This window comes from Meriones unguiculatus, chromosome 1 (genome assembly GCF_030254825.1).
Source record: "Meriones unguiculatus strain TT.TT164.6M chromosome 1, Bangor_MerUng_6.1, whole genome shotgun sequence".
In the NCBI taxonomy this organism is placed as follows: Eukaryota; Metazoa; Chordata; class Mammalia; order Rodentia; family Muridae; genus Meriones; species Meriones unguiculatus.
Window position 1 is genome coordinate 177,668,139 of NC_083349.1, and position 288,358 is coordinate 177,956,496.

The window sequence follows — 288,358 nt, forward strand, 5'->3', positions numbered from 1 at the left end:
AAGCTAGGCAAGATCTGGTCCAAGTCATTCAAGCTCTGGAGAAGTGACATATGGGAAGATGACGTGTTCTGTGGCAGATGAGGGAGTGTATAGTAGCAGGACCACAGACTCCCTGGTGGCAAAGGACCAGAGACCAGGCAGGAAGGCCACCAACCTGCTAAGTACACCCACTCTCCTCTGTCCACTGCCACCAAGCACATTCCAGATTTCCCAGACTGCTGTGGCCTTCTTTTAATCTGTATTGGATACGCTGTCTGATTTCTCTGTCTGTAGCAATCCAGTCTCCATGCATAGAGCATTGTGAAAATCAGGGACACCGATAACTTCCTCCTCTGTAAATAAAGCATGCCTCAGACAGGGCTGCAGGGAGCTGAAGAAAGACGGTTGTAGGTGACACCCATTGCTCTAGTGTGTGAGATGTCTGCCGTGTCTCTTGATCTGCTAGCATCCTCACACTAGGCAGTGAGCTAGATGCTAAACCATCTGTATTGACGGGAAAGAAATAATAGCAGGTCACATATTACCGCACTATCCCACAGTTCCTGAGCCAGGATTCTGCCCCAGACCCCAAAACACATGGGATTCCACAAAGTAACCACGGAAAAGCTTGCAAGGTTCACAATTGAGCCCACAGCCTTCATTCTTGAACTCGCACTGGTATCTAACCAACCAAGAAAACTCTGCTCTGTGTTCTGGGCACCTGCATGCTCCTGACTCCCATTCACCACTGTGACCTCTCCAAAGCAGCTTACGCTATGACCTTTTAACTTAGGGAGATTCCCCGATTCCGTATTACTTTGAGATCTCTATTATTCTGAAATCTCTCTCCAGAGGAAATGCCTGGTCTTGCCAGCAACTCTGGACAGAAAGTTCCAGTACATGTCTCTAGCCCGGCAAGTTTTGAATTCCACACACATTTAGCTCATTTCTTACACTTATCGCCTTGTCCTCTCAGCTTGAGGCTATGTTTGCTGATGATGGGGAGTTTTGCTTGGTTTGACCACTAAAGCATCTTCAACCCATGGAGAATTACCTGGTCAAAACTTGTTAAATGAAAGAAGCCAGCTTTCACCTGATCCCACCTGCTGGGCTGTACCACCAGCCCTTTAACATGCCCTAAAGAGAATTCACTACCTTTTCCACACCTGCCCTTCTCCCTCCCTTCACAATCAGTTTAATAATATCAGCCACCAACTCTGTCTTACAGTCTAGGTATATTGGACTTCTAACCTTGTATCACTTCCTCTGTGTGGGTGAGAGAGACAGAGGTATGTACATAAGTGTATGTATGTGCTGAAATGTGTGCAAATGTGTATGATGGACACAGGTATGTAGTTCATGTGGAGCTCAGAGTTCCATATCAGGAATCTTCCTTGGTATCTTTCCAAACTTACTCTTTGGATACAGTTTCTTTAATTGAACCTGGAGCTTTCTGATTAGCTAGACTGGCTGGCCAGTGAACTCTAGGGATTGCCTATCTCCACTCCTCAGAGCAGGGATAACAGGCTCTTGAAAATGGGTTCTGATCTAAAGTATTCAGTGTTTACGATGGGAGAAAAACACAGACATTGGCTAAATGGGATTTTTCTGAATAAAAGGCATACCAAGGGGGCGTGGGGGTTCTGGGCATGAAACTCAGGCCTCTATGCTTACCTAGCAAGAACTTTACTAAGTTATCTCTTCAGGCCTCTATGTCACTCTTTGGAGGCCCTGATTGCTACTTGAGCTTTTTGGATGTCATTGTCCCTAAGATTCTATAAAACCAGTCTCTGCCCATCTCTCACCCTGTGGGGAGATTCTTCTTAGATGAGACTATTGAAGGCTGCTGAATTAAGGTAGTGCGAGGACCAGGAGGGAGATCTGTGCAGTTAAGTCTATCAGAAGGAAGGGGTGTGGACTATAGTGATGGCTGCTGGGAAGCTCAAGCCACAAAACATCTTCCCACATCAAAACTCCTACAGACCTGTCTCTATCAGGCCTTCCACTTCAGCATTATCTCACTTCAGAGACAAAGAGGCTTAATACGCACAAGAGACTCAGCACATTGTTACATAACCATAAACATCTGCCTTTGTCCATCTTTTCTCTCCTGATCCTCTCTCTGAGTGGGCTCTGTCCAGTCAGCATGCTGTATGAGTTGACTTGCTTTGTTTTGTAACTTAACCTTTTTCTTCTTGTCTACCAAGGACTGTGGGCAACACATACAACTAGTTGCCTGACTGCTATGTGATATGTACCTTCACCCCTGTCTTCCAGGAATGGAGAAACAAGCCAAATGGACCACATCCACCAGGTTCTGTACAAAGATGTAGCCAGTACATGGGCAGAAGTTGTCAGATGGATGGCCTGAGAGAACTCTTCAAGAGGACGCACTGCCAGGCTGTAAGACTGTCTTCTACCCTCCCTGTGTGGAGCCCAGTAAACCCTGAGTGAATGTGTAAGGAGCAGATGAAGTTCTGGGAACAGTTGATTAAGTCCTGAGAAGATGTAAGTGAGTAGTGTTTGACAGGGGTACAGCTATGTCAAGGACCCAGTGCCTCGGGCCAATGGGAGTGGCAGAGCCTTTCCCAGAATGAGGCTCGGAGGATGGCAAAGCCTCCATCGCTTCCAACTGTGAATAATGACAGTGTGTGCAAGGTTTTGGGTTTGTTTGTTTGTTTGGTATGTTTGGTTTTTGTTTTGTTTTGTTAATGAACCATTGGCCAAAACTAGCAAAAACTAGCAATCACAGCTTCCTTCTCCCAGATGACTGCAACCTGAGAACGTTGGTCTACTGAGACCTCCCACAACTGAGACCAGCTAACCCCTCCCACTGTATTGTACACATTAAAAGCTGTCGTTCTGGCTGGTTGTGTATTAGCTGTGTCCCTTCAAAGAGAGCACAGCCTACCTCATGCTAGCTCTTCTGTACGTGTGCCTGTGTGTCTGTCCTCTTTGCATTCTGTCATTGCCCCAGTTTTCAAGACCAACTTCTGCTAGATGTGGCACCTCACCTTCTTAATCTTGATACTGGCCCTCAGTCTTGAGGATGAAATGTGAGCTCCATGCAGCCTTGAGAGTAGAAAGGTAAAGGCAGAAAACAATGCTAATGGTGGTGGAGCAGAAAGATGGGAAGCCTGAATCTTTTGTGCCTAGGTTCGTTCCTTAAGAGCAGGATATACATACATACATATCATATATATTATATATCATATATATATATTGGATATATCCATTACATCAAATATATATGTATGTATATATATATATATATATATATATATATATGCATGCAATAACAATGAAACAAAGAAATCATGAATTTGAAGGAGAGTGTGGAGAGGTACCTGAGATTTCAAAGGAAGGAATGGAATGGAAGGAATTAATGTAACTATAATCTCCAAATGAATTTTAAAAACATATAAAAAAAATCAGGTTAACACATCCCTTCATCACCCTTCATCACCCAACAACTTAATGAAGTGTCAAAGGCTGTCCCAAGAGCAGTGGAAATATGACCATCAGGGTACTTTATGAGAAAGGTTCTACATTTTCTCCTTCTTCACGTGGGATATAGGGATGATGAATGACAAGTTTCATTCTACAATAGCATCCCACTTTTGGTGAGTTCAAGGGTCTTCAGCTTTTACCTGGCTCACCAACTCTATGGTTGTGATGACATATGCTCTTGAAATGGAGAGGGCCCTGCTAGTTTGGATCTAGAATGTTCTGCCAAGGGCCCATGCATTGAAAAGCTTGGTTCCTACCCTGTGGTGCTATTGGAAGGTGATTGAACCTCTAGCAAGCAGAGCCTATTAAAAGGATGGTGGTTTGTGGTGTGGGTGGGTACTCCTCTGAGGAGATATTGAAAGCTCAGTCCCTCTTCCCCCATGACTTGTGGGCTGAGCTTTCTCCTCTGCTGCATTTGGCAGCAGAGCTGCCATACAGAGCTGCTTCAGGGCTAAAGTATCAGGATCATGGACTAAAACATCTGAAACAATGACTCCAATCTTTCAGTTGCTTATCTTATAGTAACATAAAACTAACACTCTTCTGTGAGTGGCTATCAGAGCCACTTCTAGCTCATGTATGAAAACCTATCTCCTATGAGCTTGGGATGCCTTTTAAGGAAGAATGGGTTCCCAGAGGTCTATCAGCTCCTATTCAAGCCATATGAACACATGACACAGCTGCTTGTACCAGTATTTCCAGGACTAGGTCAAAGAGATAAGGAGAAAAAAGTCTACTATAGGATTCAGAGCAAGAAGAAAATATCAATTTTTAGGTGTGAAGACTTAAAGGAGACATGGCATTGATCCTTGGAAAGAGCCAGAGGTCAGAGGGTATAATCCAATAGAAGAGTGCTTTTTTAATGTGCCCAAGACCCTGGGATCGATCCCTAGGATGGAAAGGTAGGGCAGGACTGAGCAACACTAGGGAGAAAAACCTTAAAAGGTCCACTATTCTGTGTATTTTATAAACCAGGAAGACTATCTAGCTTTGTACATCTTGCTGAGGTTGTTAAATCCACCTTCAGCACCTGAGCACAACATAGAATAGTGCTGGGCTATAGGATTGTATTGGGGACACTGGGGTTCTTTTATTTACCCCTGCCCCCTTCTTGTTGAGAAAGACTCCATACAATAAAATAAGCAGCCAGCAGCACACTCTTCTACCCCAAGGTAGAGTTCAGGGCATCACACTGGAACCAATGCCCTTAATCAACAGAATCAGGCCCTACGAGCACAGTCTCAGCCTCAGGGCTTTTCATAATATTCAAATTCATACTCAGGATATTCATAATATCCATTCTCTGACTATCTGATCTATTAGGCTAATCACTTAAAATCTTCAGTTTCCATTCCTCTTTTACAAAATCACATGGAATTCAGTCCTCAAGACTTGTTTTAAGTTGTCTCAGGGGCAGGAATCATGTCCTTCTTGCTCACATTATATTCCTAGTGCCAGAGAGGGTCCTGGAGAGAAAAGAGTGCTCATAAGGTCTTGAATGAATGTTGCCATAGGAATCATGACCAGGAATTCCACCATCCAAGGGGTTTAATATCTGGCCAATTAGAGCTTGAGACTTGACCTTCATCTTTCCTTCTTCTAGTGGCTACTCCAATCCTTGGATTTTTCTCTCCTCTTAAATACTTTTCTATCTTAGCAACCGTAGACCCATGAGAGAGTCTAAGAAGGGATTCACTGTCTATTCAAGTGGATTCCACACTATCCCCTTCTGCTATGGCAGAAGCTCTGCAACACACTGTAATATTCAGGCAAACCATTTGATGTAGTTCCTGTGAGGCTGAAATGGAGAGTATACTCACCAGCCAGCACTGCGCACCCACTAAGCCCCTCCCAACTCGTCCTCTTCTCATCCTATTACAAAGACCCATGGAGAGGGTCCCCACCCAGCTACTAGTAACTTTTAAGTAGCTCCCTTCTTTTCTACAGACAACCATGGCTGGAGAGTCAGGTTCCCTTTGTACTAAATTGTGAATGTGACCACCATGCTTGTGACCTGTCCTGTGTTTGTGCTCACACGATCCTTACTCTTGCATGTCTGCCAAGGTTCTCTATTCCTTTTGATGACAGGCATTCATAGCTGACCCTCCTGTCTTCTGAGGAACAAAATGCAAGTTTGTGGAGCTGGAAAAGAAGGGACTGAAACAGTTCCTCCTGTGAGCCCCTCTGTGTGGAGGAAGACTGCAAAGCCCTTGACTATACAGACAGAGGAAAGGTGCTGTGACCACGGACTGCCTTCCTGGTGGCTGACAGTCTGTTGGTTCCTCTTATCTTCAGAGTAAGTCCGTATCAAAACTTCCTGTGGAAACTAAGGGGGGAGAAGCTGTGGCCCTGCTTTGGATGTCTGAACTCAGACTTGCCTTTTAGTTGAACCAAGAATAAGAGAAGTAGCTGCGATTTGGTCCTCTCCCCTGGATGGACTTATTCACAGCAGAGCTGTAAATGTGTGCAGTCACTGCTACAGAACAAAGTGGTAAAAAGAAACAAACCAGATGCCTGCAACGGTTATCTCTGGGATTACTAGGAAATCTCATTTTCTTCTTGGTGCTTTTATTTCCTCCACATTTCTATAATGGATACAAATTCCTTGTCTAATCCCCTTCTCACAAAGGAGCATTATTTAAAAGGGTAAACCAGCTGGTTAAATAATTTCCTGATGTATACACTCAAATTTGCTATCAAACCGGGTCAGATGGAAGGGCTCTGATGGAAAGAATGTCATGGAGTCTGAGCCCAAGCTTCCTGGCCTCCTATCTCAACTCTGTTTCTTGTCACCTGATGTGACCACAGGCAAATGTCTTAACTTTTCCCTGCTGTAGATTCCTTCTCCATGGCAGTATCAATGACCTCCTTAGAATGGTGTGAGGATTAAATGACCTTAAATGAGCGGCCCTCTGAAGAATGTCTGGCCCGTGGCAATTACATATTTAATGCTGTTGCTCACTGGAGCAGCTTTGCCATTGATCAAAAGATTTCCGGCTCATGTTGGCGTATTCTTTTCAGTCTTAAACACATTCCTTGAAACTATCCACGAACACAGTTTCCTCTATTGTGCTAGATCCTGGGAGCAGTCAAGCAATTTAGGGCCTTTGGTGACTCCTGAAGTCAAGAGCATGGTGTTCTTGTGTTTACTTTTTATGAACAACACACATGTTCACACACATCCAGACAGCTCAGCCGCAACCAGGGCCAAGTCATCCCTGAGTAACTAATTGGCTCTGCCTCCACCAGAAAGAGATTGAAAACTAAGTCTTAATTACAAATCCTCTCCCTTTGATCAGCCCTGAAGGCTTTAACGAACTGACTACAACCAAAGGGCAAATTTCAGAAAAGCTCGATTCACATTTAAATCTGAGTCCCCCCCCCTTTTTTCTCTCTCTCCTCAAAGTTTGCTGATGCCGAGTTTTAAATATGAAATATCATTGTTTTCATACAGATATTACCAAGCGTTACCCAGTTGTCACTTTGGCATTGAATAAGGTTATGATATTACAATGGCAACATTAGCATTTTCAAAAGCCTATCACCATTGTTCTTCTGTAAATTGTTGCAGGCTTATATTACCCTTCACATAATCCTTAAAAAAAAATTAATGGGGTGCTAGTATGAAAGCCAGTGGGGCTGAATAATGAGAAGACTAGTCACCTCCTTTGTCTGGAATGCTAATGGCCTCATGCTAGCCCTGTCACTGCCCTAATGGGAGATGCAGCAGCCCTGGGCATCACTGTATCCACACTAGGGGATGAAATAGACACCGAAAACCTCTCATGATGTGCAGGGTTTTGCTACATTTTTACTGCCTTGCTGCAAAGCAAAAGAATCTTCTACTTTCTATTTTTCTAATCATGAAAATATCTACAAAACCGCAATTTTTTAAAAGGTTTCATTGTTCTACCATCAATAAGGAAGATTCTGTGCTACATAAATAGCTTGCAAAGAAGTTTTGGGGTATTTATTTATCCCTCTGAATTTTGAAATTTTCTGATTGGAATGTTTCTAATAACAAATGAATGAACTGTGGTTGTAGAGTACCTAACTGGGCAGCATTACCCTTATGGATTGGGCAAAACAGCATGGCCATTAACAGCATGGCCATTAACAGCACAGCTTAAGAATGGAGTTCAGCTAGCTCATCCTGACTCTCATGATACTGCATGTGACAGCTTGAAGGAAGCTAAGACTGTCTCCTTTAAAGCAAAGATTTATACCTAAATCAAAGGGTCATTTTTCAGAATTAAAAATGTTTTCATAAATGGTTCAGTACAGTGACTAACAAGTATAGATTGAAAAAAGAGAACCAGGCTGGAGAGATGGCTCAGCTGTAACAGTACTGCCTGCTCTTCCAGAGGATCTGAGTTCAATCCCCAGCACCCACATGGCAGTTTACAACCATCTGTAACTCCAGTTACAGGGGATTCCAATTTGCTCTCCTAGTTTCCTTGGGCATGCAGGTGGTGCAAAGACTTGCATGCAGGCAAAACATCCGTACTCATAAAATTACATCTTAACTGAACTATAATTATTTCATAAGTAGATGGCTACTTAATGTGTGAGACTGTCTGTCCAGTCAGAAATTCCATTCTGAGAAAGTTCTGTACTTCTAAGGCTCTTTACCCTTCTGTTACCGTCAGGGTTCTTGCCTTTAGCACCTCTTCCTGGCTTCAATTTGCTGTAGGCTCAGTTGGGATGGAGGCTGGCATCTCATGACCACAGCTGACAGATGAAGCCACAATGGGGCAGGAGTGGGTAGAGATGTGTTTCTAAGAGTCAGAGAGTGCCTCCTCAGAGATAATCTAGACACGAAATGCCTTTTAAGCCAGAAGTTTCTATTCTAACCCAGTCTGGATGTATTAATACCATGTACAGCGTTAGATGAGAGGGAGAAACTGGCTCAGGAACAAAGCAGGTGAGTCAAAGTGGCGGCCATTGAAAGTATCCCAGTCCTGTAACACGTGCACTTTGAGCTTTAGATCTCCCTGCAAGCCCTTCCCTATAGAAATGAGTATGAGAATCCACAAGATTAAGGGTCTGAATAGAGTAAGGTGATTCCTGGTATAGGGTCAGTAACTTGTTCATTATTTCTTGGACAACCACAAATCCAGCTCAGGTCCTTCCTACTTCCTTTGTCCTTCACCCATGTCCACCAAGTCATGACTTGTCTATGACTGGCTTCCTGGGCAGCTCTCCCCACAGTGAGAAGACAACGCTGGCCCCATGACTTTCTATGACAAGAGTCTTCCATGGCCAACCATTAGCTAGACTGTGTGATCTTGCGTGACTGAGTCATGAGGTTGCTTAGGGTGTGTTTGGCCATGAGAGAAGAAAACACAAGTGTATTATGCAGGCTTGAAAGCCCAAGTTTAGACCATGACAAGGTAAATTCACCCAGTTAGTAGGATACCCCTGGGATTTCTTGCTACAATGTGTTGAAATATTGTGCTCATTTTGTCACTGAATGACAGCTCAATGACTGTTGGCACAGAGTTACAGAATAAGACCTAGGGTCAGAAGTAACTAATATTGAAAATGGCATCACCATTCACTCTCTGCTTTCCACTAGACCACTGGTTCTCAACCTTTCTAATGCCACAAGTTTTTAATAGAGTTCCTCATGTTGCAGTGACCCCAATCATACAATTATTTGCTTTGCTACTTCCTAACGGTAATTTTGCTACTGTTATGAATCATTATGTAAATACCTGATATGCAGATGGTATTAGCGACCCCTTTGAAAGGATCATTCAACACCCCCCCCCAGGTTGAGAGAAGGTTGAGCACAGTTCTCTGTGCCTCTTTTTTCTCATCCCTGAAACTGAAACTACTTCAGATTTTTGCTTTTGTTCAATGTCCAAACAAAAAAACCAACATGCTAGAATTGCTAAAAACTCAGCAACTTTGTCCTGACCATATTCTGATCCAGATTTATCAGATATTTGCCACTCGTTGGGCCTTAAGAGACAGATGCAATATTTCCCACTCTAGCTCACTGTGTATAAGACGTGTTCAGAGGCACACGTCATCTGTACTGCTGTGATTTCTCCTCTCAGATACAAAAATCACCTCATCAACGGATTGCCTCATACAGTGCTCAGGAAGGCACTTGAGCCAACACTCCTATGGAATAACTCTACTTCAAAAGAGACAGCGCCACTCCTCCCACCCAACTCACGCGTCAGCCAGCACGCAGACACTGCGTTCTTCAGGGATCCGCCATCTGAGACCAGCTTCTTAGTAACAAAATTTCCCCAGGGCTTAATGTTCTTTCCTCTGTGACATAAACACCCCTTTCAAAAAGACAAATCAGCTGGTGCTTGGAGACAGTGTTAGCCATCTTTATTGCACTCAAAAAAAAAAAAAAAAAAAAACCCAAAACAAAACAAACAAACAAAAAAACTTAACACTCACACAGTGGATATTTAAATAGGTGATGGCAGCGTTTTTATTTTTTTTTAACCCAGTTAAATTTTTATTCAGTGAAAAAAGTTGACACCAAGACAAAAAAATTATCTTAAAATTGTGCAACAATGTAGTAAAATCTTCAGCAGAAATCAGTGACTTGGAAACCCAGCAAGGCGATTGAAGTTATAAATACCTAATTTTACTTTGGAGAGAAACAAGTACACAGCGCTTCACTTTAAATAAGAGCAGGACAGGTCTTTAGTTTGCTGCAGATACTTCTGACTTTGCCTAAAGTGTTTAATAAGTCTTCACAAGAGTCTTTAAATGAGGAGTGACATGGAATATCTGAGGATAATGTTCCACTACGGCATTCATGCTCAGCCCGTTGCCATTATTACACATGAAACTAATACCATTCCTGGGTTGCCTATCACTCTGCTCTGGTGATCAAATTTATAATATGGCTGCTCAAAATGAGTGGGCAGAAATACATGCAACCGATCCTCCCTCAGCCACATTCGGTGGTGGGATTCTGTCTGAGAATGATTTCTCATCTATGTAGCCAACGGGGCGCATCTCTTACTACCTATTCCGCTTCTCAGTCTTGCATAGAAAGTAGTCTATATAAACTTAATGCTCTGGCTTTTATTACACAAAAGTTGTACCTGAAAGGCAGCACACACTCCGACTAAGGAAAACAGCATGGGAATGTCGAGATGCACTCCCAATACGAGGAAGCCTCTGCAGAGTTTAGAGTCGATTCTTACAGCTGCGATGGGGGGTGTTGTTCAATTTAGTTATGCCTGAGTCTCTCCTGAAAAGACCCCTCACCTCTCTGCTCACGTCTCGGGAACTCACCTTGGCCCTCTTCATCGGACAGAGAACTATGAGATGGGATTTGGAACCGGAGAAATAGTCTAACTAGCTGTGTTGGCCACAGGGTAATGTTTGAAGGTAAGGTGCGTGGGTGCTCATCTCTATGGAGCTCAACAAATCCCTGGCTTTTCTAACTGTCTTCTAGACACTTAGTGCCTTCTGAGGGGCCTGTTCTATACCTTGGAGAGTATGATTTACTCTAGCAGGCCTTCTGGAAAGGAGAAAACACGCCAGTGTGTGTCCCCTGCCAGCTTGCAATCATGCCTAGTGATACAATCAGAGGTGGAGCCTCAGGAGCCACGCCCCCCAAAGCCAGAGTGCCAGCCAGTAGCCCAACAGCAGGCTGAGCCCTCCAGCTTGCCAGGCACCATGCAGCGATGGAGCATCTCACTTGTCTGCTCAGATGTGGCCGCTCTCCAGAGTCCCTAGAGGGACTCTCCTCTGCCACTACATCCACACAGACCCATGCCCCACAAAAGGGTATTCACTATAGGAAGGAGAAAAATCAGTTCACACACAATCCACAGGAAACGAAGCACTGGTGTTCCAGGACATCCATTCCCTCTGAGGTGGGAACTTCCCAAGACCTCATATAGCTTCACTTTCCTTTCCTATTGTCACCCCAACCTCTGGACTCGGGCACATGACATGGAGACATCAAAACCTCCACAAAGCTAAGCAGAGGGCAACAGGAGTGCGTGCTTGAGAAGTCCATAAAAAATATACAATATACACATAGCTGCATCTATCTGGCTTGGTCTTCAGGACCTCAGCTCTTCTATTTATATAAAATACGCTAGCCTTAAATGGCTACATGTTTTCAAACAGCACAGTGCATCTTCTGAGGAGCAGGGGGTGGGGGTGGGGTCTGTACAGTACTATGGTTCAGCATCAGGAGGCCCTGGAGACTGGTCTTGACGCTTGGCAACAACTCATATTGACTGCCGGAGACATATGCTCTGTGAAAAGGCTTGCCTGAAAGAATAATAGAAAACAATGCCTCAGAGCCTTTTACACCAGCTCCTACAAATGCCACCAAAACTTGGCAGGAAAAGAAAAGGAGAAAATATACTTTCCTAGCGGTTCAATTCAATGGCTTACCTCCCACCAGACTGTTAATCTTTCAGCTACTTAAAGACTTTATTTAAGTGGAGATGGTAGAACTGGAGGAACATTGAGCAAAACTTCAAAGAAAGACAAGATAAAGCCGAAGAAATTCCAGTCTGGGGGAAAGATAGTGAGAAAGAGGATGAGAGAAAAGAGGAGAAAAATAAGTTGTAAGAAGACTCCTTATTCCTAGCATTTGATACTAGGAACTACAGCCACACAGGACGCTACGTATCTACAGGTCAAAACACTCATTCGTTAGACATGTATATCCTAAAAAATGTTGGCTCTTATTTTCCAAACAATCCTCAAGTAAACTGAGACTCTATTACCACCCAAGAATGATACTTTCAGTTAAAAGAAATCAAGCACTCATGAGGGTGGGGGTGGGGGGACATATTACATGGAAAGGAGGCAGATTCCATACAACTTGCATATAGAAAACATGTGTGCAGAGGCATAACTTTGGGATATTCGCAGAGCTTGCTGCTTTTTCCGCTGGGAGGAAATCCTCAGTGAGACTGTTCATACAGCACAAGTCACAACACACTGGACATCGGTGCCTACACGCCGGGCTGACGGGTGGGTTGAGTCCACAGAGGAGTCCACAGAACTTTCAAGTGGTCATGACATGAAATAACAGGGGTCGGGGGGTGAGAGGGTGGGAGCAGAGTTTAGACACGCATGGTGTTTCACAGAGAAGGCGAATGAACACATCTGCTGATGGAAAAGTCTCCATGTTTCGATCACCTCCATCCCCAGCAATGCCTACGACACTGTCTGTGGATGGGGGGAGGGGGGACACGGGCGAGGGAGGCAGAAGGAAAGAGGGAGGGTCCAGAGAAGGCACTGACCAAAATTCAAAACAACTGCATATATCAGTATGGACTTTTGAGGACAATTTAGTGGTTCAAACCCAATATACAATTTTACATTTGAGATTCTTTGGTGGTGAGTAAAGAACAAAAGGGAAACTCAAATTTAAAATGGAGGCATGGCAGACCACATTTGCAATGTATATCTATCATGGCACAGATCTAGACTTTTCTCCCACAACCACAGTAATTTTTTTTTTCAAGTGACAATGATCCCAGTGTATAAGAAAGCAGTGTTATCACTTGGCGGCTTCCAGAGGTACTCTTTGTACAGAGACATGCACAGTAATAGCCCACAGATTCCTAGAAGACAGGGGGCTGCCACTTGCAGGCCTGCCCAGGCTGCAGTGGAGTTGAAATGGACTCTAGCACTGACCCAGAATTCTTCTCTGCCAAAGACCTGCCATTGACACTCGAGCAAATAAAAACAGATTGCTCCTGCTCTCCCACCCCGACCCTGATGGGCAAGAGGCCCTTAACATATGGGGTTTCAGACAGCCACTAAAAGATGGCCTCATACAGAGTCCCAATAAATTAACAAAAACAACAGAACAAGAACCTTCCCCCACAAGACACCCACACACTTATGTAAACTAAATCCAAACAAGATGTAAAATCTGAGCAGTTTTCAAGGAGAATGTACTCCACCCATCACTCTCTCTTGAAGTTTTTATTAAATACATTTCTGTGTCTTAGAAAAATAAAAAGAATGGTCAATTGAGTGAACCAAAATGATCTCACAGACTCAAAAGCATGCCCAGCAAGCACAGCCCTGTAAGACGACATCAGTGTCAAATCAAAGCAATGTGGTCACTAAGATCAACCTGGTTTCAAGTTCACAGTTGATACTACAAAGTTTATTCATTCCTTTCTTTCCTTTTTTTTTTTTTTTTTTTGTGTGTGTGTGGTTTTGGCCCATATAAAAATAACATATTGCAACTCAAAGTGCATCTTTTAAAATAAACCATCAACTATCTTTATCAAATAAAATATTTACACCATTTGGTTTCTAATGAGAAAAGCTCCTTCATGCTATCACCATGGGGACATCGTCTGAGAATCCAGTTATCATAGGAGCGTCTTCATCGTCCTCTCCTGGAGATAAAACAGTCAGGCCTTGGTGAGTTCCTCCAGCATTGTAAATGCCCCACGCCACCACCCTGCCCACAAGCTTGTAACAACCCCACCTGAACCAACACTACGAACTAGACCCAAACCCCAAAGCGGCTTTCCTCTGCCATGCTCAGGTCATCCTCTCCCCGTCCTAAAATAAGTGACCACACTTATTTTAAATAATCATTTGAAGTAAAACCTGTAGAAAGGTGACTCTACCTCCTACAGCTATATGGAGTTGGCTTCTCCTACTTGAGGTACCTCCGCCCCCCTTTTTGAATCTGAACTGCTCTGAGGAAACAGAGATTGGGGAGGGGGCATAAGAATTTTGAGGGCAGCTTCCCAGTTTCTATGGCTGTCCATCTGAGGCTCCTGTTGATTGGCATTTACTGAATGGCATCCCAATAGGTACTGAATGGCATCCCAATAGGTCAACCGAAAGGAGCCACCCTAGTCATTCAAGGCACTCCAGGTGCTTGCTGATTAGCAAGGAAAAAACAAAACAAAACAAAACAGAGCTGGCAACAGAGTACAGGTGATCTCATATGATTGCTGGAGCAGAAAACACTGCTTGATGGACAGAAAAGCAGCAGCAACTGGTCTACAGGAGAAGCAAGCCCACAAACTCATGCCTGGCATCTTGGCGTTGGGGAAGCCTTTCCCACAGCCACTTTCTTACATGAACTGGCTCCTAGCTCTCTCCACTTCAGGCTGGCAGCGTGCAAAAACTTCTCATAGGGAATCTAAAGCTTTCCCTTCCCCTTGCTGTGAATCAGCCCCACAGAGTTAGCTGCCTACACAGGCTGCAATAGTCATAAAAAAAAAAAAAAAAAGGTGTGGCTGACTGCAGATGCCATACTTGTCTTGAAGGTCTCCAGAGGAAGGATTAGACCAGGGTCAGATGGGCACACTTGAGGATTTTAAAAAGGACTGGAGGGATATTCAAACCCAGAGCCTAGTACTCCCTGTTCAAAGGGCCCTTTTCCACATCTCCCCTGGCTGGGGCCAGAACAACACAACTAAAGGGAATGTAGTGTTTTGATTTAGAAACAAGAAAAAGCAAAGATCCCAGACACCTTGAGTGACCCCTGACCTGAAAGAGTAAGCTGAAAGTCTTCCCTGATCACATCTCCCAATTTATGGTGTTTGCCCCTGGCACCCCTGGCTACTTACCCAGGTCATCCCCAGAGGAGAAGATGGCAGAGCCCAGCCTGGAGCTGTAGTGGCTGTTGGCAAAAGCAGTGAAGCTGCTTTGTAGACGGCGGTGCTTGGTATAGAGGATGGCAAATCCAACACCCAGGCTCAGCAGGATCAGGAACAAGATAGGAACCACAACAGCCGCAACATCAGTAGACCTGGCAGCCTGGACCGCTGCTGTATCTCCACCTGAGGAGGCAACATCCTCTGCCAGTGACCCAGAAAAGGGATGGACTAGGCAGCTTCTCCATGCCCTGCCCACCCACCAAAATTAAAAGAGAGAGAGAGAGAGAGAGAGAGAGAGAGAGAGAGAGAGAGAGAGAGAGGAAGGAAGGAAGGAAGGAAGGAAGGAAGGAAGGAAGGAAGGAAGGAAGAAAGGAAGGAAGGAAGGAAGAAAGAAGACCAGGGTTTACAAGGGTTCCACAGCTTGCTTTTCTTGTGTGGCATGTTCCAGCACATGCGTGAAGCCTGATATTTCTCAAGTACTTGCCATGAGCCTGTACAACGTGGGCCTTGCACATGCAAATACAGTAATTACATTAGACTCCTAATCACTGCCTTGTTGGTTATTTAGATAATCTCTTGGAAGGGAGACCTTTGTTGGGGCATCAACGCTGATTTCATTAGCATTATTACTTAAGGCCGCTTGCTTGCCTTCCATAAGAGGATGTGAAATCAGACCACTAATTAACGAGATTGCAATTATTTCCCCCTACTTGGCACCAAAGTCACTCTGCACTGCAATTACCTGAAGCTCCGTTAAGTGATATAAACGAGATTCCTTTACTGCAACACTGACTCAACAGCTCATGAAGTTTTATGTTTTTTTCCCCCTCTTTCACTTAAGTAAAAAGAAGAAAAACAATGTTTCCATATACAGTTGACATTTTTAAAAGCTTGCTCCTAAGCCACTTTGCTGTCTGTAACCTGATAATTCTTCAATTCTACTCCTGTTGCAGTAGGGACCCAAGTTGTGAGTCAACTTTTCACATTATATATCTTGGGGCTAGCCTGAATTTAGGGCAGAAAAATGGAGCTTTGGAATCAGTTTTAGTAAAAGAAGCAGAATGGTCTTTCCTTGGGCATAGTCTCTGCAGAGCTTGAGGTTGCCCCTGGTATCGGGGGAGATGGCACAAGGAAGCTCCCTCTCAGAGAGAAAGCAGGGATTCAGGCAAACAGAGTACCCATCAAAATGAACCAGAGAACAGCCATTTCTTGTAGGCTTAATCTAGCAATTCAGTATGTACATCTCTATTTAAATTTCTTTCATTTTCCCACCAAGAAATCAGTATTTTCCAGCCTATCCCAATGGTGAGGTGGTAAATTAAAGAAATACCCCTGGGCAAAGCTCAGAGGAATGGCTGGACCTCTGAGATCGAAATCAGCTCCATTTCCTAAAAGCAGCTGTTGGGGCCCTCATGACAGGTTTTCCCAATGTGTATTTCACAGAGTAGTAACTGGTTTTTCCTAAAACCAGTGTTAAGGCAAAAGTATATTCCCAAGAGTTTTGTTGTTTGTTCTCTGCAGGACCTTCCTAGAGCCTTGACTATGCCATGACTCCCCGGAAAGGGAGGTAGAAGAAGAAAATGTCCATTCTCTAAGAGAATGTTTCTTCTGCAGAAGGCCCACCCCAGCCGCAGCCCAGGAAGCACTGTGAGGAAACACTTAACAGCAGCCCTGCCTAGTTCTTAGCTAGAAATAAAGGTAGCAAAGTCTGGTGGTAGGATACTTGTTGGAATCCTGGTCAAGCTAGCACAATGGAAGCAAACTTTTCCTTGGTAAAGGAGTAATGTGGCCCAATGCTGGTGTCTGTGTGTCCCAAAGATAGAGATCACAGGTCCTGACAGAAAGTGCCAGCTTACATCCTGGAATGAGCTAATGACATGGAGGATTACAGGTCTATTGGCATTTTAAAGGCTCCAAGAAGAGAACAACCGACAGATCTCTCATTCAGCTTGACTAGATTTACTCAATAGTGTGAAAGATCAAGACATATTTCCAGGTGTTTCTGTGAGGCTCTTTCACAGGTAGTGAAGGGGAAGACCCACCTTTGATGTAGGTGGCACTGTTCCCATGGGCTTGGGGCTTGGAGGAAATGGAGAGAAGTAAGCACTGGACATTTATTCTACTTCTGCTTCCTAGTTGCTAATGAGGCCTAAGCAGCTGCCTCAGACTCCTTCGGCCATGCCTTCTCCTCCATGGGGGACTAGACCTCCCCTGAACCACTAGCCAAATCCTTCCACTCTCAACCTGCTTCTTGTTATATATCTGGTCACAGTAACAAGAAAAAAAACAAAACAAAGTAACTAATAAACCAACTCAATGCAGTGCCTTGAAATCCCAGTACTTTCTGTACCAGTACCATGGCCGGTCAAGAAGTATTTATTAACTACATCAGTACCCAACTAAATGGGCACCTTAAATGGCTTTCTTTGGCACACAAGTGGCACTCGAATTGTCCCTCTCCTTCCTCAGAGCAGGACACACAGCAACTCACCTGAGCTCAGTTCATCATACAACAGCACGGCAGGCTCCCCACAGATCTGGCTGCCAAAGAGACATCGCGCTTGGACCGTGAAAGTGTAATTATGACCCATCTTCAGGTTAGACACTTTAAAGAAGTTATCAGTGGTGTTCCCGAGGTAAGCGGTGAGATTCAGAGCACTGTCAAACACGTGTATCTCGTAGCCCTGTAAACAAGCACACACCGGACCATTCAGAGATTTGAATAAGGGGCCTGATGTTCCCATTACTAGCTCCAGTCACAGGTGAGTTCTTGCTGTGGGCTACGGATGCTAACATACTTTATGTTTCTTGCTGGTTCTTTTGATGATGTGATTGTGATAATGTGTCCTCAGAAAACAGGCCTTTCCCTGCTTATAACATGCAGTAGGGGAAGTTGCAAGGTACGGCTGCAGGAGAACCATTTCAACCACCACATACTTAAAGTTCCAGGTGGCACTTTGCTGCTTGTGTCCAGCAAAACCAATGCCTGGAAGAACCGGAGCATTTTGGTAATACTTTGCAGTAAGGGGTTTGACTAGTGACACCTCCTGGTGGCAGCAGGTGCAGGCAAGACTGGAAAACATGCCATCAGAAAAGGAAACCCCATGCCGCCCTAGAACAGCGTGTTGGAAGACCACCGCCATTCACTTCCTGTCTCCTTGCTTTCTAGGTCTTTCTAGGCTGATCCCAGGGTCAGACAGCCTGATACCGACATAGAAGCACTTCAGCAGATTGATGGCTCTATCCACAGGAGGACAGTATGGAATAACCTCTTCCTTCATTGCCTCAAGAAATCCCTGACTGTTGGGCTAGGAAAGTGACAGGCCAGAGCCAAGTTGTCAGCTAGGACCAAGGTGGTGGGCAGCTTCCCTGCTGCCTTCCAAACATTCCAGCGTCAAGGTCTGTGCACAGCGAAGTCCACCACATTTTCAGTCTCTTGGTTGATACTCCACTGACCTATCTCTAATGCTGAGCCAGGAGGAGAGGGGGTCACACACATATGTCAGCACCCTCCACTAGAAATAGAACCCTGGTCTGTGTTCTAAAGATAAAGCTGGGCTTCTGCTGCCTAGATAGGCTCTTTGGCAACTGCCTGCCAAACTGGGCTTCCTAACACCTACCTGGCATCCCGCCCTCACACTCCTTCTCCCAAGCCAGGAATGACTATCTACCATCTGGTATAAATCCAGTGTGGAACAGTGGCAAATTTTGTAACAATGAAAAATGAGACAATATACACAAGCATCAATTACCTCTACTCTCCTTCCACAGTCCTGTGTTAGGCATTTATGTTTCCTCTTTCTATCATGACGTAGAGTATGTAACATTTTAATGCATTGCTTTCTCACAGTAGCAATCTTAGAATAACCACATCCGGGAATGTGAACATTTTAGCGTTTTGATGAGGATTATCAAAGAGACTTCCAGAACTCTGAACCAATATATCTTTGCAGAGTGCCGTTCTCCAACTGTTTCTCACACTGGCACTACTTCCCCAAAGTTCTTCGCATGCTTGATGTCTTTGTCATTAGCTTGCTAGGGAACTTTCTTTTCCTGTTCACCCTACTGGGATACTTTACTGTTCAGTACCTTTTTCAAAACTGGAGTATTTTCTGGGTGGATTTGATATTCTTGTGGGCATTTACCATAGAGATATCAGAGCCAGTGAGGACTTTCAATGTGTACCTGAGCGTGGCTCTCACATTATACTGTGTTAAACCCTTGGGCTCTTTGCTCCACTGTTCCCTCAGGTGACACAGCTGTATCATCATAGTGCTACTCTCCTCATACTTTCTTTCAAGGGGACCAGGCCGGCTCCACTCAATAATGAGGCCACCCTCGTGGGCAAAACTCTTGGCTTTCACTCCTCTTTCCTTCCCATGGTGGACAGCGTACTGGCCTGACAATGACAAAATATATTTTCATAAGCCAAAAAAATATCTTCATGTACTTCTTGCTCCTTCTTATTATTCGGAGGAGACAATGACAAGGGGTTAGGTTGAGAGAGTGGCTCAGCTTCCTGGTGCTACAACCACAGCCTAACAGCCAAAGGGACAAGGAAAGGCCGAGCTTTTGGTTCCAATCCTAAGCACAATCCGCTTAAGGAAGCATCATGAGCATGAGTTTCCCACCTATTTCTTTCTTCTGAGGACAAATATGTGGCTGTCAAATGCTGGGTGCAGGGGTCCTTGAGCTTAGTGGGCAGCATAAGCACTTTATTAATCAGCAAATGGTCCTTTCATTCTCATATTCACCCTTGTCTGATGCTCACCATCTTTCTTCACCCTGTCTGCCAGCCAGCTGTTAATGAACTCATCTCTAAAACACAGTTGCAGCCAGAGGTCCAAAGGCATTGAGGATGTACAAGGAACTTACCCTGGTTTCATTGAACTGTTTTTCCTTCAAAGCTAGGCTTTTCCAAAAGAGAAGAACATGGTCATTTTCTGTTATGAGTTTTAAGGCATCAGGTGCTGACAAAGAAACTGAAAATGAAAAATTGAAAAACTTAAAATTAGTAGACATATGCCAAAACCTTTGTTTCCTTATCTAGAAAAAGAGGATGGACAATGTCCCCAGCATCCAAAGGCTGGGATACTGGAGAAACACAACATGGATACTGCTCAGTATGGTACCTATTGTCATTGTTACTAGGCCTTCAACCATGAGATCTGGACAGTATCTAAAATTATAGGCCCCAGGGACTCAAGGCAGACAAAAATAGACAGCAGGCAGGCAACAAGGAACAAGGAGGGAGAACAATGCTCTGAGGAGGACATGGAGAATGGCCCAGGTCCACCACAGGCATCAACAGCCCACCTGGGCCTGGACCTACATGACTGCAACTACTGATACAGTTTGCTATCTAGGCAGCCGGGTTCATGACTCACTCACCAGACAGGAACCTAAGCGACTTTCTAGCCCACAACCTCCTTACTGGTCTCCCTCCATTCTATAAGACTGGTCAGTCAGAAGGCCACTGTAACACAGTCCAGGTCCTCAGCTGCAGTGCTTGGCCCCTAGGGAAATACTGCTGAGTTTCTTAACTTTCTTGAACACGTCTCTTGTAAGACCCACTAAGGGACGGAAGTGTGAAAAAGACTCAGAGAGCTTGGATTTAGCTCAGTGGTAAAGTGCTTGCCTAGCATTCAAGATACTCTGAGTTCAAGTACTCAAATTAGTATATGTATATATGTATGTTCTCTTAACTTTTTATATTCTCAAAGTCTTTCATAAATATATATTAAATATTTTTAAATTATATATAATATATAAATATGTATACTATATATAAATATGTATTCTTGTAGTCTTTTATAAATATATATTATATTTATTTATTATATATAGTATATAAGTATATACTATATGTAAATATATATTTTCAGTCTTTTACAAATACATATTATATATTTAATACATAGTATATAAATATATACTATATATAAATATATATGTAAATATACCTACAGATATTTATACATATTTATGAAAGACCTTGAGAATACAGAAAATAAGAGTCTTTCTCAGCCCATGGTCCCTTCACCACAGCCCAGGAAAACCCGCAACCCTGTTTGGGTCTACTATGGTATGGACAGGGGAGGACAGTGCTTGTATGTCCTAAGATGCTATGGCTGTCCTCTGTGCCAAGGCTGCAGTGATGTAGCCGCTTACTGTGCAGCAAGGCTTACCTGTGGTGAGTTTTATGCTGGAATCCTTGCTCATGTTCCCCAGCTGGACAACGATATGGTATTTTCCTCCAGGTTCCAGCTTGTTAAGGCTGTATTCCACAGTACTGTTGCGGGATCTGACTTTGTAGCTCCTTTCCGTCTTTCTTATCAGATCTTTCACTGCAATTGCATAGAACTAAGACAGACAGAGGGAGGCTCTGAGTTGCAGTCAGAAGCAAGGCCTTTTACTTTATATCAACTACTGATTATTGGCAATACCTTGCACGATGTAAATGCCATTGTTTTAGTCACTGTCCTATCGCTGTGAAGAGATACCATGTCCAAGGCCACTCTTATAAAGGAAAAGATTTAACTGGAGGTTTGCTTACAGTTTTGGAGGTTAGTCCATTATCAGCATGGTGGGGAGCATGGCTGTACATATGGTTCTGGAACATTAGCTAAGAGCTTTAATCCTGATTTGAAGGGGGGAAAGGAGGGAGGCAAGGAGAGAGAGAGAGAAAAAAAAAGCCTTCCCTGTTGTGGGCTTTTGAAACCTGTGGTGACATAGTTCCTTCAATAAGGCCACACCTCCTCCTAATCCTTTCAAATACTTCCACTCCATGGCGACTGAGCAGTCAAATATATGAGCCTATGGGGGGGCATATATTCTCATTCAAATAGCCACAGCCATGAAACAGTTGACTTACCACCTTGTTCAGTGAATAATAACAAGAGACAATGTCTATGTGTGCTCTGTACAGACACAACCTTTTCTCATATACTTCCAATGTGCAGTTGGTTGACTAAATGGAACCCAGGCATGGGGCTGGCTATTCTGAGCCTCAAAGTCCGACTTAATGTCCTTTGGAAAGTCTCTGGGGAGCCAGGGTCCATCTTATAACAAGTATGCACTTGCAGAGCTACATGCACAAGTATCAGCTACATAAGGGGTGGGCAGGGAAAGGGAAGACAAAAGGGAAAGAAGAAAGGAGAAAGGAAGATAAACAAAAGAAAAGGGGAAGTAGGACTGTAGAAAAGGAAGGAGAGGAAATTGAAAATCGGGGAGGAAGCCAAAATGTGTACACAATACACACTCATTGTGGCATGAGCAGTGAAAGATGTACTGCGGCATTGGCAGGGAAAGCCATGGTTAGAGTGGCATTAGCCGGGAAAGCCACGTTTACGGTGGCATTAGCAGCGAGGCATCTGTCTCTTCACCACGACAACAGTTCCTGAATACTGTCAGAAGGAAGACCATGGATGAAGATAGATGTTAAACCCTAGCTTTTTGTATGTTAGAGCCACACCTGTTCTCTCTCAGGCTACTTTTCATATGGTGAGTGTAGAGGGAAGGACACACGTAAGACACACAGGAAACTCGATCACAAGAAGAATATGAGAATCAGCAGCCAAGAGGGAACCACACTGCTGGGGTGTAGGGGACGAGGGACAGAGAAGTCCAGAGTAAGGAAGAGTGCGCATATTTCTAGGATCCATGTCCTGTCCTCCTCCTCCTCCTTCTTCCTCTTTTTCTTTTTAAAGCAAGGCATACCAAACTTTCTGAGAAAGTCTAGACAGTGGGTGTTTTAGGCTTAGCAGGACTTAGGGTCTCACCCACAAATAATCTATTGTTAGCGGCACAAAAACAGATACAGGCCATAAGTAAGAAGTGGGTGTGGCTTGGTTCCAATTAAACATTACTTTATAAAAAATATTTCATAGGCTGGATTTGGCCTGCAGGCCTTCCTGTGCTGAGCTCTGGTTAACGAAGGGGATGTGGATAGCTGAGGAAGGACAAAGAAATACGGTGGCAGGGAATAATGGAGGAGGGCCAACTCAGAAGATCTGTCTTTGACCACACAGAAATGGGGATAAAGCCTACTGACCTTATCCCAACCCACTGACTCACCAAGTCCTGGTCAGGAGAGTCGTAGGGCGATTCCCACTTGATGACTGCTGAGGTTTTGCCTATCTGAACTGCGTGTAGGTGACGAGGTGGGAGCCGACTGTCTGGGATCATCTTCACTACAACGTAGTCGGAAGACGGCCCTTGGTAAGGGACCAACACCCGGACCTAGGGCCCAAGCACACACAGGAACAACAATGCCATGTGGGTTCATAACAAACCTGTTAAACTGCTTTTCAATAAGCTAACGACACATGATCACAATTAAAATTCAATTAGCACAAAATAATATCAAATAGTACCCTGCCTACAAATGCTCTAGACAAACGTAAGCATAGATACCACAACACACACACACATACACACACACGGGTATGTGCAGCCTATCTTAAAAAACCTTTTTCATACAACTATGCTTTCCCTTCTAAAAATTAATGATACAGATTCGGATATTTTTCCATACGGGTACATTCATCACCACCTTCTTTTGGACAGGTGTTCCATAGTCTACTCCACAGGTAGGCCATAATTTATTTTGCCAGTCTTTTCCTGAAAGATTTAGGTTGTATCTAATCATTTGTTCTCACAAGTAACACTGGCCAACGTATTAGCTATATTTTTCCAGTTAAGCTTACACAAGCCAGAGTCATCTGGAAAGAGGGGACCTCAGTTGAGAAGTTGCCTCCATCGTTTAGCCTGTGGGAAAGTCTGTGGGTCATTTTCTTGATGGATAATTGATGGGGTAAGGCCCAGCCCACTGCAGGCAGCGGGTTATATAAGAAAGCAGTCTAAGCAAGCCTCAAGAGGCAAACAGCAAGAGGCCTCTGCCTCAGCTCCTGCCTCTAGTTCCTGCCCTGACTTCCCTCAGCAATGGACTCTAACTTGTAAGATGAGGTGCTTTTGGTCTTCTGCAAGGTGCTTTTGGTCATAGTGTCCATCTCAGCAGTAGAAAGCAAAGCAGGGCAACCCACATACATTTCTCCACATCTTCCCATAGGTACTTGGAACACTACAGATGCTAGATTTCTAGGAGTGGACTCTGATGAAGGCATGTTATTTATCTGAATGAGTGACTCATTTGCCAAGAGACAAATGTACCACCACCAAGCTCCATTTAGAAAACTGGCTTTGGGAACTTACAAAGAAGATGAATCCAGGTACCTTGGCCCCCCATCCTAGGGCTGAACTCAGTAGGGCTAAGGCTTAAAAAGTCTCCTTTAAATACCGGAACTCATGCTTCCCTGGTACAGAAAACTTACCAGAAACAAATACTGCTCATCCTTGCTGACAATGACTGTCTTGTTGTGGAGTGACGTGGTTAAGCTCCTAGGGTTTCGGTAGAGGTCAAGGAAGGACGTGGCGTAGAAAATGCCATAAACCTAGTAAAGGCAGAGAAGGGAAAAGGCCACCAGCTAGTGACTCAGTGCCCTCGTGTTTTAAAATTGCTAACTTAAGACCTTGGAAATATTTCTTTTGCACCCAGGAAAAAAAAACTTCCTTTAACCTTTATTATGTTAACCAAGCTTAGGAACAAGCATGGCGCTGTGTGCCTCCAAAAGTGAGCATGAAGCAAACCCTCTTCACACAGAGCTTTTTCTTGAGGAGGGATGGCCAGGGAAGGAAGAAAGGGCTGATTCATCCATGAGAGCAAATGAGAAGTGCTGGATGCCATTCCAAGGACTGTATGAAGTGTCAGAGCAAAGAGGGGCTTACCAAGGAAAGGCGATGTTATACAATTGAAGAGCAGGGACAGGGGAGCTGACTGGCTACCCTGAGGGGAGAGGAACTATGGGAGTTGTCAAGTGAGTGTGGGAATCTCAGCAGCATGTGGATCGAACACAGGAGGACAGATGCAGCCAACTTCCCTGACATTCCTGCTTCCTTTTAGTGGAACTCTGGAGGGAAGAAGTCTGTTCTCCTTATCACCCTGGAAGCTGTAAGAGCCAGTAACGAGGTATCAGCCAATGAGCTGTAAGCAGAAGTACCCTGTAGGATGGTCCAGAAGGCTCTTCTAATGGAAGGACAGTCCATCTTCCCACCCTCCTGCTGCCTAGAGTATAGACAATTGACTGTGGCTCCAGAAGGCTGGCCCATGAGGACCATGAAGATGCACACCATTGGCTGGAGATGGCAAGGCTTGTGTCCCCTCCAGGGTGAGAGTGTATTGCTACCATAGAGGCCCTGAACTTCATTTGACCAACAGTATGCTTAAAGGACATTCTATGAATCCATGTAGGAAGCTGAGGGAAACTCAAAGTAGGAAAGTGGGAACTGGACTAAGTGTACAGCAAAAAAAAAAAAAAAAGACTATATGTCTGCAGCTGCCCTGGGCACAGAAGGAAGACTGACAGAGGATGTCTGACCCAGACAACAGTGCCACTTCCTGTAACTCTCCTCAGTGGCTGAAGGTTTGGAGAAGAGGGAGTTTAGACCGTGAAAGAGGAAAGGTGGCCTTCCAGGGAACCAGTTACCTGGGAGGAGCCTGGAAGAGAGGAATTGAGGTTGGAAAGCAAATGCACATGGGATAGCAAAAAATGAACAAGTGAGCCATACATCTTAAATGGGGGGCTGTGGTCCCTGTTGGGGACCGGTGCTCAGGAGTAGGATGACCTCATTATAATAGGGCCTGTAATACATAAGGTGGAATGAGTAGTATGGAAAAGTGTCCCCAGAGCCGTGGGAGTTGGGAGAAGATGACCATGAGCACTGCCGTGGAGAGCTGGGAACAGGAACAGCCACCTACAGTGGGCCTCATTTGACTCCTCACCTGTGAAAGGTGGCTGTATGTGACCAGTGAATGCATGAGCCTGGGCATGGCACAGGCAAGGTGACTTTTCTGAACCTGCGCGTAAAGAGAGGCTCTACGCTACAGTTTGCTTACTCGGAGGGCTGTTCAGTGGGACAAGAGGGCTGGCACCAAGTTGAGCCTCTTAATAGAGAATAATGTCTACTTATGGGTAGACTCTCCTTCAAGGTAAAAGGGAGTGCTGAGGAGGGCTCAGGCTTTTGTCACCTTGTGGGCCATGCAAAAGAGCAGAAGCTATTAAATTAAAAGATTTGACCAAGCCTACCATCCAGGATGAGTTCCTTGGCAAATGAATACAGCACTGACAATACATGACAAACATCAGGGAGCTATCTCTGAGGCCAGCAGAGTGAGGTCAGAGATGTGGGGCTGGCTGAGATGCCAAGGTCCTTTAAAAGGTAATCGTGAGCTGGTGGGTGACTTGTGTTTATGTAAAGAAATGAAACAAGAGCAGCAAGCAAAGAAAGCCCTATGGCTGCCTGGGGTCCTAGCCTTGGGGACGGTTCAGACTACCCTGGGTTAGTCATTTTTGTCCTCTTACCACATTCTTGGGGCCAGTCCAGACGCACTCCACAGCAGTCTGATTGATGGCCTTGGCTTTGAGACTTGGAGCAGGCGGGCGTGTACCTCTGGTTAAGATGTGCTCAAATGCCAGAGGACTGTCCCCCAAGTCTGTCTTGGCCCAGGCAGAAATCTCATAGGATGTATGAGCTGTCAGATTGCTCACTGTGAGAAAAAAGAAGAGAAATGCCATGGATGTATGGATGTGGGGCGAGAGCCAAGAATTTGTTTGATTTTACACACCCTTTTTTTTTTCTCAAAAGTTTGCAAACTTGTTTAATATTTACTAGTAATTAGCACATGTGACTCTTAGAGTCTGGGTAACTCCCAAAGCTGACTGTGTGGACATATAATTTGCAAAAAAAATCCTGCAGTTATGTGGCCTTATGTGGCAGGAAGCCTGAGACTCATACCAACCAATCCAACTATTTCAGGAAATCAGAGAGGGTCTCCAAAGCTGTGAACAAGGATATCCTTTCTGTGTCTGCGACAGTAAACACTGGGTGGGGAAAGGGGAGTCATTTTCTTCAGTGGTGTAGCCGCTATAAGTTGCTCTTGCCCCAGTAAATGACCAGCCACCCACATTCATGAAAGCAATCCCAGTTGAACTCAGAGCTACAGTCTAAGCACTCAGCTGCTTAAAGCAGGAGAGCTCACAACACAAAGTCAGCCTGAGCTACAAAGTGAGTGCCAGGCCAACCTGAGCTATATGGTATTTGAAAAACCAAGGGCTACGAGCTCATTCAGTTGTAGAGAATTTGCCTAGCATGCACAAGGCCATGGGTTCAATCCCCAGGACAGAAAAAGAAAATGTAATAACAATAAATAATGATAACGATGGTTATCATTACCACCCATGGTTTCTGTTTCATAAGACTAACAAGGAGGGAATACAACTATGATTGACAGTCCTTTTAAAACAGTCTGGAAAAAAGGAAAGGAGAAAGCTCCCAAGCTCATAGCACCCATAAGCAGATTTTGGTATTGAAGGTTTTCTCTTAGAAATACATTAAAATCTTCTCATGAGACCATCTTCAGATAGAAAAATTTTAATAGAGCTCACACTTTGCACAGACCCAAGTATGGATGAGACCACCTCCTCCTTTCATTTGGTTGTTTAGTTCTGTGGAGTTGACAAATCTTTACCCAATGCCAATCACACACCAGGCCGTAGCTACCTCTTACTAGCTGAGGGGCAGTAAAACTAGAAAGGAAGCAGGTAATGAAATCTGGACAGATTCTTAGTGCAAAATCACCTATAGGGGTTATTCTGGCTTCTTACGGGGTTCTCCACCTGTTTTTGCTCCAGCTTCCACTGAGGATCACTCCATGTTTAGAAGAAGGCTTGTGGAGCCACCAAGTAAAAAGACTCTATCTGGGTCATGAGGAGGCAAACAGTATCCTCAATGGGCAAGGACCATCTCCAGGGAAACCTGCTCACTGCCAGCCTCCCTCCACAAGCTCTGCTCCCAAGAAGGCACCAATCTAGCTTGCTTCTTCCTGCTTACATAGCAACATCACTCCAGAGTTTTACCTTTGTATGACAGTGAGCTTCCGCGGAAGTTCAAGGTTTTCTTTTCTTGCTTGTGGGCATCAAATGACCAGAAAAGGTTCACCACATAACCATTGACCTGTCAAGAACCAGAAAGCATGTGACGTGATCAGCTGACACAGTTAGGGGTCACTCTGAATACACCATGCAGAGCTGGCCCCTTTAGCTGCCTTGTTGCTTTCGATGGACAGGTGTTTCTTCTGATTTTTAATCAACTTCTATTTATGCCACCATTAAATGTATTCAGCTATTTATATTAAGTGGAATTTAAGGGGACACCTCAGTTCAGGTTGTCCTCTTAGTCAAAACTAAGAGGTCAGTGCAAAGGCTGGTTATAAGACCCACAAAATCAGGGAAGACTACCTTCTCCATGTTCTCCATTAGAGAACGTTCTGAACTAAAAATCATTGCATGTGGGAAAACCAGAAAAAAAGATGTCTTCATGACCAAACACTAGTGACAAAGGTCCACTCTAAGCCATCTTTTCTATTAGTCCTCTTTGAAAACTAAGAACAGACTATGAAATATTCTTAAGTGAATGGCACAAGGACTCTGAAGACCATCCTGCCACAACATCATGGATGGAGAGGGATGGGAAGAGGGACCAGCAGATGGAAAATGACATTATGGAAGTAGATTTCAATTCCAAAGATCACATATAGATAAGTATGGTGGATTGGGCTATGTAGATGGGTGCTCCAAGGGACCAGTCATGGCAGATGAGGAGAGACTGGGTGATTATGAGAGATACAAGACAGACGGGTTTTCAAGGCATCCGATAGGCCCAAGAAGCTTGCTCTACCACAATGGGAACTTCTGCATTAGCACCGAGTACCAGGAAATCCAATAAAGCTGAAAATTACAGGGCACACATATTCTCTTAACACTAAGTCTTTCTGTGCATTGGAGCTGTGAACCATCTAATTATATGGTTAAAGGCACCAGGCTGAGGCAGAATAATTACATGCGGAGACTCAAGTTGTTCTTTGTGGGGGAAAGAAAACATCCTACGTCTGGTATTTCATCGCCACTAGATCAGGTCCTTCATTTTTCCTAATCTCCCTGCACTAACACATACCAGTTCCCACAAAAAGGAAAGCCCCACCCAGCTGCCAGTCCAAGAATAGAGAATTACCTTGATGTCACTGTCCATGGTCAGGGTAAAGCTCAGAGAATTTTCATCATAGCTGTCAATGTGGATATTTGGTGCTTGGATCACTGAAAAGAGAAAGGAGTAAAAGAGAAACCATACCGTGAAAAGTGAGGGAGGCAGAACTTGAGCACTTTCATCTCAACAGACAAAGTGGCCTCTCAGCCGAGGAATAAAGAGCACTCCAGCTGGCCCTATCCATCCACCTCCTCTACCACCCTTTCCTTGACTGAGGCTGGGCCCACTGTTGCTTGGGGAACAAACAATGAACTTGGCTCAGACAGCTGGCCAGGCCATAAGGTTGAACAGGTAAGTTACAGGCCTAGCTTGGGCCTCACTCTTGAAGATTCAGGATCCCTATGAGTGATGTCTTTATGAGAAAAAACAAAGTTCCAGGCCCTTCGTATACTTTTTGAAGGACAGGGCATGGTGCTATGGAAAAGTCAGCTTGGACTATAATCATGGTGATGATGGGCGGGTCAAGACTCTCCAAAACTCATTTCCCTCAGCTACAAAATGAGGACAATGATAATTCACTCACGGGGTTTAAATAAAATAAAAAGCATACTTAGTGTGTGGAACACAAGAAGCACTCCACACTTGGTGGCCTTCTCATTGGTAGCAGTATTAACCTGCTGCATTCTTCATGAATGAACCCGGCTGACATTGCTGCTGTCTTTGTCCTTCACCTTTCTTCCAAAGTCACTAAGACTCCAGGTCATGGCTATTTCAGGGCAATACTCTTTGGTGCTGTACAGAGCTGCCCTCTGCACACAGCCTGACCAAAGCACACGTGAGGAGCTGAGACTTGGCAAAAATCAGAGAGAAGATGATGAAGGAAACTCTAACTCAGGGTAATTTTAAAATGTGTATTTGACTTGTGTTTACTGAATGCAGGAACAAGGTGGCTTTCCAAACTTCTTTCTTTTGCATTTGGATGGTTTGTATACCTTGACCCAGATTTTCATTGAGAGAAATGAGAAGACAATAGGATCTCAGCACAGCCTATTTATTACCTGCCAGCATTCTGCCCACTGATTGGCCAGCAGCATTAACTCAGGCTGCCTCCTACCCCAATCGCCACAGTCCCACAGAATTTAGAATAAATGAAGCCGAGTCTTCATCACTCAGAGCTTCCTTCTCATTGGCTCAGAGGAAAGCAGAATCACCCAATCGCATCCCATACCACAGAGATCGGTTGGTTTAATATCTGCAAGGCCAGGGGGTGAAAGTCCCCAGTGCCAGAGCTACTTGAGGACACACACTACCAGGAGGATGGGCTTCTGGCCACTGCTCAGTGGGTACCAGGACCCTTCACCCAGAGGCTTCAATCCATTCACCCCTCAACTGAGTTTCCGGTTCCCACTAGCTACCAAGGATAGAGAGATGTAAAAGGCAAAGATGGCAGCTCCAAGAGGCCCACATGCAGGATGGGGAACAGCCTCTTGGCAAGCAGAGCAGCCCAGCAGATGCAGGGATCTTGGGCCAGGGTGGTTGCAGCAGGAAGGTTAAGAGCACCAGCTTTGGAGTCAGACTTGTGCAGTTCTAATCCCAACTTTGTCCTTTATGTGTGGCCTAGGGCAAGTAACATACCACATTCCGCTCCTCGTCTTGCAGCTGTTCTGAGGGGCCAATTAGATAAACTCACGTGTCCAGCACGTGAGGGTCAGCTCTGGTGCTATGTGCCATCTATAGCCCTGGCCTACATATCGGTGAGGTGCCTTATCACCACCACAATGAGTGTGCAAACCATGTCCAGCTTTAGTGGAAAGATACTCCTAGGTTAGAAGTTTCACAGGCTCACAGAATGACTTGGCATAATGACCTTTTGGAAATCAATGATGAGAGGAAGAATACACTCGATGGCTGCCCCCAAAAGACTTGACATCTTTGTAAACCTGAAGGGCTCCTATGCTGCGGAAGAGGAGGCCCTGAGGAGCTTTCTAAGCTAGGCTTCTCCTTTCCAGCTCAATGAAGGTCATTTCCAAACAGTTTCCGTCTATCATCTCTAAATCCGCAAGCGCTGGAATCATTTACCTTTTCCTTTCATGGTGGTGATGGATTTAGAATCGCTCCAGTTTCCTATTCCACGACTAGTCACCGCAGCCACCTTTTCAAATCAGAGTGTGAGTTAATAGGAAAAAAAAAAAAAAAAAAAGCAACATACCATTCAGTAAGAATTCTGAAAAAGCTAAAGACTTTAGCAGTGAGGGCAGAAAAAAAAAATACAGACAAAGAGACCATGGATATTAGGCCCCAGCAAATAAGAAGGACAAGAGGCAAAAAGAATTATAATAGTCCTAAGAATATAAAATTTCTATTTTATACTTAATATATCTATTGATACCCAGATTCTTCTGAAGGGCAGGTATGAGTGTGTGTGAGTGTATGTGTGAAATCTTTAAGCTTTGTATCCATAGACACATGTACACACACATAAGAGGAGTCCTGGTGGAATTATCAGTGCAAGGGAGTCTCCAAGGGGTGTGTCTTAATGGCTTTAGTAAACACCCTTCGAATAAAAGCTATCTCGTTTCTGCTCAATACATTAATACTTCATTTCATAATAATCTCACAAAACCGGTATGTAAATACCACTCAGCACTGTATCCATCTGTAGCTAGTGATAAGCAGAAAGAGGTAAGCACAAAAGTATAGACCCCAGGGGCAACAGAGTGTCTGGTTAGAAGCAGGGACAGCCACGTTACCAAAAGTCCTTGGTTACCTGAACAGGAAGTTGGACTTCCCCCTCTTTAAGACAAGGAACTAGGTGTTATGAAGGACACTATTAGTCATTTCCTAAACATAAGCACAGAGCTGACAAAGAGAGCCATCTTTGGACTGGCCAGTGGCTCGAGAGGGCATAGGCACTCACTCTGATGGTGTAGAGGGCATTGAGCAGTAAGCTCTTTATTTCTGTGAAGTTGCTAGCAGCTCTCTGGGAGGCCCACATCTTAGATCCACTCCTGCTGTATTCCACCTGCAGGGCGAAGCATCAGCATGAGGAAAAGGTAATCAGAGGTTGGGCCGTCCAATACCTTCTGAAGACACATGCAGAGAAAGGGAAGATAGGGTGCCGTGACAGCTAGTGTTAATTGGCAACTTGGGAGGATCTAGATGCTCCTGGGAGATGAGGCTGTGGGTGTCCCTGCAGCTGATGACCTTGATTAGGGTGACTGAGGTGTAGACAGCTCACCACTCCCCTGGGCTGGTTGCTGGACTGTATAAAAGGAGAAAGTGAGCTGAGTGTGGGCACCCACTGCTGCTTCCTGACCATGGATGCAAAGGGACCAGCTATTTCGGCTCTAATGGCCTTGAATTCCCTGCCACTGCAGATGGTACCCTTCAACTGTGAGCAAACCTTTCTCCTTTAAGTTGCTTTTGTCGGGATATTTTATCACAGTGACAAGAAAAGAAAGTAATTCAGGTGTGTAAGTAAGACAGTGTTCTAAAGGATGGGTCATTATCCACAGCACCAAATCACCTCCTAGTGACACAAAGCCCTCTGAAACCCACACCTATGTCTGAACAGTACTTACAATGTACTCACGAATGAGGCCATGGGTGTGGATGGGAGGAGACCAGTGCCCAATAATCACACCTTCCTCTTCACTGTTCAGTGAGAGCTGCAGGTTCCTCGGGGGGTCTGGCACTAGAAAACAATGAAGCCAGAAGCCAAGTCCCCCTGCATTCGAATCACTTGATTATTGCATTAAAAAAGATTCTACCAGTAAGCAGTTGGGACTGATACATGAATTCATAAAATAAGTGGTATGAAGATCTATATGTAAACAAAACAAATGTATATCTCAGTAACTAAGTAGTTTAAAAGAAATTTACTTAAAATTGTTCAAAAAATGTAGTAGGAATAATTTAACCAAGAAGGTAAATGATTTTTACAATGAAAAATTTTAAAACCCAGGTAAGAGAGGTTGAAGAGAACACAAAAAAAAGAAGAGGAAGAAGGAAGAAGGAAGAAGAAGAAGAAGAAGAAGAAGAAGAAGAAGAAGAAGAAGAAGAAGAAGAAGAAGAAGAGGAAGAAGAAGAGAAGAAGTCAGGTTATTAAAATGTTACTGTTACCCAAAGCAATCCACACATTCTGTGCAATCCATATCAGAATAGCAATAACATTCTCCACTGAAATAAAGAAAAACTCTCTTAACTAAAAGTGAGGTGCAGAGACTAGTGATTCCAAAGCCTGCAAGAGTGGAGTCGTAGGAAAGGGCTGGAGAGAAAACAGTTGTAGGTGGACAGATGGAAGAAGGCCTAATTTCAACAGCGCAGCAGGACAATTGTGATAGATAACAATTAATTGAATATCTTAAAATAGAGAGCAGAGAGTTTACATGTCTCCTATACAAAACAAAAACAAAAACAGAAATAACCAAAAAACAAAACAAGTGGAATTAGCAGCTATCCTGTTGACCGTAATTACTATACATTGGATATGTGTATCGAAGTGTCAGATTGTACGCCAAAAGATGTACAATTTTTATGCTAGGTAAAAAGTTAAAGTACATTTTAAAAATTTAAAGGAATCAACCGGAGGTTAAGATCCATCTGCACAGTAGAAGACTAAAGGAAGTTTCCTGAGCTTAAATCAAGAACAAAACAGGATGCAGGAGGATGCTAACCCTACCTCCTTTCTGTCAAAAATGTTGGCAGCTTGGCCTTTACGTGGACAACATACTGTCCTCTCTCCTCTCTTCCCAGAATGTCTCCGTAGAGTGCAGATGTCTCCGTAGCCTTCCAGGCTTCAAGTTGGAATTGCTAAGGCAGACTGAGTCATTGTGTATGTGTGTGTGTCTGCCTCTCTGTCTGTGTCTGTCTGTCTGCCTGCCTGTCTCCCTCGCTGGTCCTTAGAACTTGATGCTGAGCTTTTAATTGTCCAAGAGAGCCCCAGCCACTGCAAACTCCCCAACCTCAAATCAGAGGACTAAGGGTGTGACACCTGAGGAAGGAGATTAATTTTCCAACATCACAGAAATCTTACATTCAAATGAATATGATCAACTTCAAAGCAGACTCCTTAATGAGTTTGGGTGACAGCATACTCAAAACTCTTCAGGCAATGGGGTAAATGACGAGAATGAACAGACCTGCAGGGCAGGAGTCACCTGCTCTAAAAGGAGGAGCAGGTGGAGAGACACTCTTAGAATCTGTCAAGGTTTTAGAAACTTATCAACCAAATGCTGACATGCCTCCTATTTAAGTGATAGGAAGTCTCAGGCACCAGGATGTGCCCCGAAAAGAAAAATAAAAGCAGAAACTAGACAAGACATGCCAAAGGTGGGGACCAGGGTGGCTGCAATGGTATAAAGCATCTGAAAGTAGCTCCCAAAGGGGTGAGAGCATGCTGGGCCATGGTGAGGAAGACCAGCACGGAAAACTTTAGCCACAGCACTTCCACACGTGTAAGGGATGGGCATGCATCCTCACACATGTAGAGTGCAGATAAGAAATACTCTCTGTCAATGGCTTCCTCAGGAAAAGGCCTGCTACACCCTCTAGTGACGATGACCTGGGGGCTGCGGAAATGGTTCACCGGGCAAAGTGAACCGCACAAGCATGAGGTCCTGAGTTCAGATCCCCGGCACCCATGTAAAGGTTGGACACAGTAGCAAGCATCCACAGCTGGTCGGCCCCGCTCAAGCAAGAAGCTCCACACCCACAGAGAGACCCTAGCTCAAAAAATTAGATGGCCAACATGACAGAGACACCCAGAGTTGGTTTTGGCCATGCACACCTACAACTCCCCCCACACCCTAATACCACAGACTTTAAAATACCACAGACTTTCGAAATGCGTTATAAACTGGTGTGACAGTAAACATCTGTCATCCCTGCTACCCGAGAAGGAAAGGCAGGAAGACTGCAAACTCCAGGCCTGCCTGGGCTGCAGAGCAAGTTTGAGGCCAGATGCAAATGAACGAGACTCAAAATGAAATTAATAAGAGGACTCCAGATGTAGCTGAGTGGTAGAGTGCCTTCAGGAATGCGCAGGGCCCTAAGCTCAACCTCCAGGATCACACACGAACAGATCAGCTGTAGCATAGTAGCTATAGTAATACTTACAGCCCTCTGGGGTCCTCAGGGTCACAAAGTCATTGGTGTTGTGCACCTTGCTGAGACAGTGGACCTGGACCTTCACCTGATACGTGGTGTCTGGCTTCAGGACTTTCAGCACAGTGCTAGTTTTGTTGCTGTGGGTCTCCAGGGTCTTCCATATGCTCTCTCCAACCACCCTGACCAAGACAAGCGAGACCTTGTCACGGAGAGGCAGTGTGCAGTGACAGAGACACATGAGCCTGCTAAAGACAAGTCCTCCAGGCACACCACAGGAGAACCTGCGGGGCACCCCAGGCCTGTGGCTGAAGGGACCCACCTGTAGTAGACATTGTATACACAAGAAGCAGAGGGCATTTTTTTGGGTCGTATCCAGGTCAAAGTCACGTCCCCAGAGAAATCAGCTGTCCACTGAAGATTCTGAACTTTGTATACTGTTAACTCATCTACAGAGATGAAGAGAGAGAGAAGTCCAAGAAAGTTCTACCTTACAAATCCTTGAATCTCAAAGAACTTCTGTGACCTAGAACCACTATGGTCTAAACTGTTAAGAGGGCACAATCGTCACCTGAAAGCTATCCCAGAAAACGTGACGGCAGCCCCCCATAGCACCTTTCCTAGGCTTCAACATTTCCCACCATATTTTCTTATGCAATTTACCTCCCCCAGGCCTGATCAGCTTAAGCTTCATTCTCAATAGAAGATGCTGCAAGTGGAAGGATGGCATACACTCTAGACAACAGGACTGAGTTAACCCCACCTGCAGCCCGAGGCTCTATGGGAGCAATGGCATACATATGCATCAGCAGGGGTAGAGATCTTGGGGAACACACACCCAGGCTTCACTGCCAGGGAGGAGCTGGCTGCACAGTCCATCAGAATCGGACCACACCTCCCCTCAAGTTGGCGCTCCCAGGCAGGGGACATTTTCAACTCAAGACAATGCACCAAAGGTGCTAGCTAGAAGCCCCCACAGGAAGTGCTGTCACTCACCGCTGCAGGCCTTCTCGTCACTCTCATCTGAGCAATCCAGGAAGCCATCACAGCGCTCTGAGAGCACAATGCAGGCCTCGCCATCCTCACACTTGAACTCTCTGCTCATGCAGGTCAAGGTGCTGTGAGTGGCTGAAATACAGAGAGCCTTCTTAAACTCAGAGGGAAAAGATAGGCTGCATGGTGCGGCTTAGCCCAGGTGCACCACATTTAAATAAAGTAGCCTGGCTTCTCTGAACTACTGATTGTTGCTCCACAATTCTCTGGAAGAAGAAGAATGGTGCTGGCTGCCTTGTGGTAGCATTGTGTTTAACGTAGACTGTGATCTCCTTTCAGGAAGACTGGGAACCTTGGAGTCAAACAGACTGGATGAGCATTTTACTTACGCTTGCTTTTGAGGCAGAGCCTCAACGATTTCAGCCGTGCCTCCAACTGGGTATGCCTAGGAGGATGACTTTGCACTTCTGATCCTCCTATCTCCATCTGCTGGGTGCTAGGATTACAGACATGTACAACTGTGCCCCAGGTCGTGCAATGCTGGTGTTCAAACCCAGGGCTTTGTGCATTCAAGGCATGCTGACTAGTTTCATGTCAACTGTACAGAAACCACAGTCATTTTGGGAAGAAAAGGAACCTTAACTGCTGTCATCAGATCAGCCTGTGGGAAATTTTGTGATGCATTTTCTTGATTGATGTGGGAGGGCCCAGCTTGCCATGGACAGTGCCACCCCTGGGCTGGTGATCCTGGGCACTATAAGAAATCAGGCTGAGCAAGCCAGTAAGCAGCACCCCTCCATGGCTTCTGCTTCAGTTCCCGATACTAGGCTCCTCCCTGCTACCAGGCTCCTCCCTGCTTGAGTTCCTGCCCTGACTTCCTTTGATGATGGCCTGTGATATGGAACTGTAAGCTGAAATACACCTTCCACTTCCCGGGTTGCTTTGCTTATGGTGCTTATCACAGCAGTAGAAACCATACCTAAGACACCAGGCAAATTGGCAGCTCTGTACCAACTGAGCTCCATGCCCAGCCCAGACAAGGGTTGGAATCCTTATTCAGAGTGACTTCAAGCACCTCCCGAAGTTCAGCATCCCTCTGGAGAGCTGGGGAACATCCTGCTGCCACTTGTGTTTGAGGATCTTATAAGCTCAGGCACCTGCAAAGAGGCCTGATCTTGGCCAGTACTGGCAGGTCCTAGCTCTTAACCCTGTAGTGATGGTTATTGTGTCCCCACCATTGGCTTGCAATCTCAGAAGAAGCTACGCTGTCTGAGCTGGCTAACAAAAATAATTGGGTGAATGGTGATAATGTGAAGAGGCGCACATGCTCATGTGGTATTTTTAATTGCACGAATCTGAAGTATTTTGACAAGATAAGGAAAGGGTAAGCTAAGGGTTAAGAGACTCTATTCAAAGAATGTTAATAGCCAAAGGTACATGATCTTCATTGTGGAGGAGGATCAAAAAGGGAGAGGTGACTATGTCATTGAAAACTGATCCCAAAGAGAGAGCAGAATGGCCTAAGAAAGCCAATCTGCTGTCTCAGGGTGGTCTGGTGTTGGGTCTTCATTGTCCAAACCCATGCTTACCTGTCCAAGCCTGAATAAAAAAGGGCTGTATCAGAGATGTCATGCCCCCGTGAGTAGGATCTGAGGGCAAGTGTGAGCCTCTGTGTCAAAGACTTTCACATCTTAACCCATGGACACTGTCGCAATGTTACCTTGCATAACAAAAGGGAGTCTAGAAGATGGAATTAAATTAAAGACCATGATGGAGAAAACTCAACCTATATTACCTACGTGGTCCCCAGGTAACTCTATGGGTCCTTCACAGCAGAGACCTTTCCTATTGCTGCCAGAAAGAGATAGCCAAAGGCAGAAGAGCAAGCAGATAAAAAGTTGCTGGCTTTGAAGGTGGGGAGGAGCCAGGATTTTCTGGACTGCAGACTCTCAGAGGCTGGGAAACACGGAGAACCGGCTATCTCAGGACTCTCTAGGGGAGCCAGCCCTATCCACAACCAGGTTTTAGCCTACTGATATCTAGTCCATGTCTGACACAGAACATACGTTGCTTTAAGACATTACATGTGGGGCCACATATCACAGTGACCAGACCTTCCTGTCTGCTCTGTTCTTTTTTTTTTTCTTTTTTGAATTTTTTTTCTTATCAGTTACATTTTATTAACTCTGTATCCCCGCCGTGTCCCGCTCCCTCATTCCCTCCCAGGCCCTCCCTCCCTCCCTCATCTCCACCGTGCCCCGTTCCAAGTCCACTGATGGGGGGGACCTCCTCCCCATTCATCTGATCCTGTTTTATCAGGTATCTTCAGGACGGGCTACAAAGCCCTCCTCTGTGGCCTAACAAGACTGCTCCTCCCTTGGGGGGTGGGGAGGCCAAAGAGCCAGCCATTGAGTTCCGGTTAAAAATAGTCCTGTTAGAAATTGTTCCCCTCAGTTTGGGATACCAATTGGTTACTGAGATACCACAGGCTACATCTGAGCGGAGGTTCTAGGTTATATCCATACATGGTCCGTGGTTGAATGTCAGTCTCAGAAAAGACCCTGTGCTCAGATATATTTGGTCCTTGTGGAGCTCCTATCCTTTCCCCATCAGACTAACTCCCCTTCTTTCTTATGATTCCCTGTACTCTGCCAAAGGTTTGGTCATGAGTCTTTGCTTTGAAAACACTGCTAGTTAAGAGTCTTTCAGATGCGCTCAGTAGACTCCTGTCATATGTTCAATGCACATCCCATCTGCCTTTCTAAACGAGGATTGATCATCTTACCCCATGTCCACTCTCTTGATTATCTTTTTTAGGTGTATAGATTTCATTATGTTTATCATATCTTATAGGTCTATATAAGTGAGTATATACCGTGTTTGTTTGTCTCCTTCTGGGATATTTCACTCAGAATGATCTTTTCTAGATCCCACCATTTGCCTGCAAATTTCATGATTTCCTCCTTTTTGATTGCTGAGTAGTATTCCATTGTGTAAAAATACCACAATTTCTGTATCCATTCCTCTGTTGATGGACATCTGGGTTGTTTCCGGGTTCTGGCTATTACAAATAAAGCTGATACCAACATGGTTGAGCAAATGTCCTCATTGTGTACTTGAGCAAATTTTGGGTATATACCTAGTAGTGGTATAGCTGGGTCTTGAGGAAGCACTATTCCTAATTGTCTGAGAAAGCACCAGATTGACTTCCAAAATGGTTGTAGCAGTTTACATTCCCACCAACAATGGAGGAGGGGTTCCTCTTTCTCCACAACCTTTCTAACATATGTTGTCACTCAAGTTATTCATCTTAGCCATTCTGATGGGTGTAAGGTGAAATCTAAGGGTCGTTTTGATTTGCATCTCCCTGATGGCTAATGAGGTTGAGTATTTCTTTAAGTGTTTCTCTGCCATTCGATATACCTCTGTCGAGAATTCTCTGTTTAGCTCTGTTCCCCATTTTTTAATTGGATTACTTGGTTTGCTGCTTTTCAGCTTCTTTAGTTCTTTGTATATACTGGATATTAGTCCTCTGTCAGATAAAGGGTTAGTGAAGATTCTTTCCCAATCTGTAGGCTGTTGTTTTGACGACGGTGTCCTTTGCTTTACAGAAGCTTTTCAGTTTCATGAGGTCCCATTTATTGATTGTTGCTCTTAGAGCCTGTGCTGTTGGTGTTCTAGTCAGGAAGTTGTCTCCTGTACCAATGAGTACTAGGCTGTTCCCCACTTTTTCTTCTAACAGCTTTAGAGTATCTGGTTTTATGCTGAGGTCTTTGATCCACTTGGACTTTAGTTTTGTGCAGGGTGATAAATATAGATCTACTTTCATTTTTCTTCATGTGGACATCCAGTTGGACTAGCACCATTTGTTGAAGATGCTGTCTTTTTTCCATTGAATGGTTTTGGCTTCTTTGTCAAAAATCGAGTATTCATAGGTGTGTGGGTTTATTTCTGGGTCTTCTATGCAGTTCCATTGATCCTCCTTTCTGTTTTTATGCCAATACCATGCAGTTTTTATTACTATTGCTCTGTAGTACAACTTGAGATCGGGGATGGAGATACCTCCAGATGATCTGTTGTTGTACAGGATTGTTTTGGAGATTCTGGGTTTTTTCTTTCTCCATATGAAGCTGAGAATCTTTTTTTCAAGGTCTGTAAAGAATTGAGTTGGTATTTTGATGGGAATTGCATTGAATCTGTAGATTGCTTTTGGCAGGATGGCCATTTTCACAATGTTAATCCTACCAATCCATGAGCACGGGAGATCTTTCCATCTTCTGATATCTTCTTCAATTTCTTTCTTCAGAGACTTGAAATTTTTCTCAAACAGGTCTTTCACTTGCTTGGTTAGTGTCAGCCCAAGGTACTTTATGTTATTAGTGGCTATTGTGAAGGGTGTTGTTTCCCTGATTTCTTTCTCAGCCCTTTTGTCTTTGGTATATAGGAGGGCTTCTGATTTTTTTGAGTTGATTTTGTATCCTGCCACTTTGCTGAAGGTGTTTATCAGCTGGAGGAGTTCTCTGGTTGAATTTTTGGGGTCGCTCACATATACTATCATATCATCTGAGAATAGTGACACTTTGACCTCTTCCTTTCCAATTTGTATCCCCTTGATCTCCTTTAGTTGTCTTATTGCTCTGGCTAGGACTTCAAGTACTATGTTGAAGAGGTATGGAGAGAGTGGGCAGCCTTGCCTTGATGCTGATTTCAGTGGGATTGATTTAAGTTTCTCTCCATTGAGTTTGATGTTGGCTATAGGCTTGCTGTATATTGCCTTTACTATGTTTAGATATGTGCCTTGTATCCCTGATCTCTCCAAGACTTTAAACATGAATGGGTGTTGGACTTTGTCAAATGCTTTTTCAGCATCTAAGGAGATGATCATGTGGTTTTTCTCCTTCAGTTTGTTTATGTGGTGGATTACATTGATGGATTTCCATATGTTGAACCACCCTTGCATGCCTGGGATGAAGCCTACTTGGTCGTGATGGATGATATCTTTGATGTGTTCTTGGATTCGGTTTGCAAGTATTTTATTGAGTATTTTTGCGTCAAAGTTCATAAGAGAGATAGGTCTGAAGTTCTCTTTTTTTGTTGGGTCTTTGTGTGGTTTAGGTATCAGAGTGACTGTCGCTTCATAGAATGAGTTTGGTAATGTACCTTCTGTTTCTATTTTGTGGAATAGTTTGAGGAGAATTGGTGTTAGCACTTCTTTGAAGGTCTGGTAGAATTCCGCGCTGAAACCATCTGACCCAGGGCTTTTTATGGAGGGGAGACTGTGAATGACTGCTTCGATTTCCTTGGGGGATATAGGGCTATTCAGTCTTTCTACCTGATCTTGACTTAATGTTGGGAGTTGGAATCTATCAAGAAAATTGTCCATTTCATTTAGGTTTTCAAATTTTGTGGCATATAGGCTTTGGTAGTATGACCTAATGATTGTTTGAATTTCCTCAGTGTCTGTAGTTATGTCATCCTTTTCATCTCTGATTTTGTTGATTTGGATAGATTCTCTCTGCTTTTTAGATAGTTTGGCTAAGATTTGTCTATCTTGTTGATTTTCTCAAAGAACCAGCTTTTTGTTTCATTGATTCTTTGAATAGTTTTATTTGTTTCTAATTGATTGATTTCAGCTCTGAGTTTGATTATTTCCAGCCGTCTGCTCCTCTTGGGTGTATCTGCTTCTTTTTTGTCTAGGGTTTTCAGTTGGGCCACTAAGTTGTTTGTATGTGATGTTACGAATTTCTTCTTGCAGGCACTTAGTGCTATAAATTTTCCCCTGAGCACTGCTTTCAATGTGTCCCATAAATTTGGGTATGTTGTGCCTTCATTTTCATTGAATTCTAGGAAGTCTTTAATTTCTTTCTTTATTTCTTCCTTAACCCAGCTGTCATTGAGTAACAGGTTGTTCAGTTTCCATGTGCGTGTAGGCTGTTTGTTATTTCTGGTGTGGTTGAAGTCCAGCTTTAGTCCATGGTGGTCAGATAGAATACAAGGGATTATTTCAATCTTTTTGTATCTGTTGAGGCTTGCTTTATGACCAACTATATGGTCTATTTTGGAGAAGGTTCCATGTGGTGCAGAAAAGAAGGTATACTCTTTTGAGTTTGGATGAAAAGATCTGTAGACGTCTATTAGGTCCATTTGATTTAGGGTCTCTGTAAGTATTTTTATTTCCCTATTTGTTTTCTGTCTAGTTGATCTGTCCCTTGGTGAAAGTGGAGTTTTGAAGTCTCCCACTATTAGGGTATTAGGATCAATGTGTGATTTAAGCTTTAATATTGTTTCATTTACGAATGTAGGTGCTCTTGTATTTGGGGCATAGATATTCAAAATTGTGATGTCCTCTTGGATTTTTCCTTTGATGAGAATATAGTGGCCCTCCTTATCTTTTTTGATTAACTTGGGTTGAAAGTCTATTTTATTAGATATTAGTATGGCTACTCCCGCTTGTTTTCTGGAACCATTTGCTTGAAAGACATTTTTCCAGCCCTTTACTCTGAGGTAGTGTTTATCTTTGTTGCATAGGTGTGTTTCTTGGATGCAACAGAATGATGGATCCTGATTCCGCAACCATTCTGTTAGTCTGTGTCTCTTTATTGGGGAGTTGAGTCCGTTGATGTTTATAGAAACTAATGACCAACAATTGTTACTTACTTTAGATGTGGGGTTGGTGGTGTCACTGAGTTTCATTGCTTGCATTCTTTTGTTTTTTTTTTGTTGTTGTTGTTGTTGTGTAATTATCTATTTCCTCTGTTTCCTTAGATGTAGTTGTTTTCTTTGGTTTGACGTTTCCCTTCTAGTAACTTCTGTAGAGATGGGTTACTATGTAGATATTGTTTAAATTTGGTTTTGTCTTGGAATATTTTGAATTCTCTGTCTATGTTGATTGAAAGTTTTGCTGGGTATAGTAGTCTGGGTTGGAATCTGTGGTCCCTTAGGGACTGTATGATTTCTGTCCAGGCCCTTCTGGCTTTCATGGTTTCTGTTGAGAAATCTGGTGTGATTCTGATAGGTCTACCTTCATATGTTACTTGGCCTTTTTCCCTTGCTGTTTTTAGAATTTTTTCTTTGTTCTGTAGGTTCAGTGTTTTGACCATGATGTGATGTGAAGGATTTCTTTTCTGGTCTAGTCTACTTGGTGTTCTGTAGGCCTCTTGTATGTTTACGGCCATTTCCTTCTTTAAGTTGGGAAAGTTTTCTTCTATAATTTTCTTGAAAATATTTTCTGGACCTTTGAGCCTGATGTCTTCTTTTACTTCTACTCCTATTATTCTTAGGTTTTGTCTTTTCATGGTATCCTTGATTTCTTGGATGTTTTGTGTTTGGAACTTTTCTGATTTTATTTTGTCTTTGAGAGACGTGTCAATTTTCGCAAGTGTATCTTCAGTTCCTGAGATTCTTTCTTCCATCTCTTGTATTCTGTTGGTGATGCTTACCTTTGTGGTTCCTGATCTTTTCTCTATGTTCTCCAGCTCCTGGTTTTTCTCTATTTGTGTTTTCTTTATTGATTCTAATTCTGTTTTCATGTCTTGCACCATTTCCTTCATCTGTTTGAATGTGGAGTCCTGCTTTTCAATGGCAGCTTCTATTTTTTTGTCCGTTTCCTCTCTATGTATCATTAATTGTGCCTCTACTTCTTTGGGTATAATTGCCTGTATTTCTATGAGAGCTTTGTTTATTTCTTCTTTATTTGCCTTCATTTGTGTGGACATTTCTTTGAGAGCTTTGTGCATTTCTTCTTTGTTTGCCTCAATTTTCGTGGTCATTTCTCTGAGAGCACGATTTGTTTCCTCTTGGTTAGTCTCGATTTCTTTGGCTATTTCTCTGAGGGCTTTGTTCCTTTCATCTTTATGGGCCTCTAATAGCTGGAGAAACATAGTTTTGAGGTCGTTTTCTTGTATATCTAGTGAACTGAAGTGTCCATTGTTTTGTGGGGTTGCTGGTGAGGTCATTATGTCCTGATTTTTGTTGGGAGTGTTCTCACGTCTGCCTCTAGCCATCTGGTTATTTATAACCACTGTTTGTTCCTTGATATTGTAGTTCGGGCTATGATCGTCTCTTTCTGTTTTCTGGACTGTTTTTTCAGGAAGATGAGCGAGGTTCACTGGTTTGGGAGTGTGCACTGTGGTTTCAGTTTTGCCTAAGTAAGGAATGTGACGTGTGCGCTTTTAGAGGGCGCAGTGTGCATGCGTGGATTCTCTGACTATTGCAGTGGCCTGCAAGCCACTATTACGCAGTTCTGTCTGAGATCCAGGGATTGTTTGCCTGGATTACACTGGTGGACCCACAAGGCAGAGGCTTCAATGTTGGGGTCGCTATCCCAAGAATCCCTATGATGCCCACACTAGGGGTGTGGGTGGCAGGGATCCCGTCTAGTTGTTTCTGTGGAGAGGCCTTGGGTCTGGGGCAAACTCTCCCTAGAAGGCTCACTCACTCTCTTGCAGGACCAGTTGGAATGCACAGGGGTTCCCCTTTCCCTCTACTCTCTGATTTGGTCCTGATGTGGAAAGTGCACGGGTAGGCTAACAGTCAGCTCTGTGACACTGTGGCCGCAGGACTCTGTGTCCACCTTTCCTTTGTGCTGCCTCTCTGTCCTTTCCCTCTGCCAGGAGGGGTTATGTTGACTGGTCCCGGGGTGGCGTGGGAAAGAGTTAGGTTGAGTGTCCTCAATCCCAGATCCCAGGCCCAGATCTCTCTGCCAGAAGCAGCCTGATGTTTGCTGATCCCGAGAGAGTACCAGGTAGGGTTGAGTGTCCTCAGATCCAGAGCTTGGGCTTCTCTGCTAGGGGCCGCTGGGTGAGCTGGAGAGAGGGTGCTGTGTCCTTGGTAGGCTGCCTCTTTATCTTTCCCCTCTGACCTTCCCCTCCGCTAGGGCAAGCTTATGGAGGTGCTCTCAGGGGAGTGCCAGAAGGGGTTGGGGCTTCTCAGTCCGATCTTGAGCTGGGGTTTCTCTGCCAGAGGTAGGGGGTGGGGGGCTCCGGTGATAGAACTTGCTGCTAGACCTTATTGCCCTGGACCCAGGAGAATCTCAGGACATGTAGGATGACCAGAGTCCCAGATCCCGAGCTGAGGTTTGTTTACTAGGAGCAGCCGGCAGCACTGGAGTTCCGGCACTGTGAAGCCGCTGTGCGCCTCTTTATCCTTCCGCTCCATTGTGGCAGGGTTATGGCAGCGTTTGGGGGAGTGCCCAAAGGGATTGGGTTTTCTCAGCCCTGATCTCGGGTTGGGGTACAGACAATGTGGTCTGTGGCAGATTCTGCTGGACGCCTCCTGCCTCCTCCCAAGAGGGAGTAGGGATTTTGAGCTGGGCGCGCAGCCGCGGCGGGAGCTCAGCTGTGATGGCGGCCGGTACCCACGGTCAGTGAGACCTTCCAGGAAAAGACTGGGTGATCCGTGATCAGTCTCGCAACTTTCCTTCCCCATGTTTTTTTTTTTTTTTTTGCGACTGGGACTTCCAGTCTCTGGCACCGTTGTGCCCACCAATCAGCCTGGGAAACACGATAGCTGTCGTTTTAGGGTGCCAGAGTTCAGTCTCCTGGTCGCTGCACGAAGTGTGTTGTCCCGCTTCTCAGACACAGTGTTCTCCCAGCGCCGCCATCTTGGCCACCCGTCTCCTCTGTTCTTAAGTTGGAAGTTTTACCTTGCTTTCATGAGTTCGGACTGTAAGTCCTCCAACAAGGTTCAACAGCAAAGCCTCTCCCAGCTCAGGTCTCACCGTGTGCACAAAACCAGCATTTTCCACATGGTAACTATACAGTATTATCATTCAGTATCAGCCAAAGAAAACTCAGGCTTAAAAAAACGCAATCTAACCTTTATTTAAAATACTTTCAATAAATTGTTTAATCCATCCTAGGATTTCAGCACTAAAAATAAATCCCCAAAGAGATTAGATAGTAGAACAACCTAAAAATTGAAAAAAATATATACATACATACATATATATATATATAATTTTGTTTTCTCTCTCACGGTTAGCTGATGACACTTTTGGTTCCTAGGACTTGCTCCAAATGCACCACAAGAGGGCGTGCATGTGACACACGTGACAGCTAGCATGGATTGTCTCTGCCTTAGAATGAGCACTGTGATCCTGTCGCCCTTGTGGAGCAGTGGTTCTCAACCTTCCTAAGCTGCAACCCCTTAATACCCTAATGTTGTGACAACGCCCCATATAAAACCATTTCGTTCCCACTTTATGGCTGCAACTCTGCTACTGTTACCAATCATAATAGCTGACATGTAACCCCCAAAGGGTCATGACCCACAGGTTGAGAACCACTTGCCCAGAGCATGGCTTGGACTGAGAGTAAGCATAGTGTGAGACCCAGGAAGAAGATGGGTGGTGTTCTGATGAGCAGTCAAGATGCTCAAAGGGAAGGCCTAATGAATCCTGGGAGATGCTTCCAGATTGGAAATCATACAGGATTGGCCAGGAAAGAAGGAGCAGCCAGAGGGGTTGAGAGGTGATACAATAACTGTGTTCAACCGCTGGCTTTTCATGGGGAAGATTCAAGGCCTCTCTACGAGAGTGTTTAGGATGGAGGAGCAAATTTTTTGGGCACTTGGAAAAATGAGCTAATTGGGACTAGAGAACGGCTGGTTCCAGTCTCTCTGTGACAGGTTCCAGCTTCCCTGCGGACACCAAGCTCTCTGACACAGGGCAGGGAACTAAAATAGTGAAGGCAAACAAATGTGACCTCTGCACCTCCTTCCACATACTTTAAGTTATTTCTAGATGGCACAGTCCCCGGCAGAGCATAATCTCTATGTAAACAGGTGTGACACTGTTTTGTTTAGGGAATAACACAAGCAAAGAGTCTCTACAAGTTCAGTTCAAGTGCACGTTTGAGAACTTCCAGCCCGCTGCCAGTAGAACACCAAGGTACAGAATCCATGGACCCCGAGGAAAAGAGAATAGACAAAACCCTTTATGAAGAGTTTTTGTGTGCATGTGTTATGGTATGTATGCATGTATGCATGTGTATGGGCCTATATGTTTGTGCCTGTGGGTGGGTGTGTAGAGGCCTTGGTCGGTCTTGGATGCCTTTCTTGATCATTCTCCACTTTATTCATTAAGGTCACATCTCTCAGTTGAACCCAGAGCTCACTGATTGGTCAAGTCTAGCTAGCCAGCTTGCTTCCAGATCCCCTCCTCTACCTTCTAAATGTTGAAAGCACAGAGGAGGCTTCCACACCTGCCCCTGGGTACAGGGGATCCAAATTATAATCCTCACACTTTGCACAGTACATGTTTTGCCCAAGAAGCCATCGCTTTTGCAACCCTTGTGAAGATTTTTATAACTAGAATCCTCCTTCTACAGGAAGAGCATGAGGTTACAGATACCTATCAGATTCTGAGCATAAATTGGTTTGTCTTGGGAAGCAGAAGGACAAGGGCTGTGTGGCATGTGAAGGTGTGTTCAAAAGAGGTTTGAGGACTATTGCTGCCATTGTCTCACAAGCCCAAGCCGGACCCCAGGCATCCATGCAATGAGCATCCCATGATACAGGCACTGCTGTGTAGGATGGAGACACATCACATGACTACAGAGGATCCATGTAGGTTGGAGACATATCACACGACTACAGAAGATCCACCCACACAGCGACTCCTCCACTGAGAGGAACAGCAAACGCATACGTCACCCTGGGGAACGTAGGTGACAGCAAGGGTCATCCCCAGAGTTATCTTGGGGGAACAGGGTGCTGAATGGCAGGGTGGGTGACACAGAAAGGTGCCAAGCTGTTTTTGAAGGGGATTGTCTTGAAAAACACAAGATTCCCACCACAGAAACCTCCCAGTTGATAATAGCTTGGAGCAACAACAGAAGCAACAGTGAGCAGGGCAACTGGGGACTCTGACGCTGCTTCCTGAAATGAGGCTTAAAACGTCAGGAACAAGAAAGCATTGTTTTAAAACCTGGAAGTAAGACTGTCATTAATACTTAAACTGATTAACCAACATGTGACTGACAGGCACTGAGCGCAGAACGAGGGGTGCTGGAAACACGTTTTCTCTTTGATAAGGCGATCACAATAATGGAACAAGGGGAATTATGGGTAATAGCACATCCTGATTTTAAGACCCTTAACTAAGCAACACCCCTGTGAGTGAGATAGACTTGGAACGGGTTGAAAACAGTTATTTAAAGGATGCCAATTAGCAAGTTCCGATCACCCAGGAGGGAGGCCCTGTTTCTTTTCTTCCCTGTTAATTATTTTTAACATTCACCTGACGCCATGGCTTGCTCTTGGCTAAGTTGCTCCCACTGTGGTGTTGCTGCATGTGAGCTGACGTAAACCTGCCCTGAACACTTTATTCATTCTTTCAATAAAATGCAGCCTTTACACTAACTCGTATTGAATTTCTCTGTGTTGGGCTTGGTGTGTTCTCCCTTGATAAGTCATTCAGTGTGGAATGACAACAAAGCCACAGCTTTCCATCTGAGTAAGTGTCCAAATGCCACTGACGAAGGTTGGGGTGAGGTGTTGGGGTGTCCTCCTTGAAGTTTAATCTTCCTTTTATTAAAAGGGAGACAAGACCAAACTTACAAGGAGATTTGGAGACTGAAGCAACAGTATAGGAACGGAGGGTGGTGAATAACCCATTAAAAGTCACCACAAAATGTTAATTTGCCTTTTTTTATGTGTGTGTAATAGAAGCACATGTGTGCCCATATATGAGTGTGAGGACAGAGGTCAGAGGACAAACTTAAATATCATCTTCATAAATGCCATTTACTTCCTTTGAGAGCAGGGGCTTTCACAGGCCCAGAAGTCACCATGTGGGCTAAGCTGGCTCCCGCTGCCAGGAATAGAGGCACAGATCCTTCACCTTTCCGTTCTCTTGGGTTCTGGTGCCTGCGTGCAAGCAGGATTCTACCTGAGCTAAACCTTAGTGCTATTTCTTCTTCAGCTTTGATTATTTCATCAGAGACTCAGCTACTTTGTTATTTTTTGTGCCACCTGAAGGTGCACTGAGCAGGCCTTCATGGTTTTGGCCAAGGTGTGGAGAACATTTTAAAAAGGACAGAATGCATATTTAAAAAAAAACAAAAAACCTCACAAATGAAAAGAAAAAGTAGAAGCAATTATTCCTTCTGGGCCACATCTATTTCCTAAGGGCTGAGTAAGAGGGATTAGCTGATAACTAGAGATGATGGCTGTGCTCCGAACTGGCAGTTATCTCGCTGCCTGCTCCCATGATGTAAGCCGGGAAGCTCCCTGGAGTAGGTGATGGATGGATGGACACACTGGATGTCCTGCTGGGACTGATACTCAGACCCAGTTGCATCAGGAAATGTCAGCTTTGGTAGAGTTCCCTTTGGGGCCCAGCCTTCCCCTTTCCTTTCATAAGAATCTTTAAGAGACAAAACTTGAGACTATAATAGTGATGGATGAGGAAGAGTGGAGGCTCTGGCAAGGCCTTCAAGCTGGCGGCTTGCTGGGGATGGGAACAGACTCTGACACTGACACACTGAGCAAAATTAAAAAAAACTTTTTCCTGGTACTACTGGGCATGTGGCAGGCTAGGACGTCTGTGTCTGCAGCGAGTAGGGGACTGATAGATCCCTGCAAGTCAAGCCCAAGCAGGAGGAGTGTCCCCCAACAGACACCCAGGTTGGTAGCAGGTAAAGTGGTAACATTCTACCCTCCCTCTCCCCTTCCTCAGGCCAGCAGTAGGTTCCACATGCGGCCAGTGACTAAATGTACTAATTGGGTGCTGAGGATGAAACTCAGGATCTCTGTCTTCTTGCTTCTAGGCTGCCTGCTCCCTCTCCTGGCCCCTGAGCATCAGTTAGCGGGACAGCCCGGGTGTCCATCCATTTGGCACCCACCCCAAGGAGCTTCCCTGGGCACATCAGAAAAGCAGGCAGTGGGACACAGCCATCATGCCGGTGTCTGGGGAGCTCAGGTTCCCCGTGTGGCCTATTGTTTCTTCATAAGTGGAATTACAGCAGGGTGAGGGTGAAGCCTGAGGTTCTTAACACATCGCTGCAGGTGATCTTCCCAGCAGGATATTCTAAATGCCTCGGAGATGCTCACCGAATACTTCCAAAAGCCCCCAGCTTTACCAGTAGGTGCTTTGAGGAATTAAATGTTCGGGAAAACCAAAAAAAAAAAAACAAAACAAAAACAAAAAACAACAACAACAACAACAACAACAAAAAACTCATTTAAGATATTTTTCTTCCATTCAGAATCTTCCCACTGGGAATGTATGCCCGTGGTAGTTAACATTTAGCCAGCTTCTCAAATCCAGTATCAGGGTCATATACCATGACGTTTGTCCACTCGGCAAGGATAGAGCACAGAGCATAGTCGTAGAGAACACAGTGATTGCGGGTACATGGAGGCACACAGGTGCCAGCTGCCCCGAGATGAAGCAGAAGAAGGGGACTCAGCAAGCAGCCCCGACGGGATACTCACGGCAGTTGGCTTCATCCTGGCCATCCTGGCAATCTTGGTGGCCGTCGCAGCGCTTCCAGTTGGGGATGCATTTCTTTGGTTGGTGGCACTCGAACTCAAACCGGTCACACCTCCCAAGCTGGGTGGGCGTGGATGCAGCAGTGGTGTTTGCTAGAGAAACATTTAAAACAAAACAAATGTACTTTTAAGTATGGAGGGCGCTTGGCTGCAAGGGCAACCATTCAGCTGTTGGGTGTGTTAGGATAGGGCCGGCCTGCACGAACTACGTGATGGGGAGGGGTCAGCTACCTGCCAGCTATGGACAGAGAAAGCAAATGGGACACTGATGCCCTACGTTGCTCCTCACAGGGCCCTGCCGCCATGGACTCACGTGAGAGATTCTGTTTAAAGACGCAGGCATAGATAAGAAGAAAGGAAAGCTGGCGGACAAGGCAAGTGACTCAGGAAGCCAGAAGAGGGTGCTCCCTGCCCTAAGCTATTGGAGGAGAAAGCTCTGCACCAGCCAGCTCAATATCACAGGATTCCCCCGCCCCATAAAGGATCGGAAAGTGTCTCTCTCACCTGAGAGGGAAGACTGGGGAAGGGTCAGAAGTTTCGAAAGCAGCCTGATTATTACCATGGCCTTCCAGCTTCAGCCCAGGAGACACCTGCCCCATATAGGAGCAGGGCCGAAGCCCGGCTGATTGTGGTTTGCAAAGGATGAAAACAAAAGGGCTCTCTAAGCAGCCACAACTGAGCAAGAAGATGCTACTGATAACAGAGATACTGAATTTAGTCAGCCAATGAGAAGTTAGGAAACTTCCTGAGTGCTCTGACTGGAGACCCTTACAGTTTAGGCAGGAGGCCCAGAATCTCCTCTAAGCATACCCACCAGCTTCAGGGATAAGCAAAAATAATTACCAAGGCCTGGGGTTTCCTAGCAAAAAGGCCAGCCACAAAGCCAGAGGCTGGCACACCCACCCGGGTGGTCAGGATCACTTAGCAGCATCTTAGTTCTCATCCTGGGACACATGCAACAAAAAAAGGATTATCTAAGAAAAACCCCTGGCCTCAAAAACAAAATAAAATGCAACACATACACACACACAGAGGGGAAGAGAAAGAGAGTGAGTGAGAGAGAGAGAGAGAGAGAGAGATCCAAGAAAGGTCGTTTGGAGGAAATACAGACTTTATAAGAAGCAGATATCAGGAGGCTGGAGAGATGGCTCAGTGACAAGGACCACTGCTCTGCAAACATGAGGACCTGAGTTCAAATACCCAGCGTCCATGGGAAAAAGCTGGGCATATTTGGTGAGGGACTGTTTTAAAGTCAAGTTGAAAAGCAACAGAAGAAGACATGAAATGCCAGCGTCCTGCTGTGGCCTCTGTGTGTGTACCCCAGGCACAGGACTTGCACACACACATCTTGAGCATGTGTACCACCAAACACATGAAGAAGCAAACTTCAAAGCCAAACGTCCTCAGCAAGCTCATGGACAATATGCATATTCTCCATGCAAATTAAATCAGGTGTAGTACTAAATGGAACAATATTAAAAATGAAAAGCAGCTGAATCCTGCTTAACAGAAATTAAGACACCTGAAGGCAGGGCTGGCAAAGTGAAGCAAATATCACAAACACTGGGAAGAAAAAGAAAAATCTTTAAATCTAAAAAGAGTAAATAGGGGAAAGAAAAAAAAAGCAGCTGGGCACGGTGGTGCATGCCTGTAATCCCAGCACTCCAGAGGCAGAGACAGGTGGATCTCTGAGTTTGAGGCCAGCCTGGTCTACAAAGTGAGCCTAGGACAACCATGGCTACACAGAGAAACCCTGTCTCAAACAACAATAACAACAGTAAAAATAAGAATAAGGGGTCCAGATGTGGTGATGTGCCCCAAATCCCAACAACTCAAAAGACAGAGGCAGGAGGATTAGCACAAGTATGAGGCCAGTCTGGTCTACACAGGTGTTTTCAGGGCTACATAGCTAGATTTTGTTTGAAAAAATAAAATAAAAAAGAGCATGAGGAGAGGCAATCAATAGACATGAAAAATGACAGAGGTCTGTATCATTAGCAAACAGTTCTAAGAAAAAAATCCCTCAAACTAAAACACATGGATCTCCATTACATGGAGAAGAATGCGCATCAAAGTACCACAGTAAAAAGTCAAAACCCTGGGGCCAAGACAAAGATCTGAAAAGCATGGGGAAAGGATGAAATGTAACCGCACACAGACTATCTGCTCATGCTGGCTATGGCTTTCCTAAAAGCTATTCAAAGGATGACAGCAGATGCCTTACAATTCTAAGAAAAAAATTACTGATGAGCCAGTGTTCTAAATCCAGCCCAGATACCAATCAGACCTGAAGAAAGGACAAAAGCAGTTTCAAACAAGTCAGTCCCCAGATACATTTCCTCCATATTCTCTTCCGGGAGTCTTCTATATTAGCCAGGAGAGCCAGGAAGAGAGAGGAGAGAAATTGGGACGGATAGCTTGTGGACAGCTTCGCGAAGTTAGCTGTGCAGGAGCATCAAGGGCAACTGGTAAAAACCATAGTAACACAGCAGGAACCAAGAAGGCTGGGGCTCTCCCGCTGGGCTCCCACTTAGCCAAAGCAGCAGCAGCATCGATCCACCGGGCAGAGTCTCTGCAGGGTGTGCTACAGCAAGCTCCCAGGCTAGCCTGGGTGGCACACTGAGAAGCTCTCTCCAGATTAACTAAGGAAGAGAGGGAAGAGAAGCCGTGGGTGGGGAAGGAGCCAAGAGGGGGGAAAGAGGAGAGAAGGGAAAGGTAAGGGAGAGGGGGAATGGAGAAGAGTAGACAAAAGGGATGGGGAGAGGTAAGGGTCGCAAAGGAGAAAGAAGAGGAAAGAGGAAAAGGAAGGGGAAAGAGGAAGGACTGGGTATTGAGCATTGCTCTACAGGGCTGGGAAGATAGCTAACATGCTTGCCTCACAGGCACGAGGACCTGGAATCCCAGTGTTCTCCGTGTGAGATGAAGATGAAGAGCTGCCAGAGGCTTGAGGGCTGCCTAGACTGGCACATGCAGCAACACACAGCAAGAGACTCTAGGTGCCTCAGACAAGGTAGAATGCAAGGACCAATGCTGTGGTTGTTCTCTGACCTCCACATCCCACATGTGAACATGCATGAACACACGTACGTACACACACACACACACACACACACACACACACATACACACACATACACTCACACTGATAGACAAACACACACACAGACACACACAGTGGGGATTCTAGACGATCATTGGAAGAAGGAAAGGTGACAAGTTGGGAGAAAATGCTGTGACGAAAGCACAAGGTACACACACGGATGGAAATGTCCTAACAAAACCCACTGTCTCATACAACGAATATACACTAATGATTTTTTAAAAACAAAATTTTTTACAAAGTGGATGAACAACTCGCCAGTTAAAACGAGTGCCCTAATTGTTAGGACATTTGTTTATTAACCACAGAATCGTCTATCGCTGAGCCCTAAAGCCTCCTCTGATTTTCCAAGCCAACAAGCCACAGGTGACTTTTAAACAGGGAAGCGGTGGGATGTCCACAGAGGAAAAGAATCTCACTGCAGACCTAAGAGTGGACTCTGAAAAGGACTGTGCAGAGTAAGCGTCAGTTCCCTCAAAGCAAGCTTGGAACTGCCTCCAGCTCAGGGAAAGCCCACAGTCCCCTCAGCCCTGCCCTCACTACAGGACAGCCAGGTCTCAGGCCTCCGGATACACCATGGCTGCACGGACCTTCAGCTGTTTCTGTGTTTAGCCACTAGATGGCAGTAGGCACCCTTCTTTTCAAAGGGAATGCCTGCAATCCGCAAGCAGAAACATTGTACCCCTTCCCCGGAGTTTGTACATAAGCAACACACCTCCTTACTATCCCAGCTATGAGTCTTCACTGCCAGGGAAGAGGGGTGGGAGGCGGAGTAGCCAGACTTTTCTGGCAGGAAACACATTGCAGTTTAAATGCTGGGATGCTTTCCTTGGGTTGCAACATGATCTTGGGGTACAGTGTTCCCCTACTCCCCTCCACAACAGCAGAGCCAAAGGGAGCAAACCAGGGCCAGGACTCACCTAGGGAGGGGCAGGCTTCCTCATCTGAGCCATCAGCACAGTCCCTGTAGCCGTCACATACCCAGGTGTCCATCACGCAGGCCCCACTGCTGCACCGGAAGTAATTGGGCAGGCATGTGGAGGGCCCAGGGGTGGGGGAGGGGAAAACGTGTGAATCTGAAGAGGAACAAGCAAGGAGATCCCAAAGGTTAGTAGAACCCTGGTCTCCAATAAAAAATAATAATAAAGAAAAGGTCCCAAACCTATGCCGATGTCCTTGTTATACCAGCCAAAGGAGACCAGTGGCCAGCACAGCTGTGAACATCAGCACATTTAAATGGCATTTATAGAGGGTGTGGAAGGGGCTTATGAAGAGACGGCAGTCTTTTCCTCCTGCTTAGCACACCGGAATTAATACACCGCAACACTCGCAATGGCGTAATGCTAGCACGCGCTCGCTCTTGCAAAGGCCCCTAACTCCTGACAGAGGAAGCAGGTAGACAGCCATCAAGGAAGGCACAGGGTGAGAATGCTCACCAGAGCCTAGCATGGCTCTCAGCTGAAACATCACAATGACCCAAGAGGAGATGTTCTGAACCAGAGGCCCCTAAATTTATCAAAATTCACGGGACCTGGAAACTTGTTAAGGTGCACATTGGTATGGGGTCCTCTGACATCTCTAAGATATTTCAGAGAAATTGCTGGGGGGAAGGGGGGTTACAGACCAAATGCTGAGAGGCAAGGCTGTGGGCACCTCACCCTCATTAAACCTGTGGGAATCAGGAAGGGGTAGCCTTGGAGACAGTGGAAACCCATCGCATAGATCATAAGATGGGAAGTGGGGGTCCTGGGGCTGAGGGCCTGAGTTCAATCCCCGAAACCCACACAAAAAGCTGAGCACGGTGGCTCATGCTTTCGTAATCGGGGTGCTGGGAAGAAGACCAGCAGTCTCTGGAGTTTGGAGGCCAGCCAGCTTAGCCTAATCGGTGAGCCCCAAGTCTCCAGTAAGAGACTCTGTCTCAAAAACCAACGTGAAGAGAGCTTGAAAAAACGACACCAGAGGTTGACCTCTGGCCTCCGTAAGCACCTATACAAGCATACAGAAGTGAAAAAAAAAGACGATGGTGCAGAAGAACTCAGCAGCCTCCCTTCCTCACAAAAAGCCAAAACAGTACGGATTAAGCCAGGCACTGCAGACGGGTAGAGCTGTCCTTCCTTGCAGGTGCATGGGGCTCTGGAGAAGGGGGCTGACCCAGGCCCCGGGGCTCTCACCTCCACAGTCCTTCTCATCAGACCAGTCCCCACAGTCGTTCTCTCGGTCACATTTCCACCTGTTGGGGATGCAGTGGCCATTCTCACAGCGGAACTGAAAGTAGCGGGAGCAGTTTGGGGCTTCTGTGGGGTTTTCTGCAGAGACCAACCATACTGTCAGTCATCCCCCACCACCGTGAATGCAAGGCTTAGCTACTTATCTCCCCAAGGACCACGGCTATGGGCATCTGTACTGTCCTCCCAGAGAACGTAAGGAGGGACAAGCAACATCTGCAAACTCAACAGCCCTCCATCTTCTTAGGCCCCCAACTCCTGTTTTTCTGACCTATTCTGGTACCACGAACTTGGTCACTCTGAGTTTGAATCAAGTTATTTCTTACCAAAGAAATAACTTTGGTATGGTTACACAGAGGATGATGGTTTGGTCGGTAACTTCCAGAGGGAGCTCCTTCCACAGCATTTATCATGATGATAGTTAATCTTCATTGTTGACATACAGCGGAACTTAGAAAAGGCATGGAAACAGACCTCTGGATATGCTTAATGGGGGTCTTCCAAAAATGTTTAATAGAGCAGGAAAGACCCAGCCTGAGTCAGGGTAGCATAGCCAATGGGCTCCAGCAGTGGGCTGAATACAACGGAAAAAGTGAATGCGTGAGTGTCAGCCCTTATTTCTCCCGGCTTTCTGACTGCGTGGCTGTCTCGGGTTGCTGTTGCCATGATCTCCTTGCTGCGGTGCCCTGCACCCTTACACTAGGTACAAAAATAAACTTTCCTTCCTGAAGGTGCTTTTGTGGTGTATTCTGCCATGGGGTGGGGGAGAAGGTAACTAAGACACCTTTCTCCTGACCCACTGTCTTCCGCATATGTGATGTGGCCCTCCCAATGAGGAAAAGGAAGAGGAGTGGAATAAGCATTCCCCTAGCACAGACTGCATGACAGTTCCCTCTCCACTCCATTCCTCCTGTGAGGATTTGAGAGCTGGCAGCATGTGCTGCTGAGGAAGAGGAAGGCAAAGGCTCCAGGGGAGATGCCCTGAGCATCCCGGCCCTACCTAGGTGTCACCCGGGTAACCTAGGTGTAATCGGAAGGCTGGCGGAGGGAGGCGGGTCTTCTGGCTTCTTACCACAGTTGGCCTCATCAGAGTAATCGCCACAGTCATCCATCCCGTCACATTTCCAAATCAAGCTGATGCACACTCCGTTCTGACACTGGAAGCCGAACTCATCACACTCCTTGTGGAACTCGGGGTCTTGAGCTAGAAGGTGATGGACATCGGTCAAGCCTGGGTCACTCACGCCCATGCTGGAGAGTCTAGGCAGCAGTGCTGCTTGGAAGCCAAGGTCCTCTGCTGGGAAACTGCAGAGCTAAGGCAGCCGTGAGAAATCAAGGCGGGACCCGGTCTCAGCACAGCAGATACTGTGTTAACTAACCCATTCCATACACTCACATGGAACATGAACAGGGCTGGACCCCTAAGTCCCAAAACTCTGCCTCCTTTGGAGATAACACTTTTAATGAGGAAATTTACATTAAAAACAGGGTCATCAAGGTGGGTTCCAATCTAGTGCGACTAGTGTCCTTAGGAAAAGATTGTCACTGAAGCACAGGTTTCTGGTGCCAACTAGGGCAACGTGGCATGGCCCTGTTTCCTTAGATAAATATATAAAACAACAGCAGAAGTTTAGACACAGATACGTAGAGTAGAAAGCACATGTGAAGACACAGGTAAAGAGAGCATCTACCAGGAGAACAGAGAGGCCCCAGATAGTGCTCCCAACATTTCCAGAGCAGACAACAGAGCTTCTGTTGGTTGAGCCACCCAGTCAGTCTACAGCATTTTGCTAAGATAGCTCAAGGCATGTACTATGCTCTGAATACGAAATGTCCCTAACAGTCTTACACTTGGACTCTACTTGATGCCACCATTTTGGGACGTTACAGAAACTCTGGAAAGTGGAACTCAACTTGGAAAAGTAGGTCTCGGGCTGGGCCTTTGAAGGACACACTGGGTCCTCAGCGTCCTTTTCACTCGGCTTCCTGCGTGCCACGTGGTAAAAATGTCTCTCTCCTAGCGCATTCCTACCACCACAATATTCTGCCCAAATAGATGAAGCCACACAACCATTAAGCAAACCCTATAAAAATGCAAGCCACAGTAACCCCCTCTTCTTTGAAGCTGTTTCTGCCAGCTATTTGGTCACAGTGACACAGAAGGGTTGACTAGGGACATTTCACAGCAGAGAGGTTGGCTGTAAGATAAAGAATACAAAGTGGGGAATCGTGCCATGAAGACCACTGGAACAAAACTGTGGGGCAGGGCTCTTTAATGTAGATGGCAGGCCAGTCTCTCCCATAAGGTGACACTTGAGCCAAGGTTCTGGTCACTCGCCAGCCCGATCACATTCGTGTCCTAATGATATGAGGCATCAGTGCTCGAGTGATGAAAAAAGACAACAGCAACATCAAACAGGCTCAAGCACTCAGGCATGACCTGCGTCCAGTCTTAGATTCCCCACAGAGTGGCTGACTCACAGCATCCAGCAAAGGCGGCATCCTCGTCAGAGCCGTCTCGGCACTGGACGATCCCATCACACACCATGGAGTGGAACAGACACTGCTGGCGGTTCTTACATACGAAGTCCATGAAGCGTGTACAGAAGGGCTCTGAAAGAGAGCAGTGAGGGAGGGCCATGAGCGCCTAAGGCTGGCAGGGGTGTGCCACGGCCCTGAACAAATGCGCGTGGGCAGACATATATAGAGGCATGATAGTCACTGTGGCTGGGCTCCCTGTTTACGTAAGGCGCTTGTCATAAAGTGTGTCTTTCAACCTCCGAGACGACACTGTAAGAGATTTTATTGTCTCTGCATACAGAATAAGAACATAAGGGTGACAGCATGGAGCACTCTTTCTGCCAAGGGCACATGGCTAATGAGGGAGAAGCCTGAACTGGACCCCAGAACTGCCTGGTACAAAGCCCACACCTTAACCGTGATTGATATGACACTCAGATACGGAGGTCTGCAGTCATTTTCTACAAGAAGCTGGCATTACAGGCTGAATCACACCCCTACCTCCAGTTCCTCTGGGGAAGCCCTAAGACCAATGTAACCAACTCTACCTGGGGACAGGTCCTTTAGAAAAGCCATTGAGTTTAAAAAGGTCACTAGGATGAAAGAAGTCACAATAGGCTTGGTGTCCCTGTAAGAACGGACGTCGGGAGGCCTACAGAGAAGAGATCATGAACCCCAGGGCGAGAAGGAATCTGGATCTCAACAATGGCTGCCTTTTGACAGCCTTCATCACCTCATGAGCCAATGCCTTATAATACACCCTCTCTCCAAACGTGTGTGTGCAAACACATCTAACCCAAGATGTTCTTCCCATGAGAACCCCAGGCCACTAGAGAGAAACGATACTGAGCTTTTCTACAGAGAGGCCTAAAATACAGCTTTTTTCTGCCTATTTGGTTTCACCACGAAAGCAGGAGAACAGCCACATGTAACACATGAACATGATGCTGCGTGTCCAGTGTAACTTCAGCCCCAAGACCTGGTTATGGGATGGATGTGGCCACAGGCCAGGCAACCATGCTTAATACTAACATATATGCTTTTGAGTGCTGGGCTGGATCCCGCCTAGAGGCCAGATCACAGTACCTACAGTAACAGGTTTGCTCTCGACCTGGACTGCATTGCACAATAGAACCACGTGGAGCATCTCAAAAAAAAAAAAAAAGAAAGAAAGAAAGAAAGAAAGAAAGAAAGAAAGAAAGAAAGAAAGAAAGAAAGAAAGAAAGAAAGATCTCAACACCCAAGCCTCACTCTAAACTAACTCAGAATGTCTGGGGTAGCTCCCACATGCTGTGGCAAATCCCCGGCTATTTCCAGCATTTTCCCCAGGTGTGTACCACAATCCTTTTAGGACTGAACGTGGGGTAGAAGAGGGTCATCTGGCCCACAGTACTGCTCAAGTGATATTCAGTAATAAACAGGAGCGAAACCAGTCAGGTGGATGCAAGAAGCACCCAGGGGAGAACTACCAGAAGGCGGATCACACCCCCAGCAACCAAACGGCAATGTTCACCTAAGTGTGGTCTAACGCCACAACCATCCTGCCCGACTTCTCACATCCTTCTGCCCGCACCCCATCTCCTTGCCTAACTCATCCTCTAGGTCAAGAACTCCGGGGTCAAGGACTAGAGAGATGAACGGAGGGGTGCAACACCAGGGCGGGGCATGGGCTCACCGCAATGCTGCTCGTCGGAGCCATCCGGGCAGTCTCGCAGGCCGTCACAGTGCTTGCTGGATGGGATGCAGGTGCCATTCGGGCAGTGGAAGCCATTGCACTTTTTCTCTGAAATTTAAGTCAATCACAGAGGAACGGCAGTGAAAAGACAGGCAGGCACCCACACTTGTTGTCCAGGTGCAAGGCCACACCACCTGCAGGGTGGGTTTGTTACTGGCTAGCAAGGTCACAAACTGACGAACATGTCTAACCCTGCGATGCCAAAAGCAGACGCGTACTCTAGTTCCACAACTCAAAACTAACGTCTGAACAACTCGCAGTGGGAACTTCCCATAAGTGCAAATCTTTCACTGCAACACTGCGCGGCAGAAACAAGCCACGCGTCAGGAGCAACTGCTCAAGAAACGGCTGCGTTCACCTTAGACCTTTTGATGCTTTTTGTACTTCCAACTCCCCGACTATATTATTGAAAAATTCTACTATATTTTTATAAGAAAGAGAAAAGCATCAATGAATAAGGGAAAAAGAGGACACAAAATCCTTGTTATTAAATCCTGAATTTTTTAATGCTCTACAAAACACTTAGTACCTTAAATTCTTATTCTTCATGAATCCGAAGGCAAAGCCCTTTTGGAATATGTGTTTGTTTAGAGATGTTGAGAGCCTGGGCTTTCACTAGCCATTTCTAGTGGAAATGAAAGCAGATCTGAAGCGTCCTGATGCCAGACCCCATGCTACCCAAAGGCTTTTTCTCCAGAGCAGTAGAGCATGGTGAGAAGTAAAGGCAGCTACCGGGCTGGGTGTAGCCTTTGAGAGCCCGGTCCCTTCGGGGTCACTCTACAAACACTAGTTCTAAGGGAAGGAAATGTGCTGCAATTGGTAACAGGTCACCATTCCTAGAAAATTAATCAAAATAAATAATTCAGAGAAAAGGTCCATGAGTCTCATGCCTTAGGAAAAATGCTTAATGCTGCTAAATAAAAATAGTTTTAAGAAGAGGAAAAATAAAATTAGAGAGGTACAGTCATAAAGTGCTGAAAATAAGTAGGATGATGAAGTCTAATGTCAAGGGAGATGACAGAGAATGTGCAGTATAGGGTGGGCAGAGAGGACTTTAGGATAACTAGGAGCGGTGAAGGGAACCATGGGAAGGCATGGGAACTTCTGCCATCTTGAGTCCATATTGTGCGAAGTGTCCCCAAAAATAGCTCCAAGTCAAAACAAGCCTCTAAGGACATGGGGCACTGTGCAGGCTTAACAATGAGAATTGAAGGCTCTAAAATGCTCAGCAAAGATTAACTAATAAACCAGATGATCATAATTAATACAAAATAAACATGCATCTCTTATAGAAAGGCTCACTACAGAAAATGCAGGTACATGGAAATAGCTAATTTTGTGGGGGTTTTGTTTTTTTTCAAGACAGCATTTCTCTGTGTTGCCTTGGCTGTCCTGGACTGTCTTTGTAGACGAGGCTGGCCTCAAACTCACAGAGATCTGCCTGCCTCGGATCCCCCAAGTGCTGGGATTATAGGTGTGTGCCATCATGCCCAACTGGAAATAGCTAATTTTAAACTTCGGAAGCTAAGGGGAGAAGCATGCATAAGGACTTGGGTGGCATCTGTCCACAGTAACTCCATTCCTACCAAAATTCAGAACATCAGCAAAAGGAAGGTTAACTATCAAGGAGAAAAATCACTGTGTATGTTCAATTCCTGTGATGGCTGGTGTGTGTGTATGTATGTGTGTGTGTGTGTGTGTGAGAGAGAGAGAGAGAGAGAGAGAGAGAGAGAGAGAGAGAGAGAGAGAGAGAGTGGTAACATGAGATAACCAGGTTTCACCTCCTGGCTTACTGGCTGTCCCACCCAAGAAAGACAGACCCAGGGGACGGGCTAGGCAGGGGCAGGGGGATGTACATTTACCACAGCTGACGGGATCTTCATCAGAGCCATCCTGGCAATCAGTGTCACCATCACATGCCCATCGCTGGGGGATGCAGTGGCCGTTGTGGCACTGGAAGTTGGAGGCCTCACAGGTGTGGTAGATGGCTGCCAAGGGAGAGGAGGACAAAGTCATTCTCCCTTTCCCTCCTCCCCCATCACCTACCAGAAGAAAGATCTATGTTACAGGTCAAGGTGGGGGCTTTGGGAGCAGCTGAGGTACAAGTAGTTTTCCCTTAGTAATATCTTTGCTGTCGAAGACACATGTGAGGTCAGGATACTAGGGAGCACTAGACTGGGGAGCACCAGCTCCCTCCATCTGTATCTATGAGCCAGTGATAGAGCATCATGTCAACTGCAATCACTCGGAAAAAGAAAAGAGAAGGCAGTGTTAGGGAAACTCACGGCTATAAAGACGGCCCCTTTGCACAAAGGCCAAGGTCACCAAGCATTAACTCAGGAGAGTCTCAACAGGCATCCACGGGCCACACACTGTTACATAAGTCAGTGGACAGACCTAGGCACTAACGGAAAAAAACTCACTCCTCACGACAACGAATGGAGCATCTTACAAATGAGGAGCTGGCTGGGGGAGGGAAACAGACTGGTGTAAGGGCAGCCAGCTGTGTGCATCTACCATGGGCACCTCCGCTTCTGTGTGCTGCTGCTGCGTGCTCTCACATAAGGCCCCTTCCTACAGATGTCATGACAGAAGAGGTGCTGTGTGTTCTGGAGGGAAGGTTCTAGAACTTCCTCAGCAACTGTCTGTGGGGCCTCGATTTCATCTCACCATCATGGTGTCTTGAGAGTCCCTCTAAGCTATGAAGTGACATGACTTTATGTAATGCTAAGTCAAAGAACCTATTTAGAATGCAGAAACCCCCAGGGCCATACAATGGATTCACCCAGAGTCTCGAAGAAAGCAAGCCTGGAACACAGAATGACCTAAATCTCCCATAAAGGCAAGAGAAACGCCTGCCACAGTCAGAGTCCAGTACTAAAACAGTGGCTCTAAACCATCCTAATGCTGACCGACCCTTTTTTAATACAGTTCATGTTGCGGTGACCCTAACCATCACATTATTTTTGTTGCTACTTCATAACTGTAATTTTGTCACTGTTATGAATTATACTATGAGTAGGTAACATTCAGGGTATCTGATATGGGACCCCTGTGAAAAGGTCACCAACCCCCAAGGTGTCACAACCCACAGGATAAGAACTGCTGACCTAAAACGAAGCCAGTGAGGCAAAGAGCTGCAAGGTTTTTTGTTGTTGTTGTTGGTTTACCCATTTATTTATTTGTTTGTTTAGTTTAAGTCAGGGTTTCTCTATGTAGCCCTGGCTTTGAACTTGCAGAGATCAACTTGCCTCTGCCTCCCAAATGCTGAACTTAAAGGCTGTGCCACTACACCTGGCCCTACAGGTGCTGTTATAAACTAACAGTTTCATTTGCACACAAGAAGTCATTAAACACAGCTCTGAATCGCCAACAATTAGCTCAAGTGTGTGATACCTGCATCAACCCAAACCAACAGGGCATTCCTCCCATGAAGGAACAGGAAGCTGCTTTCATCTGTTCACTGCTGAAGGAAAGCCAGAACTTGTGTTGTTCGTAACTGGCTTGAAGAAATACACAGTGGTCCCCTTGATTTACAGGGAACACACTTTAAGACACTGCCTGGATATACGGAGCATCAGCTAATAATGAACACGGCATCCTTATGTACTATGACGTTTTGATCACAGAAAGAGTTACCGTAACAATAGCTAATAACAAACTAGAACAATTAAAACTACATGCCATAATAAAAGCCATTTACAATTTAAAGGTTGTTTATTTATGGAATTTTCTATTTAATATTTTTGGATGGGGGTAGATCATTGGTGAGTCAAATAGCAGACAGCAAAAACATGGGGAAAAAATTATAACCTAAACTAGCTCCTTGTTAGTTCAGCCGTGTGAATAGACATCCTCTCAACCAAAGAAAACAAGAGTGGGTCATTGAGAACAAACTGTAGATTTTAACCAGAGGAGAAGGCTGGTGGCATGCTATTGAGGGTTTGGAAAAATTGGTTCATAATGGTTGCTAGAAATCTTCTTTTTTAGCAATGCTTAGAAATACCCAGGACCTGTTTCTTCAAACCATCTTAAAACAAGTACGCTCCATTATCTGTCTTTTTATCTCTTTGAAGACCAAAGAAGCACATTCATAAGTCTACAGGGATCTTTCGATGTTTACAAGCCGGGCATTTAGAATCCATTAAACATCTTTTAAAACATATTCATGGTGAAAAGAGGAATCATTGAATGGTGCGTGTTTCATGGATTTCTGTCCAGTAACAGCCATTCCCTACACTCTTTATGATTTATCGATGTTGGGAGTCCTACATTCTCTAACCAACTTCCATCTGGCTCATTTTTACAGAGGTAAAGTCGGCTAAAGCTGTTACCTTGAGAATCTACTTGTTATTCAGCCTGTGTACTTTGTTTTTAATTGAGAACATTTTCAAAGTGCTGGTGGGGTTTCCAAATGACAATCTGGGAGGCAAGTCTGAGATCTCCAGATTTTAGCCCAGAGGCTGAGATCAGAGGGATTAATCAGTTTGCATAATTTTACTCGAGTGACCAGGCATGCCCGGAATGTACAACAGTTTTTCTGGATTAAAAACTAAAATCTTCGAGTAATTGACTAGTCCTGTGAGTTAAAGTGTCTGAGAAACAATATATGATCAAACATAGGTAACTGTAGGGTTAGTGGCGTAAGTATCAGTTTAACAGAGGCATCCTACCACTTTCCCTCTGACTTTGATTTCCCCAACTTATCCACATCAACTACAATACCTGATCAAACCGTGAGCACAGAAGTGGGCCTACAGAGATGAATACTGAAGTCTAAAGAAGGGAAGACTGCCCCCTCACCTCTTACAAAGCGCGGGACTGTAAAGGAGTGCATGAGGGGAAAGGCATGTGACTGGAACTAATTTTGAATAGTGAATGATACAAAGCTCATAATATACAGTGATATAGAATTTATAATAAATAAATTAATGCTAGGATGATATAAAACATAAAGAGAACTAGAAAGTATTACCGTTATCTCTAAAAAAATAACTAAAGAGATGTTTTAGACACAAAAAATATCTATAGCCGTGGAAATAAGATTTAGATTTAGCTGATTAACTGGAATGTAGTTCTAAAGAATTAGCTTATAGTCTGGATAAGAATCCAAATGAGTAAATATGAACACAGGAAGAGGAAGCAGCAGGATGATGTTGTCCAACAAATAGACTTGGTTAATGCCAAGGACCAGAGACCCTGATGAACTAGGTGACTGTAAGCCATCTGCTAACGAAAAGCATACATTCTCAGATCCTCAAAAGAAAATAAATCTCAAAATAGTGTAGGTGAACTTTCATGACAATGAAAACTAGAGAAACGTATGTTATTATTACAAATAACCTGAGGAAAGAATTAAAGTCAGCACAAGAGTCTATAAGACTAGAATAATTCCATCAACAAAATCACATAAAAATACTGTAACTAAAGAAATCGGACTCATTTGAATCTGAGACTAAGACTGGTGACATGATTATACTCACAAAGCCCTGACACAGTTTAGCACTCTGAGCTTTCTGTTGTATGAACCACTGAAGACCCATGGAAGGAGACAGTGGGTACAAGACATTAGCTAATAAAGTGACATACTAACTAATAGATTTTGTATTAAAAGTAATAAAATGGGAGCAAGCAAGAGGGCTTAGCAGATGAAGGTACTCGCTGCCAATCCTGATGACCCGAGTTCAATCCCTGGGGTCTACAATGGTGGGAGGAAAGAACTGCATGAAAGTTGTCCTGTGACCAGCACACGTCTTCACAGGCGTGCATACTCATCCTGCACATATGACAAAAAGACGACAGATAGACAGACAGGTAGATGATAAATACATAGATAGATATAGATGATTGAAAGATAATGGAGATAGATGATAAATAGATGATAGATAAGTAGATAGACGTAAATAGAAATTTAAGTAATAACTGACTAATTTTAGGCACTTGTTATCTATCTATCTATCTATCTATCTATCTATCTATCTATCTATCTACCTATTGCTGATGGGAACCAAGCCCAGGTTCTCAATCACGCTGGGCAAGTGCTCTTTCACTGAACTACATTCTTAGCCCTAATGTTCAAATCTTTGAAAGATAAAATTAAAATATTAGCTATCCAGTGCTTTTAAATACTGAGTAGTTTATCAAGCACTTTAATTTTGGAATCGTGGGCAAGGATTTAAAGTGCTTATATACCGATGAGATGGGAAAGACATTAAAAGTGAACATCAAAACAATTAGGGTGTGTTGGAAGGAATGAAGACCTCAAACAGACCCTGGGTAGCCATACAGTGGGTTAGAATGAGGGACACTCACAACACAGGGAGAACAATGAGCTGAGGCCACCAGGAAGGCAGCCCATCCCTACCCATCCTCTTTGTCTTAATTCAATAGATCAGGAAATGAAGTGCCACGCCTATGGCAGAATGAGCTCAGTCATCCTCCAACTATTCTGAGAAATGACAAGAAGAAAAGACAACCTTAAAGGGGTTTGAAGGACCACTGGCACAAGGGTGCAGTTAAACGGCAAAACTGGAGTTCCATCCCAGCATACAGGAAACCACAGGTACAACCTGGAGTTCATGACATGTCTACCCATAGTACTGAACTGCTAATTCATTCTGGAAGTCTGGTACAAGCTCCTGGAAGCTGGGTTAGTCTAATATGGCAGTACTAAAGAGATGTTGTTTACATACTGAATGCCCTTCTAATATGGTAACTAATTATCTATGAAAACTCAAGCCTACAGACAGTATGTGCATGCTTCTGGGCCCATGGCAGCCCTTTGACAGCCTAGATTCCCTCCTCAATGGGCCACATATATGTTCAGAAGTATGGTCCTGCACCCCTCTCAGGGCAGGGGCACAGACATGGAGACCACACCTAAGAACCATGGCCTTCTCAGGGCTGAGATTGGGAGACACTACAGAGCACCCTAATGACATACAGGACCACTGTTTTAGAGAGCTGAATTCCAGCTTTTAGAGGAACCCAGTAATTCAGGGTGTTTTCTATTCTAATTTTAGTTTTAGAAAAATTGGAGTCATATAAAAACAGAGGATCAACGTGAAGGGTTGTAAAAGGATTTGTGTTTATTTCTCACAACCTTCCTAACACCTTGAACTACCCAGTGTTCACCATTCCAAATGCCTCATAACATATGCCATAATATAAACACTGCTATTCATTCCTTCGCAGAAATAATGTAGACATGGGTGAAACCAAGAGAGGAATCAGGGCACAGCTCCTATCTTATACCTAGCATTCCTTTCCCATCCATGATGTTGCCAATTCTATTTCTGATAAAATCTAATATCAAAGAAATGCAAGCCCAGTTTGCACTTTAAGTGTTTTAGAGAGCCCTTAATAGTTTAGTGCTACTCAAGCCATGGGTTTGGTGGCTCACTCCCAACTGTCACTCCAGTTCTAGATGCCCCTCCTCTGACCTCCTCCGAGGGTACTGCATGAACGTGGCACAATACATATATGCAGGCAAAACGCCAATATACATAAAATAAGAATAAATCTTAAAAAAAAAAAAAAGGCTCCTAGACCAACAGTCAATCTGTGTGAATGATTTCTATTTACTGATCCCAAAGAACTAAGAAGAAGGATCCAGGATATAACCCCCCCGCCCCAGAACGCTCCAAACTCAGCATCTAACTTCTGTGCTCACTCAAGGCCTCCATGCTCGGCAGCGCTCAAACAGATGAGGACCGATCGCTGGGACTAGGCAGTACTGACCGGTGCAGTTGGCTTCATCAGACCAGTCCCGGCAGTCATTGTCTCCGTCGCACACCCAGGAGGACCGGATGCACATCCCAGAGCTGCAGTTGAACTCGTCGCTGCGACACTGATGCATCTCTGCAGGGGAGGAAGCACAGCAGGGATGAGGGAGGGGTCCTCAGAATTCTGCCTCCGGGGTTCAGACGTCTAAGAAGTCAGAAATGGACACATGCCACTGATCGTTCGGACGGTGTGGACACGGAGACCATCGACGGGAGCCATCCATCACAGAACAGCCACAGCCACTGGAAAGAAAGGCCTCAAAACGAGGACGTAAGGTCGCTTAGAACGGTTCCTACCATGCATGCTGCGAATGGGTTCTAGATTGTGCCAAGATACTGACACTCGGGGACTCTGAGGAAAAAAACAACCTCGCCTATTTGTCATGACATTCACTTATCCTTCCCCACAAAGATTTCTGCACCTTCTGTGGCAATGGAAAAAAGGTTGGGATGCAATGATAAGGGAGGGCAGAGAGCAGAAGTTTCAAGAGCCCAGAGACATAACCCATTGCTGAGGAAGAGCTGTGGCCTGGTCACTGGAAGATGCTCACCTCAAGAACGGTGGTTCTAGTGTTGACATTTCTGAGGGAGGAGCTAGAGCTCAGAACCTTCCTCTAAAGTGCCCATGGCTTTGCTCTGCAGAAGGAAAGGTTCCTAGGGCCAAGGATGCAGTGTACCTTGACCAAAAGAACCAAGGATTCCCTATAATATCATTTTTAGGCCCTGGGAAATCACAAAATCCCACCGAGGCCCAATATGTCCCCACCCCCAATTCCCTACCTGAGATCATTACCAACGCAGAAGAACAAGAAACAGGGCCTTTTAGAAGGTGATTAAGAGTGGGATCCAGCCGGGCGTGGTGGTGCACACCTGTAATGGCAGCACTCAGGGAGACAGAGGAGGGTGGATCTCTGTGAGTTCAAGGCCAGCCTGGTCTACAAAGCAAGTCCAGGACAGCCAAGGCTACACAGAGAAACCCTGTTTTGGGGGTTGGGGGGGAGAGTGGATCTGTGAGCTGACTGAGGGAGAAGGTACTATTCACCACTTCTGCCACCTGGGGACACAGAAAGAGTACCATACGATAGGCCAGCCCTCATGAGCTACCAAATCTGCTGATACCTTGACCTGTGAATCCCCAGACTCCAAGATGAGGAGAAATTAATCTCTACTGCTTATAAGTCATATGATCTAAGCTTAATTTTTTTTGTTTATTTTTTGTTTTTATAGAAGCCTGAGAGTTTTACAGAAGACTGAGGCACAGAACTTCCAAGTGGAGTTCTCTTATGCCTCAAAAAATAGGAACAACGGAGCCAACACCTGGCTTAGTGCAATGGATAAAGAAGGCAATTGCCATGTAAACCTGTTGCCCTTGGCTCCATCCTCAGAACCCATGTAAAAGTGGAAGGAGAGAACTCCATGAAGTTTCCCTCTGACCTCCACGTGTGTGCCATGGTACATGTACATACACACACACACACACACACACACACACACACACACACTCACACACACACTCACACACACACACACACTATATATATTTAAAAAATGAAAGCAAACAAGAATAGCCAAGCATGGGACCCAGGGCAGCTGTCCAAATTGTTTTCCTCAAAGACAGGATGACAGCAAAGGTAGTGAATGAGGCATTCATGAAGAAAGGACTGCGGCTGATAAAGAAGACCAGTATCAAAGAGTTGCACTAAGAAGGAGCCTGTGACGGTTTCGGGACCAATGCAGAGGAATGAGGGACAAACCAAGGATGGAGCACAGGGGTGTGAAGCTACTGAGTGCTCAATGGTTTGCCCAGACAGGGAGCTAGACAACAACAGACATTCAGAACCACGTGGGGTTACATTTCTTCTAGAGGAAGGTACATTTCTACCCTAGCCACACACTTCAGCCTTCTGAGTTCTGGGGCAGAAATGAAAGCACAAAGGGAAATGTTGTAGATCCCAAGGCTATTTCTAATGACATTTGATGAAAGACTATTACGGAACAAAAACAAAAATCCCCATTCCCATTCCTCCTCTAGCCGGGCCAGGGTCTATAGAAAAGTGGCCCTGAATGTGTCTGATCATCTGTTTGTGTCAAGATGATTTGTGAACAGCCCCTGCTCCACTAGATCTGGTCCTCATGAGTCAAACCACCTGCACATAGCAAACAAAGCAGGCCCTGTCCATGTGCACAGGCACAGCTTGCCTGGACCTAACCTTGTGGACAGAGGGGAGGTCCAGCAGGGCCTCAGCAACTCATCACCATGCCTGTGTTGGTGTCTGGCCTCCATTCTCACTTCCCTTCCTGACTGATAGATCCTCCAGGCTTGTGCCCACACCGCATAAAATCTCCTTCTATAGTAAGTGACCGCTTGGAACCAGTGCCTGCTAAGACAGGGCTCAAAGACTTGGCAGGGCAGTGCCATGCGAAAGAAAGGTATTATATAAGAAGAGGGATGAGCCCCAGCCCCCCCCCATTCTGACATGAAGAGATCCTGTCATCTTGTATAATCCCACCGAGGAGTCAAAGAGCAGAGAAGAGGCCCCACTAGTCCTTGTGATGGCAATCCATTAGTCTTCCAAATACAAAAGCCTCCCTGTAGAAAGCCTACACTACTTTGATGCTATCAGCCAGCTTCTAACAGAGGTTATGACATTAGATTGGTTTAAAACAAGAACAACAATAAATCCATGCAGCTGGACACAGAGCATGTGTCTGTACTCCCAGCACTCAGGACACCGAGACAGGAAGATCCAGGATTCCAAGCCACCCCAGTTGATATAGAGACCTTGTCTAAAAAACAAACAACGACAACAACAAAAAGGAAATTAAAGGTCACAAAGGTAAGATTGTGGGGCCAATATGCCACTTGCTCAGAAATGTGGGGTGTTGCTTGATAGTGATTAAGAAAGATGGCTTGGTGGTAAAGTGCTTGCCATGCAAGCCAGATGACCTGAGTTTGATCCCTACAACACATATAAAGGTGGGAAGGTGAGAATTGATTACGGAGTTGTTCCCCCTACACACACACACACACACACGGTCCCATCCCTCCCCTCTCCACCACTCATACCATGGCACACACACACTCACATATACATCATAGCCACACACAATAACAATAAATTCAATGAGAAAACAAAGAGCTCACTGAATTCACTCAGAGAACATACACCCTTGCTTTCAATATCTCTCTTATAGATTGTCTAAAAGAGAGAACAGGATCCATTTTTCAGATTGGGAAACAAAGGCTAATCAAGAGTACATAATGGAGGCGGGGAATCCAACCTCCCACTAGCCGGAGGCTGGGTGTTTCCAGAGTAACTAGATGCCCCTGCACACCAGAAAAGTGGCTCTGCAAAAGCTAAGCAGAGAAGTGACGTGACTGGCCCCTGTCATGAGGGTAGAGGTGGGCATGCAGCTGGAAGATGCTAAATCTCAAACTGTCCATCAGAAAGTCTCTGCTCCACCCACCCCGCCCACTAGCACAACCCTATGAGCAGCACGAGGACCCTTACCACAGTGACTCTCATCACTGTTGTCCCCACAGTCATCTTCAAGGTCACACTTATAGGAGAGCGGAATGCAAGTCCCCGACTCCTGGCACCGGAACTGAGTGTCTGCGTCACAGACCGTGGTGGCTACAGTGGGAAAGAAGGGACATACTCGTCACATCCAGTTCATGCCCTGTCCCCTTACAAACCTCCCACCAGAACAGCAGTTAAAACTAGACTGCAGAAACAAATTACACAGGAACCTGAAATTTCCATCAGATAGAGGTGACCACATGTGTCCCCAGGGCCAGTCGTAGAAAGAAACAGAGCCTAGAATGTGAGATGCTGCGGTCTGGCTGGGAGAGGAACTGAGGGCCTGAAGTAGCCCCAAAGCCCTTCCAGAGTGTCAAGTGCTCTTCCCGAGTAAGTGACTGAAACACTGTCATCTACACACTACTGCAAGGGAAGCCTCATCCCATACCAGAAGTGGCCCAACACCATACGGGCAAAAGGAACGCATACCTACAAACCTGAAGCACAACATAAGCATTTTAGCTGCACTCAGTAAAAGCTGGGTCCAAATCCTAGCTCTCACTCTTCCTAAGCAAGCAGTTCTAACCTCCTGAAGGTGCCATTCCCTCTGTAGTGAAGTGAAGGTGAGGCAGCTGGGCGCGATCAGTCAGAAAGGCCCACTCTACTTGGATTCTCCCACACACAGTTTGTGGGTTCTTGTCCTTTGCAACTCCCTCCCCTCTAGGATCAATGGAGATGACTGCTACCTGGTGCGTTTTTAGGGACAAGGAAGTGTACCAGCTTAGGCCCAAGCAGACTGTAGAGGCAATGGACTCCTAATAGTGTGTCTTTTCTCCCCCATCACGCCTCAACATTACAGGGGTGGGTACGGAACCCACTCTCCTATACGGAAACCTCCTGCCTGACCCAGAAACCCTGAGGCCCAGGGAAAGGCCCTCAGGAGACATGTGAGGAAGGAGGGCTTCTCTCCCAAGCTGCGGAGGAGTTGACACAAAGAGCAGGACAGAATCCTGGAACAGAGGGTGGAGGCGCGCAGTGAAATGAAATGCCAAATGGCAACACTGCTGTTAGACATCCCAGCAGCTCTTATGTGAGGTTCCATTTCTTCTCTGTAATTGAGCTCGTGGTAGGAAGCAGGGGGTGAATACGAAATGACAAGACTGCAGGGGATTCACGTCAAAACCTGAGTGTCTGGCATCCACCCAGCTGGAGGAGTCTGCATAAGAGGGAGGAAAATGACTGAAAACATCCTTCCCAAGTCGCCTGCAATGCCTCCCCTCCTCTCCTCTTCTCCTGCAGCTGACAGGGAGCCTTAGTAGTCACCCCATGAAACAGCACCCTGCTGCACCTGCCTTTTCTGCGGGCAGGGCTTTGCTCACCATCTGGATAGGCACCATCACTCCTTGGTAAGGAGAAGCTGCAAGAGACAGATCTGGTCTATTTGGTTCCCAGGGTCAGGGGTTCAAATCCCCCATATTCTTTATCATTTCACCCCTCCCCCATCACATCTGACAACCCGGAGACCTAAGCCAAGTGGGTTCACACATGTGAGGGAGAGGGGAGCAAAGTTTGTCATCTAAGGGCAAAGTGGAGATAACAGAGCAGCAGGGCAGAACCAGACCATTTCACCCACTGCAGGGGTTCAAACTGTGTAGAAAGCTGTGAGACCAGGCAGAGGGCTAGAGCTGTGGGAGGACAGTGCTGAGGCCAGTAGCCACCTGCACAAACATAAAACGTCATGGTTTCTGTCCATACACACTGGAGCTGTTAGGAGACCCTGAGCCCGGGGCACTGGAAAGCTACCTTGCCTCTCTTTACTTCTGCTATGCCTAATGTCTGAGCTATTCCCACAGCCCTAGGAATAATCCCCTACCATTAACTCTTTTATGTACTTAATACTATTTATTGTTTTAAAAGAGCTTTGCCTATCTCCTTACAAACATCACATCCTCCTGCAACAACATGGATACATGGAAAATGGCTATTAAAATTTTTTTTTAAAAAGACATCTGGAGGTACAAGCCTTTCCCAACCTGCCATTCAAGGTACTTCCTTTGTACCACAAGAACACAGCCCACAGCATCAATTAACCAGGGCTCACAGGGGCTCACAGGGACTGATGGGAGAGTCAGGGAGCCTGTATGGGTCTGACCTAGAGCCTCTGCACATATGGTATGTGTAGCTTGGTGTTCTTGTGGGATTCCTAACAGTGGGGGCCAGGAGGAGCTGTATCTGACGCGTTGGCCTGCTCTTGGGAACCTTTCCCCCTACTGGGTCGCCTTGTCCACCCTGGATATGAGGGCTTGTGCCTAGTCTCATTGTAACTTGCTATGCCATGCTCTGTTGATATTCCTGGGAGGCCCGCTCTTTTCTGAAGGGAAATGGGGAGGAGTGGATCTGGGAAAGAGGGTGGGCGGGAGGGACTGGGAGGAGAGAAAAGAGGGGATACTGGGGTTGGGCTGTAATATATAAGAGAATGGTAAATAAAAATAAAGACACTCCTTTCCTGGATGGGAAAGGCGTACACCGAGGTCCAGGAAAAATGAGAGTCTATAAGGGGTCATACAAAACTTCCAACAAGCCGAAAGCACATTGAGAGGCCCAGGTAAAGGTAATAAGGTAGGCTGGATGCGTGCTGGATAACCCTGTTGTAAAGCTGTTACCTATGTAAAGGCACGTGGGCTCCACAGAAGACCTAAAACTATCTGACAGGGCCTGCAGGCTTCCTTCACCACCCATTCTTACAGCTCCAGTGGTGAAAGAAGCTCTGGCTATCCAGGAGCAGTAGATTTGAAAGACAAGCCTGATATGGTTTCTGGCTCCCTGCTTGCAGTCAGTTTCTCTCTTTCCCGGTTCATTCTGACCACCGTTTATTCTTCCAAAGGCAAGTTCTCACCAGTAGCACCCACAGTACGGCTGATCTGGGTTATGCTCCGCATCCCACCTCCCCCATCATCCCCAGGCGTGGAGCATGTGGCTGGCTTGTCCACCACTTGTCCCCTCCGCCTCTGCGTGGTGCTCCCCATGCTCAGAAGCCCTCATTTGTGCCTACTGGAGCCGACTGGGGTGCCTTTCCTGGATGATGCAGTCATATTCATCATGGCACCTATCACTCTACTCCACTGTCCATTGGTTTCTCAGAATTCCCTACCTACACCTGGTCCAGCAAAGAGCCTGAGACAAAGGTGCTAAATAAGTAACAGTGAGTGTATGTCTTTACAGAGAGAGAGCAAAGCCAGGGAAGAGATCTAAGGCTGAGCAGATGTCTGTCTCTAGGCCCTGTGAGGTGCAGCTGGACCTTAGAAGCTATTCATTCAAAGGTCACTTTTCCATGACATACCTACCAACATTTCCCTGCAATCCAGGTCTGACTGGCACTACTCACTACTGATTAGCTAGAACAATCTCTCCTAAGCCTGGCGCAAAACTCCATCTGCTAACGGAGGCAGCACAGGAAGTAGGTGACACCTGTTGCCTGGCTCTGAAACGTCCAAGTGTTGAATTTACAAGTCAGATAAGGTCACCTGTCATCCACTCCTAACTACCAGCTATAGCACAACGCAGACACCAAGGTCATGACCCACACTGTCAAGTCAGCTCAGTTTCAGACTAAATATAAGTATTCCAGAGACTTACATTTACATATGTAATATTAAAAAATACCGTACATCTAACATATACATCCAGGGCTATTATTATTATTATTCTTTGCCCAAATCCCATCCATTTACATAAACACCAGCCAGAACCCTAAAACCACAGGCCCCAGCCCAGAAGGCCCAGCCAGCCTCCTGAGCAATGGTGTGTGTCTAGTAGCCTGGGAAGCCTCCGCTGCCTGGAGGGGCACTCACGGCAATCTCTCTCGTCACTCATGTCTCCACAGTCATTGTCAAAGTCACACCACCAAATGCTGTTGATACAGTTGCCGTTGCTGCAGCGATACTGGTTGCGAAGACAGGTGTTCTCTGAAAGAGGAAACGGAGCAACCATTGTCATTCTTACCACTGGACCGCACAACTTTCTCTTCTCGGTTTCCATTTTTCTCTTCCCCAGCACCATTCTGCTGCCGACGGACGGAGGGAGTGGGGAGGGAAGGCCAAGGGAGGATGCGTGCAGGCAGGGGAGGCGGGAAGCACCACTGCCCCACGAGCCTCTCTGAATGAAAGCTGAAGATGAGGCAAGGCTGCAAGTGTTTAGAGGTGATCACTATGAAGAAGAGGAAAATGCTGACACCAACTGGGTCTACTGGGAAACAAATCTCGCTGTCAGCAAAAAATAAAATAGATATTACACGAGCAGGCCTCCAAGAGGCTGTGTCTACAGAATATCAGAGACATAGCCAAGCAATACATCTCTAGCTATATATAATACACACCTAGTTGGCTCTGTGTACTCATGGTTCCCATATTCAAGATTCAGCTAACCAAGCTCCAGAAATATTTGGGGGTGGGGTGGGGAATTGCATCTGGACTGAACATGTAACAATGTTGTTCTTCTTGGTATCATTCCCTGAACTGAACAGGGTAGACCCTCTCTGCACAGTATTTATACTGCAGTAGGTATTATCAGCAATCTAGAGATGAGGGAGTGTATACAGCGGTTGGACATAGGTGACATGCAAATACCATGCTCTTTTATACAAAGGACTTGTGGATCCATGGAGTTCACTACCCATAGATGTTGTGGATCCAGAGTTAGGAAAGGATGATTTTGCGTAGTTAGGTATAGTTATATATCCCTGTATAAGTAATTTAATAACCGAGCAGCTAAGATTTTATTGATATATTTTTTCTTGCCCCATGGCTTCTTCAAAGCAAGGACTTCCATAGGACATAAACGCATTGCTCAGCACACTGGGGCAATGACACCGGTGGCCTGTGTGGGCAATCAAAAGCATTCCAGTGGTGACTGGAGAAACCTTTTTGCCCTCTTCTTATAATTTACTGTTGACTTTCCTTCCAAATAGCTTTAGGACGCCATTCAGAGAGCATGAAAAGAAGTCTCCTGTTTCTAAGAAAGGGTCATCTTTTCTCCGTCTGTATTTTTTAAGGAAGCTGGACGATAAGGCCTCCATTGTACACTCGCCTGCCTGGCCTCAGAGAAGTACGGTTAGGATTACAAAGTAAATATGACCTACAGAATAAGGAAACACGGGAATTCAGCCATCAATCCATGTACTTCATGCAAGACCATCTTTCCTTGGCCCTCTCTGCTAGGAATATGAGGCTAGGAACTGAGGCAGTGCACTGGGCAACAAGCCGGGGGTCAGGAAGGGCAGTGGTGTCAGATTCTCATAGAAAAAGATTTTAAAACCATCTATTCAAATTCAAACTGGTTAAATCATTTACTTGCTCACAGCTTGAAAGTCTAGACTTCTGGACCTCTGACAGCACTGATCTGAAAGTCCGGGCCATTCTGAGCTCTATGAAGGTGGATAGAGAGCAGGCTGCTCTGATAGAGGTTAGCCTGTTCTGTTTGAAAGGCAAGCTGGTCCAATGTCTTAAAGGCACCTGTTAAAGAACCTGCATGTGAGGGGTGGTTGCACAGAGGACTACAAGGGACAAAAGAAATTTGGTCCTGAAGAAAGCCTGCGTCATTTGCCATTAAAGCAAGGGGGACAGCTATGGCCTAGATAAACAGCCCAGGATTGTTGTGAATGAAGAGCCAGAGGCCATACAACCCAGACCAGAACATCTCTCTAGCCAGTATCATTTACACCTGGGATATTTTCCTACTAACCAAAGCCTCAGAGATCAGAAGGGCAGGGGAAGGAGGGTAGGAAGGAACAAGGACGCACCTTCTTTGACACATGTATTGTTTTTCCTCTGATAGCCCCGAGGGCAGTCACATATCAGGTCCCCAGAGGGGAGGACACTGCTGGTCACACCTTCTGGACACCTGCAGCTTCTGCTGTTGTTGGCCTTGGGGAGACACAGGAGGCTGCAGGGCTGAGGGACACAGGCATTGCTTCCTGGAGAGAAAACACAGAAGAAAACATAGGTGAAGACATGCCACAGGGGAGCCAGGGAACAAGAGCCACTGAAGGTCACCTTACAGATGTAACAGATGCAGTGGTGGGGAGCTTAGAAAATCTCTGAAGCACCAACCACACTGATAAACCCCTTGGGCCAAATCCTCACAGTGAGGGCTACTCAATGACCTGTCCCCATAAGACTGCTTGAGCCTATGCAGCTGGAGAAGATGGCTCAAAGATTAAGAGCACTAATTGCTCTTGTAGAAGATCCGGTTCCATTCTCAGCACCTACAAAGTTAACAACCATCTGTAATTCATCTGTAACAACCATCTCCAATTCTACAGTTCTGATGCCTTCTTTTGACCTCAGTGGGTGCCAAGAACATATGTGGTACACATTCTCATGTGCAGGAAAACACGCATACACATACAAATAGTTATAAAGATGGCTAGGGCCCAAGGCAAACGGTTCCTCTAGGTGGTGTCTGAGTTACTGTAGACTTAGAAATATCAACCAGGAAGTTGGAGTGAGGAGAAGGCTTCCAGAGCGTGGCAACCTAAGGTGATTCACAGAAGCCTAACCTGTGTGTAAACAGTAGCCATGGCGGGTTTGCAGGTACAGTCTTCAGAGTCTGGGGATGGAGGGAGACATGAAGACTCTTCCCCCTCTGCTTCAAGGCCCCAAAGAAGGAAAGGTGGCTTTGCATGCTCATCTACAGTCCTACCTGAGGGTTTAGGCACATCTCCCAACTTAGGGTTCCTCACCGTTAGTTCTCAAACCTGGACAAACTCCTGAGGTGCCTATTTAACATATCAAAGTGGACACTGGACCCCAGGTTCTACCTGCACAATCCAGTCCCTTTCTGTTACAGGGCCCTCCTGGCTGGTATACCCCACCCTCTATCCTGAACTCCCCTGTGGAATACAACTATTTGGTAACCCACCCTCTTTGTACCTTTGGGCCTCCTGGCTGCTGTACCTGGTTCTTCCCCAGTCTCTTCTCCATTCCCTTCCTTTTCTCCTCACATGGCTCAGGGTCCACTCTGGACTCTTCCCAGATGTTCCAGCCCCTGGCTATACTCTGCCCACATATCTACATAAACTTTCTCCCCCACCATACCTAGGAACAGTCATGTTCCTTTCCTTTTCTCTTATTTTACTTTTTTCTTTCATTCACTGACTACCTCCATTGTCTTCCAATAGCATTTTTTTTTTACATGTTCCAGCTTGAGCCTGATCCAGTTTCTACTCTTCAGAATCCAAATGCCCTTTTTATTGAAATAGATACCTAGATAATGGTCTCCTCTTCTCAAGTCCTTCGTTCCGCAGCACAGCTAACTGGCTGAATGAGAAACCCCACATAAAACTGATAGCAATAAATCTACAGAAGGGCCAGACACTATACTGATCTAACTACTATGCTGATCTTTCCCTTGGGTGAGCTTAGTGAAAAGAATGCCAGAGAAGGTGTCCAAAACCATATGCTGCACTCTTGGGCTCTCACAGATAGACAAACATGGCCAAATTGCTTCCCTGTTCCCCATCCTTCTCCCAACAGAAGGGGAGACTACTACACCTATTTTGTAACAACTAGAAACATGGCACTGCTATGGAGAGGCAGAAGGCACTGAAACTGTAAAATGTATATGTTGTTTTTCTTTGGCTCGTGGCTTTTAATCCTGAAACCGCAGCACCTGTAAGGGTGAAAAAGGCATTGACAACATTTATAAAAAGCCAACTTCCGGTTCTTTGCCTGGACCTTTTCATAGACACATCTCCTCCCACACTTCCTAGAAGCCCACGTGATCTGTTTCCATGCACCCAAGACTTAAGCTAGGCTGTTTCCCAGCCTAGCTTAAGTTTAGTTTCTTTCCTATATTTTAGTTACTTGACAAAAGCAACTTAAAGGAGAAAGGATTTGTTCTGGCTCACGGTTCCAGGGCACAGTCCGTCATGGAAGAGAATTCATGACAGAAAGAGCTTGAGGGAGCCAGTCCTTTTGTGTTCACAGAGAACCATGCATGCAATGCTGATGCTTAATTCCCTTTGTTTACATATACAGCTCAGGGTCCCAGCCAGGGCACGGTGAGACCCATTGTGTGCAGGTCTTCCCATCTCAACTAATGTGATCAAGACAGTTCTCAACAGCTATCCCAGAGGCCCATCTCAAATGTGATTCCAGGTTCTGTCAGGCTAACAATTAATACTAACCATCACAACTGACAAGCATTATTGTTGACAAGGGCTTTGGGGGTGCTGTCTTAAGTGGCATTACAAATGGAAAGTAAAATGATTTAGCAATGACATCATTTTGATGCTAAGAAAAAGCGAATAAGAGGCACTGTACATAAACGCCTATATATATATGCATGAATTTATAAGCATGTATATATATGTACACACACACACACACACACACACACACACACGGCAAGTTTGCAGCTACAGTCTGCAGAGTCACTCCCCCAGAGAGAGACATCACATGATGAAACATTCAAAAAGATTTCCAGCAAATGACTCAGTCAACCAAAACAGACTAATTACCAGGACAGAATAACCAGCTAGCCAGAGCAGAAGCCTTAGACCTCATCTTATTTTGATACCTGAATCAGTTTTTTTTTTAAACCTCAAATACCGACACTGCTCACTATAGAAAATGTCACAGGACCATTTCTAATGACAACCCCCTCCAAATGGGTATGGGATCTGTTATTGTTTGTGTTCACACCACTCAGTGTTCTAAGTAAAAGGAGGGCTGACGGTTTAAGTCCCTTAAACCTACTCAGTTATGCAATAATTTGCACATGAACTGTGTCCATGAAATTATATGACCTGTATTTTCGCATGAAGAATGAATATCCCTGGGCAAACAAGCAAAAGTGTGAGTCCTAGTTTAAAAAGACTGATCTAGGCAAAGCAGGATGGCACTGCAATTATGAGAGGTCATGCAGGGCAAGAGCAGGTAAGCCGTCAGGTCTGAGGACAAGAACTGGGCAGGTCAGAGTGTCCCAGCTGCCACTGAGACACAGAACAGAACAGGGAGTGCTACAGAAGAAAGCCCCCGTGGAGATAGAGGAAGACTCCATCACAGACCCTGTCCCCACGATGCCAACTGTGCGCAGTGTAATGGCCGTCACCCCACGTGAAGAATCAAAAAAGGCTCCTTTAGAAGACCTAGCATAGGTCTCACAAGGCACACTCAGGACATTTTCAGAGTTTCTCTTTGAGGAATTCTTCTAGAATCAGTTTAGAAAGTTTTAGGCTATCTAAATATTTAGATAGCCAAGAGAACTTTGATAATTTGGCAATTACCAAATTCATGTTGCTTCAAGTAACACATTCTTGTTACTTCCATTCTCCCATCACAGGTTTGGAAGCCTGTATTTATGGTAGACTCTGAAGAAGAAGAATTACAAGAACTCTAAACTGCTTCAAGCCATGGCAGCATCAACTGAAGAGACCCATCATCTTGCAAAATGGCATCTCTATAGGCTGAAGGAGAAACATCCTATGGGAAAAACAGCAGGTGACTCCCCCTAAAAACCAGCCAGATATCAAGAGCAGAAACTCCTCCACTAACAGACAAGCATCTCAACACCAGACTCACTGGAACAGTGCTATAGAAACTGTGGGGTACACATCCAGCAGGCTGTGAGCACCTGTGAAAATGGAGCCGTGCTCTTCTGGACTAGGTGTTGCAAAGGAGAGCAGCAAAGGTGATGTCCTTCCTCCCAGGTCTAAAGAGAATGGTGCTGCAGCTGAGAAGCAACAGCCCATCATCTTGTCCTACTTTAAATCGGGTGTCTCTCAAGGTTAGCTCAAGCTATACAATACCCTGTCTCAAAAAACCAACCGCCTCAAACCACAAAACCATCAAAACAGGTGCCTCCTCTTTAAAACAAACAAACAAACAAACAAACAAACAAACAGAGTGGCTTCTCCACTTAGTGGCAACTCTCGCACTGGTGAGAACCTTTGGGAAAATGAATTAATAGCTGTGATCTGCAAACCCCGGATCATAATACCAACTCCTCACCAGTTATGAAGCCATACAGACAACACTGACTTATATCCATACACTTTGTAGTCTCTGAAGGGAGTTTCATGCTATCTTCCGTAGCTCCAAAGAGATAACAGTGGTTATCTATAACTGTATTTCTTTCCTTGGCAATTTTCTCTTCATGTGGTGAGCCAGGAAGCACACAACGGTATCTATAAACTCTATAGTTCAAAACAGGAAACCCAGTGGTGTGTCAATAGAGGTAAGTCAGCAGAGCCATGAAGCTATTTAATCCCGCAGAGATAAGGAAGGTGTGTGCAAAGGCACTACTCTTCCTGGCAAAGCCTCATCTTTCTCCTGGAGAAGCAGGAGTCTCCTTCAAGATTAGCAAACAGGCAGCTAAGGAAGAAAGGAAGGTCTCATGATCGAAACCTCAGCCTGCAGGATCAGCTGGCAAAGCTTGTCGGTGGGTTCTGGAATTCTGAGGCAATAGTTCTGGAAGAGCCGTACCCAGGAGTGGTAGTGCACACCGTAAACCTAGCACTCAGTGAGGCTGAGGCAGGAGGATTGAGAGTGCCAGGACAATCTAGGTTACGTAATGAGACTCTGTCTCAAAGAGAAAACAACAGGGGCACTCAAGCATGATGACTCACATCTGTAACTCCGGCACTTAGAAGGCTGCGGCACGGGGGTAGCCAGCCTAGGCTCCAGCGTGAGTTTCAGACTAGCCTGAGCTGCAGCGTGAGGACTTGTTTCAAGATAAAAATAAATAAACTCTGCTCATCCATTCTTTCAACAAATAAGAACTAAGCACACACAAAGTGCTAGCCACTGGTACAACATTGAAGACAGTGAACAGTCAACAAGACCCGTTCACTTCCTGAGGTTGTGTTCAAGGTGGGATTATGCATGAAAACAACACAATTGCACAAAGCATGGCCACAGAGGTAGGTACGTTCAGTAAGCAGTAAAGCATCAGGGCATGCAAGCATCTGAGAACCCCACAGGCACCGCTTCTGGTGACTGTGCCAAAGAGGGATTAAGCACATGCTGGGCCTCTCACAGTTGCAACCAGAGGCCCACGCCACCCATCAGTGAGGAGCCGAGGGTGGGAAGAGGGCGTAATCACCCAGTAGACACCAGCACTCCAGGCAGGAAGAACACGCTGTCTTCCAGCTGTTTGTGTATCATTAGAAAAGAAATTAAGATGCCATTAGGAAGAAATTAAATAATGTGCATGTTGTTGTGACAACGGAGAGGCAAACTGCCAGATCTTGCTCTGAGTTGAGATTGCCTACACGCAGCCCCTTTCCAGAGACCAAGTCTGGGGAGACAGAGGAGGACCCTGCCTTACCAGCGTTCTTCCCTTTGTAGAAGATCTTCATGTCCATCAGGCCTGTGAGCTGGCTTGCCAGAGTCTCAGTCTGTGATCTCCTGTATTTCGAAGCTCGGAAGATGCTAAGCTGCGACCAGTCATCCCAGTAGATTTCATTCTAAAGAGAAAACCTTTGCCTGTTAATCTAGCTCAGTGGTCCTTTGGAGACACTTCACGAGGACATGGACCACTTCACACCACCACTATGCGGGGACAACAGATTAATTACTGAATGGGAGGCCTGGTCAAGATTTGACTTTGAATGTAACTGTCAGTGGCTACTGCCTACAGGAAGAAACAGCCTGGAGGAGACCAGTACACACTTAGTATAGGACACACTTAGCTGGACCACGAGCAAAGTGCCTCGGATTTGAAATCTGCTTCCCCATTCTAAGCAGAAGCTTTTGTTCCCCAGGATGAGAACAACTGGAAGGGGAGGTAGGTGGTACACAGCTCCAGTCAGCAGGGAACGAATCAAGAGGTGAAGATAAGGAACCGAAACAAGGCCACCAGCAGTGAAAAGCAAAGTGATTCACTCCTAGGAAGGAACCTCTCAACCTGCAGCCTTTGGGCATGTGAGCAGTGGTAGAAGCCTGGCAGTCCCTCCGTGGAGGCCAAAGACGAGTTAGTGCGGATTTGGAAGGGAGTCCATTTTCAAGATGTTAGACGGACTCCGCAAAAGGCCGACAGGTCTCGGCTCTGCACCTCACCTTGCTCTTCCCCTCCTCTGGCGGACTGCGCATGAGCACAGGGCAGGACAAGGAGGACTCACCTTAAAGACGGCAATGGCGTAAGGGTGGGGGAGGTTGTCCTGGATGACCGAACGCTGCTGGCCACTGAAAGTGATGCGCTCGATACAGTCCAGGTATGCGTCCGTCCAGTAGATCCACTGGCCGTCCACTGAGATGCCGTTGGGCCACTTCACATCCTCTGACACAAGCCGATAGGCAGCGGAGCCGTCCATATTGCTCCGGTAAATCCCAGGCTTCAAGTCGCCCCAGTCAGTCCAGAACATCACCCTGGTTGGTAGAGGGAGCACACGATCTCATCAGAATGACACCGGAGAGCCTCGGTTCTATTTCCTGGTGGTCAGTAACCCCTCGGAACAATCATCATCACTATTATCTGTCATTATAGTATTTGAGATTCATCCAGAAATTTAAAAGAGTTGCACGTGACTAAAAAAAAAAAAATTCACCTACTGAAGCCCATCTATAATCCTATTATTCCAGTATGATACAAAGAAACAGATATATATATATATATATATATATATATATATATATATATGTATATTAGTCTAAATGCTAGATGGTAAAGGAGATGATGTATAGTATTATACAACGGGATATTGTATACTATTGTATAAGATACTGTATGCAAAATACTTTGGAACCTATACACTGTATGTGCACAAACTAGAGTTACCTCAGAAGAAGGCATTGCCTTCATCAGACTGGCCTGGAGCAAGTCCGTGGGGCACTTTCTTGATTAATGATTGATACAGGAGGGTCTAGACTCCTGTGAGCTGTGCCACCCCTGGGCAGGTGAGCAAGCCATTAAATGTGGTCTGTGATTCCATTTCTGCTTTGGATTCCCTCAGTGATGGACTATAACCTGTAAGCAAAATGAACTCCTTCTTCTTGACAGGCAGGATAACACAAATACCTTGATTGTGTCATCTTCGTCACTAGGGGGCGCTATATCTAAAGAGCATGACTGAACAGTACAATCTACTCTGAAAAATGCCAGCAAACATTTAACAGTGGCTATTATGTATGACTAATGGTGACTATTATGTAACAGCGATGTGATTACATTCCTAGGATGTGGGAGGATGAGGGGTGAAGGATGAGAACAGGGCAGACTTAAGTATCCTTTCAAGGTCCTCTGTTCTCTTTTAATGTCTTCAATCAAGCTCATAGATTTCTTTTAGGCTTTCCTTTTAGAAGTAACGTGGATTCTCAATCACAAATACTCTGAAAGAGAAAAGTTAAGCCCGCGTTTCCTCCTTGGTTATGTTTGCTGTGATTAAGGAGTTAATAAAAAGCAGCCATGCATACCCCAGGTGCATATTAATTTTATATAAGAGAACATGCGCATGCTGGGAGTCCTGTGTGCGAGAAAGCCTGATGGAATTAAATGTTTGTGAGATTGATGGAACTCAAGATAAAAATCCTTACCATTTATCAGTGGCCTGCCAAGTTACAAAGAATCTCTTTAATGTTACCTTTCCTATAGGCACACCCCACAGATGTGAGACATCTGGCAACCTTAAGAGAGTTGGATGCTTGCTAATCAAATACACATGGCGTTACCAGACCCTGACAACCAGGCTTCAGCTTTGGAAGGCTCAGTTAACAGGTTATCTCCCCAGTGATCACCAGAAGTGGAAACTCTGCCCCAGGTTTGCACTTTCACTAGGATCTGCTGTAGCAGTGGGCGCAATGCTAGCTTCCCACAGGGAACACACTTACCCATCTTGGGGCACGAGGACTAGAGCCCTGGGGCGATCAAGCACAGAGGAGTTGACGACTGTCAGCCGGAAATCACCATCTGGATTTGCTACCTGATGAAACAAAGGTGGGAGTGGATAGGAGGGACCTAAGCTCCTCACAAAGCCCACCCACCCAACGCCCTCCACAGGCCCTGCCTACAGACATGCCCTCCGCACTCCCCTCCATGGATGCCTTTGTCCCGTTCTAGAACAACTGGGAAGCCTGCCTTGATTCCCAGTTAGAAGCACTCATCGTGTATCTGGCCAAGATCATTTCAACGTGGGCTGAAGGGGAAACTAGAGCCGTGTGCTCCTTGTCCCCAACCCCAGGCAATGACAACATGCACAAAGGTAAATGATGTGGTCCCTCAGGGTCCATGAAGCCCCATATGTATTATCATTCTTCAGTACTTGCACACAACCCACACCCACCTTCCTGAATACTTTAAACCAATTCTAGACCACTTACAATTCCTACGACACAAAGTAAATAGATGTTATGGAGTACTTCAGGAATGGATGACAAGGAAAGCCGTCAGTATGCTTAGTATCTATCTATCTATCTATCTATCTATCTATCTATCTATCTATATCTATCTATCTACATACATACATATATTATATAAATACATATATGTATGTATATATACATATATACATATATATGTGTGTATATATACACGTATGTATGTATATATATATATATATGTATGTATGTATGTATGATGTGAAACCTCAATTTGGAGGCTGACTGTACTGCACCTGCCATCACCCCTCTATTTATCAAGCCCTTCTGCAATTGTCCTGAGAAGATTTCCCCCTCTGGCATCAGGTTCAGCTCAGAGGCTGGAGTCCCCAGACGCTTTCTCGTTCACTTCACCCCTCTTCATGCCATCCACTTCCCAGCCACACTATCACATGGCTTGCTTCATGTTCCTAGCAGGATAACAGGCTTCTTTGTCTCCTTTCCACTGAGCTAGTTTGTTTGTGTGGGTTTCAGTGGCTTCCATTTATTTTAAGACAAGGTCTCTGTGTACCTCAAACTGGCTTTTTAACTTACTATGTAGCCCAGGCTGGCCTCAAAAATCTTGATCCTCCTGCCTCAGCCAAGTGCTGGGATTACAGGAATGCACCATCATGCCCAGCTCCACTAAACCAAAAGCCAAAGGGGAAGAGAATGTGTGTGTCCTTCCCACTCCTTGCTCGCTGATTCATCAAACTTAAAACCAAGTCTGACACGTGGCCTGCACCAAGGAGCACTTGTTCGGTGGCTAAGGAAAGGAGACTCGCCCTCACACTTGAAAAAAAAGAAGTTGAGAAGCCCCATACTGCACGGCCCACAGCTGACGGGGGATACACGAATACAGGGCAGTGTCTGTGTCCCCATCTCACTGTCCTCAGCTCTCTCTGTCTCCCTACTTGGTGTTTTCCCGTTAACCTGCATGTCACACCTCCATGCAGTTCCAATACCAAGAGCAACTGGGTCAGTATTCTGAGGCCTCAGCAGTAACCTGCGAGGCAGGGTGCAAGTATGATTCTTCAGTACAATTCTCTCTCTGGGCAGTTTATAGGCCCTGCATCATGTACCTGTGGCTGTACAAGGCGAAACAGGTTTCTGGACAGCTAAATGATAGGTAGGGATCAATAAGGATAATGACAGAGTCACTGTTGCTTTAGATAATAATGGGCTGCCATTGTTATGATGATTATGACATTATGAAATCACCATCATTCTTGTTATTACATGATGCTTCTGCGACCCAAAATACAAGCGCTCATGTATCTTAAATGGCACCTCGGGTCTTGTGTCCTTACGTGGGTTCCTCAGAGCTGTAAACATCCTGAGAGAACCCCCTTTCGTCCCTTCAGAGGTTTGGCCAGCTTAGGCCCTAGAAACCCTGGGGAAAATTCCAGAGTTCCGTGACACACTGCTTCCCATCTTTGGGTCAAATCTGGCTCAGCGCCCAGCTGCTCCACCTGCCTGCCTATTGAAGAGAACAGGAATCCTTGTACCTCGATCTTTTTAAAGCCGGCATCCACCCAGTAAAGTAATTGGCTGAGGGGCTCGAAGGCCAAAGCCTCCACGGTCTCCAGGCCGGAATTGATGATCACCTCTTGCCCCGTGCTTCCATTCAAGCAGAGACGCTAGGAGAGAGAAAGAAGTAATCAATCCTGAGAACTGTGCAGCGGACTCCAGGACAGCCAGTCCCACAGACTGGAACCCTGCCTTCGGCTTGCCAGTTTGCCAAGGACAAGGTTTTATGGAAGCAAATTTGTAGATGTTCGAGGCTGTGGTAAATAAGAGAATCTTCAAGATGGTTTCAAATGTAATGACAAACAGAATCTAATTGCGTCTGTTACTGTATGCTGTTACTATAAACACATATTGCTAAACTATGGCCTGTCTCAGAATGATGATCTTTTTACTGAGGCAGAGGAGCCTGCTGTTTTTTTAAGTGAAAACCAGACTACCGCTACTTTTTAGCTCTTCCGTCTCCTTGTACAGTCTTTTATCCCTTGCATGGCTCTTGGCCATCGGGTGTCATTGTTGGGACAGTCACCCTCAGGGGTCTCCCAACCCTCATAATGTAAAACTTACGTCAAGCATGGATTTTGGAATTAAGTGGACAATGAGTAAATATGCTGTACCTCTCTCTTTTTTTGCTCTTTCGAACCTAGGGCCTGCTGCTTGCTAGATAAATGAGCTACCACTGCACTACATTCTCAGGCTCATTGGGGGGGGGGGGGGAGACGGCTTAGCAGTTTAAAGCGCTTCCTGCCCTTGCAGAAGAAAGTTGAGTTCTCAGCACCCACATGGCAGCTAGCCAAGTATCCGCTACCTCAGTTCCTGAGAACACTTCTTCTGGCCTCCCCTGGCACCACACATGCACATGGCACACAGGCATACGGGCAGACAAAACACCCATCATACATGTAAAGTAAAAACAAATAAATAAATATATATATATATAAATAAATAAATCTTTAAAGTGCATAGACTTGAGCATGGAGTAGACGACCAAGTGTCTGGCCTACCCAGGGATCTTTAATACCTATATCCTGGTGTGTGTGTGTGTGTGTGTGTGTGTGTGTGTGTGTGTGTGTTTGTGTGTGTGTGTTTGCTTTATTTTCTGGTCCTGAAAATTGAACATGGGGCCGTGTGTACACTAGGCAAACACCGATCTGCTCAGCTGTCTCTCCCCTGAGTATCTGGGATGAAGCAATCCTCTCACCCTAGCTTCCTACCATGCCCAACCACTTCCTGCTTCTTGTCTGAGTTCAGGAGAGCTGGAGTGGGCAGTTACGTGAACTGAAGATAACTGTAACATCACTGACATGGAAGGGAAGAAGATGCTAACAAGGAAGGTGGCAACTGACAACCCCACATCACTGGCCCCAAATCTTCCTAGCAGGAAAAGTGAGCCCTTGGCTGCAGTAAGAGATGCAAACTTGGGGCATCTTTATCTTTCACATAAATGCAGAGGTAAACAGGGAAAAAAATTACAACAGAAAACTTCAGTTTCTTGTAGCAATTCAGGGATGGGTTGCCCTGTAGAAACCTCGCACTGTTCCCTACTAAAGCCTAACTTGAAGCCATCAGGACTGGACAGTCAGGAGCCACAGTCTCAAGACTTAACCAAGGGCTGACAGACTCACCTGGATGGTGTCCAGTGCCAGATCAGACCAATACAGGCAGTTGCGTTCATAGTCAAAGTCCAGGGCCACAGCTGCCCGCAGCCCTGAGAGAGGCAGCTGCTCCGTGGTTCCCGAGGCCAAATCGTAGCGGTAGATGGACTTCCGCATGGCATAAAGGATGAACTCGTTCTCTTCTGCAGACACAAAACAACCAGGATAGCCAGGGATGCTGAAGATTGCCTAGCAGGCCTGGCCCACTCTCTTCTCACACATGGACCCCCAACCCATTGATACAAGGGTAGAGACCAAGTGACAGAGAACAAAATCACACTTCTAACCCAGTAAGTGTGTTTAGTGTGTTTCTTTATCTATGTTTTTTACACTGCCAAAAACAACAACAAAAATATTGCAACTTGCGTACTTCTGAGCTCTGCCTATAGTCTTCAGCCATACTTGTGACAGATCATTCCATATCATCTCATCTAACTGCCCCATAGCACCATTATCTTGGTGGCTACTTGGTAAGTACAGAAGCCTTCTAGCTGAGTTTCCCACCCAATTTGCTCACTCATGCATACTATTCACAATGGCCTGTCGTGCTTTCGGCCGACCTGTTAAGTTTTCAAAGAAACAATGCATTTCTTCTGGAACAATTACAAAATGTTCTACAGGGTAATTGCTGTTCTGTTTCTGCTTAACAAATGTTTACACGATGTACTTGCTGTGCGCCAGGCATTGTTTAATCCTTAAAACACCCAGGAGATAGAAGAATGAGCATTCATCCTCTCAAGGACACACTGCTAGGAATCAAGCAGTCTGGACCCAGAATCTATGACTTAGCTTTTATACCATGCTGCCTTTAACAGTGTATCTACTCGCGATGACATTTTTTAAGGCATATATGATACGTAGAGGGTCAACGCGCTTCAGGGCTTTCCCTAATGTCAGACAACCAGTAATTTAAGGCCCAATTATCTCTTCCTACTTAGAAAATAGCCCACAAGTCATCGAGACTCTTCCACCAGACTGCAGACCAGCAGCAAGAATCGCTAGCTACAGTCCCCGTGAAACCTCCTGGGTGACTGGACACATGGAGGTGCCTGAGGGCAGCAAGACTAGGAAGGATGTGCGAGCCCAACACCCTTCAGCATCTCTTCCACGGCATTATGTCGTTTGCAATACCTTTTTGTAGCAAGGAGATTTCAAAAGCACCCAATCTAGAGATGCTGGGAAGAACAAAATAACACCAGTAAAGCCCAGGGGAACTGCCAGGATGCCATGCAGAAGAAGAAGAGCTGAGGAGAAGCCCAGGTGGGCCCTAGGACAAAACTAAAGACAGCATTCAGACGCTGTTTCTTGAGTCTGGGTCTGTCCAAATATTTGTGACTTGTGTCATCTCTCCAAGTATGCTAACAATAAAAAGCTCTTGAAAAACAAACAAACAAGCAAAAATTTAAAGCATCTACTGACGCAATGCTACGTGTGGGATCAAGATGCAGACACAAATCCTTTGCTTCGTGCTTGAATCGGTTGCGGTTTTTCTCCCCTTGCCTTTCTTTCCTCCTACGAATGCACTGAACTCACATGCCCCTATAACCACCTGCTATATTAGAGCTCAGTACTGGGCTGGTAGGATGGCTCAGTGGGTCAAGGTGCTTGCTGCCAAGCCTGATGAACTGTGTTCGATTCCCAGGACCCTACACAGTGGAAGAAGAGAATCAACTCCCAGAAGTTGTCCTCTGACCTCTACATAGACACTCCTGTTACACAAATGCAACCCCCTATATACACATACACACAAATAAATGTGATTTAAAAAAGAGAGAGAGAGAGAGAGAAAATCTTTAATACTGATAACACATTGAAGACAAATCCAAGCGAGAGCATGCAAAGCACTTCCTTAAGATGTCAGAAGTTCTGGGTCTGATCCCCTAGCATCGCCCCTCAAAAGTTTTAAATAATAAACTCTACATAAATCCTAAATAAGGTGAGTTTTGTCTCTTCTTTTTGTTTTCCCTTTGCTTCAAAAATACCCAGGTTACCACCACGTGCTAACTAACTGTCTCCTTTCGGCTGACACTCATTCCAAGGCAGGAAGATGTAGGTCACAAGATGAAAGCCGCGTGCCTGGTAGTGAGGCTACTGACCCACATTCCTCAGTAGCACCCAGAACCCTTACTGTGCCTTTGTTTCTCCTGAGACACTAGTGCCCTCACAGCACAGTGCAAGGCCTGAAAGGTTTGCTTGGGAGGCAGGCGTGGAGCAGCGGGCACTGCTCCCTGTGTGAGCCCTAACCTAGAGGAGGGTCAGGGTGTCTGGCTGGCGCAGCAATGCAAGCCTAGAAAGAGACACCGTTACAGTAATCAGAAAAAGGAAAAATCGCTGTGTCTTGAAAATTCTTCCAGATGCCCACATTACCTCATCTTTGCAAGGATGTTAAGGTTCCCATTAGGCCTAGAAAACATCTTTTTCTCTGAGTACTTCCCTGCTTCCATTTAGGAGATGACCTGCCCTAAAATGAGACTTTTCTGTTTCATTCCCTGCTCTCCCCTCTTCTATCAGAAGAGAAAATAGCTTTCTTGCCAGTCCTGATGGCTTTAAACAAACAATTGTGTCCCATGCTGAATTATCTCTGGAAGTATTTATGACAAAAGTCTGTACTCCAGGCCCTTAAGAGCGATCACTCAAACCCTGCTCAGCCAAACCCTCCTCACAGCGGCTCTCGTGAAGGGAACGCTGGAATATTATCTGCTCGTTTGCAGGAATCTGCTGAATTAGTGGTTCTTTTTACGTCTCCACAGTGAGGTATGTTAATTACTCTGGTAATGATGGAAGATTAAATTAAGGGCCTAATGAGCTTAGCATGAAAACACCAGGGCAATCTGATGAGCAGTAAGGGGCGGGAGGCTGCCTCGCTCTGCCTGCCTGTGGAAGATGGCGGGCCTGTGCCTGATTCACTGGGTACTCATGGTACTTCTGTCACAGGGGCACTGCTGATGGAAGCCAGAGCCACTCACCTGCCTTTGCTGAGAAGCATGACAAAGCCTCAGAGGGAGGAAGGAAGCCCTGAATGAATAAGACCTGGAAGCAGTGAAAGAAGAAAAGAGGCCAAGCAACTACCTTTGTGTGTGTGTGTGTGTGTGTGTGTGTGTGTGTATGTGTGTGTTTGTGTGTGTGTGATACTTATGCATGTATATGTGCACACAGCTGAACATCCATGCCTGCTCTATCACTCTCGGCTTTCCTCCCTGAAGACAGAGTCTTTCACGCAGCCTGGAGTTACAGTGGTGGCCAGCAAGCCCCAGCATGGCTCCTGTTTCCACCTGCCGACAGCACTGAGTTGGCAAGCACACACATGATCATGCCTGGCTTTAATGTAGAAAACTTGAACTTGGGTCCCCGTGCTTACACAGAAAGTGCTCTTGCCCACTGAGCATTCCGCCAGCCCAATCACATTCTTCAGGTATCATAATTTTGTGCCTATATTACAAGTAACTCACATTTCGTCACCACTAAATAGCTTAAGCGCATTTGAAATAAGCTCTTCAAAGAAGATTTTCAGTAGACACAATGAGCATGGGAAATAGGACTGACATTTAGATGCCACTTGGATCCTAGATCTTCAGGTCTGACTTCTACCACTGTCCTGTCAATTACTCGACAGGTGACATTAGGAACATCGTTTCCTCTGAACCTGCTTGCTTCCGCATACAGGCACACATACAGCATCATTTAATGGCATTAATGATAGCTGTATCACTGGGCTGTAGAGAGGGTTAAACCGCCAACACGTGGGCAAGTGAATTGACATCTAAAAAAATTCTAATAAGACTAATATTTAGTATAAAACTGAGATAGACCACTTGGTTTAGAAAGAGCCTCAGGTCTTTACATTCAACTTTGACAAACCGAGAGACACAACCAAGGCCTGTGGCTGCTCCTCATCCCCCAGTGCTCAACTTTAAATAGACACCAAATGGACTATCCTCCACAACCTGACCTAGCACCAAATATTCCCCATCCTTTCTGGAAGTGAAGCTGCACAAGCCTGTTAAACTTAGGGAAGGAGGAGCCTCCGTGAGGTTAACTCTTCTGACCTTTCCCCCATTACTTAAGAAGAGGCACATGCCTAGCTGGGTGAGAGCAGAGTGACCTGACCAGGACTCGAGAAGACCATTGTGTCTTACCTGCCAGGGGACAAGGGACCAGTTCTCCTTCCAGACGCGCTTCAACATCTCCTCCACTGCAAGTGTCCCCAGAGATCTTCCGATAGCTGCAACACCCCCCCCCCCAAAGCAAGAAGTCAGAAACATGGAGGGTACGTATGTGTCATGGAGGCGGCCAAACTGAGCACATACTGGTGGCCACGGACAACAGAGCTGGAAGGATGGTGTTTGGTCGCTCTGCATCAGTCTTGCTCGTGATTATTTAGAGCAGGCAGACCCAGATGGTTTACCGCGCTGCTCGGGAAAGCACTTAAAAATATCTCTCTCCTAGAAACTCCTCTGAAGATATTCCCCCAGCTGAGGTTTCTTCAGATGTCCTCAGCCTTGCAGAGAAGCGTGTAGAGGGCGTTTGCTCACTGGGAGTAGTAGGCTTGGCAGGCACCACCTGCAGTTTGTATCTTGGGGTTTGAGAATTTAGGGTGTGGGCAAAGCTCTCTCCTTCCCCACTCGGGCCCCCGTGAGCCTGACTCAGGCAAGTGTGTGGGAGAGATACATACCCCCTGGTTCTCCTGTATGTAGAACCCACAGGACAAGGCACAGGAGGGCTGTAGGGCTTCCCGGAAAACTCAGGGTCTGGAACACACACCTCTAAGGAGAGGTCTTCACTCATCTTGAAGCCAAAGTCACTGAAAAGGCAATCGGAGTTCATTTAGGCCATGGACACGTACCCCCCCAAACACACTTCAAAACCAACCTTACAGCCCCTACACCCTATCTAGCATTTACATTCTATGAATGGTCCCCATAAAGAACAACCACTTTGTTACCCTAAGCAACATCTACAAAAGAAGATATGCTTCAGAGCCACATCGGGAAAGCTGCTGCTACATCCCGAAGCAGACAAAAAAGATGTAAGCCGTCGTGCCAAAGCAAAACTCTCATCTAAGGTCAGCTGCCTAGCCAGACTCTGGGACTGTCTGTTCTTGACTAAAAGGAAAGAGTGGGGCTGAGGCTACAGCTCCCTTAGTAGAGTACTTGCCTAGCATGCACAAGGCCTTGGGTTACTATCACCACTAGGTGTGGTGGTACAAACCTGTAATCCCAGCTCTTGGGAGGTAGAGGCAAAAAAATCTATACATTCTAAGTCACCCTCTACTGTATATTAAGTCTGAAGCCAACCTGGGATATAAGACTCTATTTCAAACAAACAAACAAATAAAACAGAGTACAGGGTGATGGCTCGTAAAAGCTCCTGCACACAAGCTGGATGTCGTGTTAGAGGCCAGCTGCAGTGGTGCCTCGCTGAAATTCCAGCACTCCGACTCCAACAAGGGAGGAGCCAGGAGAACTGATTGCAAGTGTAGAACAAGCTAGTCCGGCATACCCAGTCCAGAAAAAGGAGTCTCCACCTCAGAACCAAGGTAGGAAAGAACCAACCTCCAGAAGTTACCTTCTGATCTCCCACAGATGTGCCATCGTAGGCACGCATGCCTGACACACCTATGCACACACATACATACACATACACATACACACAATAGATTAGCCAATATTTAAGAACTATGATAATTTCTCCTTCACTCATCCAGAGAATTAGAAGACAAATTTAAAAAGAAAAACCTTTAATTTTTCTTTTTTTTTTTTTTTTTTTGGTCCTAGCACTCAAGACAGAGGCAGGCAGATCTCTGTGAGTTTGAGGCCAGCCTGGTATACAAAGTGAGTCCAGGACAGCCAAGGCTCTGTTACACAGAGAAACCCTTGGAGAACAAAACCAACCAAACAAACAACCCAGGACCTTGCCCGTGCCAGGTAAGTGATCTACCACTTCCTAGCTTTAAAAATCATTGTGACTAAGAATTCAGTGTCACCTAAGACCCTGTCCTCATACTATCTAAATCAGCTGGATATGTCATCCTGAACCTTGAGAGATAACCGTTTAGTTCATCAGACTCCTGTAATCTGGACACCATATCAGCCAAACTCCCAGCTTGATGGGTGAAGCAGGCAAATGTTGGTTGAATTCTGAGTCTTCCCCCAAATCCATGGCTTCTCCAGTCTACACTCCTCCCCTCCCCTCCCATCTTTTCCACCTCACCTCCACTCACTGACTCAGCTCCACATACCCAGCCCAGTCACTGTAACAAAATGACAGTTAACAGTCTCTTTTCCAGCCCTGACACGGCCACACTGCTGCTTGGCGCCCTCATCCTGCCCCATCCCTAAGGCCCAGCTCAAACACCTCCAGAAATCCCAGTTTTCCTACTGCAAATCCCAGCCTTCTCCTTCCCCTCAATGGTCACACTGCAGACAGCTACTTCCTCTAAGGTGGCTTCTTATTGCCTGTCACAGTGACTTGTGCAGACATCACTTCCGCTTAGCAATTCCCAGACACACCTTGGATGGTTTCCTCGAGGAATAATAAATGACGCCAAAATTATAGATACGAACATCAACCCATTTCAGAAGGGGCAAAAAGCCCTCCCTAGCAAAGGAGAACTATAGGAAACAAGTTCCCCCAAATGGAACTTTCAGTGTGTTCCTTTCAGGCGGGTCCTTCTAGAAATAAACCCTGAGCTACCAGTCCTGACAGAGATGTCTGCATTTCTACCGGACTGCACGGCTGTAGCATTGGAACACACTGTAAGTGAAAAGCGTTCACTAGCTCAGAAAGCACGCTCAACGAATGCTTATTCCCTTTCTCGGAGGAAGAGAACATGCTCTCTGTTTTTTAAGCCTCACACTGCAGAGCAGATATGACGAGGCTCGAGGCCCTGGCCATGGAGGAAGAACAAACCATTCATAGTCCTCCCGTGTGCACGAGCAGTTGGACACGACCACAGGCCGGTCAAAGTCTTCCCCATTGAAGCATGTGGCGTGAGGTGTCCTCCTTTTGAAAACAGTCTTGTGTCCAAGTAAACACTCATTTCCCCTTTCATCGGATGGAGACCACAGCTTGTAGTCATTTTCTGTGCAGGGGACCCCTGAGAACAGAAAGGGGCAGAGCAATGCATCAGATCAGGCCCTTGCAGGCTTTCCTGTCTCCCCACCCTTGATGCAGTCCTTGACTTCCGACACCTCTGTGGACATCCTGCAAGCACAGAGCTCAAAGCTACCCATCTCTAGTCACCTGAGGGTGCCCCGCAGTTACTAGAATGAAGGCAGCACCACTACCACACAGCTCCTCTGAAGGTGTGAAATTGTGAAGATTCGAGCCACATTTGACACCAGTCAAACTTCTGAACCGTAAGATTTGACGAAGTTGTGTGTAGGGAGGGAAGGGGGCTGCTGCTGATTTCTGTTGATTTCTGTACCGTGTGTGTGTGTGCGCACTTTTTGTCACTTGTTTGGCTTGGGATGTTTGTTTTAGACTTGTTTATTTATACCCTGCTGCTCATGTGGAGGTCAGAGGACAGCTCTGTGAGGTCAGGTCTCTCCTTCCACTTTTACACAGGTTGCCAGGATTGAACTAGGGTCTCCAGGCTCACACTCGAAGCACATCTGCCTGCTGAACTGTCTCACTACCCCAGAGTGCTGTGTGGCTTGCTGGCTGGCTTGCTTGCATGTTTTATAAAAGAGAGGATCTAGCTAGAGAGCAATGACGAACCCCAAACTCCTAATTCCCCTGCTTTACCACACCCAGTTCTGGGATCCTGTCATAGACCATAAAACTAAGCTGAGTCTCTAAATTAGGAGAGTCGGCAGCTCCTTTTACAAATAGGTCCCTAGGGTGTGGCTGGGGCTGAGCTCTCAGCTCTCGGCTCTCCCCTAGTATTCTTTGGTAGGTGATGTAAGGCTACTGTTGACCCATCCTGCTTCCTCAGGAAGAAAAGCATATCTGGTAGTACAGGTGAGATCACTGAAAAAAAAAATGTGTTTGCCCTGCTTGATGGTACAGGATCCTTATGTAGAGAGACTGGGAAGTGACAAGATAACTTCACACTTATTCCAACAGCTCACATCCATTTAAAATGTCAGTAGAGTGCCTATGGGGATTTTAAGCTTCTGTCTAATTGGTGCCTTGTATCTCTTTTATATGTGTGTCAGATTAAATACTACCCAAAGCTGATGCACACCTGTCGACACAGTGCCACTCAAATTAGCAAAGAATTATTAAAACCCCACCATCTATGGGGCAATAAAGACACTCAGTAGGCGAAGTCCTTGTTCTGAGGAGCTTTATAATGAGGTGATGGAACATGACACCCAAGCACATTGCAGGACAGATACAAGAGTAAAGGTCTGATGGGCAGAGGGGAGACATCTGCTGACGGAGATGCCAGCAGCACAGATGCTAGATCCTGAGGCTGAGACAGAACAGAAGAAGGCATAAGAGGCTCTCGGGACAGCTAGCGTATCAGCTAAGGAGATGTGAGAAAGGGCAGAGGCCGAGGATGAAGCAATGTGGAAGAGCACTCAAGAGTCTTGTCAGTCCTCCCTGCTCAAGGATCTCATGTGCACCAACAGATCATGACTAGACTCCAGCAAGCCTTCAAAGGACCTGCATCAAGGCAGTGCTATCTTTTTTTTCATCATCAATGGTCCTGAAGCCCAGGTGTTAGCCCCTGGCCTATGGCACTATGGGTAAGAAGTGGGACTTTTAGGAAGTGAGCTCTAGAAGAGAGGAATGAGGTCATCAGGAGTGTGACCAGAAGGAATGTACTGGGGTGCAGCTCCTTCCTCCCCTTCTCCCTCTTTCTTTGATGGCTAGACACTATGAGATAAACTGACTTCTCACATCACAGCTCCTGGTACAGCCTAAAATGAAAATGTCAAGGAGCTATGTACCAAAACCATGAGCCAAAATAAAGTATTCCTCTTTTTTCTGTAGAGGAGCTCATACAGGCACCCCCCCCCCACACACACACACACATCCTCCAGGAACCTCTAGTTTGGAAAACTCATTTTTGCTCATCCATCCATTCACACATTTGACAGGTATATATTTAGACATACTACATGCCACATACTACACAAGGAAACCAAGACTAAAAGAATTATGAACAGTCCCCTTAGGAAGGATTGAGTAAATAACCCCCTTCCCCCACCCAGGCACCCGTGCCCTGTGTCTTCCCTCATCGCCCCGAGTGAATCACACACCGAGGACACCGTATCTAAGTGTCTACCCTGCACACTCCAGGCAGTCAATCAGTACGTCTGTGGCCCAGGCCCAGGAGGCAATGGCTTACCCAAGGCATCTGTGGCATTGACCTGCAGGATGAGCCAGCTGTGGACATTCTCCTTATTAGAGCCGAAGATGGTAAAGACGGTACTCTTCTCGCCAGGCTCTGTGAGAAGCCCATACACAAACACGGGCTTCTCGGAGAAGACAAATGTCTTCCAGGTCTCCCCTTCATTGGTGCTGTACCTGCCCCATGCAAGCAAAAAGAAGCCTTGAGGTTACAGTCCTAGAAGGCTCGTCTCAGTTTCCACACATCAACAGTGACCATAACCAGCGCTCCTCGAGAGAAAATAGAGACCTGGCAACAGGGTAAATTTATGGTTGTGCCAGAAAAGCAGGCAAGTGTCAGGAACAGATTCTGTCACCTGGAAAAAAAATTGCAAAATCTGGGGTACCACTCTGTGCTAGATTTAACCTCCAATATCCCCCCAAAAAAGATAAGATTCAGAAACCAGCTGATAGGACCCTGAACAGCCAAATTAAAGAAAATTTTAACACAGAAGAGAAGGATGATAGTAAAATTTACATAGCGAATAAAAGTAGGGCATGGCTCTCTACCAATGCTGAGAGGGGGAAGGAAGGGGGAGAGAGGAAAGAGAAAGGGGAAAGGGACAGGGAGGGAGGAGGAGGAGAAAAGTTATCTTTTTCCATCTTGGAACATCACCAAATATCATTAAAAAGCGGTAACAGAATGTGAAGGCTAGTCCTTCTGTAATCCTACTGTAACAATCAAATCGGACAAGAATCATCACTTAATGCTAAAATCACCATGGGAAATTTCAGGGGACTAAGAAGATGCGCTCACACACCAACCATCCACTGCGCGGGGGGGGGGGGGGAGAAATTTCAGGAGAACATGAACCACACCCTTGACCGCACTCAGCATCACCAGTAGTGGGGCAATGAGACACACACACACCTGGAGTCAGCCCACCCTCTCGGTACCATTCAGCACAACTGGACGAACCTAGGATGTGGGACAGTGTGGACGGCAACTGCATATATATAAATGGACTGAAGACATGGCTCAGTCAGTAAAAGCACTTGACACATAAATGTAAAGATCTGAGTTTCGCTCCCCAGAACCCATGTAAACTGAGCACAGGAGCATCTGTAATGCTAGCATGCCTACAGCAACACAGGAAGTGGAGACAAGAGGCCCAGGAAGCTCGAGGACCAGCTAGCCTGGCATGCAACAAAGAAGCCCTGCCTCTAACAAAGTGGAAGGCAAGGACCAACTCCAGAGGTTGTCTTCTTATCTCCACACATGCTATGACATGCATGCATCACTTACTCATGATTACCCAAGTACATGCAATGTGCGTGCGTGCACGCGGGCGCACACACATACTCACACACACAGAAATTATTTTTTTTCAAAATTTCCAATGTACCCAAGCCAAGCAAATAAAATCTCAGAGAGGGCTTGCCATAGATTAGGGGACTGAAGACAAACAGTAACCAAATGCAATGTATAGATCTAGGGTAAAGCTCTGGAATGACCGAACCCTGAAGCCAGCAGCAGCAGCAGCAATACTGAACAAAAAGCCATGAGAAGTATTTAGTCTATTTTAGTTTTCTTAAATGTGACCAAATAGAAAAATGTCATCACTCATTGGATACACGTGTTTATGAACACAGTGAGCCGTGAAAGGATGGCAGTCTACAACTACTCTTCATATGATTCAAGCTCAAAGAGGATGAAGAGAGAAGATATATAAATATACAGATAATGGCAGCTAAGCGAAACTGAGAGCAGCTGAGACCACCATAGTATTCCCAGCTTTCCTGTGCTTTTAAAAATTAAAAAGATGGTGGAAAAATAATTGCTGAGACAGAAACAGACAGCTTCAAGACTTCAGAATAAAAGGGAACACGAGTAATTACACTAGTTTTAATTGTCTCGCAGAGGATAGGGTATCATTCAGGGGCCCAGAACCCCTGTCCCAAACTTTAAATCTTTTATTATTCAGAAGATGTGACAGCAACTGAAGTTGAGCATTCTTGAGAACCCAGGGCTATCAGGTTTCTATAACGTTCTAATTACATACAAACCCTTTTCTTTCACTTTTCCTATAACTTAGGGATTTTAGCTTTACTGTCTCAGGACTCAAAAGCTAGATGTGAATCTTTTGACAACCTCATTCAATCCCAACACTCTCTCTCATACTGAGACTTGAGAATCAATTTCTCTACACCTAGAGGTTAAATGAAACAATGGGCTCTGCAGCCACCCACGTCACTGGAGGACAAAGTAGCTCCTACCCAGCACAGGTCATGGGTGAGAGCAAATTTTCATTAAGGTGTCATGCTTGGAGTGTAAGCGAGGTTTAAACCAAATATGGTTAACCCATTGAATCCTTGTTTTTATCATCATCAAGAAGTTGAAGGCTCAGTACCACTCCTAAAGCTCCTTTCAGAGTTGGTCTATTAATCAGACAGATTGGAACGGTCCACCGGTTCAATGATGATATAGGAAGTCCATCTGTTTTTACACGGTCAAGTTAATTCCATTTAAGAGCTCCTCCAAGCAAAGATAACCTCAGGAAATGAATCATTTCTTTATAGATTCCTAGAGAGTGCAGACAGTAAGTCATTAATGGGACAAACCAGTAGGTGGGCAGCCAAGCACAGCCTTGTATCTGAGAATACACTGCTCATTCAGAACATGGCATTTCTCAGGAATATGGAAGAAAGGATGGTCATCTGACGATACCAGCAGCCTGGTATCCCATACTTTATGGCTAATATCCACTTATAAGTGAGTACATATGATATGTGTCTTTTGGGGTCTGGGTTACCTCACTCAGGATGATCTTTCCTAGGTCCATCTATTTGCCTGCAAATATCATGATGTCTTTGTTTTAAATAGCTGAGTAGTATTCCATTGTGTAAATATACCAGAGTTTCTTTATCCATTCTTCAGTTAAAGGACATCTAGGTTGTTTCCAGTTTCTCGCTATTACAAATAAAAGCTGCAATAAACATAGTTGAACAAGGGTCCTTGTGGTATGGTAGAGAATATTTTCAGTATATGCCCAGAAGTGGTATAGCTGGGTGTTGAGGTATATCTATTCCCAGTTTTCTGACTGATTTCTGTACAAGTTTACATTCACACCAACAATGGAGGAGTGTTCCTCTTTCTCCACATTCTCATCAGCATGTGCTGACACTTCAGTTTTTGATCTTAGCCATTCTGATAAGTGTGAGATGGAATTTCAGAGTTGTTTTAATTTACATCTCCCTGATGGTTAAAGATGTTGAACATTTGTTTAAGTGCTTCTCACCTGTTGGATATTCCTCTGTTGAAAATTCTCTGTTTAGCTCTGTATTCCATTTTTAAATTGGGTTATTTAGTTTGCTGGTGTTTAATTTCTTGAGTTCTTTTTATATTTTGGATATTGGCCCTCTATTGAATGTAGAGTTGGTAAAGATCTTTCCCCAGTCTGTAGGCTGTCATTTTGTTCTGTTGACAGTGTCCTTTGCTTTAGAGAAGCTTTTCAGTTTTGTGAGGTCCTATTTAGTAATTGTTGATCTTAGTGCCTGAACTATTGGTGTTCTTTTCAGGAAGTTGTCTCCTGTACCAATGTGTTCAAGGCTCTTCCCTACTCTTTCTTCTAATTGATTTAGTGTGTCTGGCTTTATGTTGAGGTCTTTGATCCTCTTGGACTTGAGGTTTTTGCAGGGTGATACATTAGCTATAAAGTACAAAATAATCAGGCTATAATCCACAGACCCAAAGATGCCAAGTAACAAAGGCCCAAGGGAGGATCTTGAATCTCACTCCGAAAGGGAAATAAAACAGACATCTAAAGTAGATGGATAGGGAGGGATGAGGGGTGGGGATCAGGAGTGGAGAGGGGAGAGGCTGGGAGAAAGAATGGAAATCAGTGGGAGGGCATCTCTGGGATGGGAGAGGCTTCCTGGAGTCTATGGGGGTGACCTTAGCTGAGGCTTCTACTAGTAGAGATGAAAGGATCTATGAAGCCTGAAGGGGCCACATCCTGTAGCCAGGCAGGACTTCCTGTGGAGGGAGGGGAACACCAACCCACCCAACAAAACCTTTGACCTAAACTTTGTCCTGCCTACAAAAAGTTTAGGGATAAAGATGGAACAGTGGTTGAGGAAATGACCAATCATTGGCTTATCAACTTGAGACCAACCTCACAAGAGAGAGCCAACCCCTGACACTGTTCATGCTGTTCTGCTAGTCTTGCAGACAGGAGTGTAGCATAACTGTCTTCTGAGAGGCTCCACCCAGCAGTTAATGAAAACACATGCAGAGACCCACAGCCAAATAACAGGCAGGACTCAAAGAGTCTTGTGGAAGTGTTGGAGGAAGGATTGAGGGAGCCAGAGAGATGAAGGCCACCACAAGAAAACCTACAGTGTACACTAACTTGGGCCCATGGGGCCTCACAAAGACTGACCACGAACTAAAGAGCATGCATGGGCTGGACCTAGCCCCCCTACATACATGAGGCAGATGTGCAGTTTGTTCTTCATGTTGGTGCTCTAACAATTTGAGTGGAGGCTGTCTCTGACTCTGTCGCCTGTCTTTGGCACCCTTACACATAGCTGGGCTGCCTTGTCTGGCCTCAGTAGGAATGTGAGCACCTGGTCCTGCTGTGACTTGATGCACAAGAGTGGGTTGGTACTCTTGGAAGACCTCCCCTTCTCTGGAGATAAAGGGATAAGGGAATGGGGAGGAGGTGTGAAGGTGGGACTGGGAAAAGAGAAGAGAGGCGGGCTGTGGTCAGGCTGTAAAGTAAATAATAAAGAACAACAGCAACCCCTAAGGGAACATCTGTGTTGGGTTGATCTCAGCACTCTGATACTAAAGAGAGGACAACTTACCAGTGAAAGTAAAATGGCAAGAAGCAAACAATAAATAATTATGAATCTTTTCTTCTTTTATTTTTTCTTTTCTCCCCCCACCCCGCCTCTGTTCGTGTGTGTGTGTGTGTGTGTGTGTGTGTGTGTGTGTGTGTGTGAACACCTACTAGGAAACAGGAAGAGATGAAGACAAAATGGTTGGAGTACGTTTTGGTAATTTCTACAAGAGACAGGCAGAACAGATTCTAAAGACATAAGAGAAACAGTCACTTTGTTTACCTACAGAAGAAAAGGTGCTTTTGAGAATGGATAATAAAAGCACTCAGGCAAAGGGAAGCCAGAGCTGAGAACCCAAATAGTTTCTTGCCACAACAAGCTAACCCATTTCCTTTCCTCCTGATTATTCTTGATTTGAACAAAAGAACTGTATCAGTGATTTATCTTCCTGCTATGACAAAACACCCCACAGAAGCAATGTACGGGTGGGTACTTTGGGTTCCCATTTTGAAGTAGTCCATCATGGCAGGAAAACCATGGTAGCAGGCCTTTGGGGCATCTGGTCACATTGCATCTGCAGGGCTCAACGATTGCTTTTCCTTTTTATTCAGCCCAAGACTCCAGGAAGTGAACTGTGCTGCCCACATCAATTAACCTAATAGAGCTAATCCCTCTTACATGCTCGGAGATTTGTTTCCATGGTGATTCCAAATCCCATCAAGTTGATAATCAAAACCAACCATAACGAGGATAATGATGTGAGAGCAATTTTTCCTTAAAGGAGATCTTTGTGGACCACACAGATAACATTCATTCATTGCTGTTGAAATAACCTGAAGTGGATTGATATATATTTGATCACAAACCAAAATAAGGCTTCAATTTCTCACAGAGCTCTACACTCCAGTCAGCAATTTAGACAATGAACTTGAATGTGACATTACTGCACTTGCAAAGGGTACAAAGCCAGCTGTACAGACAGATAGTAGATAGATAGATAGATAGATAGATAGATAGATAGATAGATAGATGATATCTCAGGTGCTTAATTAAATTAAAATGATAAACTTCTACATGACATTCCCATTCCCAAGACTTACCTGTTGGAATTTAGAACAAAAGATTCCTGGACATGCATTCTTTAATAAGATCTATCAGATAGTGGAGTTCTGAGGATTTAGTTGAACTGAACTAACCTACTGACAACAGTTATACGGTGAATAAAACTAAAACTGAAATGCTAAAACAGGGGGATGAGTCAGTAATTAAAGCTCATGCCATCCAAGAATGAGGACCAGCATTTGGATACCCAGAACCCATGTAAATGCCATGCTGGGATTGTGTCCTTCCTGTGATCCCAACCTCAGAAGGCAGACGGGATTCCTGGAGCAAACTGGCTAAGGAAATGGGTTGTATTACAAAGCTCTCGGTTGGACTGAGAGACATTGTCTCAAAGAAGTAGATAGAAGCACAACCAAGGAAAATTCCTACACATCTCACATCTACACATAAACACACTCCACACAAATGTATATACACATATACTACAAAAAAGAAAAAATAGAAAATTCTATATGAGTAAAGAAAACCAGATATTAAAAAAAAAAAACATGAATACCTGAAACTCTGGAATAGAGTATTAGTTATTTATCTTGTTGCTATGGCAATAACAATAAAATCAAGCCAGCAGTTGCATGTAATGGGCAGGAGGACGGAGCTGAAACACTCACAGGATAATGTCTGCAGAGGCACCTTTGGAGTGGAGGAAAAGCATCATGATATGACTCTTTAAAAACTGATTAAGATCTAAAGACCCTATGTTATGTAAATGGTTTCTCAATAAATAGATTACCAGGAGTCACCATTTTGAAAGTGAAAGGCATAGTGGTGCACACCTCTCATTTCAGCACTGGGGAGGCTGAAGCAGGAGGATCTCAAGTTAAAGGACAGCCTGAGTTAGACATCAAGAAACTATACAGAAAAAAAAGGTGGACATTGGTCTTAAAGTTTTTATCTGCAGGAATGGTGTCCAGATTCAGAAGGTATTAATCCTTCTGCATGTTTTGCACTATAGAGGTCAGATATGAGACGCACATTTTAATGCAATGATATCATAAGGCAGACCTAGAGAAAAGTCTATGTGAAGATTCAGGGTCCTGTAGAAGATAAGGGAAGGGCATTGGGGTATTTCCCATAGTAAGGCAGATACTCAGGATTGCAAGGGTGGGATCCTCATATGTCTGAATGGCTTTCAGTTGAAAGGAGGCACCTGCTGTGAGATTCCAGGGAGCGGAACCACAAACCCACGGTATGGAACCTGGAGTGCTGAAAACTCAGACCTCCTCTTACCAGAGTACTGTGCTCACAAATGAACACATGAATGAGTGATTGACCAAAGAAGTAAATCAAACTGCCCAGAAGGAAGTGGCAGGCTCGCCACTGCCACAGTTATTTAAGGACTGGAGGGTTCTCCAGCCCAGGTGGTGGAAGGCAGAGCCACAGGAGGCAGCATAATCGTATCAGCGCTGAACTCAACCTTGGACCTTGAAGCTGCCACCTGGTTCACCTTGACCAAATATGCTTTCATAGCATGACCCCGGCCCACTCCTCCTATGCCTCTGCTTTCTCTGAGTGGTAGAATCACCCTCCACTTAACCAGAAGGTAAGTCCTTTTCACACAGGAGGTATCCTTGAACTCATGAGCTTTTACTTCTTCTTCTCTTAAATACATTTAGCATCCTCATTCTTCTAAAGGAAGCCATGTCATTCCTCTATTTAAAGTCCTCAAAAGCAAAGTTTCTGTCTTACCCGACTACGAACCCCTTCAAGTTACAACTCCATCCTGCAGGACAAGAAATACTCACTGGTGTAGTAATGGCATGGCTATTATGAGAGTAACCAATTGCTTTCTGACTAGATTTGAGGCCCCCTCCACAGGAAGCAATTCCTGCCTGACTTGGCAAATCTGGCCATATACCTATGGCTAGGAAGTCAAAGGCCCTAAAGGGAAGACTGTCATTGCTTTGCTAAATGGACATGATGTCAAACTGCTTCATAAATATCCATGTTTATATCCATAGGTTAGTGCTGCTCTCAGCCTTAGGCAGAGAAGCGTCTCCTTGCTGCTGTCAATAATACAGTGACTAGTAAGTAGTGAGTGTCCACCTCCTAGACCACCCCTCTAATGCCCAGGGAACAATACTAAAGAAGGAAGTAAAAGAACTCAGGAGCTGGAGGTGGTGGTGACTATTATAAAATCCTAGCATCTGGATATACGTGGTCATTTTACTCGTGAACTCCCGGCTGCTGTGGTTACCTTCCCAAGACTGGGTCCATCAACATCTCATCACAGGCAGGGAGGGACTAGTAAACTGCCCCCCCCAAAAGAGCTATTGGTAAGCTAATAGTAGCTTGAAGGAGGAGAGTGTCATTTTTGTCTTTGGTGGTATCTCCATGATAAGCTGCCCATAGTTCAGGAAATAATCCCACACCTGTGCTCATGCCATCAACTTTAATTGAACTCAGGAAAAAAAAAAAAAACTAAGAAATAAAAAGACATTATCTGTTGGAAAGAACAGTGAATTGTGAATAGGAAGGGATGAGAGTGTAATGGGAGTGAAACTGTCCAAACTTCATTACACATACATATGAAATTGTCAAAGAACAACAGTAACAATAAAAAAAAAAAAAACCTTTATTTAAAAAACAAACAAATCTCCTGTGAGAGGGCCCAAGGGACTGGTGCTTATCTAATGCCCACGTCAAGCCTCGTTTCTCATCACTACATCTCTCATGACATCTTCTGCTCAGACACGAAGGCCAGAGGGACCACAGAGTCACACTGCCACCTTTGCTCGAGTTGTGTCTCTTTTTTGTGTGGATGTGTGAGTGAGTGTATGCCAAGTGTGCAAGGATACCACTTCCCCGCCACCTCCACCAGCAAGCTCCTCCTGCAAAGCCAGCTGAAGGCACGAGATTCCTCTGGAGCTGGGGTTACAGGCAGTTGTGAGCCGCCTGATGTCAATGCTGGGAACTGAACTTGGGTCTCCCGGAAGCACAGCAAGCTGTCTTGTGTGCCAAGCCATCTCTCCAGCCCACAAGCTCTTTCACTGGTACTGCATACCAGCCTCACTTTTCAGTCTCCCTGCAAGCTTCAGCTACTTTGAGAAGCTTTTCTAAACCTCCCAGGTGGCTCTGCCTTACTCCATCCCAGACTAGGCCCTGCGCTAGACCTCACACCTACTGTGTTTACAAAACCAGATCTGTGTCTTCTATACTGTGGTTCATCGGTAATAAAAAAACCTCCACCCACTTCCCTGTTCCTGTACCTCACACTTCTTCTACCACCAGAAAGAATAATAATCAACATTTGCTGCAGGAAACTCAACAACCCACAGTGAATGTTTATAAACCCTGCCCCAGCTTTGTAACTGTTAAAACGTGATAAGGGCAGCTGTTGCATCTCCCTCAAGGAGCAGAGGAAACCACACAAGGTGAGACTGAGTGGGGATGGCTCTCTATGGTTACATCACAGTGGTACGGCTGAGCCATAGGTTTAGAAGTCATGCAAGAAGCCACCAGAAGCGTCCTACAATCTGGAACCATGAGGCTGCCTCCGGAACGCAGGTCCAGAAAAGACAGCTTCAGCTATGCTGCTGCGTATAGCCTCTGCAGGAGTCTGGGGCGACCCCCAGAGGGAAGCCCTGTGAAACTGGAGATCCCCTCACTGAAAAGATGCTTTGGGGCAAGTCCAAAATACTAGTAATTATCAACATCTCATCACACCAACAGACAAGCTGCTAGGAAGAAACAGAAACTGATCCTGGCCCTCAGGATCCAGCTCATAAAGCTGGTGCTTTGACCTTCTCTCGTCAGGATACAAAATGCAATGGCCCCTTCTCTACAGGACACTGTGCATCCTCAGAGCTGGAAACCACTACTCAGTATGCTCCAGGCAGGTGCCTACTTAAGTATCTCACTGGATGCATCAGCGAATCCCCAGCCCCAGGCTCTTATTTGCTCACTCCAGGCTAGCGGACACAATAGCAAACCAAAGTATTAAATTTCTTTTTCTCCATTTCAGTTAACACCAACAGCCATGGTCTCATTGGGGAAGCAAGGCAAACAGAGAGATCTTAGTTACTGTGCTAATCAGAGAAAGCATGCCATGAAAGAGTAAATGAACCACAAAGGAGGTAGGACACAAATACCCCAAATCTGTCTTTATGTCTTTAATCAACATTCCTATCTCAACTATATCTGCCTTCTCATTAGGACATAAGACTCTACTCTATTTGACCCTCTTCGCCTACCTCACAACTAAAGGGTCAAATACCTAAAGGTGAGGGACCACATGCTGGTCATCTTTAGATACACAGTACCTCCCTTCAAAGAAAGCCCCTTCCTTCTCCCAGGCTCTCTCTCCAACAGGCTCAGACATCCTACACTCATCCCATGGCCACAGGCAGATCCTGAACCAGGCCCCACTTGTTTCCCTGTCACTGGTGTCTAGCACAACATCTGGTCCACTGTAGTTGTTCAACAAATGTTTGTGTAATTGACCTGAAATGATTCCTACCAGAAATCTGTTCCTGCTCCAGTGTGGGCGCTGACTCCCACAAATCATACCATGTCCTTATGTGGAAGAGAAGGAGGGTGGATTGGATCTGCTCTCTGTGTGCCAGGCTGCACACATTCAGGAAGCCCCTGCTGCTCAGGGTTTATCATTTACATAGAACACCATAGCAGTGGTCTCCCTGGGAGCTGTGCAAATAGCATCCTACCCAGATCCCCTTCCTGCTTTATAAATCAGGGTTGAAAAACAAAGAAAAAAAAAAAGCAATCTCAGATGCCCAAATATGCACGACCTATTTATTGATCGATCAAATATTTGCTAAGTGCCTGCTAACTTGTATAGACTAGGCAGGCATACAGGCCGACAAAAGCCTTGCTAATGAGTTGAAGAGAGCCAGACATATAATGAAAAGGAGCTAAAACATAAAGTCTGAACACAATCTAAATTAGTACAGCAGCCAGGAAATACTGAGGCTCAAAGGACAGAGAGGTTGCTTTGGTTAGGGAGGTCAGACTGAGAACAGGCCTGGAGTACTAGGACGGTTTTGTCAACATGGATGGGAAGGCTTGGTGCCCTGATGATGGAGCTCATCTCTCTGAGAGGTGACCTCATCATGAGGGCTCTGTTTTTAATCCCTTGATGGACTCATACCATGGTGACATCCTGAGGAGGTAATGGAAAGTAGGGGGTGGGGCTTAGTTGGAGAAAGAGGCCACTAAGGGCATGCCCTGGAAAGCTGTACCTCGTCAGCATGCCCTTCCTGCTGAGTAGCACCGCTCAGCTATGTGCTCCTGACATGCTGATTCTGCTTTGCCTCCCAAGGGCAGTGGAGCTGCCAAGTGGGACTGCAACCTGTGATACTATGAACTCAAAACGAACTTTTCCTTCTTTGCCTGGTTTCTTTGGTCTATTTTTCACAACACCCAAAAGCCTGGCGCGTGGCTTCACTCAGGCCCGCGTAGCCCAGGGAATCACTGTTGTCTCTGGAGACTACAGACTAACTTCGCATTCAGCCTCTGGCTTTTCAGAACAGCAGAAGGGGGGGGGGACACAACACCTCTAAGAACAACACACTCAGTAAATGCCAGGTGGCTACACAGATCCAGGCCAAGCTCAGTTGGTTCTTGGAGCCCAGGTACCTGTCAAAAGGAGGCCAGCTCATATTTTCCTAGTTGCAAACACTTTTTTGACCCATGCATTGCGGTCGCCTCCAAATGACCTATGCAAACAGAAGAATACTACTGTGGCCAAGATAGCCACCATCTACTCCCAAAGCCATAACAAAAAGCCCGGGGAGGGCATTATGGTTTTCTGTCAGCAGGTTTATTTTCCTGGCCATGTTCTGCTGCAGCTAGTGCAGAATGACGCTGAGTTCCCTGGGCACATATGCACCAACAGATGGTGTAAGAGGGCTGAAATCACACCAGCTCCTTCAGAGGAGCCAGTTTGGAATGCTAATGTAATCTATGGAGAAGTTAAACAAGGAAAATTGAGAACTGACTCCAAAATCTGAAAACCTAAAACTGTGCGAAGCATGAAATCTATGCCCAGGAAACCAAACCCTGGCCCCTGCACGCCTCCCTCACATATCAGTTTACTAACCACTACAATTACTTCCTCTCCTTCCTTACAGCCAGAGGGTGAAATGCTTGCAGAAGTGGGAGGGGACCACAACATCCTGTTCATCTTTAGATGCACAGTACCTGGCATAAGTAGGGCCTGCTCAGCGTGTGAGGTGTGAGTTAAATGACTTAGACACACAAACACCAGCAGATACGTGGGAAGCGTGCTCTGTGGATGCCATCCTCTGCGCAAAAGCTAGTCTGAGCATGGGTGTGGGGCGTCATGCACAAACACAACCTCCTCTGCTTCTAGGCTCTAGAGAAGCAGCTGCCCCGTGCCACCCAAAGCCAAGAGCAGCCAAGCTGAAAGCCAAGACCAGAGCTTTACTTTCCTCTCTCTGCCTCTCAGGACATAGCCAGTTAAGCACAGGGGGGAATCAGCTGTTAAAATCTCCTTTTCAAAGCACCCACTTCTTGCCACCAGCCCATTCTAAAAGGCAAGGGAAGCCGGCTTCCTCCCACTGCTCAGTGTGATTAAGGAAGCCCTCTCTGCCTCTCATGATCACCTAGCTAAAGGCTTCAGGGCAAAAACAAAGCAAAGGCGAGGGTCAGTCTGTCTTTTCCAATGGTAACTCTGGTTCAATAGCTTCGTGAAAACGAACAAGAGATCCTGGATAAAATCAAGCTTGAAGGAGAGAGAACTTTTGACTTTGCTTTTCTCTTAGCCATAATCCAAGACTAACTATCAACAACGCTTCTATCATTAGCAAGGTTATGTCACCTTGCTGAGCCTCAGTTTCCCCATCTGTAAAATGAAGCAGTAACCACTACATCCTTTCCAGCTCCATCTATGACAACCCTCAAGACTAAATGTAGCACAGCAGAAGTCACCTGATTACCAAGTGATACCCATTCTGCAATCACTATTCGCCTGTTATTATTTCTTGTCCTTTAACTATTAGTCATTCTATGCATAAACCTTTGGGACCACCTCTTCTAAAACCAAAGACATGTTCAAAGCTCTCTAGTTACATGTGACAAGAGAAACAGAAGGGATAACTAGCTGGGAGAAAGAAGAGAAGAGCCAGAAAGGGGACAGCAGACAGGGTAGTTGGAAGAGGACAGTGAAGCGAAAAGAATACTGTCACGTATGTCAAAAGTAAATACATAAAAATACTACAATGAGATCCTTTACTTTGTACGGTAGCCTGAAACAATTAATTAAAAGAAAGAATATACATAGTTTTTGAAACATTATTCAAAGGAATAAATATTACTTCACTTGTTTCTCATAGCCCTCCCCACCCTCAAGACAGAAGGGACTAGGTTTTTCATAGACCTGGAAAGTTTACATGATATCCAGAGGTCTGAATTCCTCTAATGCAGAACTTAGGTCTGCAGAGAGAATCCAGTGGCCATTGTAGACACCAGTTGAAAGAACAGTTTGATGTCAAAAGAAAAGGAATACGCAAGGCAGAGGAGCTGATGCCTATAATTCCAGCACTTGGTAGGCCAAGGCACCAATTGGAGCTACGCAGTTTGGAGCTACATAGCAACTTTCAAGATGGCGCAGTTAAGTTTCAGGTTTCCACTGCACAGTAAGTTTCAAGTACAGAAAGTTTTCAAGACAAGTTTTCAAGGTCTCAAGGGAGACCTTGCCTTAAAGAAAGTGAGCAAAAAAAGGAGGGCAGGAAGGAAGGAGTAGAAGGAAGGGGAGAAAAAAAAATTTAAGAAGAGAAGGAGGAGGAAGAGGGGAATAAGAAGAACACTTACTTCAGCTCATTGGTCTCCATGCCCTGGACAATAGCCATGATGATGCCCCCATGGTCCCCCCACGTGTAGTAATGAGGTCCGGGAAGGGCCTGAATAGGAAAAGAGAACAAACCACAGAGGTCATGCACTGCTGAAGAGGTAAATGCAGAAACCATGCGCATGGATGCATGTACCCTCCCCCACCCATCCCCCAGGCCACACACACCATATGACAATCACACATAGCAATGACAATCACCAGAACGAAGTTTCCAGACAGGTTCTTATCCATCCTCTCATCCATGCATCACAATTCTGGAATCAGAGAAAACGAAGTTTTCACACTCAAGGGTTTGGATTACCTTGTGGGGGGAGGGGGGAGGCGAGTGTGCTTCACTTGCCTAGCATGCTTGAAGCGTTGGGCTGCATCTCCACGCTGTAAAATAACTAACTAATCAGCCAACCGGAGTTGGTGCTCTACTATGACAACATCAGTTCCCCGAAGCCTGTTGGAGGGGACTTCACGCCTATAGAAGCTACTGCACAGTGGCAGTTTCCTGATACAGCTTTGCCCAAGGGAAAGGCCCTCATTTGTGGAGCTCCTCAGTTCCAGCTAGGGATCTCAAACTTCCATAAAAACTATTTCTACAAAAGGAACCGGTAAATGACCAGTTACAGGCTGGGGAAAGTGTGGGCAGAATCCAAGAGGTAAATCCCTTAACTGGAATGTACCCCTCTACCTAACCCCAAACTACATTTGAATGACAGGATCTTGAAAGCTTCTAGAGAAAAATGATGTTATATACATACATTGGAAAAAACACGCTTGTGTGAAAATTGGCTGTTATATTGTGCAAATGATATAATTGCAATGACCACAGCTTGTTCACCACGACCTGGAGAAACAGAGGCCAACAAAATATATTCAAAGTCCACCAGCCCAGATTTCAATAGAGCAAACAAGGAGCCTGGGAAAAAAGGGGAAACGAAGAATTCTCAAATGAAGGAAAGCCATGGACCCCCTCACACACAATGGGCACTACAGGAAATGCTCAAGGTTTCACTTAAAGCTGATGGGTATCTACCCAAGGATAATCTGGGAGCGTCAGGAACTATAGACAACCAAGGGAAATTACAAATACCTGGGGGGGAATTCAAAACTGCTCATTTGTTGTTATTTAAAATCAGTATTAGAATTTAAGAAAAAAAATGAATGAATGTTTTCAAAGTCTGTCGCTGTAATACATACAACAAAAGCAGAAAGCTCAGGGGAGGGGAGGCAAATTCACATGATGCGAGCTTTCTCTATTTTATATAAGTTCAGCAGGAACCAGCGAAGACTATGAAAGACTAGCTATGAGGTTCTAATCCTTAGGGAAACCCATGAAAGAAAAGAAAAGAAAAAGGCAAAAAAGAGTGTAAAGTATCTGGAGGCTGGGGAGGGAGCTTAATGGAAGAGCACCTTAAGAGAAAGCACAAGGCTCTGGGTTCAATGCCCAGTGCTGCCAAAACCCAAAAATGTAAATAACACAAAAGGACGTGTAGGATGGATAGAAAGGAAATAAATAACAAAAATATTACATTAAGGTCTTAATTCCGATAGACCAACAGACAGATAGATAGATAAATAGACAGAAAGACAGATAACAGATAGACAGACAGATGTTAGATAGGTAGGTAGATAGATAGATAGATAGATAGATAGATAGATAGATAGATAGATAAGACAGGCAGGCAACCAAACAAGCAAAACCTCCCGCCAGTGAGATAGCTCAGTGGTAGGGGTGCTTGCCTCCAAGCTTGACCACCTGCGTTTGCTCTCCAGCACCCACATGGGGAGCCAACTCTCACAAGTTGTACTCTGACCTCCACAGGTCACCCAAAAAGTAAAATAAAATAAAAAAAAATAATAATTTATAAAAGAAGCAACCATCTCCACATTCCCTACCTAAAATTCTTTAAATACAAAGACGCAGATAAATAGTAAGTAAATGGACAATAGCTGATGTATCCAAAGAAAAACATAAAGCCTTACGTGTTTATATTTAAAAAACATCTAAAATAAATTGTTTATAAAAACACAGAAAGGACACATAAAAAAAAGAAAAATTTAAAAATATAGTAGAGAAAGCACACAAATCATTCCTATCAGAAGTGAAATTATCCACCACAGACTCAACAGATCTTAAGGGGGTTAACAAGAAAAATTGACTAAATTTGAAAATCTGAATAGTTATGCACCAACTAAAGAAACTGAATTTCTTGCCAAAAATATTCTAAGAGGAAAATTCCAGCCCAGTGATGAATTGCGCAAGACATAACACCAACATAGACAGCCAAACAAAGGCAGTGGAACAGCGAATCAGCTTATTTTATGAGACCAGCCAGACCCCAATACTTAAACTTGCCAAACACACTGTAAATAGAATAGTACATACTGGTATTTCTCAGGAAGAAATCCCTATAATTTTAGCATATCAAACATAGCTTTATTTAAGTAGGACAATGTATCATGATGAAGTGGGATTTATTCTGTAACTGGAATAGATTGATATTCACGAGCCAATAAATATAATCCATCACAGAAGCAGAACAAAGAAAATCTACATCATGACATTGATATGAAAATGACATTAGGTAAAAATAAATACCTGGTCACAGTTTTTTTTAGGCTTATCAATAAATTAGGACTAATGCGGATTTTTCTCCACATTTATAGATTATATTTACACATACACATACACATGAATAGAACTGAAAGCATATTGTTTGAACAGTGGCAAACCTGTAATCCCACTATTTGTGAAACTGAGTCAGAGAATGGAAAGACTAGCCTGTCCAGATTACAAAGAGACTCTTTCTAAAAAAAAAAAAAAAAAGAAGCAGACAAAAATGTTTGTCCTTGACACTGAGAACAAATTGGAATACTCACTCTTCCTACTTCAACTCCACACTGTTTGGAAGTCATAGTCACCATAATAAAAGGAAGAGAGAAAGAGAAAGGGAGAAACACAGCACAATAGGGAGAAAAGGCAAGGAGAAAAAGAAATAGTTTAATAAGATTAGAAAGGAAGAAATTTAACTTCCTTTGCATCTGGTATGACTATTTATAATAAATCCACATACAAGCCAACTAAAATGAATTCATGCCTTTGGCAAAGTCATAGAATGCAGAAAGTATTGTTATAAAAAATCTAGGAAGGAAGCCAGGCAGGGTGGCATATGTCTTTAATTCCATCACTCAGGAGTTGGAGGCAGGTGGGTTTCTGAGTTCAAACGAGCCTGTTCTATATTGCAAGTTCCAGGTCAGCCAAGGCTACATAGACAGACCCTATATCAAAAACCAAAACATCAACAACAATAAAATTATAGGGATAAACTTAAAAGAAAATTTCATTTACAGTAATACCAAGTTTAAATATCTAAGAATAATACACACATATATGTATATGTATGTATATGCACTATATATGTATATGTATGTATACACACATATATATGTACACACACACACACACACACACACACACATATATATATATACTCCTGGGGGTGTAGTTCAGTGGAGTAGATTCTTAGTATGTGTAAAGACCTGAATTCAATCTCCAGGGTTAAGGGGAAAAAAAGGAAAGAAAGATGGAGTCAGCCATGGTGGCATGAGCTTGCAGTGCCAGCACTCAGGAGGCAGAGACAGTAAGATTATGAATTCCAGTGCGAACGACTAGACGAAATGCCATACAAGACTTCTACATTGGAAATTTAAAGCTATCAAGAGAAATGAGAGAAGGCGTGGAGAAATTGGCTACAATTGTGGATCAAAAGACTCAATGTTATTAAGATGTCAATTTACCCTGAAATTGATCTATGAATTTAATGCACACCCAGAGAAAGTCCTAGCAAAACTGACAGGGTATGCAGAGGCACAAAGGACTTTCAATAATGAGAGCAATCTTGAAAATAAGCAAAGGCCTTATCCTAATTGATTCCAACACTTGCTATAAGGCTTTGGTAATCAAGACAATATGGTAGTGGTGAAAAGACAGACACGTAGCCCAATGGAACAAAGCAGAAAGTCCCAAATGTATCCACATGTACATGACAAATTGAATTTTCAAAGAGGTACCAGGGCAACTCAACAAGGGAAAAAGAAGTCTTCTCAACAAATGGATTAAATGGATAGCAAAGGAGATGTCAAAAAGTGGCTCAATCAGATTAAAACATTTTTTTAAAATGTGGTGGCAATCTTCTTTTATGACACATTTAGAAATTAAATGAATCACATGTGTAAACACAGCTTGAAACTATAGGACTCACACACACAAAAAAAATGGAAAAATACAGTATCAGAAATTAAAACAGCTTGACCATTCTAAGGATTGATAAGTAGGTTAAAAAAATTAGATTTGATCAGATAAACAAACACTGATATCCCTATGACAGGGACAAAACTCAGCAGTAAAACAGAAAAGGGCCACAGCCTCTTGGATGAGCTTCAAATTCCCATGAGTGACGGAATCCAGGAAAGCAGAATAAACATTTTATGACTACAGAACGGTTCTTGTACAGAATTCTAGGCTTGCTAACAATATGTAGAGGTGGGTGCAGACAGTGACCAGGGTAGAGACAAGGGTGACAACGATACTTGGGCGGATGTTTGCTATTAGAATTTGTGGAGATGAGGGATAGCCCTTATCAAACTGAGCACTTTAACATAGACTTGCTATAGCTCACAGGTCTGTAAAGCTGTTGTGGAAGAAGAAGGAAGAAGGAATCGTGGGGATCAGAGAATTTACTAGCTAGTTGGAAGACAACCAGAAGCCATGGTCGCCAGTGTTCCCTGCAGCAATCTGTCACCTGTGTCCTTCCTCCCCCAGTTAGGCAGTGGTTTACACACTTCCCGCATGGGGCCTCTGCGGTGAAGGCAGCTCACGGGGACTCTGACGCACCCTCACAGGTAAGTTCCACCTCTCATCCCCAGTTCCTGCTCTGCCGGCTCCCAAAATGAGGTCCCTTGGGTGCTGACTACTTCCTGGCAGGTATTACGTGTGCCTGGAGGGAATCTCTGACAGCTGCCCTGGCAACAGCCAGGCAGCGCTGCTCCACCGGAGGAGGAGCAGCACAGGGTTCTCTACCCAAAGGAAATCACTTGCAGAAGTTCCAGTCCCTGTTGTCCCCAGCAGCAGAAGGTGCTAAAAGCCCGCAGGCCTCTCTGCTGGTAAGAGGACATCGCACTCCAAAGGAAGCAACAGCTCTGCAGACAGGGGAACAGCTGTTCCATCCTCCCCATGGGGCAGGCCAAGGACGACCTGAAAATTCCAAACCTTCAACTCTTGTTTGACCAGTGTTTCCTGATAGCTTCCTTTATATGAATATAGGCTTGTATTTTCTATCATTCTGAATAGAACCCGTATGCATACATACACATGTACACGCATGCATGCACACACACACACATACACAGAAAGAGTCTTTGTCCTCCTCCCTTTCTCATTGAAAGGAATGATAACCTTGGGCCACATATGAGATAAAATAGAAGGGCAATGTTTACAAATCACGAAGAGCCAAACTGTAACATTACTGCTTTACATATTGCAGATTAAATGTGGAAGCATGCATGCTGCATTCTCTCTAAGAAGCACCGTGAGGACAGAGGCTGTAGCCGCTGACTCCCCCAGCCAGCCTGTACTGTGATCTGCTGGGGCGTCAGGAACCATCCTTAGGGTCAGGGCAGACCTCAATCCCTCCAGAATAAGACCACATGTACTTCCTTTGGCTTTCTAAGTCACAGGAGGCCCAAAGACTTTTTTCACAATTTTGGGAACTCTCTAACATCGGAGGCCACAGCTGAAATAGGGACTTGGGCTGGAGGACTAGCTGCCCCTTGAGAACGGGCATGGTCAGTGGTCAAGATTCAAATGGGTTATACAGTGTTAAAACAAGCCCCCTTCCATAGCATGGAGAAGACGAAAGGACTAGCCAGCACGGCTCAGAAAAATAGGGGAAATGAGCAGTGTCAGACCCACCACAACTGCATTGTAGTTCGCTGACACATTCACCAAATATTACTGGGCATTTTCTCTAAGCCAGACACTGTTACAGTCCCAGGCTCAAGAAGTAAGCAAAACAGATTCTGTATTTCTCCCCATGGAATCCATAATCCTGGAAAACGTGGTCAAATTCGCAGTTGTTTCTAATAAAAACTGAAAAGGACTTTTTTTTTATTTAAAGTGATATTTTGGCACAAATCGTGAGTGCATTATAGAGTGTGAAAACACAGGAGTGAGGTTAGCTCATCTGTGGGGCCCTAGGTTCCTGCATAAAGATGTGGATCACATGGAGCATCACAGGCCACCACCAGGGACCACTGTGTCCCTGAAACATTGATGCACAGCCCACATGCTCACACAAAGAAGAATCAGTCGAGGGACCAGGAACTGACCTCTCTCCACCTGGCTCCAGCACTGCTGGAGATGTATACATTGGTCTTGCTGGCCAAGTTCTTCCCCACTGAGCCTGAAACACAAAAGGAAGAATGACTATTCATTCAAGAATATGCCAGAAATACATCTCGCTCAACCAAACATCCTGAGTAGTAACTAGTCACTAGTGTGACATCTTAAAACCATGAGGCACCATCACTGCTGGAGGTGTGGATGATCACTGTATATCTGGCTGAACGTAACCAACCCACAGAAGCCCCTGGTATACTTACCGGTGGCAATGATGAGGCCAGGGGCCGACTCCTTGGACAGGATAGGCATCCTCCGAAGTTGGAGGTTGAGCAGTTGACTGAGGCGCTGGGCCAGATGGAGGGAACAGCCCTGGGAAAGCTTCAGAAAGAAATTTCCAGATGGGATCAGCATCCAACACATGCCTGGGACTTCCCCAAACCCAAGAGTCTATCTGATGACAAGAAAGCAAGACCGCAGAAGACCCAGAAGACCCACAAGACCCACAGCAAGACCCAGAAGAGGGTCTGACCCAGAAAAAACCAGGCTTCCATTAGAGTGGTCTCCAAATCTCCCTAGACAGAGCTTACCTTCTGAACCAACACAATTGCCTACCACTGAAGAAAAGAGGAAAATAATGTAAAGTCCTGAGAATCTCAATTATAAACCGGTGTCCACTCAGGTAGAGAAGAAAAGCACTCCACTGCTGGTGTCACCCAGGGACTCAGAAATACAGAAGAGTAAAATTATGTGGTAACCTTCAGTGTCAGGGAGATGTGTCTGAGATAGGATCCTAGAAGTTTTGTCGGAAGAAAAAAAAGCACAAGTCAAGAAGTCTCCTTGGTAAATGACCAGACGTGTAAAATGTGCGATATGAATGCCATGGGGGTCATGTGGGTACTTTAAAGGTGTGTCCCACGTGTGTACACAGATACAGGCTTTAGTGGCATCAAAGCTGGCTTTCTCAATGCAAGAAGCAGTTGGTGACAGTCCTGTAGACCACCATAATTGCTTCTGTCTCATTCTCCTGGTCAGAAAATGATGTCTGAAATATTTCAGACATATCTGTGTTCATGGCACAGGTAAAAATGATGACAAGGTTTGTCCAATCTTCTTTTTATCACAGAAAGAAGGGTCCTTCTAGCAAACCAATCTTGTCAGCCTCCTGGTTTGGTCAATTAAAAACAGGAAGAAATAAGGTTGGCTCAAAGAAGCTTTCTTTGACTACTTCCTCTTTCATTCCTATTACTTTACCTACAAGAAAGTTGATCCTTGGAAATGTTTCTGGATCTTGGACCACCATGTTTTCATCATATATATTACTATATATTCTTTTTTTCCACCTCCTATTGGTTTGGATTGGTTTGGATCTCTATTCTAGAGATCTTGTCACAAGATTTTGGTACTTTTGGAAAGTTGCAGGATCTTTAGGTGATGGGGCTTAGCACCAAAAAGTTGTCATTCGGTATGCCTTTGAAGAGGACATGAAGACCTTGGCCCCTTTCTCTTTGGGTTCCTTTTATCCATTTAATGTCTGTCATGGTCGAGCAAGCTTATGCTTCCAGGATGTTCAGTCTTGCCAGTGGCCCAATAGAGCCAAGAATAGAGCCAAGCAATAAAGCCAAGCAAGCTCAGACAAAAGCTACTTATACCTCTGAAACCATGGGCTCAATTCAGTCTTTCTACATCATAAGCTGATTTGTTTTTTCAGGCATTTTGTAACTGTGACAGAAAATTAACATATAACCCATAATGGTTAATATTCATGGTCAATATGATTGGAACCAGAATCAACTAAAGGATATACCTCTGGATGTGTCTGTGAAGGAGCTTCCAGCGTGGCTAAATTGAGAACGGAAGGGAGAAACGAGAAAACAAAGCTAGCACCAGCACTGATCCTTCCCTACTTCAATGGATTGTTCCCTCCAAGTCTTGAGCCAATTAATAAACCCTTTCTTTCTAAAGTTGTTTCTTATTATTTGGTCACAGCAAAAGGGAGAGTGTCCCAACCACCACCTAAACTAAAAATAGAAACTAAAAGCTGATTGACAGTCCCACAGTTACAAGCTGACCAGTCTGAGAAATAATAATGCCACTAACAGTCTGTTCAAGCTCGTCCCTGCCATGGCAATGTCAAAACTGCCTGGACACATCCATATCAAGATAGACCAAGCTTCTAAGGTCCTAAATACTGAGGAAGGGGAATTGTCTAGGTGTTTACCCATGTCAGTTTATAGCCAGCCTCTTTCCAAAGTTAGATTTCATGTGGTAAATCAACGTGTGTGGCCAAAAAGATTAAACACTAGGAAGCGTGTTCTAGGGAAAGACTCCCCAAAAGGATCTTCCCAGGGGAGAAATACAGATAAGAAACACAAGTGAGACAACATAGCTTACCACAAACAAATGATTCAAAAATTCAAAAGATTGGAACTAAATATGACTGCACCAAAACTTAACTCTGATTTCTTTTTCTGGTTTCTTTCTGCTTGCCAAATCCCTCCAGTGAAATAGAAATAAATGTGTGGGCATCACAAGAGACCAGGAGAACAAGAATCAATTCATGACCCTTGGTGAGACCAAGCAATACAGTTTAAAATGCTTAGCTTTTCAGATAGGCTCATAAACAGGGAACACTATACTCATTCTTAAACACTGTAGGTTTAAAATAAAATTGGTGTTGTCATTTCTTATAGTCATTCCAGACCAGAAGAAATGAAATATCATCATCATGTGTCTTTTAAAGTTAAGTCTAAACCGTGTGTGTGTGTGTGTGTGTGTGCGTGCACGCGCCTGTGTGTGTGTGGGTGTCTGTCCTAATAAAAGAGCATCAGTTTGAAACAGTTGTAAACATAAAACTGGTGGGGGGGAGCATTCTACTTCTTGTTTACATAATCCTAAACCTGCTAGGCATGACACAACTTCTCAAATTTTGAAATCCTATGCAATCCTACCCTTCATTTTCTTTATTTCTTTTCTTTTCTTTCTTTCTCTTTTTCTTTTGGGAGGATTGTTGTTGTTGGGGGGAGTATTCTTTTCTTTTTTTTTTTTTTTCCTGAGACAGGGTTTCTTGGAAAACCCGTCCTGGAACTGGCTTTGTAAACCAGGCTGACCTCAAAATCATAGAGATCTGCCTGCCTCTGCCTCCCAAGTGCTGGGATTAAAGACGTGTACCACCAACACCTCACTCACCCTCATTTTCCATCCCACTCTGATTTTTCCCACTGGGAAAACTGGCTCCCAGAACTCCAGCTTCCCAAAGATGTAATACCCTCAAAAGAAATATGCTATGCCATCACGGCGAAGTTGCAAACTAACTCAAGCTCATTAGTCGGGCAACTGACATAAAGTCTAACAGACGTTGTAGATCTCAGCACTTCCTTCAAAACTTTTAAGTTAAGCTGGGTGTGGCAGCAGAGGGCATAAACCCAGTACTCTAGGTACTTAGGAGGCTAAGGTAGAAAAACTGCAAGTTTGAGACCAACTAGGGCCACATAACAAATTTGAGACCATCCTGGGCTACATAGCAAGAGTCCATCTCATAACAAAACCAAACTTGAGATAGTGGACTAAAGGTGTAGCTCAGCAGTCAAACACTTGTTTAGCCTGTGGGTGGCCCTGGGTTCAATCTCCGATACCACAAAAGTAAGTCTTCAATACCCCATGGTACCCCTCTGAGTTTATCAAAGCCCCCATGATGCCTTAGTGTGGAACCAGGGACCCAAAAGGGCAGATGTGCATATGAAAGTTTGTTCCCTGTGGTATTAACAGTATGCTCTATCATCTTGCATGCTTCCTTTGAATATGGAAAACGGCTGCAGACCAGAGCTGTAAATATTGAATATGGAAAACGGCTGCAGACCAGAGCTCTCTGTTTTGTATCAAAAAAAAAAAAAAAAAAAAAAAAAAGAAAGAAAAGAAAAAAAAAAGAAAGAAAGAAAGAAAAAAAGCCAAACAAGATTAAGGCAGCTCTACCTCACAATCGATTTTTTCTCCATATCCTGTGAAGGCCGGGGCCTGAAGAAACTCCCAGGTTCCCCCTTTGTCGAAGGTGATGACCGACCTCATGTTCTCCTCATTTATAGAACCATTAATCAGGGTGGCGATGTAGACTCCTTGTAAGCCCTCCACACGGTGGAAGTCGGCAAATGGCTCATTTGCAAAATACCTGCAGGCAAAGAAGAAAGAAGCAGCCATAGCCTGGGATTGGCATTTGCTTGGCATTTTACGTTGTGTGTGGCATAATATTGAACTATCTTAAAGCACACAATCCCACGGCATTAAGCACATTCACAGTGTTGTACGACGTGAGTCCCTCCAGGACATTTTCATTACTGGCAGGCACTGTCTGCTTTTCCTTCCGTTCCCAGGCCTTGGTAACCACAGATTTGCTTTCTGTCTCTACGGACCTGTCTCTATGAATTTGTCTCTATCTGGCCTGGCTACTCCGTATAAATTGAATCATGCATATTCTCGTTACTTTCACTTACGTGTTTACAAGGTTCATCCATGTAACATGCACCATACCTCATTTCTTTAGTGTGAAATAACATGCTCTTAAAAAATATACTGTTTTTAAGGGCCTGAGTCCTCCGACAGCCAACAACCCCTCCAAGGACATTTAGAATGCAGAAGATGTCATAAAGAAGTTGACAGAGCCACATCGTTTCTTCACTCTGAATATTGATCCAAATCCTTCAAGAAGCCTGGACAAGTGGGAAGCATTGTTACAGTGCTGAGGCTCACGGTCTAATCTGACCTCTAGGAAGAAACCACAGTGTTGCCTGTCAGGAGTTGTAGAATCATCTATTGCTGATTCACAGTGGAACAGTCCAGGCAGCCAGGGTGGCTCTCTAAAGCCCAGGGCTGCACTTGCTAAAAGCAGGTTTTACCTGCTCCTCTGAGAGCCCACTGCAAGGGAGCTTTTCACTAACATGCTGCACTCATTACAAACAGAACACCCTTGAGGAATGGTCACTGTGGCTTCATGCGTGCAGCTTTTAAAACTGGGGTGCTGCCCAATAAAGCAGAAAACTGCTCCCTGCTCCCCACTCCCCATCATATGTCATAGGAATCCCCTGAGCTGGACGATGGTTGTATCACTTCAGACACGGGGAAACACACAGCAACCTCTGTTGTAGGAAAGGGAAAAATAAATAAGTTGTACCAACAAAGCTGTTCTTGGTTAGCAGAATGCGCAAAGTCACCCAAAAGATGCGGGGAGTAGACCAAACCCTCTGCCGTTGAGATTGCTTGGCCTCTGTTAGGGCAGGCACTGCCCGCCCTCAGTTCTCTTGCCTCGGAAACCTGCCATCCTGAGGCACACTGCTTGTTACACCCATGTGGGAAGCTTGTGGTTTCTCTCAGACAAACCCTGGTTCTTTTCCCTACCCATCTTCCTGGAGTTTTAGCATTTAATTCCTGTCAGCTTTTACCTCACAATCCTCTGCTCTAATGTCATTCCATGCCTTCATTTCCCTCTTTACCTTGCACTAGAACAACAGATTTCATGTCAGCATTCTCTTCCGAAAGCCCATTTTCTCTCATCTTCTCCTCCCCAGCCCACTCCAAAGCACTTCTCCCTTCTTTCCCAGGTGTCTTGGGATGACACTTGCCAGAAAGTTCACTAGGTGCCCCCTTCAGCTATACCCTGTACAAAATCGATACACTGGCAGCCATCCCCAACAACTAAACCAAGTGTTCCTTCTTAAGCTTCCCCTATGGGTCTGCCACATGGTTAGCACATTAGTTCCTATAAAAGCCCTACAGCTAGCTATGGCTTTCCACGAGATTCACCCAAGCACAACCCACAAATGCCAGAGGAATTCCCTATAGAGAGTTCTCACTCCTCTTCTGTAAGGAAATGAGAGCCTGCTCCTCTGCATCACACTTCCCTATGCAGCTCAGAGAAGTTTATGCTAAACCAGCCTGCCTGTGCATCTGATAACTCACCCTGACCCCATTTCATCTGCCTAAAACTGAGCCACAAATGACAACAGGCCATTCAACTGAGCACACATGAACCCCTGTCACCCTGAGATAAGACATGAGAATAAGAAGAAAACTGAACAGGATATTGGCCTACCACTCTCAGCATGAATCTATTTTCAGTTTCTCAACTGGATAACACACTCAGGCATCACAAGAGAAAACTGTCACACATGAAAGGCAGTTTATATGTGTGAAAAGCTCAATGGTTGTGTCACTGAGGTCACTACTTCCTTGGTAGTCCTCACCAGGTTGGGCTCCCACTTTGTCCTACCAAGAGATTCATCTGAATAGCTGACAAATGAGGAAGATGGAGAAGTCATCAGCAAGTTGTATGTTATTCATTCCATAGCCATGGGGGTCTCCAAGGTGAAATTAAAGTTACTGAAAGACCTGAGGGACTATAGTTCACAATTTAATCATTAGAACAAGTAAACTCTATTATACACCCACAAAAGAAATGAGGTGCTAACATGCAGCTCATGGGAATAAATCTTGAACACATGCTAGAAGCCAGATACAGAAGGCCACAGACCATTGTAATGATTCCATATGTGCCAAACATCCAGAAAAAAATTAAATCCAGAGACCCCAACTGCTCCCAAGCTCCTCAGCGAAGGTAGTAATCAAAAGGTACCCAGTACTAGGGGTACCAAACAGTCCTACACTTGTGATTGCCAGTTAAAGGGTCAATGACACTGGGGCTTTGCTTTCACACACCACCTTATAATTACCTCTAAAAGAGGACGTCAGTCAGTCACTTGGAAGCATGGCCCCTGTGTTCCCTGAAGTGACGATATCTTCCAACTGTTCTTTCCCATTGGATCAGACGCCACAAAACCCAAGGCAGTGGCTAACAGAGTAACCGAGGTCCTAAAGCAGTGCCCAGCCCTGGCAGCACACCAAAATCCCCTGAGGGAACAACCTGAACCATACCCCAGACCGATTCAACTGCAATCCAAGGACACCTGATCCAGGGATGGCGGTGGGGTGCCCTTGGAAAGCACCTCAAGCAACGTCATGCGTATGGCTAACGCTGCAAACCACTGAGGTAAGAAGACACTGGTGGCCTTGCTGGCCCAAGCAGACAGGCAGTGGGGTGGAGTAATTGTCTCCTTACCTCACCAGGGTGTCGCTGCCAGCCCCTCCTGGGCTGTAGTACAGCACATTCTCCAAGGACAGGGAGAACTTCAGCCCCTCAGCCTCCGAAATGTAGAGGTTAGTACTGTTGTTGCTGTGGCTCACGCACACAAACACCTGGTCCTCAGAGGCATCCGCGATGTAATACTCCTTTGGAAGTCAAGGTCAGGAAACAAATGGTCAAAACCACAATTTCCCTCGTGGGGTTTCTATACACACGTGAAAGCAATGACTTCAAGTATCCCAGGGATGGAAGCGGGGATAAAGGCAGCAGCCAGGGCCCAACCTCAACACAGAAGCTGAAAGGATTTTCCCTTCCAAGTAACCATGACTGGACTACACATGGAGCTTGCTGGTAAAGTGCAAGAAAAGAATGGGCCTCTGACCTCCATAAATGACCTAGAAACCTCTTTTTGGTAATTATGTTTCCTCATTTTCCCCAGCAGCCCTTTTATTAGCACAAGGCACAATATAGATGAACAGGCATTTCATTTTCTCCTCTTTCCCCTAAGGAGAACCCATAGCAACTAGATAGAATTGATAATCATTCCTGATACATACACCCACTGAGCTACCAACCAAACAACCACTGATGTCAAAGCCTTCCAAGGCAGCCTCCTCACTGCAGGCATTAATCTGGTGACCCATGCTAAACCTGCACTGCTCATCCCTAGCAATTTGTGTGTGCTAATATTGAATTCATTTGAGCACTGACAATGTATGCTTTCTCCACTCTGTTCTTGGTCTTTCTAACCTGTCTGTTTCTACAAAGTAGAACCCAGATGTATTCCCTTTTGGAACCTTAGCCATCTGCGAGGAATATAGCATGTGGTTATTAAGTGCCATGCACAAGTTTCCCATTGCTTGAGACTGGCATATGAGGCCACTGACCGGCACCAATTCTTCTGCCAATCCTACTCCACTTAAAGCAAAAAAAAAAAAAAAAAAAAAAAAAAAAAAAAAAGGACTCCCATTCAGCTCCACTTCAAAGAGTGAAGTGCATAACAGCAGACCAACAGGCCCAGAGTATAACAAGTCTCTTCAGAGGCCTCTCTAGAGGGTGCCCACAGGGAGAATGTAAATGCTCACGCCAACAGGACATTCCCATGATGCTTGGAGACAATCATCTTCCCCCTCCCCCCTTGCGGCAGACCTCACTCACATTAATAGGATGCTTTGTGACAAACTGGGCTGCTCTCATAGGCTTCCGGCCAAAGGAGACCCAGAGCTGGACGGATGACTGCTGCTGGCTGCCCGGAAGATGCTGCCAAGGAAGAGGAGAGGAAAATTAACTATGCCAGATGTCAGTCCCTCAAAACACGAGGAAAAGAAGACAAGCCCCCTCTGACTCCACTGAAAACACAAAGTAGTCTGTGACTCAGTTCCTCTTTTTTACAACATCAGCCTTGAGCTCGATTCTTGGTACAGGACACTCGTTCTACAATTTCTACAGACACTCTGTGGCTATCAGATGAGGAAGGATAGTGTGTGTGACAGTGGAACCTGGACATGGGGAGGGTGGTGGAGGTAAAAAGGGAGAAAGCTGTGTGACAGAGATACAGCAGAGCCTGTAGCTTTAAGCCTGCACAGAGTGGATCAGCCATACACCATACAAAGCTCACAAAACTGTCCTGCCATAAGGCTTCAATTTGCAAGACTTCACAGAATCCTTGGTAATTCCACAATTCAGTCACTGAACATTGCCCTTGAATAGGATCTTTTGATAGAATACAGACTGACTGATAGAACAGAACACTCAACATAATGCTGAGTATTCCACGTGGCATTGTACAGATTTTAAGCCATTGCTGGGGTCATGAAAATGTTAAGGTATCCTATGTATACAAAGATCTTCATGACTGCCAATGAACATACATACACATGAAATACAAATACTGCATGTTACATTTTTTCACTCTTTTAAACTCTGTTCCCTGAAACAAGATAATTCCCAGCAATACTAAAGTCCCAACATTAGTAGCAGAAAGTTTCAACAGAAGTACAAAGGCCAATAAATACATTAAAAAGTGCTCTGTGTCCTTTGCCATCAGGGAAATGAGAATTCAAACTAGCTTGAGATTCCATTTCACACTATTCAAAATGTCTATCATCAAGAGAGCAAATGACAACAAATGCCAGCAAGTATGTGGAGAAAAAGCCCACCTGACGGTAGAAATGTCAAGTGCAGCAGCCAACTACAGATGTCAGTGAGAAGGTTCCTCAAAACTAAACGTCAAATTTGCTGTGGCCTGGCTAAACCACTCCTGGGCAGACAGTCAAAGAACTGTAAGTCAGCATACCACGAAGATCCTTGCACATCCAAGTTTATATCCCAGTAGCTAAGAAATGGAACTAGTCTAAATGTCCATCAGCAAGGAATGGATAAAGGAAGTGGGATACATTTACACAATAAATTTTATTCAGCCCTACAGAACAATTAAATAATGACATTTTTTAGGGAAATATATACAACTGGAGATAAGACTGATTCAGAAAGACAAATGGTTTTCTCTCATATGTACAGTCTGGAGAAGCATGTGTGTGTCTGTGTGTGTATGTGTGTGCACGCACAGGCATGTGTGTGTGTGTGTGTGTGTGTGTGTGTGTGTGTGTACAAATCTGTGTGTAGTCATGACAGTAGAAAGAAGACTGAGAGAGCTTAAGGATTGGGGAGGAGAGGGAAGACACTTTAACTTTAAAAATAAAGGAAAAAAAAGCTGGAAAAAAACACTTTCAATAATTATTTGCAAGGTGGCTTAAGAAATCTGGGGGAATATACATATAATATATGTTATACATGCATACGAACATTTTGTATATGCATTCACACACACATATGCATGCCACACTTAACCCATAAATACAAAATCACAGACCACTGAATCTCAAAAGGCACCTTTCCCCGCTTCTGAGAAAATTATTCCTAAACTAAGATCATTCCGGTTCACCCCAAGGAATTCTGAAAGTGTTATTGTATTGTTTTATGGCCATCAAGAGAAATACTGTCAATTAAATCATGACACGCTACTGATAGGGCATTGTTAGGCTCTGAGGGTTTTCTTAATAAACCACAGGGTTTTGTTAGTTGGCCTTTAAAAAAAAAAACAAAAAACAAAAAACCTGTTAATAGTAAGACCCATGGAAAAGATTAATAGTATAAATCAGTATTAGATAAAATGAAGATTTCTGCTCCCACTGCCCTTCCCTCTTCCCATTCCACCTTCCATGGTGTTCAGTGACAGACGGCTCCATGTACCTACACAGTCACTCACAAACATCCTGATATAGTATCAGGCAGCACTGTTCCTCCCCCAGCACCTAGCTTCCCTTTTCTCCTGCACAACAGGGCCCTGACTACCATCCAGAGTAAAGAGCTCCATTCTCTGTGTTGTATCATCATGAATAGTCACATAGTCAAGTGCTGGTTAATGAAATGCAAAGAGAGCTGCCTGGGGAAGCTGCCCGAATGCACCAAATCAGCTGGTAGAGGTATCATTTTGGCCATTCTGGTTTTTCTTTGTCTTCCTAACTGGGTAAAGATTCAAAGGCCAGTGAGAGCATGTTAAGAATAGGACTAACTCCATAGGATGTTGGAATGGAAAGACACACTTGTAACCCTAGCCTTAACTTTCTTGTCTACCCGGGGCAGCATGGGAAAGAGACAAAATGCCCATCTTGGCTGCCACTTTGATTTCTAGTGTATTATCAGTGGCCTAACACAATTCCAAACTGATGTGTGCAATCCAATCTTTTGCACACAAACTGGGTCACAACAGGAAAAACTGCTGAGTAACTTCTTCATAAACACTCTATGTAAACCTTGCCAAACCACAATTTAGCCTTCCTTTATTAATCATGTATCTCAGACATCTTTCCATTTCATGGCTGATGACAGACAATGCGGTGAAAAGCAGTCTTTGCTAAAACACACCACACAGGTATATGCTACCTCCTTCACAATTGTGCATCATTTGCAGGGCACATTCAAAGATTACTAAGTTTAAAAAAAGATTATTTTTTTTTTCCTTTTGAAAGAGGATCTCGTGTAGCCACGGCTGACCTTAAATACACTGTATAGTTGGGGATAGATAGTCTTGAACCCATGGCCCTCTTGCTTGCACCTCCTAAGTGCTGGGGTTATAGGCATGAACCACCACACTCAGCTTGCAAAACTTTCATTTTGAATCAATATCCTGAAAGGCTGTATCCATTACTAGACCCACCAACATATACAACAACTGGGGATTACTTAAGTTTCATCTGGGTGAAAATTACAGAATTTGATACTCCATGGAGAGATTTATTTTTTTAAGTTTTATGCTTTCAATTCTGATAATCAAATGATGTGGATTCAGGTGTATATTTGAGAGGTTGTCAAAGCAAACTAGTAATGAGCTATAGAGGAGGAACTAAGAAATGGCGTATTCTTAACCACAAAGGTCAAAGGATGCTGCAATGAGCCCTTCAACTTTAAGTCTCATAGTGCTTCAGCTAGAGAAGGCTGGTGGACAGCAGGACACCCCTTCAAGGTATGTATTGACATGGCAACAATAGCTACGAGGCACCCAAACATCAGCTGCAGCAATCAATGTTGCATTCTCCAATGGAACAAGGACAAGCTTCAGCAAGTCATCACTAAGACTCCTTAAAGGGAGCATCAGGTATAAAACACAAAAACCTGGGGCGGTGGCCAGGACCTCTCCTCCCACATAATGATTAATCTTGTCAACTTGACATCTAGGGATTAGGAAAGGACATCTTTGGATGTGTCAGGGGGGCATTTTCAGAGAGGATAAACAAAAGGAAGATAAAGTGCTCGACCATGAGGAGGCACTGGCCCCAGGCTGGCTAGGGACCCTGGTAGAATAAAAAGAGAGAAAGCAGCAAGACAGCTCCTTTGGTGCTCCAGGGTACTCCATCATTGTGCTCCAGGGCACCATGAAGTGAAGTGAGCTGCCCTGCCCGCCCATCCTCCCCAACACTGTTATGCACTGAAATCCTGAATCAAAATAAACCTTTCTCCTCTGGCATTTTGTCCCAGTAACAACAGTAATCCAAGTGGCACATCCCAGCTACTCAGGAGTCTGCACTAAGAGAATCACTTAGCCTAGGAGACAGAGAGCAACCTGGGTAACATAGCAAGATCTCATCTGAGAAAAAAACAATCATAAATAAAACATAGATGAACTGTGACTAGCTGGCTAGCTCTCACAGTACCAGAAGGAACTAGGCAGGCTGCTAAGGAGGAAAAGTCATCAACAGTCTCAGCAGCTGTGAACTCTGGGACGTCTATCTCACACCCATCCTCCACAAGTTTCAGGGTACATCACAGAAGGGGGACAGGGAGATTCTAAGAGCAGTAGTCAAGGAGGACCTGGGCAAACAATGTCTTCTGAACATGGCAGGACCAAAGATCCCATGAACTCACATAGCCATGACCACCTGCACAAGACCAGCGCGACATCAAGCCCCTTCCAGCATGGGGGAGGAGAGAGGGCCCAGCTCCTCCACCTCTAGGGGAGGAGCTGCCGTGTGGATGGCTTCTGGGGGAGAGGATTGGTTTCTCCTAGAGTGTGATCCCGGGGAGGTCAACCATGCCGCAGCGGATGGTCCCTCACTCGTGAGTACACAGACAGCACAAAATGGGACTCGGTGGATTGTAAATTAAAACAAAACAAACGAAAGAACAAAGGAAGACATGATGTTATAGGGAGTGTGGAGGCGTGGGCGGTGGATCCAGAAGAAGTTAGGGGGAGGAGCGGAGGGAAGATTATTATCAAAATATATTGTATACATGTATGAGATTATAAAAGAATTAATAAAAATATGTAATTTTTAAGAAGTGGAAAATATCCTGTGGGAAATAAATGAAATAATGGGTAGGTAGAGAGCTATGGGGCCTGCAAACGTGAGGAATGCTGAAGACAGATGAGGGCAATGACAAGGTCCTATCAATATGAACTGTTCCTTTTATATAGGTCGGAAAAGAACCACAACAAAGTTTACGAACTTATTATTAATTAGAAACATTTCCAGAATGAAAAGGCAAGGGGCCCTAAAACACCAGTCATAAAAGCAAGAAAAACACAAACACTCTCAAAATCAACTTTTTCAGGTTTCTGAGAACTGTATAAAAGTTTGGCAAAACTCTAAGCAGCATTTATTAAAGATCAAGAGTTGGATAGTGTCAAGATGGCGACCTGGGCTGCATTTTCACTCGCCATACTCCCATCCCTCTCTCTCAAACTCTGAGGTCTGAGACACACACCCACACAGCCATAATAGCTACTGGGGCTATTGGACGTGACAGGCCCCTCCTCCCCAAAATCCAGTCAGATAATTGCCAGTACTTCAGCTACCTGGTGGCTCATCAGAAAGCGGCAGGCACCAGGCTCTTCTTCTAACACATGACCCTGCACACACACCCACACACACCACACCACACACATACACACACACACACACACACACACACACACACACAGTCCCAAAGCCAGTCAGGGTGTGCCTGGGGGAACAGCAACTGACAAGTAGTAGTTTAACACTGAGATTGCCAGAGGCAGCATCCACAGCTGGGACTAACCAAAGCCTAACAACAAACACTCAGAAAGAGGCCTGCCCTGAGAAGCATTGTTTGAGAAGCTCCCTAAGATTTCCAGGAATTTTTAAGGCCTGTCACATACAAGCTGTGAGCACGCTCTTGGAAGGACAAAACAGAGCCTGCTGCACCTCCGGCTAACCCGGAAGGCTCCGCAGAAGGCGGAAGTGCAGGGTGAGGGCAGCTCTGTAACTTGCCAGGCAGGGAATAGGAGGTTTCACTCGGACACACCCCACACCAGAGTCCATTAGGAAGGGGAGAGACGGGCTGCTTCAAAGCACCCAAGGAAATCCTAACAATCCCTGGCTGTCTGCTAAACTAAACCACAGGTATCTCGGTATATGTGCAATAATAAAGAGCATAACCTTTATGGAAACACCACATGAAACGCACTGAACAAACAGCAACAACAAAGCACAACAACAGAGACCCAGGGGGTTAGGTGTCAAGAGCCACTGCATCACAGTAATTTACACTGCATTACGGTGTAATTTTCAACAAGAAAATGTACTGGGGAGCTTCAGCTGTCAACTTGACACAGCCAAGAGTCATCTCAAAGCCTTGGTTGAGGGGTTGAAGAACTGCCGCAGTCACACTAGTCTGTATCTGTGGAGAATTGTCTTGACTGTTAATTGACAGAGGAGGGACCAGCCCTCTGTGGGCGGCACCATTCCCTGGGCTGTATAAGAAAGCTAGTTAAACATGAGCCTGTAACAAGTGAGCCGGCAAGCGGCGTTCCTCGCTTCAATTTCCAGCCCTGACTTCCCTCAGTAATGGGCTGTATCTTGGAAGTGTAAGCCAAATAGAGCCTTTTGTCTCCGAAGCTGTTCTTGCTCGGAGGGTTTTAACACAGTCACAGAGGTCAATCTAGAATACAAGTTAAGCCAGGCATGGTGGTACACACCTGTAATCTACCACTAGACAGGTCAAGGTAGCAAAACTAAACCTAAGTTGGGCTATATAGTGAGACCCTGTCTCAAAAACAGAAACACAAGGTCGGGGATGTGGCTCAGTGGTATAGTGAGCCTAGCATACATGAAGCCCTGGCTTCAATCTTTGTCCCTACCCCACCCCCAAACACACAAAGAAAATCAAAAGACAAGAAAAAAAAAATAGGAATCAATGCAAACTATCCATGGGAGAGTACAAGTATTAGAACCAAGCCACCAAGCCAAAAACAGCTACCATACTATAGTTAAAGAACCAAAGAACATTACACATGCATAACAATAGAAAAGTCTAAAATAATGGCTCAGCCAGACATGGTAGCACACACCTACCACCCAGCCATTGGGAAACTGAGGCAGGAGGATTACAGGCTCACTAGGTTACATATAGAAACCCTGGTCTCAGAAAAAGAATTTTTTTTTTTTAAAGGCAGGTCATAACTCAGGTAGATGACTTGCCTGGCCTGTAGGAAGCCCTGGGCTCCATCATTAGTGTATGGGCCTTCATTCATGCGTCCTATAGAATTACTTTTCTGCTGCTGGGCTAAAATACCACGACCAAGGCAGGGAAATGTTTCCAGAAGGATGAGAGTCCACATGGCACGGGAGCATGGCTGAAAGAAGCAGGCAGCAGGCCTCCGTGAGCAGGAAGCTGAGGATGCTTATCCTCAACTGAGAGCATGACGCAGAGAGAGCAATCCGAAAGTGGCACGAAGCTTTTAATCTCAAAGCCCACCTCCAGTGACTTACTTCCTCCAGTGGGCTGCACCTCCTAAAGAACGCTGCCAACCAGAATCAAGTATTCAGATACCAGAGACTACGGGAACATTTCTCACCCAAACCACCATGCACTTCCAATACTAGCTAGGCTATCTCTCCGTGACAAACGCCTGAGATAAACCACCTAAAGGAAGCAATAGCTAATTTTGGCTCACGGTTCTTGAGGTCCAGTCTGCCATGGCAGGGAGAACACGGCAGAGAAGAGCAACTCACATCATTAGAGGACAGGAAAGAGGAAGAGGATGCCAAACCTTACCTTTCTTCCTCTTTTATTCTCTCCAGGTCCCCAGCCTATGGGTAGGATGGCGGCCCCCACTTTCAGGGTACCTTCTCCCCCAGTTAATCCTCTGTGGATATGTCCTTACAGACATACTCAGAAGTCTTTTTCACTACTTCCTGCACCCCTCAGTGCAATCAACATGGCAAGAGTAATCATCATACACACTTCAAAAAATTTTAAATGTACTTGTGTGGGTTTGGCTTTTTTTTTCTGAGACAGAGTTTCTTGCGTAGCCCTGGCTGTCCTGGAACTCACTCTGTAGACCAGGCTGGCTTTGAATTCACAGAGATCTGCCTGCCTTTGCTTCCCTGACAGCTGGGATTATGGTATGCAATATTGTGCCCGCTTGTTTTGGGTTTTTGTTTGTTTGGTTTGGTTTGTTTGGTTGGTTGGTTGTTTTTTGTTTTTAGTTGTGTGGGTCCATATGGCAGCATATGATTAACTCTACTTCACACCCAGTGCTCAGCGTAACATCGGTGGCCATCAAAACAGACATGACCCTGGGGAATCAACGAAACGCCACAGGGTCTCCGTTGTGCCTCTTGTCAGAATGGAGTGGAGCAGAGAGCTCCCACTACCATACCTTAAACTCTTGGGCATCAAGTCTAGGAGATACAGGCTTAGAGGAGGAGCGAGATCCATCCTCCTCAGGCCCTACTCAGGCAAAATCAAGGGCAAGCCAGGTTATCATCAATGTGTGTGAGAACTAAAAAATTAAAATGCTCACATCAATTCCAAGCCAAAGACTTCAAACAAAAAGGCCCATGGCCACTGGGGAGCCAGAGATAAAGACTGCAGACTGCAAAAGAACTCAGGGTTATCCAATTTAGGTCACAAAGCATCAATACTGGGGCCTGGTTTCCACTTGTGCCTGTTTTCTGTTACCTACTGATGTCTGTCGCAACTGGAACAGTGAATGTTCTTGAGCTACTCTGAAAGCAAGTGTGTGCATCCATGCACATGTGCATGCATGTGTGCATATGTGCATATATGTGTGCACATGTGTGTATAAGAGAAATCCAGGCAAAGCAAGAAAGGGATGATCTAGAAGCAATGCAAGAAGAAAATAAAATGGCCACAATTCAGTGGTTTTAAGAAGCATGTGTGGGGGCTGGAAAGACGGCTCTGACGTTAAGAGTGTGAAGAGCTTTTGCAGAGAACAAAGGTTCAGTTCCCAGCACCCACAAGCAGCAGCAGTTCACCCATACACAAAACTCCAGCTCCAGGGGACTCTAACAGCTCTGGCCTCCACAGGCATCTCGACTCACACACACACATTTCCACACAGAGACACACATAAATTAAAAAAAAAAAAAAAGAAAAGCAAGGCAAATTTTAAACACAAAACATTTTGTGGAGCAGCGGGGAGACTCGGGGGGAACAAATGTGTTCTCGGCCAACGCTGATGGCTGGAGTTCAGTCCCGGCGCTCAAACGGTGGAGAGAGAGAACTGATTCCCACAAGTTGTCCTCGGACCTCCACACACACGCTGCCATACAAACACATATCCACACAAAGACACACATACTAAATAAGCAAATAAAAGTAGCCCAAATGTTAATAAAATAAGAAAACATGTTTCTACAGGGTACACAGTGGGGGAATGTCTACAGCTTTTAGCCACCTGTACTTTTCCTCCAGCCCTCTTCCTTGCTTTCCCTGTTTACGAGGACCCTAGGACTCTACCAAGGAGGCTGACCTCCTTCTGACCTGCCTGCTAACAACTGCAGAAACAAATGTGAACCTGGAGACAGACACTCTACCTGGCTTCAGTCCCTTAGTTAGCACTGACAGAAAGCAGTGACAATCTCCCCATCCCCCCCCCACCCTTGGTACCAGAGGCCTTCCACAGTCAGTAAGCAAAGAGGCAGTTCCCAGGAACAAGGATCCAAGATGCTTTTACCAGAGCCCGCTCTGTCCCTTTGAACAGGGTCACAGAGTCCTGCTAAGTAATCCGCTCTGGTTTGAATCCTCCATTTCAGCATCTGCATTTTGCACATCAAACCAAAGGGAAGGACCTCCTCAAGGCTGAGCATTAAGAGACTTACTGACAGCTGGAAGCTTAATTACTGCTTTTCTTTGAGTATTACCTCCCACTAGCCAATGACTACACATCCTATTAGCCATGCAAATATAAGTGTCCAAAAATCTCAAAGAGATGAGTCTAAAAATGAAAGGAAACCAGATAGTGGGATTCAGAGAAAAATAGCTCCTAAGCACCACGGCCCCTGTCTGTATTCTTTTTATTGAAATTATGAGATTTGCTTTTTAGGATCTGGGGAGATGGCTCAATTGGTAAGACATTTGGTCCTGAGTTCAATCCCCAGGATCTATGGTGGGCTGAGGAACCAGACACAGGGAAGCTGAGATGAAAGGGTCCCTGGAGCTCAATCCTAGCTGAACTGCTAAGCTTGGTCTGTCTCAAAATATAAGGTGGAAAGAGAGAGAAAAACATGTGAGGTCAACCTTTGGCTTCCATACACACACACACATACCTTTACACACCACACTAACACACGAATACAACTACATACAGCAAAAATGAAACCTGTCTTTGGAATGCTTGGCTACAGGGAGACAAGCAGGTTCCCATATCTTCTGATAATCACCTGCTCTCCACTCTCCACTCTGATCTTGCACCTACTGTGTTCTTCAGGCATGTTCACTGACAACCGGGATCCGTCAGCCAAGCTACCCCAAGTGGACCAACCAGCTGCTGTCCTGCAGGCTCATGCAGGTGGCTCCCAGGCCCAGCAAAGGACCTGTTGGAGCAGCGCACTCCTGAGCATCCCCAACTTACCACAACCTTCGTTGCAAACATGTACTTGTCCCGGAGCTGAAAGTCCCTCGCTTCCTCCAGAATCACTTCCTGGTTTTCCCGGGACTGGAAGAAGTCTGTACTGCGGAACACTGTGGAAAACCCAAAGGGTTCGTGCCGCTCAATGTAGATCGTGTTTGGCTGGTCATAGGGTTCGATTCCCCTGGAAGGAAGAAGCAACTATTACCATCTCCTATTTAATCACTGTGTGGACAAATGCCCAGGATCTACAGTCCCATGATGCCAGTTACAAATGGCACTCCCCTTCAACATGTGCCTTTGGTTTGTTCCTTAGCTGAGGACAGAAGTTGAAGAACTGCCACTTGTAAAGTGTTTTACTCTGCTATAGCTGTTTCCAAAGTATCCTGGGATTAGCTCGAGGCAATCTTTGGCCTTACTTTCAAAGAGAAGAGAAAGCAAAAGGTGGGTTGTTCTGAATAAAAAGCTGCAGATATTAGGCAAGTTTCTAGAGTCAAGCTCAAACATGATGAGAGGCATTTTCCCCAGGTGCCAAAGACTCAAAAGTACAGCAGCACAGAGGGTACATTAGGATCCTCTGAACCAGGTGGGCTGTCCCTCAGACTTTTCCATGCCTGTCGGATTAGATATCACTAATCCATGCCATCTGGAGTCATCCTGCATTTCATCTCCCATGAGGCTTTGCTGGCACAGTAGGTGTCCTTCAGAGAGGGTAGGCACCGTTCTCCCTTTATGCATCTGTGAACACCTCTATGTAGAGATGCCCTCTGTAAAAACTCCAATCCTCCCACCTAAACCCTCCTCTCCACCAAGATCAAGTTCAAACACTGTCCTCCAAGAAGTCTTCCCAGGGCCCCTCTTTCTCTTCCCAGCATTAACCACACATCTCTGCAACACTCACCATCAAGGCTTTTAAAGGAGTCTTAACTCAACTTAAAGTGTGAAAGAACTGAGGCTGGGTGAATTTTGGAGTCAGTCTCACTATACTATAGTGCGTCCTCTTATCCACTGGATCACATGTTTTTGTGCAAGCTTCATGGGTAGGCTGGGAGATACTAGCATCGGAGGCTGAAGAGATGCTTACTTTACTGTATGCATGGACCACCACGACAGTCTAACCCCAACGGCAGCTTCAAGGTATGGTAAAAGTACACTGTAGAAGGTCTGAGCTAATGCCCTCAAAGAAAAAACAAAACAAAACAAAAAACAAAACAAAATAAAAAAAAAGCACTACCTAGAAGCTCAGACAATCACCAATGTGCCCAGACTTCTTGACACTCACAAAACACACTAAGGCTGGTGAACCAGCAAATGGAAAACTCACTGGAAAGTCAAGAAAAGAACTCCACAACAGCCATGCAGAGAAGACTCGGGCATTGAGGGTGTCATTCATGCAGCTGCCTGTACCCAGTTCCACAAGCCCTGTGGCACTCAGCATCATGAAGGTAAGGATCATCTCCAATTCCTCCTGAGACGGACTGTCAAGGCCGTGCTCATCAAAGAAAACAGTCTCTTACAAGGAAGGAATAGAAGCGAGGAGATGGTACAGTCATTAAAGGGGCCATTTCACGAGCGTGAGAACCCGAAGCTACAGTCACCAAGTGAAAAAGCAGGGTATAGTGTCTTACGATCCCAACACTTCGAAGGGGGAGAAGGAGTCTAGCCAGTGAGCTCCAAGTTCAATGAAAGATCCTATCTCAGAAACATAAGGTAGAGACTGAGGAAGATACCCAAGTCAACCTTTGTCCTACACACACACACACACACACACACAAACACACACACACCATGCGCACATGCATGCTCATACAAACAACACATGCTTATGTGAACACACATACAAAAGGAGACAAGAAATAAAAGGGGCAAGTTTCATGTCACACTAGAGGAAGACTTGATGTCGGCCCTACAATCTGGACTCTGAACAGAGTGATGGAGAAGGCAGCAGCCTGGGCCCAGTGTGGGAGAAATCCATTCTTCCCAATCAGATGTTCATGTGGGGGCGGCTGGTGACATGTTCTCTTCTCCACAATTAGAAGTACTGATTAAAGTACTTCCTCTAGCCTAGAGGATATGCAAATGAAAGGAGGCTGTTGGGTATTTTTAAAAGGCAGAGAGGAAGAAACCCTTCTTGACATATTTTGAGATGAGCTCATTTCTATTATCCCTTTCTCTAGCCAAAAGAGGAAGCCAAGGTCTAGAGACAGAACGCTTCAAACCTCCCGTTCCAATTCTCTCCCTTCATCCGTATTTGGACCTCCTAATTCTGAGATTGTCTCCACCTACAGGCTCCTATGCTCTGGCACCTCCTTACCTTCCAGCTTCTCTCTAGATCTCAGATCATACTTACTCTTATCTTCCATGGGAAAATTGTATCCATTGGCCATTTGTGAGCATAATCACCCAGTGGGCTCTACCTGCCTCATCCACAGCCCCACAGAGAAGCTGCTGGGACACCCTTGAAAGAGTTTCCCTGTTACAGGTCTTTCCCTGCCCCCCCCCACCAGTCTCTAACACTGGACATGTATTTATTAGCTTTCTCTGACTGCCCCATGCCTCCAGCTGGACAAGCATGCTGGATCAAGCCTGTATTATTCTCTGAAAGATCAGCTTATACTTTTCCTTGCATTGGGGAAAACTTAGGTAGGAATTCTCTAAGCCACCTGAAATCCCAATACTCGATATTCAAGGATCTGAAATAAAGTGAGCCAATCTCTCCAACACACCTGTGTGCCCACAGAAGTGACCATACTACTTTTGCATTTAGTAGTCATGCTGGCTCACCCTCTCAATACGCTGTTCATTAAGGTGATAAAAAAATCAGTTTGAGGGCTGGAGAGATGGGTCAGTGGTTTAGAGTGCTGGCTGCTCTTGCAGAGGACCAGAGTCCAGTTCCCAGCAAACACAAGGTGGCTCACAACCATCTCTAACTCCAGTGATCCAATGTCCTCTTCCGACTCTGCATGCACCAGGTACACTTTTGATACATAAACGTACGTGCAGGTAAAACACTCATATATAATCTACAATATTTTAAAAAAAATCAGTTTCTCTTCATAAGGCAAAGGAAAGTTATGGTATTCTTGGAGGGAGGCTATCCTTACATGACAGTATGGATATAATTTTCCTAAAACACCCACAGCCTCTGCCCAAGAAAAATAACCAAAGGGTTTGAAAAGCTGCTGGCTATGAAAAGAAATTCATGTGACTTTGAAGATGTTTTTCTGTGGGACACCTTCCCCTACTCTTCCTTCTTCAGCACCCTCAGTTACTAAGGAACTAATATCAACTCAGAAACAAAGAGCCAAAATAAACATGGGCAGTATCTATATCCTATTGTCCCACTGTATTTAATGTAGACTAAAACTACATGTAAATCTCAGAAGACAAATGATAACTGACAAACAGAGCATACATAAAACCTATCTCATATCATACCTAAAGGGCCTAATCTCAACTATATAAAGAGTTCCCAGAAATCAACAAGAAGGCTAACAATCAGAAAAGGAGCAATAGCACTGGATCCCTTCCCCCTAGCTAGGCTGCCTTGTCAGGCCCCAGTGGGAGAGGATGCACTTAGTCTTGCTGAGACTTGAGGTACCAGGGTGAGTTGACAGCCCTTGGGGGCCTCCCCTTCTCTGAGAAAAAGGAGAAGGGAAAATGGTGGGAGGTGGGGATGAAGGTGGGACTGGGAGGAGAGAAGGGAGTGGCTAGGATCAGGCTGTAAAGAGATTAAATAAATGAAAGGAAGGAAGGAAGGAAGCAAGGAAGCAAGGAAGGAAAAAAAGGGGCAAAGGGCATTAGCAGACATGTCCCAAAAGAAGAACATTTTATTATATTTTATTTTGGTTTTTTTTTTTGTTTTATTTTTATTTATTTATTTTATGAGACAGGGTTTCTCTGTGTATCCATAACTGTCCTGGAACTTGCTAAGAAGAACACCTTTTTAAAATGCTCAAGCTTGACTAGGAGTTCAAGGTCATCGCCAAATACATAGAGTCCAAGGCTCTCCAGCACTACAGGAGGCCTATCTTTAGGGTGTGGGGGTAGTTCTTAAGCAGAGAGAAGACATTCAAACTCATTCACATTGAGACAATTCAAATTAAAGTTAAATGAGACAGTGCGCCCTTAGCTGCAGAGAAAGACGCTATTCTGTTCTACTGAGATGAAAGTAAATTTGACAATGTCCATGGAAAATTTGGCAGTGTCTACCCATGTTACAATTTCCCTGGGGACACAGCAGTGTGCGAGATTATGAAAACCTCTTCCCTGCGATGCTTTCATCCTATTGAAGGCAAACGGCTAATATGCCAAACAACTGTAGGCCAGAAGGTAATAAAGGATTAGACATAAAAAGAATAACATGTAGCTGAACTAACAGAGTGACGCTTGCAATCCTAAGTAGAAGCTTTAGAAAGCTCCCCACAGAAAAGGAGCTACTACTTAACAGACAACACACAGATGTGCCGGGAGAGTGAAGAGATGGGGATTTTGTGTGTGGCACAATGTGTGAACCAAGACTGGGGAGGCTCCTGAAGAAATTAAAAATAGAACTAGCACGTGACTGAGCACTCTCTTTTCGGGATATAAACCCCAAAGGAAATGAAATCACGATCTCTGAGATCAACATTTCCCTGTTTACTGCGTCATGATTCCCAAGAGCCGTGACATCGAACCGTCATTGCCAGAAAAATGTATAGCGACTGTGGTTTATAGATGCAATGGAATATTAGTCAGCCTTTAAAAGGAAGCTATTGTGTGACATGGAAAGACCTAGAAGATACTATGCTAAGACAAACAGGCCAGACACACAAAAAAGCATTATGTTCTCACTTCCATTTAAAATTTTAAAAACTCAAATGGGGGTGGGGATCGGAGGGGGAAAGCTATAAAAAAAATCAAAGGAGAAGGCAAGGAAGATAAAGACATCCAGAGATACGCAGAGGGCGGAGCTTCACAAGTACAGCGTGGATCTGGAATTTCTGCCAAATGACTAGATTGTAGCTGCTCTTGTCACGCACCCAAGGATAACCGTGTGCGATGACACATATAATTTGCTTCGCTGTAGGTTCCACTTCGCTAACTATATCTCTCCCCATAACAACATATTATATACGCTAATAAAATCTAAGTAAGTATGTCAGACCTGACGGGCAAGTCTCAAGGACTGATGAACCAGGAGGGAAGGCAGTAAGGACACCCCGAGAAAGAACATTCCAGCCAGAGCAGAGAACAAGAGCAACTGCCCTGTGGCCCGTGCACACTTCATCTGAAGTAAAGAATGAGGCATGCAGAGGTGCAGAGGGGCAAAGAAGGGTTTGGGGGGACAATGTGGCAGATAAGGTGCTCACTATACGAGATTGAGGACCTGAGTTCAGCACCCATGTAAAACATGGGCATGGAGGCTCGGAGTGGGGACACTTGATCCCAGAGACTCACCGGACAGCCAGTCTAGTCAAATAATGAGCTCTGGGTTCATTGAGAGACTCTGTCTTAAAGAGACAGGGGAAAGTGATTGAAGAAGATTGAGGAAGAGAGTCAGCATCAACCTCACACAGACACAGGCCTGCACATATGGGTGTACACAGTCATGTCAACTGTGATCCAAACTGTGTTCGGCAGACAAGAGTGATGCCAGACGGACAAGTGAGACTCGGGAGCAGCAGCAGCGTCTTCAGGTAAAGCCATAGCTGAGCAGGGTATGCAAACAAGGCCAGTTAGGGGCTAGGGAGGTGGCTCCGCAGAAAAAGCACTTGCCTTGCAAGCACAAGGACAGGAGTTCAGATCCCCAGCACCAAAGTGAAAAGGGAGGAGGGGGCCAGGTGTGGAGGCCCACCTGTAATCCTAGCACTCTGGAGGCAGAGAGGTTCCCAGGGCAAGATTGATGGCTAGACTAGCCAGAACTGGTGAGGTCTGCATGCACAGGGAGACCCTCTCTCAATGAAGAGGGTGGAGAGCAATGAAGGAAGACCAGGATGACAACTTCAAGCCTTTTACATGTACATACACCCAGACAAACATGTGTACCCACACATACATGAACACAGTACATACATATACACAGGTCACTGAGTCTCCAACGTATCCAGATAGACAAAGTGTGGAGCATAAAACAAATGTGGAATCAATGATCACAATGTCTTCCTTCCTTCCTTCCTTCCTTCCTTCCTTCCTTCCTTCCTTCCTTCCTTCCTTCCTTCCTTCCTTCCTTGAATTTGTTTGAGAAAAGTCTTACTTTTTAGCCCTGGCTGTCCTGGAACTGGCTACATAGACTAGGCAGGCTGGCCTCAAACACACAGAGTTATGCCTTCCTCTGTTTCCTGAGCACTGGGATCAAAGGCGTGCTCCACCACACCAAACCACAATGTCTTTAAACTGATCCTAGACACTGGATGAGAAGTGACAAGGACCCCTGCAAATAGAACAATCAAGACTCAATTCAGGGGACATCACTTTGGGGTATCTCTCTGTTACTCATGGGAACAGAATAACCAATTAATAAGACAAATCCGCTGACCCTACAACCCAGTCCCCAAGAATCTGTCCCCACTCACTGCACACATGCAACACCTATGTTCATGATCTTATGTTCCACTGAGGTCACAGGACAAGGTGACAAGCAGTAGTACTTATTTAGACACAGGTGTCCTTGATGGACAGTCTGACGTTTCTCCTCAAAACCTACAATGGCTCCCTAATGCTCTCAGAGTTTGGGCCAAATTCCTTCCTCAAACACTGTAGAGTCTTTAATTTGCTTCTCTCTCTCTCTCTCATCTCTGTGTGCGAGTGTGTGTGTGTAAGTGTGTGAGTGTGTGGGCATATTCACGTGCAAACCATAGTGCAATCACTGTATGGAGCTCAGGGGATAACTTACGGGAGTTGGTTTTCTTCTTCCACCTGAGGCCTCTGGGAATTGAACTCAGATCCACAGGCTTGGAGGCAAGCACCTTTACCTCCTGAGTCATATTACTGGCCCTCAATACTGCAGGTTCTTACATAATTTCTCCTCACACACTTCTGTCGATACACTACCCAAACATAAAATTCAGGATTCCCCATCCAAGTACCACAGTAATACCCAGCTGCTTCCGGCCACCCAGCTCTGGATATGAAGTCCTGTCTACAACTATCTACAGCACGCTATTTCCTGATTCCCACCTGCCATGTGCAGCCTGGATCAAGGGCAGCCAGTGCTGTCTGGTATTTTCCTGCTTCCTCCAAGATGCATAGCACATACACAAAATGTCTTTTCTGACTTCCTAAACTCTCTTTTCCTCCATAACTGTATCCACAGATTTGCTTTAGCCAGCATTGCAAAAGAACAAAACAACAAACAAGTAAAAAACATGTAATGGATATAACAAAGTCTGGGTTTTTATATCAAGGAAAACCCCACTCATGATATCCTTCCCTGAACATGGAAGTGTTTAGGGGCTCTAGGACATGCAAGAGCCTTAGGGTGCCCCCAAGTCCTCTAATCAACTGAAAAACACCCCCTTTCTAATCCCCAACTAGTTCTACTACTCAGATCAGAACAGCATGTTTCCTGAGCCAAGCATCTCACATTTCAAATTATAGCAAATTATTCATCCACTGTCCATTGTTACAGTTCAAGTCTGCATGTTCTGAGCACTTGTTTCCAGCTGGAAGTTTACTGGAGGTAGGGCCTGGCTGGCAGAAATAGGTGAACAGGGGCAGGCCTTTCAAAGTCATACCCTGCTCTTAGTTCCTTCCTCGCTTTTGCCTCCTGGTCTGCTGTGATGTGAACAGCCCCATGCAGCCTCTCCAACTGCCATCAGCTGGCAGGCCATCTTTCTCCATGAGAAACTATTGCCGTCTGACACTGGGAACTAAAATAATCCCCCTGCTCCTGTCAGGTATTTTGGTCCCAGTCATACCGATTAACTAATCCAAGCTGAAGGAGCTAGAAGACAGGAAGCTTTCTTCCTATGCCAGGATTTGCCACATGGCACAACTTACCAAGAGAAGGACTTCACATGTTCCTGAATCATGATCCAGGTCTGGCCAAAATCATCCGACTTCCATAGCTGCAAAGACCAAAATGACAAGAAGCAGCCATGACATAAGAAGAGATGCCTGTGCCACCACCATATGACATCAGCCCCCAGTACCAAGTGAAACCCTGCCTCCCCACACGGTGCACAGAGGGGATAGGCACTCAGGCACACCACAGCAAACAGGAAGAGAAGGGAGGACAGGTCTGTTCCCCAGAGCAGCTGGAAGGAAAACTGAGGGCGACTTGTCTTCCATTTGCGGGTTGTCTCACTTCGACTGAGATGTCAGAACAGCGAATTTGCCTAGTGTGTGCAAAACCCAGGGTTCCTTCCCTAACACTGCCAAAACCAAAGCAAAAAATGGAGAAACAATGCCATTATCCATAGAGGGATGAAGAATATGCAGAACATCCACACAACAGTGTATGATCTTCCTGGCAAAAGGAAGGGGATCCTGGCACACACCGGAGTCTGGGACACTGAAAACACTGTGCTTAATGAAATAAGCCAGACTCAAAAAGACAAATCATGTGATTCCACTTACATGAGGAACCCAGGGGAGCCAAGAACTGAGACTGAAAGTACAGTGGTGGCTAGCGGGGGCTGGGGGGGTGAAGACAAAGGGAGTCTGGGTTTAACATGCACAGGGTTTCAGCTCTAAAAGACGGAGAGAGAGTTCTGCAGCTGGGCGGTGGTGATACTGCACAAGGTAAATGTAACCAATATCCATTAGCTGTGAACACACACACAAAGTTAAAATGGTAGAATATCCTAAAAAATAAAAATACACTAAAAGGAGACTCAAAATACATTCTGTAGACCATGGGAATAGCATGGCAGTGGCAGAATACTCATCTCCCATGTAAGAAGCCCTGGGTCTGATACCCAGCTTCAAAAATGTAAATATGCCTTGGTCATTTCAGCTGACCGCTAAGGCCACTGGCTGAGCCCAGAGTACAAGGATCAACCTAATACATGAACTTGGCCAGTTAGTAATTTACCAGCTCGTTGTTACCAGTTCCGCACAAACCTGTAGATACCAGAGGCTTCTCCGGTTCCCCAGCAGAAAAGACGAAGAAGCCTGAGACCCAAACTAACAAGAGTCCACCTCTACTGGTAAGCTGACCCTGCCCCTAAGCTTGGGTTACTCCCTAAGGCTTGCAGTGGTAAACAGATCCGTGTTTTGGTTAAACAACCACAGGCCAAAGAATTGTTCCAAGGCTCTTTTGAGCAAAAGCATTCACGTCTCCCCAGCCAGAACTTACCCAGGACCTGCAGAGGAGGTCACAGGTTTATGCTCTAACTAGTACTCACAGCTTGACGCAGTTGAGCCTTGAGACAGAAAATGCTACCCAGCCTCCCTCACCACCAGCTGTTACTTCCCTTCAAACTTGATTCAAGATGGGAAATACACATCATTTACTTTATAACTCCCGGGTGTGCACAAACAAAAAGGAAGAGTATTAAAATTTACAATAACTTCAAGCAAGTACAAATGCAGTAGGCTGAAGGTGGGGCCAAGACGAAGATCAGTGGCTAGCAGGCAGGACGGCCTGGGCTCAATCCCAGTTTGTCAAAAGCCAGACAAAATAATGCAGCATAGAATAGAGAAGTCAGACAGAAATGTGCCAGGAAGCCACAGAAGAGCGCAGGCTCCAGGCTTCTCATACTGACTCTCGCTAATCAAATTTCAGGGCCTCAACTTACCCCCACAGGCCCGCAAAGATGTGTGTGCACCAAGAAAGGCCTAGTGTTGAAGTCACAGGACCTGCCAAGTGCTGGGTGCTGAGTGCTGGCAGGGACATAGAGAGAGGGTGCCAGGAGGAGTATTCTTTCCCTTAGCTGTGGTAAGTGAAATAGTAGCTACAAAGGCTAAGCCTGAGGGATGAAGAGGAAGAAGGAGGAGGTGAGGTCACAAGAAGGACACATGATCCACCCAAGCAGAGCAGAAAATTCCAAAAGAAACACACCACACACACACACACACACACACACACACACACACACACGCTTACTTATGTCTGTGCTCCAGAAGCTCTTACCTGCTTGTTGGGGTGGGACCTGTCAAAGCCCAAGAGGAGGTTGGAAGCCTTGAGGTGGAGGAGGAGGTCAGCTGCTCGGAATGGGATGGAGAAGCCATGGATAGTGCTGCAGAAGTCAAATGTGATCCAGAGGTATTGGGCATAAGCATCTACAAAAATGTACTGCAAAAGAGAACAGACAATCTCAGAGAAGCATCTGGCCAGGGCCACAGACAGGGCCCTAAACCGTGTGCAAGTGCTCCTGTGTCAGGGGCCACAGCACTAACAGGGTTTCATCTTCTTTCTCTACATCTCCTAGCAACCAAAAGATACTGGATGCATCAAACCAGGCTCAGTTAAGACAGGGGTGCAGGGTGGGGAGATAGCTCAGTTGGAAGATTCCTGCTTTGCACACACTAGGACCATCTTGAAAAAAAATGTGGGCAGTACTTGAGGACCAATAACAAAGATTGCCCTCTGACCCTCATGCGACACATGCAAATAAAGGAGTGTAGAGACAGGCTGGTTAAGACTACAAAGGGGGCTTGTTTAACCAGGTCACGAGGCTGGCAAACCTTTCTCCTGTTTTCTATTCCTTCCAATTGACTTGGCCTTTCTTGCTATCTGGCAGCACTCAGTCAGTTGGAAGGTAGCTCCTGGCAGCAAGGACAGAGACACCCTGCCCTCAGGCCACTCAGTCAGTCAGAAGGTAGCTCCTGGCAGCAAGGACAGAGATACCCTGCCCTTCAGATTGGCTGAACCCAGACGGGGTTGTCATCACTCCATGCATCTGCTAAGCCCCCACAGGTCATGGCTTCCAGAGAAACCATTAAAATCTCTACATCTAAGATAAGCTGTTCCTCCTCCATGTCAGGAACCAACTGTGCTACCCACTGTGTTCTGGAAACACAGCTGAAAGTGGGAAGCAGGGTCATGCCTTATTTCACTTCTTAATAGGTCAGGGACTCTAACCAAGGTCTACTGGGACGACAGTGGCTGCCACCTCAAGACTTAAGGACCAGATGAAGATAGCGCAATTTAGCATGTGAGGACAGCAGACACCATCAGCCGTATGCTAGGGGCATGCTGCAGGAACAGTCCAGAACCCTTTCCTAGGCAGCAGCAGCCTAGCCTGAGAGGTAGGTATGCCCACAGCTAGCCACACATGAAGGGTAAATGAGCACAGACAGACCACTGTGAGAAACAGATCAGCCCGAGGCATCAGAGGTTACTCCAAATAAGGGGTGGTCACTGAAGGGCGGGTGGATTACTGTGCTTTCTGCTGCTGTGATAAAACATGGACCAAAACCATCTTAGGGAGGAAAGGATTTATTTGGCTTACATGCCCCAAACAGCTCATCACTGAGGAAAGTCGGCGTAGAAATTCAAGAAGCACAGGCAAGAACCATGGAAGAAGGTGTTATCTGCCTTGCTCTCCATGGCTTGTTCATTTTGCTCTCCCATCTTGGGGGGGTGGTTCAAGACAGGGTTTCTCTGTGTAGTCTTGGCTACACTTTGAAGACCAGGCTGGCCCTGAATTCACAGAGATCCACCTGCCTCTGGCTCCCCAAGCGCTGGGATTACAGGCGTACACCACCCTGCCTGACTCAATTTGCTTTCTAACCCAGGACCCCCTGCCTAGATGTGGCACCACTCATAGTGGGCTGGGCCCTCCCATATCAACTTATTAACCAAGAAAATGCCCCAAAGACTTGACTACAGGCCAGTGTGATGGAGGCTATTTCTCAGCTGAGGTTCCCTCCTCCCAGACAACTCTAGTTTGTGTCAACATATATATGTCACATATATGTTATATGTTGTGTCAACACACATATATATACATATATACATATATATATACATAAACATATCTCACACTGCAGAGGCCTAATATATATGTATATGTATATATTATATACATATATATACATATAAGTGTATATATGTATATCACACAAAGTAAGCGGTTAGGGACTATTATATAGGTTTGATGACAGGCTCAGAGGCCTATGAAAAAAATTGGGGAACAAGCCTACGCAGCTCAGATGAGGCAGGGTAGTGGCAGCCATGATCCCAGAACAAGAGTGGCCCAGAGGACCAGACAATGAATCAGAGCTAGAGCAACGGGCACCCAGCACCACCCACAACCAATCCTTCGCATTCTAGAAGGCAGCCAACTCAAGGGAATCAGTCCAAGGACGTTTCCCTATGTGACAGATGAGCTTCCAGCTTCGAAGTCCCTCATCAGCCTGCACACGAGAAGCTGTCCCGCCCTGGTTGCCACCTGGCTTTCTGTTGTCCCTCCTCCGTTCTCCCGTGCATGTCCCTCCTGTATTCTTCCTCTTGTACTTCCTCCCAAGCAGCTGATGTAAATCTCACACTCTGCAGAGGCCTAATTAAACCTAAGGAAAAGGTAGTAAATGTTTTGAAAGCAGGAACTACTCTAAGCAAACTCGATGCAATAAAAACAATTATGGTCCTAACAAGAGCATCGTCATTTTCTCCATGGATGTCTTCCCTAGAAACAGGCTGCCTTCCTGCTCTCAAACCATTTCGACTCCTTGAGAATGTAGTGCTTCAATTAGAAAGGACTGCTACAGAAATCTGTTTCATGCCTTCCTACAGTATCACGGTTGTGAATCTAAAACGGCACACAACTGGCCGCTGATTATGAAAAGCTAATGGATTTTTTTTTTTTTTTTTTTTTTGGTTTACTTTGGTTGTTTTTATGAACACTTGCTACATGATAAGCAGGGAACTCGAAGTTTCCCAGGCTGATCTTGTTTAACTGTTCCTCATTCACAATGACTCAGTGTTTTGGGTCATCCTATCATACTTCTTTTTAATAACGAGGACACTGAAGCTCATGGCAGTCAAATGCCCAAGATGACGCAGGAGCATCCTATCCAGCTGGTGCAGAGCCCAATTCTTAACAGTCCATCAATCCCTGGTGCTCTCTGAACCAGAGGCAGCATTTCCTGATCTCAAAGCACTCCACTGCGTGATTTAACTTGCATATGTGCTTCCTCTCCTCAAATGTTCCTCAGTGTTTCCAGAAGCTGGCCTTCCTTCACCTTCTGAGACACCCTTCTGAAGCCTCATCTTCCTCCCATGGCAATTCTGGATTCTGACTCTTTGCCGATTCCTCGTCTCTACCTCCCCTCCCCCCTCGGATGCTTAGTCTTATGTCCTTTACAGCCTAAAACCCTTCCTCTAAGAATGAATACTGAATGCTTACTACAGTTTGGCTGTGGTTTGTCCCATACAGGTTTAGAAATTAGAAGTTTAACCCTATGTGAATCAATATTAAGTGATGAGACCAGACCATTAAGACACAGCATCTGGGGATTGGGGAGACAACTCAGTCAATAAAGTACTTGCTGTGCAAACATGAGGAACTGAGTTCAGGTCCTCAACAGCCACACAATAAGCTAGGTGTCATGGTTCCTCCCTCTAACCCTATCACCGGGGACTAACACTGTTTCATTTTCCAGACTTTTCTCGGTTCTTTCTCCTCTGATACATCACACATACTGGCAATAGCCATGTTTCTCAAACTGTTTCCTGCCCACCACTCCCTGAATCAAAGATTCTCTGAGATTATCAGAGTCCTCAAGGTGAAAGTCAACTTGTCACAAGCTAGATGCATCAGAGAGGAGGGAACCTCAATTGAGAAAAATGCCTCCATAAGATCAGGCTATTGGCAAGCCTGTAGGGCATTTTTTTTTTTAATTTGTGATTGATAGGAGAGGGCCCAGCCCATTGTGGGTGGTGCTAACCCTGGGCTGGTGGTCCTGGGTTCTATAAGAAGGCAGGCTGAGCAAGCCTTGGAGAGCAAGCCAGTAAGGCAGCACTCTCCATGGCCTCTGCATCAGCTCCTGCTTCCAGGTTCCTCCAGGTTCCTGCCCCCCTACTTGCTACTCGAGTCCCTGCCCTCACTGCTTTTGATGATGAACTGTTATATGGACCTGCATGACTATGGGTGCCTCAGAGGCTAGTAGAGCTTCCAGACGGCCATAACTACACATCAGACCAGGGAGCAGCATGCAGGACCAAGAAGAATGAAATATACGCTTGTGTCTCCATCACAAGGCAAAGCCACAGATGGGGGCAGGCTGCCTCTTCATAGCCTTTTTCCTGTTCCACGGCATGTCCATGCTGCCCCTTCTGGCCATCCTACCTCCCAGAGCAGCTGCCGACAACAGCTTGAGACACAGACAGCCCCACTGGGCATCTTTACATGGCTGAGGAGTCTGGGACCAGCACTACACTCTTGACAGCAAGTGGCCCAGCCTTGTGTGGCTTTCCTCAGGAAGTGGTAAGCGCGGTGGGGCAATATTTGCCTTCCAGAGGACAAAGGTAAAAGTAACAAGCACCACCAGCATAGTCAATGTCATCACTACCTTCCGGAGATATCTGGGGAGGTTGACAGATTTGTCTGAGGAAGTAGACATGCTACAGAAAAGGCCTGCTCCCTTCCTCCCTCCCTCCCTCCCTCCCTCCTTCCTCATAGTTATAGGCCTCACCCCCAACCGTCACTATGTTCTCCAGAAGAGCAGCTGCTTTGTTTCCTCAGTCCACATCCCTGCTGAGTCCAGAGCATGCACGAACAGATCACCAGGAGGGCCCTATGCTGCACACCATGACTTGAGCTATAAACACAGCACACCCGTCTCTCCCTGCCTAAGTCTCTTTAGTGTGACCATTCAGGTATTCCTACTTCCTTCCTGCCCCAACATGGCAGGTGTTCTGCACCTTCTGCAGACCAAATGCACCAAAAGTTCAGATCCTCTGCTTGCTCTAAACATGTTCACAGGAGCTCAAAGCATCCTTCCTGTCTTCAGCCTTGTGGTCTCCACTGCTGTCCATAATCAGAAACATGTAGGAAGGCACAGCTTGCCTTCCTAAGCTAGAGGGTCCTAAGCTAGAGGGAGCATGTTGACACCAGAAAAGGGGAGAGTGCAGGATGGGGAAGAAGGCTTCAAGGCCAAGACTTCAGCAGAGTCAGCTTTGCGATGGGACAGAAACCTAGTGGTGTCAATAATAACCAGGTAAGCACACCCAGGTAACACAAACAGTATATGCATCATTTGCTTCGTGAGGAACAGGGAATGCAGAGAACTATCTAGAAGAAGCAGCCAGCCCCTTAGCATGCCAAATCCTGGAAGGAACATCTCCCCTCTTGCAATCCCATAATAAGGTGGCCACTCTCCCACCTCTAGAAGCCCTCAAGACTAGACTGACTCATAAGGTAAGGGCAGGAGGTGTGTGGTGAAGGCCACACCCCTAAAACCAGTGGTGAAGTGTAGACCAGGGCCAGTTCTTCCTGTTTCTCCTTGCTTTCCCCTTGGGAAGTGCCCAGCTAATTGCCCTTTTACTCTGAGTACTCTGAGATCATCAGGCAGGGATGATCAGGGATGATTATTTACCCAGCAGGTACCAGTAACGATTATGCCAGTCTTTTTTTTTTTTTTAGTGGTAGGTACCAGTTGGTAAACAGCCACTGCCAGGAACCATCCCAAGTGCTTCCTCCTAAAGCACAAGTGGCCAGGCCCCTGTGGGGGAGGGGAGAGGAGTTGGGAGGGTGGAGAGTGGACAGGACACCTCCACAAATCTAACAACTAAAAGGACCCTCCCAGACCCAGCTTCCTCTAGAAAAGGTCTGTTCTGATTGGTCAGGGCAAACCAAATGAGTTGCTAAACCTTCTTAACGCAGCCTCTGCTAGGAGACCCAAGGCAACCTAAACAAACAAACAAACAAAAACACCAAGGGCTTAGAAGGACACTGTGGCCTTGGCCCAGCAGGTCCTTTCTGGATGAGCAGAACACAGCAGCTCCCCTCACCTCTGGAAGCTTTTCCTGTGCAGGGGGCTTTCCACCCAGAGACATTCCCTAGAAGAAGCCATGAAGTTCCCACTCCTGGAAACACAGAGTCTAATATAACTCCCAGAGCAAAGAGCTACCAAATGGCAGGAAAGCCTAGCAGGCTGTCGGGTTCCCTTCACGCTCTGCCAGCTCCATTTGTCAGTGGCCGAGGGGTAAGGTCAATGCTTCCTCCAAATGCAACTGCCTGGGGGTACTTACTAAAGAAGCAAGGCAGCTAGGCATGCCAACTGGGGTTAGCATGGGTATGAGGTATGGGCACAGCCATACCTGCTTCTTGGAGTTTCTTTTCTATATGCATATAGGTTCTGAGAAGAGGGAAAGAAAATTTGCACACATACACACACACACACACACAAAGGCAGACATGTGTTGATAATGCCAACAAAAGCAATAGTTCAGCAGCCACTCTTGGAGGCCCAGGATTAGCACTGTGTACCTAGGAAATGCTCCAGCCACTAGTGAGTCAGGCGATTTATTGGTTGGCAGATTTTCTGTGGCTGGACCTGCCCTTGTTTGTCCAGAAATCCTGCCTGACCAAGTACCCGCTCTCACTATGCAAAGATTCACCTTGAGAACTGTATTCTGTCACCAACTCCCAGATAAGACAGAAAAGATTTAGCTGGTGACCCACGTGTGCTGCAAAGATGGCAAAGGGTTCCATGCACCACCCTCCTTCATTTCTGCCTCCTTCCCAGAGTGCAGTGCCCCGAAGCCTCCTTACCCTCTTGTTGTCGGCAGGGCTGTGGTAGAACTGGGAGATCACAGCTTCAGTGCTGTTCCCCACGCCAAAGTTCAGCTTCTCTGAAATCTTACTGAATGATTTTCCATAGTCATAAGACACATACACCTGGAACACAGAGAAGGGCAGAAAAAAGAAGTGTCGGTGAGATGCCGAACAGAACACCCTCTAACTAATCCTCCATAGCCTAGCTTCTTGCTCCTCATCCTGAAAAAGCATGGTCCCCCAGGGAGAGTCCCTGATATCATGCACTTCTGATTAGCATCACATGGCCTACAAAGGAGAAGCAGGGAACTTCTGTGACTGTCCACACAGTTAGGACAGGCCGGGCCATAGCATGAGAACCCTGCCGCCACCCCTGTTCCTGGAACACACAGTCCTCTCTCGTCAGAGGCCCTGGGAGCAGTTGGCAAACACTGTCAATAGAACAACCTCCTCCAGCTGCTGGCTGATGAGCTCCAGTCCAGGAGCAGACGGAACGCACTCTGAGGGGAAACGGGCTGAAAATTAGTTTTTGCATCTGTTGAAATGTCCCCCAAAAGGTAATCAGGATAATCAAATTCTTCATCTCTCAGCCAAAAAGATTGCATTCCATACCTGAAGACAGAAACCCATCAGAGGCCTCCAGTGAGATGAAAAGGAGAAGGTGTGGAGTGATGAACCAGGCACAGAGGTTACAATGCCAGCAGGCTGGGAGGGGGAGGCCGGTGGCACAGCGCTTGTCTCGTGTCCAGGAGTCCCTAGTTCAACTCCTAGCACGAGCATGTACACAGTGCACAATCCATATCAGAACCCCCTCCCGCACTACTTTTCTGAGACTCTACAGCATGGCACACCATAGAAACAGCAGAAGCCCAGCAGCAAGATCCTGGACCCTATCAACAGCCTTGCTTCTTCCACTGCCTCCGGGCTCTTCAGAATACAGTAACCACAGAGATGCAATGGAAGAATGACTGTCATCTATGCACTATGCACAGAGACGACGCTGAGCCCGTCACAAGAATGAGCTCGGATCACCTGCAGAGGGCAACGGCAAAGTCATTTCACAGAGAAGACCATGGGGCTTATGAGATTAGGGACTTGCCTAGGTGACAACATAGGAAGGCAACAGGGCAGGGGGCTCAAGAGATAGCACATGGTCAAGAGCACTTGCTGTTCATCCAAAGGAATGGAGTTCAATTCCCAGCACCCACATCAGAATGCTCTCAACCAACCACTTACAACTCTAGGTCCAGGGATTTGACTCCCTCTTCTGGTCTCCACAAGTATCTGAGCATGCATGGGCACACACATAAATAAAATAATAAAATAAATCTGAAAAAAAAATAAATAAATAAATAAAAGAAACCAAGGGGAGATGGATTCTGACCCAGGCTGCCTGTCTTCAAGCTACTCACCTCAAAGCCACTATTATCCCAGTTCATTAAGAGTAAAATGGAAGTTGTGGGGTGTTTTTAACCTCGACTTTACTGTCTGTGAGATATGAAATATTAATATAATCAAGGAATGAAAAACAAACCCAATAGATGAATATCACACTGTTATTTTTCAATTACGTATAGGAAAATAATTGAGGAGATCCTGGAAGAAAAACAGCAGACAGTTTCCAAGGAGAGACTGGCTGGACTCAACTCAAAAACTGTACTGTCATCCCCACCCATTTGATTCAACTACAAATAAGCCTTGAGGGTTTAACAGGAGCCAAGTCCAGCGCTGGGCACCAGACACACACAGACATAAAAGACATGGTCATCAGACAAGGCTGGGCCTATGAACGTGTGAATGCTTGCTTGTTAATGAGGCCATGAAAAATCTGTAAAGGACAGGAGGCTGTACAAAGGACACTGAGAAGGAGGGGCCCATTACCGTTTGATATATGTCAAGGTGAAAGGAGGCAGGGTGTGTCTGCCTCTTAACTGGGTCATCTCAGAAGGAACTTATTCACAGGAAGGTGCTGCCACAGAGGCGGCTGCAGCCAGCCAGCAGGTTGATAGTTCACAGATAACCGAGTTATCTGTAAAAGACCAAGGGGAAGTTTCTTGCATTCTGCTTGACAAGAATGAGCATGAGCTTCCCAGAAAGGTTCAAAAGTTGTACAGTGCAAACTGATGGCTTCTTAAACAAGGAAACTAAGCAAGGCCCCTTTCAACCCCAATATCCTGGATGCAATAACGCATTGTGAGAGTCGCAAATGGGATCCTGTGCTTACATCAGAGCAGGCTCTTTCAGAATGTACTATTTCCTCCTACACATTTGTCCTCTTCCTCTTTGTAGCTTCAGGGCACCTACTATATACTGGTTAGTCAACAAAGAACAAAGACATGTAATGAACAAATATGATTACAAACCAAAGAGGGAGTAAATGAATGTGCCGAAATCAATGAACTAGGAGAGTGAACTGAATTAATTGGTGACTCATGGAGATGATGGTTCTCAGGATCTGCAGTGGATTGGTTCCAGAGTCCCCATGGACACTCAAGTCTCTGAGATAAAACAGCATAGAAGCTACATGGATTGTTCCGTATACTTTAAACCATCTCTAAACATGTGATAAAGGGTGTGAGAGAACCCTTGTTTGTACTGCATTGTTTCAACAATGACAAGGAAGAAAAAAAAGTCTGTTTACGTTCAGAATGGACACAACCTTCTGCCCTCGCAGTTTCAGTTCACAGTCGGTAGTCATGAGTGTGGAGTTCACAGCGCCAGAGGATCTCCTGTGACTGTTTCCTTTTGAGATAATAAAAGCTAAGCTTCACGGCAGCAAGTGACTAGCCCACGGTCACCCTGGATGTAAGCCTTGACAGGCTCTTGAGGTTCTAAGCCTGCTTGTCTTTTTACTCTGCCCGTTACCCTCATGGAGACAAGTCCCCTTCACCATGCTTAATGTCAGGAAGTCTAGCCAGAAGGAAAAAAGATCTAGACAGGCAGATTGCTCAGACTTCCTGAGATTCTCAACCACAGGGCCACCATGGTGCACGCAGCAGTGAAATGTCTTCCTTCCTCATGACACCTGCAAACAAGCCTGACGGTCTCACGAGTCTTACACTTAATAGAGGTTAACAGGAAGTTGACAAGGACCCACCCTACGCCTGAAGCCTATCACAGATCGCTCATCAACCTGCCTTGCCTTGTCCGGGTTGAACAACTCCATCAAGCTATTTTTATCCTGCCCTTGTAATTTCTTACCTTCTCTTTGGCAGACACAGAGCATGTGTGCTCTGGGCAGGGACACAGTTAGGCCTCCACACTGACAGCACAAAAGGCTTCTGAGGATTGGGGTAGTGGTGAGTGGGATGCTGGCTTTGCAGTCTCTGTACCCCAAGTAAAGATTCTATTTGGGGCTGTCTGTTGCTCACAGCAGCATGATGCTGCTGACTCACTGCCCACTGCCACTGTCAGGTGAACCTGAGCAGACAGCCTGTGCTGGCTGGCTGCTGCCCGTACAGTGTGTTTTCTTCCAGACACAGGTTTCTCCACTAATTAGTCCTCTCTGACCTCAATATGACACTCTTTCTTAAAAAAAAGGAAAAAAAAATCTATTGTGGGAAGGTGACTAAACTACCCCAAGGTCCCAATTAAATCATTTCCTTACTCACAAAGATGGTCCTTTGAAGTTCCATGTAGTTCAAAATTATATAATAATAATAATGGAGGGTAGAAGGAGCAAAGACTGAAATGTCAGAAGACATCCCCTCCCCTGGCACTGTCCCAAGCCTTCTAGAGCGCTGCTACCATCTTAGTGGAGTTAACAACTGCCCAGGCAAGACACTGGCCAAATGCAGTTTCATAGTGAAGTCTAAGCCTAGCAGCTCACAGCTATCATCCCACGACTGTGGGGACTAGGGCAGGAAAAAGGAAGAAGTTCAAGGGCAACCTGGGCCACAGACTAAGTCCGAGGCCATCCTGGACTGCAATGCGAAAGCATGTCCCAAAGAAGAAAGCAAAGGAAGTGGAGGGGAGGGAGAGGAAATCTGGGGTGTTAACCTGATACTCTGCACTTCTAAGCAGCTCCCAGAAACACTCATGTGGGTGACCTACATACCATACTTTGGTACCACTCTCGTCTGCTTCCTGTTGCTGTGATGAAAACACTGACCGAAAGCATCTTAAGAAAGAATGGGTCTATTTGGCTTACGGGTCACAGCTCACCATCCAGAGGAGCCAAAGCAGGGATCCAAAGCAAGAACCTAAAGGCAAGAACTGAGGCAGTGGTCATAGAGGAATGCTTCTTACTGGCTTCCTCCCCGTGCGTGGCTCACCAGGCCTGCCTTTCATACCACCTAGGATCTCCCCAGCCCCATGGTGGCACCACCCATATGTTCTGGACCCTCCCGCATCAATTGTTAATCGAGAAAATGCCCCCATAGCCTAATCTGTAGGCCAACCCGATGGGAGCCTTTTCTCAGAGAATTCTGGCTTGAGCCGAGTTCCCAGAGAAAGCAACCAGCACAGCTACCGAAGTCTGGGAACAAGGGTGTTGTTTGGTTTTGCGGGTCTGAGAATCAAACCCAGAAGCTTGCACAACCAGGCCATTGTTTCGCTAGCCACTGCACTATGCTGCTGAGCTATACACATAGCTCACCCAGAGAACTGAACACAGCGGGGTCAACAACCATGAACTAGAACCTCTCAAGCTCCAAGTCAAAACACACTTTCCTCCTTATAAGCAGATTTGTCTCGAGCATTTTGTTATAGGAACCATTAAAAAAAAAAAAAGGCTAAGATAATGTAAATTACTTGGCTCGAAGTCAGCCATATTTACAAAGGACAGAGCCAGGATTCTAGCCCAAGCACGGGAGTTTTGCCACCTAGTTGATCCTGGAGAATACCAATCATAATATCACACTGCTCTAGGGACAAGAAAAAATGAGTTGTATTATTCATGGCATTTTGGTTGAATCTGATCCTCTGGTAGATATTGTCTCCAGGTAGCATTTTTGGTACTTCCCTGTGCCTGGTGGTAGTTGGTTGATTATTTGGTTAGTGTTCTGGTTTTGGGTTTTGTTTTGGTTTTCTTGTTTTTATTTTTATTTTTGGAGCGGGGGGGGGGCTGTAATTTGTTTTTAGAGACAAGAGCTTGCTCACTCTGTAGCCCAGGTTAAGCTTGAACTCACAATCCTCCTGCCCTAGCCTAGTATCTCAGACATGTGCCACCTGTTCTGGTAGCACATGAGCACTTTCTGAAAAGTGCTTTACCATTTGCTTTTGCTTTACCATCAGAAAGCAAAAATAAGGAACCGAGAAGAATGGAGATAAACACATTCTATGTGACAGTTCATCAGCTCATTGCAGGAACAGATCACCTTTGCAGGAGACAGTGCTCAGCGGATAATCACTGATGACAGGTGGTTTGGTTTGGTTTGCCTTTTGCAAGCCATCTGGGATCCCAGTGTCCGGGCCCACCCTTGTTTACATTCAGAATACTCATGACGTAAGCCAGTCATACAGGTCCTTACTTGCATGCAAACTCCTTCCCTCCTTCCCAGATAGGGCCTTTCTGAACCATGCTTCCAGTCCTCTTTAAGGAACATTTGGACTGTTCCCTCGCCAGCACCACCGACTCTGCCTCTGAGTCACAGTTTATTTTTGCACTAACTTTTTGCATCTGAACATCTCAGTTTCGGCTGCCAATTCTTTAATGTGGTTTGTGCACGGACAGGGGAAAACACTGCAATCTCTATTTATTAACTCTGGACATTAAGTTTCCTTTCCATTTAATCTTCTCTCATATGCCATTCCAGAATAAAGACTTCAAATGGCCAATACGCTCTTCAAAACACATAAACGTTTCCACAAAGTGAGAGCGGAGTAGGATAGGCTGGTAAGAGCTGGGTGGTCAACACTCCTGCTTCATTAAAGACTGAGAAGTCCTGACATGTGAAGTTTCAATACTGGCACAGAAAAATGGGTCCTTCTGGTGATTCTAAGTCAAATCCATGACTGGGCCTTCATTTTTATTATGCTCCCCCCAATCTCCCACTGACATGTTGAGCGACCCGTTGTGAATTCATTTGTGCCCTAAGCCTCTTTGCGTGTCCAACAAAGATATAAAACAATGTTTAAATATGTTTACCTGTTTTGCAAAGACAAATTTTTTCTGGAAAATGCACTATTTTTCATACATAATTACCTTGAAGATTTCTTAACATAGGATAGCATAGAGCTGGCTTCTGTGCCCGAAAGAGACTGCTATTAACAAGTACTAGACTAAATATGCACACAGGTGGCTACTGAGCATCCCAAGGCCAGCAGGCATTCAAACACAGCCACCATGTGTGACCACAGCTACTGCTTGCAAACCTTGAACATATTTATTTAAGTTGGCGTAAGTTGTTGCCCCAAACAAGTCCAGCCTTGCTCAAAATCAAAACACGCAGACCAGCCATTATCTGCATTATCCCACGCTCCATGGCTCAGAATGCTCCCTAGGCAGAGCTCTGCAGCTGATGGCCAGCCCTTCTTCAAGCCGCCCTGACTGTGGCTGCCCTAATCAGCTTCCCTAGAAAGCATCCCTGGACCCCCTCTGAATATAAACAATGGAGACAGCAGGTGCGTAGACAGGGGCCTCTCAGACACCAAGTATACATTCACGAGTCACAAGTGCACCTTTAAAACAAGAGGATAGGGAACCTCTCGCCAGAGTGCAGGGCAAGGAAAGGTCTACAGCATGTTCTAGCCACAGAGCTCACCCTTGTGGAGAAGGTAGACACCCACCTGAAGGCAGGGACCATTGCTTTGCCCACAGTAAGAAGTCTGGACTGGAGACTTGGGAGCCAAGGCCCGGCTCTGACCCTAGATTTTTACTTGGCCTACATGGTACTTATAAGAACTATGCTTTAGCTGCCAACTAGTAAGACTTAGCAGTTTTACAAGAAAAGACCACTGGCCTGGGGGTAAAAGCTCAATGGTAGAGAGGTTGCTAAGCAAGTGCTGGGCCCTGGGTTCCACCCCTAGGACCACAGAGTAAAACAAAAGGCCCATAACCTTCTGCTGAAAAGTCAGGAGATCTGAACTGGACCAGTAACCTTTCACTGCAGTAGTACTGTACCTGTTCACCTCAGCTCTGCTTCCTAGTGACTAACTGTCCATGTCCAAGCACCAGTCATCACACTGAAATTAAGAGACAGAAGGATGTTTCTTGAGCCTGTGTCTCTTTAGAATGTGCAGAAATAGCCTGCTATCCAAAGCCACAGACAAAAAACAACAAACAAACAGAAGAGGCACTCTTCTGGGTTATGAAGAACTTGGAAGTGCCAGGCATGATGGTGTGTGCCTTTAACACCAGCACTGGAAAGCAGGGGCAGGTGGGTCTCTGTAGGTTCAAGGCCAGCCTTATCTACATGGGAAGCTCCAGACTAACCTGGGCTATATAGTGAGACCCCGTATATAAATTTTAAAAAAGATAGATAGATAGATAGATAGATAGATAGATAGATAGATAGATAGTGAGGCCCTGTATGTATTTGTATGTATGTATGTGTATACATACAAATAAAGGGATAATATATCTAATATATATATATATATATATACATATATATATATATGCAGCTTCCCTCCAATCTTGGATCTAGGAGTCTTGCACAGGCTTGTAACAGGTTTGTAACCTTTGTTTTCATCTCTTCAAAGCATCTAACCAAAACATCATCAACAAACTAAGAGTTAAGAGAATTTGTGTCTGTCGGACATGGTGGCTCGTGCTCATAATCCCAGCACTGGAAAGGCAGAGGCTGCAGGACTGCTGTGAGTTCAAGGCTAGCAAGAGGAAGCTATAGATGCTATGGAGTATGCTAGAGTGAGACCCTGTAACAACAACAACAACAACAACAACAAGAACAGATAAATGATAGATGGTCAATATCAATAGAGATATTGTTATAGTCAGACAGATGTTTGATTGATAGATATATAAGTGCATGCATAAATACATGCCTAGATACATACATAGAAGATAGATACATAGATAGATAGATAGATAGATAGATAGATAGATAGATAGATGGTAGATATCAGTAGAGATATTAGATATATAGACAGATGATTGATAGGTACATACGTAGATGATAGATAGATAGATAGATAGATAGATAGATAGATAGATAGATAGATAGACAGGAAATATATTGAGCATAGCATACATGCAAATAAAGGATAATATATGATAAGTAAAGAAGAAAGAAAATGAATCTGTCAACAGCTCATCAGCCTTGTTGGCATATAGAAAAAAAAACAAAAAACAGTTTAACTCAATCTGGACCAGCTCCAAGCTGGTTTTAACTATTTTAACTATTCTCAACACAAAGAAAGGACTTTCTGGAATCTGGATATGCCCTGGAATGTTCTTTAGCACTTTGTGGAGCTATAAAGGCAGACCACCTGTGACTTCACAAAAGCCACAGTGCACACATCTACTTGATATCTACTCCCCAATTACTCACTTTTTTTCTGACATGACAACCTGGAGGAACAGAAGGGGCATGTCAACAGCACCCAGGAAGGCCCAGAGCCAAAGATACTTACATCACTGCTCTTGGGCCTCGCCAACGCCAGGCTATCTCGGGCTAATGCCACAATCACGTTGCTTTTCTCTCCAGCCCAGTGCACCACCATCTGATTGTGGGAGTCATTCAGACTGACCTGAAAGAGACCAAAAGGAGATCAAGGACCCACAGTGAGTGACAGCCACACACATTCCAAATTGAGACTACTGGTCCTGCTCAGGCCACTCGGACTCGGAGATGTGAAACATGGGGTCTGGGCAGCCTTTCTCACTGCTCTGGAAACTCTCCCATTAGCACCTTCCCCAAGAAGAAACTCCAACTCCTCCTACAGCCAGTGACACTGTAGATGTAGCCAGACTGAAGGAAACCTTCCTGGGATATCACTGCATAAGCTTAATTTTATCCTTGGTGACATCAGTCCCCAGCTACTCTGATCTTTATTCCGTATGTGTGATATGCACTTGTAAAACTGTAAACCAAACACTGAAACTTCCTATTCAGTCAAAAAACAAATTTACCATTGGCTGTGAAGAGTGAGATGGAGGGGGTCTAGCTAATTGGGGATGGGCAATGGATGGAAGGAATAACCGGTTTTTACATTTCTATTTAGTGTGTGTGCATGCGCGTGTGTGCTCTCCAGTGTGTGACACAGAGCATATACGGAGGTCAGAAAACAGGTCAGCTTTCTGGAGTCATGCCTCTTCCTTCACCATGCAGGTTCCAGGAAATCTCTCTTGGCCACAAGCACCTTTACCCATTGAGCCATCTTACCCATCAGAAGGAATAACCAGTGTCCTGTAGCACAGTAGGATAATTATGATTGACCACAACTGTTATTTGTGTTCAAAATGGAGATGATTTTAACTATTCTCAACACAAAGAAAGGACTTTCTGGAATCTGGATATGCCAATATCTGACCATCACACACACATTGAAACATCACCACACTGTATCCCAGGAACATAGACCAGTGTGTGCCAATTAAAAATAATTTTAAAGTATGTTTTAGTTCTGGCATAGTGGCACATGCCTTTATCCCCAGAACTTGGGGAGGCAGAGGCAGGCGAATCTCTGTGAGTTCAAGGCTAACATGGTCTACAAAACAAGGCAAGAACAGCCAGGGCAACACAGAGAAACCCTGAGCCCCTCTCCCCAAGAAGGAGGAGGAGGAGGAGGAGGAGGAGGAGGAGGAGAAAAAAAGTTGTTGTTTTTTTTTTTTTTGTTGTTGTTGTTGTTGTTTTTTAATCCATAAGCCAAACGGCGGCAAGCATTTTGAACTTCATTCTGAACCAGTGTTTTGGGAGGAGGACATCATTACTCAAGTCAAGCTAAGAATGAGAGACGAAAGAAAAGTTTCCTTATGCAGTTTCTACCTTTTATTGCTGTTGTTGGGGGTTTGTTTTTGTTGTTGTTGTTGTTGTTTTGAGACAGGGTCTCATTAGTAACCTTAAGGATCATGATCCTCCTGCCTCAGCCTCAGTGCTGAAATATGTCACCTGAACTTTTATTTTTTGAGGATCTCAACTAAGGAAACATTCCTCAGGTCTCAACAGAAGGAGCCTTTAGATTACTACTCACAGAAGTCCCCAGACGTTCAGCTTTGTAAAGCATCAAAATAAAAACGGAATAAATAAGCCAACCAACGACTGGGTAAGCCATTTCTATTTTGCCTGGTGAGGATATAGCTAACTCACCATGTCCCAGCTTGACTAGCTTCTCTCTCAGTGTACTTCCTCAAGACTGCACAGGCTTGCCCAGACTAAGAAACACGGTGTCTCCCTGAGACAGAGTCCCTTATAAGGCTCTGGAAGATGATCCTTAAGACACTGTATCCTGGACCACACACAGTCTCGCTTCCCTTCCCCATCCACAGGTGGCAACTCAGGATCCCAGGGTAACAGGAGAGAAATAGCCTCGGTTCTTGAAGGGTAGGCCTGCCACTGATCAGGAGCACTCACGTTGAACTCATCAGAATTGAGATGTCTACTGACACGACTAAGCTTTCAGGGTTTGTTTGTTAAAACTGGAGAAGGATATAAACTCGGAGTAAAGAGCCATTCTCGTAGGTCACTTTTGCCTCGTGGAGAGCTGGCTGTGTGGCTTTGTTTTTCTCTGTTCGCTTTTCTGCCTATGGCCGCACTGCCGTGAATGCATGTGTCCTCGAATCCTAGTTCACCGTGTGGTGACAGACAGCAGTTCCAAGACGTGATAACTCAGCCTGTGCGGACCCCACGAGCATCACTGAGAAGCAGGACAAAGCCTCCCCAAACCCAGCGCTAGCCCCACGGTTCCTGCTGAGTAGTGTCTGAAACAAGCCTACTCTGCCAGCTTCCTGAGTCACCTCAAACTCACAGGCTAGGAGGTCAAGTTTAAGGGACCAAGCACCTGCCTGGTGAGCTCACCGGACCTGCCCCAACACTAACTCTTACACTAATGAAAAGTTCAAGATGAGCGAAGGCTACATTTCTCACTGTGCAGCTCCAGCAGGAAGCCCTCCCCCTCCACAGCTCCTCCCTCTTTCTTGCCCTTCCTGCTCCACCCGAATGTTCCCCACCCAGTCCTTGGGGGTGCTCTCAGATGCCACAGGGGAGAAGAAAAAAACACCTGGGCCACAGACTTGGCAGCCAGCTCCACCAAGGAGCTAATTTGTAACGGCCCGGCTTTGGGTTTTGAACACCTGCATCTAATTTGATCCAAGAGCCAAACGTTAAAAAAAAAAAAAAAATTAAAAAAAAAAAACCCTATCTGGAGTGAGATCGCTTCAAATAAAAAGACCCTTGATATTTTGTAGAAAACTCTGTTATTCCAAAACTCCACTTCTCACTCCCAGAAGATAAGTCCAGGCAAGCATCAACAGAAACGTGCAAATCAAAAACTAGAAATAAATTATTTAACACAAGAAGCAGCTAAGGGATTCCCCACCACCACCATAGCAGCTCAAACTCTTCTGTAAAGTCCTCTTCCTTTCGCCTCTCTTCCAAGAAACTGAACATAGTAATAGATCAGAAGCCCTCCATCACAGACACCTCTGGTACTCAGGCTAAAATTCTCTCCCCTACAAAGCCATGTGCATCCTAGGAGCAAGAGGGGAGCAAACAGACAACTATGTAAATGGAACTCAGAGAAAGGGTTAGCACCTAGGAGAATCACCTCGGTTCACATGGGGTCTAAGATGAAAAGACCCTCCCACATTCAACCTGGCCATCCTGAAAGACCCGGGCGAGCCCTCCCTCCAGCAGGTTAACAATCAGAGAACACTTTGAACAGGCTACAAAGTGTTAGAGATCAGAGTGGAGAAGAGGTCTGACAACACTTGCTGAGGTCTTTGTAGCAGAGGACGTACGTTTTGTTAACTGATCCTAAGGGATGAGGGATGAAATGGGCACAAAAGAGAGGCATCAAAATATTCCAGGGTGCTCTTATAAAGAAAGTCTCTGGGAGGCAAGCTTGGTGGAACACCTTTCTTTCTTTCTTTTTTTCTTAAGCCTGTCCTACTGATGCCCCCTTTATTCCTAAGAGCAGAGTGGAAAAGGGCAGCCCAGCAGAGGGAAAGAGAAAGCTCCTGGCAAGCAATGGCTTATCCAAGGGTCACCAGGCACTCACACAAACAGTTCCGCTCCTTGCCTTGGCAGAAACGTCAAGCCTATCCAGTCATGAGAATAACTCCCTCATGAGTCACCACTAATCTTCAAGGCAGCCCAGGTGCCCATCCCCCAAAAGCACAAGGCCCAAATCAGTAGCAGGAATCAATGCACCCCAAGGACAGACAAGGAAGCCAGGAGAGGCAGGTCAGCAAGCCATAAATTTTATTAAGGTCAAGACACGCAGCCTATATTTCTCTTCCCCGCAGCCAAACTACAGGAAAAGGCAGGAAGCAGTCTCCAAAGGACTGGTGTGCCATCCTTCATGGACTGTGACCAGGAAGCCAACAACCTTCAGGACAGCCCCCAACATCAAGAGCCGACAGATTCCAGTGACCGGATCCCCTTAGTGGTGGTGTCTAGTTTGTTTCATCCTCCACAGCTAGCTCTCCCTATCACCGAAGGCCTCTGTATAGCAGCTGCAGGCTGCTTGCAGATTGGTTCCACCAGCCTCTCCCAGTTCCACACACTGATCTAGGCCTGCCAGGGTGTGGGAGAAGGTGAGAGTGTGACTTTTCCAGGAACATAACCTTGACGAGTAGTCAGTCATAACCATAACCCCCGGGTATAAACAACCTTCTTTCTCTTTTTCTCTGGCTCACAGGGCATAGCTGGAGCCTGATAAATGAGACACAATTAATTGGGGCCATGAAGGTGGCAGGGAGGGGTGGAGTACCTCTGCTCCAAAAGGGACTGGGGGAGGGGGAGGGATATGATTGCCTGCCACAGGGATCTCTGAGTAAAACTGCATCTATGACAAACTAAATCCAGTAGACTGTCAGACCTCTGCCAGGCTCACAGGCAAAGGGTTAAGAGAACCTTCAGAGGCCACCTAGCCCAGGATCAGTACCCCAGAGCTCACCTGGCTGAAAAATAGACACCCAGAGGTCCACTCCCCCAAATCAGAAGACCTGTAAGGTCATATCCTATAGATACTTATTCAGAAGCCCTTGGACGGTGACCAATGAACGAGCATCTGAAAAACCCCATAAAAGTCTATAGCACATTTGGGAGATGATGACTCTGGTCCATTCTGTTGCTTTCAGTTAGTGAGAGGCCAAGAAAACACTATTTTAGTGGGTTGAAGAGAAATCAACAGTCTTTGAGGGGGAGTTGGGGAGACAGCTGTCTTTCGGGGATTTGTCGTGGTTGTTAATGAAGATTTTATGTCATGCTAACTCGTTGCTTTAATACAGATAAACCTCAAAAACAAGGTGCCAGACACAAAAGGTCACATACCGCTTGACTCAATTTATATAAAATATCCTGAGCAGGTAAATCCACAGGGACAGAAAGCAGACGGGTGGCTGCCAGTAGGCTGAGGAAGAGGAGAGGAGGGAGTACCTGTGATTTTTCTTTGATACTAATGAGACTGTTATGCACCTGGACAGAGATAGTGGATACACAGTGCATGGATGTACCAAATGCCACTGCGTTTTCAAGGGCTGCTATGTAAATTTCACTTCATTTTTTTTAAAGCATTTCTATAACCCCATGTAGAACACTAGACTTCTCAAGTGCAGATCCAATACCTAGGCGCTCCTACTTGTAAGAAGTACTTATTTCCTTTCAGCTCGCTGTGAGCCTTCCCGCTACCAAAATATGTAGCTAGAATGAGTCATAAAGCAGGCAGGCTGGGGATTGGGTCTCTGGCCAAAGCGATACTTCAAAGCACTGTGAGCAGCATCTGCAGAGCCACAGCACCACATAAACCTCGCTGTCCCCAGCCGGAGCGACTCTAGGTCACAGGCTCCAGTGGGGACTATTAGCTACCGCGGGCTCCCAGCAATCATCACCACCCACACCTTGACATAGCTCAAAGTCTTTACCAAGCATCACCACCCACTCTGGCCTTCTCTCGGTTCCCCAGCATGCCCTAAGGATACACAGAGGTACAAAGATTTGCTTCTTATTATTCAGAGTGGTGAATAATAATAATAAGTGTGTGGGGGGGGTCATGCTGCACTATCCATTCCTCAGGCAGAGAGATAAACAGAAGGGAGGAAATAAAATGCTAGTTGCACGAAGGAAGTGGTTCACATCCCCATGGAGTGTGCTGCCCTGAGGTCTGCCAGATGCCAGGCACCCACCCTGTAGACTCTTTAATCATGTCTTACCTCTGAGAGCACAGCAAGGGTTTCTGGGAGAAATTAAGGTAGCAGGGCTGAAGAGAGGATAAGGAGTTCCCAAGAAAGCCACCACACTCTGTACAGTCTTTAATGCTTACTCGGGAAGATGGGGCCATACCCCTCTCCATTCATTTCTTCTGCCATTACCTCCTTCACACTAGCCAAACACACGGCTCAAGATGTCCTATATACCCCCAGCTTGACAATAGCATCATGTCTCCTACATGCTTCTTTCTAGAACACACTGAGAGGTATTATAAACAAGGCAGCCTGGTTTGGTTCTCCGTCGTGAAATACAAAGAAACATTTTTTTTTTTAATTCTACAGTGATATATAAAACAACACCCTTATCCTTCAACTTTGAGAAAAGAATCAGCAGCTGTAAATCCCCCCCAAAAATACCTGACACCAAGGGGCCCTGGAAAACCAAAGATGGACTGCCCATGTCCATCAAGGTTTTTTCCAACCAGGCAACCTAAATGTGAGGCATCCAAATTGGCTCCCAGTGTCCCCTTTCCAGACCAAGTTTCCACTATATTTAGAAAGCTCATTACCCTCCCTGGACTCCCTACCTCAGGAGAACTGAAATCCAGTTTCTCAGTGTTCCCTGAAGATAGCCCTGTCCATAAGTTCAGCACATTCACTTGACCTTGGAGTTGACTCACAGAAGTCGGTAACCACTTCGCTGACAAAATCATGCTATCATCCCATTCTATAGATGAGGAAACAAAAGAATGACCTTGAACTAAAATCTGACACTTCACTACCATCTTCCCTAGAGCTATGAGGATGCCAGAGATGGATGGGACAGAGGGATTCATGGAAGGAGGAAGAGAAGGTGGAGTGAGGAAAAAATGGCTTTTTTTCCTACTACACAGAAGGACAATAACCACATTCTCACTGGCTTGTAGTATCAGCCATACCTGTCATTCACTGCCACATGCCACACTCTCCAGGCAAACATTGTCATGTCTTGTTCCAAGGGGGCTCCAGAGAAAAAGGAGTGGGGGGAAAATCTGTCCCTTTACTGGTGGGGAAGAAGAAGAAAATAATAATAATAATAATAATAGCAGAGCAAGAGGGAAGCTCAGAGAACATCTAACAGCTACTGACTGAAGAGGCTCTGCTCTGAGAGATTCACAGGGAACAGTCCATACTGCCTTTAGACAAGACACAAAATCTCCAGCGTATACAAACACGGTGAAAAAAGTACACACCATAAGCCCCCACTCACCTGCCCTCTATGAGTATTTCCCTCTAAAAGTCACTCCTTTAGAGCCAAGAGTCTAGCTGTGTAACTCAGGCTGCCCTGGAACTTACCATGAAGTTCAGGCTGACCTTGAACTCTTAGTCCTCCTGCTTTCACTTCTTCCAAAGGCACTTCTACTGTTGGGGGGGTGGGAGGGAGGAGTCCAGACCACCCACTTTCCCTCAACTCTCGCGTTTGGCTCCGCAGCTTTGTTATAAATAGCTTCTTACTTTGTTCATTCAATAAATGTTTATTGAGCATTTACTGTAATCCAGATGCTATGCTAAGTGTTGGGAAAGCACCAGGCTTCTCCGTCTTGCCCCGATTCTCTTAAATTAGTAGAGGAAAAAAAGCACCAAGTAACAAATTTAATGAGTGCTTAAACTCCAGTTGTCAAACAGAGGCCCTGACTTCAGTGGAGAGGAGAATGACACTTCCTCTAAGAGCTAATAAAAACAAAGATAGAGGGAGGGCAGTTAGGGGTGGAAGACTGGGTCAGAAGACAGACACACAGATCTAGAGAAAAACAAGTGCCAGGGACTGGAAGAGCCCTAAAATCTACCATATTTGAAAAAGTTAAAACAGCAGTGTAGCCAAAATAGCCTATGATAAGGAGCAATTATATGAGAACTATGGGTTTTAAGGAAAGGAGACTGAAGGATTCAAGGAAAAAAGAATGAGAGAGAGAGAAAGGAGGGGAGGGAGGGAGAGAAGGTGGAAGGGAGTAAAAGAAAGAGGAAGGGAGGGAGAGAAAGACAGAGGGAGAGAGGGAGGGAGGAAGGGAGAAAAAAGGAGGAAGAAAGCTGTGGATCCCTACCCAACAGGATCCCTATGTATGAGAGGCAATAAATGGTGTCACATAAATTTGAAACAAATCAGAGAGTTGGTTTAGGTTTTCATCTCCACAATTCACTAGCTGTCTAACATGGGGAAAGTTGTTTCTCTTTCTGAACTACAGGGTATTTATTCATCTGGGAATAAAGAGAAATAGTAACTCCTCTCAAGTTCACAGGACTGTTGCAAGAAACAAACAAGATATAAACCTTGACTGTGTTTCATAAAACTCAACATCCATAAACATCATTTATTTTCAGGTCCAAATAACTTTCTGCCTAAATCAGCCAAATCAGCATGTTTCCACATAGAAACTTAACAATGGCATCACCAGGGCTGGAACAGAGAGCTAAGAGCAAGACATGCTCCGAGTCAAATAGTAAAACACCACATAGTTCACTGACTCTGGAACGAGTGGCTCATGACACTTTCAAGAAGCCTTGCCCCATACCCCAGGGCTCAGGAAGCTGGGAAAGCCCAACGTCCAGGTCCAGAGATACCACCACTGAGGTAACACTACTCTGAAACACAGTCCTCACCCCAAAGGCACAACATCCCAGAGCAGACGACCCTGAGACCTCACTGGCAGCTGCTTTTCCATACTAGGAAACACACACAGACACACACACACACACACACACACACACACACAGACACACACAATGACTAATCCAGAAGGTGCACACATCCTAGCCCCCAAAAGCCAAGGAAGAACAACTGTTATCCTCTCAGTAACAGGAGGTGGCCTGGGCTCAGCCTGGCGACAGGAGCTGGCCATACCTCTCCTCTGCTCACCTAACTCTCTGTTTTAACAACCTGCTCACCTCTCCCCAACTTAGCCCAGCCACACCTACTGCTTCTCCTCCAACTTGGTCTCCGTAGAAACCTTGTCGGTTCCCCTCCTCCCCCGAATGGCACACCTCGCCAACTTCAGCAAACTGCATGCACAGTTAACTGCAAGATATATATTTTATAACTACACAGTGAGAGACTTCCAGGGAACTAAATACACACAGATGAGGTAAATTTTAGGCATGGTGTCATGTTACTCAATTAATTGGGCGCAGGTCTCAAATATTCAAATTCCTTCAAACAGCCTCAGTCTCCCGATAGCTTTTACCCAGCTCAGCTCTGTCCCTACCGCCTAGAATCAAAGTTCCTTTCTTCTGGGATCCTTGGGCCTGGACCCTGCAGCTTTGACCTTCCAGGGCGTCAGGACTTGTCAAGCTTGAGTCAAGCCACGAACATCTCAGTTAACAGACAAACAAGGTTCTATGGGGTCCAGGCCCAAGCAGCATCCAGGGGGACAGACTCTTGAGACAATTTCTTTCCCAAGTGACTCCTGATAGTGCGTGCATGTGTGTGTGTGTGTGTATGTGTGTGTTTACAGGACACTATCCCTCAGCTTACAATGGAGTAGCCTTAGAATCCTACAACCCTCATTGGCCCACTTACTCCACAAAAAAATTACTCTATCCACCTTCTCTGGGCCTGCCTTCAGTCAGCAGTTTGAGGGGGAAGCTCTCGACACGACAGGTAAGTCTTCTTTCAAAATAAATAAAGCCCTAGTCATCATTTTGAAGTATTTTGTTTTGTTATGGTTTTTTTCCCCCTCTTTTTTTTAAGGGAGGCGTAACAGTACATTGGTCTCTACGCGGCACAAAACGCATTTGATAGCCCACATCTTTTTATTGCCCTTGTCTGCCACTCAGATTTGGGATATAATCACATCAGCCTGCCTTTCTGAGAATTCGTAGCTGTGTTTTTAATCTAATTCAGGGGCCTGGAGATAAATCATCCTGAAGGGTCCCGATTTTCCAAGCCAAGAGCCTGCTGCAGCAGCAGCAACAGCAATGGCATGCTAAGTTAAAGGGCCAGCAAGGAAGGAGGGGGAGCTTTAGATGCAGTGATGAAGACCACACGCCTCTATTGTTTGTCTTTGTGCCAGCCTGAAGGGCCGAAGGGATGAAAGACAGAGCCAGCTCCGTTGAGGTAAGTCAATCAAAGTACAGGAAGCAGAGGACAGGGGCAAAGAGGCAGCCTCGCTGTTAAGGCACTGTTTACATCTCACTGCTACACAGGACTCACCCTATGTGCACCCCTCAGCACAGCCCAGTAGCCTTGAGCTGTTTGCATGGGCACCATACAAGAGGAGGCACAGGGTCTGATGAGTCTGAAGGGTCAGCCTTCCAAGGGCTTGATGGAAGGAGGCAACTGTGCAGAGGCAAACCCCCAAAACAAACCCAGCAGCCCACTGTCCTCCACAGTGGCCCATGCAGCAATTCCTAGCCACTGGAACTTGGCAGTCAGCAGCCTCCAAGACCTAGGCTTTGGTTGAAGCCCTCAACTCTTGTTTTCACTTCTCTCTTGGATGAAGCAGAAGATGCCTACAGCTGGGGTGCCTAGGCCTCCTTCCAGCTGTACTTGCAGGCAGGACAGCAAGAGCCAGGGCCTCCAGGTGCCTATTAAGCCTTCAATTCATTAAAACTACGAGAAAAGAAATTCATCTCTTCAGTCACACCAGCCACAGGTCAAGTGTTCAGGGGCCACAGATGCCTAGCAGACAGCTGCGGATCAGCACTGCAGAATCGCCTATCCAGTAATATTCCATTGGAAGGTTGGTTACAAGGCCAGAACACTGGATCAGATAGCTGTCTGTTGACAGCAGTGACAGGGCTTGGAGTCACCACTATGTTTAACAGTCCTTGGGGCTGTGGGTGTATCTCAGAGAGAAGCTTGTGTGAAGCATGTATAAGGAACTGGGTTCAATCCTCAGAACCACTCCTCCACCCTCCCACACACAATTACCCAAATACCTGAATTTTTTAATTACTCTTTAATTCACAATTGTGGTAATGACCATTACTAAGTCCAACTCTCACAGAGCCCGCTCCACTATACACAGAGCATTGCTGCCTTCCAACTTCAACTCCAAGCATCTCACAGCAACTCAGGATACACCCCTCACCTTGACCCTGACCAGTAGCCCACCCTGCTTCTCCTGCTTTTTGGCATCATCAGCTGCTTTGAGTCTAAAAGGCCACCCAGGCCACTTCTTCGAAGGCCTAAGGTTTGCAAGTCGATAAACCAATAAATTAGGTCGAAATTAACTGTGACTCATTTTAAACTGGGGGAAATTGATTTTTGCATGTACGTGGCTGGACTGAATATGCCATCTGCCAGCAGATCCTGGCCTACCTGGAGAATGTACAGAAAGGCTGTGTTCTCATTAACAAAGAAAACACCTCCTCCCTGGAACCCCAGACAATTTCCAGAGAAATACAATCCCCAAATGTTCAAAACAAAAGAGAGTGAACTCTCCTTCCTATCGCATTAATTTAAATCTGAAAAAAAAAAAAAAAGAAAGGCTCATGCAACACCCCAGATTTACTTAAGACAGTTCTGTGTAGTCAACCATCAATTACCCATAATTGTCAAATATTCTAAACTCCACACTGGCTTTTGATTTACATTTCCCCTATCAGCAACTCAAAGAATGCAAACTCATTTAATATTCACCTGAGCAAAATTTAATTAAGAAGGTAAACTAATGCTTTAAATGAGAGACTAAATAAATATATACAAAAGCAAATTAGTTCAAATACTTCATGCTTTGCAGAATATTAGACTGCCCCTGTGTCTGTCTACAATGGACTGGACTGGGCTTGCTTGAACTATGGCTGCCCTGGGATTAAACAACGAGGCCACAAACATGCCAGCGATCTCTAAAGAAGAAGACATGCCAGGTGGCAATGCAATGGTCCCACAACATCAGCACTTTGCTTAGGAATAGGCAGGATCTGCCTCATGGAGCCGGGTCTCAAAGCAATTTATTAAGTGTACCACTAACGTCATCATCTTACAAAATACAGAATATGGAAAGACTGTCAAAAGGAACACAAAGCTAAGATCTGTCATGGGGTCCCTGTGTTCTGATGGCCTCATAAAGTGAGGTTCCACTTCTCTAGGGGCTGCTGAAGCCTCTGAGGCGGCTCTGCAGGTCTGCCCTCCTGGCCCATTGGAGGGAGGGTGAGAGCAGCCTTACACCTGGCCTGGAAAAGGAGTAATCATCTATTTTGTATGTGACACTTCAGGGGACATCCTGACTACCCATGGTCACCACCCCAAAAACATATTTAGAGTTTAAATTAATCTCAATTTCTCATTCATGACACCAAGGGCTGCAAGTAACAAAAGGCTGCTGATAACTTGATTTCCTGTGCATTCATGTTATACAGACATGGACTATTTCTATAAGGAAACAGTAACAAAAACCTGGCAACAAAAGTTAACAACTGAGAAGGGGCTCCTGTCACTTGAGAACTGGAAAAGATTCACCTGTCACCACATGTGTCACTTCATATGAATGGCTTTGCTAGCCCTCATGATCTGCTGAAGGCTAAGGAAACACAGTGGACCAGTTCTCATCCCATCCCTTTAATTCTCAGTGCCTCTCCTCCTGGGCTCCTTTTCTCCATTCCTTCCACCTCAAAGGCTCTGCTGTTCCAGGATCCAAGCTACCAGTGAAACAAACAGTGCCAGACACAGCCCAGAACTCAATAGAAGGGGCAGAGGGACAACCAGGAGAGGTTTTTATTCAAGGTCACATCCCTCAGCAACCCAAAAGGCCAACCTACGCAGACCTTCTCTGCCTGGACCAGCCAACCTGCTGCCTTCTTCATCTGGAAGCACACAGGTCAAACATCCTAACCTCAGAATCAACCAGCCAATTCTTTCCCAAGCAAGTATATCGAGTAAGAATCAACACCAGTGATCAAAAGCCAAACAGTATTCTTTCCCCAAAGGAGGCCTTTGTCCTAGGCCCTTGTGTTGTAATGGACACTTTGTTTTTAGTCTCAAATCAGGACACTGTATCCTCTCTGTTCTCTAAACTGCAAGAATTATGGACAGAGAGCTTGCTGCAAGCACAACAAACCTGTAAATCCTGCTAGGCTTTGTGTTCGTTCCGAAGGATCCCTACACCAAACCCCCCCCAAAAAAAAAAAATAAAAAATACCATTAGCAAGAAAAAGCAATATGAAAATCCTGAAAGGGAAAAGACACTGTTAAAAATAGATTCGTAGGTCTTTATTCAAATTAGCTTCCAGATAGCACAGGAAAACCAGGGCTATCCTCCCGAGGTCCATCCCATTTGCTTCAGCACCATGGAGTGAGCCAAAGTATTTTGTCGATTTGTGGGCTCCCCATGGTCCTGCTTATAAATAGTTTTATATAACTTAATATGCTCCCAACCCTCTATGCCTCTTCTTCCAGGTAGAAAACTGGTCCACAGATAGTTCTAAGGGTCTCCCATCCAGGGAAACACTGAGAAGGAAGGACATGATCCTGGCCCTCAAGGAGCACACAGGGATATAAGGCATTAATTATAACCCAAGGCAGTGAAGGCTGGAACCAGACTTAGAACTGTTCCAACAGGGCTAGGCGAATACGAGGGGCCCTGGAGGATTGAAGAACAGAACAAGGGTTCTCTTAAAAGAAGAGTTGAGGAAGACCTTTGGGGAAGAGGGCAAAGCAAGAATGATGGCAAAGAGCAGGCCAGAAGTGGGTGTGCATGAACTATGGACTAAACTGGACTTGGCAACATACCCCTTTAATCCCAGCACTGTGGAGGCAGAGGCCCTAAGATTACCAATTGGAGGCCAGCTTGAGCTTCATGGTAAGTTTCAGGCCAGCTTGGGCTAAATGGCCAGACTCTCTCAAACAAACAAACAAACACACACAAAAAAAATCTGTTTTTACCATATAAATTAATTAAATATATATTTGCATGTATTATTAAATCATATATATGTATATACTAAAAGCTATAGCTTCCTCCTTTTTTAATTTAACCTTTTTAAGAATAGGCTTTCCTTGTAAAATTTGAACTTGTGTAGAAAAGCCCTAATATCTATTCTGTTGGTCTCCACTCTTAGAAATGTGTTTCTGGATAATAATGTCAGAACCAGTCTCCCCATATTAGAAAATCTTCCTAAGAAAAAAATCCTAAGAAGGAATACAGTCCAAATAAGAAAATCTTTATTCAGAAAAGTTAGAAGGGTAAAAGAAAAGATGCTCCAATGTGACATGGGCACTCTTTTCAGCCAAATTTCCCCTGGCAAAGCCTTCCTTCTCTCCTTCCTGAAACTAGTGGTCTCCTCACCTCCTCCCTGGCTTCTGCTTCCAGCCCTGACAAGCATTCCCCCATACCTCCTTACCCTCAGCAAGGCCCAAGGACAGGAAGCTGCAGAGCACCGAAGTACCCTGCCCTCAGCTATCACTCCATGTCTAAAGCCTCACACAGCCAAGGCAGCACGCCACTTTAGGCTCAGGGCTGGCCGGGTGGGCACAGGTGTACCGATTCCCACTTGTTCATTTACAATGATCTCTCCCGTCTCTCTTTTGAAAAACACCCCCTTCAGACAACTGTTCGGTCTAACTGTCTGGGTTTAAAGATTGAAGGGAATTTATTTAACCTGGTGCAGGGCAAGAGTTAAAATGAGCATATAGGTAAATAACACGGTTGCATTTGCGATGCACTTGGAGGAGAAGCACTATTGATATCTGGGTCTGTCCCAGGAAAAACAGGGGCACATAGCCCTTTACTACAAAGATGAATCTACACAGACGTGTTACTCCAGACACCCAGAGAAGAGCCCCGAGCCACTCATCCACTGCTTACTGAGCTTGCATTCCGAAGGGCCTGCACAGGTTAGAACTTTACAGTAGCAGCCCCATACCATGAAGTTCTTCCTTCTGTCTGACTTCACTGCTCAACAATTAAGCTTAAGGCTATTTTTCAATAACAAGGGGCAACAGGGAAGCAGGGCATAGGACGGTAGCACACAGCGAGGAAGAGCACAGCTAGGGATCCTCACTGCTGTGTGGGAATTCCTCATTCTGAGTTCAGCTGCTGGCTAGATCTGCATCCTTCAATGGAACCAGTCTGGCTGGCCTGGAGACATGAAAGCGAAGGGAGGGTTTTGGAGTTGCTCCCAACAAGAACAGAGTTCATCTCCAGCTTGCTCCAAATCCCTGGGAGATTTTCACACACCAGACCCAAACGAAGGAGGAAGTGAGCGGCACCTGAGTGAATACTGTGGCGACAGAAAGGGCCTCCTTCAACCAAAATTAGGCTGCAGGGGACCTGCGCTCCCGGAAGGATTGTCCCCTCACTCCTCACACCCCCTGCACAGCAGGCTGGGGGGAGACCCATCATCATCAGTTCCAAGCTGGCATGCCTGCCAAGAGCAATCTAGCTGACTTCCAGAGTACAAAAAAGAAGTTTCAGATGGGGGTTAAGACGGGAAACAAGGATCTGGGCCCAAGAGGACCACGGCAGGTGGGCTTGAGCAGTCTGAGCCTTGCACACACACACACACAGCAGTTACAGGTCATCTGGTATACATTCCTGCCCAGGGGCTGTCGGTGGATAATGTTTGCCGCTCCCACCCACACGCTGCCTCCCCTCAACCTTCATAGCCACATAGGTTGCATTTTGGAAAGAGGCAGCGCCGCGTAGAGACGAGGTGGCTCCTGGCACCCAAAGGTCAGGAAGACCATGCGGGGGAGAACTAAAGCACCTGCAGCCTTTCCCGGTGTGACCTTGGGCTAGTCACAACACCTCTTGGATTTCTTTACCCAGCATATGACACACAGGGTGGCTTGTTTTACGAGACGCTTCCTGGCTCCAGGAGTTGATCATTTAACTCTATGGTCCGAAGGAAGACTCTGCCATGGCTAAAATCAGTGAGGAAAGGCAGAACCCAGGCTAACCATTTAATGTGTACTTGAGAAAGGAACACCGCTCTGGGCTCCACTGGGCCCACCTTTCCCCTCCCACTGACTTTCCAGTTTTGCTGATGTCAATCTTAAGGGAAGGACTGGAATTTCTGAGGAGACAATAACACTGGCAAATTAATTCCGCCAATGCTGATGCCGAGGGACCATCTCGGCTTGCCATCCCTAGCAGTCAGTGGGGGCCATGAGCGAGCGAAACTTGTGTTACTTATAACCTAATAAACCCATTGCCTGGATAGAAATAAATCCTTTAAAGGATAACAAGCCCACCAAATTTCTTGCAGTCCTCTCAAATCCCCGAGCGTCATAAGAGATAGTTTCTATCCAAAATAAAGCCATCACCTTGAAGGGGTGGGAAGAAAAGAGGGTGGGATGCTATGCCACACTCCCACGAAAAATAAAAATCCAACCACGCACACGTACAAGCTCTCACGCACACATCTCGTAGGTACACAAGGTACAATTGTGGATCTTTGAGAGTTGCCCACCTTCATTGGGGTTCAAGAGGATAAACATGGAAAGCCCTCCTCTGCAATTGCGTTTAAATGCTTTACAACTGCAGGCTTCTCGCCCCCGGCTGCCAAAGGATGGAGGGAGGGGTAGGGGGTGCGGAAAGGGGGAATGCCCGTTTTTTTATCCAGATGTAAAAATGATGCGTACCCCTGCCGGAAACTACACTAGTCTGTCTGCACACAGGCTGGGAAAGAGAGGCGCTGCACCCTTCGAGTTACCTGGAATGTGTCTGCAAAATATCGACAGGAAGAAGGAAAAGATCTACGAGAGCCGAGTGCTGATGGCTGTACTCATGTGATGTAAAACGGAAAAGAGAAGGAAAAAAAAAAAAAAGAAAGAAAAGAAACAAACATGCCAGCCGGGAAGTCCCCAAGCGGTGCCTGCACCTGGGAAGCGACTGCAAAGGATGGGTGCGGGGGTGCTGAGGAGGTGCTGGGAGAGAAAAGGGGCTAGAAGGAGGCGGTTGGCAGAAGTGCTCACCTGTCCATACACCTGGATAGGCTGGGGCTGCAGAGCAGCGCTCCGCCGCGTCCTGAGTGGCTTCCTAGCGGCCGGGCTCGCCCCTGGGGCATCCCCTGGCGTCCCCAGCTCGCGCGGGTCGCCCTGCACCACGAAGAAACCCCGGTCCTGGGGCAAGGGCGCCCGGCCACCGTGCAATCTCTGTGTCCAGTCCCCGCCGAGAGCCCCGGGAGTCAGCAACGCGACCAGGGCGAATAGGAAAGGGAGTCGCGACTCCCTCCTGCAGCTCCGTGTCGCCATGTTCGGGCGAACGCTCCCGCAGGTGGCGCCGCCGCCAGGAGAGAATGTGCAGCGCGCGCCGGGACAGCGCGGGGCCAGGGCCGGGGCCGCGCGCGCCGCTCCCGGGGCTCCGAGCCGCCCGGGCTGCTCCGCTGCGCCCGCCACCGCCGCTACGGTCCTCGCCGCCGCCGGGACCCGTTCGTTCGGCGCCGCGCCGTCACGTGTGCGCTGGCAGCGCGTCCCCTTCGCGCACTTTCTCTGCTCCCCGCTACTGCGGCCCCGCCCCCTGGGATGGGGAAGTCAAGGCAGGGAGCGCCCGCCTGCGGGCACTGTGGTCCCGGGCGCGCACACCGCGTCCTCGCTGTCGCAAGGAAGAGTTGAGTGGGCGCAGTGCTGAATTTCCCCGGGATGAGTTAGCTACTCCTCGGTCTCCTGGGGTACCCTGGTCGCCCTAAACCGCCGTCAACCTCCGCCCCACTCCACCAGCTTCCCGGGCCATGGACTCCTGCCCACTTCCAATGGGGAGCAGCAGACCTCTGAATTAGCCCCGAACACATCGCCTACAAAAGTCGATATGAACCTGCGGGTTTGTGAAACTTCCACGGTTTCAACTATGGCACAGAAATGTACCTGAAGTGTCCGTAGCCCAAACTACCATTGAAAAAGCTAAATCGTCCCAGGGTTGAGCAGAGCACAGCAAACACACTACACAGAAGCAGCTAAAATCTAGGCTACCCTTGCCTCACATGGCCCTGCACTCGTGGATACCTAGATAGGGCTCAGGGCCGCAATCTCCTGCTTCGATCCCTCTGAGCCACTGAGCCACTGAGCCGCTCGAGTGCAAATCCGTTAGTTGTAAAGGCTATGAAGAATACACCTGTACAGGAGGTGGCAGGTGCCCAAGGAGTGGGTGGAGGAGTGCACTTTCAATGCCCCTTAAAATCAGCTCCAAGAGCCAGATTACTGCAACCGCATTTACACGTTGGTGGGAGCAGCTGAGTATTATTCTGTATTTCATACTGTGTCTGTCTGGACTAAGGTCCTGGTTATGGAGATGCCTGGAGGCACAGCAGGGCTGCTGAAGCTATTGGTTTTGAGAAGGGAAGGGGTTGTCTCTCAGAAAGTTCTCCCTGCCTCCCCTCCCCCAATTTACTGCCTCTTCAACAAGTCAGTGGCTTGGCTCTGTCTCTTGTCCCTCTGTCACTCAAATTCCTTCTAGTTAGCTTAAACTAGTTCTTTCCTCCAACCAACACCGATACTGACAACCCAGCAGAACCTGTCATGATATGAACTGGGTTTGTCCCTGTGTTTGAAACGTGGTGTCAGGAGGCCAGTGCCTTTAAGAGCCCATTGAGAGGGATTCCTGCCTTTTTCCATGGAGTTTGTTCTCCCAAGAGCAAGTTGGTAGAGAGGCTGAGCTTTATTTTGAGTGGTTATGACACACCCTAACAGTCCCCATAAAGCAAGGACACCCTCCTGTTTTATCTCTTGGGCAAGCACCAGCTAGCCCTTCTGCTTTCCACATGAGTTGGAGCATCAAAAGGCTCTTCCCAGAAGCCGAGCAGGTGCCCACACCACGTTCATGGATTTCCCTCCCAGTCTCCATAACCATGGGTGATTGTTTATATTTCACCTGTGGAAGAAGGACAGTGTCTCCTCACTGCCCTGAGTCCAGCATTCTACTGCCCTCCTCCATCCCATAAAAAGACTCAGTGACTCTAGGTGGCTCAGGTTCTGAAGTCTCCCAATCTCACACACCAGGCCTCCCCTCCCCTGGTCTGTCAATATTATCCTACTTGACATCTTCCTGAGTCACCTAGCTGGCCCCACAAAGCCATCCCCCACTGCCCTTCAAGACCAGCCCTACCTACTCAGTATCACTCCTCTGGATGTGAACCCACTTGGGTCCACAGCACTTCTGCCCCTTTTGACTCCCAATAGAAAACTAAAGGAAAGGCCTACAGTCAGAACGCCCTTCATGTGCTTTAATTATTAGTTGTTTTCGAGCTGTATTTCATGAAAACTGACTTCTATGGGTAAGAGTCTTGGCTGAAAACAAAACCATGTGTCTTCTGTTACTCAGAAGATGGAAAAGGGGTCTGCCCGTGTCCTGCTGGATTCACTTCAGGTGGCCATTGGACTGGAAGAATTAGTAGGGCAGGAGCAGCTCCTTGCTCATTCTGATTTGGATTTGTAATTTCAATGTTATAAAACTGGCGAGAATGCGTGCGCACGGTTGATTTACTCCTCGAAGGCCCTCCTCTCTAATCGTTCTCTAAGTTCCAAGCCATTCTCAGGTGAATAATCAGCACTCTGGGAGACTGTGGGCTGCATGACCACAGGGCACAGTAGAAAGAAAGCATACTGAATTTTGGGTCAAAGGTCCAACTTTCTGGCTGTGGGATCTGGGCTAAATGCTCTCCCCAGAGCTTCAGTCTTCTCACATATAAAATAAAGATCTTAGTTCTTACCCACATCTCTAAACAGTTATAGAACCAGATGAGATCATGTACGTAAAAGAGCTGTGAAGATCCCCACAGAAAAGGTTCGTGTGCAGGTGGCATTAGAGGCCTACATTGCGCTCATGGTGGTGCAGCAAGCTTCCTCGTGGTTTTTGATGGGGTTGTTTTTCTTTCTCTTTTCCAGCCCTGACCATTCTCTACATTCAGGACCCCTATGAGAGAGTGAGAATGGAACAGCCATAGGGCAAGTTCACCCAAAACAGGAGTCACAGCTAAATTGTGCAATACAAGCGAGGTATTTCTCATAACTTCTAAGCCAGATCAGGGTTGTAAACAAGTTTGCACTTCCTCTATCCCTCCAGAGGTTTAGACAAAGGGGAGGCTGTATTCTGGCCCCTGTACCCTAACCATGGCCTTACTCTGATGCTGGAAGACATCACTACAAACATCAACATGCTTGGAGCCATTGAGATGGCTCAGCAGGTAAAGGTGCTTCTTGCCCAGTGACCAGAGTTTAATTTCCAGGACCCACATAGTAGAAGGGATGAATCAATTTTTGCAAGTTGTCCTCTAATCTTCACATGTATAAACACACACACACATACACACACACACACACACACACACACACCACCTTAAACCTACTGTCAGTGTTTTTCAAATGTTTATGGCTCTTAGTTTATTGACCATAGGCTCTTGTATGCCAAATGCTATCCCATCCTGTGTTCATTCTAAGAGACCCAAGCTAGAGTTTGGGATCAAACTTGGGAAAAAGCATAGAGATTGCAGTTGGCATAGGGTTACCCAGATGAAGAAGAAATGGCTCAGTGTAGGTGTTCTTACTTACACAAGGTTGAGGACAGGAGGTCAGATCCCCAGCACCTGCATTCATGCCAAGTAGTCAGGCCAAACTGCCTGCAATCCCAGCAATCAGGAAGCAGAGACGGGAAACTTTCAGAGAAAGCTGGATAGCTAGACATGCCAAATTTGCAATCTCTGGGTTCAAGTGAGATAATATCTCAATATAAGGTGGAGTAGATAACCTATGTCAACCTCTGGCCCTCTCTCTCTCTCTCTCTCTCTCTCTCTCTCTCTCTCTCTCTTGCTCTCTCATGTTCACACATACACTTGAAGGAAGGTGTCTGTTCAGTGACCATGCACATATACAAACATGTAAACACATGGATATGAGTATACATACCACACATATATACATGAAAAATAAGATATCTTGCTAAAATATCTAGCAAGAGCTGAATGCGATGGAGCCCAGCAGTAATGTTGCAAAGGGGAGAGAAATGTCTAATCCTGTTGCTGGGAAGGCAAGAAGATCCTGGTGAATTTGAGGTAAGATAGTAAGTCCAAGGACTCCCAGGCTGGCTCAGCCAAGAAAGGTGATTGCTGGCAAGCCTAATGACCTAGTTTGAGCTCTAGGACCCAGGAGACAAACAACCAAACCACAAGTTGCCCTCTCTGACATCAAATGTAATAGCTCATGGGTGGAGCATTCACCAAAAATGCGTAAGATCCAGACTTAGGTAGCCTGTGTGAGTGAAAGAGGGGAAAGAAGACAGGAAAGGAGGACTTTTAAAACAGCAATAATGACTGCTGTAAAGACAAAGGCTGAGGGGGGTGCTGGGAAGGGATCTGGTAAACATATTAGGATTCCTTTCTTTCCTAGTGCCTTTTGTGAAAACCCTCCCTCCTTCTTGGACCCTGGCTATCCAACAACTTTGTCCATCCTTTACTCTCCAGAGAAGCCTCCTTCTGCCCCCTTCTCACCCTAGAGGCCCAGTCTCCCTTCCTATATGTAGTTCTGGTGTTTTCTCTCTGCTCATCTTGCTGAGGTGTGAAGCCTGTGTTAACCACGTCTATATTCTCTGTCCTGCAAACTCTTGGCACAGGGCAGGAAGGTATGCTCAGTGGTGCAGAATGTACAGGGAACTGTCCTTCTACCCTGTGAAGGTTCAGTACTGAAGAATAAGAAATAAGCTGACAATGGTCACATTAGCAAAAGAGATACACAAACTTACTATGTGTGCTTTCCCTGGGAGACACACAAAATGCAAGACTCAAGAAAGCGACAGACTCGATGTTTGTATAGTCTACCCCTATGAACTGAAGGTGCCTGTAGACTCTAGGAAGTGATGGTGAAGTTATATAAAAAGAGGTGGAGGAATCTGGTAGCAAAGGAAATTCTCGTTCTGCAGCAATAGATGCCTCAGCCAGCATGTCCCAGATGGTGCAACAGACCAATGAACCATTCTTGTGAGTGCATCTGCTTGATGAGACTCCAGCAAAGGTGTTAGAGACAATTCCTCGGGTTCTCAGTGAGCGGCTCCCCTTAGTCAGGTAAGGGAACTTCACTGAGAGCTCTTCTCAGGCTTCTGTGAATAGGGGGAGTGGGGGTGGACAGAAGTCAGGCAGACCTTGGTTTTCTCAGGCTGCTTCGGAGGCCTTCTCCACCTCAGTCCAAGACGCTCAGCATGCCAGGTGGACATATTGAAGGTTTCCTTTTCTGATCCTCAGCCCACCCATGCAGATGAATGGAGAGCAGGGGTGACAAGATGATGGTGGGTTATGTGACCAGTGTTATTGCTGAGTTCAATGACACAGGCTCATCACAGAATCCCAGCATCTTTGCTTCAGAGGCAAGCCTGAGAGCTACTAGAAAGACCCTGTCTCCAAAGAAGCAAGCAAACTAAAACAAGCAAACACATAAAAAAAAAGGCAAGGCCCAGGATAATCGACAAAGTTTAGGTTAGAGAGAGGCATTTCGAACACAGCCAGCAGCTTAATTCTCGCCTTTGAAAATGTTAAGTTGGTGAAGAGGCTTCTGGAAATAGCAGTAACGTACCTTTTCATAGCAGTGGTTCACATTTGCATATCATTACAAGGGTGTGACCCATCCTGCAACACAGTAACCCTCTGAACCCAGCCAAAGCCAGCCTTGTAGCCACTCCATTTAGAAACTAAGAGAGCTGGAGGGGGGGAGGGGGAGAGTGTGTGATTCCCAATTACTTGGGTCTGTTAACTCACCTGTATTAGGGAACAGATTCAAACCCAGCTTCTCTGAGGCTTACGGTCAAGGCTGACAGCCCCTTGTAAAGGGAAGGTCTGGGGTTTCAAGCCTAGAAAAGAGGACACAGGAAACAGGGGGGGGAGGGGGTGCTACATAGTCCCAGAGAGAAATGCTGGCTAAGAGCACAGTAGCTACAGACTGAAGCCACCACAGGGCTGTACTCCAGCAAGGTATCACATGACCGTTCAACAGTAAAGACACAAGACCATGTCAAACCAGCTGACAGACCTCTGCTTCATTATAATAACATTTCCATGTCATTAGCCTTGCAAAGTTGCCTATGGGTATTATGTATATTACACCATGACATCTCCAGAAAAGCCCCATATAAAAGCCAGAAAATGGGAGTAAACAGTATTCCAATATATAATATATATATATTCTGACCATTCATGGGATTTTCTGCATTTTCGGACCTTAGTGAATAAGCCTCCCCTTTAGTAATGTAAGACACCAGCCAGAAACCTGGTGGTCTGAATTCCTTCTCTGAGGGGCACAGGATCTTGAAAACCCTGAGTCTATCATTTGCTCTGCAGCCTTCCTTGCCTTCGCCAGCCCCAGCCGTAAGGCAGAAAGAAGAGCCAGTGGGTGCTCACCTCTTAGCCCTCAGCCCTGTTTCATCCTCACCAGGCACCTCAAGTGTCACCCAGCCCACGTTCAGTCCTGAGAGTCATCTGTCCAATCCTGATTTCTACAATTTTCTAGAAGACATGTTTAAGAAGGAACTTGTTTTCCAGTATCCAAAGCCTGTGGCGAAATATGGATTTCTAAAGCTGCCATTGAGTTCTGGTCCTACTGCATATCTTTCTCTGGCAGGATGGCTCCGTGAGAAAAATCAACATTTTTCTTTCTTTTCTTTTCTTTTTTCTTTTTTTTTTCTTGGCTTTTTCAATTAATTGACAGGCATTGATATGACATTATGGTTTATTCTTACTCATCTAAGAACCGGATTTTTGCAATTTTCTTTTTCTTGAGATAAGGACTAGCAGTGTGTCTTTGAACTTGAGATCCTCCTGCCTCAGCCATTTCAATCGTGCACCACAAGCATGTTTGGGCCACCATGCAACCTCTTCAGCTTCTATTTGCTCTTTCCTAAGTCAGTGGAGTCAGCCCGGTGGAGATTTTGCTGCAAGATACTTCCATGTATATCCTATACATTGTCTGCCACTTAATGATAGGGCGCAAATGTCCACAAATATGCAGCCACTATCTGCAAGAGATAAATGAAAGTCTAACAGAAATATAGAAAACCAGAAGGATCTCTACTATGAGTCTTGAGGCACTGAGTATTAAATCTAGAGCCTGGTGCAGGTTGGGTAAGTGCTCTCAGCTAACTGAGCTACATCTCTAGACTCTAGAGCGCTAAGATAGCAGATTGCAAGTTCAAGGTCAGGTTGGGAAAATTGGTGAGGCTTCATCTCAAAATAAAAGATATACAAAGGGCTGGAGCCATATCTCATTGGTTATGGTGCTTGTCAAGGGTATATGCAAAGCCTGGGGCTCAGCCCCTATCACTGCTGCCACAGGCCTTGGAGTGGAGATGGCAGGCATACACACCACGGGAGGGAGGCAGATGAGGGACACTGCAACACTCCAAGAGAAAACAGGAAGTTATTTTGGGTGTCTGAAAAGAGTATGAAAAGTTTTTAAGAGATGAGGAAGGGTTTGAAAGCAATTAGCAAGGCTGTGCCTGCTCCAAACATACCCCTGTGACACTCCACGTCATTCCATCCCCAGCCAGAGCACAGAGCGTCACCTGTTTGTCATGCATATAATCTTGCACAGGGCACAGCAGGCTGATCAGACATCTGCCGTCTCTAAGCCCATCGACCTGGAGATTTTACACGGTGTCATCAGCTGAATTAACACCTGTTAAAACCCATCATTCCCACTAGACTCAAAGCTGCAAGCGCCTTTAATGAGGACCTGCAGAAAAGAATACATTTCCTCAAAGCCCTTAAATAAACGACATTAAGTCCTCCTCCGTGCCAAATAAATTATTGAAACAGCGATTAGGATTTGGATCGTACCAACAGAGCTGCTCAGAGGCATATATAATCTCATTTGGGATTTGACTGCCACACCCGGGCTAGCAAACTGCCCAGCCTCCTCTGTTGATGGGTGAGTGGAAAATGCATTCCTTTCCATGGGGTATTTAAACAAAAACTTCGGTGCTAAATTAGCAGCGGGTTTTGTGTATGAATTTTCTTTGCATTCTAACATTATGTAAATGAAAAACCCAACGAAGTGCAAATTAGGACTATTCTTAATTCTAAAAGGCTGCTATTCTGTGATAATGACGCCACGGAACACTTCACGGTCTGCCAAGCACGGTGTGTGGTTCCTGCTCCCCCATCTGCCTTGTGAGACTCCCGGCAGAGGGGACACCCACTGTGTCCTCATTTTGGGTTTTTGGGTTTTTTTTTTCCTTGCCCACTAACGTCAATCAGATCTAATCCATACACCCTCTCCTCTTCCTCTGTAGAATTCCATCTTCCAAGGATCATTTCCTCTCCAAAAACAGAGGAACTCAATCAGTGTGAGCAATGGATCAGAGGGCATTAGAGGCCTGACATCAGGAGGCAGCTCACCTGCATTTTATCTCAGTTCTTTCTGGACCAGCTGCCTCATTCTTGGACCCCAATTTTCTTCATCTGAAAAATGAAATGCCTACTTCTGCAGGTCTAAAAGATTGCATGAGATTAGGCACCTTGAGGTTTAATTTTAAGCCTGGCACAGAAGACCTGTTTGTGAAATGATACCTATTGTTGTTTGCAAAGTTCAGCTTGAATATAGTTGTTGCATGAATTTGGCAATTCAGCAGTTGGCAGGTTTTTATTTGGGTTTGTTTGTGTTTCCTTCAATCCCCATAGCAGGCAATAGGATACTGTAAAATGAAAAATCTAATGGAGGTGCAAAGAAACATAATTCAATGGTAGAAGATATGCCTGGCATTCATAGGGCCCTGAGCTTAATTCTCAGCACTTTCTTCAATAACCACTCACACCCCTTCCCCCCAAAAAAGAAAGGAAGAAAAGAGAAAGGTAGTTTTAGACACACATGCATGCATATACACACATACATGCATACACATGCACAAACACACACAAGCACACACCAGCAAATAGGCACAGCCATGGCCATCACATGGCCTGTGTAGAACAGATCCACCCCTAAGATTTTGCTCTCATATCCATGTTTCTGCCTGGGTTGCAGTCAGGTGCAGCAAAGCTCCAAGGACAGGATTTCTGAAACTCTAGACAACACAGATTCCATTTCCTATTTCCTATTAAGCATGGGGACAAACCCCAGACCTCTACCCTCTGAGTATGCTCCAGACAACTGAGCCTGCCAGAGCTGCTGAATAAATTTAGTTTATTTTAGTTGTTGTTGTTTGTTTGTTTGTTTGTTTTTTTACTTTACATGTATGCACATCTTTTTGTGTATGTGTGCCACATCTGTTTCTGATATCTTCAGAGGCCAGAAGAGGGCTTTAACTCCCCGAGAACTAGAGTTACAGATGTTTGTGAGTTGCCATGTAGGTACTGGAAATCAAATCTAGAAAAGTAGCCAGTGCTCTTCACTGCTGAGACACATCCCTTTTGCCCAACCGCTTGGCTTCTTGTGCTTCACGCATGCAAACCCCCTTATGTAGCCAAACTTCTTAAACAGCACCAGTCTCACTAATGAAAAATAATATTTCTAGTATCCTTTACATTAGCTAATGTATCACGATTCCAGTTTAGTTTGTGATAGCCGATGTTCTCTTGTCTAGCATGGATTCTGGTCCAAGGTGCTTCACATGCTAATCACACCAAAGAACACACATTCTTAATGAGGACCTTTACCTGTTAATTGTCTGCCCTCATGGCAGGCTGTGGTGAATTTATGCATGTGTGCACAGAGTTATTTTTTAGTAAAGCATTTAAAAGTCAATCATGGATGCAAGAGCAACTGTGAACAAGGAAAAGCTTCCAGCATCACTGAAACTGGAATAGAAGTGTAAAAGTGTGAATTTCTGAAATGGGATTATTTGTGCCTTCAGTTCTCTGATGCCCAGAATCTATATAGCATACACAGACAGCCAGATAACATTGTGTTCGTTTAGGCATCACCCTAAAGGAGCCATTTACCCAAATCAGGGAGTCACAACTCCACTGTGGTCAGCTGGATGAAATAGGCCACACTCCTGAACAGCTATTACACACGCTTTTGAGTATTCTAATCTCAATCAATACGAGTGATTTTTTACAATTGGTATAATATAGAGAAAGGGCTTCATTAGTGGCTGGCTAATTGGCTGGGTGAGCATTAGAAACCCAGCTCTCAGTAAATTCAGAAGTATTTAAGGCATTATGTCTGTCAAGTGAAGACACCCTGTGCCATCACATGGACACACACACACACACACACACACACACACACACACAAATAGCAGAAGCTCTCTAGCCTCAGGGATAGGAACTAAACTGGAAATTCTGGCTCCCATCTGTAGTCCCTGCACTTGGGAGGCTGAGACAGGAAGATTTTTATAAAGTTTGAGACCAGCCTAGACCACACAGAGAGCTCTTAGCTAGCCTTGGCTTCAGAATAAGATCTTGTCACGATAAAAGAAAAATCAAGCTAGAAAAATAGCTCAGTAGGTATGGTTCTTGCCTCACAAAAATAAGGATCTAAGTTTGATCCCCAGAACCCATATCCAAAAGCTTGGTGCAGTAGCATGTCTTGGTAATCCCTTTGCTGGGACTACCTGCTGAGATAGGCAGGTCCTTAGGACTCCCTGGCCATCCAACCTAGTCAACTTGGCAAGGAATGAGACCCGATGTCACCCTCCACTGAGCTACCTCCCACATATGAATGCACACACACACTCACATACAAACATTCGCATGCATATTGGCACATACGCACAAAAGAAAAAGGATGGAAGAGACAGAACAGGAGAAAAAAAAAGGGGGGGGGGTGAGTTACCTAAATCTTATTTGCTAACCCATTCTGCCTCCTTGGGTCTAAGGATTCTGGCAGCCTGCTACAAGCTGTAATTATAACTGCATGCCAATTCTAGAATGTTCTTTCTGCATCTGATAAAACACATTCAGGGGTGGTGTGATGAAAATATCTAAGACAGAGCTGGAGCTTCATATGCCCTGTTACTAATAACTGTTTAATTAACATTTGCGTGTGTAATGGAGTCCAAAGTGAGGTTGCTACTGGTAAAATGTATCAGTGAGGATCTGAGACAGTAATTAACCCTGGCTCTCGCCTAACCCAGTTGCTTCTTTTATCTGTAAACACAGGCATGACAGACCTAATCTAGGTCAATTTCAATGTGTGTTATAGAATGATCTTGTTGGAAAACTAAGGTAGGGTTGGAGTAGCAGGGAAAGGGTTTTCAGGCTCAATGTGTAAGCTGGGAGAAAACTTCGGTCATGTGTCACACAATCCCAGGTTGCTAAAGCTACTGCAAGACGTATGTTTATTTCTCTCACACATCAGTCTCTTTGATGGCTCCACAGCTGTCAGCAATTCAGGTTCCTTCTGCTTGATTGCTAGGCTCTTTCTAGGTTATTTGTTCTGTCTTAAGGTCCACAGTGGCTTACTAGCTCTTTCTCAAAAGCCGGAGGGGAGGAGAACGTGGCACAGATCAATGCGAACACATCACTTCCACTTGCAATCTCACGGTCAGAATTTAGTACTCGGCCACTTACCTGCAAGGGATGTCGGGAGACAGGCTAACTCTGAGCAGCCTCGTGCTCACCTACAAGTCAGAGATTCTCATCCTGTTAGGAGCGGGGAAACAACACTAAGGGGCAGTGGGTGATTCATAGTTCCCAAAAATCACCAGGAAGTGAGAGAGCGAACAGGGCTGAAAGCCAGGAGGCATTTGTGGACACTGAAGCTTTTGTGTACTCCATGGTGAAGATCCTTGAAACCCTGAGCAACACCAGGCCACTGTCCCAGCTACCCCGCCCCTCTCTTTGAGGATACCTGGTTCAACAAGAGTCTCCTCTACTCTGACCCAGCCCGCTCACTTGTACCCATTGTACTGATTTGTCAGAGCTCTTGGCTTACCCAACTTTAAAATGTTTTATGTGGAAGATGGCAACCATTTCTAGAAATAAGAATGTATGAAAAAATTTTTTTTTCTGTTTTTCCAGACAAGGCTGTCCTGGATGGACTCACTTTGTAGACCAGGCTTGTCTCAAACTCACAGAGATCTGCCTGCCTCTGCTTCCCTGAGTGCTGGGATTATAGGCATGTGACACTGCGCCCTGCTTTACAACACACCTAAAGAACTAGATATTTAACCTAGAGCAGAGGAGGCAGAGAGGACCCCACTGTATCGTTTAAACATTTGTAATAACCTCTGACTTTAAACTTTTTTTAAGTGTCTACAATGTGCTGAGACTTGAATTGGGCTCAGGTCTTCATATATGGTCTTGAAGAGCAGTGGTTCTCACCTTCCTAATGCTGCAACCCATTAATACAGTTCCTCATGTTACGGTGACCCCCCCACCATAAAATTATTTTTGTTGATACTTCACAACTGTGATTTTGCTACTGTTATGAATCATAATGTATATATCTGACACACAGAATGGTCTTAAGCGACCCCTGTAAAAAAGTCACTAGACCACCAAATGGGTCTAGACCCACAGACTTAGACCCTCAAAGCAAACCTGTGTGATGGAGATTATGTTATTGCATAAGCAAAGTTGCTGGAGATCAGAGACATTGGGCTAATTGTAAAAGGTATAGAGTTAAGTCTGGGAAGACTTCAGTCAGTAAAGTACTTGCCAATCAAGAATGAGAATAGAAAAATCAAATAATAGCTCAGGTAAGTGTGTGAGCATCCTAAAACTAGAGAGGCAGAAACAGGTGGATCGCTGAAACGCAACAGCCAGCCAGCCAGTCTAGCTAGTAAGTCAACTCCAGATTCGGTGAAAACCCAGTCTCAAGAAATGAAGTGCAGTGACTGAGGAAAATATTCTACATTGACCTCTCTCTCTCTCTCTCTCTCTCTCTCTCTCTCTCTCTCACACACACACACACACACACACACACACACACACACACACCATGTACACAAATGAAGAGGACAAGAGTCAATATTCAAAGAACCGAATGTCAGACTCCAAGCTGGAAAACAACTTTCTCCATGGTGCCAACACACTCACAACCAGAATGTTTGAATAACCAATAGAGCATTTTTTTACTAGGCAAAAGAATCAAGTAAACACTTCACAAAAGAGAAGGCACATACAGCCAAAGAACAGTGCATAAAAATAATGCTCAGCATTGTTGGTTATCAGGGAAATGCTATTGCCACACACCCATTGGACTGATAACAATAGAACTTAAAAACCCACAATACCAAATGCTGGAGTAACTGCAGAGCAGCTGAAACTTCATACATTGCTGGTGAAAAAAATACATAATTATTCAGCTATTTGGAAAGCTCAAATTATCTGCTTTTCTGTCTTTTGTTTTGTTTTATTTTTTGTTTGTTTTTGTTTTTATTTTTGTGGAATTTTTTGGTGTGTGCATTTTTTTGTTGTTGTTGTTATTGCTTTTGAGACAGGGTCTTGGATGACCTGGAACCACGGGTATGTATCACAATTCCTGATTTATGCAGAGCTGGGGATCAAACCCAGGGCCTTGTGCATGTATTAAGCAAACACTCCATCAAATGAGCTATATCTCCAGGCCCAAACTGGCATTTTCATATAAATATTATTAGTCTACTTTATGATCCAAAATTTATAAGACAAATAAAATCATATGTCAACCAAAAAGTCTGTATGACTGTAGCTTTCTTTTTCAAAGTTCAGCTTTGGAAACAAGGCAAATGTTCATTCACAAGAAGAGAATGGAAAAACAAACTGAGGTATTTTTATACAAAGAGACATTGTCCAACCACAAGAAGAACAAATCATTTAAATATGCAACATATTTATGCAACATAAATATGCAACTGTTTTTATTTTTAAAGCCAGACACAGAGGAGAACACATACCAATTACTTCTCTTATGTGAAATCCAACATTCAGTTCTTTCTCACCTAGGGGAATGAAAAATCAGAAAATCAGCTGGCTGTCAGAAGGCAGAAGGGGGACTACCAACTAGAGAATGCTAATTTTCTGGGTGATATAGTTTTCTATTTTTCAAAAAAATACCTCTATCTATCTATCTATCTATCTATCTATCTATCTATCTATCTATCATCTATCTATCTGTCTTTCTGTCTACCTATCTACCTACCTATCTACCTACCTACCTACCTATCTACCTGCCTATCTGTCTACCTACCTATCTACCTATCTATCTATTCACTGATGTATCTAGTGTGTATGTGGTGCAGGATGGTATACACATGGAGGTTCAAAGACAGCTTGCAGGAATTGGATCTCTCTGTCAGGCTTGGTGGCAAGCATCTCTACCCCCCTAGACATTTATGCAGCTCAATTTTCTACTTTCTGATTGAGCCTGGATATGCAAGTCTATCCATTTAAATCATTGGACTATATACCTCAGGTCTGTGTGATTCCCTGTGTGTAATTATATTGCAGCTAAAAATTAATTTAAAATAAATAAAAGAATAAAAGGAATGGCCTCTCCCACACTGTCTTGTTACTGAGCAAAGTTTCTGGGCGTCATTAATGCCTGTCAGAAATATTATTGAGAGTTCTAGATTGAAAGTTCAAATTAAGTAACTAAAATACTTCAGACTTTGGAGACTTTTAAGTGTGCAGGATCTTGAACTAAAAAAACAAACCCACTTTCTTCGGCTTCTGAGAAGTCAGCTCTCCCAGTGGAAAATTCACATTTACCAAAACCTTGAAACTGGGGCTGGGGACGTGACCCAGTTGGTAAAGTGCTTGTCAGAGCAGTTGGAGAGCCTGAACTCAGGTTCAAGCTCTCCAGTGCCTGTGTCAAAAGCTGGGTATGGTAGTTTATGCTTATCATATGGCACCAGGAACATGAAAATAGGATCATCCTTTGGGCCTTCTGGCCAGCTGGTCTTGCCAATTGCTGAGCTCCTTTTCCTTTTTGAGACCCTGTCTCAAAAATAAAGTGAGAAATGATTGAGGGAGACTCTAGAGTTTACCTCTTTCTTTTATATGCACAAACATGTATGTGTAATTTGGCCCAGAAACCTCTACAGAAGAGCCAATATGAAACACATACATACATACTCACATATGCACATATATACATACACAAAAACATACTATTTAAAATATACTTCTCTTCTGAAGCTTTCTTTTTTTTTTATAAGGGAGACATGTTTTTAATTTTCTTTTGGTTATTTTTAATTATTTGTGTCTGTTGTAGGAGTATGTGTGAAAGTTCATGGAGCCAAAGTTGGATCCTCTGGAGTTGGAGTTACAGGTGGTCGAGAGCCACCTGACTGGCCCTCTGAAGGGGCGGTGCATGCTCTTAACCACTGAGCCATCTCTCCAGCCCCATCTGAACCTTTCCTATTGAAAAGTACAGTATTTCCTTCTTGGAACCCAAGTTCTGAGCCCTTCCGTGTTTCCATATATTTACAACATATTTTTTACAACATATGTTTACATATTTTCTTTGTCAGCATCATCCCACCCCTACTTCCCGTCAGTTCCTGCCCCTCCCTGAAGGCTCTAAGCAGAAGTCATGAGCACCTGTAAGGCTTCGTTTCCTATATACTCCTCTGGCTAATTTGGAATTCTACCCCATGCTAGGTGTATTAGTCAAGGTTTCTATTGCTAAAATGAATTACGATAACCAAAAAGGAAGTTGGGGAGGCATGCTCTCAACTGAGGTTTCTTCCTGTAAATAATTCTAGTTTGTTTGTCAAGTTGACATGAGCCTAGCTAGCATAACTGACCCTGTGTCAGCCTGACACACAAGCATATCACTATTAAGCCACACTGTCCTTATTCATCCCTGAGATCTCACATTAAAAACATAAGGAGACCAACAGAGCCAAGAAAAACCTGGGCCCAGGGAGACCTGCAGAGACTGATACTCTAACCAAGGACCATGCATGGATAGGATCTAGAACCCCTGCTCAGATGAAGCCCATAGGCTGCTCAGTTTCCAAGTGGGTTCCCTAGTAAGGGGATAAGGGGCTGTCCCTGACATGAACTCGGTGGCTGGCTCTTTGATCATCTCTCTCTGGCGGGGGGGGGGGGAGGGTAGGGGGAGATGGTGAGTGTGCAGCCTTGCCAAGCCACAAAGGAAGATGATGCAGCCTGCCCTCATGAGACATGATAGGCTAGGGTCAGATAGAAGGGGAGGAGGTCCTCCCTTATCAGTGGACTTGGGGAGGGGCATGGGAGGAGAAGAGGGAAGGAGGGTGGAACTGGGATGAAACAAGGGGGGGCTACAGCCAGAATATAAAGTGAATAAATTGTAATAAATATTAATTGATTAATTAATTTTAAAAACATAAAGATAACGTTGAAAGTCCCACAGTCTTAACAATTTCCAACACATTAAAATTTCAGTTTCTTTACAATATAAAAACCCTAAATCTCTTCTAAAATTTTAAAGTTTCAGCTGTGTGCTCCTGTAAAAATCAAAATTAAATTAAATACCTTCTTCAAAAGCGATGAAGCAGGGCACAGTCAATCTGAACCAAGCAAAACCAAACTCCAACAGTATAAATAGCTCAATGTTCAATTATCTGGAATCCACTCGTGGTCTTCTGGGTTCCTCCAAGGAGCTTGAATCATGTCTTCAGCTCTGCCGTCTGCCTCACACACAGCCTGTTGTCTTCTAGGCTATGGCTGGCTCCACTCCACTGCGACTGCTGTTCTTAGTGGCCATCCCATGATACGGGCATCTCCAAAACTGCTGGGGTTCCTTGCAACTGGGCTGCACTTTCACCAACAGCCCCTCATAGCCCTTCATGGGGTTCCTGATGCCAAGCCTCAGCTACTCTTCATGACCCCTTCATGCCTTCAAAACCAGTACCATATATAACTCATATATAACTCATATATAACCAAGTCCAACTGCCAACGCAACCTTGGCCACCTTTGGAACATAGCTTCTCTGTGCTCTCAGGAAAAAAAAAAAAAAAAAAAAACAAAAACAAAAAACTTCCCAGAAGATCTCACTTCAATCATGCTGGTCTCTTCTTAATCACCACCAATTTCTTGGCTCCAGCTAACCAGCATCAATTGTCCAGTAACACAAAGTTTCACTGTAATGGTGCTGGCATCACATTAACCATGGCTGACTCTTCAGCTCGAACTGACCAGGATGACAGACTCTCAGTTCAAAATAGCAAATGGCTCTGGTAGAGTCTTTACGTTCCTCCTCTGGAGCTTTACAAGCCAGACCTCCATCTTCTGCACTTCTCTCAACATTTGTGTCTTCAAGCTCCTAATGAACATCTCACTGAGTTCTCAACACTCAAAGGCTTTTTCTAGCACAAAGCTCCAAAATCCTTCCACATCCTCCCCCAAACGTGGTCAAGTCTATCACAGCAATACCCTACTTATCCTATTATTTGTCTTAGTTTAGGGTTTCTATTGCTACAATAAAACACCACGACCAAAAAGCAGGTTAGGGAGGAAAGTTTTTATTTGTCTTACACTTCCACATTGCTGTTCTCCACCAGAGAAGTTAGGACAGGAATTCAAACAGGTCGGAACTCAGAGGCAGGAGCTGATGTAGAGGCCATGAATGAGTGCTGCTGACAGGCTCACTTCCCTTGGCCTGCTCAGCCCATTCTTTCATAGACCCCAGGACCACCAGCCCACGGTAATGGCCCTCTCCCATTAATCACTAATTCAGATCTTATGGAAGCATATTCTCAATTGAGGTTCTCTTCTTAAACATAACTCTAGTTTTTGTGTCAAGTGGACATAAGGCATACTAGATTGACCTCTGGTACAGCATTGATCCAAAGCTGAATAAACTAAGGGTCCCTCAAGCTCAGAGATGCTAGCTTTTTGAACATGTGGTTCCAGGCTTGAAGAATGAAGGTGAACATTCAAGCCACCAGCAGTAGCATCTTTATCTACTTCTACATGAGATGTAGCCAATGACAGAGTCTGACCTGGAGCATTCTCCTGTGGGAATCATATTACTTAGAATAAGGCTGGAAGTCCTGTTCTCATTAGACACAGGAAAGAATTGAGACTGTCAAACTTGCGTACAGTCAGTCTTTCAACCTTGGGGCTGGATGGGAAGGAACTCAGCTCAGTCAATCATTACTGGGGAATGGATCTGTGTGGATTTCATGGACATGAGGCTTGAAAGAATAGAATGGATAAAACTCAGAACTGTATGTCGAGGCAAGCATATGAGGAGTGCTTCCTATCACATCATATCCTGTGCTATTGTGTTCATTAATCTTACTTAGTCCACATTAGACCTCTGGAGAGAAGTTAACAAGAGTGCTCAATATTTCCCAGCTAGTGAGTGATGAAACTGAGCCCCATTTCCAAGTCTTTTTAACTCCAAACTACACATTATTAATCACTAGGCTGTGCTGTGTCTCAGAAAGGAATTAGCAAAGCCATTGCACTCTATCTCTTGGCTTGAGATTGTTCAAGCAACCCAAGCTCAAATGCTCCTTTCCATAGCCTTGCAGTAACATTCCAGTGTCTCAAACATCTTCAGCGAAGGCATTCTTCATGCTTAATCCAACAGCTCCCTTCTCTTGTGCAATGAGCATCAGCCTTGATACCTAACAATTTCAGTTACAGAAAAAGGATGCCAAGTGGCTGCATACAAATTTGACGCATTTCGATGCATCTTCTGACCATCCAAGGTCAGGTCTCTATAGCCTGTAGTCTGGAGGAATATTAATGAGGGGATAGAATGGGCTAAGAAACAAAGGTTCATTAAAGTGATATTGTCATTAAGGTGCCATTGAAGCAACCCAAAGGACATAGAGTAACATGAACCTGTGGTCTAGCCAAGAAACACCCAAGGGACAAATCAGAAAGACATGAGAAACAGGAGCTGGAAACATTAACAATGCTGTGCTGAAATTTCAGAATACTCTTTAACTTTTGGTCATTTTGAATTTTAAAAAAAAAGTCTAAAACCACATCTAGTTTATTGAGCACTTGCTAGGAACTCATTTATCCTTTCCTCCTGTTTTTTCTCTGAGGGAGAAGGTCAGGCTCTTGTGCAAGAAGGGCTTATGTTGTGGGTTTTCATGTTTCTGCTTTTGATAGCAGTGACTGTCCTGTCAGACAGAACGGAAGAAGAAACAGAGAATTTTCTTTTTGAGAGTTAAGAAGTAGTTCATGGGCTGCTCTCCAAAAGAGCAGAGATGAGCAAAGCATTGCAGTGGCATGTTCTAGTCAAGGGGAGCACGTGAGCCTTGATACAGGTGAAGGCAATGTGCCTAATTTAAGTGTCAAGGGCTTTAGAAGGAATTAAAGAGTACCGTAAGCTGGGCCACCATACTGACACTTCCTTCTCCTCAGCTGATGCTCTGAATAAACACACAGGCTCAGACATCTCTTCCTGTTTCTTACACAACAATCACCTGGGCTTGCAAAAGCCTAGAAACAGGAACCATGTCTGTCATTTGTCATCTGCCATTGCTTATGTCTGTAACTTTGGTGAACCTACCTCAGACTAGAGGTCTAGTGATTATATGATACTGTATGTGTGCGTATGAGAGAGACAGAGAGACAGAGACAAAGAAAGACAGAGAGACAGACAGAGAGACACCGAGAAAGAGATAGAGAGGAATATAGGGCAAAGTTGTCCATTGGCTTAACCAACTGAAAAACCCTAGAATTAATGACCAGGCACAAATGCTAAATTTGCATTTGAACTGGGAGAGGCCTTCAAAGCAAGACCATAGAGGAGATCAAACATGTGGGCTGGCCTATTTGCATGAGAGTCTTCTTTAAATATGGATAGAGAGATACTGAGGGAGAATTACAAGATCCCCACTAATCAAATGCTTAAATTGGTACTGGACTACACTTGGAGGAACTTGCCAGAACTTTGAGTTAAATCAAGGATCTGCCTCACCTGAGCCGCCAACAGTTTCATGGACATCATCCATTATCTGTAACACAGTCTTTATGCTTTTGCAACACTGTCTGCTGAAGGTATCACTGTATCGCTGGGATCCCAGGAGCTCTGGCTTTCAGTTGGCTGTGGTCCATTCGAGGCTCTGGTAAGGGGTGGGGGTGGGGTGCATTGTGTGACAAGGAGAACAGGGTAGCTTCCTGCCATTTAGATAGGCAGAGGTTAGCCTGGTTCCTCTGTGCTCCAACAGACAGATAACCCCCCGTGGCTCCAGTGACTGGCCCAGAATACTGCCCAGTCTTTGTATATCTCCCATGCTCTATTGATGTAGAGTATCAATGCAACCCAAGTTGACCTTAAACTTCACACATAGCTGAAAAATAGTCATGAGGTACGGATTTTGCTGCTTCTATCTCCTAAATACAGAGATTTCAAGCGCGTGCCACCATAACCATCAAACTCTTCCTAAAATATCTGATTGCACGTGCCATTGATGAACACCTTGTTTGAGTTTTTCAAGACATGGTTTTTCTGGGTAGCCTTGGCTGTCCTGGATTTGCTTTGGAGATCAGGCTGGCCTCGAACTCACAGAGATCCACCTGCTTCTGCCTCCCTGAGTGCTGGGATTAAAAGCGTGTACCATTGTGTGGGCTTGGAACACCTTCATTTTTAGGTAGAATTTCATGTAGCAAAGACTGGCCTCAAATTACCATGTCGGTAAAAAAATGACCTTGAACTTCTGATCCTCTTTCCTCCTCCTCTTTGCTGAGATTCCAGGAATGTGCCACTATACCTACCCAGTTTTATGTAGTACTGAGGATTGAGCCTAGGGCTTTGAGTATGGTAGGCAAGCACTCTACCAACTGAGCTCCATCACCATCTTTCAAAACGCTTCAGTAACAATCATCTGTCAAACTGACAGCATTAAAATTAAGAGCTGAATACCTTCCCCTAAAAACAGCTTTCTATTCTGACCGTGACCTTGCCCTACAATTCCATCAGTGTGGATTGCTGTAAAGGGAACTTTCACAGGCTTTTCCGTTGTCCCCGTGGTCTATCTTCAGTGAGAATAAGTCCCCTGAGATGGATGGTGGTACCTGGATAATACCCTTGTTAAATATACATAGCTATTAGATACACTCGCTTCCCCCCCCTCAGTTGTATAAGAATGTAAAACTAAAGCTGTATTGAAACAGTGAATTATTGAAAGTAACTAAATATTAATAGATTAGAGTGCAGTAATTCAGGGTACAGGCTTTTAGCCCAGACACATGGAGACACAAATCTTTTAACTGTGTGCCCTGGGAAGTTGCTTAATCTCTTCAAGTCTTAATTTTTCTTTTTCATAAAATTGTCATATGACTGGGATCAACTGAACAGTTTGTCTGCTATTGATTCTTCTCTCTTATGTTCTTACAGACTTCAGAAGTCACAGGAAAATTGTTACTATTGCTGCTATGATTCGGGCCCTACTGTGATCTGATCAGTATCTATAATTTCGGTCATATAGTGTATAGGGACTGATTGCTTTGAAGGGCACACAGAATGGTAGTACAGGTCATACTTACAAAGGATGAGGACTGATAACGTTCTCCCAGGAGGAAGGTATGTTCTTCTGGTACCATGCACCCTAACCATCAAACAGTTCTTGGTCATTTAGAAATTGTTAGCATTCTCTCTGCCCAAGCTTCGGGGACTAAACAGTCTGTTCTCCTGTCTGATGCATAATCTCCAGGTGGCATTCACCCTCTTCTAAGTTTCCAACAGGCTTGAGTTAACTGGGACGGTCCTAGCTTGCAAATTCATTTGCCTCTTGGTATGCATGCCCCAAGTGCCTAGTCTTTTTTTTTTCCTTTTTTTAAAATTAATTTATTATGTATTATAATTTATTCTCTTTGTATCCTGGCTGTATCCCTCTCCCTAATCTCCTCCTTGTCCCACCCTCTTTCTTCTCCCCCAATGCCTCTCCCCTAGTCCACTGATAGGGGAGGTCCTCCTCCCCTACTATCTGACCCTAGCCCACTAAGTCTCATCAGGACTGGCTGCATTGGAACAAAAGCAAAACAATCTACAAGATCTGAATAGAAGGCCATGAGATGTGCTGAGCTCACATTTGCCTGAGTTTATTAGTGTAATTGATTTTGAAGCAAGGCTGTCAGTCCCCTCCCTCATTATTTGTTTGTTTCTTGTCAGCCTCACACATGTATGACAACCAATAACGATGTCTTGACTTTGGGTCTTAGTATAAATACACAGGAACTAATTCTACAGCTGAGTACACCCGAGACACAGATTGTTCTGCTGAAAACACAGCAGTAGCACCTCCTCGTTGTGTGTGATCTGGAGGCTGGTATTCATGTGGCATGAATGCAGTAAGCACCCGAAAAGTGTTACCTGCCATTATTGCTGTTAGTTTTAATTTACAACCGCCCGGTAACACAGATACCTTTTCAAGCATATCTGCCATCTGCCCATCAGCGTTGGGGAGGTGTCTGTTCAGATCCTTTGCGCATCTGTTAGTTGGGTTCTTGACATTCTTATCATTGGGTTGTTTACAGTGTTTGGACAGCCATACTCTATCAGATATGTCATTTTTAAATAATGTGCCCCTACCTGCTGTTTGGACTAGCATCTTATGCTTTTGATGGTATTGCTATTAACAAAACACTGTTAAAATAATAATACACTCTCACTTACGTCATAGGTTTAGTGGGATAATATTTTAAAGGATTTAGAACAGTTGCTGGCCTGTGATTAAGAGCTGCATGGGCATCAGTTAATATGCAAGTAATATTTAAGTATAAATAAATACCCAGTTTTGTCCCTTTCTACCTAATTAAAAAATTATTCTTAGTAACTTCTCAAGCTACTTTCTGACTTCCTCCTGAATGTTTTATCAGAAAACCTTCCTGGGTACATGCTTGGTTTCATTTCTGATTTTTAGTATCAGGTCAGCTTATGGGCAAAGGCTATTTTCAGTAACTTTTTCTAAATATTTTATTTCTTGCATGCTTACGTGGGAGCATCCCTATCTTTTGAGTGCAGTGGAAGCACAGCTAAAGCCAGGCTTTTTAATTCAGCCTCTTCCCTTGGCCCCACCTCAGTGATAGAAAACAGAAGCAAGCCTGGAGCCCTCGATTCTCTGCTAATTTAGAGATTTATGTCCATTTGATCGGACAATAACTCAGGACAGTGAAGGCATAAATGTTTTCTTTTTAGAATGAGTCAGAATTACTGTTCTCTGGTGTCAAATTCGTGATAATGGAGAATATGAATTTCTTATTTAGATCAGATAAATGCTTTCATGACCGAATTAATCTTTGATTTTGAGGCCTGTAACTGGATACAGAACAGGAGTCCTCTGTGGTACAAAATGAAAAATCTCCTTCTTACCCATCCCTTCACTGTCCTTAGGAGAGATACCTAAAATGCCTCCTCTCCTGGAGAATCAAGAGACCATGCCTGACTCTAGGGCCTTTGCTAGAGCTGGAGAGAAGCGTTTTGGGTGTGTGAACAATCCCTCTGTCACCCTAGAAAGGCTGACAATGAGGTGTTTACTGCACTGGAAGAAAATGTAGGACTTAAGTTGGATTATTTCTCTAGGGATGATGGTGCATTCCAAGAGACAAAAGGGTTGGATGGGGAAGCTGAAGAAAGCAAAGCTAAAGAAAGACTAACAAAAATGAAGCCTAAGGTAGGAAGCTAGAAGCAAGGGAATGAGTGGCAGTGAGCAATGCCCTCTGTACGCTGCAGCATTCAGACCAACTCAGTTACGTGGTTCTCAGAAGCACATGATCTTAAACAGACACAACGCTGATTTCTCCCATTCCCTTCCCTCTGTCATAGTCCTCCAGATATGAAAAGTAGAACTAAGACTAGCTTTCCCTGATAAAGAGATGGATTGGTTTAAATTATCAAGAAACCTAAGAACTGCAGTGACTTCGGGCTGAGCTGGATCCCGATGTTAAAAGCATCACACAAAACTGTAAGCTCGGTTGAGCGATTTGCCATAGGGTATCAATTTGCTCCTGCAAGAGGTCAATCCTCTGATTGAACACCATCAAGCTTCCTTTTAGTTGAGCATTAATTCCTTTATGTACAACTAAGGCATGAGCTACATTGGCTAAATGATTATTCAGGGTCTGAGCAGTCTGCCCAGTATGACTCATGGCTAATGCCCCGGTGGTAGCTCCAACAGCCGCCAATGAGATGGTAGTAACAATGGTGGTTGTAGTTCCAAGATCCCTTTTCTGTCTGAAGAGAGTCATAGCGTGAGGGGCATCAATGGGCACAGGCACCCAGTGAGGCATGCGAGTAACCAGGGCATACCTAAATTTACTAGCATTCCAGCATTGGGCAAAAAAGCAAGTATCATTACCACAATTACTTGGCTCTATCTGGCTAATAATGAATAAAAATGGGGGATATAGACAAACAGGTGTGGGCTTATAGGAAATATTATGAGAAGCCTTAACCCCTCGTTGGAACATCCTGCGTCAGTTCTAGAACTAGCAGTGGTGGTGTCCGAGGTCTGAGTAGGTTCAGGAGACCATTGCCCCCAGGGGCGAGACGTGCTCCATGCCAATTGACTAACTCCATGTTTTCCTCCAATTTTGAAAGTCATTTACGGTTAGCATACAACATGAGAATTTTTCCTGTGCTGCAAATCTGTCTAAACAATTGTCTAGCTATATTTTAGGTAATTGGACTGGAGAATTCGATACTATGATGGAGCAGCTGAGAGTGGCCATTGTCACAGTAAATTCTACCAGAGTGGACACAGGACTAGCCACAGGATTATCAACATGGATTGCTGCAGCCATGAATCATCTGAAGGAATGGGCGGGCATGGGAGCGTTAGCAGGCCTTCTGGTGTTGGTCTCCTTGGTTTGCCTGTGGTATATATGCAAGATTAGAGTCTCACAACAGTGTGATGCAGCCATGATCATTCAGGCCTTTACAGCCATTGAAGCAGGACATTCTCCCCAAGCATGGTTGGATACCATAAAAAGCTAAAATGATACGCTCAGGATGCGAGGCTAAGCACTGCACTCAGGGTCAGCCGCTTTGGACCCAGAGAAGAGCATGTCTGATTGCATGCGGGTTGATGCCCCAGGTCCCACCTCTGAGAAAAAGGTATCGGAAGGGTCTGATGCTCTTTGGGTGGATGACACCTAAATGAACATTTGTACAAAGTCCCAATTTATTTCTAATATCAGAGATCAGACCTCTACTCTTGCCTGATGCGTCTAAAACAAAAAGGGGGAACTGTAGAGAGCTGCGGAATGCTATGCCTTAAAGATGGAGCTGGTTTCCGCCTTCCACCTTCCCGATGGTGAGTGCTCTCTGTCACGAAAAACTCCATATTTGGCTAAGGCCGAGGATCTGGCTTGCTTCCATGTATGTGGACCTATCTGCATTGCCCACGTGGCACGCCTGGGTTGGCTACCCAGAGGTTATTTAAGCTGTGGGCTGGCTTTCCCCAGGGTCCGAGGATTGTTCAATGTTCCTGAATAAACTGCATTGAAAAAAAAAAACAACTGTAAGCTCTTGGTTATATAGGCACCCTGTTCTGCTTGTTCGATGAAGGTGTTTTCTGGCTGACGTCGGATGCTCACTGGTACTCCCCGGCTTGTGGCATTCCATAGACAGAGACCCTTCTTTCCCCAGCCATTTATCAGACCCTGAAGAAGCTTCTACTGGTGCTGCAAATCCATCTTTCTCCTTCAGGGGAATGACAATCCTGATTGGTCAACATATGCTCAGGCTGACACAGGCTGTGACCAAAGGGCAGTTTTTCAACAGGAAGAAACAGCTGTCTGAATAGAACACTTTCTTAAACTCTTCAACTCATCTATTTTCACATCTGTAGAGTCTGTTATAGGTTCTTTTTGGGAAAGGAGACTGACGTCATTCTGGGCATTAGGGACCGGTTGGGGATCATTCTCTCACAGCTCTCTAGACTTCATGGTGGGTGATGAACCACCTAGATGCTGCAATCTAGATTTAAATGTTTAAGGGCAGAATCTCAAACTAACTAGGAAGTTCTCTCCTTATGTCTAGCCTTCATGGTGTTGGAAGGTGCTATACAGGCTGCTGGGGGAGGAAAACCATCAGTGATATTAACCAGCACTGGACTTGGCATGCTACAATCCCAACTGCTGCTCTTCCCTCAGGGGGAGGTGATCAAAGAACCAGACACTGAGTTCCTGTCAGAGACAGTTCCTGTTCCCATTACTATCGAACCCAGTTGAGACTGAGCTTCCATGGGCTACATCTGTGCAGGGGTTCTAGTTTACCTCCATGAATGGTCCTTTGTTGGAGTATTAGTCTCAGAAAAGACCCCTGAGCCCAGATTTTTTTGGTTCTGTTGCTCTCCTTGTGGAGCAGCTGTCCCCTCCGGGTCTTTCATCTCCCCCTTCTTTCATAAGATTCCCTGCACTCTGCCCAAAGTTTGACTATGAGTCTCAGCATCTGCTTCAGTACTCGGCTGGGTAAAGTATTTCAGAGGTCCTCTGTGGTAGGCTCCTGTCCTGTCTTTTTCCTCTTCCAATGTCCATCCTGTTTACCTTTCTGAATGAGGATTGAGCATCTTACTCAGGGTCCTCTTTCTTGCTTAGCTTCTTTAGATATACAGATTTTAGTATGTTTACCTTATATTATAGTCATTTATAAGTGAGTATATACCCTGTGTGTCTTTCTGCTTCTGGGTTACCTCACTCAGGATGATCATTTTTAGTTCCCACCATTTGCCTGCAAATTTCATGGTTTCCTTGTTTTTAATTACTGAGTAGTATTCCATTGTGTAAATGTACCACAATTTCTGTATCCATTCCTCAGTTGAGGGACATCTAGGTTGTTTCCAGATTCTGGCCATTACGAATAAAACTTCTACAAATATGGTTGAGCAAATATTCTTGTTCTATATTTGAGCATATTTTGGATATATGCCTAGGATATTATATAGAGGTAGTACTATTCCTAATTTTCTGAGAAAGCACCAGATTGATTTTCAAAGTGGTTGTACAAGTTTACATTCCCACCAGCAATGGAGAAGGGTTCCCCTTTCTCCACCCCCTCTCCAGTATGTGTTGTCACTTGTGACAAAACTACATTATTTAATATTTGTTTAATACTCATAAATTTGTCTGCTTTCAACCTTGATCAGAGAGACTGTCTTTTTAGTGAGTAGTGGTTAATTCAGATAATCATACCTGGTCAAGATGCAAAGAATGAGTGACTGTGAGTTTTCAGCTGTAGATGAGTCATCTGTATCAATCTCCTTCCATCCAAAGATCAGGAAACATGGATGAAAAGTGGGCAGAAGGAATAGAAGGGATGGAGGATAGATAGTGAAGAGAGCTGTGGAATGCTATCTTCTGGATGTGACATGGCTGGTAAACACATAAGCTCAAAACAGCTACAGCTGCCTAGATAATACAAGAGCAAGTCAATTAAAATGATAAAGAAGGAGGTCCCAAGGCCTCAGTCCTATTGGAGGAGCTCTTGACATTTGACAGCTGCTGGGGAAGAGAAAGTCACTTTCGTTTGGGAGTGTGGCTGCTGGTAGGTTCCACTCCCATGCTCCTGTGGTTAGAACGAACTGGACTCAGGGGTTAATAACAATAGCAATGATAATAGATATGAAATCCCTGGGAGAGCTAGAGGGAGTAGAGAGTGGTAGATGAGATTAAAAATATATTGTCTACATGTATACAAATTCCAAAATTAAAAATTATTTTTAAATGGGTGACTCAATTACACCTCACCTGACCAACTTGCCATTCTGCCTCCTCACTAGTGGCTAAAGACACACCTGAGAGGGAGAGTGTTTTGCCACAAGTCACATCACCACATTTGCCGTGTCTCAGTTCCCCAGTCTGTTCTAGGGTAGTTTTTCAAGGACAGAATAAAAAGAAGCTGCACTGCAGTGCTTAGCATTTCTCTGTGATAATTTGATGACAACCCCTTATTTTCCAGTGAGGGGTTTGACAGCTTGATTTTTTAAAAATTCATCTACAAGATAGCCTCAATTTAATGACCAATTTCTCTTTAATAATCTTTGCAAGCCCCCTGGAGTTTTGGTCATTTAAACAGAGCATAATAGAATTTTCTCAAGATATAAAAAGTGATTTCTTTATATGACTCCTCTGGTTCAAAGACATTTACATACGCAGAACAAATGCTCTTGTGAATGAGACTTTTACTTTCCTGTTCTCAGAATCTTTTCCCCAAACCTCTTGGATCTTTCAAGAACCTAATCTGAAATTCTTCCTTTCAGGAGGTCTTTCTTGACCAATCATTCTTAAGTTTGATTTCGTAATTTTTTCATCATATAAACAAAATCCGTGGATGCCATTTCAATCAGGTTCACAAATGGATCTGAAGTTTCTGAGTCTTAGGCTATGAATGTGTCTCTGAATCTTTCACTTTTGTGTCAAGGTTCTTCTGTCTCAAAAGAAAGACAAAAGATGAGTTGGGGGTGTTGCTCAGTGGTAAACAATTACCTGCCATGTGCTACACCATGGGCTTGACCATTAGCACCACAGAGGAGAGAAAGGGCCCAGGGCACAAAGGCATCCTTGGTGTAACAAGAGCTTCTGAAACTTACCACTGCCAAGGTATTAATTCCAGTGCCACTATTTACAGGGTCACTTTTAAAAGCCTAACCTTTCTAATATGTAAGCAGTTGGTATCTGTTGGTAAAAGATAAACAGAGCATTCTTCCTGGGCATGGTAATGCTCTGGTATTTGCAGTCCTCAGAACCTCAGAAGTAAAGGCAGGAAGGCCATAATTTCCAGGTCATACTAGTGTATATAGCAAGACTCTGTTACATCCATCCATCCATCCATCCATCCATCCATCCATCCATCCATCCATTTATCTATCTATCTATCTATCTATCTATCTATCTATCTATCTATCTATCTATCTATCTATCTATAGCTTTGTTTTTTGAGATACAGCCTTTCTATGTAGCCCTGGCTGCCCTGCATGTTACCATCTAGATTAGGCTGGCCTTGAACTCAAAAATATCCACCAGCTTCTGTTTCCCAAGTGCTGAGATTAAAGGCATGGGCCACCAAGCCTCAAAAAACCCTGTTTTTAAAAAATACCCAAAGAACAAAACAAAAAGAAAATAAAAGAAGGAAGGAAAGATAGAAGGAAGAGAAATATGTGTTCAGATCTCTTAAGGATGCTGGTCGAGTTGAAGCATATTTGTTTGCTGAATGACATGATTATAGAAGCTATTGCGTCCATGAAGTATCTTTCTCAGTTTGTTGACATCTGAAATTGTTTCCAGAAGACAGAGCCCTCTATTCTAAATTAGAAATGAAACTGAAGCTACAAATGATGTTGAAGCAAGTACTGAAGAATTTAAATACATGCACTCTGTCTCTCATGATAGATATTTGGTGCAGCATTTTGTCATGGCTCTTGCCATTACCTGTGATTGACAGTGCTAACTAGGCGTCCCTTATCCATGATTGGCAGTGTTAATTGGCCATCCCCACTCAGTCTGTGGAATGTCTCAGAACTGTCCACACAGGGCTCTAGACACACAATAAAAATTAATTGGGGTGCGAGAGGTGACAAAAAGTCCTTTTTGTTCTGTCTGTGCTAAGATATATGGGACAGATGTTTCCTTCCTTACTTCTTTCCTTCATTTTCATTCTGTTTTGATTTGATGTTTTTTTGAAACAGGATCTTTCTCCCAGCACTTATGTAGTGCTTTTGTGTAGCACCCTAATACCCACTAAAATGGCCTTTAACGCACAATGATTCCTCTGCCTCAACCTCTTGAGGGCTGGGATTATAGGCATTCACCACCATGCCCAGACTAACATTGACTTTTTTGCCCCCAAAGAACAAAGTTTGATTAAAGGATAAGACTGAAAGATTAGTACCCCTGAGGCCACCACTTCTCTGAGATTAAAAGGGGGAATGACGGGAAGGGGTGTAAAGGTGGGAGTGGGAAGGGAGGGTGAAGGGCCTGGGATCAGGCTGTAAAGTGATTAAATTTTAAAACAATGGAAGGATTAGAGTAAGAGAAGCAAGAAGCAATTGTTGCTGGCTGGGGAGGAAAGGATACACATTTCCTAGCCTGATATTTCCCTAAGATATTTCCGTTACGTATAGAGGCATTTATTCTTTCACGGTCTCAAGTGAAATGACAGCCCTGCCGGCGGCATGCTGCTTCACCCAGTCAGGTATTTTCCATCTTCATTTCTTGGTTAGACTTCAGTCCGTCTGTCTCTCCTTGGCTTCATGCTCCTGACTTCAAGCTCTCTCCTTCCACTCAGCCTTCCCCTTCTGGGTTGAGCACCCACAGGTCACCTCCCCAGAGTAACCCAGTGGGAATTCCTGAGTGCTTTCCTGCTCACGTACAGACCCAATAGGCTCCCTCTTCTTAAACCGTGGGTCCTTGACCCTATATGAGGTCACCTAACTGATCTGAGGGGTGGGAGTCATAAAAGTTTGGCAACAGTAAAAATGTTTATATATACTCAGGCACAAAAAAACTAATTCAAAATCTAACCCTCGCAGGCTCTATATTGGTTGTGTTGCATCGTGATGTCTTTCTTGCCTTGGTTCCCACACAACCCGTTGACCCTCCTGCCCTGCGTCCGCCCTCACATGGCATACACCAAAGAGCCATGCCTGAAACACCTAAGCTCAGATCCAAGATTATTTTCTGTTATGAATACAATCTTTTTACTGTACATGCCAGGATTTCCGTTGTCATAGAAACCTAATGGCTTAACCACTGAAAACAAAGACTTTTAATATTTTCCTGCCATCATTCTTAGGATGCATCAAATTGGTACCTCTCGGGCTCTTTTGTTGTTGTTGTTGTTATTGTTAGAGAGTGCGGGATTAAAAATTGGTGACATGAATTTCATAAGAAAAAATTATTAGATGTATTTTGGCTTACGATTAGGATGGTATCTTCAGTGATACCTAAACACATTCCTGCTGTTTTATTCTTCTCGCTGACAATAATTATATCACAGTATTGATCAACTCTGACAAATGTTGATGATGCTCTGCATCCTGCACTATCAAATGTTCAGCCAAGATTTCATTTTTGTGTGTGTAAATAAACAAGCGTGCATATTCCATTATTATTTTTTTAACTTTAATGATAAACTCATATATCTAAGAATCACTTTAAAATCCTCTTCATTATAACTTTGTAACATTACTTACTACCAGCAAATGTTTGATGTGCATACCTATTTTATACACCTGCATCTTCAGGGTTGCATAAACATTTCTCAGGCACAGGGGTAGTGAAATGCAGCCTGCTCTGTGTAGGGCTTACACAGACTAAAACTGTGAGACCTGGTGTTTTGTTCACCAGCCTGGAAAAGGCCGTCCAGGGAGTAATTATGGAATACAATGATGTCATCTCAAACTCATTTAGGGATGCAACTGGTTAGATAAAAACTCTTACAGCATAGTTATAACTTACCTATAACTTAACCGTGCCTATCCGTGCTTGCTCGTCCTCGGTTTTGACTTGATTTTCTGTTCTGACCAAGGAGAGAAACTGGACTGCTGCAGGCAATCTTCAAAGCCCCTACTAATTCTATGCTTTTCTGGAAAGGATAAATAAGCTGCCAATGAATGGGTTCCATGTGGGATGATGCCAGGCTTTAGACATCAATAGTTTTACCCATCCTTTGTCTTCACCAGATTCTTATTAGCTTCAACAGCAGGTGGCCCAGGTTGAGTGATCCTAGTGTAGGAATCTGAAATCTAAACTGCTCCAAAATCTGGAACTTTGAACATGTCAAAAGGACAGCATGCATGGAGAATTACATATCATGAAAGTCATTCTCATGTAAAAAAATTACTGCAAAATTACCCTCTGGCTAGATGCAAAAGTTACATATGAATTTTCTGTGTAGACTCGTGTGCCAAATAATCTAGTATAGAAAAAAGTCTAAAATTCCAAATAGGATGGTCATATTTTTAACAAGAAGTATTCAACCCATACCAAGAAAAAACATAGAGTTGGCTGAATATATACAAATCATTTTCTGCTCATTGAGCCATCAATCAATATGTTCTTATTTATTCATTCTTACTGTCTATAAATGAATAAATATGAGTAATATCTATGATACTAGGCTATTAATAACAAACAATGTGATGTAAAAACCACTTTATGGACTTACAGCCTAACTGTGGGAACAGACAGTAGGCAAGTAGGCAGCTAAATAGGGTAATCGCTCCTTGTTAAGTTTCTGGAAAAACAACAGGGTGGTAGGATAGAAAATGACGTGTGGACAGGCTATAAATGGCGGTGTCCTAGAACACCCAAGATGGCACCTGCAATGTGGAAATGGACTTGGGCCAGGAGGCTCCAGACTAGTGGCAGTTCTCAGTGAGGTGGTCAGGTAGCAAGCCTAGCTGGGTGAAAGTGGACACGGTACCCAGGGATGTGATTTGTGAGGATGCAGGATGAGGACTGGGTGCCTGGCTCCTTCCCGCTGCATTTGTAAACACGGCCTACCACAAGGCTGCACCCACACTTTGTAGCAGGACCCCTCCTGCCTCCTTCTATTGCACAGAATCAACTTTTCCTTCCAGAAAGGAGAGTCCATGTATCCCCAGTTTAAGTCTGAGTCTGTTCAGAGCTGAGACACTACAAGGTACATTATCGAGTGAGATGTGTCAGAGGCGAGAGGGAGCTTGGGACATGAGCTGGCTTATGCACAGTGGGGTAGTGTGGAGAACACCATTTTTCTCTTTAGAACCTGAAGCTGAAATAGAAATGGAAGGAGAGATTATACCCGAGGGGGAGAAGAAGGGGAACACTGAGATTACATTAAGCAAGGACACTTGAGGAGGATAAAACACGTACCTGAGAAAAATCCAATTTTCTAGAAGTTTAAAGATTAAATAGCCCTTGAACCAAAACAGACTCTCAGCTAACAGCCAAGGGACTGAGCCCATCTGGATTTGTGGTGAAAATATCCATTAAGCGGGGGATGTTACAGACTGTTCCTAGGGTGCCAAGAGAACCTCGCAATTCTAGGTAGTATAGGAGTGGCTGAACTCACTCGCAGTCTGTGAGTGGGGTTCAATGGGGACCCCTTGCTTTTTCACCTGTATCGAACAATGCCAAAGCCCAGACACACAGCAGTGTGTATGGAGATGACAAAACAGATGCCTCTTAAGGACAACCCTTAAAGCCATGAAAATGTGTCATTTCTACTTGCAATTCTCCCTCTAGGGATAACATAGGGGAAAAATCATAACAGAGTAAGAGGCGCATAGTAGATGCTGTCTGAGACGTTATTTAAAATGGCTACATTAGTGAAAGAAAAATGCTTTATGACAGGAAATTAAATAAATTTTGATAAAGAATAAAAAGGAAAGAGAGAAAAGAAAAAGACAGAAAGAAGGGACGAAAATAAAAAGGAAAAAAGACAGAGAAGGAAGGAAGGAAGACAGGAAGGAAGGAAAAGCAAGGCAAAGGAAAGGAAAGGAAAGCTACACGGGAGGTGATGCAATTGTCTCTTAGCTTTCTTGTCACAATGACAAATACCTGACATAAACAACGTAACTTGGGGCAGGGTTCATTCAGTTCATGGTTCCGGAGGATTCAGTCCATGGCAGGTTGGCCCCATGCCAGTACAGAACATGGCAGCAGCAAGGTCAGAGCACAGAGAGCTTTTTCACTTTGTGCAGATGGGAAGCAAAGGAGGAGGGGACTGGAGGTCAGGGAAAACCTTCAGAGGCAGCCCCACAGTGATCCACTTCCTCCAGCAATGTCTAGCTCTCCTAAAAGTAGTGTCACCAGCTAGGGACCGGTGAGCCTGGAGAGCTCATTTCATATTTAAATTTTAACAGAGACATTTCATGTTCAGTCCATACCTGATGCTGTCTTAGTTACTGTTCTATTGCTGCGAAGAGACACTGTGACCAAGGCAACTCAGAATATAAAACATTTAATTGGGGGCTTATTTAGAGTTTCACAGGGTTAGTCCGTGGCTATCCTGGCAGGGAACATGATGGCAGACTGGCACGACAATGGCACAGTAGCTGAGAGCTCACATCTGACCCATAAGTTCAGTCAGATAGAGACACTGAGACTGGTGTGGGCTTTTGAAACCTCGGTGAACACGGCCAGTGACAAACCTCCTCCAACAAGGACACATCTACTCCAGCAAGGCCCGACCTCCTAATCCTTCCCAACCAGTTCCACTAACTGGGAACCACCAAGCACTCAAACATATGAGCCTATTGTGGCCATTCTCATTGCAACCACTACAAATACCTTTATAATAAGGTGGCCATTGGGCCAGAACCTGAAGAGTGGTCTACAAAGAGGGGTAGGGGGAAGCATGTAGAAAAGTTTCAGGCCAGAATGAACTCGGGGCTCTAACATGTTATACACTCACTAGTGGGGCTAGAACACAGGGGAAGCAAGAGTGACAGATGGATGATGGTGCTGTTTGCCCAGTAGAAACATTGGGCTTGGTTTTGTGGTAGTTTCAAAGAACAAGGAGGGCACCCATCTGTATCCTGGCTGTGGCCCCCTCCCTCATTTAATTATACATTAATGGATATTTGGTATTCTTTCCACATCTGGCTACTGGGAGTGACACTCCTACAGATATGGGTGTACACATACGGGCAAGCAGAAAGGCCTGACAGTTGTGTCCCCGGAGCTGCAGAGAAAGTGGTATCAGTCATTCAGTGATTGTTACTGTTTCTTGTTGTGAAAAACAAAATGCTGACAAAGACAGCTTAGGGCAGAAGGGGCTGATTTTGGTTCACATTTCAAGGCTGCAGTTCACATGGTGTGGAAATCAGGATGGCAGAAGCTTGAGAAAGGTAGTGGAAGGTGGTCGGTCACATGATGTCTGTAGTTCAGGCTTCCTGCCTTTTGGTCAGGCCAGAACCAAGCCCAGGAAGCAGCACTGCCTTCCTTCAAGGAGGGTCTTCCCACCTCAATGAACTAACCAAGATAACCCTTCACAGGTACCCCCCAAAGGCCAACCTAATCTAAATAACCACTCGGAAGGTATGGCTGGGTGATTCCAGATCCTGTCAAGCCGACCTGCCGGGCCAACCATCGACATTAGTGATCACGATGAAGTGGGAGATGATGCTGGAGAGGCAGTGGGGACAAGTCTCTGAGGGCTTTAGGTAGAGGAGTTGGATCTGACTGTTAGGTCTGGGAACCGCTGGACTGTCTCTGCCTTTCTCGAGGACTCTCTGAAGAGTAGCATGTATGCCCTCTGCTCTTATTAAAGGAGGGGGGATTTTATTCTTAACTCATCGAAAGTGAAGCACAAAATAGACCAATACCCTATACCCATCAAGATGACTCTTATGGGGGTTAAAAAAAAATTTTGTTTTAATTACAATATGGCCTAGATGTATATTTGAGGATATATGTCCCAAAAGTATTGAAGGCAAGACCTTGGAGAAATATGTGTACACCCATATCCATAGCAGCGTCCTCCTAGTAGCCAGACATGGAAACAGTATCAAATAACCATCAACGTATAATTAAATGAGGGAGGGGGCCACAGCCAGGATACAAATTGAATAAATTGTAATAAATGATAATAATAAAAAAGTAATTAAAAAAACACATTTTACCAAGTTAAAATCATTTGTGAAAAGAAAGAAAGAAAGAAAGAAAGAAAGAAAGAAAGAAAGAAAGAAAGAAAAGAACAACCAGTATGGTATTATTTGACCTTTAAAAAGTGAGGGAATCCTTCAGAAGCTACAAACTGGATAAACCTTAAGGTTCTTATGTTAAATGAAATAAGCCAGTCACAAAATCTCAGTATTTTTGATTCTACATATGTGCATGACAGAAAAATTGTCAAGTTCATGGAGGCAGAAAATACAATGGAGGCTGCCTGGCTAGAGACAAGGGGAGTGAAGGGAGGCAGATTGTCGACTGAATAGAGTTTCTGTTTCCAAAATTGGGAGAAATTCTGGAAATCAGTCTCACAGCAAGGTAGATGCACTTACTACTGAACTGCATATTGAAAAACACAAATAGAAATTTTTGTTGGGAATATTTTACCACAATAGGAAAAAAAAAACCTTATTATTTGTAACTGTCTTTCCTAAATTAAGAATCCCCTAACAACATGCAACTCAAAGGCTGTGTAACAGGGAGGAAAGAAGACAGATGAAGAATAGAATGAGAGCAGAGAAAGGTGTATCCTTAAGAGCTTCAAAACTGTCAACACCCTCATCGGTATCCCTACCCAACTCAGGATATTGTTTCCCAAAGCTTTTCATCACTAAGCAGCTTGGGATATGATTATCTTAGTTGGCAATTCCTGTTCTTGTGGGGGTGGGAAGGGTGAAACACTGAAGGAAAACGGGGAAAGGCTCATTATTCTTTCAAAGCATTTTAATCACCAAATATCTTTTTTTTTCCATCTGTCATCAACTTAAACTATAGTTCTTTTTTAAAAGATTCATTTCGTTTTATAAATCATGTGTTAAAAAAAAAGTTGTAGTGGAAGTTTTGGTTTTCTTAAAAACTCGGTTATGAAGCAAGTTTTTGTTTGTGGGAGAGGGGACTGCCTTAGTTTGTCCACAGCTGATAATTGTCTCATAAGGCACAGAGAGTGGCATGGTCTTTGGCAGCTGCAGTTAGTATAAATACGAGAACCCAGAGACAGAAGGCACAGAAGGTTGGAGGAGACAGACTGAGAGAATGTTTTGAAGGAAGAAAAAGACTGCTTGCTGAATTTGCTGGTTTGCTGGTTACCTGGACTGCTGGATATCCTGACGACTGAAATTGCTATTGCTCCAAAAAGAACCCAATGACCCTACCCAGCCGCAAAAAGTAAAGAGGTTTATGTCCCTTCTAACCTTCTTTCTCTCCATCCTAGGGTTGGGGGTTTAATGGAAGAGAGGGAGAGCCTTAGGAACCCCAAATAGAGTAGACTTTAAAATACTAATGCCTACAAAAAGTAAAAACAAAAACAAAAAAAGCTGGGCAGTGATGGCACACGCCTTTTATCCCAGCACTCAGGAGGCAAAGATTGGTGGATCTCTGTGAATTTAAGGCCAGCCTGGTCTACAGAACGTCAGGACAGAGAAACCTTGTCTCAAAAACTAAATGTGGATTCAGGTGTGTGTGTGGTGTATGTACTCATGGGTGCAGGTGCTCACAGAGGCCAGGACAGGACCACATCTCCCGGAGCTACAGTTAATTGTGAGCTGTCCACTCTGGGTTCTGGGAAATGAACTTGGGTCCTGTGTGGGAGCAGTATGAGTTTTTAGCTGCTGAACTACTTCTCTAGACCCCAAACTACAGTTTTCTTAATCCTCAACTGCATGCATAATGATATCCTAGGTATCATGAGTATATAGAGATAAGTATATGTATAGATAAGACACACCTTATACCAGTTTCTTGTCCATTCTCCCTCCTCTGAGGTAAAGCGCTCTCCTCCTTTTGTCCATTACCCACCTTTTGTTCCCTTATGTCTGGAATGGTGTTCCTTGCTCAGTCACCACTGGTCTCTGTTTCTCTGGGTCTTTGGGGCTTGGGCAGTAGAAACGGGCTTTAGTTAAGGTTCATTACTCTGTGACTCCATCACTACCGGGCAGAAGGTTACTCCCTTTGCCTTCAGCACGCTTCAATTCTCTTCACCCCTGATAATCCCATATGAAAACCCGGAATAGCTCCAGGCCGTTGTCCCATCTTAGAGAGCCAGTTCCATTCTGGTTGTTATGGTTAATGTCTGTGATTTAATGTTCCCTCCTGGCTAAGTCAGGCTTTAGCGATAATTAGAAAAGAGGTGACCGACATGGGGATTTGATTGCCTGGCTTACTTGTTATGAGATACATTTTTTTTAACTGCTAACTTGTATGACAAATCTAGGAGGCTCTGTTGGCTAGCATAATTTATTTTATTAAAGTAAGAGGTGGTATTTTCCCTAACACTTTAGACAAGCTCACTGACCTGTATAAATTCTGGAAAACCCTCTAATGTTGTTTAATTACACTTACAGAATCTAGGCCAGACACCAGCAATGGAGTTCAAGGGTTTGCTATCAGTATCCTCTGAATGTTTATATCCAGAAGCCAAAATGGCTGACGAGTACCTGAATACAATATATGAAATACACGCACGATTGAAGCTAACTCATACTCATGTCCTAGCTAACATTTGCAAAGTGAGCATCTGCCTTCCTGCCCTGAGAACCAACTTCCTGGAATTGCCAGGAGCTCAGCCACCGGTCCCAGAACAACAAGACAACTTTGGTGGCTTTGCCCTGTATCTTACTTTTCCAACTGGTTTTATTCTGAAGTCCTCCCATAGGGGCTAGCAGTCAGGGGGTTGGGTTCCACAACAGCTTTAACTTGGCTATGCTGATTTCAGTCTGAACATCTTTCCCACAGTTCAGCTCTAGTGAGCCCACTCAGTCTTCAGACATCCCAAAGAAGCTCCACTCCTCTCATGGCACAGGCAGGCAATCTGGTTTTGCATCGCGTACCTACCTGTGTCTCTATGTCCGTCCCTCGGGACAGGAACCATTCTCCAATCTCTCCATCTTTCTGCACTGCCTATAAGATTGGATCTTTTAACAACCCAGACTTGTATTTTCTAAGGTCAACTGGCGTTTATCAGAGTATTAACATAGTTGCCTGCTATGCTGAGGCTTTTCGCCTTCAAGCTTGCTGGCAGAGTCATGCATCCTGTCCCTGAGCCATTCCTTCCCTGGTATTAAAACCAACCTTTTGGGGGATTCGAGCAGATCATATCATGGACTGAGCAACTGAACAGCCACTAGATTCTCCCAGCCTTTTCATCTCTGGTTCAGTTCAGTTAAAGCAATAGCTACAGATTCCCAATCCTTCTTTTACTCCTGGAATAGAACAGATTTTTTTTTTTTTTTAATTGTATAGGTGTTCCCGAGGAAGTGTCAGATCTCCTAAAGCTGGAGAGCCACCTTTGGATGCTGGGAATTGAACTCAGGACTTCTGGAAGAGAAGCCAGTGCTTTTAAGCGCTGAGCCACCTCTCCAGTCCCACTGGCCCAGATGTTGGAGTTCGGTGTTGTAGGTCACAGTGCACGTGCTCCCCTTTCAAAGTGCAAGGGGAAAGTCATTCTCCATTTCAGACCAGCAAAAGAGGACAGGGTGAGAGTGTCATCGGTATACCCACTAAGAGAAAAACCACAGGCTTTCAACATCTGCTGTAGAGGGAACTGAAAGCAAAGAGAGCCGGCTTCCAACCCGGTACCAGCAGAAGTCTAAAACACAGGGCATCCATTCGGACAAATATGGAAGTTAGCACTGTGGATCTGCAGCTTTGAAAACGCTGAACTTGAGATCAGAAGGACTGCCCAAGAGGATTGGAGGGAGGGAGGGGGAGAGACAGCCGCATGCTCCCACATGAAAGGCTTTCTCTCCATCCCGTAAATGCCTTTTTAAAGTCCCTGGGTTGTGGCTGTTGCTCGGCAGCACAGCGCTTGCCAGCCATGCATAAGACCCATGCTGTGATATGTGTCACTACTAAAAAATCAAAATCAAAGCAAAATTTGTGCACATAACATTTTAAAATTTTTCCTTATTCTTTGAGATTCTGTATTTACATCAGTTCCTCCTTCTCTTCCCTCCCTCTAAACACTCCCACATTCCTTTACTTGCTCTTTTTCAAACCTATAAACTCTTTTTCATTAATTATTGTCACATCACATATATATGAATATATGTATGTAAACATAGTCCTAAACAATCTGCTGTCTATATAATGATGCCTGCATGTATGTCTGCATGCTTTCAGGGCTCATCATTTGGTATTGAATAACCAACTGGTGTCCTCCCTGGGGAAGACTATCTTTCCCATTCCCAGCATTCCCCAGGTGCCTGAAGCTCCCTACGTAGAGTTGAGACGCCATGACCCCCTTCCACGCATATTAGCATGTCTGTGGCTATTGTACTCCTTCAGCTCATGTTTAGGCAGCCATATTGATGAGAGTTTATGGGTATCGGCTCTGACACTACTACAGAAAACTCCCTGCTCCTCTGGCTCTTATAATATTTCCGACCCACATTCTCCAATGATCCTGAGCCTCACATGCAGGAGTTATGTGTAGATTTTTCCAACGGGACTGGGGTCTACAACTGTGTTTTCATTGGCTGTAGTTTTCTGTGATGGTCTGTGACTGTTTCAAAGAGAAGTGTTCTGATGAGGCGTAGGAGACTACACTTACCTATAGGGGTTTTCACACATGCCATGAAGAAGAAAGGACATTTTATTTTTCTTTTCTATCAGCTTAAACTTTGAGGGAAGAAAAAGCTCTTTAGCTTGTTAGACTTTAATGTATTTTACTTATTGATAAAAATAAATACCTCTTTCTACACCTTATCTCCTCAGTGGGATATGAGTATGGGGAAAGGTAGTAGCCTGTGGTGGAGCCTTCTCAGAGGAATGACCATCAGACTCTGGAAATGACAGATGCCTGTCGCCACAGAGATTATACGCCCATTCCTAAGGTGCTGCCATGGGAGCTGTTTTAAAACTATCTCTGTTTATTGTATTTACTTTACAGTTGGCTCACAACTCACCCCAAATTTCAATGCTTAACAGCATACTTCTTTATGTGTTTTTAAATCTCTGTGTATGTGCGTGCAAGCACACAGGTATGTTAGTGTGAATGTGCATAATACAAGCCATATCACACTTGCGGAAGTCAGAGGACAGCCCAAAGTATTGGGCCTTCTACTCTGTTAGAGGCAGAGCTTTTGGTTTCCTTTCACTGCGTAAGCCAGGCTACCCAGCCCGCAAGCCTCCAGGGGCTCTCCTGTCTCTGCCTCCCAACTCTTTGCAGGAATTGTGGGATTAACTGGGGGTCTGCCTTCCCTTGGTTACGGGAATCTGAACCCCTTGTCATCCCAGCTGTTTGACAGGCATTTAATTTATTGATCCATGGCCACAGCCTACTTTCTTTCTTTTTAAAGCTTAACTGAAGTACAATTTACTTATAATAAAATCACCATTTTCAAAATACAATCCAGTGATTCTGAGTAAGTTGTGGAGTTGTGCACCATCTCGAGCTATTTTTGAACATTTTCACTCCTTGGTCTCATCCTCAGCCCCACTCATTCATTTTGTCTCTGGGTCTTAGAAATATTTCTTGTAAATGAAATCTTATGGTAAATGATATTTTTTATGTGGTGTCAAACTCAGCACAGAGGTTTGAACACTCCTCCATGTGAAAGTGATCATCACTGCTTCATCCTTTCATATGGCCAGATATTTCATTGGGTTGACATAGGACAGGCTAGAATCCATCAGTTGTGCTTTGGGGACATTGCAAGTTGAGGCTAGTAGAGCTACAGATGCTCCGTATGGTCACATAACTTTTTGTGTGTGAATAGACTATGTCTTTTTTTCAAAAGATTTGTTCTTATTTTAACCCCCCCCCATCTCTGTAGACATGTGGGTCTGTGCACATGAATGCAGTGTGCACAGAGGCCAGAAGGTGGCACTAGAGCCCTCGGAACTGGAATTATAAGTGATTAACCCACACCCACCCCCAGATTTGGGTTCTAGAAACAGCACTCAGGTCCTCTGCAACAGCACATTGTACTTTTAACTATGAAGCCATTTCTCTATACCCCTTTATTCTCTTTTTTTATATTAGAGAATACAGTTCTCAAGCTTTTCTTACCTCTTTTCACTACATCTTTGCCATATATATATATATATATATATATATATATATATGCCACCACCACAGATATATATATATATATATATATATATATATATATATATATATATATGCGCCACCACCACTACAGACCCTGGAGGTGAATCTCAAAGAAACTATTGTATAAAATAACTTTCTACTCACTACTCACATACCACTATTGGGTAAAGAGCGTGGTCTCCTGGCATAATTGCTGTGAGCAGATGAAACTCACTACATGGGTATGCTTAGGCATATTGGTTGTAAGACAGCTAATCTCATGTGTTCAACTTAATTACAGCATCCTGGAACCTACAACAGTTTAGTATAGCACCTTGCAGGTAGTTAGCTGATTGATAAATGCTTGCTGATTGATTCTTAAAATCCCCACCAAGGTTCATTTTTGGAAAGTAAAATAGCAAAAGAGTCAATGTTTAACAGTAGTTCTCCATTTTGTGTAAACAGCTAAGGCCCTCTGAGAAAACGCAGCAAAGTAGCCTAAGAGAGCCCAAATTACACTTTACCTGTTGGGCAGCCTTATTGATCTTGCTTGGCTCAGAAGGCCCCAGTGGAATCAATTGCTTCAGGGCTTGGGTGGGGAGGGTGTTTGTGCTGTGCCTTTGTGCTTTTTCAGCAGACTGCGATTAGACAGTCCTAACACACAGGGGAGGCAAGTCTCTCCTGGCAAGCACCAGAGCCTTGTAGGCACATTTTCCTACAAGGTAGATTGGCCTGCATCCAGCATAGGCTAACTTTATCTCAGTTACTTTTTGCACTCTGCTCCAAGACCATGTGGTTAAATTTCAGCTGTTAACTTCACGAATTCCAACCACAAGGAAACCCAACTCTCTTTGCGGTCTTTCAGTGGACATGTTAGCCACCATATTGGGTCCGAGATGCTGCCAACGCCTCCAGGCCTGTGGTCTGTGGGCTCTGAGGTAGCTTGCAATGAAAGCCCATCTCTAATTGGACAAATGAATATCTTCCCAGGGCTCAAGGCCAGAGACACACAGGGCCTTCCAGCCAGGCTCAACAACTCAGCAACCGCTGCTATCTCATATCTACTGTCATATGATTGGCTGTCTTAGTTTCTTTTCCTTTTCCCATGATAAAGGCAACTTTAGGGAGAAAGGACTTGGAGGCTCATGGCTCAAAGATACTAAGATCTTGGCAGGAAAGTTGAGACCATGAGAGCTTGTACCAGCTGATCGCATCATAATCAGAAACCAGAGACTGATGAACACACAGTACTGCCAAGGTCCTTTTCTCCATTTATACAGTCCAGGATGCCGGCCAGTGAATGATGCAACCCATAGTCAGTGGGTCTTCCCATGTCAATTAACATAACCAAGATTATCCACCCGCCAGATGTGAGGAGAGGGCATTGCCCACATGGTTCTAGATTCTATCAAGCTGACAGTTAACACCATCACAGTGTCCAAAAGTGCTTTCTATTTTAATTTTCAAAGCATGTGTTCTCATGCATATGTTCATTTCTCAGGAATGCTGGCTTTCAAATTTATTACAGATTAGGTTAAAGAATGTGGTAGCATATAGGAGGCTGAGGCAGCGCATAGTGAATTTGAACTTGGTCTTCATGGTGCGTTCCAGACTAGTCAGGGCTACCATACAAGGCCCTCTCTATAAATAAACAAGCAAACAAATAAACAAGACTCAAATAATAATTATTTTTTTCCACAAAAATATTCAACTTCTTAGCAGATGTCAATTTTAAAACATATACAACATTTCATTGCTTCCTCAATGCTCAATTATCTTCCTTAGAAAACAGAAAAAGGAGTTGAAGAGATGGCTCTGAGGCTCTGCACAAACATGAGGTTCTGCTCACAAAGCCCATATACATACAGCTGCACAGGTGTCTGTACCCACAATGCTGTGGGGGTCGTGGGCAGCCTGGCTCAAGTTCAGTGAGAGACCCTGACACCAGGGCATATAGGAAAGGATTGTGGAGTAAGACACCATAGATCCTCTCTGATCTCTGGGAGTCCATGGACAGGTGTGCACATGGCTACACACACATGCACATATGGTGTGTGCGCCCACGCAAGAGAGAGAGAGAGAGACAGCAAAAAAAAAAATCAAAACATCAGAAAAAAAACATAACCAAAATAATTCCAACCGTCTGAGTGTCCAGCTGTACTCTCAGCCTACAGTAAGCTGGAGCAGAGAAATTGGGAGTGTGAAGCCAGCTTGTACTACAGAAGACAAATAAACAACAGACAAAAGCTTTTTTTAAAATCCCAAACAAAACAACAACCTCCCCTTATCGTTGGTGCCACATTCCTTTGCTTTGGTTTTTTATTATCTACTGTTGTCTGAAATACCAAGTGGAAAATTCCAGAAATGAAAAAAAAAATCATAGGCTTTAAATTGCACACTGCTTCCTGTGGCACGCTGACATCTTGCACCGGGCTGTTCTACCCTCCCAGGGTGGACACCATTTCTTTGTCAATAAGATGTTTCCACATAATTTTCACCACAACATTTTCCTATAGTTATTGTGTTTCTTATTGCTGTTAGCTGTGCTTAATTTTTGGTTAAAGCTTTACCATAAGCTTGTACCTTTGGGACAATATTTCTAAGGTTGGGTAACAGCCACAGTGTCAGGTATCTTTGGGGGGGGTTTAACTAGTACCCCCTTAGATAAAGGGAACCATGGATGGATGTTCCCTTAGGCTATTGCACTTTTTTCCTGAGATTACTGCTGTCCACTCAATTAGATTCTTAAGTAGTGATCTGCACTCTCCTTTCCCCTTCAACAATAATGTTCTTCATTTTTTTTTCCTCCAAAGTTTGACTTGGTCCCTCTGTAGGGCATTTTTATTTTTGTTTGTGCAGCATTCTTTCATTCTGGGAGGTAAATGCTTCTCTCTTCCAGCATGTACTCCAAGGGCACTCTCTTTTTCCTTACCCAGGGACAGGCAATGATCCAATTGGCCAATCAGAGCCATTCCCTGTACTTTTCCAAAGGACTGAGAGGGAATGGGGCTCTTGGCTTTCTCACGAAAGCATTCTCTTGCTTAAGCAAGTCCCAGACAGCCTTTGGCAATTGCAGCCCAAAGCCTTGATTTCTGTACTTATTCTGTGTGTGTCCCTTCCCACTACCCCACCATTGCTTTGTCCAGAGTTTTTCTGATTTGGGAAATTTAGGGATGACCTTTTAATTAGCAAATTAAAAAAAACGGCATGGGGCTAGAGAGGTGCCTCAGAGGTGAAGAGCACTTGTTAAGCCATCGTGAGGATCACAGTTTCAGATCCCAGATCACACATAACAAGCCAGGCCTCCATGAAAACACTCGTAACCCTAACTGCAAGTGAGGCAGAGACAGAAGGATAGAAGCAGCTTGCTGGCTTTCCATCTAGCTGAGAAAACCTAAGCCCCGGACTCAATGAGACTCTGTCTCAAAGGAATAGACAGAGAATGATAGATGAGGGCACGTGATACCCACTTATGACCTCTGCCTTTGTGTGTGTGTGCATGTGCGCACACACACACACACACACACACATATCTATGTGTACACACTCACACACATAAACAAACAAATTAAACCTTCAAGTTCTTGTTTTGAACTCTCTTATTTTCAAAAACAACTGAGATGGGCACAGTGGTGCACACCTCTAATTCTAGCATTTGGGAGGTGGAGGCAGGAGGATTAGAGTTCAAGGTCATCTTGGCTATATAGCTAACTTGAGACTAGGTTAGATTGCCTGATTTTGTCTGATTTTGTCTCAAACCACAACAACAATGAATCCTAGTACTACTAGCAACAATAATGACAATAATAATAATAACCTGTTGTTGTTGTTGTTTTTTTTTTTTTAGATGTAACACTATGGGATTTGAAGACAACTGGTGCTCAATTGGTTTCATAGTTCTTTTTCCTCGTAGTTTCAAGTCTCACACTAATGCTTTTGATCTACTTTGATTGATTTTTGTAAAAGGATGAAAGACAGGGATCTAGTTCCATTCTTTGTCTACATGTGGACATCTAGATTTTCTGAGCATTGTTTGGTGAATAATATCTGGTTGTTGAATTGACTGGTTGTTGGATATGCAATTTCCCATTTATACCCAGTATCAAATGGCTCTAGAAGCACAGGATTACTTCCGGGCCCTGGGACCTCAATTCTGTTGCATTGATCTATGTTTTGCACCCATGCCACGCTGTTCTTGTTATTATGGCTTTGCAGTATAATTTGAAGTTAAGTGTTGGGATTCCTCCAATATTACTCATTTGTTTGGGATTGCTTTGTTTATTCACCACCTTTTTGCATTTCCATCAGAATTTTAGGATTTTTTTTTCTAGATCTGTGAAGAAAATTATTAGCATTTCGATGGGGTCTTTGAAACTACAGATCGTTTCGTCCATTTGACAATTTCCCCAACATTTATTCTCCCAATCCATGCACATGAGGAGAGTTCTGTACAGTTTCCATTGTAGATACCTTCCATATACTTGGTTAGGTTTCCTGATCTCATTCCTGGAATGTTTGTTAATGGTACATGGAGAAACTAGTGATTTTTGTATGATGGCTTTGTGATTTTTCAGACCTGTGACTTTTCTGGTGGAATCTTTAGGCTCATACTGTCTGTCATTGAGGGTGATTTGACTCCACCCTTTATTCTTTGTATCCCCTTTATTTCCACCTCATTTCATTTGTCCAGATAGCTCTATGTATTTCAAATGAAATGCTTTCAATGCTCCCTATTGAAGTAGTGTTAGCTGTATGTCTATTATATACAGATTTTATTATATTGAGATACAACCTATTCTTATTACTTCAGCTTCCCAAATGAAAGCAACTCAAGGAGCTGAGAAATCTGCAGCTCCAGGCTCAGGGCTCTCATACTCACAGACATCCACAGGTGCAAAATGACTTGCTCTCTAGCACGGAGGACAGGGCCATCACATACCTTGCCCTACATAGCCATCAGTCACCGCTGCTCAAACCTCTCAGCAGTTTGCATCTAGCCCTCCCCCTCTCTGTGGAGGCCTCTCCTGCCTGTCTCCTACCCTGACATTGTGGCAGGGTGTCCCCGAGGCTCTCTGATTTGTTATCATTCCCTGTTTTCAGGTCCCCAGAGTACATATCACACAATAGGTGCCCTGTCAACACGGTACCTGGCTACAGCACTCCAAGACGTGGGGACCAGTGTATCTCTCCAGTGCTGGCCTGTCATTCAGGAAGGGTCACCATTCCCTTAAATCCCTACACTGGACTTAAGGTTTTTGAGATGTAGGGCTTCTCTAGTACCTCTCTGCCCATCTCTGTCTCTCTGTCATTCTGTCCTTCTCTTTTTCTATCTCTTCTGCGGGTTGAAGCTGTGACTTCATCTCTGCTAGGCAAGAGTTCTACCGCTGAACTGGTTATACCTCCTCCTCCCAGATTAGCTTTCTAAATGAATGAAAGACAAGACCTCAAAGTCTACCATGGTGTTGGAATGAAGAGGAAGTTGGCAATATTGTAGTAGACACACACACACACACACACACACACACACACACACACACGGACAGAAGGCTCTACCTGAGACAGAGAGCAGGCTGTGTTTGAGACAGCTCAATATTTGCATCCTATATGCTGCCATGCAGGTCTGTACTAACTGGAGTTTATGCTTTTCACTGATTCTATGTGAGTTTCATTTGATATAATAGAAAAGGTAACTGGAGAAGAATACATAGGTTACTGATGTAACAAATAGAGGAGCGTGCTTCTCTGAATCATGGTTTTCTTCTATGACAAATAATTAAGGAACAGACTATCTTAGAAATGTGGAGGTTTTCCTAGTAGGGATCATAACAAATCAGAAAAGAAATTCTAAAGCTGAAAAGACGAGAAACCACGATTCCCAGACTTTCAAGGGTCTTTCTAGCTTTTTCCAGCCAACAGAATTTTCTTAAGTCAGGAGAGGTTCAAAAAAGAAGGGAGCCATTAATTCTATAGGGATTTATACAAGACTGCTTACATATTGTACAGCCTAAGGCTAAATGAAAATGTGGAATCCCATGTTCAAAATTACCAATAATTTCAACACATCAACACAATAATATTAGACCAAACTTGTTATTCTTGTACAGGGCTCTGAGCAGCAGCACAGGTGGGACACCCACGAAGCCAGCCTTGGGTAGACAACACAGCGTCCTCCACTGGGCTTATTTAAAATGGCAGATTCAGTCTGAGAAAGCAGTTCAGTGCTAGAGTGTGTGGGTATCATGCACAGGGCTCTGGATTTGATTCTTCACGGCAAGAGATAGAGACAGAGAAAGAAAGCAAACCCCAAGTAGCCTCAAGGCTGAGCAAGGCTGAGTGTCTGAATCTCTTTTTAAAGCAATCTTTTGGCTATCACAGGAGCTACCTCAGGACTTGGGGTAGAGCTCAGTGCTCCATTGCCTAGCTAGCCTGCAAGGTCCTAGTACCACAAAAATAATAAGTAGATAAATAAATTCAAAGCTTCATGGACCATCTACATACTAAATGATTTATAGGTAAATAATAAAGGGAACAAATAAATGCCCAATAATCTTGAGTTTCTTCAAATCCACCAAAATTGAAGTTTTGCGGCCTTAGCTCATCACAACAACTTGTATCTAAATGGCCTGTCATCTGCGGAGAAGATCTGCCTTTGGTAGATAAAAGTCCATTTTTTCTTTTAATAATTTATTTTATGTACATTGGTGTTTTGCCTACATGTATGCCTGAATGAGGATGTCACATCTTGGAGTTACAGACAGTTGTGAGCTGCCATGTGGGTGCTGGGAATTGAACCCAGGTCCTCTGGAAAAGTAATCAGTGCTCTTAACCACTGAGCCATCTCTCTGCCCTTGTAAATGTCCATTCTATCCTCATCTATGAGGTGTGTCCAGTTACCCTCTCCCAGTGCAATTTTCTTCACCCTTTCCTGGTTTGTTTTCTGTTGCTGTGATAAAATGCCTTGACCAGAAGTAAATTGGGGAAGAAATTGTAAATAGACCCTTTCATGTCTGCATTAGGCAGGGTTCTCTACAGGAATAGAACTGATAGAATGAATATACATGTTCCATGAGGCTGGTGTCTCAGCAGGTTTTCAGTACACATAAAATCCCAAAGAAGTGGACTGTAATGCCAGCCAAAGAATGGGCTTGCTGGTGAGAGTGAAAGCAAGCAGGCGAAGAGCAGAGGCTTCCTTCTTCCTTGTCCTCTCTAGGCTGCCGGAAGAAGGTGTGGCCCATATTAAAGGTGATCTTCCCACCTCAGAAGATCCAGGTTAGAAGTCAATCACCCAGCTTCATGGGGTTTTCATTAATTCCAGACGGATGTAAAGTTGACAACCAAGAACAGCCACCACGCGTATGGTAGTCACCGTCCATCATAAAAGGAAGACAGGACAGGAGCCCAAGCAGATGCCATGGAGAAACACTTCTCCCTGGCTTTCTCTTCCTGGCTTGGTCATCATGCTTTCCTAAACAGAGCTCCCCGGAGCTACCCAGCGGTGGCACTACCCACAGTGGGCCTTCCCACATCCATCATCAGGCAAGACAGTACTCCACAGACTTGCTTATAGGACAGTTTTGATGGTGGAAGTATTTTCCTAATGGAAGTTGCCTCTTCCCAGATGACCTTGGCTTGGGTCAAGATGACAAAAACCTAACTAGCGCTACCATGTTATAAATGGCTCCTTTAAAAATTGCATCAGATTGTTTATTGATATCATATAGGAATAGAATTGATTTTTGTGGTTGTTAACATTGTATCCCGTGACCTTGCTGAGCTAAATTCACTTATTTCCAGCAAAGTGAGATTTGGGATTGATGTAAAGAAACCATTCCCGCATGCATTACCATGCTGACCTTGAATAATGACACTTTCACACCTTTTCAATCTATAAGCCTTTCTTTCCTGGCCTTATTCCACTGATTGATGCTAAATGAAATATAGTAGACATAGCAGCATCTGTTCTCTCTGTGTCTAGGTCTCTCTCTCCCTCCCTCTCTCTCTCTCTCTCTCTCTCTCTCTCTCTCTCTCTCTCTCTCTCTCTGCCTCTCTCTGTCCTTCTCTCTCTCTTCATCTCTCTACCTCTCTCTCCCTCCCCCTCTCTTCCTCACACTCTCTGCCTCCCCCATCTGTGTTTGTGTGTGTGTGTGCGTGTGTGTGTGTGCGTGTGTGTGTTTCCAGGCTTGTGAAGAGCATTTTATCCCTTATGGTGAAAGACGGTGTTAGCTGAGCATGTTGCGGGCACCCCTGATCAGGCTATGCTCTTCAGTTTTTGTAGTCCTGACAAACACCTGTGAGTCTTTTAAAATGTTTTGTAAAGGAAGAAAAGATTTCTTTTTTGTTTTGGTGAAGTCTAATGATTTGTTATTTTTTTTTCTTTTCTGGCTTATGCATTTTTTAAACTTTCATTGTGAATATTCATTGTACATGGGGCTGTGCTCCATAAAGACATTTTCATACAACTAAATGTTATATACTGAGCATGTCCCCCATATGTCCTCTTCCTCTCTTCACTCCTTATCCCTCCCAATTTCTCTTTGCTTCTCCCAGACAGTTTTGGTTCTAGGAAAGATTTATATAGACTCATACTTTTTCATCGGATCCTGTCTGTGTCCCGATGCAGCCAGTGTGGTGAAGCCATATCATGGCAGCAACAATATGCAGTACAGCAAGACTTTCTCATCTCCAAAAGAATCCACAGCCTCCAAATCAGCACCAACATCTGGACAGCCCTGTTCAAACACACAAGCCTGTGGGGGCACATTTCACCTTCAAACCACAGCATTCTCTTGAAGAAAGCGGTTTCTGGGAATGGGCCTATAGGATAGCCTGGGCCCCCATTGCAGCCTAAGTTCTTGGTGACATGGTCTTCCAAGATGCAAGCACACAGCAGCTAATGCTTCCATCACCAGAAAGCCACCTATGTACTTTCAGTCACAGTGGACTGCATCCCTTCAAACTATGGGACCAAGTAAGCCTTTCTCCCTTACTACCTGTTTTCACCATCATGAAGAATGCCCCCTGCCATGCCTCTCCTGCCATAATTCTCATGCCAATGCCCCCTCAGACCATGAAACAAAATAAACCCCTCTTCCCTCAAAGTAGCCCTGTCATGTATTTTATGACAGTGATTAGGAAAACAACTAATACAGCAAATTAGTACCCAAAAGTGAGCTGTCTGCTGTGGCCTGGAGAAGTTGAACCAGGTGGTTCATAGGCCTTTGAAACAGATTCGGGGAAAGGATGTGCAAGAGTTCAAAGCTATGGGCTGAAATGTCTGGAGCGCTGTAAGCAGAACTGCATGGGTTATGCTGGCCAGAGTGAGGAAGGCCAGAATGCAAACAGAAGTGCAGATGATGATGGCAAAACTCAAAATGTTTTATAGGAGAACGATGGACCAGAGGACATTCATGCAACATTTTGCCAGAGCATCTAGCTGCTATCTGCTTGTGTCTTGAAAATCTGAGTGAGGCTCAAACGAAAGAAATACAATAACATGTTGGGGGAAAGAAGTGCTTCAAGGCAGGGTAGTGTTCAGGCTGTGGCACGCTTAATGCTCTGCTCTTAGCCTGATTATGGTGAGAAAGAAAGTATAGATGTTTTTAAAAATATTTAGTATAGCAAGGAAAGCAAGAATAAGAGCAAACTAAAGGCCTGGAACAGACAGCACAACAGTAATTATTGTCACAAAGATTAACACAAAATGAGGAGAAACGTTATACTCAACCCTAGAACAATAGAAAAGGTGCCTTTAAGGCAACAGCCCCAGATCAACGGTGCTATGGTATAAAAATGCAGATTTATTCAGGAGGAGAGTGTTTGAACAGAGCGTGTCTCTGTAGAGGTTCCCTGCTAGAAAAACAACACCCTAAGGAAGTGTTTCCCAGGTTCAGTCACCAGATACACAGAGGCCGCTGTTGCTGTGTTGAAAGGGTAGCAGGTTACATGGCAAGCCGGAAGCAGAACTTTGTGGTGATGTCCATGTGGTGCCGATGGTGCATCCACAGAGAACTGCATAGGGGCAGGGTCTCAGGGGCTTTCCCCAGCACCACAGGAAGGTGCAGAAACCAGACAATGTGTGGCAGGGTTAGTTAGCAAGGAGGTCCTGAGACCATTAAGTGGCACTGTAATGATGAAGCCTGGGTTGCAGGGGAGACTTCAACTGTAGATGCTAAGAGTGTGGACTGTCCATTCAGTAAAGCTGTGCACATGGAGTGGAGCCAGTCTGAGAGTGGGCTGCAAGTGGTGCTGACAGCAGAGCTGGAGGGCTATGACTGTACAAGCCTCTGGTAGACCAGATGGCACAGCCATGATCCCTGAACGCTGGATAGGGAGTTTCATGATTTGATGTTTGCCCTGCTAGATTTATGGATTGCGTTGGCACAGGCTCAGGCTCTTCTTTTAGAATGTTTGTATCACTCTATATTGAATGACATATTTGCTTTTTTATTTTGTGGGGATTTACATTAAGAGATTGCCTTTCTCTATCCTGCAGGGTATTGAGGCAGATGTTGAGACTCATAGCCAAATTTTGGGCAGACTACAGGGAATCTTATGAAAGAAGTAGGAGATAGTAAGGCCTGGAAAGGACAGGAGCTCCACAAGGAGAGTGACAGATCCCAAAAGTCTGGGCACAGGGTTCTTTTCTGAAACTGATACTCCAGCCAAGGACCACTCATGGAGATGGCCTGGAACCCCTGTACAGAGGTAGCCTATGGCAGTTCAGTATCCAAGTGGCCTCCATAGTAATGAGGACAGGGACTGTCTCTGACATGAACTGATTGGCCTTCTCTTTGATCATCTTCCCCTGAGGGGGGAGCAGCCTTACTAGGCCACAGAAGAAGACAATGCAGCCACTCCTGATGAGACCTGATAGACTAGGGTCAGAGGGACGGGGAGGAGAACCTCCCTTTTCAGTGGACTGGGAGAGGGACATGGGTGGGGAGGAGGGAGGGGAGGGTTGGGAGGGGAGGAGGGAGATACAGGGGGGATACAAAATGAATAAACTATAATTAATAAAAATAATTAAAAACAAACAAACAAAAAGATTGCCTTCAACCTCAGAAGAGACTTTGAACTTTGGATTTTTAAACTGTAAGACTATAGGGACTTTTGAAGTTGGACTAAATGCATTTTGCATGAGAGATGAATGTGAGTATTTGGGTAAGGGATAGAACGCCTTGGTTTGAATGTGAAACATCCCTCACAGGTTCATGTATTTGAATAGTTGATCTCCGAGTAGTACTACTATTTTGGGGAGGTTGTGAGCCCTTTAGAAAGTGGATCTTCACTGACGATGAGTGGTTATCAGAAAGTCCTTGCAACCACTTTTGGCCTGAGTTTCCATGCTGCTTCCCAGTCTGCTGAAATGTGGGCATGACATTGCATTCTTCCAACATGCATTCTTATCCATCATGGTGGACTCTACACCATCAAACCACAAGCCAAAAATAAAACCAGCCTCCTTTGTGTTGCTTTGGGTATTTTATCACAGTGATGAGAAAAATAACTAATACATACCTATTTCATAGAGGTGAGCTTTAACTGTTGACTTGAGACTGTTAGAATGATTTGGGAAGAGAATCTCAATGAAAGATTGTCTGGATCAGGTTGCCCTGTGGCCATGTCTGTGGGGGGTTATCTTGATTGTCTTAATTGATTGGGATGAGTCAGCTTAAATGAGGGCAGCATCATTCTCTGGATTTGGGTCCTCAATCATATAACAGTGGAGAGGGGTAGCTTAGCTACCTTAGGATGGGATATGGCTGTTTTGAACTCCCACCTTGACTTTCTGCTTATGATAGACTATAATCTGAACAGTCACTAATGCCTATCTATTACTTGACCCTATGGAGTCTGAGATCAGGAAGGTATAGCTCTCTTTTGGGGTAGACCTCTACTGGATAGCCACACAATTGATTTCATCGTGTTGAATTCCACACAAGTACATTTATCTTTCCTTTTTAATCTTATAACTTTCTATTGTTAGTTCTAAGGAGACAATAGGCATTATGACCTAATCTATGACCCATACCTGCCCAAATAGATGTTAAAATGGGCAAATTAAAACTCCAGACATGGCGCACACACCTGCAATCTCAGAACTCAAGACATTTAAGGCAGGAGGATGCAGAGTTCAACACCAGCCTTGGCTGCATAATGAGTCATGGAACAGCTTGAGCTACATGGTAAGATCCTGTCTCAAGGAAAAAGTAAAGGGAAAATCAACTTTGGAAAACAACCTGTGTGACAACGGAAACAGTAGTGCAGTGCCTTTCTTAAGTTTCCTCAGACTACACTGCTCACAGCAACACTACTGACTCTAGGAGTTGACACTACTTAATTACTTTCCTCCTGAATTAAGATATAACCCTTCATTCACCAGAACTATGCCACTTTAATGAATGGCAATGAATGCTATTTATGAAAAACATTAACTACAAATGAATAAAAACGGAGATAAACATTGAAAGAAGGAGGTAAAACATCACATAATTCTCATTTTCAAAAATAGAACACTGAATAGGTATCTAAAAGTGATGAACCAGTATATAATAATATATATGATCAAATCATTTGTAAGCATAAAAACTGGTGCTAGAAGAAAGAAAAGCCAAAATCAAATTCATCTGGGATGGCCTTATAGACAGGCGTTAAAGACAGTCGTGAGCTGCCATGTGGATGCTGGGAATCAAACCCAGGTCCCCTGGAAGAGCATTACATGCTCTTGACTGTGGAGAGATCTCTTCAGCCTGTGGGAGTGGCCTTACAGAAAGGAGTCAGAGGCAACAGCGATCTTGTATGCTTTTTCAGTATCTTTTGATTTTTTTTTAAAAGTTAAGCACATGATTGCTTTTTAGAACTAAACATTAACTTTTAAAAACTCAGTTAATTGGGCTTCTCTGTAAGCCCTAGTTCCAGAATCTATTAATTATGTCTTAAATGTCTTTGCCTAATATTTTAAAACAGGAAAGGGGAAGATAGCTTTTTCCCCCACAATATAATGCTGCCTTTGGTATGTGGTTATCACTTGTGTCAGAAAGATAAATTTAATCACCCACCGGTGTCCTATTGTTATGAAATGACAGAGTTAATGCAATTTATTCAGTACTCTTGTTCCATCACTAATGTGTCACTCAGAATCAGGCTCTAATTTTACAAAAATGATTTAATTTTTGTTCTAGATTTAAAAAAAATATCATTTCTGCCAATTTGCTTATATATAGAGAGAATGGAATTTCAGTGAGAAGCTAAAATCTAATTTCCTAAATTGTTCCAGTTCAGAGAGAAAAATGATTTTATTTTTCACGGGATATATATTTTTTTTCAGACTTTCTATCTATCTAATTAAGGGTCATCTAACCAACCATTTCTATTTGGCAGCTAGGTAAACTGAGGTCATGAGAAAGGCTAGAATTACATCAGTAGTCCAGAGACGCCATGACCTTATCCTTTTGAGGTGCTTCTGATCTGAGCTCAGGTCACCACAAAGCTGACATTCAGTCCTTTGTGCCACATGCTATAGCTGCCTAATTTGCATATTCCTTCAGTCAGCAAATACTGCCTCGCTCCTGTTGTGAATGTGGACTGAACAAGGCCAGCTTCCAATCTTGAAGAAGAGATCACAGAGGCTCTACAGGACTTGGCCCTCTGCTCCTGTGCAATGAGTCCAGACGCTCCCTGTGCCCAGGAAGGACTGAAGTGTCATGGGCATCATTACATACCACCCCCAGCCCCAGAGAAAGGAGACAGCAGCTTTTTAGAATAATGAGCAATTGTCCACAGAATACCCTCCTTTGTTCAAAGCAAAGCTTGTGTTTGTGTGGGAGAGGTTGGGCTTGGCACAAAGTACTAGATGCATGAATGCTAACATGCATCCTTAGAATCTTTTGGGGTCCCCATGGATGAGGGATAAGGCTGGCAGCTGACAGAAAACCCCTCCCAGGTGTCACAGCAAAGGGGCAGTGGCTAGCGTGTAGGTGACTATATGGGCAGTGATACATAGGGTAATGTAGAGAACATAAAGTGGCTCCTTTTCAAGAGGTTCTTTTTGTTCTATATCATCGTTATACTAAGGAAGCTTCAGAGGCAGGAGGAAACGTGCTTTGGAACCTGACAAGCTCAAACTCCTGCTTCCTATCTTAACCCACTGTGGTTGTATGGGTTATAGCAAACATTCAGATAGGAAGTTGAGCAGAAGTTCCTACAGAAAAGCCACACCTGCATTAAAGATTCCTTAAGGCTGACTCATTGATTGATTAGACTGACTTATTAGAACTTCAGTGATTATTCAGAATTGGAATGTTGCAGGTCTGGAGCCAAATTAACCCGGGCTAGCTTCGTCCTCATTAATAGCCATCCATTGCCAAATTTGTATTTGAACTAACATCCTTGTGACCATTAGGTAAATCTTTTTGTAATGTGCTCACAGAGCACCGGCTTCCACCAAGCTAAAAGCTGAGAATATCACTAGACATGCAGCATCCTTGGCCACTTTGCTGTAATGGGTCCAACCCGATAGTCCCACCAGCGTGTTTTAAAGTGCCTTGATTCATCACTTTCTTTTATTCTGTTACTCTAAAAATTTTATGAACCTGTTATCACTTGGAGCATGGGATTTGGTTAGCCTGAATCTGTGTTCCTGGGCCTTGGGGTTGAGAGCAGAGGACCATAAGGGACAGTTTATGTTTACACAACATGGCCTTGATATGGGTGTCCAGTATGAGCTAGCACAAGATGGTTGACATTGGAAGTCCTGGGAATGCCAAGGTAAACAGTGATGCAATGTTATATAACTAACGTGTGTGTGTGTGTGTGTGTGTGTGTGTGAGAGAGAGAGAGAGAGAGAGAGAGAGAGAGAGAGAGAGAGACTATATAAATATGGCTATGAGGTCAGAGACCTGGGCTGTTGCCTGAGCCTTAGTGAGAGGCTGAGGCTTTTCCCCTGCCAGTAGCCTATGTGTTTACCTGTAAGCCTGTGTACCTATGTTCATGTGGCCTGTGCCTGCCTTTGTTGTGACCTGTGTGTATTCATGTCTACCTGGGTACTTGCTGGTAGCAGCCAGCCTAGGGCCTTTACCGAGAGTAAATAAGTGAGTCTTCAAAATCTCTACAGCTTACCAGCCTTCTATGCTGCTTCCTGCTTTCCTGACCCTGGGGCAGGACCACACAGCTGGTCATTCATATTTGGCTCCAAAATATATCACTCCTTCTTCCTTGTGAAGTGAGAGCTGAATTTTCGTGTCAACAGGAACTATTGTAGTTGTGTTCATGAAATACCACTCGACCTCAGTGTAAGACTGGAGAGCAGGAATACCCAGATTACTTGAGAGTTGGTTTCCTGGAGAAGCACCTGTCTCCTAATGCTGTCTGTCTGTCTGGAGCTCTCCATGCTGAGCAGTCTGCAGACCCAGCCCTGGTTCCTGGTGGGCCTTGGAGCAGCCACTGACTGGAAGTCTTCTTTGCTGTCGCTCCCCAGAGTTCCATCAATATCAGTGAATGTCTCCCAGAGCTCAAACCAAGAGGGGGCAGTGTTCTTTCTGCCTGGGAAGGATTTTTGTTGTCTTCAGTTGGTGAACCAAACTGCTTTGCAGCTTAGAACACATCTTTCCTAGGTTTTTTTCTTGTTTTCTTATTCTTCCTCCCTTTCTTTACCTTTTTTCTCCTCTTCTCTTTTCTCCCACCTTCCCCCCATCTGTTTCTTCATTCTTCTTCCTCACTCCTTCCTTCCCTCTCTCTTTGCATTGCTGTTCCTCATCCCCCAACTTCAGGGCCCTTTTTAAAAACAAAGTTTCACTATGGAGCTCAGGTTGGCCTTGAATTCACAGTGCTCCTTCCCCAACCTCCCAAGTGCTGGGATTACAGGTATGCACCACCACACCCAGCTAAGAGCCCATCTATCACACAGGCCACTCCTACCCATTGATGCAGTTCTCAGGAAGAGACCCCATGGTCTCAGGCCCTTTCCTAACCCTACGCACATCTCTCCTTCCTACTCATGCTCTGTTTGGGCCTCATTTTTAAAAGCTCCCCCCCCTGCCGCTTTAAAATAATTCATTCTGGGAGGTGGTGGTGGGGACAGAAGAATTTAACCCTAAAAGGATTCTGATGCCGCTTTTGATGTTACATGTTTACATGTTTAGTGATGGCTTGAGAAGTTTGAACAACCTTGTATAACACAATTAAACTTGTTTGCCTTCACGTTGGGGTAGGTAGGATAGAGCCCTAAAACAAACTGCCTTCTTAGCAGAGTTGGACAATGTTTCCAGCCCTGTCTCCTGAATCACCATATTCTATATTGGGAGGTCCCTAAAGTCCCATGGAATTACTCCTTAGGGTGGCACTCTTAGGAAATATTGGTGTCGGGGTTGGGGATTTAGCTCAGTGGTAGAGGGCTTGCCTAGCAAGCGCAAGGCCCTGGGTTCGGTCCTCAGCTCTGGAAAAAAAAAAAAAAAAAAAGACAAAATAACAAAAAGACCAAAATAAAACAAGGTAACTAGGAAATATTGGTGTCGATGGATGATGTGGCCTAGTAGGAGGATTTTAGGTCATTTGAGATGTGCTCTTGAAGAGAACAGCATCCAGTCTCCTAACCCCTGTTTCCTGGCCATGAAGTGGCTTTGTTCTGCTACCTGTCCCCACTGCCATGGTCTGCGGCTCAAAGCATTGGGGCCAATATAGATCAAGGACTGAAATTTCTGAAACCATAAGCTAAAAGAAACCCTTCAGCTTTGTGAGTTGGTTATATCGGATTCATTTGTGATATCGATGGAAAGCTGACCAGATGGTCAAAAGAATAAAAAAAAATAATGAACAAAATAGAAACAAAACTAGGAAACACCTACAAGCCAGAAGTGGTAAACAGGGACTCAGAAGGGTGAGGCAAGAGGAACACAAGTCCAAGAGCAGTATGGGTCATATCACAAGAGCCTGTTCAAAGAAAGGAAAAAGAAAACCTCTACAAATAGTCTCTTGGTCTGTGTGTATGTGTGTGTGTGTCTGTCTGTCTGTCTCTGGTGCACACACCAGTGTATGGGGGTGTAGCACCCACACATGGCCAGAGGTTAACATTTAGTGTCTTGCTCTATCATTTTCTGTCTTACTTTCTGAGACAAGGTCTCCCTCTGAACCTAGAATTCACCAGTTCATCTAGTCTGACTTGGTAATTCACCACCATGCCTGGCCTCAGCACTGGGGCAGCCTGTGCATTCTACAGTGCCCGGCTCTTTGTGTAGGTGCTGAGAAAAAGCTCACATCCTCAAGCTTGCACAGCAAGCTTTTTGACTATTGAACCGTATCCCCAGCCCCCCACCAAATGGATTCTTAATGAGCCAGTCTGCATGCTAAGTCTGGGAGTTACCTTGTATACATTTACATAAATTAACGTCAATTTACATGAACATAAATGCTTCCTGCCCCTTCTTTCCTTTGAGGGCAAGGACTTTCTCCTTTACAGCTCAGTGCTGTAACATTAGACTTTACGCCTGGTGGACTCTCCAGAAGTATCTTCAGGCCCTCTAACGTCATTGTTGGTGCTGTTGCCATCTTCCTCAGGTCTGATACGTTGAGTCCCTTCATCTTTCCATTGAGAGCCCAGACATATTTTTCCAAGACTACGTCCCTTTTCAAATAAAGTTGTGAAAGAAAATGAAATATTTCAATTGTGATATGACCAGTCTAGAGCTTGTAGTATAATGTTAAAATTTTTCTATAAAGATTAATGCCAATCCCATAGTCTGTACCTTATGGTCATTAGGAACTTATAAATCTAGTCATTTTTTTTAGCTTTGCCTCATATTTCTCTATTTTAAATATACAGATATGTCTGTAATAAACACTTCTTGTCTGAGAGTTCTGTTGGGGGATAAAGAGATGGCTCAGTGGTTATGAGTACTGGAAGCTCTTCCAGAGGACCCAGGGTCAATTCCCAGCTCCCACTGGCACATGGCAGCTCACAACTGTCTGTAACTCCAGTTCCAGGGGATCTGACACCCTCACACAGACATACATGGAGGCAAAATATCAAAATATCAATGCACATTAAAGAAGAAGAAGAAAAAGAAGAAGAAGAGTTTAGTCTGAGAATTTCTATCAATTATATTATTTTGAGCACTGACTGCTCATCAGTGAGATACAGTTCTACCTAAATAGCTTGAGCAAGGTAGGTAGAAGTTGGTATTTTCATTGAACAGAAGTCTAAGTAGCTGACATTACCTCAAGAATTATAAAGTCATGCACTTCTGCTGTTGAGCAACACCCAGGTACTGCCTTCATCTGCCAGTTTCAAAAGGTTCACAGTTCCACTTCTCTGAAACAGCAAGCACTTGCTTTAAGAACAGAACTCAGGAGGAAAGTACTTTTCGCTCTGTACTGATCATGGATAGGCTCCAGGGCAAAGATGTGCTTGGAAACAGCAGAAGAGGGAGGAAAGCACACTTGAGTTAGCAAGCTCTGTGTGTGCTGTGGAAGAACGGAGAAAGTGTTCAAAGGCAAAGTGAGGAAGATTGCCTCTGATACTCTCAACAAACATGATCCTTGGCTCCACGGTGCATGATGAGCAGATGTCTCTACAGAGTGTGGGGGTTGGGGATACAAGTTTGTAGTTCTGTCTAGTTTTTATGAATATTTCTTATCAAGCATATTTGCATGAGACTTCTTTGCCTGCCTTTTCTTCCTTCCTCCCTTCCTTCTTTCCTCCCTCCCTTCTTCCTTTTAGGATGAAAATATAACAGTGGTTATATTTTTATTCTGGCAGTATCTACTGTCAGCTTGGTCACATACTTTAAGTCCAGCTGCAGGTGAGGTTGGGAAGTCCTGTTTTTATACTGGATAGTAGGTGTAAAACTCCCCAGAGATGCCCATTACCTTGTCCCTGAAGGTCATGGCAAAGATACTTTCCAAATGGGGTTAAATTAGATATTTTGAGAGAACGGAATTGTCCTGCTTTACCTGGGTGGGGCCAATGCAATTATGAGGGTCCCTCAGAGAAGGATAAAGAGTCGACTTTTGTGAGAGCAGAGGAGAGAGGATGGCTGAAGATGTTCTGCTACCGCCTTTGAAGATGAAAGGAGGGATCCAGTGTCCGAAGAGGAAGGTGGCCTCTAGACAGAGCAAGAATGCAAATTGTCTCCTCCAACCTCCATAAGAAACACAGCCCAGCTTACCCTTGTTTTATTTCCAGCTCCCAAAATTATAAAGCAGTAAATCGTGTTGATTTAAGATACTTTGTGGTGATCTGTCACAGCAGAAGCAGGTAGCTAATGTACTTATTGTGATTTGTTTTTCTTGTTTATTGTTTTCGTTATTCCACTACAATGAAAAAATGAGCACAATAAACATGAGAAGATAATTAGCATTCTCCTCTACATTTTAAAATGATCACTACTATTATTAATTATCAAATGTATATAGATCTTTTTTTCTGAATGTGTGTCTGTGTACCATGTATGTGCTTGGTGCCCACAGGGGCCAGAAGACAGTATGAGATGATCCTTAGCAACTACAGATTGTTGTGGTCTACCATGTGATTGCTGAGAATTAAACGCAGCTCCTTTGACAGTACAGCCAGTGCTCTTAACTCCTGAGACATTTCTCCAGCCCCTGCCATGTTTAACTTATTAATTTTGATAATGATTTTATGGATTCCCTTAAAGACATTTCTTCAGAGTGCCATGGAACATTGGACTGAAAACCCATGGTCACCACTGAACTCAGTTTCTGTATTTGTAAGCATCCCTTTGGTTTCTCCTGTCTTCCACGGCTTCTGTGATTGTCCCTTACATATCAGATATAACAAGATAGGCTTTATCCATCTGGTCTGAGCATTCTTTTTTTTTTCCTGATATTTTAAAAATCTTTTTATTGGTTCTTTGTGAATTTTACGTCATATACTCCAATCCCATTAATCGCTCCCTCCCCTCATACCTGCTTTTCATTCTTGTAATCTTCCCCAACCAAATAAATAAATAAATAAACATCTCATTGTGGAAGCTGTAGTGTATCATAGTGTGTCCCACAATATACCCTTTTGTCTATACTTCTCTACTTGCAAATGTTCAATGCAATGACTCGTTGGCCTGGCACAAGGCCTCTGGCTTTTGCTACTCTATCACCGCTGGAACGTCACCGGGACTCCTCTCAGATATCCTGTTGTTGCACTGTGACATGGAGACCCTGTAGGTTTGGATCTGTAAGACTGGGTGCTTCATTTCTTCAGCAGTTCATTGATGAGGTTGGTGTTGGGGTGGGCCAAGTCAAAGCCCTGGATCTGGACCTGAGAGGTATCTGAGCACTTCTTCTGCTCTCATGTCTTCAGGGCCAGTTCTACCCTGATGGCCAGGTGAGGTGCAGGGCCTGTTTTCCTGAGGGCTGCAGCAGATAAGGGACAGGGACAGCTCTTCTGCTCTCATGACCCCTGTCTAGGCGAGCTCTCCTGCCCACCAACTGGTGGTGAGGGCATAAGGAAGGAAAGGAGATCTCTCCCTTGCAAACACCACTTCAAGCAGACAAGAGGCAGAGCTAGCTCTTCTTTGCTCACATCCTCAGGGCTGGCTTGCCCGCTTCTCCACCACCAGCATCAACTCTACTGTGCTGCTCAGGCGAGGACAGGGCTTACTCTCCCAAGTGCTACAGCTGGTGAGAAGCAGGGATAGCTCTCCTGCTCTCACAACCCCAAAGGCCAGGTTTCCCATCTATTGCAGGTAGGGAGGAAGGTAGCTCTTCTTCCTCCATGCCACTACACAGGAGATGAGTGGTAGGGCCAGCTCTCCCATGGTCATATCCTTGGGCCAGCTCACCTGCAACTCTGGAAATATGCTGGCCCTGTTATCCCAAGTACTGTAGCTGGCTGAAGGCTGAATCAGGTCTCTTGCTCTCATGCCCTCAGGGCCAGCTCTCCCACCATACCCAGGTGAGGGGTGGGCACAGTTCTGCACAGCCCTCAGACATCAACATGTCCCCAGGCAGCAGCCCCAACCAAGGATGTTCCTCTGACCCCTGCTGCTGCAGGGCATAGACACAGACATGCCCCCCGTGGCAGCACAGACCAGGACTCCACCATGGTCCCAGGTGGCATCACTAGCTACTCACATCAGGTTGTTCTTCACTACCCTCAAGTCTCCAGTTCTGCCTCTCTTCATTGTGCCCACATCCTTCTGTTCCTCTTTCTCTTCCATTTCTTCACCGCTTACTTGCTCCTCTTAGCAGTGCCCAGGGTCTCTGAGGTCTGGAATCATTGCAGGAGTGGACACAGGAGTATTGTGCCCTTCTTGTGTATTACCAGGCAGGGGTCATCTTGGGCATGGTCCGTGCCATAACCATGCAGGCCTCCACTGCACGGGACTGGCAGTCATCTCAGGCTAGCGCCCTGTCCGGGTCCCATGGGGCCATTTTGGTGGTCTACTCAGGTTCACTCCTTGCCTAGCTTGTCAGAGTATTCCCTTGTGAGGGTCATCTGTCTTGGGCTCACTCCTGCCGGGGGACTGCAGTCACAGGAGGGGTTCTTCTAGTCTCCAGCTTGTTACCCATTCTGGGAGCTCATCTAGGCCTGCTTAGCACTAGACTGGTAGTTGCCTCAGGCTAGCTTCCTATCCAGTTCCTGGTACTGCCTTGGTGGTCGTCTCAGGCTTGCTTTTTTCAGAGAATGTTAGGCTACTAATCATTCAGATGGTTGTTGGTCAGAACACTCCTCTCTCCTCTCTGCCACCTATACAGCAGCCACATGTGCAGTGCCTCAAGGTGCAGTGATCTGAACATTCCTGTAGTAGTTTGAATAAAAAGGCCACCCATAGACACTTATATTTGAATGCTTAGTCATCAGAGAATGGCACTATTTGAGAAGGATTAGGAGGTGTGGCCTTGTTGAAGGAAGTGTGTCACTGGGAGTGGGCTTTGAGGCTTCAAAAGCTCTAGAAAGACCCAGTGTCTCTCCCTGCTTCCTCTGGATTCAGATGTAGAACTTTCAGCTACTTCTGCAGCACCATGTCTGCCTGCATGCCACCATAGTTCTTGTCATGACAATAATGGACTAAGCCTCTGAAACTGTAAGCCATCCCCAACTTAATATTTTCTTTTGTGAGAGTTGTCATGGTAATGATGTCTGTTCACAGCAAGAGAGCAGTGACTGAGACACTCATGCTACCCAGAATTCGGCACATCACAGTTCCTTCACCCATCTTGGAATTGCTATCCTCACTTACAAACAAACACTCACCTTCCTCAATGGGAAGCCCATTCTCCCTGAGCCAGAACTCCGAAATAACATAAAGGCTTAGAGGTTCTGTTTTCCTTAGATCATCCCCTAGCAGTAGTTTGTCAGCCTCCAGCAACAAAGCTCAAAGGCTCTGGCTTAAGCTAACCTCAGTGATAACAGATCTCCCCCACCAGAGTTCATGGCTTCAGAAACCATAGCTATTCTTTTCATCCATCCAGAAAGCCTTAAGATTCCAGTTTCTCCACAGGCTTCATTGAAATGGCCTAATTGCCTTTCAGGAAGGATAAAATGCCCACATTTCTGAGCCTCCATCCCCAGGCCCTTAGGCCTTTGCTTCTCACACAATCAGTGTTTGGGATTGCTAGTTACCAGATCTGTTATATCCTCTCCAAGCTGTTTGCTTCCAGAGAAACAACCCAAGGGACCACAGCCAGGATAATGGGGAAATGAAACAATCCTAAAGCTTTCAAGTTTCCGAAAGATGAGCACATTTTCTTCTGTGTTGTTCCCCTCACCTGCTCCTTGTCCTCTCTGCCAACACTCCCTCTGCCCCAGATTCGTTGGCAGTCCAAGCAGGAGTCGACTGCCTACCAGGCATCCTCATTAAAATGCACTGTTCTTGCTAATTATGAGCCAAGATTCTCCTACAGTGGGCCTGGTCTGGGCATTGCCATGATCTTCATAAATAGACTCTTTACTTTGCAAACGGTGCTGTCATAGTCAGGCATCCTCAACCTGGCACAGGCTCTGTGCATTCTTGAGTGGCGGAGGGAATGTGTCAGCAAGGGAAGGCAGAGGTATTCATGCCAAAGTAGGGCTCTGTCCTGAGTTCACCCCACTCAGTCTGGGCAGCAGGCAGCCAACACAATGGCTGAATCTGAGAGTACAACCATGGTGTTCAGTAGCATATGGCCCAGATCTTCTGGGAGATTTTATTTCCTGTCATTTTAATCTTTACAGCAAAAGCAACCTAGTCAATGTAAAAAAAAAAAATGTGTAAATATTTTTAAGTGCTCCATTTTTCTTTCTTCTTAAAAGAATGTTCCTAGTTAAAAAAATAAAAAATCACCACAAGTTGGATGGGGTGTAGGTGTATGTGCGTGTGCGGGGGCTGGTGCAGATGAGTTCTTGTTCTCCTAAACATGCCATATGCAAACTCATCTATGAGAATTTGTTTATGTATTTAGCTGCCTTTGCCTACAAAACTCTTTCTGTGTACGGTTTCTGTGTGTTTAATGCTCAGCCACCTTTCCCAGTGCTAGCTCTGTCTGTGCCCCGTCTGCTCTGACTCTCTCACATACGTGGCCCCTTTTCTACCATGTCAGGGTGGTTCTACCTCATCTGTTAAGTGCTCCTGTAGCTCCCACTGTGTAGTGCTGGCTTTGTCCCCCTACCACATCTGTCATACCTGTAACGCACCTATTCCTTACAATGGACCTGCAGTTCAAGGGTTCTCATTTTGTAGTGGAAACACTGAAGCTCAGGGATCCATCCTCTTACACACACACACACACACACACACACTACACACACACACCTTAGCCAGGAGCAAAGTAGGGCTTGAAACCTTCAGTTGTACTTCATTGTGAACCTCCACCCTGTACTAGATTACAGATTCCTGGGGGAAGAGTCTGCTCAATAAAAATGAGACAAAAAAAAAAAAAAAAGCCCTGCCCTACGGTCTAATTAGTTCTCTACAACATGTTGTCCAGAAGAGCTGCATGAAAAGGCAGCTCCAAGTGTCAGTGCAGAGCACATGCCTTTTTGCAAATTCACAGCTTGCAAAACGTATCATTAAAAGGGCTACAGGGCCGGGGGAGGTTACAGGTCAAGCAGCTGGTCTTCCTACTAACCTTGGTGCAATAATAAAGTGCTTCTCAAACTCTAAGGTGCAAAGGAACCAGGCAGGATCCTGTTAAAATGCAGGTACAGTGCAGACCTGGGTGAGGGAGATATGGCCGGGGCCACCCTTTGGGCAGCCAGACAGGAGGAGAATGCTGAAAAACCACACAAGAGAGAGTGGGGTACACAGAAGCAGAAGGGAGGCTGTGAGGCCTTGAAGCCAGAGAGGACGATTAGTGAAAGAGAGTGGGGAAGATTTCACTGTAAGTCTCACACATGCGGGTCTCTATGTCTTCCCTCATGTTGTACCCTTTGCCTGGAAACCCTGACATAGTCTTTGGCCTAATAAAATTTCATTTCTCCTTGGGAAAACAAAACCCTCAGGGGTCATTTCCAGTAAGCTTTGCCACTCCTCTAGGCTCAGCTAAATCTCCTCTCCACCTCCGGATAATAGATGGTTCATACCTTAGGTTCTGTCTGCCTCCCTAACCCGTCCCCCACTCTTCAGCTATGACTGTGCATTCCTTGAGGTAAGAGTCTACAACTTAATGAAATGATACACGATGGGTGTTTTTAATAAGCTGAGATTGCCAAAGGGGCTGAGATCATGTCGAAAAAGCCAACCTCTCCTCTACCCACTCCTAGGGCTCAGATTAATTTGAACAAAATGGATGCACAGGAGAAAAGCATACCCAAGTTTATTGGCACAAGTTGAAAATGGTGCAGGAATCTTCATAAAGATATAAAGATCCCAAAGACCTGGAGTGAGAGTCTTACAGAATATATGGGACAGAGGGGAAATATGAAAATCCAGCAGTAGACAGAAAGAGGCATCAATTAAGTAGAAATAGAGGTGGGAAAGGAAGAGGGGTCAGTGAAGAAGTACTGTACTGATACCACAGATCACAAAAGCACCATTTAAGATACAGCCATGAAAGAAAATAACTTAAAACAGCATGCAAAGCTGGACATGGTAGCGCATGCCTCTAATCCCAGAACTTAGGGAGGCAGAGGCAGGCAGAGCAATGTGAGTTTGAGGCCAGCCTGGTCTACAAAGCCAGTTCAGGACAGCCAAGGGTACACAGAGAAATCCTGTCTCTAAAAACCAAAACCAAAACCAAAAGCAGCAGGCATTTGTTGAAGGCATGGGGCATGGACTAGGTAGGTGTCTCATGGATTCATGCATCTGCACTCATTTGACAGGTCAGCTACAATGGCTCTGTCAAACATCAGGGCATCAGGCAAGGTCCAGGTAGTCTTTCACCTTCACGGATCAGCCCAAGTCCAAAGCAGGATTCCATGAGAAAGTGGAGCACGCAATGCCTTTTGATGCTACGTACACCATCGCCATTGTTCATCTGACCATTCAGACATAGTCGATAGTCCTGCCCAGAGTCAAGAGGTGGCGAAATAGACCTGTGACCCAACGAGAGAACTACAAGCCAAATGAGAAGAGAGTTACAAAGCAAAGCTACGAGGATCAGGGACTTTGCAATCAACTGCATCTGGCAGGCACTACTCCCCCCACCCCCCCACCCCCGCGGTGGTTGAGCTGACTCCAGGAAGCACCTGGGCTGCAGCTCTGTCTGGACCACTCCTCACTCTTGGTTCACTAGTCACCTCAGGCAGATGCTGTCTCCCTAGACAGGCTTCTCAGTTGTTTGCTCCAGCTGTACAACTGATGTGTAATTCTGTGTAATTCAGACTAGACCTAGGAGGAGGGTAAGTAAGATATGACCAGAGAAAGAAATCTGTCAATCAAAAATAACTACGTGAAGAAACATAAATTTAAGTTTAGCCCCATTCAGCTATCAGCTTCCCCATGGTCTGTATAAACCCTCGAGTTGCCCATGAGTACAGTGTTTTCCTTTTTTTTTTTTTTCTTCCTTCTTTTAATTTTCACTTTCTGAAATAGAATCTTGTATAGCCCAGGACACATTAACTCCTGATCATCTGGGCTATTAAAGATGGGAGCCACTGAGCCCACTTAGTATCTTCAGTGTAATGATTTGAATAGGTGATTCATTAAATACAGCTTAAAAGACGGTATGTCCCAATCTCCCCTCATTCCCAGTGAGTCGGTCCTTCTCAGAGGCAAGTGATGTTGTCTTAAGTCACCGCCATCCAAAAATGAAGATACAGTTTAATATAAACAAATATATATGCTTTGTCCTTGACAGTGTATTTTGATTTTTTTCAATTAACATTATTTCAGTAATTATTTTCCAAACTAAGGCATTAAAATATTCTTATTCTTTTTTAGGGCTTCATGATTTTTCCATTGTGCAAATGCCTGAAAGCTGTTTTAATCACCCCTTACTGACAGCCATTTAGTTTATGTCCACTCTCTTGGAGTTATATAATTAAATCCAAAGAGATCTGCAGAAAGACACTGACAGAACCCAAGTTTGGGATTGATGACAGTGACTACTCTATTGTCTTTTGATTGGAGTCTTTGTCTTACTTGTAATTGCAAAACTTGAGAGAGAGAGAGAAAGAGAAAGAGACAATAAGATAGCTCAACAGATAAAAACACTGGCATCCAAGAATGATGATCTGAGTTAAATTCCCAGGTCCCATATGCTGGAAGAAGAGAATGGGTTCCTGAGAGTTGTCCCCTGCCCTCCACAAGAGCACTACAGCAAAAATGCATGTACACCTACATACATACATGTACAGACACACACACAGAGAGAGAGAGAGAGAGAGAGAGTAAAAATGCAATTTAAAAAAACCTACAGAAAACTTCATGAGCTCCTTAGCATGTGTCTGGTATGGGAGCTATATGTTTTAACCTGTAGAGGAAGCCATAGGAGAGAGCAGGATGCTGTGAGAAAACAAAGATCTGTGATTCAAACTATAAGCAGGTCTGGGAATGCAGCCCGGGGCTGGAGTGCATGCTTAGCATGCACAAGGCCTGCATGGAACGCCTGGCAGCTGCCCTGAGTTTATAAGGCTGGTGAACACAATGGGGGCAAGCCAGTTCATTCAAGCAGCTCCGTGTGCACAGCAGCAGCTCTGCATGAGGTGCTTCTGCTCCTCTCTCTATGCTTTTCTGTTCAGAGGCTGAATTTGAGGTGCACAGAGCTAATCACTTGGAAAAAAACATGCCATGACCGCTATCATTGAATTCATGTGGCTCTCAAGTCAATTCGGACTAGCCAATATGACAGTCACCCCTGAGAATTTTCAAGGAGGACGTTAACTCCTCCACAGCCATACCCACATATAAACATCAGTACACAAATTGTTTCTGAATGCTAGCATGTGTACCCGCTGCCTCAGAATTACTGAGGAACAGGTTAGGCCTCAAATATCAGACCCACAGAACCAGTCTCTCTGGAGTCTATAATAAGCTCCCGTCAAGCCCTGTCAGGTCTGGGAAATCTAACAAGACAACAGCACAAATAAACATGACTGCATTCAGAAACTTAGAATCTCAGCTCTTCCAGAGTCTGTGTATGGGACACACTAAATGTTCTGTGCTCTGGTGGCCTGGTGGTAACTCATGGGAGGTCTGAGCTTTCTCTCTGGCTTCAAAGGGCTCAGCCCTGCAAGGTTGAGACTCTGAAGTGGTAATATACAAAATAACATGTTGTAAGGCAATACTGGTCAGGGGGCCAGTCTAAATCTCCTCCTTCCTTCTGCACAAGGACCTTCCAGGTGTGCAGTAAACGATGCAGGTAGGATATTTGGTTGTGGCATTCTCATAGGTTGAATTGGCAAGGAAGCTGGCCTGCGAGAGGTCCTAGGTCCAAGGCTGGCCATGGAGCCTGAGCAGGCAGAAATGACCCCTAGGAGGTACCCTTGCCATAACAGAAGCTGCTTTCTCTGGAAGGTGTACGGGTGTAGGTCAGTGGGTGTGCAGAACGGTGCTGCAGGGGCAGGGGATTAGTGTCTGGATTTAAAGTCTGCCGTCAATGTGGGGAGATCTGATTTCTCATTGCGGAACAAGGTGCTCTCACCGAAAGCCCTGGTGGTTGAGCTGGACCTGGGTGCTAACTATAAATGGATCTGTTGGCCCTGAAGTTGGGCCATCAGGGATGGCCATCCTTCAGCTTAACCTGACCCTTGATACAGTTTCCATCTCCTCTGTAACTGCACTGCAGATTCAGTCTCTGAACTCCGACTGGGGCTCCAGAGCAGTGGGCTATGACTTTTGCCATCCCAGGGTGGTGGTGAGGAAATCAATGCCCTCCTCGGCATCACAGGCAGCTTCTCAAGGTCCTAACTGTGCTCTCCACAGTTGGTGCTCAACGAACGTGTGGTGAGTCCAGGAGAGCAAGTCAGCAATCATCCTGAAAGGAAGTAGTTCCTAGAGATAGCCTAGAGCCTAGAGCCTAAAGACTGAGACGGCCACGTGTTTTCCTGAAGCTGTGTTAGTGCTCTGAGTCTGCAATGGGGCGCTTGTACAGAATGGCATGAAAAAGCCCTTAGTTCTCTGAAAGTATGCCTTTCTCACAAATGTCAAAAACAAACAAGTAAACAAACAAATTTGTGTGTAGAAATAGAAGGTAGAGTATCTTTCCTCACTTATCATCAGGGTTATAACTAACACTCCTATGAGCAAAGATACCTTAAAGAGAAAGTCAAGGGGATAGAAATCGGAAAGGAAGAAGTCAAAGTATCACTACTTGCAGATGATATGACAGGATACCTGAGTGACCCCAAAAATTCTACCAGGAAAGTGTAACATGTTAATCAGTGTTTTATGTGACACAGGAGACTTCAAAAGTGAAGACACACTAGAGATGGAGCTCAGTTGATAGAGTCCTTGCCTAGCATATTAGCTTTAACTCTCAATTTAACAGCGTACAGTCATTTGAGAGAGAAATTGCCTAAACCAGATTAACCCGTGGGCATGTCTGTAGAGAAGTACCTTAATTGGTAACAGCTGTAAGAGGGCTCAGCCTACTGTGGGTAGAACTATTCCCTGATCAATCAGTCCTGGGCTGTGTAAGACGGCTAGTTGAGCACAGGTCTTCAAGTCAGCCAGCAAGCAGTGTGTGCTCATGGTTGCTGCTCTACTTCCTCTTCTGTGAATGGGCTCCAGAGGCAAGGCTCTGTGGGATAGCAAGCCAATCTGCTGAGTTCCTGCCCTGAGTTTGGACTGTAAGCTGCAAGCTAAAATAAACTTTTACTTCCCTGAGGCTGCTTTTGGTCACGTTATATGTCACAGCAGCAGAATGAGACTAGAATACCTAGAACCCTGGACTTGACCTCTAATGCTTGATAATCAGGTGTGGTGGTGCAGATCTGTAATCCCAGCACTGGGGAGAGAGGCAAGGGAAGCAGGTATTGAAGGTCAATTACAACCACTTAGTAAGTCTGAGGCTAGCTTGGGATCCGCAAGACCCTGTCTGAAAAAACACAAAGGCCCAGGGAAAACTGCCAATTTAAAAAAATTATCATTTTTGTTAATTTTTGAGAACCTCATACATGCATACATTATATTTTGATATTAGTCACTCTGCTCTCCTGCCGCTAACTCCTTGAAGGTCTACTCTTCACCTCCACACCCTTCCAACTCGATTTCTCTCAAAAATCAATTGTAGAGGGATTTTAATCCAGCAACACGGCTACTCTGGCTGAAATACAGATATGCCCTTAGCACACACCTTTAATCCCTCTGGCTGGAATTCAAACATGCCCTTAGTATACACCTTTAATCTCTCTCTCTCTCTCTCTCTCTCTCTCTCTCTCTCTCTCTCTCTCTCTCTCTCTCTGTCTGTCTCAGACAGGGTCTAACAGCTTAGCTGTCTTGGAACTCACGCTGTAGACCAGGCTGTCCTTGAACTCAGAGATCTATTTGCGTCTGTCTCCCAAGTGCTGGGATCAAAGGCATTTGCCATCAATGCCCAGTCAGGCTTTTAATCTCAAACAATAAAGATAAAGTTAGTTTGTAGAAAGAAACACCCATGTTTAAAAGTGACAACTAATTGAGAGCCAGACAAAGTAATGAATCAGAGAAATGTTTGATGGATTGAGTCAGGATAAGGTATGCCCAACTCTCACCAGAAGAGATAGGAAAAACAGAATTTAAAAGAGAGCAGATAGAGAAAATAGGGTACAGCGAAGAAATGAGGCAGTTTTACCCAGAGAGTTTTACAGAAACCGGTTAAAGAGAGAACAATTTAGATACAGGTGAAGACAGAATGAGGCAGAGAAAGAGAAGGGGCCAGAAGATTAGAACAGATTGCTTGAATTAGTTTAAGGCCTAACAGAGCAATTCAGTCAAAAGTAAGAGAAGCCAGTTTGAATCAGTCAGCTTGGAGAGGAGTTTGAGCCAGAACAGCTGAACTGAACCAGCCAACAAGAGTTTAGAAAGAACTAGAAAGGGTGAACTTATTCATTGGTTAAGTCTCAGAGGCTGAAAATGTTCTAGGCCTAGATTAGATTGTATGGAGTCTAGAAGCCTTCAGGACTTGATCTAAGTGAGAGACAAAGGCAGTAAATTTCTGAGACAACAATAACCTCAGATAAAAATAAGTTACATTTACAATCAATTGGTTCTAATTTGTGTTGCCAATATAGTCATGGATGTGTGGCCATCCACTGGAGTATGGTCTACTTACGGGGGCAGATGTGAAAACAAACACACACATACTTATGAACATAAGGAAAAAAAATCCTCGATTTTTATGCTTATGCTTGATAAAGAATAGACAGCCATGTCATAATGCTATTGTTTGGAAAAAGTATGGATTATGCTTAAAGAGGGTGTCTAGCAGTGCCCGCCTGTTCAGATTCCTCTTGGTTTTCTCTGTGGCATTCTTAAGTGCTCTGGGCAAGGAAGGATTCTTTCTAGGATCAAGGTTTCATAGCCTATAAGAAAGGTAAGACTATTTCTTTATGATCAGCTCCTGCCCAGAAAGTGAAGGGAAGGTTAGAATCATATTTCTAGGTTTGGGGCTAGCTTTGGGAGAGAGGGAGTCTAGTTTCTGCAGCTTGCCTAAGGCACAGGAATTCTAATTCTGTGGCCAGCTGGAAGAGGCATTCTAGTGACTATGGTTGCCTTGTGGGAGAAATGGGAGCAGGAGGAAGGTAAGAAAGATGCTGATTTGAAACCTTTCCTACACCTTCAGTTCAAAGAATTCAGCATGCCAAAGGACTGTCCTTTAGAGAGCCATTTCTCTGAGCCACATGACAATGTCTCCATAAAGTAAGAACTTTTTAATGATTTCTTGAGTGAGATTTCCTCTCTTATGAATCCTCTTTAAATATCCACCCACGCTATTCCCAGGCTCCAAGGACCAGCTCGACCCTGTAGTTTCTTTAGTTTTTATCTAGGACTTGAAGAACTGAGATACCCAAGCAGGACCTAGCAGGCCAGTGACAGGCTGTTGAGTGAGTATAGAACAGGATATTGAGGTAGAGAAGAGGAGGGAAGGGGAGAAATATAAAGACAGACCAGATAGAACTGACCCCTATCCATAGAGAGAGAAGGAGAGGGATACATATTGATTGTTTCAGGAGTCATATTGAAGGGGAAAAAAAGGTGATGTCGGGAGAGGGAGGAAGAAATGATAGGAGGGAGGGAGAGACATAGGATTACAGGTGTAGGCCATCATGCTATATTAACCACCAGTACTATATAAATTTACACAATACTGGGGCTCACCCAGGGCCTCATGGCCCGCTAGGCCAGCACTCTGCCAAGTGATCTACATGCCCCACTCAAGAAAAATTTTAAAGTTTTTCCTAAATTTATTTGTCTTCTCTGTCTCTGTTCAAAACTGTAAGACTCCCTTCTGCCTTCCACCATTGCTGAAGGGTCGGGCCTGTGTTTTCCCTGTGGAATCTGAGAATGCTCTGACAGATCTCTAAACACAGGAGAAGCAAAAGACAAGTCCAAGAATATTTATGACTTCGCAAAGGGAGCAAAAAAAAACCACTGAAGGAAGAGTGTATTTCTTAAGAGAAGTCAAACATGCTTGGTTTCTCAGAAGATAGATAAAGGAGTTGGCTTGGTGAAGTATAAGGGCTTACGTGCAAACACCAAGACTGGAGTTTGGATCCTTGCAATCCATGTAAATGCTAGTTGGACCCAGCAGCAAGCTGGAATTCCAACACCCGGAGGTGGTTGGAAACAGGAGATCCCCAGAGCAGGCTGATTAGTTAGTCTGGCCAGCTCTGCAAACTCTGGGTTCAAGTGAGAGGTCCTGCCTCAATGAACAAGGTGGAAGAGCAATTGAGGAAGATTCCTGATGTCAATCTTGGGCCTTTGAATGCCTGCACACATACATGCATGCATTAGGTATCACTACCTCTTGAGAAAACATCTGTGAGGACTCCTGGAGCTCAGAGGGCAATGTAGGATAGCTGTCCTCAAAGTTGTAGAAAATAAGGTTGTATCAATGTCTGTCCTCCAAGCCAAGCAACTTCCATCTTGGGGAGTTCAGCTCTATCCCTTTTCAAAATGATCATTCCAACTAGGCTTGTTAACTGTTAAGACCCTCCTCTTCATGGCGAGGTGGGATGGATCATGAGACCTTCAGAGTATCCAGCTTCTCCCTACCACCTGCTAAGCAACTCTGCCTTAATTGCAGGTGGCCTCTGAGTGGGACTAGAGTATATAGGGAAGATTAGGGAGAAGCTCTTTCTATGTGGCTAAGCCTACAGGGTATAGGCTTTCCACGTATTGCCATTTGGGAGAGAGGAGCACCCATACCCATGTAAGAAACTCCTCACCAATGCTCTATAAGGAAGCTCAATAAACTCCTCAGTGCCTCTGGGTAAACTTAGGTTGAACTGTACCTGGGCTTGTAGCTGAGACCTTAGGAGAAGGGTTAGACATTGCCTACATTTCCCCCGGGAAGAAATTTTAGCAACACGTCTCTTATACATACCCCAGACTTAACTGCAATTTATTGAAAACCCCTAATGACCCCACCTTCTTGAAGCTCGTTGAAAATGCATAGTGAGTTGCCAAGACCAGGGTGTTCTTCATCAAGGACTCCGGGGGAGATAACATTTAATTTGCTCTTCTGTCAGCCTTGTTATGCGGGTGAATTCCAGGGAGTGATGTATGTTTTTTGTAAAGTCAGCAAGCCATTGTTGAGCAGAATTTCTGCAGATATTGTCAGTGGGAACATAATCTGGGTCAATGAATCATAAATTCTATTTTGGTAGTTTGCCGAAGACAACATTGAGGACATAGCTGTCCCGATGGGGGAAAACTGGAAAAAGACACTCATAATGAGGCAGTGATGCAACAGGGCAGGAGAGAAAGGCGAGAAGCATTCTGCCCAACAGATTGGAGGCTTCCCTTCAACTGTTTGTTTATTCACCCACCAGGTTGGATCTTCCTCTTTCCTTCTGAGTCCTGGGAGTAACAGCGTAACAGTGAAGACAACAGACCGCACAATCACATTACAAACAGGAGCATGAACTAGCATATGTTCCTGGGGTCTTCAGATCACTGCCACTGCTCAGTTCATCAAGCTGTAAAGAATCACTTTGTCCCTGAGAACAAATCCACAGACATTAAATGGTGAAGCTTGGTGTGGTTCATGCTGTCCTGGTTAATATAGGTTACCGAAAACAGCCAGGTTGCACACTAACTTATCTCTCTTTTTGGTTAATGAAGTCCAGGTGCTGCTATTAGGATGGTTGTTGGGAGGAAGAGAAAATGAGGATGTGCTCATTGGACGTGGGCTTTCTTCCACATATTTTTTTCTGACTCTATACATGAAAACACTGAAGATAAGCAGCAATAACAAGACTGTCACCACCATTACACACAGGAATAATGTCTGAGAGCTCCAAATCAAATGCCTTTCTGTGTAGCTTATCAAGATCCTAGAGGAAGAAACTACCTGGGGGTCTCCTTACAACCAAGGTCAGGCAACTGTTGACCCTTACTACCGCCTCTCCACTGGTCCTCAAGGCTTCATACCACTGAGAGCAGCTATTTTTTGTTTGTTTGTTGTTTTTGTTTTCTGGTAAGGACGACAAGAAACAGGAAGAGTAGTCCCTGTGGGAGGGATCGGGAGCAGATATGGGAAAGACACCAAGGGATGTCTTAGAAGGGATGATGGCAGAAAAGATAGGAGGATCAATCACAGAAACCAACCCTGAAGTGGAACATGTCTGTCCTCATCCTTCTGGCTAATCCGGGGTTCTGCTGGTCCCCTCATGAAGTCTGTCTGTCAGCTATGTCTGCTGAGGCAGATGGTGTTTGCCTCCACTGGAGGGTGTCTGCTCTCACGAGTCTCTGGTCCACAGGGATTCCCTGGTTTGAGTTGGGAAATGGAAGATAAATGACCTTCATTCACAATGAGCAATTATCCTCCCTCATTGAGGGGAAAAGGTGTTTGTTTGTTTGTTTGTTTGTTTGTTTTTCCTCAAGGGAGACATAAAACCACCCTGCATAGCATTAGGAGGCATTCTTCACATAAGACCTATAGGAGTGTCCTAAAACTGGGTCCTTGAACCTGATTGCCTACTAGAATTGCTGGGGATATTGGACCTCATAGTCCAATTGGTCAGTTTGAATGGTGCTGGAAATTTTTAAACATATTCTTAAGTGATGTCTATAAAATAAATGGATAGAACATGCTGTGGATTAGGTCACAAGTTGTACCAATTGGGAGACCATGGAACCTTTACAGACTATGGCCTAGTGAGAAGTCCTTAGGTTACTGAGAGACCTGGCCCGTCCTCACTCCTTTGCCCCCTGACTCATGATGAGGTAAGCCAATTTGTTCCACTCCTCTCTCTGTCTCCAGATACTCCCTCCTCCACCAAGTGCTTCCTTATCAAGGGCCCCAAAGTGATGAAGCCACCCAGCAAGGCCACAAAACTTCAAAAATGTGAGCCAAAATAAACCTTTTCTTCTCATAAGCTGATTGTGTCTGTATTTGTTACAGTAAAGTGAGGCTGACTGTCTTAGTGTTTTATCGCTGTGAAGAGACACTATGAACATAGCAACTCTTATAAAGGACGATATTTAATTGCGTGTGGTTTACAGTTCACGTCTGATTGGCAGCCAGCAGGAAGAGAACTGGCTTGAGCTTCTGAGACCTCAGAGGCCACCCCCTAGTGGCCTCCAATAAAGCCAAAGGTCCTCCAGCAAGGCCACTCCTCCTAATGGTGCCACTGCCTTTGAACTATGGGAGCCACTTTTATTCAAACTACCATCCTGATGCCCATGGGAGTACACTGGTTGGACTAAGCTCCTACAGTAGGCCCAACAAACTCAGCCAAACAGGAGCTACATGTAGCTGAATCTCCATGCCACTGGGATGATGCAAATGTGTCTGCCCGTCCTTCCGATTAATCAAGAGAGAATAGTATGATATTCGAATACCCAGATAAGCAAGTACAGGGTTAATAAGCATGTCTCCTCTGCTCTGTCTTTACCAAGAAGTAGCCTATTGTCAACCAGTCAGCTTTTCCATATTGTTCAATTTTCTTGCTTGTTCCTTACAAACCCATTGCTCTTCTGCCCAAAGGGAGCACACAGCCAGTTTTGCAGCATAGAGGATTCCCTAAGTCAAAATCATAGATAAAAGACGATTAGATCTATAACTAAATTTGTTCTCATTTTGTCTCTTGACATTCAAAAGGACACTGGGGGACTGGGGGCAGGAACCCGGAAACAGGGTTAGCTTTCTTATACAGCCCAGTACCTTATCTCAGGAAATTAGGCTCCCGACCATGGGCTGGGCCCTCCTAAATCAGGACTATCTCTCACACAGATCAACTTGATAAAGGAATTAGTTGAATTAGTCAGCCTTCTTCAGGTGGTTGGTTCTAGGATATGTCAAACTGATAGACAGGTGAGTCTGAGAATGCATGCGCAGGGTTCATTCCCTCTTTACCAGAAAGTTGACATTGGTTATCAAGGCAGTGTGGTGGGGTGGGTTTGTCCAGGTCACCTGGTACTCACGGGCTTCTTTCAACGCTCCAGCTCCTGGTAGGGAAAGAGGGCTTCCCAGATCTACTTAACCTTAAACTGGACAAAAGCTGTCACTGGATCACAGTCCTCCTCATCACCCTTGGCAGAGAGCCAAGGACTCAGTATTTCCCCCACCCCCCAAGAGTTCTCCAGATGATCTAGCTGCCAAGCAGGTTTGGGAACAATGGCAGAATCTGGCCAAGATAATTAAAGGGGGTCATGAAAAGGGCTTTGCCTGAGGCTGCCAGCTCATTGTCTCACTGCCAGGTGTCATCAGCCCAGTGATCCCACGAGCAGACTTTCTGTTTGGCTTCCCAAGAATCCTCATTTAAGACGTACTTAGATGTGAAGTCACAGAGTCTTAGCACTTAAAATTGAGTTCTACAAGTATACAGAATTTTGAAAGACGAGAGCAAAGGGTGAGTTTGGGAACAGAGACTGATCCGGGAACAGTGAATGGGGTGGTGTCTGAGAAATGGAATCTTTTAGCAGTGCGACAGGCAAAGGAGTCTGCTGGGTGGTAGGAGAAAGGCCTAGAATGAAGGAAGTAAAAATTCCAAGGACAAAATACTATTCTAGCTTGGCACAGCCACTAAACTGCTGCCCACAGATCCCCTCTTGGTTGACAGGGATTTTGCCAAGTACTTTCTCACCAATTTGATTTTCCTAGCAGAACAGAACGATGGCCCTTCACTCCTGTCTCATGGAGGAAGAAACTCCATTACCTTGTTCAATGAGGCACAGAGGTGGCACTGTATCCCTAAGTCCTACAGAGGAGCAGAGGTGAGCAGGGCATGGAGATGGTTCAGTGCTTAAAGCGCTTATCACACAATGGTGAGGACAGGAGTCTGAACCCCCAAAGCCCACATCAATCTACTGGGTGGACTGGCCCACTTGGACCCATGTCCCAAAAGCTGGAGACAGGATTTCTGTAGAAAGCTAAGTATCTAGACTAGGCTAGGTTCACTTGACTAGGCTAGGTTCTATCTCAGTGAATAAGGTGGAGACCGATCAAGAAAGGACCCCAGTGCCAACCTGGGGCCTCCACATGCACACATATATGCCACCCTCAAACATGTGAACTCATGCACACACCATACGCACATACAAAAAAAAGGAGAAAGAAAATTAAAAAGAATGATGGTGTTTGGAGAGAAGCTCTGGCTGGAGATGGACTTGCCTGTCATCTTTGGTACTTCATTCTCCTGGATTCATTCAAACAGCTGGTGAGTTCAGCCCTCCTATTTGTTGGGCTGCGGTCTGGAGGGGGAATTAGCCCCAAGGGAATCTCTGTTTCTGAGTCTGGCAGCTAGCTACCTCCTGCAATCCTAGCTCCCAGGCTGCAGATCGCATGAGCAAGTGGAGGGCACACAGAACACGTTCTATGGACACTTCCTACACTGAACTGAGAGGAATCAGTGGGCCAGCCTTGGCCATTTGCTGACAGTCACTTTCCCAGGATTCTTGTCCTCAGCTTGGGTGTCTGGAGTGGCTGAAGCACTACTGAAGCCTGAGAAGGCAGCAGTATCCAAGACGCGTAAGCTCTCCCACAGAAAAGAATACCTCTGACTATTTGTATGGTTGTTACTCAAAGGCTTCTTGATGTAAAATACTTTGGGCATGGTGGAGACTCTTGACACAAACACCTCTTTTATTGCCTGCCTCATCAGAAAGAACTTCATAGGCAATTGGCTTCCATGGTTCTATTTCACAGAAATGTGAGTTACAAATTATTTATTTTTCCAGGAAAGGCCTGGAGTTTTCAGAGATGCTATTAAGTTAAGGAAACAATGTGTTAATGCCCAACTTTAAATAATCTGTTTCCTGTGAGATTCTTGGATCTAACTTGTGTCTAAGAAAATCTGGACAGAGGCTGTGTTAGGTCTATCAATCTGCCTTATGTTACCCCTTAAATGAAGAGCCAGAGAAGATTCCAGCTGCTCTCATCAGCTTTTGTCAGGTTCCCTACATGGGACTCCCCTTGTCAGTGATAACGTGCTGGCTTCCGCAGCCATCAAGACTCTCTAGCACACTGCGTGGCCCCACACCCCATCATCCCTTCAGGAGACCGTGCTCAGCAGAAAAAGCATTCCAGTGTCTCAGCCTGGCTCCCATCACGGCCTTTCTCTCTGTGATTCTCCAGCCAGGGATCCCACACTCTTGGCAAACAGGGACTTACCCTTCTACACACTCACAGCTGAAATCCACACCCTTCTAACCTCCGTCTTCCATGTTCAACTTCCAGATACACGTAGAAGAAAACTTAAAAATCTTTTCTGAAGAAATTTATGGTATTCTTTAAAAACAGAGAAGTGAAAACACTCTTTCAAACTTCTTGTTTTGTTTTTTTTTTTTAAAGATTTATTTTTATTTTATGTGTATGAGTGTTCTGTAGTCATGTATATATGTGTACTATATATATGCTTGGTGTCCATGGCAGCCAGAAAGGCACTAGATTCCCTGGAACTGGAGTTAAGGATGGTTGTAAGCTGCTGTGTATGTACTGGGAACTAGACTCTTCGAGAACAGCAAGTGCTCATAACCGTGAGGCATCTCTCCAGTCCCAGACTTCCTGTTCCTAACTATCATGTTATTCTGTTTTTCTTATGGACAACCATTGTGGTATGGCAGGGGAAAAATAATTTGAAATTAGAAATATCCTGCCTTGACCTGGGTGACATAAGTGAACTTGAGGAGGGCATCCTATTGCTCTGAGTGTTAGTTCCACTATCTCCAAAAAGGATGGTTCCTACCGCATACCAATGAGTACAGAAAAGACAAAGACTTTATTCTCCTTGACTCTTGAGTCACAGATATTTGGCCCTAAGTCCCTCCCTTCTTCTCCTATACCTTCCCTATTCCTCCTTCCCCCCTCCCAAAGTCTCTCAGTCCTCAAAAGTTACAGGTCTTCAAGCTTCCAAGAGCTTCTGCATGGTGGCTGTAGCCTCAGGACAGCTGCTATGCCCATGCTGGTCTGTATCCCCTAAGAAGAAGGGGCAAGATGTGGCAGGATGTTATGAAGGAAGATAGAGGAGGAGGCAAAAAGGATTGCATAATACCAGATTGTAACAGGAGTCTGACTAGAGGAAAGACGTTGGGAAACATGGCAAAGACTCATGAAAGCTACGGGAGGCTTGCAAAAGCCGCCAGGGAGCCCTTGAGTTAATGTTGCCAGAGGATGGCCTGTATCTCCCAGGATCTCTCTTATTAGCCATGCTCTGCTTACTGTCAGCTGGAAGCAGCTCAGGGGAGGCACTGGTGGGTTCTTGAAAAGAATAGTCCCGGCATCGCTCAGCCCACTGTCGCTGCAACAGCTGAGCAGAGAGGTGATATAAAAAATGAAAAAGAAAGAAAAAAAAAAGATATGTCTCCTAATTCCACCACTCATAGTGGAAAACTTCTTAATACAAAGTACTGTGATTTTGGTCTCATGTTGAGCAATCCCATCTCCAGCCTTATAACACACTATACTCACATTCCCTTTGGAGTCTAGGGTCTTGGAAATTCAAATTTCCTTTACAGCACCTCAGTGAAGGTAATTCTATGGTAGGATTAAGAGTCAGTTGACTTCATTCTTTATGGGAATGAAGAGATAGGGATTTAGTTTCATCTAATCTAGTCCAATCTGGTTTGGTCTGGTCTATACTGATCTGACCTTAAGTTCTGGACAAGTGGCTTTGAATCTCCTCTTGCCTGAGACATCTGTGCCTTCCCCTAGGAGGGTCTGGAGAAGTGGCTTTGCTTCTAGTCTCACTGGGAGTTTTTACATCCCCCTCTCTAACGACCTAATTACCATCACCCTATCTGTCGTCTGTATGATTGTCTACCAGTCCCATCTAGCCGAGCGGCAACACAGAGTCATCAGGGAGAGCTTTCACAGTGCAGCCCCTCAGACCTGGTGAATCAATCGGTACCCATGGAGTAAGACCCACTCTGCGCTTTCAGAAATATCCTCAAATGACTGCTATGATCAACCAATCATGGAAGCCAACTTCTGCCGAGAAATTACACAGCTGAGCAAAAGGGACTTACCTGCTGTCCATGGATCCTAAACCATATTTTGTACCTACACTGTGAACTACCATTTATCTTGGTAACTATTCCATATGTATCTCTTCCCCTGTCCTATATACCTTTCTCAGCTCAGACTTATTTGTGTGCAGTATTTTCCAGGACATAGTTAAGGGGTTGTATGGTTCTTCTGCACAGGTCTTGGCATCCTCAGAAAAAATCTAATCTGTATATCTCGCCCATATGCTTTCTGAGGAATTTCACTAAAGGTCTGTGTGTCCTGAAAGGTTGTGAGCCTCCCTTAGTAGGTGGGCAACAGCTTCGTGTCAATAGCATGTGAAAACCAAACATGGGAGCACAGTAGAGTTACACATACACACACACACAGGCACACACATGCATGCACATTTAAGAAGCACAATCAGCAATCTCCTCAACATGCCAGGCTCTGTTACAGTTCGGTGATGTGTGTGTGGCAACCGAATTCAGCCCTCTGGGAGCTGTTCTTTGCGTCAGATGCATAACTGTCCACTGAAAGTGATTCCCATGGGAGGGTGTGGCGAGCTGTCCAAGTTCCTGGCAATGGCATCTGGAAAATCTTCAACAAAGATCATGAAACAAAGAAGAGGGGCTGCTTGTTCTTGGCTGTGACCTCTGCTAATACATGGAGTCTGCTTGATGCCAATACTAATTTGCTCTTGCAAATAAAGGAAATAGTTGTTATTAAAATTTTGCTGTCAGGCTCAGTACAAAGTCCATTTCATGAATCATCTAACTTAATCCTCCCAACAGCTCTATGAGGAAAACATTTAATGGGCAAAGAAGTCCAAGGTTAGAGAGACAATGGCCTTGTACAATGTGAAAGCTCTTGGGTGGAAGAGTTCATACTCAAGCATCAAGACCAGACAGCTTCAGGCTCATTCCTGGTCTACCTTCTTCCTTCTGAGATGCTGGTTTAATCTGCATAACCCCACTCACTGTGAAGTTCTCCATGGATATCTCCTTGCCTCGACTATTTCATTTGCTGGCTCTTCCCCACCCCCACCTCCTCTAACTTTGTATCCCTTAAGATCACCAGAGTCACCAAATAATACAGAATTATTATTCATGTTAAGACCTGCCCTCCGCACTGATTTCTCTGGAGTCCTCCCCTGACTTGGCACACTGACATTCCCCTCCTCTGAATGAGTCTAGAGATCTTTTCCCATCCCTTGGTAGTGTTAGATGGGTCTGAACATAAGCTTCTTTCTTCTGTCAATCCTTGGGTGTTGTCAACCCTAAAGATAAAAAGCACCAGTCCTTACAGAGGGCCTGAAGCACACGATTATGGCTAATAAAGCTGAAGTCGGGACTGGGTCATGAACTCAACTGTGCTTGGAAAATGTAAATGCTGTGCCAAGAAGAATCAATAGCTGTCAACAGATTTTTAGAGAACAACATTATGTGTCTGGACAGGTTTAGATGGCGGGTTAGTGTGATCAAGTTGTGGCTATTCTGTCTTGTTCTGCTTTTGACATGTGGAAAGTCAGTCCTCTGGACAGGTCAGTGTTGAGTGGATGTCTTCTGCCTGCCTGGGGATGGCATCATGGAGAAGAAGATGCACAGGGTCCTGGTCTTCACGAAGCTGAGAATCAGTGGTTATAGACAGATTTTCCGATACCTTCACTTCTTGATAATGCTGTTAAATGATAAAAAGCACAGTGAGTGATTTTTTTTTTGTACTCATGATTTCTGAAGATGAACATTAATGTTGCTTTACTGGTTATTTCTGTGAGGTGCTCTCCAGTTTGGGACAGCACGGTCACAGGATGGAGAAAGGAGCAAGTAAAGAGAAGGATGAGTGAGTGAATGGCTCATCCTAGATGTATTTTAAAGCGATTGCTGATATAAACTCCCTTATTACACCCACCAACTTGCTTTTATTCATTCATGCATTCAATTATTCATTTATTTAACATTCATCCTGTGTTTATTATCTGGCCATCGTTGTGCTAAGTGCTATAAGCTCCATGGCAATTAAGACATACATCTAAATCCCCTGTCACATAAATAAGCAATTGCAGAAACTAAATTACAGGGTAGGGTATAGTGGGAGCCAAAAGAGGGATTGGCTGGTTTGGCCTGAAGATGTAATGTGTCTTGGCTGGATTATAAAGATAGGTATGGGCTTTCTTGACAGACAAGAAGGAATGACAGGGGAAGAGCAAAAGCAAAGGACAAGGCAAAATGAGTATTGTTAAGAAGCTGAGGTGTGTATAGCACATGCGTGGTGATGTCCTGCTGCAGCCATTAAAAGTAATAATAGGGAAACAGTAATCAGACTATATGAGGCTTGCACAGAATTTTGTCAATCTTCTGACTCGCTGGTGGCTTAGACAAAGAAATTCAACCATATTTGCATTGTGCAAGCTTCACCATATTCTCCGAAGCTCACTCTGCTGGTATCGAGGAAATCTTACTGGAGGAAGGAAGAATAGACTAGAAAGACTAGAAAGAAGGGATCTCTATTCTGTAAAATATGAGAGGGAAAGCCAGCCATTGTGCACATGTGTTTAATCACAGCACTCTGGAGGCAGAGGCAGGAGGATATCTGTGAGCTCCAGGCCAGCCCAGGCTACATAGTCAGACCTTGCCTCAAAAAATGAATAAAAAAAAAAAAAAGAGGGAGGAGAGGGAAAGGTAGGGAGTAAGGAAGGGGTGTGGAGAGGAGAGGATTTGGGAGAGATTTGAGGCACACCCAGCTCTTTGGGGAAAATACTTCCGTGAATACAGGGATGATGGGCACCATAGCCGTGTTTCTACTTTTGGAGTGAGGCAGCATTTGCACTCTAGACATTCATCTTTATAGGCTCATACAGAATAGAGAAAGCACACTTCCCTAAAGCATTGTTGATGGAATTACCAAAACAAGGAGCCAAGGTATGCACAACAGATAAAACTGTGCCTGCTGAGGCCCCCTTCACCCAGGAGAGGAAGAAGCTCACTCCTTAATTTTTAAAAAGTTTTCAAGGGTTAGAATGAAGCAGACTCTGGGTCAGATTAGAAGCTGGGCAGAGAAGATAAAGCAAGAGGGCATCTCTCAGCCTCCAGGGTTCTCCTCCGGGTAGATAAGTGTGGGATGATAAATACAGAGAAGTGGAAGGAGATGAGTAGGTTGGAGAGTGTGAGATCAGATAATGGGTTCATAGGGTACTTTACTGGGTAGGGTGTTCAGTAAGGCATGTGATTTGCACTGAGGGTGATTAAGGAGTAGGTAACATGGTTGGGATAAAGGAAATGGAGGGTAAATTCAGGACCTCCTCTTCAGGAGTGCCATCGATGAGTGCATAATCACAAGGGATGCTCTGTGTATCCTAGGTTCAATGTGGAATGGTTAGTGATACTTGTGGGCAGGGACCACTCTGGTTGTGAGAGCTCTAGCACTTGCCGGTGTACCTGGAGCAAGCAGGACCCCTGGTTTAGGTTGTGTGTTCCGTAAGGCGTTGTCTCAGAGGAGGCTGTTTAGAGGTAGTGATTTCTAAAGAGCAGCCTCCTTGCCAGGCTTGTTGGCAGGGAATGCAAGGATGGTGGCAGCTCCTTGAGTCTGGGGAAAGAATGGTTGGTGAGACTACAGTGAGGCTCACAGCTGCAAGCTCTCCCACTGGCTTATCGCCTGAGAGAGAGGCAGAGGTGGAGGCTTGGAGGGGGGCTGCCAAGGCATGACATCTCTCATGCTAATTAGGAAGGGAAGCAGCTAATTAGGAGGGCCTTCACTGGTATCTCTCTGCTAAGCACCAGATCGCAGGTGAGACAAGGACCTGAGCCTTGCCATTGCTCTCAGAGCTGGTGTGCTCGGCTTCATCCTTCTTGTCCTCATGAAAGTACAGAGCAGCTAGCTCAGCTGCCTCCATGGGGGCCACCATGCTCCCCTTCTCAGGCCATCGTCACCGTCAGCTGGGCCTGGGAGCATCCTCAAAAACAGTAACATCCTTCTCCTGATTGTACTAGTTAAATGCAATTGAAGTTTTGGACACCTGTGGACATCTTTAGGGAAAAAAAAATAAATCCTTCTACTTGATGTATCCTGATGTCCTGTGTGTTGCTCCTGAGTACAGAAGAGTTTGTAAGACTGAGAAAGATGTATGATACATTTCTAATTGAAGAACTTAAGTTTCAAGCCAATAAACATATTACGGAATGGTGAAACACATGGTAGGAGGAAAACCCACTGGGAGGAAAATTAAGTTTTCTTTTAAAAATTAAGTATTTTGTTTACATCTGTGTGTCTTTGTGAGTGTATTTCTCATGTGCTCAAGTGCCCAACATGACCAGAAGAGAGTTCTGGATCCGCTGGAGCTTGGAGATACAGCCCATTGTGAGATACCCGACTTGGATGCTAGGACTGAAACATGGGCCTGCTAGACTAGCAAGAAGCGCTCTTAACCACTGAGCCATCTCTCCAGCCTAAAATTATGCTTTACAAATGTCATCCCATAATATCAATGTGGGACTGGTTTCAAGACCCCCGAAGAAACAGAAGTTCACTGAGGTCCAGCCCCCTACACAAAGTGGGGTGTGTGCACAGGACTCACACATCCTCCTGCAGGATTCTTTAGACCACAGGTAGGTACCATGGAAATGTGTGTTCTGCTATATATAGGATAGAGGAGGGCTGGCAGCAAGCTTCATGTAGTCACAAAGGAATTCAGGATGATTATACACTGAATAATTAGCGATAATTTTCTCTGTACTGTAAGAGTTTGTGTGTGTATTTGACTTTTTGATTGTTTTCCTTATTTTTTCTTTTTGCTTTTCTTTGATGAATATCTATTCCTGATATGATGATAGCAATACTAATAATAAGGATGACAGAGACTGAAATTATCTTCCAACCCTATGTGCTTTCCAGCCTAAGGCCTGAAGCACAGTCAAGACAGGCCTGAGAGGAATGAAGGTCATGAACCTGAGAGGTTTTCTTGGCCTCTTTGCCTCACCCTTGGTGAAGATGGTATATGGAACTTGTCTAATGTAATGGAATCCTGAAGTGTCAACCCATCTCAAAAAGACAGTATCCTTTGCGTCTATCCCTCCAGGAACAAGAGAATACAAGGATGGTGGCCACGCTGGTGCAGGAATTGAGAAACACGACAATATTTTTTGCATATGTATATGCATATTTGCATGTGAGTGAGTGCCCGTCCCCATGTGTGTGTATGCATGTGGAGGCCAGTGGGTGTTACTGAGCATCTTCTTCAGTCACTCTCTGGGGCAGGATCTCTCCTCACAAATTTGGTTAGCTAGCTAGTCAGCTTTCTCCAGGATACTCTGTCTTGATCTCCTGAGCACTGGGATTGCAGGTGGCCTCCCACATCCTCCTGACTTTTACATGGTTCAGGGCATCCAGACTGAGGTGTTCACACTTGCAGGGCAAGCACTTTTTTCAAGGAGCTGTCTCTCTAGGCCCACGATAAAAACTTTTGCCCACGATGTGTTGTGTGGTGGCTTTTTTCCTGGGACCACAATGCTATCTTGGGCTTTGCCCCTGGTCGCTATGGAAACAGATCAATACAGCACTAGCTCAGGTCTGTGGTAATGGCAATGGAAGTCTGGATGCTCCGCTCTGTGGTGGGAAAGAGGTTAGGGACCATCACCTGAGATTCCTCCTCCTCCAGCTGCACCTGAGTTTGGGAGACACTAACTTGCTCAGAAAATGGAGGGCGGTGACTGGAAACAGGACTCAGTGATGCAGCTTCCATAGGGTCGCCATCCATATGGGGTGGGGCTCGGTGGTTCTGAGCTGTCACCGTACTCCTCCTGTAAGTAACCCCTCACATAAGCTCTGTTAAAAAAAGCTCAATAAACTCACTGGTCTCAGTAAGTTGTATTTGGGTGAAGTCAGACTTTGACCTATCAATCATGCCTATCTGTGGCGACTGGACATTTGTCGTGTTTCCCCAGGAAAATTTAATGCAACAACACGTCAGCTAACTGGAGTTTTTTCTATCACATTATCTGCTAACAACACTTGTATGCCCAAACTTCTACTTAAGTGAAGTAAGACCTTTTCCTAATTTGGACAGATCTTTGCTAGAGTCTCAGCCCACCTTCCTAACCCCCCATTGCAGGATCATAAACCCCAGCACAAAATTTGCGTGATTGAGGTTTTGGGAGTCTGACACACTGGAAGTGTGAGATACAGCCATCTGGCAGGCCAAAAAGCAAGAGGATTTGAAATATTTATGTCCGTGAAGCATGAGCCATGATTTTTAACTGTGTGTTAGAAGCTGAGCAGACATGCATTTGGGGCCCTGGAAATGTAGCCAGCATCTCTCAGCTGAATTTGCCCTGTAGGAGAAGGCAGGTATGAAGCCTGCTCCATAAACAGAGAAAAGGCTGTCTGGCTCCCCTTCCCCTCTCTTGGCCTTCCGTGTTTTCTGAAGGAATATTGGTTGAGAGAGAGAGAGAGAGAGCTGATACTGAGATTAATAACCCAGGTTGCTCTCAGAGGTCCTATAAGAGTTAAAAATGCTTGGCAGAGCTGGGCGATTAAGAGTAGAGGAGAAGAGCCCATCTTAATCAGCAGTGTGAGTTTAAATTTGGGGCTTTCTGGCAAAGCATCTGCAAGGGCCATTAGCTTTCATTAATTACACAATAAACAAAGTTCTAGCAGAAAAGGGCCACTGGTTACAGGAGGCTGGGTTGGGAAGGCAGCTGAGGTGTCCTTGGGTGACAGTGGCACCCCGGATCTCGGTACACGTCTCCCCTGAGCTCCTTCTAACGGAAGAGCCACACTGACCCGCCATATCGCCGTATTGCCAGGGTCCACATCTGAGGAGATCATCATTTGCTATTTTGTCAACTCCATTGTCAAGCAAAATGGAAAGAATCAAGACCCACTTCTGCTCTTTTTCCCTTTTACATTTCCAGCTGAATCGGTAGATATCAGCTCACTCACGTGGATGGTGTTCTTGGGTCGATTCCAGATTATTTTAAGAAGGCAGGCGCTTGCTGAAAATGAGCAGTCTGCTTTTGTATTAATTTTGAAGACCATCTGTGATTGATTTACTAGAATGCTAATCATATTTTTCTTTCCTCTATTTTCCTTCCAGAGCCTCCTAAATGTATTCTCCAGTCTTGTGAGATGTGTATCTGTATGTATATGTGTGTATGTGTGTGTGTGTGTATGTTATAAGTGAATGCATATGTGTGTCTCCGCAGCTCAGCTGCAGAGGCCATTGTCACAGATGGTAGATGATGATAGGCCTTCATGATGGCTCCGGCTACAGGGAGCCAACCGTACTAGGACCCCAACCTTACTGCATGTCAGCTTTAGGGGTTTGTGTTCTGGGGTGCTCTCTCTACCTCAGAAAGTAAAGTCATAGAAGAAATGAATGAATGGGCTGCAGGGAAGCCATTAGGTAGCCACTGGTGACTACTGAGCCAGGTACTGTGCCAAGGTCTCATTTACTTCACACCAGTGACTGTCACATTGCTGTGGCCATGATACCTGACAGAATGAACCCCAGGAAGGAAAGATTTACTTGAGCTCAAGCTTCCTGGGAGTTTCAGTCCATCACAGTGGGAAAGGCAAGGCAGAGCCGCTTGTGCCGATGGGCACATGTGTTGCAGCTGTTGGCATTGAGGAGGATTAGAAGGCAGAAAGCATGGTCTATCCTTCAAAGGCCCACTCCTAGTGACTCACTTCCTGTCATTACCTTCACCCCCTAAGGTTCAACAGTCTTCCACAATGGCACTGCTGCCTGGAGAAGCAAGTCCGGACAAGACATTGCACATTCAAATCATAGAAACTACATAACAGCTCCATGGGGAGGTGACCGTTAGAGCATAGCACAGATGGAATATCTATGGTTTATAAAGGTAAACAACCTCTCCAAGTCTTCATATTAATGTGAGGCCAGGATTTGAACGCAGACCATTCTATGTAGTAAATTGAATATCTATGCTAAGTGTTGTATTTTCTAGAAAGATGTAGTTAGAAGCACTTGGAAATTAATCCAGCCCTGTAAGAAATTATCTTTTGAGTCAGAAGAACCATGCCCTATCTTTAAGCCCACTCCTTCAAGTCCAGTCATAGGGTCCTTTTAGGACATCTTGTTGATACATTATTAATGTGCGTTATGGCTGCAATGTTTTATTGAGTTAACTGGATCTAGAATCACCATGAAAACGCCCCTCTAGGCCTGTCTGTGAGAAATTGTTATAGATTGGGTTGAGGTGGCAAGACTCATGCTAAGCAGTCCCACTCCATGGGGTGGGTCCTACATTGCATATAAAGGGGAAGTTAGCTGAGCATCATCACCATTCACCTGTCTCCTCAACCAGACTGTGGATCCCTGCTCTGGCCACCATGGCCACCAGGGCCACCCAGCATGATGGACTTAACTGGAACTGTTATTCCAGAGAAACCCTTCCTTTCCTCCTTCCTTCAGCTGCTTTTCCAGTTATTTTGTTGCCGCAACAAGAAAATTTAGAAATATAGCAGCTCTTGGTATTAGTAAGAGTGGAACTGCCTAAAGAACTGAGGGGTCCTCTGAGCACCCAGGAGAGTGATTGTAAGTACAACAGGTCCCTCAGACCGGGGCTTATGTCTATGACATACAGAGAGAAAACATGAAATGAGCTGCTATCTGGTTTCTTTCCAACCCCTCCTGGCATCACTGTCATATCCATGTAGTTCGTTCGAGAAGCTTGCAAAAGCACCATTTTAGAAGCATAGTAGGGGATACTCTCCAGCCCCTTGGTTGGTTGGCCCACTCTCCCTGGCACTACTCCATCTAGCCATATCTCCACTTTGCACAGCTGCCCACTCCTGGCTTCCCCTCACCCTTCTGCAGCTTCTGCTGAAGAGCAGGAATCTGACTGGAATTGGACTGGAGTCCCTTCTGAGGATCAGCAGCTGTCAATGAGACAAGGCTCACTGCTGGACCACTAGCATGTGAACTTGGGAGCCAGTCTATAAATCTAGTCTTCAGGTAGAAAAGAGACAAACAAGTAATGGAGATAGGAGCAGAGATGAGTCAGAAGCAAAGGAAAGAGAGCTTTTCCCTTTCGTGTCTAGCCCCCTGCCTCTGGGATTTGTTTCTAGAGACATCCCGTTTGTTGTTTTATAATGAAATCCTCTTGTTTTTCTGTAGGTTACCTTGAGATGGCTTCTGTGCTAGCAACAGAGGATTCTGCCATCTGAGCTTTGAGAGTTGTGTCCTATCTTAACTATTCTCTGAAGCCCCAGTGTTAGGTCCATTTTCCCTGTAGGCAAATTAATTATGCTCAGCCCTGAAGCAACAGTTTATCTCTGTATCTATTTTCACAAGGTGAGAAGGTGGCATGGGCCAGCACTGCTGGTAGATAAACAGCCGAAAAGCAAACGTACTGCAGAGAGGGAACATCCATTACTCTGGATTATGATCGATGGTATGTTATCTGGCTGGGTTTTTTTTTTTCCTTCCTATCTGTGCAGCCCATAAACCTGAAGATATAAGAAGAACAAATCTTGTACATAGAAGCAGTTGCCTTTCTTTATGTCTTCAGAAAGATGTTAGCCAAAAAGAAAGTCTTTGCTGGTATCAAATCAAATGGGAAGGAGAGTGGGCAGAAGTGAGGTCCGGGGGTGGGTATCTCAGTGCAATAACACAGCTGCAGGGCCAATGGGCCTGCATGCTGTGTCAATACTTCATAGCATAGTCGGGCTGCAGTCCTCATTCCCTCTCATTTGCATTTCCTAAATGTACTGCATGGTAGAGGCATAGCCAAATGGCACATAAATGTATTTCCTAGGCACCTATAACAAAACGCCACAAGATAGATGGTGTTAAATGTAGAAAAACAAATGCACTGTGTTACCTCTCTGGAAGCTACAAGTTCAAAAATTGAAATGTTTGCAAGGAGGAGGGGAAGATCCTCTCCTTCCTTTCCCGGCTCCCTGTGGTCCCAAGCCCATGGCACTGCCTCAGTGTGCCTTCCCATCCTCTTCAACCTTTTCACACTGCTTGTGTCCACATTGTCTTCTTCCTGTAGAGGCATCAGTTTTGTTGGATTAAGGACTCACCCTGTTAGACTATGACTTCATCTTAACTAATTATACCTCTACCAACCATATTTCTAAAAGAGGTCACATTTTGAGATACTGTAGATTTGCTTTAGAAATTCAACAAATCTTTTGTTTTTGAGAGTCATAGTCATTTGAGCTTAACTTGAAGTAAAGTGGATGTCCCAAGGATTTCAGGCTAATGCAGTGGGTATATTAAGGTACTGATAAACCTCAGGAAGACAATGGTTTTTCAAAACAGGATTTCTAACACTAGGCTGATTTGGCCTCAAATTAATGTGTAGGCCCCACTGACATCAAACTCATGATCCTCTAACCTCAGTCACCAAGGTTTCTGATGGCAGATGTTCTATTATGCTCTCTGTTACTGTGATGACATAGTATCCCAAAAACCCACTGGAAGAGAAAGGCTTTGTTTCAACTTTTGTTTTACAGTCCATCAGTGAGGGGAGCCAAGGCAGAAACTCAACATAGGAACCTGAAGTAAAAACCACAGAGAGAATTACACTGGCTTGATTCCCCAGGTTCATGCTCAGCTTGCTTTTATATATAGCCCAAGACCATTCTGCCCAAGGGTTGCATGACCCACAGAAAACTGAGGCCTACGTCAATTATCAGTCAAGAAAATGGCCCACAGGCATGCCATAGGCCAGTCTGATAGAGGTAATTTCTCAGTAAATGTTCCTTCTTCCCAAGTGACTGTCATTTGAGTCAAGATGACACTAAAAATTAACCAGTATAACAGATGTACAGATACCTAGCTTCTTTAGAAATTTTGGCAAATTGATTGAGTAGCAAGTAAAGGTCATTTTGATGACTATGAGTGAGAATTTCTCCCAAAAAAAGGAGGAGCCAGAACACAGCATGGGGAGTGTGTAGGTATAGAGAGAATTACATGTCCACTCAGCTCCATCTTACTATAGCCAAGAAAATAAAATGGGATCCATTAGTAGGACTTCAATGAAGGAACATGGGGTCAAGACAGAAGGCCTATAATCCCCATATTGAGACTAAAGAAACACTGAGAAATGGGGGTACCAGTCTTGCTGGATGGCTCAGCTGTGTGTGGTTTGGATTAAGGAACAGCTGAGATAACGGGGTATGCAGAATTGGACACTGAATCTATGGACACGTGATTGCTTAGGATCCCCTGTTTGCCTTTCTGGATGAGGAGGAGTTGTAATATTTTCAATTCTAGCCCTGTCTCAGAGAACAGGTTTCACATAAAGGACTCAACAACATATGCCAATGCCAATTAGTCAGGACTGGTGTTGTGGTTATAAGCATGTTTTTGTTTTAACCCCAGGTGTGGGATGTGGGACTGATTCAGATAGTTCACGGCAGCAAACTATTTGCCTCATGCAGGCTGAGAGGAGCCCTTTGCCAGCTGCAGATAGTTTAAATCTGAGGACTTTGGAGAGAGAATAAATGCCAGAGCCCAGAGAGTGTTGAGGCATTCTGAGAAAGAACAATGCTCCTGCTTCTTCCCCTCTTCTGCTACTCATTGCTGTAGATGCAGTGAGACAAGAAGTTGGAGATATCCTGAAATGAGGACTGGACTGGCTCCAAGGAGCCCAACGACCCTAACCAGCAGAAAGCAACTAAGAGAACTGTGCCCCCTCTCCCATTAACACTTTCTCTCTCCTACCTGATGTTGGGGTGTTGGAGGGGATTGGAGTAGAATAGGGAAAAAGATATATAAGAAATGTAAATGAAAGAGTTTTTTAAAAGTATGCCAACAGACTGGCGGCCCAACAAACAGGGCAGAGTGTATATAGTTAGATCCTACATGGTGGGAGGCAAAGGGACAGGAGCTGACATGCTCAGTCTTAGCATTGATACCATCTATGCCTGACAGGAAGGAAGAAAACTCAAGGTAGAGAGCAGGAGAGAGGAGTCTGGGACTCATTCTAAGTACAGCTGAGCTGGCTTTTGCTAATTAAGTTTCATTTGTGGTTTATAAGAAATCAATTGGCATTCCATATTCAAATGTAAGAATGTATTATCTCTTCAAGTGAAAGATGAATTCGAATTATCCTGTCATTGTTTCTCTCCATTCTATAATTGGTTATATCGATTTCCTCTGTCTGGAAAGTATCTCAGAACCAAAGCATAATTACCGTGAAGTTGTATTCCCGTTAAAGTAATAGAAATATTCCTGGGACAGTTAAGTGTTAAGTATTCCTGAGGGTAAACCCTACCACTCCATTGAGCACCTGAACTCCAATTGCTTCAGCTCAGCTCACTAATGATAAAGACAGAGAATTGGAGGAAGAAATTCTAACTTCTGTTCTATTCACAAAACCAGAGGCACATAGTTCTAAAAGTCATGGTAGAGAGTTTTTATTATTATTATTATAATTCAAGCTAGCTACCAACAAAGGAATTTCTATTGACTCTGCAGAAATCTGATCATCCAGCCAGTACAAGAATGTTTCCAGGGATGAATAACTCATCTGTTTGCCAGGAAGTCAGCTTTGTTATTGGACAACAGCCTGAGAGGACTGGGAAGAGACCCAAGAATCTGTATTTTAATATCAATGATGTTGTGTCATGTTATCAAGTCACATCAATGCTCAGCTGAATTTCAGAATCATCTTGGTGTTTTCCAAAGTTATTTAAGCTAAGTAGCCTATAGCTGAGAACAGGATCTTACACAGAAGTGGAGCATTTAGGGGAGAAATGGGGAGAGTTGGAGAGACGTAAGTTTGGGACTCTGAGTTCAAGGAATCCTCAAAGTAGCTAGCTGCCTGGTGATGAGGATGAAGCCTAATCATAACTGGTAATGATAACTGTAGCTTACCAGCCTCCAGTAACCAACTCCAAAGAGTAGGCCTATGAGCAAGGGGTCATCAGCTTAAAACGGTCCAAGCCTGAGGTTGTACAATGTCCATTAACTGCTTAATAGAGAAAAACAAGAAGGAACAATGTGGGATGTATCTCCAAGTCCTGCCCCATGTCCTCCAGCCCTCTTGTCTGCACAGTTGCAAAGCATTTGGTGCTTATAGTTTGCAGACCATTGCCTAAGAAATACTAGTCTAGGGCCAGCAAGATAGTCAGCAGGTAAAGGCACTTGTCTTCAAGCCTGATGACCTGAGATTCCTCCCCAGGACCCATGTGATGGAAGAAGAAAACTGATCCCAGAAATTGTCTCTGATTTCCACATATGTATCGTAACAATGTGCATTCATGCACGCATGAACACATGCACATATAAATGAAAAATTTAAAAAATTTTAAAAATGAATAGACACATTTAGAAAAGAAAGATTAGTTTAGAAGTTTATCTGTGTGTCAGCATCCTTCTTCATCTATGGCAGGCAAAATGGCTCTTATCCCAACACCCTCTGCAAGAGTACAACCATCATTTATGGAAAGAAAACCACCATTTATCTTGAGAAAAGCACTTGATGATTTCACCAGAAGCACAAAGAACCCAAAAGATTTAATCTTATTGTTAACATGATTGAGAGAAGCCATTTTTATGTGAGTATGTTTGTGGCAGGGCAAGTGCCATGTATGTATGCATGCATGTGGAAGCCATAGGTCAGAGTCATATGTTTCTCAATCACTTTCCATCCTTTTTTGAAACAGAGCCTTTCAGTGAACCTGGAGCTCACCATTTTGGATAGACCTGCTGGACAGCAAGTCCCGGGAATCCTCTAGTCTCTGCCTCCCTAGTGCTGAGTTTCCAAATGCATGTCACCACATCTGGCTGCTTAGGTGAGTACTGGGAATTCAAACTCATCCTTTCACAGCAAGCATTACATCAACTGCCAAGCTCGCTAGGCCCAGAATGTCCTTATTTTCTGAGGTAGAAGGGCACCAGTCATTTTATCTCTGAATATGCTGTTGAGAACCAGGACTTCACACAGCAGGCAAGTGGCATACATGAGCCACTCTCCCAGCTTAGTGATAATCTTCTTTGAGAAGCTCATTTTGAGATGGTCTGATAGATGAAAAAAAAAATGCCTGCTATGCCAAAACAGGATAATGGAGAACTCCAGGTCACAAGGGAAGTGAGAGAAAAGTCCATGCAGCAGGAACTGAATTGAACATTTTAGAATGAAGGTCTGAGAGGCTTACTGGACTATAAAATGTATGTATGGCAGATGGGGAGGGAAGGTAAGGCGCTATGGAAGTGGAGATCAGATATCAGTTAAGGAAAATCCTGTGGGCATTGTAAGGACTCAAGAAATGAGGTTTATTTTATTTGCTTGGGCTTAAGTGAAATCATAATAGTTTGGGGGTGACCACTGCATCTTCTTTTGGAAATGTTCACATCCAGCTGTTCAGTTCTGGAATTACGATGATTTGTCTTTATCTGTTTTCAGTCACTGTAACAAAATACCTGAGACTGAATAATTTGTAAAGAATAGAAATTTCTGTAGTCCCAAATTCTGGAAGTCTGCAAGCAGGCTGCTGGCATCTGCTCAGTGCCCACCAAGGGTCTTCTTGCCATATCATAATGTGGCTGAGAGTATCCCATGGCAAGATATTATCAGGGTATCAGGTTGGATTCTCTTCTACTCAAGCCAGTAGTTTCAGCATGGGGTCTTCACCCTCATGACTTCATCTACTTCCAACTAACTCCTGAGGGTACCACCTTTCAACACATTAACCTCTGGGTTTGGGGGTGGTCACATTTCCAATACACAGATGTTTATAGTTTCCATAGCAGGGCTGGTGTTGGATCTTAGGGTGGGGTTTCCCACTCCTTTCCCCCTGCTGAAAGCTGAGATAGGATTTCTCAGTGTCTTATCCTCTTTTCCATGGCTTCTCAAACATTTGCCCAGTTTGATGCTGAGCCTAAGCCCATAGTGCTTGAGGGCATCATCCAAATAGGCTAAAGACATAGACAATGGGGAACTTCTTTCTCCTACCTTGCAGCATCTTCCTCTTCATTTCTCTTTTCATGATATTCTGCATTGTTCTCCTCAGTTGGAAGATCTCTCTTGACTGAGACACACAGCAGCAACAGAATGGATACTTATGCTGGCCAGAACTCCAATTTGGACATCCCCAAAATACATCACAACTGATTTAATCAAATAAAGAAAAAAAGAGTGGCCCATGTGACTTAGATATTCACTGGTCGCAAGCAGAGAAGACTCTGAGCTCTGGAAGATGTTAAGAGGATTCAGTCCCTCTGTCATTACTTATAACTTGCTTTCATGTTTCAAAGACTCCCTGCCTTAGCCACACCATTTAACACAAGGAAAGTCTTTTTACTTTTATTAACTTTTATTAATTACACTTTATTCACTTTGTATCCCCCCATAAACCCCTCCTTCCTCCCTCCCAATCCCACCCTCCTTCCCCTTTCTTCATAAATGCCCCTCCCCAAGTCCACTGATAGGGGAGGTCCCCCTCTCCTTCCTTCTGATCTTAGTCTATCAGATCTCATCAGGAGTGGCTGCATTGTCATCTTCTGTGGCCCTGTAAGGCTGCTCCCCCGTTAGGGGGAGGTGATCAAAGAGCAGGCCAATCAGTTTATGTCAGAGGCAGTCCCTCTTCCCATTACTATGGAACCCACTCCAACCAAGTACCATGCATGGAGATAACCTAGAACCCCTGCGCAGATGTAGCCCATGGCAGTTCAGTGTCCATGGGCTTTTACTTTTTAAATTTATATTTATTTATTGTGTATATGTGCGGGGGTGTGCATGTGCCACCATGAATGTGTGAAGGTCAAACGACAAGTTGCAAAGATCTTTTTTCTCCTTCCACCATGTCAGACCTGGGGATCATCATCAGGTCGTCAGGACTGGAGACATGACACTCCAAGATTCTCCCTGTTGAGGGCATTAACAACATCTTGGGGAGGCCTCTGTTGACCAGGCTCAGGGAACATCCTACCTTAAATCAGTCCTTGGCATATCCGTGATTGTCGTTGGCCGAGTTGGAAGGATTTGCTTCACTCAAGCCACTGGGCCTAGGAATTTTAGGGGTAGTTTCTCGTAAGAGGATAATGCAGAGTTCTTTCAGGAGAAGCAGGGGCTGGATACTAATAAGTAGGATACACTTAGTGATCCCTTCCCTCTTGTGCTTTAATCTCTATCGAGTGTCATTGTATTTGTTGTTTTCTTACCCTGTTCTATGCTTCTACATGGCTGTAACTGAATATTATATTTGAATTTTACCTGGGTTGTTTAGGACAGCCCGTCAACTGGTCTCCCAGCTCCTGTCTTCTTGGGAGCAAGCTACAGCTTATATGAAAAACTACATTTAGTCAAGCTTACCTACAGGAACATTCCTGTAAATCTCAGCACTCAGGAGGCTGAGGCAGGAGGATTCTGAGTTTGAGGCCAGCCTAAGCATCTTAGCAAGCCCAGGCATTCTCATCCCGAGTGTACAAGAACATGCTGTACAGCTCTGTGGACCTGACTTTCCAACCTTACTCCCACAGGTGACCCGCTCCCCCAGAATAATCTAGCATGCTTTTTCCAGCGTGCTGCCATCTTTAGAGGCCATGAGACCAGGAAGAGAATTAGAGAAACATCATTCAGAGGCAGTACAGAAGCACCCCGTTTAATGGGTGGGAACTGAATAGTCTCTAACAGTGAGGAAAAAATGGCTACTATGTACTGGTTGTCTTAGGGTTTCTATTGCTGTGAAGTGGCACCATGATCATGGCAACTCTCATGAAGGACACTATTTAATTGGGGGTGGCTTACAGTTTCATTATCTTCATGGCAAGAAGCATGGCAGCCTGTAAGCAGGCAAGATACTGGAGAAGAAGCTGAGAGTTCTACATTTTGATCGGAAGGCAGCAGAAGGAGACTGTGTGCCACACTGGGTGTGGCTTAAGACCTCAAACCCTGCCCCCATAGTGATACACTTCCTCCAGCAAAGCTAAATCTTTTCCAACAAGGCCACACCTCCTAATAGTGCCGCTCCCTATAGCCAAGCATTTAAACACATGAGTCTATGGGGGCCATTCCTATTCAAACTATCACACTGGTGTAGCTGATGGGAAGGATACAGAGTGGTAGTTGAACTAGACCACAAACACAAATAATTTGCAATAGTGAAAAAAGAGAGAAAATGCACATACCATTTATTCTAGTATGTAGGAACTATATGAGGGAGACTGTTCATACATTTTATAAATAGCTTGTGGCTGCACCAATGAATGACAATACCATACTGGAGATATTTGATCTGGCTCTTGATCGAGATGCTTCTGGCTAAGAGGAAATAGGGATGTGGGTGGATCTGGCAAAGTGAACGATCCAAAGCCATGGCTAGCAGGACAGGAGGTCAGAGAGCAGGGAGTGATTCAATAGCCCCTTTGTGCAGCATGGCTGGAAACAGACGATGACCTGAGTTTAGGCTGGATTCTGCAGGGTGGTAAAGATGGCAAAGAGGATGTGGTTTGTTGCCAAAAGAGAAGTGTAGCCTAAAGCCAAATAACTGCTTTCTGTAGTCTGCAGGGTCTGTAGTGTTGTATGTTCCCAGGAAAAACAACGTCCTGGGACTGCTATGGTAAGCCTCCTCCGCACCACACCCCCCAGTCAGAGTGGGGCTGGCCTTTTGTTCTCACTGGCAGAGAGTAGAGTGGCACTGTTGTAACTAGGACTCATGGTCCAGAACAGAGTTCATCCCTTGGGCTGCCAAGATGTTTTGAGATTTCTTCCTAGCTGGCCCATTTCTGACCCCCCAGCCAGGCTGGATCTATCTGGTGTTCCCTTGTGCAACAGCAGCAGCCCCAGGGGTCTGTGCCTGGCCTTAGAGCAGGCAGTGGACAGAGCAGCAGTGATAGCATGGCCTGTCTGTGTGCTCTCTGTGTGGTGTGATTTCCCAGTTGGCCTGAAGGTCAGCCAAAGGAACGTGTCTGTGAATGTGGACAACAGCCTCAGTCGCTGATGATGGTTCCCTTTCTTCATTCTGCCTCTCTCTCCTAAGCCGGGACTGGGAGTCGGGTTTGCTTCTGGTCATAGGCTTTCCTTCTTTGTCCACTGATTGCCTGGCTTTCCACCCCTCTGAAAAGGAAGGCGTGGGCTTCTTGGCTGTATTTCTGATGGCATCTGATGGGCCCTCAGTTCTTAGCTGGTAGAGGCAGCTTCAATGTTTTGTGCAACATGAGACACTGAGTGTATGTAAGGACTTTGTTCCAAGGTGCCCTGAGAAACACTGTGTAGGCAGCAGCCCCTGCTATCCCTCAGGAGTCCCTGGGAAGGATGGCGTGAGCCATGATTGTGTAAGGTAGCCGGTTTGGACAGCTTCAAATTTGCACCACTCCTGTCTATTACGGGGAGGTCACAGATTCCTTGCCCAGCTTCAGACTAAATCAGAAACTGCAGGATGATGAGTAGAAAGAAGTCCTAGGTGGAGAACTCCATTTTGGAAGACTGTGTCCTAACCCTGCCTATGTATCAATCAAAGCCTTCCTCCTTGGCCCCTATGTTCTGTTGCTAGTAGCAGGGTTAGGGGTGGAGCCCAACCCTTCCTCTGAAATGCAGGTGCCTCTAACCTAGCCACCAGAAGAGCTGACACTGATCTGTCAGTTTCAAACAGTCCCGGGCTTTTGCTGTTATTCACTGCAGAACATCAAAGCCCGCCTCATGAGGGAAGTCCACCCAACTCTTCCAGTTGGAAATTGAGAGTGCACCTGTTAAATCAGACAGATTCAGATGAAAATTCCAGTGTCCTCCGGGACTGACAAGCCTGTCTCCAGAGCACCAGTGTCTGTCCCTGTTACATAGCGACTTTATTATAGTGATGTTGGTGGACCAGACAAGGCAATGCCTGTGCTAGTTTAGCTCGGAGCATGGTGCAAGCCATGCACTGGAATGCTGCATTTGCTGTGAAGGTGGCGATGTTGTCACAACCGTTTGCCACTGACTAACCAGTTGGGGGAATTAGTCCCAAGGTGGAACCCTAAGTGCTCCAGGCTGTGGTTGTTCCCACAAACATTCAGGCAAGCTGTCAAACAACAGCATTTACATGGGGGCTAATTTAACACAGTATTAATTCTAGGGTGCAGCTGGGCCATCCCCTCATCTGGGTGACTTCCCACTCTCTACTGGCACTCTGCCCTGCAGAGGCAGCCTGCTTGGTGACTTCCAGATTGACCTCGGGAGGGCGTTTGCAGCTCAGCTATCAAAGGGTTGTTAATTTTACACACATGCCACATTACCACACACGTTAAGTGGTCTCATTAGCTTTTCTGCTGATATCCAGCTTTAAAATGATCACTGTGGCTACAGATCCCCTGCAGACAAGAGCTCTCGTTACGGGGGCAGGGAGGACGATGACTCCACTTGCCCATTAATCTGGAGCAGCTGCTATTCGGGTTTTTTCTCTGTGGTTTGCTTGGTCAGTTAGATTGGACAAGTGGTACGTCAGAAACCAGTGCTTTACTGAGCAGCTGGGACAAATGCAAAGAAGGAAGAAAATGAAGGAAGGGACCTAAGGTGCATGAGTAAAAAGAACCAGGTGTGGCCACAAGAAGGCTGCAATGCAACTCGGCCCAAAGGATTGCCACCGATGGTGTTGAGTGGGCATTTATGCCCTCCACTCAGCCAGCTTCATCCTCCAAAGAAAGGTTAGACAAAATCGGACTAAGCACCTTTTTCCAAAAATGTTAAGGCTGTTCATTAAAGTCCATCCTTAGGTATAGCTCAACCACAGCTTGTGAATGTTGAGGGTTTTGTTTGTTTGAGTCTCTCTACAGGACTTAGAAGTTGACTTTTTAGGAATCTTTTTAAAAATAAAAATGACCTCCTTTGTTTTAATGATTGAAGCTGTGTAGGACAGTGGCACTGATTGCATTTCAAAGAAAACAAGGGTGTGAGAACACGTGCAAACATGAGAAGCCCCAGCAGCTCTGTTGCGTTTGCTTTTGCCAGCAGAGGTGGTGGGCAGAGAACAGTGGTTAGAACTGTTTTTCTGGCCTACGCTGCTGTCTGCTTTAGGAGCTGCAACTGGGCTGCCTGACTGTTCTCCCTCTCTTTTGGGCTCATGCTCAGTGAAAAGGGACCATCTCCTGCTGACAGGACAACTGTGAAGAGGACTGAGGACACAAGATCATTTGTCACAATCAGGCTTCCTGTCAGAAATCAAGGAGAGAGAATGTCATTGTACCACCTCCCTATCGTGTCCTTGGCAGCCATCATCCATAAAAGGAAAACCCTTGGCTGATCACAAGGCAACCATGCAGGTCAACAATTGTGTAACCGTGTGGGTCTCACCAGAAAGCCATTAACGGTAAACCTCCGCTCTGGTGACTTTTAGTTGGTAGCCTCCAAGAGCAACATGAATTCACAGCACATGGGCACTTTCCATAGGCAGTGTCTGACACGGGTGTCATTTAGCATCCATCTTCCCCACTGGGTTGGATGGTAAGCTCCATGTGGCCAGGTCAGCCCATCACACAGGCCAAGCTCAGCAGGGTTCGTCAATGAAAGGAGTTGTAGAGTTATACAAGACCACAAGAAAGAGCTCTGATCTGAACCATCCTGTTGTGGCTGCATGCATAAGAATAGGAGACTTTTATATATACATATACATATATATATATATATATATATATATATATATATATATATATATGACTAAGCAATAAAGGACATTATGTACTAGCGGCTCCATTCTACAGGGAGAGAAAGAAGATGCTAAGAGACTTGAAAAGACCTAAGACCAAACAAGCCCTAAACAGATTGTCTTGTTTTTTTTTTCTTTTCTTTTCTTCTTGTATTTGTCTGTGTTTTTCAAAAATTCTATAACACACATATATTAGAAACAATCTTTACCAAAGTCATCAACAGAGCTTAAATGCTTTGAAACCCACACATTCTCATTACAGCAGCTCAGCAAACAAAATGTCACCTCCTTTGTAGAATCCCTTTCATCAGCCGCAGCCACCTTATTTATGTGACCTCCTTTCTTCTCCAGGACGTAATTTGTATTTTAGTTTGAAGAACCAGGTGACAAAGGAGAAAGAAAAACTCAACAAATCTTCCAGCAATCTGGAGGCTGATTTTTCTCCCAGCAAGCATATCTCTGTGGGGAGGGAAAGAGAGACCGTGCTGAATGCGGGTGAGCTAAGGCCAGCACTAAATAGATGTGTCACGTTTCCCAGGGTTCACTGCAAGGATCAAGTGGCTCCCTCTACTGAGAAGATACCATTCTATCATTAACGGAGTCTCCTCAAGGCTTTGCCGTTTCCTTCCGCGCTGTCTCCTCTCTTCTCCAGGGAGGGATCCCATAGGTTGTCTTTGCCTGGGAAGGCTGAGGACTGGGAAGAAGTGGGTCAGGGTAAGAGTGTGGGAAAAGAGGAAAGACCATACCAGGGAAGGCTATAGACCTGTCCTCCTCAGTTGCTTGCCACCTTATATCATTTTTGAGATAAGCTCTCAGTGAACCTGGAGCTCCCTGATTCAGTTACTCCAGTTTTCTAGAAAGCCCTCAGGGATCCTTCTGCCCTCCCTCTATTTTCACATAGGTTCTGGGGTTTCAGAGCTTGTTCTATGTGTACTTGACGCAGGCTAGAGTCACCTCAGAGGAGGAAGCCTCAGAGAAAATGTCTCCATAAGATCAGGCAGTAGACAGGCCTGTAGAAACCTTTCCTTAATCAGCAATTGATGTGGGAGGGCCAAGCCAATGTGGATGGAATCACCCTGTGTTGATGCAACTGTATGCTATAAAAAGGTAGACTGAGCAAGCCATGAGGAACAAGCCAGTGAGCAGCACCTCTCTCTGGCCTCTGTCTCAGGTCCTGCCTCCAGGTTCCTGCCCTTTTGGAATCCCTGCCTTAACAGCCTTCAGTGACGACCAGTGAGTGATAAGGATGAATAGCAAAATCAACTCTTTCCTCCCAACACAAGTGTCACGGCAATAATAACTCTAAGACACCAGCCCTCATGGATAATTATTTTACTGTTCAAAAACTCTCTCTCCACTGAAGCAGCAAGCACAGGGTCTACATGGGTCTGCACCAGGCCCTCTCTGTATGTATTATTGCCTTCAGTTCAGTATTTTTATGGGACTCCTGAGTGTATGAACAGATGGGTCTCTGATTCTTGTGCCTTCTTGGGGCTCTTTTTCTTCTGTTGATTTGCATTCTCCAACTTCAATGTGATTGCCTTTGTTTTATTTTATATTTTATTTTGTTATGTTTTGTTGTTTTCTCTTAGAAGCCTGTTCTTTTCTAATGAGAGACAGAAAGGGAGGGAATCCAGAAACTGGGAGGAGCAGAGGGAGGGGAACTGCAATCAGGATATATTATATGAGAAATGACTCTATTTTAATAAAATGGAAACATAAAAAGTAAAATAAAAATTGAAATAGAAAAAAAAAAGGCCCTCACTCTCAGTGATTGGGAGAATCTGTAGCTATAGTACACAATCCAAGGAAAGGCCTAGTCTGAAATCAGACAAAGGCAAATAGCAATTCTTCATATTTGGGATGCCAGCTCTCTAACCCCAGACGCTCCTTTTCATGGTCGTGCTTGTGATGGGCACTGGCTTATGTGGCCATTCTCCTTGGTTTTCATTTCATTCTTCTTTAGCAGTGGTGGTCACCTCCATCTCAATGCTCTCTTTTTAAGAATTTGTTTATTTTTAATTAGGTGTGTATATGTGTCAGTTTGTGGGTGTGTGAACATGAGTGTAGTGTCCACAGAGGCCAGAAAAGAAAGCTTCAGATCTCCCAAGGCTGGAGTTACAGGTGGTTGTGAGCTGCCTGATGTACCTGCTAGGAACCAAACTCAGGTCCCCTGAAGGAGCAGTATGTGTTCTCAATCGCTGAGTTATCTTCCCAGCACTTCAGTATTCTTTTGAACAACAGTGCAGTCCAAACTTGTCTACTCCTTCATTTTTCCCCTAGGGTCAGGTAAAGTCTAAGCTGCCATAACAAAAATGTGGTGCCTTCATTACCCACGCACTCATGCCCATTCCCAGTGTAGGCAGGGGCTCTGCCCCTCACGCTTCCTTGGGAAGCCAGGATCCTAAGTTTTGTTTACCTTTTGTGTCATAGGCTGATGTCACTGCAACATTCAGTGTGGCCTATGAGTGTGTCTGTGAAAATGTGTGACAGGAGATCTGGGGTATGCTGCTATCTTTATTTATTAAAATGAATAAACCCTATTTTTTTTTCAGAGTAGCTTTACGTTCACAACATTGAGCAGAAAGTCCAGAGAGCAGCTGTGTGAACTGTCCTAATGTGCTGTCTGTCCTCTTACGTGCAAAAATTGCTGCACTATTGACACCCCACACCACAGTGTGACCTCAATTGCAGTCAATGAACCATTATGGAGAAATCGCCGTCACCAGAAGAAATCACCATCATATGGAAGACATCATGGTTGTTCCTAAATTTCTGGCAATTACAAATAAAGCTGCTGTGAACATCCATGTTGCGAGTTCATATGTGGATGTAAACTTTCAGTTCATACATCACCTGGATCATTCATCTCTCAAGGCTGGGCCACTTGTAATCCCTGCAGCACTAAATGAAGTCCCCACTACTCTCCATGCACTGTCCTTTGCCAGCATTTGTCATTGCTTGTTTGGCTTTTGACCATCCTAGTGCTAACTTGTTTTACTTTATTCGTTGCTCTCCCCACCCCATGCATTTTTCCCTGGATGGGGGCCTTCATATCAACTTCCCCCTTCTCCCTTTATTCCTCATGATGGCATGAGTTCTGATCAGGTGGTCCAAGATGTGTCCTTTCTGATGTGGGAGAGCTGTGGACAGGAGCCACGTGTTCATATCTTTCTCAGGGGAATATAAGGAGCCTCACCTGCAGCTGGGACCATTTCCTGTGGAATTGACTTAATTGGTAGAAGGGTGAGGGTGGTGATGTCATATGGGCTTTCCTTGCCTTGTTGCTTAACAGAGTCACAACTCCACCAGGGAGAAAATGTTCTCAGAACACGTCAACATAAAGAGAAAAGCTGGATCAAGGAGGGCCTCCAGCTGGAAGGCTGTGTGTGTAGGGGAGGGGAGAAGGGGGAAACCCTTCTGAATTTGGTGTTAAGCTGAGGACTGTCCAGATCAGAATAGAGTTCTAGACTACTTTCCACTGATGTTTTGGTATGCTTTGAGGTTATTGCCTAAGGGCTCATATGTTGCTAGAGATTTGGTTGTCAGTGTGGCATCGTGAGAGGTGGTAGAACCCTCAAGATGTAGAGAGCCTCAGGGTAGACTCTTGGGTCCGTAAGGAAACTGCCTTCAGAAAAAAGTAATGCAGCTCCCATAGAACTCCTGAGTTCTCACAAGGAAAGGTGTTTTAAGAATGAACCTGATGCCCGACCTATTCTCTGGTTTCTTGTCTAGTGACATTATCTGATCTCTTTTCCAAAAGGGCTCTTGCAATGATAATAGATGTCATTAAACTGTTACCAGAAGCTAACCCAGTGGACTGCTAATCTTATACTGGCAGCCTCAAAATCTGTGAGCCAAATAAACCCCTTTTCTTTGTAAAGTTCACCTGTGCCAAATATTTTAATAAAGTATCCAATTAGTAATACAAACTATTTTGTTATAGTATCAAATCAGTAATACAAATTAAAACCTTTTCTCTGGCAACAGTGTTGAATGTGGATATGGGGTAAAGAGAGGGAAGGAAATAAGGGGCCAATGAAGAAATGAATACAGAGGATTATCGAAGGAAGCTGACACCTGAACTAGTTCAAGGAAGAAAGCTTAGAGAGTATAGCCTGAACCAAAGATTGTGGCTAGGGAATTACAGAAATGAGAGTCATTGCCAGCTCTGATGGGGTTAATTAAAAGTAATAATCTCGGACGAGGGCTGGAGAGATGTGCTAGTAGGTAAAGTGCTTGCTGCTTGCGTATTACAACTTGAATTTGGATCCCCAACACTCACATAAATGCTGGGTATGGTAGTGGGCATCCGGAAACCCAGTCCTGAGGAAACGGAAGTCAGCTGGCCGGAAGGAAGCCCTAGCTGGAACGTGAACATTTGCTTAAGAGGAGGGCAAAGGAGGATAAGGACACCTATCAGTGGCCGGAGATGAGGGAGGGGACTCAAGAGAGATGCCAAGGACTGAAACAAGAAACATAGCAAATGCCAGGCTCAGACTGAGCCTGGGGCCACTCACTGGCTCTCACCAGTTGGAGGTGTTGCTTTTGAAAGCAGTTTGAGTTGAGTCCTGGGGTCAGAAGGCAGATAGGTATCCCCAAGTGGGTTTAGGAGTGAGGAGGTCATGTCACCATGTATGGGTGCCATATTCAAGTTTCTTGGCTGGGAGGCAAAGGAGAGGGCAAAAGAGATTTGCATTTGCACAGCTGAGTCTTGATGCATTTATAGACCCAGGGTAGCGAGCTGATTGGAAGCTAGGGAATACGCTATTGAAGAGGGGCATGGGGGATCAAGGATGGAGCAAGATTCCAAAGATAAAAGTAGATAATGATTGAGCAGATGAGCTGGGGCAGAGAGAAGGTAGTGTGTGTGCCAGAATAGGGTGAGGAGGCACACCGAATGGGAGAGATCTCAAATAAGAGAGAAGGGGATTAATAAATGATACAGAAGTCTAGATTATTGCTGCTTATTTTAATGGAGGTGGGAGGAAGAAGTAGTTCATGCCAGTGACCCCATTTGTGTGTGTGTATGACAAAATAGGAGGCCAGGCCATATGCTTGGAAAAGGTTAGAGCTAATGATAACCATCAGGCAGATCTGAAGATGACAGTCCAGGAGTGGTAGTCTGCAGCTGGGGAAGATGGCTTAGCAGGGAAGAACACTTGTTTTGCTGAAGACAAGGGATCAGTTTCCAGCACCCACATGATGGCTCACAACCATCCATAACTCCAGGTTCAAGGTACTGGATGCCCTCTTCTTACCACCATGGGCACTAGCTATGCGCGTGGTGCCCATAAGCCCAAGGCAATATACTCACTTAGATAAAAGAAAATCAAAAAGAAGTGTCAGTCTGTGCTTTACTTCAAGACAAAGAAGCTAGGAGGGTGCTGCAACCTGTGTAGAAAGGGGGAAGAGCTGGAAATGGGTGTACTGAGAGTCCCCCCAGGGCAAGCAGGGCCCCAGAGCAGTGAAAAGCTCAGGCACCCTGAGCAGACACTGCTGCCAGCCAATTCTCAAAGCTCTTTGGGCTAGACACTTTTAAACGGCAAGCCGTTCTTGAACATTTTAGGGAATGTTTTCACGGATATATTTCATTTTGTTTTCAGAGCAATGTTGGGAGGCTTGTGAGATTCTCTGCTCCGCAGATAGCCGAGGTCAGGCAAGGAGCAGAGGCAGGATGGATCACTGCCTGGGTCTCCCGGCCTCACGCAGATAGCATTTGATTATTTAAAGGCACCGAGGACGGAAGTCAGAAATTAAGTATGCTCCAAGGGCTAGTTTTTCTAGGACCATGGGATGAGTCCCCCATTTCTACCAGGGCCCATAAGCACAGGGCAGCCTTTGAGATGAACTCATAGCCCTGCCTTGGCGTTCCTCCTCCAATCCACCCACACAGCCCTCGCAGGCCCACAAGCCCCATGCTCGGTCACACCTCAGTGCTTCCGCACCTGCTGTCCTTCTGCCTGGAAAAGCCTCTCCTTGACTGTCCCCTGGCTAGCTCCTTCATTTTCAAATCTCACTGGCCGCCTTCCTGCAGGCTGAGCTGAATGCCCTACTTTTGTTTTCATCCTTGCCCCGGGGCCCGCCATCAATTCTATCACAATGGCATTGATGCCCTTACACCTGTCTCTCTTGCCGGACCAAGGGCTCCTTGTGGACAAGCGCTGGAGTCTCATGTCTTCTCGTATCTCTGTGTGAACACACCAGTACAGCTCTAGGTGGGTAAGTCACCTGAATGCAGGAGGGGACCCTGCTCCTGTCTCTAGCTGGAAGCATCTGAAAGCATCAGCCAGCTCCCTTCAAGCCATGCCTGCACCTCAGCTTCATTGTTCTTTAACTGAGATGACAAGATGTGACAGAAGCATTGAGAGGCAGATAATTAGCAAAAGCTTTCTTTCTTTCCAGAGGCTTGTCTTCCTGTTCATCTTTTAACAAGTAGTATTTTAATATGTATAGAACCTGATTAATCTCCCTGGATTCAATAGTACTCCAGGCCTGGTGAGTGCAGGAATCCTGGTCCCACTGCTTTCCTCTCCCAGGGTATAGTGCGGTCCCCGTCCTCAGCTCCTGGACCACAGTGACCCCCTGTTAAGTGTTAGTCAGATCACCTGCCTCTTCCCACCTACACAAGCCCCATCTCATTCCATCTGAAAGCCACAAATCCTTTCACATCTGTCCAGTGTGCTGCACAGCTGCCTCCTGTCACCTCTGACCCCACCCTCACTGCAGGTACTCGTGTTTCATAAGGTGCCAGGAAGCTCACACCGACCTTTGCCATCCCCTCACCCAGCTCTACACCCGACTTGCTGCTGCTATCCGCCTCTCTCGGCTCTCACTCAGTAGCTCCTTCTCCATGGACACCCCTGTTAGCCTCCCAAACGTTACTGCTTCCTGCCACAGGCCCTTCCTATCTGCTTCCTATCTGGTTTCGCTTTGTTCCTATTTGATATGGCATAGGATCTCCTTGGTGTCTTGCCTGTCTTCTCCTTGCTGCAGGAGGCTAAGATTCAGATCCTTCTGGCTTCTTTTTGTGCCCTGCTACCTAGAAAGGTGTACGTGGCACAAAGCAGGCATCTGGTGGACTTTTGCTGATTGAATCCAGAATCCAAGCTGAGCCTCTTATTCCCTGGTTACAATGCACACATCTCAATTTCTTTCATACATATTTGTTCTGTTCAATGAGACCGAATCATGTATACAGTATATATTCTGCTACACACAAAAGAGTGGCTTATGCTCCAGGCCTGTTGATTAATACAAAGCAATGGTCCTCGTGGCTCGGCAGCATCTGGACCCTGACTTGCCTCC

At 45.0% G+C, this 288,358-nt stretch overlaps 1 protein-coding gene across 2 annotated transcripts; it reads right to left on the bottom strand.

The window, feature by feature from the left end:
• Positions 1-9,918: 9,918 nt before the first annotated feature.
• Sorl1 (sortilin related receptor 1) lies at positions 9,919-179,454 on the bottom strand. Of its 2 annotated transcripts, XR_009587498.1 has the most exons (49): positions 178,991-179,454; positions 162,363-162,479; positions 153,825-153,950; positions 147,239-147,400; positions 145,162-145,229; positions 137,185-137,365; positions 126,942-127,043; positions 125,760-125,929; positions 122,627-122,819; positions 118,918-119,035; positions 118,645-118,718; positions 112,227-112,315; positions 98,491-98,669; positions 96,099-96,285; positions 93,862-93,990; positions 93,326-93,411; positions 89,160-89,332; positions 87,516-87,647; positions 85,483-85,574; positions 83,778-84,024; positions 82,985-83,123; positions 77,454-77,627; positions 75,508-75,621; positions 71,648-71,770; positions 68,092-68,211; positions 62,214-62,339; positions 60,292-60,399; positions 58,578-58,709; positions 57,169-57,300; positions 56,043-56,177; positions 54,792-54,947; positions 50,715-50,864; positions 36,282-36,413; positions 35,608-35,734; positions 35,298-35,467; positions 32,762-32,874; positions 32,098-32,202; positions 31,260-31,332; positions 29,208-29,290; positions 28,055-28,151; positions 26,501-26,685; positions 24,413-24,532; positions 23,157-23,321; positions 21,269-21,443; positions 19,956-20,062; positions 17,572-17,764; positions 15,051-15,263; positions 11,884-13,859; positions 9,919-11,757 (listed from the first exon to the last, which is right to left on the bottom strand). XR_009587498.1 is itself a non-coding variant. In XM_060372084.1 (48 exons), the coding sequence occupies exons 1-48, from the start codon at positions 179,267-179,269 to the stop codon at positions 13,792-13,794; spliced, it is 6,639 nt and encodes a 2,212-aa protein (XP_060228067.1). In that variant the 5' UTR covers positions 179,270-179,454; the 3' UTR covers positions 9,919-13,791. The 2 variants fall into 2 exon arrangements, 1 of the variants encoding a protein (XP_060228067.1); XM_060372084.1 differs by having other exon boundaries at positions 9,919-13,859.
• Between the last annotated feature and the right edge of the window lie 108,904 nt (positions 179,455-288,358).

Excerpts from the sequence above, each read along its gene's own strand:
- Sorl1 (XM_060372084.1), bottom strand. The coding sequence starts at position 179,269 with ATGGCGACACGGAGCTGCAGGAGGGAGTCGCGACTCCCTTTCCTATTC. Across the intron at positions 137,366-145,161 it reads CATGTGAAGTCCTTCTCTTG|GGGAATCGAACCCTATGACC; the intron begins GTAAGTTGTGCC and ends TCTTCCTTCCAG. Across the intron at positions 57,301-58,577 it reads TGCCGCCTTTGCTGGATGCT|CTCAAGACCCCGAGTTCCAC; the intron begins GTGAGTCAGCCA and ends ATCACCTTCTAG.